General features: G+C 43.9%; 3 protein-coding genes across 6 annotated transcripts in view; 2 read left to right on the forward strand and 1 right to left on the reverse strand.

Annotated features, from left to right (window-relative positions):
* Window positions 1-29,387, reverse strand: part of INTS10 (integrator complex subunit 10) — a 328,250-nt gene extending 298,863 nt beyond the window's left edge. The window contains exon 1 of one of the 2 annotated variants that reach the window (XM_030194553.1): window positions 29,137-29,387. In XM_030194553.1, the coding sequence (XP_030050413.1) occupies window positions 29,137-29,265 (129 nt within the window). In that variant the 5' untranslated portion in view covers window positions 29,266-29,387. The remainder of the gene's footprint in view (window positions 1-29,136) is intronic. The other variant, XM_030194554.1, reaches the window with a different exon arrangement.
* Window positions 29,388-52,662: 23,275 nt separating this feature from the next.
* Window positions 52,663-111,242, forward strand: ARL9 (ADP ribosylation factor like GTPase 9). Its single transcript, XM_030194555.1, has 4 exons — window positions 52,663-52,996; window positions 88,891-89,062; window positions 104,822-104,997; window positions 110,714-111,242. Exons 1-4 carry the CDS (start codon window positions 52,796-52,798, stop codon window positions 110,891-110,893), a joined length of 729 nt encoding a protein of 242 aa, XP_030050415.1. The 5' UTR covers window positions 52,663-52,795; the 3' UTR covers window positions 110,894-111,242.
* Window positions 111,243-113,571: 2,329 nt separating this feature from the next.
* Window positions 113,572-204,038, forward strand: LOC115462474. Of its 3 annotated transcripts, none has more exons than XM_030192470.1 (9): window positions 113,572-113,705; window positions 130,958-131,048; window positions 151,817-151,899; window positions 162,553-162,660; window positions 171,471-171,584; window positions 174,239-174,350; window positions 185,236-185,367; window positions 194,026-194,200; window positions 203,673-204,038. In XM_030192470.1, the coding sequence occupies exons 2-8, from the start codon at window positions 130,974-130,976 to the stop codon at window positions 194,176-194,178; spliced, it is 777 nt and encodes a 258-aa protein (XP_030048330.1). In that variant the 5' UTR covers window positions 113,572-113,705; window positions 130,958-130,973; the 3' UTR covers window positions 194,179-194,200; window positions 203,673-204,038. The 3 variants fall into 3 exon arrangements, with proteins under 3 accessions (XP_030048330.1, XP_030048329.1, XP_030048331.1); XM_030192469.1 differs by lacking the exon at window positions 113,572-113,705 and adding an exon at window positions 126,168-126,186; XM_030192471.1 differs by lacking the exon at window positions 113,572-113,705 and adding an exon at window positions 126,270-126,330.
* The last annotated feature ends 65,803 nt before the right edge of the window (window positions 204,039-269,841 follow it).

Here is a 269,841-nt window from a genome sequence, read left to right on the forward strand (position 1 = left end):
AGAAGAATGTGCTGAGAGTGTGGATAGTTTCTGTATGATTTTTTTTTTTTTTAATGAGGACAGCAACCTCCTCCACTTTCCCTCCAAACAAGTTGGACGTGCCATACCGAGGGGATGACAATCTCTCTTGAACCGCTGGTTTCAGGTAAGACAAACACAGCCAATGGAGTCTGAGCATCCCCACACCCATTCCAGAGAATCTGAATGCAACATCAAAATTATCACAGGTGCTCCTGGAAAGCTCAATGCCTATACTTCAGCTTGGAAAAGAGACGGCTGAGGGGGAATGCGATTGAGGTCTATAAAATCCTAAGTGGTATAGAACAGGTAAAAGTTAATCGATTTTTCACTCTTTCAAAAAGTACAAAGAACAGGGGCACTAATTGAAATTACATGGAAATACTTTTAAACAATAGGAGGAAATATTTTTTTCACACAAAGGATAGTTAAGCTCTGAAACTCGCTGCCGGAGGATGTGGTAACAGCAGTTAACATATCTGGGTTTAAAAAAGGTTTGGACAAGTTCCTGAAGGAAAAGTCCATAGTTCACTATAGAGACAGACATGGGGGAAGGCACTGCTTGCCCTTGGTTTGGTAGCATGGAATGCTGTTGTTATCTGGGTTTATGCCAGGTACTTGTGATCTGGATTGGCCACTGCTAGAAGCAGGATACTGGGCTAGGAGGACCAATGGTCTAACCCAGTATGGCTACTCTTATGCTCCATCTGCTTGTTGGCCAGCTGGCGAAGCTCTGCGGCCTGATCTGAAGGGGCAGAGTCCGCCAAAGTCAGTGTACTGTTTATCAGAGACTCAAAATTAAGGTTCGTATAGAGCTGGTAGAACTGGATGTGGGCAACAAGAATCAAAACCTGAAAAGTCTTCCTCCCAAACATATCTAATGTTCTAGCCTCACGCTCCAGAAATGCAAAGGCATGAGAAAGAAATCTTGCCCTATTTGAGAGTGGATTTGAGTTGTAGGGCAACCGTGCTTTGTCAAATCCAACTCAAATGGAGTTGTGGGGCAACCACGCCTTGTCGAATCTGGGAGCCTTCTGGTACAATACTGCATATATACCTTCTTAGGAACATCTCTGCTCTAGGCTCCTACTACATCTCCAACTTAAATGGGATGACCGCCACCATCTCCCTCACAAAACTGGTGAAAATATGTGCCTCTGGTGGAGACTTCCATCTCTCTTGAGTGGCGGGATCAGATGAAATTTCATATGACTCCTCCTCCAAGAAGTAACATGGATCTTCATTTCACTCCCTTGAGTGGTCCCAATCAGACTTTTCACCATACTCAGGAGTAGGTGAATGAGGCTGTGCTGACCTCTCTCTGGTGGAACGAGGTCCACACTCCGAGGAGCTTCGAGGGACAGCCCTACTCTCAGACTCCAGGGAAGCTCCCTGTCCAGACACTGACGTTGACACCCAGCGAGGCACTGGCATCAATGAAGCCTCAGAGAAGGCCTGGTGCTGCTCCAGCAGTAGCACAAGTGACCTTGATGCCAAAGCAGGAGCCCCCTGCAGCAACTGCGCCAGCTCCACCTGGAGAATGCTAATGAACCACTCATCAAAAGTGGGCATCGGCAAAGGCATGGGAAGGAAATGGGACTTGATATTCCGCTTTTCTGGGGATTTTTGCAACTACATTCAAAGCGGTTTACATATATTCAGGATTACATAGTATATACAGATATGTATTTGTACCAGGGGCAATGGAGGGTTAAGTGACTTGCCCAGAGTCACAAGGAGCTGAGGCAGAAGCAGTCTGAGTAGATGTCAGTGACCGGACTGCTCTTTTAAGGACAGGGAGCACTCCTCCCAGTGCAGGAACTTCTTGGGTATCGGAGGATCCGATGTCTCGGTGCTCCTGGCACCATGCGTGGAAGATCGATGCTTTTGCTTCTTGGGTTTCCCCCACTGTCGATGAGGATGGCGCTGAATTCATACAGGTCTGATGTTGACCGGTCCCGGGGCCTCTAAGAGCACCTAATGTAAAGGCAGGTGGAGACCCACTTGAAGCCTGTATACTCCCAGAGAAGCCATAGAGGTCAACGCCGCTGATGCTAACGTTGATGTCCGGCCTTCAAAGAGCCAAAAAGATGCTCCATTTGAGCCAGTTGCACCTGCTAAATTCTCACCTGCGTTTGCAAACAGAGATCACAATTGTGTGGGTCCGTGGCAGAAATCACACGTCTACCCTTGATGCACCTCCTGACACCACTGGGGATCTTCTGTGACATCGAAAAATATCTCAGCCAAATTAAATTCCTCCATCTTGAACTTTGAAAAAAGAGGAAGAATTCAAATTGAGGCCGGGGCTGCAGCCTAAACCGGGCAGCCACACCTTAAAACAAAGGAAACTTAAAAATAGCTGAAAAATGTCTAAAAAAAACTAGAAGGGATGGGAAAAACAAACAAAAAAAAGAATAAGAAGGAATAGGTAAGGTTTGGGGGTTCCAAATGTGCAGTGGTATTATAAAGCTGCGCAGGCCTGCGCTGCGATTGAATGGTTTCATGAGAGTACACAAAAGACATCACAGTCGAAACCCAGGCCAAAGTTTCGGCCTGCCTCTCAGACATCGTTGCCTGGATGTCCAACCGGCATCTGAAACTGAACATGGCAAAGACTGAGCTCCTTGTTTTTCCACCCAAACCCTCTTCTCCTCTTCCCCCACTTTCCGTCTCTGTTGACAACGCCCTCATCCTCCCTGTCTCTTCAGCCCGCAATCTCGGAGTCATCTTCGACTCCTCCCTTTCCTTTTCTGCCCATATCCAGCAGACAGCTAAGACCTGTCGCTTCTTCCTCTATAATATTAGCAAAATTCGCCCTTTCCTCTCTGAACAGACCACCCGAACCCTCGTCCACTCGCTCGTTACCTCTCGCCTTGACTACTGCAACCTTCTTCTCGCTGGCCTCCCGCTCAGCCATCTATCCCCCCTTCAATCTGTCCAAAATTCCGCCGCACGTCTTGTCTACCGCGTGAACCGATACTCTCATATCACCCCTCTCCTCAAGTCGCTTCACTGGCTCCCAATCCGCTACCGTATACAGTTCAAGGTTCTCCTATTGACCTTCAAGTGCACTCAATCTGCAGCCCCCCACTACCTCTTTGCCCTCCTCTCCCCGTATGTTCCCACTCGTAACCTCCGCTCTCAGGACAAATCACTCCTATCTGTACCCTTCTCTACCACCGCTAACTCCAGACTCCGCCCCTTCTGCCTCACATCACCTTATGCCTGGAACAGACTTCCCGTGCCCATACGCCATGCGCCCTCCCTGCCCATCTTCAAGTCCTTACTCAAAGCCCATCTCTTCTCCCTTGCCTTTGGCGCCTAACCACCTTCCCCATTCATGTTACCTACACTGACTACATAGTTTGTAACCTCTAGATTGTAAGCTACTTAGTTATAACCTTTAGATTGTAAGCTACCTACACTGACTACATAGTTTGTAACCTTTAGATTGTAAGCTCTCCTGAGCAGGGACTGTCCTTCCCCATGTGAAACTTGTACAGCGCTGCGTAACCCTGGCAGCGCTATAGAAATGCTAAGTAGTAGTAGTAGTAGTAGTGGTTGGAGCAGGCCTCGGTGGGTTCGTGCCCTTTACGTGTGTTAAATGTGGCTTCCTTCGAGATATCGCACAATAGGAACTTGTCCATCTGTTGGGACGACTTTTTATTACTGGGATGGTCTTTTTGCTAAGCCTGACTTGATCTTGTCTAAATTGTCACCAATTTTAAATAACCCTCTTTTTCCACCAGGGCTTGAAACAGGGCCATTTTCTAGATGGGATTCAGCAGGTTTGAGGACCTGGGGTCAATTTTTTGATGATGAGACCTTTGTCTCGTTTGTTAACCTGTTTCAGGTGTATGATCTTCCATCTACGGATGTGTTTGCTTATTCCCAAGTATTCTTTGAGGATTCTAGGATACAGATAAAATCGTCCTGGATGCCTCCAGGACCTTTGGATCCTATCGTGAAAATCTTCAAGGATGTCCTTTTACGAGACATTACTAACTATTCTGAATCCCTGAGGTGGACGAAAGACAATCTGTCCAAAGAAGAAAGAAAATCGATTCAAAATTTAATAGCAGATGAATCAATTGTCATTAAAAAGGCTGACAAAGGGGGAGCCATTGTGGTGCTGGACAAAGACAGTTACCTGGAAGAAGCATTCTCACAACTATCAGTTTCCGACACATATTTGAAAATTGATCAAGATCCCACTAAGGAACTGCAAGACATTATAAAAGTGTCAACCATGGAAGGATTAGCTTGTGGTTTCCTTTCAAGAAAAGAGTTCAGATTTCTAAACTCTAAATATCCTAGAACTCCTGTTCTATATATGCTACCGAAAATCCACAAGAATTTAGAAAAACCTCCGGGCCGCCCTATTTTATCTTTGAGAGGATCGGTGCTTGAACCACTCTCGGTGTTTGTTGATTATTTTTTGAAGCCCTTTGTTGCCCAGACTCCAGCTTTTTTGAAAGATACTACTCATTTTCTTAATATTTTGGAGGATATTACTTTGGAATCTAACACACAGGTCATCATGGTCACTCTAGATGTAAAATCTTTATATACTTCAATACCCCAGACTGAAGCGCTTGAAGTCATAAAGGAGGTTTTAGAAGTTCGTTCAAGACCACATGATATTCCCACAGAATTTTTATTAGAATTAGCGGGATTAGCGCTACAAAAAAATTTTTTTCTTTTTCAATATGAATTTTTTCAACAAATAGCTGGAGTAGCGATGGGAGCGTCTTTTGCCCCCTCGGTGGCTAATCTGTACATGGCACGGTTCGAGGAGAAATATCTCGTGAACCATAACTGGACTAATTCTATATTAATATGGAAACGATTCATTGACGACATTTTCCTCCTGTGGAGAGGGGATGAGGACACCTTAAATCAATTTGTTAGCTGGTTGAATCGATTGAATCCAGCTTTACAATTCACCAGCGAAAGTTCAACCTCTAATATTCATTTCTTGGACGTAGACATAAAATTGACAGCAGGTGTTTTTCAGACTACGGTGTTTAAAAAATCCACGGATAAAAATACTATGTTGCAATACAATAGCTGTCATCCTAGAACTTTAAAGGACAGCTTACCTTTTTCACAGTTTTTGAGATACAAAAGAATTTGTTCAGATGATAGTCTTTTCAAACAACAGGCAAAAGCATTAGCCCATTCATTACATCAAAGAGGCTATCCAGTGCATGTACTTAAGAAATCATACACAAGAGCGAAATTCAACAACAGATCTTTATTACTTTCTAATAACAACAGATCAGGCATTGAAGATAAAAATCGCAAACACACTTTTGTTGTAAAATATCAGAAGGGTGGGGAAGAGGTGGCTAATTTAATTAGAAAAAATTGGGATATTGTACAACAACATCCTTTATTCAACAATTCTGAATTACAGATAGCTTTTTCAAGAGAACGCAATTTAAGGGAACTTTTATGTCCAGCAGATATTGCGGTCAGAAAAAACACCGTTACAGGTTCTCACACCAAATGTGGATCCTGTTCTTTCTGTAATATTATGATTGAAAATGACAGTTTCTGCAATCCAATAGACGGTAAAATATATAAATTCAGACATTTGACTACATGCAAGACCGATCACGTGATTTATTTTCTCAAATGTCCGTGTGAAAAACTATATATCGGCAAGACAGACAGAAGTTTAAAAACGAGATTGAGTGAACATAAGTCCTGTATTAATTCTTTAAAATGTGGAGCCCCTTTAGTCTCTCACTGCAAAGAGTTCAAGCACAATTTCGAACATTTTCAATGCACAGTGATAGATCATGTGGTGGCACACATCAGAGGTGGAGATCGAAGCAAACTGTTACTTCAGGCAGAACAAAGATGGATCCACAGATTACAGACTTTGGAACCCAGCGGTTTGAATTTAACCATACAATGGGGAGCATTCCTATAAATACATCAGATTGGGATTATACTTTTTCTTTACACTTTTTCTTTATTCTTTATACTTTTTCTTTGAATGAGAATGTTTTTTCTTTGAAAGAGAATGTTGTTTCAGTGTTGGATTGTGACAGCAGAGGGCAGTCTATGGCCCTTTAAATTTAAAGTGATTACTGACGTGGCAGTCGATGATTGGTCAAAGTGATCTTTGCGTCATATGACGCTCCAGTCATTGATTGGGTAAAGTTTTCTTTAATTTCATACTGAAGTCAGGTGAGGACGCCAACAATTCTTTCCAGAAGACACGAGTTTCATGGGAATTGCATTGCAAATATAGGTAAAACGACATGATGTTGCTTTTAAGGGATTATGATAATTTTGATCTCACTATTTGTTTCAATGGATTTGTCCTTGTTTAGTTATACCTTCTTTCGTTCTGATTGATTGACAGCGATTTAGGTGCGGGGTTCCATGAATTAGCGGGTTCCCTGATGAAGATTTACGAAACGGGACCGTAGGAACCAATGCATTCATAATATATATTTTTTTGGATCCACCGCCTTATTAGAACGACATCATTCCATGATTCGTGATAAGCTAAGTGATGTTATTTTTGTTATCGTCAATTTTCTGATATTATTTTGATATGATCACAGAGTTTCAAGTCTAATTAGACCTACACACAGATTGATTTAAAAAATTAAAAAAATAATTTTTGAGTATATACTAGAGGGTTTTTCAAGTCTATGATGACTTTTTCTATGTGCTATACAATGAACTTTCATGTGCAAATATAGCCATAGCAGTTGAGACTTTTCCCTCATGTGCAACTGAATATCTGCTTTACAGCCATTTAGATTATTCCCAAGTAAAACATCTTCTTTTGGGTTGCTGATATTAGGGCGAAGGTACTTCATGAGGACTCCTTTATGAAGGACTTGTGTGAAGATTCTAACATTACCAAGGGCCTTATTACATGCCTATATTCTTATCAACGTGGGCAGCTGCAACATCCTGTTGAACACCGCTTGAGGTGGGAGCGGGAGTTAGGTGTGACATTGGGTGATGGCGATTGGCAGACTATGGAACTTGCTTTGTCAGGGATGTCTCTTTCTGTTCCTCTTATAGAAAATGCAGTTAAAGTCCTATATAGATGGTACTTGACGCTGGAGGGGATGTGGGCAGAACAGTACGATGGGCCACATTTGGTGGTCTTGCCCTAAGGTGCCGACGCCGGGGTTGGCTTGATAGGGAGATCAAGTAGTCTCCTGAATTTTTCCTCTTTCCGAAAAAGCCACCTGGCCTAACTTCATCTCAATCTTTATTGGTTAGGTATGCTATGTTAGCGGCCAGGGTCACGTTGACTGCTCACTGGAAATCTTTGCAAGTGGGTGAATAAACTATGGTACATTTGTGAAATGGAGAGACTTTGGGCCATTCAACATTTGTACCCCGCGCTTTCCCACTCGTGGCTCAATGCGGCTTACATGGACCTTGGCAAGGTGGGAGGCTATTTGGGAACCATTTATGTCTCATTGCTCGTGAGGGGGGGCTTGCTCTGGTTTAAGGTGGGAGGGGGGCTTACTGGCAAGGTGAAGACGGGTGGTGATGGGGGTATAGGCAGGGGAAGTTGGGAGGGTTGGGGTTTGAGGGAGGGGGTGTAGGGTGGGGAGGTGTTTTTTTCTATTATTAGTTGTGGGGGGGGGGGGGTTGGGGATGGGGTTACATTTTCAAAATTCTGTTTCTGTATAAATCTTTGAAGTGATTTAGGTGCGATTGTGCATGTAATGAGAGTTGGGAATCTGGTTGGTGGCTATAATTGGGCTAATTGTACTTTTGGGGTTGCATTGTTTGAAGGTTTGTAATTGTAAAAGTGGCGGGGTGTGCCCTGCAGTTCATAGTATTGTCTCTCATTATATTAAATAAAGACTTCTGTAAATTAAAAAAAGAAAAAATACTTGTATGAGAAGGCACTTTGAGAAGTGATAAATGCAACATGAGGACAGCATAAGTAAACTCGTCCTCTTGACTTCATGGAAAAAAGAAGACAGGAGGATCTGCACTTGTGTGTCAGGCAGGAAGGCACCAGCGCATCAGAAGTGGGATGTTGCTACAACTTTCTACCTTACTAGTTAGTCAGTGTCCACACCGGACTCTGTCGGATGAGTCACCCAGGATGTGAGAATATGAAGGCCTGCTTGTCCTCCGAGAAATGTGCTCTACAACTGCGGAGCTTCAGCCCCTTGCTGCCATGCCAGTCTCTGATGTCAATGGAAGTCTCTATATTTGGCAATTTCATCTGTCAGTCAGGTAATGTTGGCAATGTACCAGAAACACCAAAGAAAGCCCATGATTAAGTGTTCACTTAATCTTAGATTGATAATGAATGTGACTGTTGGGCAGACTAGATGGACTGTTCAGGTCTTTTTTTTTTTTTTTTTTAATTCTTTTTTTATTCTTTTCAAAAGTTAACAATTACATGCTTCTTTAAATCTCCGTTATACACCACATTTGAATAATATTAACATCAAACACTTATAGTAACATCTTTTGCTATTACCCCCCTATTCCTCTCCTCCCCATCCTCCCCACCTCAGCAGTATAACATTAGATCCTCTATATTCCTCGCCATTTTTCGTATGGGTGCCATACTTTCTGGAACTTCTGGAGTTGCCCCCTACGCAGCGCTGTGAGTTTCGACATTTGGTAAAGATAGTGCAGTCTGCCCTCCACCACTTGCATATTGGGAACCTCCTTCTGCCGCCAGACTTTGGCCAATGCTAATTTCGCTGCCCCAAATAGATGGATGGCTAACCTATGGCTGTGTATCGGGCTCTTTCCCGGTCGTATATGTAGTAAGCAATGTATGGCTTGGCGTGGGTATTCTATCTGTATCATTTCTTGTGTTTTTTCTAAAATCTCTGTCCAGAATGCTCGAACCTTTGGGCATTCCCACCAAATGTGCCAAAATGTTCCCCGCTCTCCACACTCTCTCCAGCAGTCTGTTGAGATCTGCAGATAGAATTTTTGCAGTCTGACTGGGGTATAATACCATCTATATAGAATTTTGTATCCATTTTCTACTAGTGGCTGGGCGATGAACGGTTTCAGCAAATGTCTAAAGCTACTTGTCCACCAATCCCTTGTGTATTGTGTCTGAAGCATGTCCTCCCAACGCCTCGCATAAAAGTCTTGGGGCGAGGAAAGAAGTAGCAGAGCTTTATAGAGTCGGGTTATGCTACCCCTTCCACCTCCGCCTCTAATAGCCCGTTCCATCCCTGTTTCCGCCAATTCCAGCTCATCTCTTGCTCGTCTAAGAATACAATTCCTTAGGCAGATATAATATACTAATTCTCTATCCCCTAGCTCATATTCTGCCTGCAGGTCGACTGTTCAGGTGTTTGTCTGACATCACTTACTATGTTACTATGTAAATTCCTACTGTAAAGCTGCAATGATCTTAAAAACAATCCCAGCATTTTTTAAGTTTCACTACCTGCTATTATTCCAAATGTGTAATGCTGCACTTTTCATGATTCTTAGCTACCAAACCATTCAATCAATATTTGAACACTCTTAGATTATGAGTCATTCTGTCTTCTCCATCAGAAGCAAAACTCTGTTGCAGATCTTCCCACCCCCCAGCGTGCCGTCATATCCAGTGCTACAAAAATATTACAAAGCCCACTGCACTAACCATTAGGCCACTCCTCCATGTGGGCTTGCCACTCGCTAAAAAGGAAGTTCCGCTGGGCTACCGCAGCAGCCCAGCGGTACTTCCCATCCCCAGTGCGACGTTGCACTGGGGGTGAGAAGTACGCTGGGCTGCTGCGGGAGCCCGGCGGAACTTCCTTTTTAGCAAGTGGCAAGCCCACGTGGAGGAGTGGCCTAATGTTTAGTGAAATGGGCTTTGATCCTGGCTACCTGGGTTCATTCCCACTGCAGCTCCTTGTGACCCTGGACAAGTCACTTAATCCTCCCATTGCCCCAGGTACAAAAACCTAGATTGTGAACCCTACAGGGTGCAGATAAAGTACCTGCATATGTGTGCAGCGCAGCGTACATCTAGTAGCGCTATAGAAAAGATTAGTAGGAGTAGTTTGTAAACGAGGCCCCATATGTACTAAAGGACTGGGTGAAGAGCCAAACGTTCAACTGCTTCTTGAACTAGAGGTAGTCTCGAGTTAGACGTAGACACTCTGGGAGCATGTTCCAAAATGTGGGGGCTACTCCTGAGAAGGCTCGCAAGTGGGTATCACATCATGCAATTTCTTTTGACAAGGGTATAAATAGTGATGCTGCTCGAGAGGCCCTTAGAGGTCTCAGATATGTGTAGAGGGTTAATTTATTCTTTTGGTACACTGGCCCATTTTGACAGAGAACTTTGAAGATCAAACAGAGTTTCAAATTGTTTGATTGTTTTGTATAGTCCATTTCACAGGATGGGTAGTATGGGGCTGAAAATCAATCTATCCATACATACAGTAACATAGTAACATAGTAGATGACGGCAGAAAAAGACCTGCACGGTCCATCCAGTCTGCCCAACAAGACAAACTCATATGTGCTACTTTTTGTGATTTGTAACTGTCATTTTCAAGGCACAGACCGTACAAGTCTGCCCAGCACTATCCCCGCCTCCCAACCACCAGCACCGCCTCCCACCACTGGCTCTGGCACAGACCATAGAAGTCTGCCCAGCACTATCCCCGCCTCCCAACCACCAGCCCCGCCTTCAACCACCAGCTCTGCCACCCAATCTCGGCTAAGCTCCTGAGGATCCATTTCTTCTGAACAGGATTCCTTTATGTTTATCCCACGCATGTTTGAATTCCGTTACCGTTTTCCTCTCCACCACCTCCCGCAGGAGGGCATTCCAAGCATCCACCACTCTCTCCGTGAAAAAATACTTCCTGACATTTTTTTTGAGTCTGCCCCCCTTCAATCTCATTTCATGTCTTCTAGTTCTGCCGCCTTCCCATCTCTGGAAAAGGTTCGTTTGTGGATTAATACCTTTCAAATATTTGAACGTCAGTATCATATCACCCCTGTTTCTTCTTTCCTCCAGGATATACATGTTCAGGTCAGCAAGTCTCTCCTCATACGTCTTGTAACGCAAATCCTATACCATCCTCGTAGCTTTTCTTTGCAACGCTTCAATTCTTTTTACATCCTTAGCAAGATACGGCCTCCAAAACTGAACACAATACTCCAGGTGGGGCCTCACCAACGATTTGTACAGGGGCATTAACACCTCTTTTCTTCTGCTGGTCACTCCCCTCTCTATACAGCCTAGCAACCTTCTACTTACGACCAGCACCTTGTCACACTGTTTCGTCGCCTTCAGATCCTATCACCCCAAGATCCCTCACCCCGTCGGTACCTATCAGACTCTCACCACCTAACACATACGTCTCCCGTGGATTTCTACTCCCTAAGTGCATCACTTTACATTTCTTCGCAGAGAGAGGTTAGGCCATGGAAATGATCTACATAGCAGCAACATTCAGCCGCTATCCTGATAAGTTAAAGGTTTAGTTTAAGCTGCTGAATAGTAAGTCTAAATTAAAAGCACAGTGGCACTGATTATATTAATTTAAAAGAAAGTGCTGAATATTGCCCCCATATTCTGTCTTAAGAACCATTTGACCCATCTCGTCAGCCCAAGCCTTGGCCTATACTGCTCTAGCTCTGGTCAGCACCTTCCTGTGCCCTCACTAGTGCTCTCTGCACTAAATGGTATCTCCCAGTTATCCCGACATATAAATCTGACAGTCTGCAAGAAGTTGGAGCCTTCCCCCACTTCCCTTCCAAAATATACCTAAAAGACTACTGAAGCTCTCCCATGTAGGTTAACCTTGACACTAGTCCACAGAAACTTGATGCATTTGTATGACTGATGAGAGCAGGTTGTTTGTTGACACCCCCCCCCCCCAAAAAAAAAAAAAAACAACCACCATTTGATCCTCTATTCTAGATGTGTCTCCATCCTAAAACCAATACAGTGCAATCTGCATAAGTGCAAGGGTCTGGGACCAAAGAAATACATGCAGTTAACTGGAGCGTACACTTCACCATTGCGACCCAAAGAAGCTTGGCATCTGATAAACATATGTACAGTACTGTTTATTATATGTACAGTATACAGTCTCCGTTAACTGATGTTAGGCTTACTTGAAGTAATCAGTCATAGTCCTCTGTACACTCTTGTAAGTTCCATAGACTACGTCTGCCAGATGGTAAAAATTGTCATAGCACTGACATCCAGTGGCCTCCAGATAGGCCCGCATGGTGTTGAGACTCTCCAGCGCTCTTGCAAGTGACAGGAGGTTGTTGAATTTCGTTAGCATGTGCCTCGCTGCTCGTTGCATCATCAGCCGTTGCCTGCGTGTAGGCGCATATCTCGACATCAGTGCTGTCGTCAGCTGTTTGTAGATCATAATCAACAGCTACGTAGTGATGAAACTCCTCTTCAGTAACACCGGCTGGGATGTCAATAGCCTGTTCATCTGACGCGTTTGCAACAGCTGCATCCGTTTCGTCCCTCTCCACATCCCTAACAAAGCTTGCCCGTTTGTAGCGGTTCACGTTGGTTGCCTGTGTAACATGATTCCAGGCTTCTTTCTGCATATGTAGGGAATCCAACAGTGATAGATTACAAGCCAGTTCAACAGCACGTTTATCCTTGCCAGTCTGGTCATCCATAACGCTCATCAGACGATGTAGCACAAGAGCCCGATAATGTTGTTTGAAATTGGTTATTATGCCCTGATCCATAGGTTGGATCAGAGAGGTAGTGTTTGGTGGCAGTGAGACCACCTTGACGTTAGACAGCCTGACATCATCACTGTGTGCAGAACAATTATCACAAAGCAACAAAATCTGATGCTTTCGTGCCCGCATTCTAGTGTCTAACTTCTTTAGCCACTGCTTCCAAATTTCCCCAGTCATCCCAGTCATCCATGAATTTGCGTTAGCCTCGTATGACACAGGAAGTCGCTTAACATTCTTGAAGCAATGGGGCTGTTTGCTCTTTCCAATGACGAGTGGTTCCAACTTCTCACTAATAACGCAAAAAAAAACAGAAGAAACCAGTCTTCGCAAAAAACAACACTGGACAAAACAGCGAAGATGACTAAAAAGAGAAAAAATAAAAAAAATAATAAAAAATGAAAAATAAAATAAAAGAGCAGCGACACTTTGGTAATTGAAGTTAAAAAGTAGGCTTTATTTATCAATAGATAGCAGGGAGAAAGGAACTCGACACAGCTGTGTTTCGCCGTACAGGCCTGCGTCAGGAGTCTAAACAAATCAAAACACATAAACATTATGAAGTAAACAAAAAATAGAAAGACATGACAAATGTCTAAACTTTCTATTACAAGAGATGCTATGAAATAAAAAGCAAGAACAAGTATACCAAAACTCATACACAACATATCAAAAACAGTCATGCTCCAAAAAGGGTACTTGATAAAAGGGTAATATCCGGACATCAAAATGCAAATAGCATACCATTGGCTGTACACAAAATAATATGTATATCATATTGAAATATAAGCGTATAAATATCAAAAACACAAAATGCATACTAATAAATATACACAAGATCATACATATATAAAAACAATATATATAAAAATTTTTATGGTTATTAAGCCCACTAGGCAGGAACCACTGCATAATTAACCAATTGGAAACTGATAAAGATGAAATAAAATTAAATTGAAAAAATGTGCAAAGAAAGGCGCCTAATATCAATTAGAATATTAATTCATATATATTAATTTTTATATGAGCAGAATCAAATATAATGTTGTCAAGAAAAGGACTATAAGAAAATGAAAGGCAACCATCTGAAATGTTATATAAACTATATGTAATGAAAAGATGCATATAAAAAGTCATGATTTACCTTCTCACTGTATGCTGATTTCCTATATTATCCAAATTATGGAGAAAATATGTGTGTCTACAAAAAAGATGAAATTTTAACACTCTACTAGAGATCAGATCTAGAAAAAAAATGATCAAATAGTAACTTATGTAGGTTGTATTATGAGTTTAGGAAAAAAGACAGAACTAATATGTTTCATAAACTTGTCATCGGCATGGAGACATCGTTATTATTAAACTGAATGACTCCTCTTAAACAACATGATCAAATGTGTTGATTGTGTCAAAAATCGTAATAAGGGCAAGCAAATCAAGTGAAACATTGTAGCCAACCTTCTCTTCATGTTCGCATGCATCATCGGAGATTGTTACACAGACCAACTCAAAACGTAACAAACATAGTGAAACATTGTTGCTAAACATCTCTACACACTAAGAGACTCTAAACCACATAGTATATTAATATAGCTAAACGAGACTATTATGGAAATCTATTTTTTTGAAAACACAAATATAGAAGTGTACCTACCAGCTCTAAAAATGCACTAATTATGTCAGAAAACGTAATAAAAGGTGATTCATAAAATGGAGCATTATCGCTAATCTTTTCTTCATGCTGATATATATTGCTAGAAATTATTGGAACATAGTGCACGCAACCACTCTAGACTGTGTAGCCTATCTATATGGTAGGATGGAGCTAATGTCTAAAAACATTTTGGAAAAAATTATAAGTACGTGCAGCTCCATATTAATTTGTTCCAAGCAGCTCCAAGAAGTACAATTATGACATTATGTGCGTAAAAAGCTCTTGATATTCTCTTGTGATGTTTCAAAATTAAAAATATAATAATTTGACCCCAATTATATAGAGTTATACACGATCTAAAATACTAAATGATACCATATGGATGTACTACTGTTATCTCTCTCTTGTATGATGGCGTTAAACAATGCTTGAAATGAAGTCAAGCGGAAAGATCAGAGCAGCGTCTCGTCTCACCAATCTAATTTAAAGTATCCCGCCAAAAGTAAACTGAAATTCGTGACATCATTTCCGGATGATTCAAAATTGCCAGAGATGGAAACAATAATTGAATTAGCGAAATTACCGAATTGCCTATTTACATAATGATTGACCACTATCATCAAATTGCCCATTATTAGCCTAACATTGAGCCCCTTATATCGAATGGATTATAAACATAAACAAGAAAACAGAACATTGTATAATGCTAAAAACAGGGGGACTCCAAACTGTTTATCTAAGACGGAAATTGCCAATTCATCGAGTAAAATAACAAGGTCTGTAATACAGCAAAAAAAGGTTAAAAAATATTTAAGTGGTTTAAAAAAGGAAGAGAGAAAGTAAATACATCAATGCACTCTGTGTTGTAAATAAAGATGTGCAATATTAGAAATACATATATAACAAAAACTTTTACTGTTCAAACAAAATTTTTGGCAGTTTAACAACAATAATCCCGTTTTATGTAAAAACTAAATAACGAAAAAGTTTTTATATTAGAGAGGTCAACCTAATGGTAAAATATGACTTAAAATTGTGGTCCTGTTTGTCATGAAATGTAATCTAAAATCATAACAAAATAATCTTAAAATACATAAAAGATAAGATGTTTGAAATATATGTAATAAAAAATGTTTTAAATGTAATCAAGAAAAAATCAAAATGTTGGAGTCAAAAAAATCTACTTTATTAATAAGGATAGTATATATATTTCAGAGGAATAATCAATATATGTAGAAACAGATATGTATTGATATGCAAAATATTTGAGATATATGTAATGAATTAAACCTCTTGCAAAAGGAAAAATATCCTAACTACAGTTTTGAAGAGGTCCAGATATTAAAGTGTGAAAATCTACTATATTGATGAAAAAGAATAGTTGATAAGTCTTCATGGAATATATGTATAGAGATAAATGTGTTCTTATTAATATCGAAGGTAAGTGATATTATACATATGTGGGTTCTTAACAAATACTGCACATATAAAATTGTCAAAAAATGTATATTTAAATAAATACATAAATAAATAGGCAATCTAGGATTGCACATATAAAACAATATGTAGAGAACATGATTATATACATCATTAGTAAAATGAGAGCATAATCCTAATAGTTCAGTATCTGACTGTCATATTTCGTGTTACATTGATATTGCTTTAATACATTAATAATAATAATGTATATTAGAAACTTTGTTTCTATACATCACTACTAAAATGAAAACATTTCGCTAATAAATATATATATATGTATAAAAAATTTTTAAGAATTGTATGTACAATTATATAAACAAACACATATATCCTTAATTAAAAACCGTGTTTATACATCACTAATGAAATTAAAATAATAAAATTAATAATAAAAATGAAAATTAAAATACCTTTCGAATAGTACTGTGTCTTATTATCTCATCACATCTGTAATTAATTATTATCACTCAAACAGCTTGCATATCATATTACCAATTTGGCCAAAATTTACCTTCATATATGATCGATTTAGCATCTTTTATACATGTATAAAATCTAAGGTATTTAGTATATATTAGAACACATAATTATAAACAGGAAATAAAAAACAGCAACAATCTTATGTGTGTTATATTTGAAATGCAATAAAGTACTATGACACGTCCTCACCTCATATCTCATCAATCTCTAATTTCAAAAAAGATATATTTATGGATGGCTGAACCTTGTGTAAATCTACAGAATCAATAAACCAGATTTTTAAAATATGGGAATGGGCAGATCGACAAGTTGAGCTTTTTCTGTTGGTGACATCTCTATATATAAATTCATAAGAAAGCTGTCAGATCTAGTTCCATATTCAAGCCTTGAGGACTTACTGTCCCTAATGTAAAAATCAACCATTGTTCTTCTTTTAATAAAATGTTGTCTGCATCACCTCCTCTCCATCTCGGTCTAATGTGTTTAATGACAAAAAAACTTAAGATCATCTAATGTATGTTTGGCTTCATACCAATGTGGTACTAATGGAGCAGTTGTGATGTTCCTACTAATACAAGATCTATGTTCTATAATCCTAGTTTTGATCATTCTTTTTGTTTTTCCTATATATAGAAGATTACATGGACATAATATTACATAAATCACATGGGTCGAGTTGCAGTTTGTTGAATGTTTTAAAAGAAAACTTTTTTTGGTAATGGGATGTATAAATCTTTGAAGTGTAATGCAGTGCTTGCAGACAGTGCATTTACCACATGGTTGATGTCCCAAGAAAATGCTTTCTATATAATTTTCTTCTGGAAGTGTTGATGGAACCAATCGTTCTTTCAAATTCTTATTACGAGAATAAGCTATGACTGGACGTTTGATTTGAAAACATTTATGTGTCTCTAAGATATGCCAATTCTTGTGAATCACATCTTTCAATTGTTTTGAGTTGGTTGAAAACTTTAAAATGCATATAATGTCTGGTGTAACTCTATCATTCTTTTGAGCAAGTAATTGTTCTCTTTCTTTAATACGCGCACGATTTTTGCATCTCTCAACTACCTCTTTGGGATATCCTCTTTTAATGAACCGTTGTGACATGTCGTGTGCGTGATGTTCAAAGTCTTCAAAGTTGGTACATAAGCGCCGGAGTCTCAAAAATTGTGAATATGGGAGGTTCGTTTTCAAGCCTCGATTATGAAAGCTTTAAAAGTTTAAATAGGTATTTTTATCTGTAGGTTTTTTTAAACACTTGTGTTATAAACCTGTATGGAGTTTTGGTAATATGTATATCCAAAAATGAGATTTGATGGCAATCATATTGTAGCTTGAAATGCAAATTTTGATCTAGATTATTTAACCATTTTAAAAATTCCAAAAGTCTATCTTCACCACCTTTCCATAAAATAAGGATGTCATCGATGTATCTTTTATAAAAAAATGATTTCTGATTCAAATGGATGGGTACTCAAAAACTTCTCTTCAAAGTCAGCAACATAGAGATTTGCAACATCTGGTGCTATTGATGAGCCCATAGCTGTGCCACGCATTTGTTGATATATAATTTTTTGAAATTAAAAAAAAATTTTTGTCAATGCAAATGTGGCAAAAGCAATGATGAGAAAGTTCGGTATCCTGCGTAAAATGGTTCTATTGTGTAAAGTTTTTTCAATGATGGCCAGACTCTCCAACTGTGGTATATTGGTATATAGGGAGTCTATATCAAGCGTAACTAATATTACATTATCCAAGTCTCTATCAAAATCTTCTAGCAAATTCAACACATGGGTAGAATCTCTTATGTATGACGGCATCTGGGGGATGTATGGACGAAGAAAAAAGTCTACAAATTGCGATAATGGTTCCAATAAAGATGAATTGCCTGACACAATAGGACGTCCTGGGGGATCTGTTGTTGATTTGTGTATTTTAGGCAATATATAGAAAGTGGGTATAACAGGATGAGCCACTAAAAGAAAATCTTTCTCTTTTGAGGTTAAATAGCCAGCATCGTGTGATAGGAGTACGATTTCTTTTATTTCTAGCAATATATATCAGCATGAAGAAAAGATTAGCGATAATGCTCCATTTTATGAATCACCTTTTATTACGTTTTCTGACATAATTAGTGCATTTTTAGAGCTGGTAGGTACACTTCTATATTTGTGTTTTCAAAAAAATAGATTTCCATAATAGTCTCGTTTAGCTATATTAATATACTATGTGGTTTAGAGTCTCTTAGTGTGTAGAGATGTTTAGCAACAATGTTTCACTATGTTTGTTACGTTTTGAGTTGGTCTGTGTAACAATCTCCGATGATGCATGCGAACATGAAGAGACACAATCAACACATTTGATCATGTTGTTTAAGAGGAGTCATTCAGTTTAATAATAACGATGTCTCCATGCCGATGACAAGTTTATGAAACATATTAGTTCTGTCTTTTTTCCTAAACTCATAATACAACCTACATAAGTTACTATCTGATCATTTTTTTCTAGATCTGATCTCTAGTAGAGTGTTAAAATTTCATCTTTTTTGTAGACACACATATTTTCTCCATAATTTGGATAATATAGGAAATCAGCATACAGTGAGAAGGTAAATCATGACTTTTTATATGCATCTTTTCATTACATATAGTTTATATAAAATTTCAGATGATTGCCTTTCATTTTCTTATAGTCCTTTTCTTCACAACATTATATTTGATACTGCTCATATAAAAATTAATATATATGAATTAATATTCTAATTGATATTAGGCGCCTTTCTTTGCACATTTTTTCAATTTAATTTTATCTTTATCAGTTTCCAATTGGTTAATTATGCAGTGGTTCCTGCCTAGTGGGCTTAATAACCATAAAAATTTTTATATATATTGTTTATATTTTTTTTATATATTTATGATCTTGTGTATATTTATTAGTATGCATTTTGTGTTTTTGATAGTTATATGCTTATATTTCGATATGACATACATATTATTTTGTGTACAGCCAATGGTATGCTATTTGCATTTTGATGTCCGGATATTACCCTTTTATCAAGTACCCTTTTTGGAGCATGACTGTTTTTGATATGTTGTGTATGAGTTTTGGTATACTTGTTTTTGCTTTTTATTTCACAACATCTCTTGTAATAGAAAGTTTAGACATTTGTCATGTCTTTCTATTTTTTGTTTACTTCATAATGTTTATGTGTTTTGATTTGTTTAGACTCCTGCCGCAGGCCTGTATGGCCGAAACACAGCTGTGTCGAGTCCCTTTCTCCCTGCTATCTATTGATAAATAAAGCCTACTTTTTATCTTCAATTACCAAAGTGTCGCCGCTCTTTTATTTTATTTTTCATTTTTTATTATTTTTTTTCTTTTTTCTTTTTTTAGTCATCTTCGCTGTTTTGTCCAGTCCAACTTCTCACTCCCATCCATATTGCAGCAAAGGAGGATCGTCAGTCGGTCCTTCAAAATTTTACTTCCTGTAGTTTCGGCTTGTTTGAATTCAAGTGTTCCATCAGGAATCGCTCGCCAGTAGAGACCGTTTTTATCAGCACTGAAAATGTCACGAGGTGCAAACTCATTCAAGATGGTAGGAGGAGCTGAAACAACCCAATTTTCAGCACCAAAGTCATCAGCGTCTTGTTTTTCACCATGCTGTTTCTTGAATTTCATGTTGTTCCTCTCCTTCCATCTTTCCAACCATCCAACAGTGGCTTTGAATTCAGTTAGCCCAAGACTTTCAGCTAGCTGATTAGCTTTCTCCATAAGCAGTGGACCACTGACAGGAAACTGTCTGCTCCTGACTTGAGAAAACCACCAAAGAAGAGCATCTTCTACATCCTCAGCTTTTCCCAGCTGTTTTTCTTTTCCGGTGTGGATTTGTATTGTTTTGCCAGTCTTCCAGAAGCTGGTCTTTCTGCTTCAAGATAAGTGAAATTTGACTGGGATTGACACCATATTCTTTAGCAATACATGCTTGACTTTGTTTTCTAATTTTTTAAAGAACTTCTATTCGTTCAGCCAGTGTTAAAGTCTTACAGTTGCGCAACAACGACTCCAGTGTACACTCTAACAACATTCTTTCGCTTCTTCTGCCTGTGGCAGTTAACCAACGAGATTTCAAATTTACCGCCCCTTTGTCACGCGCCAATAAGATTCCATATTCCGCGCGTGCGCAATGCAGAGTCTTTCCTGCAGAGGAGCGGTCTTAAACCATGCATATAAGCGTATCTTGCACTTATCAGTGGTGCGCTAAACCGAACTTTGTCCCCATAGAAATTGATGGAGCCAAAAACAGGACCGAAGTACGGCATGCAGTTAAACAGAGCATGCGCTTATCCGACATGCACTTAAATGGAGTGTACTGTATTCATGCCCCTCCCCTCCAAGAGAATTCTCCCCCCTCCCCCGGATCTTTTGAATGGGCATGCCACCTGGCTGATTTTACTGACTGCTCAGGGGCTGCATTTATATATCAGAAAATGTTATAACACTGTAGAGTACTCCTCCATGCTACCCAGCTGGCAAACATTTCTGGGAAGAATACCCTAATTTTGTTTCTGTCCTAGAACATGCTTCATTTTGTCATTATATCTACCACCTCTACAGGTAAGCCAATGCAGACACAGTAACCTCTCAGCAAAGATTTCCTCTGACTCTCCCACTCTTCCTCTAACTTCGTATCATAAGCTCTTTTGTCCTTTTTATTTTTTATTTTTTTTGTACTATGGAAAACGCCTCTTTCCATTTTGTTGAAAACTACTGGTTTCTCAATTTTGTTAAATATAATGAGGAAAAAAAAAAGTTCCCATGGTCAGTGAAATGCAAGTATTAAGGCAAAAGAGATATGAGTCACAAACCTGTGAAAATAATAAGGGAGTCATAGAATCAGCCTTGAGCTGGGTAGCCTGGTGTGAAGCAGAGAAAGTCTGTGCAAGGAGGCAGAAAGAATGTTGCTGGCATTTGTAGATAAGGAAGAAAAGAAAGAACAGGCAGGCTTCAAAGGAAAGGGTTGCTGACGTGCAGGCATTGGGTGTAGTACGAAAGTAAGTATATATAAACCGAGGAGAATAAATGTATCTTAAGCAAAGCAAAGCAAAGCAAACATATCTCTGTATTACTGCTGAATATATATATATTGTGAGTATACTTTGCTTCCAGTATGATGTTCTCATACTGCCTCTGTCCAAGGGAGGACAGCTGAAAAAATAAAAATTATTGATTATTCTTCTTTATAATAGGTGTCAGTTTCTTTGTTTACACACATATAAGGTGTAAATAAACAAATTGGCGACCACGGCAGGACGCGGCTGCCGTTGTTCTGATTAAGTTGTTGTATTGGTAATCGTGTGACTTTCTTTCCTATGATCTCCAGAAATGGCCAGCCTGGATTGAGTAGGTTATAGACTGTCAATCAGCTGAACCGTGAGTATATCTTGAAGCAAAGTCTTTTGAAAAATTGCTTTTTTATTTGTATTCTTGTATCTTTCATTATCTATATTATTGTTTGCTGTGTATTTTGCTAGCTTAGGCATTGTTTGTTATTACATCATGAGACCTTTTCAGTCTAAGAAGGAACCATCCCCTCAACCCGCTGCAGAGGGTCAGGGAGAAACATCTACCACTCCTTATGTTTTGTATGTAGATAGCCGAAAGAATTGCTCACCCCTTGTGCATGTTAAGGATACTTTTCCCTTTGAGGCACCCGTTATTCAAAAGGTCTGTGAGAAATGGGCTGGATATGCCTCACAGGATTCATTTTTATCATGGCCAGGTGCTGGTTCATTTGTAAGAACTCAGCTGTTGTCTGTTTTAAAATACATACAACAAAACAGAAAGGGAAAATCCTTGCAGAAACACTTACATGTTTTAAATCTTTTTATGGTAGCAGCAGACTTATACCATGCTGATAAAATGAAAATTGAGACACAGACGCGTGAAACAGCATGCATGAAGGCAGACGAGGACTTTCAAAAACAGCCTCCTTCATACCAGATCTCTGAAGCTGCCGCAGCAACACTACAACATCTTGGATACCTTTTGCAGAACCAGCTGCCACTGCTGAATTAGGAATGTCAATTAGACAATTTACAATCATTATTACATGTTGTTACCCATGAATTGGACATTGCTTTAACCGCCCTACAAAGGCAGATTGATGATGATGTTTGTGAACTTATTAATGATACCTCATGTTGTACTGTTATCAGAAATCAATAATTGTGAAAAATGCAATGCAGCGCATTCTTTCTCTAGCAAGAACTCAAGTAAGTGATTATGAAGGAATATTAGACATGTCATAGTGGGATACCATAAAAAATTGGTTTGGAGGATTAGGTCCATGGTTAAGAGGGATTGTGACTGGATGTATTGTTTTCATATGTGTTGCAGGACTCTTATTATGTTGTTTGCCTTGTTTGCTTGGCTGCTGCAGACGAGCATGTCAAGATTCATTGAAGATGACCATGGTAACTCAGATACAAAATGTAATGTCTGCTGAAACCAGTGACTATGAACCAAATTGTCCTGGGTTACTGATGACTCCCGAAAGTTCTGTGGTTTGATAGAAAATGTTTGTCATTGCCATGACGGCCTGAGGTGTTACCTATTTATAGGATGATGCCCAGTCTAACAGTGATGAAAACTATAACCATGAAATTTTGGTGAACCTTGCTTTACAAGGTTCAAGGGAGGATTTGTTAAATATAATGAGGAAAAAAAAAAGTTTCCATGGTCAGTGAAATGCAAGTATTAAGGCAAAAGAGATATGAGTCACAAACCTGTGAAAATAATAAGGGAGTCATAGAATCAGCCTTGAGCTGGGTAGCCTGGTGTGAAGCAGAGAAAGTCTGTGCAAGGAGGCAGAAAGAATGTTGCATTTGTAGATAAGGAAGAAAAGAAAGAACAGGCAGGCTTCAAAGGAAAGGGTTGCTGACGTGCAGACATTGGTTGTAGTACGAAAGTAAGTGTATATAAACTGAGGAGAATAAATGTATCTTAAGCAAAGCAAAGCAAACATATATCTCTGTATTACTGCTGAATATATATATATTGTGAGTATACTTTGCTTCCAGTATGATGTTCTCATACTGCCTCTGTCCAAGGGAGGACAGTTGAAAAAATAAAAATTATTGATTATTCTTCTTTATAATAGGTGTCAGTTTCTTTGTTTACACACATATAAGGTGTAAATAAACAATTTCCTATCACATCTCCACTTTATCTTTCCTCCTGTGGGCAAAGCTTAGGCTGCAGGGTTTGTTTGTTTTGATAACTCTTCTCTGAATTGCTTCCATCCACTTAATTTGCCACAAAGATGCGGCCCTAAGAACAGAATACAATATTTGAGTTGTGTGTTTTAGACGGATCCCCTATACGGGTAATATCTCTCTTTCTACTGATGATCCCTCTCCTCAGGTATGTGACTAATGTAATTGTCTTTTCTGCTTCACCCCACTAGCGAACTTTAAGCCTAAATCCTCTTCCTACACTAGCTGTAAGTTCTTGACTTCTGATACATGGGTATTAGGTGTGAACAGGAATGTATGATTTTACCCTTTTTTTTTTATTGGAAGCAGTTTCCAAACCCTTTACCATTTTGCTACATAGGTCAAAAGACTTGGTTTGTCTCAGTATGTTTTCGTTTGCCTAAACACCTAAAAGATTAATGGGGATTTGTATTTCATCATACCAATCTCTTAAACATACACACATTATGGGTCAAATTCAGTAAATGATGCAAAAAAATAGGCAATGGGAAAAATCCACGCTCAGTACTATTCTATAAGAAGCGCTCTTTATAGAATAGCACTTACTGTGGATTCCCACAACCAAAGGATATACACAAACGGAAACCTGGTGTAAATCCTGGCAACAAGTTGTAACACTGCACATAACTTCCTGGAACGCCCCTGACACTCCCATGGCTACTGCAAGTGTTTACGCTGGCTGCAAGGAAGAAAATCTGAAAAAAAAACTAGAACTGTGCATAGTACTGCAGCAAGGCTACTATTCAGAAAGTCACATTTCCATAGAGCTGGAAGGAGTGCATTGCTTTCAAATTGTGCACCCTGGTCTATGGAATTATATTTGGAATTACCCCAGACTACACAAGAGAACTAATTGACTTACAACTTAGAAACGTAAAAGAAAGAATGCGTAACTATTTAATTTTAAACTACCCAAGACACCAGAAATATAGAAGACTGTATATTTAGCAGGGTTTTCTTATCAATGTATGAACCTGTGGAATGTGCTACCCAAAAACTTAAGATGTATAAATCAATAACTTCTTCAGAAACTTTTACTATGAGGACAACAACTGAACCCTAACTAACCCAAAATAGACACCTTCAATCAGTATTTCCTGAAGTAGTAGATCTAAATGGTTTGTTACCTTCTTTGTTATTGCATTGTAAGCCACATTGAACCAATGTGTATTGGAACTGTGGGGTATAAATGCCATTATAAATAAAAATGGGTATAAGCTCCTATATCGTAGGTACTATACTCCTCAAAGGTTGTTCAAAGTGTTTCAGCATGGTGATGGACATTGTTAGAAACTACGTGGAGCTTTGTGAGATATGTATCATATCTGGAGGACCTGTCCTAAAGTGAACTCCTTCTAGAAGTCCATTAGCACCATGCTGCAACAAATTATCCACATGCACTACTTCTTGTAAGCAGAGGAGCATCTCTTACACTTTAAGCCTGCAGCTATAAAACCAGACTAGCTACAATATTCTTTACAGCAGGCAAACTCCCCTTGACATCAGCCTGGAGGAGTCCTATTGTGCCCTCCCTGGTGGCTGTCTTAGGTAAAATGGACCATGTTTATTTTATGTCTAACTTGACAGCTATATGATCTAGACCCCTGATGGCGAACCTATGACACGCGTGTCAGTACTGACACGCGTAGCCATTTTCAGTGACACGCGGCCGCATGTGGCCGCATACAGAGAAGCAGCAGCGTTCCTTGCTGACACCCGGGGCGGATCGCCGATGTGCCCCCCCCCCAGGTGCAGCGTGACCTCCCCCCCCCTGGCGAAATCACCCCCTCCCCCGGTGCATGTTTACCCACTGGGGGGGGGGTGCCGTGTGCGCTCCTATTGGCTCCCTCCGAGTCCTCCGCTCGTTCCCTCCCTGCTGCTCCCTCTGCCCCGGCTCCTGCACGGCCGTTAGGGGATCTTTGACCTCACTTCCGGCCGGCGGAGCAGAGAGCAGCGGAATGCCGTGGGGGACGCATCTCTTGGGGCCCTGTGATCACCATTACCAGCAACCACATAACCACAGCAACCATCATCCAATCTACTGTTCTGGGATGTCGTGGATTTCTAATTGACCATCATTACTGAGATAGGTGAGGGGGAGGCTGGGAGAGGCGAGGGCATGTGCTATGGGTGCCGTTTCCCGCCATTAGAAATAGCGGCAGCCATCTTAATTTACATAAGGTGGTCAGTTAGGCTAGTTAACCCCTAATTTGCTTGCAGGGCTAACAGGCTATCTATAATTCTATCTTCTGTCACTGCCCCCCTGATGGAGAATCCAAAAAATAAAAAACCAAGGTTAAGTAAAGGAAGTGGTAGTAGCAGTAGCCGACCCTTTCAAGAGACATGGACCGAGATGTATGGCATTATAGAAAAAAAATGGCAGATCATTTTGCGTTCTATGTACTGAAACGGTAGTAAGCAGAACGTGGAATATAAATAGACATTTTGAAATTAATCATTCCCAGCTCTTGAAAAAAAGTGAGGATGAAAGGAAGGAATACATTTCCAGGCAGCTACACTTTTATAAAAGCCAATCTAATTCCATCCTTAAATTTGTAAAAGGTTCTACAGTAGTTTGGAATTAAATGGTTTCCAATAGATGCAAATTGATGATTTGGAGATGCAACTTGTAGAATTTCAAGACAGCATCTGGGCTCAGGTGTTTGTCGACTTGAGGTCAAAGCTTGAGAATCTGGAAAGGTGCTGCTTGGAGAATCAAGAGGAATGCCACTACGAACAGGAAATTTGGAGTGCTTGGAACCGATTACCAGACACTTTTAGCACCATGAAAAATATAGCAATGGCTTTACTCACAATTTTTCCCTCTACATACTTTTGTGAAACCTTATTCTCAGCGTTAAATAATATCAAAACCAACAAAAGAAACAGATTGACAGATGAAGTTAGTAGCGCTTGCTTGGGCTTGAAGTGTACAAAATACCAACCTTCAATTGAAGATTTAGCCAATGAAATTCAGTAACAAAAAAGTCACTAATAGGCAGATTAGTTAAAGAATTCCCCTCCCCCTCACTTATCTTAGTTCACGGCACCCCACACAAGTTAAATAATATCAAGACCAACAAAAGAAACTGACTGACAGATGAACAAAGAAGTCACTAAGCAGGTAAGTTAAATAATTAGTTTTTGGTTTATTAAATACAGTTATATATTACAATTATACATTTTTGTTAAACTATAAATATCGCAAAATTATGGTTTTTTTCTCGAAGTGACACACCACCCGAGTTATGCTCGGTTTTTTGGCGAATTTTGACACACCAAGCTCAAAAGGTTGCCCATCACTGATCTAGACAATTGCTAGCTTTTCATAAGGTATGGGATGCCTATTCCTCCTAGAGAAATAAAAATCCGAATTCACAGTTGTCTTGTAGTGTTGGGATTATGGGGGCTTTTTTGTTTTTTAAAGTATTGCTGCACCCAAGGGTTAGTCCTGTGGGGAAAAGGAGATGGGAAAGAGACTGCGTAGACTCATGTTAGTCTGGTAAAATTTTCTGTCTGATCCTTTGAATTAAGAAGGTTGGCTGCTTATATTGTTCTGTACATTTTTGAGCTTTAAGAAACATAACTAAGACGAATGAAGAAAGCTGAAAGGAAAGAAAAAAAACCAAAGTGCAACAAAATAAAAATCTAAGGCATCAATACAATCTCTACTTATAAAAGATATTCTACATATTTGGTGTCTTTGGTTTGATTTCCTTCAGGTTTTTGCTTGCCTACAGCAGCATGGTACATGGGAAAGAGCTCACCCCAGAAAAACAAGAACAGATCGCAATTCTGTATAAAGATACCAATAAGAGCAATTGCAAAGAAGCTGAAAGTTGCTCATTCAACTGTCATAGCAATGGTCATACAAAATGAAGAGCTGAACAGTTTTCAGTCTTGGGCACTGTCAGGTCAACAAAGAGCAATGGATGTATGAATGGACAATGCAGTCATAAAGGCAGCTAAACATTCCCCAAGAGCATCCTCAGGTGTTATATGAGCCAAAATTGCAGGTAGTCCACTGAAAACGCAAGCAAACAGGACAATATGCAAGAGATTATTTGTTGCTGGACTTTGATCTTAACTTCAGTTTTCAAGCAGGCCGATATCTGCTATAAATATAAAACAGCGGCTTGCTTTCTATCACAAGCACAAGAAGTGAACAGCTGATCAATGAGATTAAATTATGTTTTTAGTTGAAAGCACTTTCACAGAGTTCTACAGCTTCTGTAGTCATGTAAGGAGACCTTTAAATCAGCCACATAGGCTGAGGTATGTTAAACTTTGGTGCTTGTTTCATCGTGGCTATATGGTTTGGGAGTACAGTATCAGGATCTGGTCAAGCAGGGCTGTGGATTATGCCAAAGAATACGACAATCGACAGAACTATTTATTTTAATGTTTTGAAGTAGAAACTACTAAACTTTATGCTAATTCATAACATAACCTATTTCCAACAGGATGGTGCACTGGGCCATGGAACAAAAGCTGTTACGGCATCACTGGCTCATGAACAGATATAACTAATAGAACCTTGGACAGTCAACAACCCAGCTTTGAACATAATTGAAAATGTGTGGACTGCAATGAAGCAGAAAGTGACCATACACGATTCAACATCTGAAGCAGACCTTATACATTGGATCGAAAACCGGACAGATCAAATCCAGAATGTATACAGACAGTTATTAAGTACAAAGGACATCACAGTAAATACTTGGTATTTTGCAGGAAATGTCTGCAGACAATAACTTCTGATGCTAAATACAACACAGACAATTTGTAGCTTTAAATTCTGATTTGTTTCACGTGTATGTTGTTAAGTACAATGCATAAATAATGAAAATGGTGATAGTCACACACTTTTGGCCGTGTGTGAGATATATATATTACAAAACACATTAAAATAAGTTCATAACCTTTGAACATCTTAATCGCTTATATGCAACATACATTTACAATAAACCCAGCACGCTGGGGAGGTTTGGAGAAACTCGGCACTTTGCCTCCGTTCTCTCACAGGATCCACATCACGTCCAGCGGCATGAACCCATTTTAGGGTTTTGCCCCATCGCACTTCTTAAGTTGCGGAAAGGGAGCGATAACTGGACAAAACGCTGGGCAGAAATACAACGGGGCACAAGTCTAAAGTGGGGTCGACCCGCCACACAGGTGCCTCAAGTCGTGAAGTATGATTTTTCATTTTTAGACATTTATTAAATTTTAATAACAGGGGTAGGAAATACAAATTACAAGAAATAATCAGGTAATCACACCAAAGAATATCAGTGGACAGGTAACAGAGGGAGGGAGGAAGAGGGTAGGGAGGAAGCAGTTTGTGAATGCATTCAAAGCAAAACCTGTAATTTACACTCGAGTACTATGAAGAACTCTTGTTTAAAGAAAGAAGATAGGTTGTTAAGAGCGCGCGTGAGAAGAGGGGGCGGAGCAAAAGCCTCGCTACTATCTGACTGCCTCTGTCCTGTCGCTGCCCAGAGACACGCACAGCCATGATGAGCTGACCTGGATGTTGAAGTCGGCCGGGTATAGGCTACGGGCAGTTATCAGCCAGGCTTTAGCCGCCCACAGATCCTCCTGCACCAACTCCCGAGCCCGCTTCACCAGGAACTCGCAGTCACCCTGTGCCGACATTACACCGGCTCCCGCTGCGCACGCTCCAACCCAACTTGCCTGCACCGGAAGAAAAAAAAAACAAAAGCCAAAATTAAATCCCTCACGCGCCTGCCTTGATCAAAAGAGGTTGGAAGAACAACTTCCTTGCCTTGAGCCTTATTGTGACGACGTTTGCGCGTACGCAACAGAAACACAGCCGCTTGAGGAGCCAATCACTGCCGACGTCGGACACAAACGTTTCCATGGCATCGCCCCTTTGTTGCGGCTCGGCTTTCTCCCCTTCGCCTGCGGTCGGTGGTACTTCATGTTTTGCCCACTGTAGGTGATGATCACGCTGTGTATACGCTTGTGTTGCTGCTGCGGTCGTAGTTTTTTGTAGGAGTCTCTAAAAAGCTAACTTGCGTACTGTATGATGAAGGAAAATCAAACCGTATGAAACAGATTTACGTTGTATCTTTATTTCCTTTACCGCAAAATATATAAACAAACAAAAAAGCGGTTTACATCATAAGTACCAGGGGGAGAATCAGGAGAGTGTAGGACATTACAACTACAGATATAACAGATCAGGAAGTGATACAGAAATGAGAGCTGCTTAACTGTAATGGCAGTTCTTCGTGGACAGAAGATCACATAGCCACACAGACGAATTGATGTCAGGGTGACTTGCATGCATATTTTCAAAGCACTTGGCCTTCTAAAGTTCCATAGAAACCTATGGAACTTTGGAAGGCTAAGTGCTTTGAAAATATGCCTCTTGGCCGACCCGGTCCTAAAAGCTCAGAATACAAAAATACTGAACGCTTTACTGTGCATGTCTCTAACTTCCCGTTCCTGTCACTGAGCTGAAATAGCCCCAAACATCCCCCTGTCAGTTTTATGAATAGCAATCGACAACTATGGGAGGGAGGGAGGGGTTGTGTGGCTATGATCTTCTGTCCACTGAGAGCAACTGTTACAGGTAATCAACTCTCATTTCTCCATGGATCAGAAGACCACATAGCCACACAGAATACTCACAAGCTGTACACAGGTAAAAAAAAAAAAAAAAAAGAAGCCTGGTACCTGTGTCTGGTAGAACCAGCAAGTTAAGTCAAATACCAGCATCCAAAACTGCTTGTCCAAAGCTGGAATCAACAGCTGAAGCTGCATCTAGGCAGTAATGATGAGTAAAGGTATGCACTGATGACCATGTTGCTGCTCTGCAAATATCTATTAAAGAAGCTTGATGCAGATGTGCCATAGAAGCTGCCATGGCTCGTAATTTGTGTGCTGTAACATGTGGGATTTTCCCCAGTGGAGAAGGAGATTAATTTTGGTAACAATGTACACAGTTCACAATCTAGTAGAAAATGGTATGTTTAGACACTGGACGAGAATGATCTTGATCAATGGACAAAAATAGCTGAGATGTTCAATGAGTAGAAGTAGTATGTTGCAAGTAAATGGTGAGTGCTCAAACACAATTCAATGTATGTAAATCTCTGTGCCTTGGTGAAGAGCAGGGGCGGACAGAGTGGTCTGGGCCCCCCGCCTGGCCACTGCCTGACGCCCCCTACTGCCGCAGCCGACACCCCCACCATCCCAGTTCTTTCCTACCCGCTGCGCTGCTGATACTCCCCCCGCCCACAGATGCAAATTTCAAAAACTAAAATTTCAATCACTATACTATAGGTTAACAAATATAAAACAAAAAAAATGGAAAGTATGATGATACCAATTTATTGAATCAAATATATTTTCCAGTTAGCTTTCAGAGGCCAAAACCTCTTTCCTCAGGTCAGGACAGTATACTGCTATTAAGGTATTCTGTTCTGACATGAGAAAGGAGGGTTGGGTCTCCAAACATTAGCAAAAATGTAATAAAATTAGTCTAATAAAGATATCTTATTTCCATTTTCTTTATTAACACAGCTACCACACTACTTTATATTAAACTAAAAATAAAATTCATTTTTCCTACCTTTGTTGTCTGGCCGTTTACTTTTTTCTAATTGTGTTGGTCCCAGTCTCTTGTTTCTTTTTTCCTCGATCTCTTCTTAACTCTCGCCAGAGTCTATCCCTCTGTCTACCCCTCTTTCCATCCAGCATCTGCTCCCTCTCTCTCTCTTTCCCCTTTCCATCCAGCATCTGCCCCCTTTCCTCCCCCTTCCCATCCAGTGTCTGCCCCCTCTCTCCCCCCTTTTCATCCAGCATCTGCCATAGCCTAGTGGTTAGTGCAGTGGACTTTGATCCTGGGGAACTGAGTTCAATTCCCACTGCAGCTCCTTGTGACTCTGGGCAAGTCACTTAACTCTCCATTGCCCCTGGTACAAATAAGTACCTGAATATACTATCCTGCTTATAATCGAAAGAGAAAAACGCCTATATTGCGACCCAAATCGGGAGATGGGCGTCTTTTTCCTGTGGGCGCCCAAATCGGTATAATCGAAAGCCGATTTTGGGCGTTTCCAACTGCAATCCGTCGTGGAAACGGGTAAAGTTGACGGAGGCATGGTGAAGGCGGAACTGGAGCGTGGTTATCAGCCAAGGAGAGATGGGCGTCTTTAGGTGATAATCGAAAAAAAGGTGTTTTTACCACAATTTTGGGTCACTTTTTGTGGACCCTTTTTTTTCACGAACAAGTCCCAAAAAAGTGCCCCAACTGACCAGATGACCACTGGAGGGAATCGGGGATGACCTCCCCGGACTCCCCCAGTGGTCACTAATCCCCTCCCACCAAAAAAAAACCCCACTTTAAAAACTTTTTTTCCAGCCTCTATGCCAGCCTCAAATGCCGTACCCACCTCCATGACAGCAGAATGTGTTCTATTCTGTGACAGCCTTTCCCTGGTTCTGATGTGGCTCTCGGGTGAGTGTGACACCTTTTCTGTTATGCGCACTGCAGAGTCACATCAGCAATGCATTGTGGTGGGTGTATGGTATTGGGCTCCGTGATTCCAGTAGCTTGTGGCAAATGCTCACGATGTTGGTAGTTGGTAGGCTCTACTCCCATGGTGCTTTTCCCCCTGCTTACTGGGTCAGAGTGTGCCCTGTTTTGTTTCCAGTAGTCCATGAGGTAGTGGCCATTTTTGTAAGCCAGTTTTAGATCCCTTTCACGTGTTAGCCACGTTACAGAACTTAGTTCTTACCTTGAATGTGGCTGAAAGAGGGCATTGTACACCATTCTGCCAGCTCTGACCTACTGCTCATCTCAGTACCAGGGAGACTCGTTGCCAGTGGGGCACAACCTCTGATCTGCAGTTAACTGTGAGTAAACGCGGTTATTCCAATAAAGAACGTTTTCGGAGAGATTAGTCTTCAGGTGTCAACTGCTGTGCCAATGTTATACAGCAGCAACAAGTCCTAGAGGTCTGCGTGTATGCAGGTCCCTGGAGCACTTTTTTGTGGGTACAGCAGTGCACTTCAGCCAGGTAGACCCAGGCCCATCCCCCCTACCTGTAACACTTGTGCTGGTAAATGGGAGGCCTCCAAAACCCACTGTACCCACATGTAGGTGCCCCCTTCACTCCTAAGAGCTATGGTAGTGTTGTACATTTGTGGGTAGTGGGTTTGGGGGGAGGGGGGTTGGGTGCTCAGCACCCGTGGTAAGGGAGCTATGCATGTGGGAGTGTTGTCTGAAGTCCACCGCACTGACCTCTAGGGTGCCCAGTTGGTGTCCTGGCATGTCAGGGGGGCGAGTGTACTACGAATCCTGGTCCCTCCCATGACCAAATGGCTTGGATTAGGACGTTTTTGAGCTGGGCGTTTTTAGTTTCCATTATCGCTAAAAAAAACAAACGCCCAGCTGAAAAACGTCAATTTTTTCGAAAATACGGTCTGTCCCGCCTCTTCACGTACCCATTTTTGGACATAGACGCCCATGGAGATAGGCGTTCGATTATACCCCTCCACATAAACCGCTTTGAATGTAGTTGCAAAAACCACAGAAAGGTGGTATATCAAGTCCCATTTCCCTTTCCCTCCTCTCTTCCCCCTTTCCATCTAGCATCTGCCCCTTCTCACCCCCTTTCATCCAGCATCTGACCCTTCTTTCTCCTAACTTCCATCCAGAGTCTCTCCTCTTTTTCTCCCTCCTCCATCCAGCATCTGGCCCCTCTCTCTCTTCACTTCCATCCACTCAGGCCCCTCTCTCTCCCCAGTTCCATCCAGCTTCTATCCCCTCTCTCCCCTTCATCCAGTGTCTGACCCTCCTCTCTCCATTTCCATCTAGCATATGTCCCTTCTCTCTCCCTCATCCAGTGTCTGTCCCTCCTCTCACTCTTACCATCTGATATCTGTCCCCTCTCTCCTCATCCAACATCTGTCCTCCCTTCCTCCTCTATCCAGCATCTGTCCCATCCCTTCTCCCATCCAGCATCTGTTCCCCCTCCCCACTCCATTCTCCATCCATCGTCTGTCCTTCCCCATCACCCAGTCACCCTGTACCTGGGGTCCTGTAAGAATTTATAAACTTACAGTGGTGGAAATAAGTATTTGATCCCTTGCTGATTTTGTAAGTTTGCCCACTGACAAAGACATGAGCAGCCCATAATTGAAGGGTAGGTTATTGGTAACAGTGAGAGATAGCACATCACAAATTAAATCCGGAAAATCACATTATGGAAAGTATATGAATTTATTTGCATTCTGCAGAGGGAAATAAGTATTTGATCCCCCACCAACCAGTAAGAGATCTGGCCCCTACAGACCAGGTAGATGCTCCAAATCAACTCGTTACCTGCATGACAGACAGCTGTCGGCAATGGTCACCTGTATGAAAGACACCTGTCCACAGACTCAGTGAATCAGTCAGACTCTAACCTCTACAAAATGGCCAAGAGCAAGGAGCTGTCTAAGGATGTCAGGGACAAGATCATACACCTGCACAAGGCTGGAATGGGCTACAAAACCATCAGTAAGACGCTGGGCGAGAAGGAGACAACTGTTGGTGCCATAGTAAGAAAATGGAAGAAGTACAAAATGACTGTCAATCGACAAAGATCTGGGGCTCCACGCAAAATCTCACCTCGTGGGGTATCCTTGATCATGAGGAAGGTTAGAAATCAGCCTACAACTACAAGGGGGGAACTTGTCAATGATCTCAAGGCAGCTGGGACCACTGTCACCACGAAAACCATTGGTAACACATTGAGGCATATTTTCAAAGCACTTAGCCTCCCAAAGTTCCATAGAAACCTATGGAACTTAGCCTCCCAAAGTGCTTTGAAAATACGCCTCATTACGACATAACGGATTGCAATCCTGCAGTGCCCGCAAGGTCCCCCTGCTCCGGAAGGCACATGTGACGGCCCGTCTGAAGTTTGCCAGTGAACACCTGGATGATGCCAAGAGTGATTGGGAGAAGGTGCTGTGGTCAGATGAGACAAAAATTGAGCTCTTTGGCATGAACTCAACTCGCCGTGTTTGGAGGAAGAGAAATGCTGCCTATGACCCAAAGAACACCGTCCCCACTGTCAAGCATGGAGGTGGAAATGTTATGTTTTGGGGGTGTTTCTCTGCTAAGGGCACAGGACTACTTCACCGCATCAATGGGAGAATGGATGGGGCCATGTACCGTACAATTCTGAGTGACAACCTCCTTCCCTCCGCCAGGGCCTTAAAAATGGGTCGTGGCTGGGTCTTCCAGCACGACAATGACCCAAAACATACAGCCAAGGCAACAAAGGAGTGGCTCAGGAAGAAGCACATTAGGGTCATGGAGTGGCCTAGCCAGTCACCAGACCTTAATCCCATTGAAAACTTATGGAGGGAGCTGAAGCTGCGAGTTGCCAAGCGACAGCCCAGAACTCTTAATGATTTAGAGATGATCTGCAAAGAGGAGTGGACCAAAATTCCTCCTGACATGTGTGCAAACCTCATCATCAACTACAGAAGACGTCTGACCGCTGTGCTTGCCAACAAGGGTTTTGCCACCAAGTATTAGGTCTTGTTTGCCAGAGGGATTAAATACTTATTTCCCTCTGCAGAATGCAAATAAATTCATATACTTTCCACAATGTGATTTTCCGGATTTAATTTGTGATGTGCTATCTCTCACTGTTACCAATAACCTACCCTTCAATTATGGGCTGCTCATGTCTTTGTCAGTGGGCAAACTTACAAAATCAGCAAGGGATCAAATACTTATTTCCACCACTGTATCTGTTTCAGAAATATTTGTTATAAGTTTTTCACTTTAATCTCTTTATGTAAACTTCTTCAGACCAATTTTGGGGTTCTGTGGTCTAGAATTGCTGGACCAACCAGAATATTTTTCCTCTCTTGCTGAAGTTCTTATAGCAATGATTGGGTCCCCAGTGATTTAGATGTTCATATTTATTACACTTGTTAAACCACCAGTACTGTCTGGCAGCTGTAGGCAGTGCACACTCCTAAGAATAAATATTAAACACAAGAAAGGAACACCATATTTAAATAGTAAAGTGAACAACAAGCATACAAGTGTACACAAAACAATTAATAAAACAAAAACCATTCAGTGCAATTTAACTGGTTGCCCATATCTGTATGAAAGAATTGGGTTTCTTGCATGTGTTAAGGAATAGAAATTAAAGCAAGAGTGAAAAATGGGTTTTAAGCGGTATTTGAAATTTAGCCAAAGACAGTTCATTTCGGATATTGGAGGGGAGATCATGCCATAATTTAGGTGAAAGAAAGAAAAAAACTGAATGACGAGTTCATTCATAATATGCCACTTTGGGCCTGGGAAGGACCAGATAATTAGAATCAAGTGAACGAAGGAGACATAAGGGCGTGTAGGGAAGCCAGGTATGAATGCTGTCTAAGATAGTAAAAAACCTTGATACAGAAACCAGACTTTAAATTGAATTCGATAGCGGAAGGAATCTAATGAAGCTAAGAGAGGAGTGAAGTGTCATGGTAGGTTTTTGTGGTCCTAAAGAGTAATCTAGCAGCTGTATTCTGAAGGATTTGAAGATATTTAATCTGTGAGGCTGGTCAGCCCGCATAAAAAGAGTTGCAGTAGTCTAGACAAGAAATCAAAAGGACATAGCCGGCTCTATGGAGTGTAGAGAAGTCCATGAATCACATAGGTACTGAAGGTTACGTAGAATAGCGAAGCCGGATTTGTCAGCTTCTGAAATTTGTCTTTGTCAACTTCTGAAATTTGTCTCTTAAAGGATAACGCAGAGTCAAATGACATACCTAAATATGTAAATGAGAGTACAGGGGAAAGTCAAAGAGCATTGGCTTAATGTTCAATTGAGATAATGAATCAGTGACCCAACAAATTACTGTTTTATCTGTGTGTTCAAGACCAGCTTGTGAGAAGATAGCCAGAGAACGAGAGCAGATAGTTTTGGAGGGGATGGTGATCAATCTTAAGGGGAGATACTGGAAAAACGAGAAGAATATCATCTACATTAAAAAAAGGGCTCTAATATTGAAAGATTGAATGAGATCAACTAGCGGACTAATAAAAATGTTGAAAGGAAGGGGAGAGGATGGAGCCCTATGTGTGTCAAATGCCAAAGAATGAAGTGGCAAAAAATGAAATAGTGTAAACTTCAATAAATAAATATATATATATATTATTTATTATGTATTACTTGCTGCATTTGTATCCCGCATTTTCCCACCTCTTTGCAGGCTCAATGTGGCTTACATTATGCCGTAATGGCAATCGGCATTTCCGGAATGAGAAATACAGAGTATTATTGCATTAAAAGTACAGAAAATATAAAATAAATTAGAAGTAAATAAATATACAGTTCATTTCAGGCAGTAGAAATCAAGGGGTGATATATAACGTTCAATAGTGACAATGTGATTGAAGTAAACAAATAAAAATGTTAACTTGTTCTGATAAAGTTTTGATGTCAGGTCATTTATGAAGGATCCTTTTGATAAGTCTTTTTGAACAGGTTAGTCTTTAATAACTTCCGGAAGGCTGTTAAATCGTGCATTGTTTTTATGGCATTTGGTAGTGCACTCCACAGTTGCGTGCAAATGTAGGAGAAGCTAGATGCATATATTGATTTATATTTAAGTCCTTTGCAACTGGGGTAATGGAGGTTCAAGAATGTGCGTGATGATCTTTTAATGTTCCTTGCTGGTAGGTCAATAAGGTCTGACATATACTGTATATCAGGGCCTCGCCATGAATAATTTAATGAACCAGGGTACAGGTTTTGAATATAATTCGATCTCTTAGTGGGAACCAGTGTAATTTTTCTCTGAGGTGTTTAGCACTTTTGTATTTCGCTTTTCCAAATATGAGTCTGGCTGCAGTATTTTGGTCTGTTTGGAGTTTCTTAATGATTTGTGCTTTGCATCCGGCGTAGATGGAATTGCAGTAGTCCAAATGGCTTAACACCATTGATTGCACCAGATTACGGAATACCTCCCTTGGGAAGAAAGGTTTTACTCTTTTGAGTTTCCACATTGCGTGGAACATTTTCTTTGTTATATTTTTCACGTGGCTTTCTAGTGTGAGATTTCGATCAATTGTGACTCCCAGGAGTTTCAAGGTGTCCGAAACAGGAAGAGTATGGTTTGGGGTATTTATAGTGGTATGTTTGATCTTGTTATATTGCAATGAAAGGATAAGGCATTGTGTCTTTCCTGCGTTAAGCTTTAGTTGAAATGCAACCGCCCATGAGTTAATTATTTGGAAGATGTGATTAATTTTATTTGTGATTTCTGTTAAATCATTTTTAAACGGGATGTAGATCGTGACATCGTCTGCATAGATGTATGGATTGAGGCCTTGGTTGGATAGTGATTTTACCAGTGGAGTCATCATTAAGTTGAAAAGGGTTGGTGAAAGCGGCGATCCTTGAGGCACTCCACATTCAGGTTTCCGTGGTGATGATGTAATCAACTTTGATATCACTTGGTAAGTTCTTGCAGTTAGGAAGCCACTAATCCATTTCAATACGTTTCCTCCAATTTTCTAGGATGTTCAATAATATATTGTGGGCTGACCATGTTGAACGCACTGGACATGTCAAATTGTAAGAGGAGAACATTGTTGCCAGTTGCAATTATTTGTTTAAATTTAGTTAAGAGTGTTATTAGTACTGTTTCGGTTCTATGATTAGCTCGGAATCCTGATTGAGATACATGTAGTATTGAGAAATTGTTCAAGTAATCAGTAAGTTGTATGGTAACTAAACTTTCCATTAACTTAACTATAAGAGGGATGGATGCAACTGGGCGATAATTAGTTATATCATTTAATTTTTTCTTTAGGTCTTTAGGTATTGGGGTAAATAATATATTTCCTTTATCCATAGGGAAGAATCCATGTTGGAGCATGAAATTTAAGTAGGAGGTGAGATCTGTTATAAAACGTTGAGGGGCAGATTTTATTAGGTAACTGGAGCCAGGGGCGTAGACAGACCTCGCTGGGAGGGGGCGTCAGAGCCCGAGGTGGAGGGCACTGTTTAGCCACCTCCCCCCGTGCGCGTGCCTGCCCGCCGCTACTGCTGCCGCCACTTTGGACTCCCCTGCTTATTAACAGCATGCCATTCAAGACTTGAACCCCCCTCCCGCCACCAACTCTCCCCCGCCACCGCATCAGATACCTTTTTTGCAGCCAAAGAGAGTCTTCTTCAGCGCCCGAGTAGCGCCTTCGTTCAACAAAGTTCCTGCGATCAGCTGTTTCAACGCCTTACGTCCTGCATGGGGCTACATGCACAGTGCAGGACGTAACGCGTCAAAACAGCTGATCGCAGGAACTTCGTTGAATGAAGGTGCTACTCGGGTGCTGAAGAAGACTCTCTTTGGCTGCAAAAAAGGTATCTGATGCGGCGGCGGGCGGCGATGGCGGGGGAGAGTTGGTGGCGGGAGGGGGGTTCAAGGGGATCATCGGGAGGGGGGCCAGGGCCAAATCTACGGGGGCCCAGGCCCCCTCAGGCCCCACGTAGCTATGCCACTGACTGAGGCATGAGACCAGTTTGCAGTGGGACTTGGCGAATCTATTGATCACTTGGGTGACGGTTTCCTCTGCCAGTAAATCGAAGTTTGTCCAGATTCGGTCTGCTGGATATTCATCAGTGACTGGGTCCAAACAATTAATGAATTTTTCATAGTCGGTGGAATTAAGTGGTAAGGTGGATCGTAGTTTTATAATTTTCTTGTTGAAGTAAGTAACCAGATCATCTGCTGATGGGGTATCTATATTAGTTGTGGTAACCGGTGAGGTGTCAAGAAGTTTGTGCACGAGTTGGAATAGTTTATGTGTGTCCTTATAATCTGGCTGTCAGGTTCTCAGGTTCAGAGCCCGCGGGGCCGGGCTCTGGAGCAAACGTGAGCCCTTGGGCTGCTGACGAGGAGCGACAGCAGCAGGCAAAACCCACCAACCAACGCTGGGCAAGCACACCGACACCGGCAGGGACTGCAGGCACCGCCCAGCGAGCCGGAACACATGGACTGGAATCCCCCAGACTGGAGGACACAGGACTGGAACACTGGACTGCAATCCCCCGGACTGGAGGACACAGGACTGGAACACACACCGGACCGGAACACACTGGACTGGAGCACATTGGACTGGTCCGCACAGCTTCACCTGCGCTTAGCTACTAAGCCCCCCAGAAGTTGAGCTCCTGGGTTCGAGTAGCCGGCAGGACTTACTGGATACCGGATGACACAGGGACCAGGACTGGAAACAGAAGTGCTCCTAAACCTAAACTGATCTACGTGCTCCCAAGCCCTAAACCAGTAGGAGTGTTCCTAACAGTAAACTGACAAAAAGGACTTCCTAAGCCCTATACTAAACAGGAGCTCCTAAGCCCTGCTCAAGAAAGGGACTTCCTAAGCCCTAAACTAACAGAGCAGGGAACTAAACACAAAGCTAACACAGGTGCTACTAAGCACCAAGCTACAAGCAGAGCTCTACACTAATAAGCTAAACACAAAACTAACAAGCTACCTAAGCACTGCTCTAGCAAGCTAGATACAACTAACCAGGTGCTTCCTAAGCACTACTCTGGCAAGCAACCAGAAGAGCTCCTAGCACTAAAAGGGAAGACATGGGAGCCACAAGGAGGGAAGCTAACACATAAGCCAAAAGTGCTTCTAAAGCACCAAACACCAACAGCAAAGACTGCAATGCTCCCAATAGCACAAACACCAGAAGTACTTCTAACAGCAAACTCTGCAGTGTTCCTAACAACACCAAACCCTGAAGTACTTCTATCAGCAACAGAGCTTCCAAAGCCCTACACATAGCAATGCTTCCAAAACCAAGAAGGAAAAGCAGGGGAACCATAAGGGAAAAGCAGGAAAGCTAAACACACAGTCACCAGTGCACACTGCACTAACACTAACCTGGACCTTAGCAAAAGCAAGCAGGGAAACTAGACACAGAGTCAGAAGTGCACACTGCACCACCCTACCTAAAGCAAACACCACTGTTGCAAAGGCTCTGAAGGAAACAACCACTTCCTTATCAAGGCCCTCCCTGATGATGTCACACTCCCTAGACCTAGGCAAAAGCACACTGACCCAGAGAGGCCCAACCCACACCAATGCAACACTGTGAAGCACTTGAAGCCAGTACACCCAAAGAGAGGTAGAGCAACTCAGGCAACACACACACAGGTGCAGTATAGTGAAACAATTAGAGCCCTGCTGCTGGAAGCTGCCAGCACAGAGAGACAGAGCCAGCTCAGAAAGGACAGAGAAAAGAAACAGAAGCCAGCTAAGAAGCTGACCCCCAGGAAAGAGGTAAGTTTGAGAGGGGTTCAGACCCCAATCATAACACTGGCCCTATTTTGGATTTGTAGTATGACCTTTTGGTTTGTCTAATTGTATATTTATATTTTCTTTGCATTTGTTTCCATGCATTGAGTGTTCGTTCATCTTTCATTTTATTCCATGCTCGTTCAAGTCTCCTTACTTGAGTTTTTAGCTTTTTCAGTTCTTCACTAAACCATGGTATTGAACTATGTCTCCGTGAGGTTCTTGTTTGTAATGGTGCAATTGTGTCCAGTATGCTCTTGCATCTATTGTCCCAATTTAGGAGGGATTGTTTGGATTCTTTTTGTACTGCCCATTCGTTCATGTAGAACTGTTGCCAGAATAATACAGGATCGATTTGGCCTCTTGCTGTATATGTTGTGCGTTCTTGTTTCTGGAACGAGTCTTTTTTTTCGCCATTGTAGGGATAGGTTTAGTTTATAGTGGTCTGACCATGGTATATCTGTCCATTTTGTATCTGTTAATATAAAGGTTTGGTCTAAAGAGAATTTATGTGTGATGAGGTCAAGTGTGTGTCCTTTAACATGAGTTGCTTGACTATTAGTCCAGTTAAATTCCCATAGTTGGAGAAAATCCTTGCATTCTCGTACATTATTTGCATCAGTGGCGTAGCCAGACAGCCAATTTTGGGTGGGCCTGAACCCAAAGTGGGTGGGCACAAACTTTTCTCTCTAACCCCCTCCCCCAGCATTTCCCAACTCAAAAGATAAATACTTTAGCTGATGAAGATCCCCAAGCTCTGTCACCTGAAAACTTCCACCAAAGATGGCCAGAATTTACTTTTACCAAGCTTGGTCGGAAGCAACAACTCCTTGAGCCACCGATAGCGGCACCCCATGCATGCTTAGTTGTTAGTGGCTCAAGGATGCTGCCCCCATTTGCCAAGCTCAGCAGAAGGGATTTCTGGCCACCTTCAGTGGAGGTCCTCAGCTAGCAGGGCTTGGGGATCCCCACCAGCTACAGCAAGGGTCAGGGCTGCTGTTAGCCATGCTGGGGCCCAGGGCAGAAAATAATAAAGCCCTCTCCTCTTTAATCTCCCCATCTGCCATTACGGTCTCACACTGACAGACCATCACCAAATACAGAACAAGGGATTACAAATTAGAAATAAAAAGATGTAGACAAAAATTGAACTGAGAACCTCAACATTTAGTGCAACACTGGAGAAATAAAAACAAAAATGCAATTCCTTTTCTACTGAACATATTCCATTTAAAACATTCAAAATAAAATTATTTTTCTACTTTTTGTTGTCTGGACATTTTATTTTTCTATCATGTTGGTTTCAGTTTCTCCTTCCCACTTTCCCGTCGTCTTCTGCTAATTCTTCAAGCAACTGTTGTCCATTTGTCTTTTCTCTCCTCTCGTTCCATTTCCTCACTAACTGCTTCTGAAATATTGATCTTTCCATTTTAGCTCTTTCCTTTCTGTTTTTTGTTCTTTTCTGCCTCTGTCCACTCAAATTTAACCCTCTTTCTAAACTTTTTCCTCCTTTTTACTTTTCAGATATCTATCAAATTTTCATCTCCTTTCACCCACTAGCTCACCCATATCCAAACTCACTCCTTCCCAGCCTTCCATTCCCTTCCATCTTCAATCTACGCACCATTACCATATTTCTACCATCTGTAATCACTATCCTCTCATTCATTTCATTACCATCTCCCCTCTCTCTTTATCCTCTCTTCACTCTCATAGCCTGACATCTCCCTTTTACCCCCTCCCCCCACCAGCATATGCCTGTCCCCTCCCTCCTACCCTTCCCTCCATTGTCCTGCATTTCTCTCTCTTACCCATTGTCCAGCATATCTCCCTTCTGCCCCTGGATCCAATATCTCCCTCTTCCCCCTCTCTTGTGCAGCATCTCTCCTTCCCTTTGCTCCACCTCTATGTCCAACATCTCTCCCATATTGTCCACTATCTCTTTCTTTCTCTCTCTCCCTGCCTTGAGCCCCTGGTCTAACATCTTTTTCTCTCCCCTCCAGCCAAGTTCAATATTTCCCTCTCTCACTCCCTTCCCTCCACTGTCATGTCCAACACTTTTTTCCTCTATCGTCCTTTGCCACTCCTCTGCAGCCTTTCCCTTCCTCTCCCCACCACACCCATATCAAACAATTCTCCCTCTCTTTTCCTCCTGCATCTCTCCCTTCCCCCATGTCGAACAATTATCTCTCCACCCCACCGTCTCACTCACTCACTCTCTCCACCCCACCCCCTCTCATGGGGCAGGCCCAGGGCAAGGACACTGATGCCCAACCACTAGTTTCTCCTCCTGGCCACTGCTGTAGTGTGGCGGCCTTGAGGAATTGCTGCAAGGCAGCTTTCATGCCCTTCCTTGCTTCTCTCTCCACCCCTGTGTCCCACCGCGCCTGCAACGGAAATGCTTGTCCTCCCCGCCGGCGCTGCCTTGGTCCCTGCACGCTACCCTGCCTGCATTCTTTTCTTCGATCATCGTGTCGCCGGCAGCGCTGCCATTCACTCAGGCAGCTCCGCTCCCCTCTGCCGCATCCATCTGGCCCTACGTAAACAGGAAGTGCGTCAGAAAGAGCCAGATGGACGCGGCAGATGGGAGCGGAGCTGCCTGAGTGAATGGCAGCGCTGCTGGTGACGCGATGATTGAAGAAAAGAATGCAGGCAGGGACAGAGGCAGGGTAGCGTGCAGGGACCGAGGCAGCGCCGGCAGGGAGGACAAGCATTTCCGTTGCAGGTAAAGCTCTTGATGCGGAGAAAAGGCAGCGCGCGACATGTGAGGGATGTTGGGTGGGCCTGGAGGGAAAGTGGGTGGGCCTGGGCCCGTCCGTGGCTATGCCCCTGATTTGCATTAGGGTTTTCTAGGTGTAAGCTTATGCCCCTAATATAAGAAGATTGGAATTAGATACACAGGTATTCGAAATGAAGTCCATGAATTGTGGTTGGCATTCTTGTCAGTTACCTGGTGGTCTGTAAAACAAAACAACTTTTAAATGGTCAAGCAAGGTGGTGTGATTAATTCTGACTGGGGCAATTTCAAGTTCTGGTGTTATGGATTCGGCTGTTGTTATTACAGTGAGATAGGATTTGTAGATCAGCGCAATGCCTCCTCCTCCTTTCCTTTTCTTGTCCAATGAGTAATTTTGTAGCCTGGGGGGCAAAGATCTAGTATTATAGGGTCATTATGATCATGAATCCAGGTTTCATTGATGATTAATAGATCAAGGTTGTCAGCAGTGATCCAGTCTGTTATTGTTGCTTTATTAACAACTGATCTGGCATTAGTGTATCCTGTTTGAATTGTTTGATGGGGATCAGTTGGGTTTGAAATTGCGTTGATTTTCCTTAATTGTCTGTATTCTTGTGGTGGGAGTTTATTATGTCCGTTGTTTCCTTTATTTTGATGTTGTTCGTGTAAGGTAGTATTTCCATTGTTTTGGTTATTGTTATTGTTTTGGCGGTGTGTATTGTGTCTAGATAGTCTATTAAGCAAGTATATTGTGGAAATGCTATTGGTTTCCGAGAGGGGGGTGGTTAGTTTGTGGTGGATTAGGGAAAATGAGTAAATAATAAGGAGCAGTTTGGTGGTGTTCATTATGGTGTTATTTCGTTAAAGTTGTTAACTAGGATGTTTTTTTATAGTGTTGGTTCTAATTCAATTGAATGGTGTATATTTCCAATTGAGGTAAAGTTATAACTAGAAGGATTCCAATCAGAGGAGAACTTCAGATTTGGTTCAGATAGGCCCAGTACAACTAATAGGGGGTGGAAATCATGGAAGATAGTAGCGCTGGCAACTCGGTAGATATCTCAGTCATATAATTCAAGCTAGAAGCTGGAGAAATAAAAACCTTTCACTGTAAGCACAGTTATAATGGTGGTCATTTCGATAGGGGGATTGGAGGGAGAAGTGGCACGCAGGAAGCTGGAGAGTAGAATTATAGATGTGGCAGTTAGCAGCTCCTTGGTCCTGGTTGCGGGCTTCTTATCAATGATGGGCACGCTGCTCGGTCAGGAACGATTGTCTCTGCTTCCTACAAACAACACCACCTCAGTCTCGTCATCTTAGGTTGCGGCTCATTTATACAGGAGCTTCCACGTGGTCGTTACACTAGGCCTGGATGGGTATCCATTGCCACTCGCGAGCCAACGGCTCGATCGCAGTACGCGCTTCCTCTTGACCCCAGGTATTGTAATGGGTGGAAGCATTGATCAAGGCTCACAATAACTTGATTCAATCCCCCACAATCACGCCGGTTAAGGTCCGATGTTCTTTCCCAATTCGGGCCCGACCCCCTAGGCGCGGGGCAGGAATCGGGAGTCGTAGAACACTCCCGAGAGAGTTCCTGGACATGGATGGAGGGAAGGGGAGAGAAGTCAGGAAGGAGATGCACATGGATGGAGGGGAGGGAAGAGAGGAGAAATGCTGGACATGGATGGAGGGGAGGGAAGACAGAGGAAGTACATGCACATGGATGGAGGGGAGGGGAGTGAGGAGAAATGCTGGATATGGATGGAGGGGAAATTGCTGAATTTAAGGGCTGGATTGGAACACTTTGAAGACAGATGCTGAAACTGGAGGAAGGATAGGGACAGGGCTACAGATGGTAGACAGGATGCATATGGACACAGGAGGATGGTGGACATGGTGAGAGAAAAAATATCAAATGGAAAGAAGACACTGGGACCAAAGCAAATAGAAAAACTAAATGCTCAGACAACAAAGGTAGAAAAAAGTATTTTATTCAGAATTTATTAATTGGAATATGTCAGCTTTTGGAAATGTGCATCTGTGATATTTTTAATGTAAGTTTCAATTTCTCTGGTATTGCAGCATGCTGAGTCTGACTTCTTGAGGTAACTTTCCAGTTCAGTATTTTGCCTTCATATTTTTTTTTATTTCTAGTTCCTTGTGTCATATCTGTTGTGTCATGTGTTTTTCATGTGTGATCAAGGTGCAGTATTCTGCTAGTGTGTAGTATTTGCAGCCCTTTTTTTTTTTTTTTTTTTTTTGTCACTAGGTAGTGTACTGGTGTTTTAGAACCTGGTGTAATTACAGTGCTGCCTTTCCACGCATAAGGTGTAGCTCATCCTGTCCTTGGAATTAGTGCTGTTATGGTTTGGTAAGGTTATGAGTGGGTTTTTGCACAAGTTTGTGTATAGTGTTTTGCAGTGTGTTGGCTTTACTGAGGTGGCACCAAAACATCAGAATGGGTCTAGAGCCTAAATCATGACACACTACTTCTTGAAGGATCTACATATAGAGCTTATGCATTTCTAAGGTCTACACTGGTATGGTATGGGAAAGGGGGTCTGGAAATACTACTGGAGAGAAAGAGGGAGTGCTGGGTAAGGAGGAAGGAAGGAAGGGAGGGAGAAAGAGCTGGCTTTATTGGGAATATTAATTACAAACCTGCTCCAGTCTATTGTTACAAGTATCTTTATTGAAAAAATGTGCTCCAAAAACTAAGCACATAACATATTTAAAAACAGTAATAACAATAATATTCACTCATTCACTCATTAAACATTCATTCAAAATACCTGTCTGGTAGCATTTCATTTTATGTACAAATAATATTTATAAATGCTCATATTATTCTCACTTATAATTATCTGAGTCTTTACGTTCTACTACAGTATCAGACTATTAATGTCTTCTTAAATATCTTGTCCCAACTTTTCACGTGGATGCTTGCTACTTCACAATTCCAGAATTATCTCCGTAAAGTTATTATAATAGTCTCTGACACAGCTCTCGATATGAGGAAAACAACTTTCGATCGTCCCCAGGTACTTGATGAACGGAATGAGTTTATCACTCCCACATTTGATGTCAGCTTGTTCCTTATACAAACATCGGTTCCCCTATGCAGGACCACATTTCGCTTACTTCGTCAGGAGGAACCACCGCATCATCTACAACAACACAATCCTATTATCACCCCACTAAATCCAAATTCTAAATATTTAATTTATACACAGTAAATTGCAATACATTCTTCATCTAAATTCACCTACTTTAATCAATTCAAATCGGCTGCATGCCTGAATGAGACTTCTCAGCACGGGAGCCAACTGCTGTGTCACTGAAACTAATGGGGAAATGAGTACGCCATATTTAAGTCCTCCCATCATGCACTGCCCCACCTATTATATTTAAAGAGATATTCCCTCAAACCCATTCTACTTCCTGATTAAGGCCCGCAGGCGCCACTGTTCCCCATGTGTAGATATATCGTTGTTCAATAGCTAACAAACGAGTACTGACATCGCCCCCCTTACTACTGTTTAGAGGGATCTGTGTCAATACCACGCATCTTAGTTGTTCAATAGTGTGATTATATTCATACCAATGAGCCACAAGGGGATTCATCATCTTCTTCAATCGTAAATTGCTAACATGTTCTGCTAGTCTGTTCTTTAAAGGGCGTTTGGTGTGTCCTATATAATAAAGCCCACAAGGGCATATAATACAGTATACCACCTGGGAGCTAGTGCAATTAGTATTTTGTCGCAGTGTAAATTCCTTATTACTGTGGGGTATAGAAATCATCCCAGTATTTAGGGAGTAGCGGCAGTACACGCATTTCCCACAAGGGGAATGTCTGCCCTCCTCCATTCTCCTTCTTGGTCTCTTCAACAATTCACCTACATTTGCTTGACGCCTATAGGCTACCTTTGGTCGTTCCCTGAATTCAGGGTGTACTGAGAGCACATGCCAATGTTTATGTATAATTCCACAAATAGTGGACGCTTTTTGTGAAAATGGAATGACACATGCCAAAGCTTTTGAAGGAGGTCTTGACTTTGGTAACAATAACCATGGACGGTGGGCATAGAGGGCCCTTTTATACGCATTTTTAAGGATCCCCAATGGGTAGCCACGGGCTCTAAACCTCTCAATCATACTTTTAGCCTGTTTCTTGAATTCCCAAGTAGAGGAACACAAGCGTCTTAAACGCAGCAATTGCCCGGCCGGTATCCCTCTTTTCAAACCATAATGATGAAAACTTTGATAGTGTAACAAGGTATTACGGTTGGTAGGCTTACGAAAAATGGTGGTAGTAAACCCTCCCTCAACTGTTCTACTTATTTTGATATCAAGAAACTCCAATTCATTCTGAGATATCCTAGAGGTAAATTTGATATTAGGGTCCACGGTATTCACATACCCCAAGAAGACCCTCAGTTCTGCGATAGGTCCCTGCCAAAACAGTATCACATCGTCAATATAGCGTTTCCAGGACACTATATACCTGGACCACTGAGACTCATACACATACCTTTTCTCAAATTGAATCATATAGAGGCATGCTAATGAGGGCGCAACACTCGCCCCCATAGCTACCCCTTTGACTTGTTTATAAAATTGTTCCTCAAATTCAAAATAGTTGTGACATACCACCCACGTCAACAATTGTTTCAACACCTCAATTTTTGATTGCGGCATGTGCAGAGTCTCAAATTGGTCACATGCTATCTGTATGGCACTGTCTTGGGGGATATTTGTATATAAGGCAACTACATCCAAACCCACCATATAAATATTCTGTTCTTTCAATTGAGTTTCCAAATTTTCAAGCATTTGTATATAGTGCATGGAGTCCCTCACATACGAATCTGCTTTTTTGACCATAGGGTTAAGCAAAATATCAATATATTTAGACAAGGGCTCCAACACTGAGTCCTTAGTGGATACTATTGGGCGGCCAGGTGGATCCGTGATGGACTTATGGATCTTCGGGACAAAATAAATATATGGTATTCTAGGACAAGGGTGGCACAAGAATTTTTGCTCCGCCCTTGTAAGAATACCCTCTACAACTGCTTCATTCACATATTTCTCTATCTCAGACTGTAATTGCTTCGTGGGATCTACATCCAATAATATATAATATTGAATCTGACCCAAATGTCCCATCGCCTCCTGTTTATATTTTCCCCTATCCATAACCACCACGGATCCTCCTTTGTCCGCCCTTTGAACCACTATATTAACATCGTTGGCTAACTCCTGAATACCTCGGCGCTGCAACCCTGAGATATTACTCCATTCTTTCCCCCCACTGGCTTCCAACTTAGCTATATCATGTAAAACCAGTTTTTGAAAAGCTTGAATCATCGGATCTACTGATCCAGGGGGAACCCACCTAGATTTATATCCTGTGCGTGGAAGTATTGGGTCGTGTTGTATTTCCCCCGCCGGTCAGCGTCATTCGTTTCCATGCTCCCTCTTCCCCGGAACAGGTTACTTCCGGGGCAGAGGGAGCATGGAAATGAACGATGCTGACCGGCGCGCGGCACCCCCCCAGCGGCATGCACCCGGGGCTGACCGCCCCCGCTCCCCCTTTGGTACGCCACTGCTGCTGCTCCTTGTGATCTTGGGCAAGAAGTCACTTAACCCTCCATTACCTCAGGTACAAACTTAGATTGTGAGCCCTCCTGGGAGAGAGAAATATCCAGAGTACCTGAATGTAACTCACCTTGAGCTCCTACTGAAAAAGGTGTGAGCAAAATCTAAATAAATAAATAAAATAATAAAAATAGCCAATCAGGACCGAGATCCTGTCACTACCATGCTTGTCCCAGTAGGATCATAACACTGGGTATATGGAGAATAATATACTAATTCCTGAATTTCTCCAATACATCGTGCTGATGTGATGGTAAGGAGAAAAGCCATCTTCCATGTTACAAATTTGAAATCTGCTGAGTGCATAGGCTCAAAAGGTGTCTTCATAAGTTGAGTAAGGACTTTGTTAAGATCCCAAACTACTGGAGGATGTTGAATAGGTGGGTGCAGATTCATGAATCCCTTCAGGAATCTTTTAGTTATAGGATGATGGAATAATGTAGTATCATTTATAGGATCGTGAAAAAATTAAAACACTGCTATGTGAACTCTGATCAAAGAACACTTTAATCCACTGTTGGAAAGATGGAGAAGATAATATAGTACACTGGTAAAAGAGGCCCGTTTCAGAGCAAATGAAACGGGCGCTAGCAATGTTTTCGTCGCCAACACCCCCCCCTCCCTCCCTGGCCAACCCCTTCGTTGTTCTGCCATTGCTCCGCCCCCAACGTCATGACGTTTGATGTGAGGGCAGGGCCCGGAGCGATTTCCCCCCTCCCACCTCCCTGTCTCCCTCCCTGCCAACCCCTTCGTTGTTCTGCCATTGCTCCGCCCTGGAGGGCGGGGCCGGAGTGATTTTGGTGGCTTCATCACCATGAACCTTCAAACCTTTTTGAAGGAAGTCAGGGCTTGGCTTCACTGACGTCAGTGTCCTCAGAACGTTGAGGGTGAGTTTTACTATAGTAGATTTGAAATGGAACACGAGAATGGCTCTATATGTCTTGAAATACACCAAATGACAAATCGATGCCATCTTGAAGCATAAGATTGTCTTGCAGAGATTTTTCTAGAAGCTAATAAGACATTTATGAGTGACTTGGAAAATATAGGAGATGTTATTCTGTGAGGTGGAGACGCCAAGCTGCTAAGTGTAGTATGGGTATGTCCGGATGCAGAAGGGTATCGTCTTGCTGTGTTAACAAATCTTGACACTGGGGAAGCATCTGAGGAGGCAATGAGACCAGATTACTTAGTATGGGAAACCATGGTTGCCTTGGCCAATATGGCGCTATTAATATCATTAATGCTTTGTCCTGAACTGCTTTTCTTAAGGTCTTTGAAATTAGTGAAATTAGAGGGAGTGCATATGACAAGTGGGATGTCCATAGGATGGAGATTGCATCTTCTGCTATTCGCCTCTGGCTGGGCCACCTTGAGCAAAATTTGGGGCATTTGTTCATTGGGGATGCAAATAGATCTATGTCTGGGGTACCCCACTGAGCAAATAGGTGTTGCATACAGAAGTACATAAGTATTGCCATACTGGGAAAGACCAAAGGTCCATCAAGCCCAGCATCCTGTTTCAAACAGTGGCCAATTCAGGTCACAAATACCTGGCAAGGTCACAAAAAAGTACAAAACATTTTATACTGCTTATTCCAGAAATAGTGGATTTTTCCTCAAGTCCATTTAATAATGGTCTATGGACTTTTCCATTAGGAAGCTGTCCAAACCTTTTTTAAACTCCGCTAAGCTAACCGCCTTTACCACATTCTCTGGCAACGAATTCCAGAGTTTAATTACACGTTGAGTGAAGAAACATTTTCTCCGATTCATTTTAAATTTACTACATTGTAGCTTCATTGCATGCCCCCTAGTCCTAGTATTTTTGGAAAGTGTAAACAGACGCTTCACATCTACCCGTTCAACTCCACTCATTTTATAGACCTCTATCATATCTCCCCTCAGCCGCCTTTTCTCCAAGCTGAAGAGCCCTAGCTGCTTCAGCCTTTCCTCATAGGGAAGTCATCCCATCCCCTTTACCATTTTCGTCGCCCTTCTCTGCACCTTTTCTAATTCCACTATATCTTTTTTGAGATGCGGTGACCAGAATTGAACACAATATTCGAGGTGCAGTTGCACCATGGAGTGATACAAAGGCATTATAACATCCTCATTTTTGTTTTCTATTCCTTTCCTAATAATACTTAACATTCTATTTGAAGGGAGGAGTAGCCTAGTGGTTAGTGCAGTGGACTTTGATCCTGGGGAACTGAGTTTAATTCCCTCTGCAACTCCTTGTGACTCTGGGCAAGTCACTTAACCCTCCATTGCCCCTGGTACAAAAATAAGTACCTGAATATATGTTAACCGCTTTGAATGTAGTTGCAAAAACCTCAGAAAAGCGGTATATCATTTCCCTTTCCCCCTTTCTTAGCTGCAGCAGCACACTGAGCAGAAGGTTTCAACATATCATCAATGACAACACCTAGATCCTTTTCTTGGTCTGTGAGTCCTAACATGGAACCTTGCATGATGTAACTATAATTCAGGTTCCTCTTTCCCACATGAATCACTTTGCACTTGCTCACATTAAACGTCATCTGCCATTTAGACGACCAATCTCCCAGTCTTGTAAGGCCCTCTTGTAATTTTTCACAATCTTCCCGCGATTTAATGACTTTGAATAACTTTGTGTCATCAGCAAATTTAATTACCTCACTAGTTACTCCCATCTCTAGGTCATTTATAAATATATTAAAAAGCAGCGGCCCCAGCACAGACCCCTGGGGAACCCCTAACTACCCTCTCCATTGAGAATACTGACCATTTAACCGTACTCTCTGTTTTCTATCTTTTAACCTGTTTTTAATCCACAATAGATACTGATAATATCTATAGAAATAGTGCCATGTAAAGTAATCTAAATGTGACCTGGTAAAAACCAGGAGAGGGACAGAACTGCCATGTGTCTCCTAATGGTTGAGAGCAGGAAATTACTATCTTTTAGGGAGACTTTGGGGAATGCAAGGTAAAATGGTGTGGAAGCTGTGGCAGTCCACTTTTAAAGGTAATAAACAGAAATAAATAAAAAAAAAATAGAAAAGAAAATAAGATGATACCTTTTTTTTTTAAACTGGACTGACTTAATCTAAGGCAATGCAGAATGGGGGAGCGCTCCATGTCCTGAGTCTGTCCCATTAGAAAGCATGAACCAGTGCTGCCAGCTTATAGACCGCGTTGAACTGCAAGTCTCAGACTGGAGCAGCTCAGGGAGTGCCCAGGTTCAGCTCCTTGCGCCTCCGCTCAGCCGTCACTAGGGGGCAGTAGCCTCTCACCCGCGCGGTGGTGAGTGACTGGCGGCAATGTATGCAAGTAGGCGGCGGATAGGGGAAGCTCAATCAGAGGCTCAGGAGGAGTAGCTGCATTCGTGCTGCTACTTGTCTTCTTAATCGCCTTGTTTTTGCCCCGCTGAATGGTGTAGAAGGGCTGATGAGTAACCTGCGGGCCGTGGGGCTGCTGGGTGCGGCGGCAGCCCTGACCGGGGGCGTTGCCTACATCGCTTGGACTTATATCTCGGCCAGAAGGGCAAAGGACCCCGAAAGGGGGCGATCTCGACGGCATCCGCAAGAAGTCCAGCAGCAGCAACAACAACAACACCATGCCAGCGCTACGAACGCGGTCAAGCAGCAGGTAACTAGGTGCCCGGGCGCGAGTAGATCGCTGGCTTTTCGACATTTGCGCGACCTTACAGGATGAGCGTTTAATAGTGTTTCGTTTGCAAGGTGTCGAGGCAAAGATTGGGCGAGGGCAGTGTGCACGATTCCTGTGCCATGCGTTGCTTGCGGCTAGAGGCTAGCTATACTGGGGGTTTGCTGAATTGCAGCAGCGCGCTTAAAATAGATGGGAAATACGATTAGATGTTGGCTGCTGTGCTGAGTTTTTTTTTTACTTTCCCGAGGTTCCTTTGTTCTCTGTAACTGCTTCCTGATCTTGGGGAGTTGATGTGGGTTACACTTTTCTATCGCCGGCTCCGTACTTTGCATATTGATGCTGTGCTGTGTGGCTGCAGAAAACTTCCTTAATTGGTGTGTCAAGTTCCCCTCTCGGGCCCATCTCGAATAAAAAGTATCGCAGCGTTGTTCTACTAATCATAGCTTCGTTGGTTTTAACCGTTTTCTATAATAAATGTATAGAAAATAATCTGTACAACGAGCTAAGAAACCCCACTGTAAATATCAAGTCTTATTTTGTTCAATTTATAGGGTACCCTATTTGACTTGACTTTTAAGCAAAAAAGACAAAAACGGGAGGGAAAAGACCCCAGCTTAAGGTTATTAAGATCAAATTCTAGTCACAGGTCTTTAAAAGAAAAAAGAAAGAAACCCTCCAGTTATTATATAATTTTTCTTATGAATGTACAAATGCACTTAATTTCAACTGCTAGTTACAGAGACATTCTACTACTACTATTTAGCATTTCTATAGCGCTACAAGGCATACGCAGCGCTGCACAAACATAGAAGAAAGACAGTCCCTGCTCAAAGAGCTTACAATCTAATAGACAAAAAATAAAGTAATCAAATCAATTAATGTGTACAGGAAGGAGGAGAGGAGGGTAGGTGGAGGCGAGTGGTTACAAGTGGTTACGAGTCAAAAGCAATGATAAAGAGGTGGGCTTTCAGTCTAGATTTAAAGGTGGCCAAGGATGGGGCAAGACATAGGGGCTCAGGAAGTTTATTCCAGGCGTAGGTTGCAGTGAGACAGAAGGCGCGAAGTCTGGAGTTAGCAGTAGTGGAGAAGGGAACAGATAAGAAGGATTCTAAAATTAAAAAAAAAGTTAAGAAACTTATCTTGAGATGCTTAGCCCAAAAGTGAGGATCCTTTGGATTTCTTTTTATTAAAGTTCATTAGATTTTGCAGTTATCATGGCTTAAAGAAGAAAATTAAAGTGTGGTAGCTGCAAATCTAAAGTGGCAAGCCATGGCAGCGTGCCCAGCGTTTTCCAGTGCAGGTCATGAATTAGTTTTTGCATTTGTGCGAGGTAACTAAATTGTAGTTAGCATGGAGGCACTTATCACCTCCTGGTTAGGAGGCAGTAAAGTGATCCCACGGCCACGCTAACTGCACTAGTTGGTTGGCACGTGGTAAATGCAGTGCAGTACAGTTAATTGCAGTACACTCACCACACCCATTCTCTGCCCATGCCCCTGCCTAGTCCAGCCTCCTAACACATAATGGACTAAATTCTATATATCGTGCCTAAAAATTTGGCATCAAAATTTAAATTTGCTGAAGCGTATTCTATAAAGTACGCTTTAATTTAGGCATACTTTATAGAATAAGCCTAAATTTCCATGTGGTTTGTAGAATACACCGCGTGCTGGTCCGTGTGACTTAATTTATTCACGGGCAGTTATGCTAAGTAAAACCTGGTGTAAATGCCAACGCCTAAGTTAGACGCGGACCAGGTGTATTCTATAACCAGGTTCGTAGATTTGAGAAATGCCCATGACACTCCCCGTTTTCAACTATGCAACTTAGAATTTACACAGAGCACGTTACAAAATATGCTTAGACAGTTCTGCATGTAAATTCTAATTTAATTTTTATTTGTTTACAAAAGTTTATGATCCGCCTATCCAGAAAAATTAAACAAACATAAATCACATAAAACACCACCAATACATAAACCCCCCAACAACAACTGTGCTTCAGAGAATAGTTGAATTAATGCCAATTAGTGTCATAATTGCTTGTTAGCATCCAATTATCAGCACTGATTGGCTTAACCAATTAGATGATGCGCATTGATATGGAGTACGCTTTGATCGTGGTGCGCATTGATATGGAGTATGCTTTGATCTTGGCATGATATATAGAATCTGGGGGAATATCCTCAACATGTGACTTATTTATTTATTTATATTTTGTTCACACCTTTTTCAGTAGTAGGTCAAGGTGAGTTACATTCAGCTAAGGGTGGATATTTCTCTGTCCCAGGAGGGCTCACAATCTAAGTTTGTACCTGAGGCAATGGAGGGTTAAGTGACTTGCCCAAGATCACAGGGAGCAGCAGTGGGATTTGAACTGGCCACCTCTAGATTGCAAGACCGATGCTCTAACCACTAGGCCACTCCTCCACAGGTTGTATTAGCCTGCTCAGTCTGTCGGCCAGACTGTTGTTTACACCTGCCACTTGGAGGTGGTGGCCTATAAATGGGTGCTGAAAAAGATAGGTCCTAAGCAGTATTCTGTAAAGAGCGCACGTCCCTTATTAGCGCCGATTCCCACACCTGCTGAAACCTGCTGTAAATGCTGGTGCCCAAGTTAGGCGCGCTGAGGCAGTATTCTGAAACAATGTGCGCAATGTTTTGGAATGCCCCCCCCTTTTTGAGTTATGCGCCATGCCATGTGTGTGCAAATCCTAATGGGTGCCAATTAACTTCAATAATTGGTTGTTAGAACCCAATTATTGGTAGTTGAGGGTTCATTACTTAATCACATTACGCAAATCTGGGTGCCGTATGTCCAGTCTGGGCGTTAGTGCGCAGTAACCATAAAAATATTGCAGTCACAGCTAGCCCGTTTGTGTTTTAGCTGTTACCGTGTGCTAAACCATGAGTTAACAGCCTAACACATTTTAGCAAAAAGGCCCCTTTTTTAAATTGAAGACTCTTCTTACACATTAGATTCAGTCTTTACAACAGGGGCGTCCAACCTCAGCCCTCGCCAGGTCGGGTTTTCAGGATTTCACCAATGAATACACCCTTCTCCTCCATCGCTAACTCCAGACTCCGTTCCTTTTATCTTGCCGCACCTTATGCCTGGAATAGACTTCCTGAGCCATTACATCAAGCTCCACCCTGGCCGCCTTCAAATCTGGGCTAAAGGCCTACCTGTTTGATGTTGCTTTTAATTCCTAACTTGTCACCTGCTTGTAACCTTATCTTGTCTTCCTCTCTTCGATAGTCCCTTTTCCCTATGTGTCCTATCTGTCTGTCCTACCCTTATCCCTTATTTGTCCTGTCTGTCTGTCCTGATTTAGATTGTAAGCTCTTTTGAGCAGGGACTGTCTTTTCTTCATGTTCAATTGTGAAGCGCTGCGTACGACTGGTAGCGCTATAGAAATGATTTGTAGTAGTAGAATACTTGCATGAGATCTGTTTGCGTACTACGGAGGCAGTACATGCAGATAGATCTCATGCATATTCATTGAGGAAATCCTAAAAACCCGACTGGATTGCGGCCATTGAGGATCAAGGTTGGACAACCCTGCTTTATAGTATCAGTATCACAAAACAAGTACTTAACACAGGAACAGGGACTTGTGTCTTATGTGGCGTGGAGAAATAGCCTTATGGTTAGTGCAGCGGGCTTTGATCCTGGCGATCTGGTTTTAATTCTCACTACAGCTCCCTGAGACATTGGGCAAGTCACTTAACCCTCCATTGCCCCAGGTACAAAACTTAGATTGTGAGCCCTCTAAGGACAGAGAAAGTACCTGCATATAATGTGTACAGAGCTGCTTATGTCTAGTAGCACTATAGAAATGATTAGTTGTACACAGGTATAAGTAGTACTAGAAGTTGAGACTGCATTAGAAAGTGTTTGAAATGTCTCACCAGACTTTTCAGCCTCTTGTTTTCGCTAAGATCAACTATAAATGAGAGCCTTGAGTTGAGAAGGGTGACTTTTTTGGCCTGAAAACTGATTCAGTAGAGGGGGGGGGTGGGGAGAATTAATGTCTTGAGGGCAAAATAAGGCTGCCACTTCCACCGCTGCAGTCTGTTCAGAATGCAAATGTGCCACTTCAGCATCACCACAACCATGTAACCCCTCTGCTTAAGTCATTACATTGGCTCCCCATCTTTTTCATGCCGTGCAGTTCAAGCTTGTCTGAAGAGTCATTCATTCTGCAGTTCATCATTACTTCTCTCTACCTACCCAGTTCTTCATGGACTTTGTTCATTTGGCAAGTTGTCCTTATTTGCGAACTCCCTGTGCTGCTCTTTTGAGCTCCCTGTGCTGTTACCTGAAACCTACATTCCCAGTGGATGCATCATGCTCCTTTTCTGGCTGTAACCGAATCCACACTAAAGGCTCATCGTTATGAGGTTGCTTTTACATCCTGACCATTTCTCTCTAATACACTCTTTTGTTTGTATAACTCCCTGGGGGAACTGGAAAGATGGAGGTATCTGGGCAGTGGCGTACCAAGGGCGGGGCGACGGGAGCGGTCTGCCCTGGGTGCAGGCTATAAAGGGGAGAACTGAGCAGTCGCATGGCTGTTGGCTCTGCCGGTCCCCTGCCCTAGAACAGGAAGCTGGCGTCAGAAGAGGCAGGGGACCGGCAGAGCCAAGAGCCATGCGACTGCTCAGTTCACCCCTTTACTGCTTGGAGGGAGGGTGGGCGGTGGTGGCAGCGGGCATGAGGGGGGGGGGCGCTGTGCCCTGAGTGGCAACCAAGCTAGGTATGCCACTGTATCTGGGCGATTACTCGCGGAGAAATCTGTTGCGGAGGGCAGACAGCGAGGGGTTGAGTGAGTGACAGTCTGCTGTGGAGGGACCTAGCCGATTCCTGTATGTTTAATGATTGCTACTGTAGCGGGGGTGGGGTGGGGTGGAGATGTAATTTTGGGCTGTTATGGTAATGAAAAAATATGATACAGATGATTAACAGTTGGTTGTGACTGGGGGGGTGGAGATTGTATGGGATGAAACCACCCGCTGAGCACGACGTCACTGGTTGCTCAAACCCCTGTCAGGACCTTTGGAGCCCTGGCACAAGAAACAGGGGCTGTGACAAAAAAAACAAAGGGTAGTTGTCTCTGCTCAGGAGCAGAGGCAGATATGTGAAGACTCTGGAGGGAGAGAGAAAAGAGCCCCGAGAGTAAAGCAGCGAGGTGACCTGCTCGGTTTGAAGGTGGGTGAAGGGAACCGCACATCTGGAGGAGGATGGACAATGGAGGTCCAGTCCTCCGAATGGTCCAGCGGCTGGGGAAAAGCCCAGTGGGATGTCTGTTTGGATGGTGAGACAGACAGCAGCCCTGGGTTGTTCTGCTGGGTGGAACGGGACAGAATCCGCTAAACGCAGGATGTTGATCGATGGCGGAAAAGACTACTGATAGAAAAGCACTGTCCCGGTCTGCACCCAGCTTATCCAACAATACGTTTTGTAGATCCAGGCCCAGGTACCTACCCCAAAGAGCTCAGCTGGCATCCAGACCTGTTTGAGCGGGACCAGAGTTACAGTGATTTGGGTTTAGTTCACACCCTTTTCAGTAGTAACTCAAGGTGAGTTACATTCGGGTACACTATATTATAAGCTCTTTGGAGTAGGGAGGGACTCTCTTCTGTACGACTGATAATGCTTTAGAAATAAGTAAGCATATTAGTATGGCTAAAGCAGGATGATTCTGCCTTTTTTAAATGCACACAACTGATGGGCAAGAAAGAGAATTCTGGTTCTTACTTGCCAACACGGGGATGAAATTTGTTCCCATCCCCATGGGCTCTGTTCTCATCTTCAGAAGCCTCAAACACGATTTTATATTTAAATTTTTTTTATTAAAGTATAAAAAGGAACAATATGCTGTGTAACTGTTGTGTATAAATTACAAATAGAAAACAATAATAAAAATGAGCAGCTATAATAAACCCTCCCACCACCACCACCACCACCCTCTACCCTTCCAACCCCAACAATAGCTGACTTGTACTATCCCAAGGAATCCTAACCCATCCTGTTAAAATGTCCAGGAGTACAAAATACAACTCGTTCTGTATGCCCTAGAGGGGAGAAATAAGCCCTATCAAGCACTGTTATGATTTTTTAATCTGTGGATGAATAAGAAATCATCAACAATCTCAGGATTCAGTCTAGCTCTCCTGTCTTCCACAGTCCCTCCTGCAATAGAAGATGTTTTCTTAGAAGATGTGCTGGCAGCAGGATGTACAGGATCCCTCATGTAAATTTTGCTAGCTGTGGCCAACATGTTTGCTAGTTTTTCCAAAAATTAAAAAAAGTGACACAGGGACAAAGTTTGTCCCTGTCCCCGTGGGCTCTGTGGTTACTGCAGGTCCCCGTCCCCGTGTCATTCTCTACTGCCAGCACTTCTTTCTACGGCCAATCTATATGCTAGTGTTAAGTGACTTTAGTTTTGTGCTTTTCTCCTGCCTCCATGTTCCATTGTTTTGTTTTCTTCTGTGCCATTATGTTGATTCATGGCAGAGACAGGTTGAACATAACAAGAAAGATTAGGAACAGACTTGGTGGGGGGGGGAGGGGAGGGGGAATTATTGTATCTTAAATTATTGTGTCCTCCGTTCTTGAAGCAGTAGCAGTGAAGTAACTTGCCCAAGGTCATAAAGAACATTATTAGGAGAAGCAGGCTTTGAACGCCGACTTCCCTGTTCATCAGTCTGCTGGGTGTAACCAGTAGGCTACTTGTCCGTACTTCTTAAAGCAGGCTTTAAGCAGCGCAGGAGTATAGGCCAATGTGGCTAAAACGTACTGAGAGCCACATGGCTGGAAGCAGATTAGAGGCGTGTTCTCCTGTAGGCCATTGGCATAACCTCTGAGGGTGCTTAATTATTTCCACCCCCCCTCCCCAGTATTCAGAAAAGCTTACCAAAATGTCTAAGGAGAAATAATGTGTGTTGCATTTAGCTCCCTTAATTGTTTTGAAATTTTGATTTCTGTGTTTGGTGCTTTGGTGGGACTGGGAGTATTGGAGAGAGCATTGGAGCAAGGATACAAGGGAGGGGCAGTGGAACATCTTTTTAATTGGAGGGGCCATACAAACCAGTCCCGTCTTTAGGCTCTCTAGTTGCTGATGCTGTGTTGGGTTAAAAAGATTGGTAGGGCCAGGGGCATAGCCAGACTTTGGCGGGAGGGGGGTCCAGAGCCCGAGGTGAGGGGACACATTTTAGCCCCCACCATTGCTAACCCCCCCCCTCCACCAACTTTGACCCCCCCCTGCCATTGCCGACCCCCCTCCTGCCGCCAACCTGCCGTCGCCTACCTTTGCTGGTGGGGGACCCCAACCCCCTCCAGACGAGCCGAGGTCCTCTTCTTCCCAATCCCGCGCAAGGCTTCGTTCTAGTCTGACATGTGCAGGATGTCAGATTAGAACGAAGCCTTGCGCGGGATTGGGAAGAAGAGGACTTCGTCTCGGCTGGAGGGGGTTGGGGTCCCCCGCCAGCAAAGGTGGGGGAGGGGGGTCATTGGTAGGGGGGTCCGGGGCAAATCTACGGGGGCCTAGGCCCCCGTGGCCCCATACTGGCTACGCCCCTGGATAGGGCCATGATCCCTGTGACCAGGACGTGGTGTTAAACATGTTGGGGACCAGAGCAGGAATTTTGTAAGGGAACCTCAAAGCCCAGCCAGCAGGCTGTGTCTCCTTCAGATTTATGCAGCCTTGAGGCCCCCCCTGTAGAATGGGGGCCTGGGGCGATTTCCTTGTTCGCACTCTCCTAACACCAGCACTGTCTATGGTCCCACCACATTCCCCTGCCTATGAAAGTGAGGATCTACAGGACGTCGTAGGGGTGAGGTGGTGAGGAAGGGTTAGGGGATGGGAAGTGGATCCAATCCCCTGCGCTAGAAGATGGGCTGTATTTCCTGTTGTTTCACTGCACGGAAAGATTAAAAGTGAGGCGTGTTTTAAATTTAGCAGCGCAAGTCATTTTACTCTCCAGTTTTGCGACTATTGGAGAAATTTTATTGAGCGAAGGCTTTCCTTTTAGACCCACCAAGAAGACTGCAGGACACCAGCGATAAGGTGATCTAGCCCTGGATTTACCACATTCCAGCTCTTCTTAAAGAGATTGGAGCTGTCAATTCATAGACATCATTGAAGAAAACCAGGACTGGATAAAGGGATTTGGATTTAGCTCATGTCTTTGTCAGTAGGTCAGGACAGTGCCATATCGAGGGCTGTGTGAGAGATGTGGCTGCACAGGGCGCAAATCTAGAGGAGCATAAAAATTGCTCCCAGCCCATCTTCTCCTCTCATTGGTGGTGGCAAAGTGGGCAGGGCAGGGGGGTGCCAGTGGGCAAGTCACACTGGGTTCAACTATAGCTGGGTTTGGTCCTAGTTCGAGGTGCATTACATTCCGTTATTAACCTTTCTTGATGATCCAGAGCTGTCTGGTAATCATGTGATGAGGAAGGATGGTTCCTTTGATGTCATAATCGTTGCTGAGCGAGTGCATGTTTGTTTCATCAGAACCCTGAGATGCGATTGTCCCAGAGTATTTGATGACATTTAGATTCTAACTGTCTGATTTGTATTGGAAACAGTTTTGCTGTGCAACATGGAACAGGTAATTACAGCTTTACATCTCGGATGTAAACAGCAGTATGCTGGGTTTCTTTTAATTGTTCAGAAAGGGAAAGCGGTTGGGATTTGATATACCACCTTGCTGTGGTTACAATCAAAGCGGTTTACATATTATATACAGATACTTATTTTGTCCTTGGGACAATGGAGGGTTAAGTGACTTGCCCAGAGTCACAAGGAGCTGCAGTGACATAGTAACATAGTAGATGACGGCAGAAAAAGACCTGCACGGTCCATCCAGTCTGCCCAACAAGATAACTCATATTTGCTGCTTTTTGTGTATACCCTACTTTGATTTGTACCTGTGCTCTTACGGGCACAGACCGTATTGAACCCGGATCCCAGCCCACTGTACTAACCATTAGGCTACTCCTCCCTATAAGTTTGTTTTAGCTTGATATTTGTCAGTTGAACTTGTAAAACACGAGCCTGCCTGCGCAGATTGCACTTTGAATTCCAGAAACTGTCATATCCTAAAAACTGTGGTCTACATTTGCTTTGTCTTTGCTAACATAAGAACATAAAGGTTGCCATACTGGGAAATAAAAAGGTCCATCAAGCCCAGTATGCACAGAATTTCGGCAGGAGTAGAAATTTTTCACAATCCTCTTGTGACTTAACTTTGAATAGCTTTGTGTTGTTAGCAAATGTAAATCACCTCATTCCTTATTCCCATTTCTAGATCATTTATAAATATGCTAAAAAGCAGCAGTCATTCATGAGGTACTTTGTCAAATATGATGTGTTTCATGTTTCTCTGTTTTTCTTTTCGTCCTGTTCGTTTACAGGGCCAGATTAACACTATAGTGGGCCCTAGACAAACACATATTTGTAGGCCCCCACCTCCCCCACCATCACAACCTCTCCAGAAGTAGCAGGGAAAAGTGTAGAGTCTAGCTGTGATTATGATAGTGGGAATAGTTTGTGAGTGAGTATGGAGACTGTGCAGCTTTGAATGGAGAGGCTTAATGGGTAGAGATGGAGAGCTGCCAAGTCACCCAGTTCCAAGAGGGAAATTCTGAGCTAGTCCTGGATTTCTGCAACCCTATCCTGGTACATTATGGCACCGTTTTAATTGGTGGCATCAGAGACTACAAATAGAACACTGACTTGGAATATAAGTTTAAAAAAAAAAAAAAAAAAAAAAAAAAAAAAAAACAGGACTGGCCAAAAGACTCTCTTACTGTAGCTGGGTAACTTGGCAGCTCTGCAGCAGTGGGAAGAGAAACTGGGTAAGTAATTTTCACTCTCTGTTGCTTCTGCTACAAACCAGAGATTCCAAGGATGGACTGCCTGAAAGAGTGAGATTTAAGGGCAGTGTGTGTCCAAGATATAAATTTACAAAGTTTTACCTGTGAAAAAAGGTTCACAAATGGAAAAAGCAAAATAAAATATTTTAGCTTTTTTGATGCTTCTGAAAGAATATAGGCAGAGTGGAGGTGGTATTAGGTGGTATCAAAGAATTGCCCAATTAATTTAATAGCTAACAGGGTAAATTTCTCTTCACTGATCATCTTTATTCTAACCCAGATTTAAAAAGTTAAACTTTATTTACATGAGATGGACCTCACCAGAGACACAGAAACATACACAAGCACATGCATTTTCTAGCTCTCTTTTCTAGTGCTGTCCTGTTGCTCATGTGCTCATTCAAGTAGTGCCCCTCCCCCTCAGTCTGCCCACCATCAGGTAAAATTCTGGAATTTGCTGCCAGTCCTTTTCTTCAGCTGATAGCAGACCCTTCACACTGACCCCCATTCTTCAGTCCTACTTCTTTTCAACAATCTCCCCCTCTCCGAGAACACTCACTAGTTCCACTGATTCTCTCCCAAGTCCCTATGCAGCAAGGAGGTTTAATAAGACAGGAGACAGTATGATGTCAAAAAACTGAAGCTGGTTTCTCCAAGCAGCTGCCATATTAATGTACCCAAAACAAGCCCCTCAAACTCCCCTCCTAACAGAAAGAATGCAAAACCAAGAAAGTCAATAGCATCTGTGAGTGTTTTGGGTCACAGTATGGCGGCAAGCTTAAGTTCAGCCCAGTGGCGTAACCAGACCTGACATTTTGGGTGGACCCAGAGCTAGTATGGGCGGGCACTATGCAGGGGCGTATCTGCGTGGGGCCACAGGGGCCTGGGCCCCCTCCCCGCCGTCAACCCTCCCCCGCTGCTTACTTTTGCTGGCGGGGGGCCCCAACCCCCGCCAGCTGAGGTCCGACCCGAAGTCTTCATATTTCGTCTTTCTCCGTGGCCATGCTGCAAGGAAGTAACGCTGCAGTGCTAATTCGTTGAATCCAGTTCGGAGTCTGACGTCGCAGCACGTTGTACGCGCGTACAACGTGCTGCGACGTCAGACTCCGAACTGGATTCAACGAATCAGCACTGCAGCGTTACTTCCTTGCAGCATGGCCACGGAGGAGTCGGAGGAAGAAGAAATATGAAGACTGCGGGTCGGACCTCAGCTGGCGGGGGTTGGGGCCCCCCCCAGCAAAAGTAAGCAGCGGGGGAGGGTTGACAGCGGGGAGGGGGGTGGAGAGAGTCGGCGGGGGGGGGGGGGGGAAGGGAGGCAAAAATGTGCCCCCCCTCTCTGGCTCTGGTCCCCCCTACCGCCGGATTCCAGATACGCCCCTGGCACTATGTATATGGGTGTGAGTAGTGTTTCTTGGGACACTCCTAAATGATGCCTTAGAGTTCATTTGATGACAGATTTTTAATAAACAGTCTGCCCAACTGCTTTCTTGCACCAACATAAACCACATACATACTTGCAACCTATGTTGCAAACCTTAATACCACCAGTTCTGAACACACAAATACCGATAACAGCACTTTTAAAAAGGCAGCAGTGAATATACACAACAGCAATATGTGTTCCATTGGAAAAAGCCAGACAAGTCAGACTGATATGGATCCCACACAAAGCACATGCCAGCAGAATCTCCCACCTGGGTCACATGCAGAACACAAATTAACCCTCATCAATTGCAGAATAGAGGACAAAAATGTGAAATTGGTATATAGCCCAGCATCAGCCCTGTTCTTCCTTACCCTTCTATCCCTCTCTGTAGCCTAGCATCAGCCTGCCCTACCCTATCCCCCATTCCTCCCTGTAGCCTGGCATCAGCCCTATCCTTTCCTACCCCCCCCCCCCCATCCCTCTGATAGCCTGGCATCAGCCCTAACTTTCCCTTCCTATCTTCCCCCATCCATCCCTGTAGCCCGGCATCAGCCCTACCCTTCCATTCCCTACTCCCCCCATCCATCCCTATGGCCTAGAATCAGCCTAGCTCTACCCTTCCTTTCTTACCCCCTCCCTGTAGCCTGGAATCTATCATACCTTTCCCTACCCCCCACTCCTCTCAGTAGCTTAGCATCAGCCCTGCCCTGCCCCCTACTAGTCCTTCATAGTCTGCCATCTCCCCTACCCTTCCCAATCTCTCCCCCCACCCTGATGCACACCGGAATTGAATATACAACTTTTTTTTTTAATATCCTGGGTACTATAGAGTCTACCCCCACCCAGAAGCCCACCAGCATTACACATATTAAAACATTTTTGTTACCTGGTCTTGAGCTTCCTAAAGAGCTCAACTGCACCGCCCCCATGAGACCCTAATGAGTGTGCACGTGGGAGTCCGAATTTATGGAGTTCACTGCTCAGTGCTCACACTCTGTGTCTGCCTGGTATGAGGGAAACCCGAGCTGTGACAGACTGGTGTGCACAGGCCATGGGGGAGACAGGCGGTGAGTGCGTGGGCTGCAGGGGGGGCAGACTTCCATGTGAGAGCAGAGCAGGCTAGAGCTACCAGCTGTTCAGGAGCAGGCCTTGATGACAGCAGATTACAGCTGCATACCAGAGCAGGTCTCCTGGCCCGCTGCCTGACGCCCGATTTCCTGAGCGCAGCAGCAAGAATTTTAAAAGCCAGGCAGCACCCCCGAGACCCAAGGGACCTGCTTGGGGGTCATAATTGGTGGGGCAGTGGTCCCAGGTAGCTCTCCTCCAAGATGGCATCTGCCACTAGTGATAGTCTTCTGGTATTGAAGAATGACAGACTAATCTTTGTCTTTTCCCCCATTCTCTCTAGTTGCTGCTACTGTGTTGGGTAAAATATTGGTCTGCCATGGCCTCTGTGGCCCACTCCATTCCACTCCTTATGTGCTCACCATGTTAACCCCGACTGATGTGGGTGGAGTGCAAAAGGTGGAATGGATAAAGTACAGAATCATGAAGAACGCAGAGTGGAAACAATGTGAGAATGTGCAAGAGTGTGGAACAAATGTGAAAAGCATGGAGAGAGAGGATGCAAGAATATGGAGAGGGTTCCAAAGAGCTGTTTGTGGGGGAAAAGGGAGGGGGAGACAGTATGAGAATATGGAGGGAAGGGGCATGGGGGAATGGAGAACGTGCAAAAATGTGAGAGCATGGGTGAGATTTGGGTTTTATTTGTTTACTAGTAGCGAAGGCCCGTTTCAAATCACAATGAAACGGGCGCTAGCAAGGCTCCCCTCCGTCCCTTTGTGTCTCCGTGTGTCGCTGGCCCCCCTGCAGCCTCCATGCGAGAGCTACAGTGCAGTACAACGTTGGAGCTGAGAATGTGCTCCGCCCTCAATGTCATAACGTTTGACGCGAGGGCGGGGCCCACAGACTGTGATTTTGTGTGGCTTCAGAGCTTCGAACTTACGAACCTGGCTTCAGTGACGTCAGTGCAAATAGAACGTTGAGGGTGAGTTTTATATATATATAGATTTTAGCTCATGCTTTTTTCAGAAGGTAGCTCAAGGTGAGTTACATTCAGATCCACTAGGTACTTCCCTGTCCCTGGAGGGCTCATTATCTTTGTATATAAGGCAGTGGAGAGTGATCAGATTTGTCCAAGATCACAAGGAGTGGCAGTAGGATTTGAATGCTGGTTTCCTTGATTCTCAGCGCGTTGCTCTGTCGTGCACTCTTTCAGGACATGGAGAATGCATGGTAGGAGAGTATTGGGTGATGAAGAGAAAGTCTAGGGAAAAGGGTGAATGTTGGGGAAATGCACACAACTAGGGATCATGTAAGCAACTGATACTCCCCGTTGTGTCAGTCCTGGAACATCTCTCAGAAAATGTCCATTTTGAAGTTATGCAGATAGAGACTGAACATTTAGTGTTTGCCTATAATCATCACTTTGAGTTTTATTTGGGGGGGGGGGGGGGGGGGGGGGGGGGGAAGGGGACTATACACAAATCACTGCAGAATTTTCTCCTTTTGAAAGACTTCAATGTGAGAAAATATGATTTCTACATTTAGTCCTCTTATTCCATGGAAAAAATAGTTCCTGGTAACAGGATTTTCTGTATAATAGAGATCCTAATTTCTACTATAAGCTCTCTGGGGAAAGGACATAATTGTACCTGCATTCTATTAATGCTGTATGCTGCTTTGGATATCATTTGGAAAAGCAGACTAAAAATCTAAATACTGTTTTACAGATTATTTCTTCTGTAAATGAGGAATCCTTGCCCTTGGCCAGTGGGTAAGCAACAATAGGTGTTTGAAATGAGAGGATTCCTGTTTTTCTATGTTTTGTTTTAGAATGAGCAGTTCACTATTGATCACATCTGGTTCTGCGGTATTACAAAATCTAGTTCTGAGGAAAGTGCCATACTGAGACCCTAAAAGGCCACTTTTGGTTTCAAAAATTTTGCCACCGTGTCTGTATCCCAAATAAGCAGGGTTACCACCTGACCTAGGTCAGCCCCAGGCCAGGAGGTGCTTTATTTTTGCCCACTGTAGCTCTAGACCAGCGGTTCCATTTGTCAGGAAAAGCGGGAGTAGACATCTGTAAATTCAGTAGGGCAAAATCGAGATAAGCATCAGTTTCTAAGGGTTAGGCTGGGTCTGGTGGTGAATGCTTGCGTGGGAGTGGAGATGCTCCTTCAGAGAGTGTGATGCCAAATGTGGCCTTTGGCTTTGAAGACATGAGCAGTGGAAAAATCAATACCTGAATGAGCAATCTCCTAACAGAACAAATTGATTCCGTGCTCCAGAGTACTGTGAAATTATTCTTAACTGGCTGCTCTCAGAGCATGAGTTTAAAGAGGCTGTAAGTTTTTTTTAAGGGACAGCAACAACCTCATGAGTCTGAACACAAACCCTAATCGGGGCATTATCAGGCAGGTTGAGTCCTACCCAGGAAATAACCCAGTGATGTCACAAAGGTATGTGCATAATGAGCTACCCCTAATGCCATGTGTCTTTAATGGTAGTATTGGTCCTATTCTCTAATTGTGCATTCATTTTGTTAGTAGGTTCTGGAGGTTGAGATTCCATGTAAACTACAAGAGAAAGGGCTATTAGGGAAGATGGAATAGTTTTTGTTCCATCCTCTCAGTCAACCTAGATCAGCCTGAGATGTAAAGATGGTCATCAGTGGTGGTTTAAATATTGACTGGCCTTTATTAAATCTTCAAGGCTACAAAGAAGATTAACAGTTTCCTTCCTTTCTGAGTGGGCCCCTGTCTCCCCCTCCTAGTCCATGAGGCATTCCCCCTGTCTAATTAGTAAGTTTTTTTTCCTCTTCCCCTCAGAACATGTTTATCTAAACAAAAAATTATAAAGTGCACCCTTACTGTATGACGCAGTGATGCGTTTCCCCATTCTGCATCTGCGGACTAAGGATGTGTATGTGGGGGCGGGGGGGGGGAGGATTGGAGGCGGGGGTTCTGTTAGCATTTGGGTGATCTTTATAAGGTTTTGTGTGAGAGGGGTTAGGTGTTTGTAAGTCTGTTGCTTTTGTGTGCAAAGTTGAAAGCATCAAGGGACATATGTATTTTTGGAATGTATGGGGAATAGGGCTGTATACTGTGGGGGTATGGTGTGCATGAGGAAAGTTATGGTAGATGTGTGCCTGTGTTTTGGAGATGGTGTGTGGAGAGAGGGTTTGAATTGTATGGTGTAGGTTAGGATACGGATGGGTGTATGTGTGCTGTTTTGTTTGTGGGATGGGTTCAAAGTTCATGGGGGGTGAATATTCCTGGGTTTGTGGATGCTGTTTGTGGGGAGATGGAGATAACAGAGAGGAAAGTGTGTGTATTAGAGTGAATATTCATGTGAGAGTGCTTCTGTTGTGACACATTTTGCCCCCTTGCTGAACTGTGTCCCAGGATTATACAGAATTTTATTCTTTTGGTGGAGGTTTGAATTTTCTTTGTTAGTTTGGGGAAATGTGCAGCCCTGTATTTTGCATGATGCAGTCAGAAATGCATGCCTAGTTCTTTTTTTCTGGTGTGCACAACCTGGGCTTCTTTGAGCTTTCAGTTCAGTTTTTTTGTCTGCAAATTTCTGATGATACATTCTTATATTGCTCTACAACCTTGCAGTTCAGTGCTAATCACACTTATTTAAGAATTAAGACAAAACCTGAAGAATCAATAATCAATTTGTAAGGCAATAAGAATTCATTAACTTCACATAAGTATATAAAGAGGGGCATAATTGAAATGGACGCCCAAGTTTTGTTGAGGATGTCCTTGCAAAACATCCCGATGGAGGGGCGGGGAAACCCGTATTATAGAAACAAGACGGACGTCCATCTTTGTTTCGATAATACGGTCGGGGACACCCAAATCTTGAAATTTGGTCGTCCCTAGACTTGGTCGTTTCTGATTTTCGACAATAATGGAAACCAAGGACGCCCATCTCAGAAGCGACCAAATGCAAGCCCTTTGGTCGTGGGAGGAGCCAGCATTCGTAGTGCACTGGTCTCCCTTATGTGCCAGGACACCAACCGGGCACCCTAAGGGGCACTGCAGTGGACTTCATAAATTGCTCCCAGGTACATAGCTCCCTTATCTTGTGTGCTGAGCCCCCCAACCCCACTACACACAACTGTACACCACTACCATAGCCCTTACGGGTGAAGGGAGGCACCTAGATGTGGGTACAGTGGGTATGTGGTGGGTTTTGGAGGGCTCACATTTACCACCACAAGTGTAACAGGTGGGGGGATGGGCCTGGGTCCGCCTGCCTGTACCCACTAAAACTGCTCCAGGCTGGCATAGAGGCTGGCACAAAATATTTTTAAAGATTTTTTTTTAGGATGGGAGGGGGTTAGTGCCCACTGGGGGAGTAAGGGGAGGTGATCCCTGATTCTCTCTGGTGGTCATCTGGTCAGTTCAGGCACGTTTTTGTGCCTTGGTCATAAGAAAAATAGGACCAGGAAAAGTCGTGCAAGTGCTAGTCAGGGACGCCCTTTTTTTTTTTCCATTATGGGTCGAGGACGTCCATGTGTTAGGCACACCCAAGTCTTGCCTTCGCTGCACCTCCGACGCCCCCGTGAACTTTGGTTGTCCCTGCAACGGAAAGCAGTTGGGGACGCCCAAAATCGACTTTCAATTATACCGATTTGGGTGAGCCTGTGAAAATGACACCCATCTTCTGATTTGTGTCGAAAGATGGGTGTCCTTCTCTTTAGAAAATGAGCCTGAAAGTCATTCTAAACAGACAAAAGGTATTTGTTAAAAAGGTAAGTTTTTAAATGTTTTCCTAAAAACCAAATAATACGAAATTATACAAATCTTAACCAGAAGAGAATTCCAAACTTGTACTGCTACAAGTAGTTGAAAATCTGCTTAGAGTGTATTCCTTGTGGACTAGGAAATTGTAAAAGAAGTGGATTTCTTATAGAAGTACTTTTTGACCTGGACAAAAGACATAAAATCTTTCCTATACATTGGTGCCTCGCCATAAAGTATTTTTAAAACAAAGGGGCCCTTTTACTAAGCCGCGTAGGTGCCTATGCATGCCCAATGTGCGTCAATTTTGAGTTACTGCCCGGCTACCTTGCGGTAATTTCATTTTTGACATGCGTCCGTCACATGCGCGGGAAAATAATTTTTAGTTTCTGGCGTGCGGCAGAGACCGGGCGGTAATCGTCATTCTACGCACGTAGACTATTACCACATAGTTACAGCGTGAGACCTTACCGCTAAGTCAGTGGCTGGTGGTAAGGTCTGAGACCCAAATTGGACGCACACCAATTTTTATTTTGCCGCACGTCCATTTTCGGCAAACATTTTAAAAAGCCCTTTTTTACAGGCACGCTGAAAAATGGACCTGCGCACACCCAAAACATGCGCCTACACTAGCGCAGCCCATTTTTTGGCGCACCTTAGTAAAAGGGCCCCAAAAGTACTGAAGTTTAAATACAGGCGGGCCTCAGCCGGCACCCAATGCAACTTGATTAATAAGAGTAAAGCCTTATCAGATTTATAAGCCGAGAATATAAGATGAACAACCATATTTTGGATTGTCTTTTAGATTGTGAGCTCTTTGAGCAGGGACTGTCTTTTTGTGTATGGTGTACAGCGCTGCGTATGCCTTGTAGCGCTATAGAAGTGATAAGTAGTAGTAATCTTCTTTAATAAAGACTTGAAACATCCCAGATAGACTACTGTACTAGTACCTATCTGGCCCAATATAAAGCTTTGTACAATTAGTTTAAAAGCGTCAAGATCAAAGTATTTTCTTACCCTTCTCAGCTTTTTCATCATGTTAAAAGTCTTTTTAACCAAAGCTTGTACCTGCAGGTCTGCTATTAGTCAAAATTACACCTAGGATTTTCTGCTTTGTGATCATTTATTCTGTATTGAGGTTCTTCCTGCCTGTGTGATCGAGGTGGGGTATCATGCTTTGTTATTCTTTCCAGCCTAATGGAAGTATATGTGTGTATTGTGCGCACAAGTGGCAGGAGTGCTATGTGTGTGAGGGGTGGGGAATATATGGGGAGACAGAGGAAGTGTGATAGTGGGAGATGAGAGACAGGCATGTGTATACATTGTGTGGCTGTAGGATCCATAGTTGTCTTAGGCAACTGCCTACTCTTGATTGGGCCAGCCATGGGTATAAGTACTATGGTGAGCATTAGCAATAAATTTGAGCAATTGAGATCATACTCCACATGCCCTGGCTTAGAAGTGAGGTTCATTACAGTCACAGTATGCATTGGTTACCGATGGGTACCAGAATTTTATTTAAATTGTAATACTTTCTTTATAAAACCTTATATGGCCTGGTTCCATCTTATTTTTATGGACATTTTAAGTTAGCAGTAAATAATAGAGATAATAGGACGGGAAATGATGATTTTTTTTTCTTTTCCCTTTCCTAGGGGTATAAAAGGCTGAAATGTTTTGAATATGTATCTGATATCTTGGAATGACTGTCATAACAAAACTCTGTAAGCCACATTGAGCCTGCAAATAGGTGGGAAAATGTGGGATACAAATGCAATAAATAAATATTTGCTATCTTTCCAGGCAACCAGGTTTGGGAAAGAAATTTCAAATATAATTAAGTCATCTGGTTCCTATATGGCGTTTTGTCAAAATATAAGAACATTTTTATTGAGGAAATATGTACTAAATTCAGTATAGGTTTAATTAGATGATCTAGATTAAGATATATTTTTTAGTTTGTACATTGAATCTTTTAAATTGTTTGTAATTCCTAGGGACTAACCAGAATCTTCTTCTGTAAACTGCTCTGAACTGAAAGGCTAGTGCGGGTTATAAGTTTTGACATTATTATTATTAATAATAATAATAACCCATTTAGAGATATTGTGCCCCCCCCCCCCCCCCCCCGGTGAAAACTTGTTTCAGGAGATGGGGCAAAGGTTTAATAAGAGGCTTGTAATACACTGGCATCCTGTAGCCCATCCTGTAAAGGAAGAAATGGAGAAGTCTCTCTATTAGAGTTCATCTAAGTTCAACATTCTTCAGCTTGGCGTGGCTTCTGGAACTTTTCCCTGGAGCTGGGGCAGTAGCACTGTGGCTGTCAGAACTGAATGTGTTTGGACTTGTGTTTAGTTTGAGATGTATCACTTTCCTCCCTTCCAGAAGGGTGTGGAGGTAGAATGGAAAGTAGGTTTTGTTTTTTTAAAATTTGATTCACAAGTCAGGAATTTTTGGAACATCTTAATTCTTGCAAAGCCACTTTATGAAAACCTTGTAAAAACATATAGCGCTCTTGCTGTATCTGGTCGGCTTTCCATTCATATTCATTTATTCAGTGAAAATGGCTTCTGAAGCCTAAGGTATGTTTTTCAATGAATTGAGTTGTTCTTCTAGGGGATAATTTTCTAAAGGAATTGAGAGTGTAGAATGACATTTTTACATGCTGAAATAAGATATTTTTTTTAATTGCTCAGGAGTAGTATAAATGCATAAAACTAGATGTATGGAAATATAGTGCATACTTTTATACAATTTCCTCCAGATTCCATATAGCTTGACCAAAATTGTGCATGCAAATCTGGTCATATTCTGGATTTGCGCATGCAGTTTAGTTATCTTAATAAGCCAGTCAGCGCCGATAATTGCCGCTTAAACAATTATTGACATTAATTGGTGATAGAATTTATATGCAATTTACTACTATAAAGTGATGCGCGTAAATTCTAATGTGCGCTGCCAGAAAGGGGGCGTGGAATGGGCAGGTTGTGGGTGTTCTGAAAATTTACGTGCAAGGTTATAGAATACACCTGCTCCGTGCCTATTTACGCCACTTGGCGTAAATGGGTGCGCCTAGAGTTAGGCGCCGTCATGGCCGCTAGTTGTATTCTATAAACCGTGCCTAAATCTAGGCACGGTTTATAGAATATGCCTAGGCGGAAATTTTTTCAGCGACAGTTTTTACAGGCACCGTATATAGAATCGAGTCCTGTATACGTAGGTGTTCCCAGGGCAGAGAATAAGCAGAGCAGGGGCAAGATTTGCATTTTTATGTGCATATTTTATAAAAATACACATGTTTATACCAGCACATTCATGCACGCAAATTACACCTGCTCTGAAGAAATAAAGTACCCAAAGTAAAGCAATCTTTGTCAATTAAAGGAAAGCTCTGGAAATGGGGGGGGGAGGGGGTGCATAGGATAAGGATAAAAGGGGATAGACTCAGGAATAATGTAGGAAAATAATTCTTTGTATGGAACTGCTTCCCAGAGGAGGTGGTAGAGGCAAGGATGATACAGTACGTTCTCAATTATCTGACGTAAACGGGACCAACCCATTGTCGGATAAGTGAAAAGTCAGATAATACAGAAAACAATTCATAAACAAAGGCCTAGAATTCCTAATTTTCAAAAATTGTTTATTAACAACCCTATAGCATATTCCGCAGCATAATTACCGTGCATGTGCTTGCTGTAAAAAAAGATTTGTAATAGAAATAAATGTGATGATGCCACTGTGGGGGTCTGTCAGAAATGCCGGATGGTTGAATTAGCAAAGGTATGATACTTGAGACTGTACTGTATCTGAGCAACAACACTTAACATTAACAACAAAACTTATATTCCACCATATACCTTATAGTTCAATGCGGATTACATTACAAAAAAAAAAATACTGGACATTTCCAGGAAATACAGCGTTCATTCATCACGTTCATAGACAATTGCTAACTAAACCAAAAAGAAATAATATCTTAATCTAATCGTTAGTCATAATTCAGGCCACTTTTTAGCGCAGCTTAGTAAAAGGGCCCCACATTCATGGGTATGAATGCCTGGGAAGGAGCCACACTTAAAGGATCACAGCTACAAAAAAAAACATATATTTTTTTAAACCCTAGACAGCAGTGTCATTAGCCCTTGATCCATAAAGGCTCGAGTGGTTTTGGTTTTGCTCTGATAACTATCAGCCCTTGATCCATAAAGGCTCCAGTGGTTTTGGTTTTGCTCTGATAACTATCAGCCCTTGATCCATAAAGGCTCCAGTGGTTTTGGTTTTGCTCTGATAACTATCAGCCCTTGATCCATAAAGGCTCCAGTGGTTTTGGTTTTGCTCTGATAACTATCAGCCTTGTTTACTAAGTTGCATGGCAGTGTCAACACAGCCCGTTCAAAGTGAATGGGCTGTGTCGGCATTAACTTGCAGCTTACTAAATGGGGGTATACAGTGGGGGAAATAAGTATTTGATCCCTTGCTGATTTTGTAAGTTTGCCCACTGACAAAGACATGAGCAGCCCATAATTGAAGGGTAGGTTATTGGTAACAGTGAGAGATAGCACATCACAAATTAAATCCGGAAAATCACATTGTGGAAAGTATATGAATTTATTTGCATTCTGCAGAGGGAAATAAGTATTTAATCCCTCTGGCAAACAAGACCTAATACTTGGTGGCAAAACCCTTGTTGGCAAGCACAGCGGTCAGACGTCTTCTGTAGTTGATGATGAGGTTTGCACACATGTCAGGAGGAATTTTGGTCCACTCCTCTTTGCAGATCATCTCTAAATCATTAAGAGTTCTGGGCTGTCGCTTGGCAACTCGCAGCTTCAGCTCCCTCCATAAGTTTTCAATGGGATTAAGGTCTGGTGACTGGCTAGGCCACTCCATGACCCTAATGTGCTTCTTCCTGAGCCACTCCTTTGTTGCCTTGGCTGTATGTTTTGGGTCATTGTCGTGCTGGAAGACCCAGCCATGACCCATTTTTAAGGCCCTGGCGGAGGGAAGGAGGTTGTCACTCAGAATTGTACGATACATGGCCCCATCCATTCTCCCATTGATGCGGTGAAGTAGTCCTGTGCCCTTAGCAGAGAAACACCCCCAAAACATAACATTTCCACCTCCATGCTTGACAGTGGGGACGGTGTTCTTTGGGTCATAGGCAGCATTTCTCTTCCTCCAAACACGGCGAGTTGAGTTCATGCCAAAGAGCTCAATTTTTGTCTCATCTGACCACAGCACCTTCTCCCAATCACTCTCGGCATCATCCAGGTGTTCACTGGCAAACTTCAGACGGGCCGTCACATGTGCCTTCCGGAGCAGGGGGACCTTGCGGGCACTGCAGGATTGCAATCCGTTATGTCGTAATGTGTTACCAATGGTTTTCGTGGTGACAGTGGTCCCAGCTGCCTTGAGATCATTGACAAGTTCCCCCCTTGTAGTTGTAGGCTGATTTCTAACCTTCCTCATGATCAAGGATACCCCACGAGGTGAGATTTTGCGTGGAGCCCCAGATCTTTGTCGATTGACAGTCATTTTGTACTTCTTCCATTTTCTTACTATGGCACCAACAGTTGTCTCCTTCTCGCCCAGCGTCTTACTGATGGTTTTGTAGCCCATTCCAGCCTTGTGCAGGTGTATGATCTTGTCCCTGACATCCTTAGACAGCTCCTTGCTCTTGGCCATTTTGTAGAGGTTAGAGTCTGACTGATTCACTGAGTCTGTGGACAGGTGTCTTTCATACAGGTGACCATTGCCGACAGCTGTCTGTCATGCAGGTAACGAGTTGATTTGGAGCATCTACCTGGTCTGTAGGGGCCAGATCTCTTACTGGTTGGTGGGGGATCAAATACTTATTTCCCTCTGCAGAATGCAAATAAATTCATATACTTTCCACAATGTGATTTTCCGGATTTAATTTGTGATGTGCTATCTCTCACTGTTACCAATAACCTACCCTTCAATTATGGGCTGCTCATGTCTTTGTCAGTGGGCAAACTTACAAAATCAGCAAGGGATCAAATACTTATTTCCCCCACTGTATGTGCTGTTTTAAAAACATATTGTTCTGCTTGTATCAGTAGGTTCTTGTCATGTAATTTTTTGCATTGTGAAGCATTTCAGTAAAAGACTTTTTTTTTTTTTTTTCAAAATGAAATGGGGAAAAAAAGACCCTTCTATGTGGAGCGCATTTCTATGAGAACTAAGAGCTAAACTTCAATTTTATAAGCTTTGCTGTTTAAACAGCCCTTTGATTGACCTGATTTATATAAATAAGGTTTTGCTGGACTGATGCAGTTTAAGGCGGTTTCAGATGTTTCAGCCATTTTCATTTCAGAAAATTAGTTAGGCAGAACTTTGATAATGACAGCATGTGGGATTGTTTTTGAAATTATTTTGTGTGCTATTGTATAAGTTGGCTACCTCACCTAAAATTGTGGATAGTGTAGGCTTTAAATTTTTACTGATAAATAAATGAATAAGTAACTTGGCCTGCACATGCTAAACAGGAGGTGAGGCCTACAGCAGCATTATTAACTGACTAGTAAAAAAGGCCCGTTTCTGACACAAATGAAACGGGCGCTAGCAAGGTTTTCCTTGGAGTGTGTATGTTTGGGAGAGTGTATGTGAGAGTGAGTGTTTGAGAGTCAGAGTGAAAGTGTGAGTATGTGAGAGAGAGAGTGAGTCTGGGTGTGAGTGTGTTTGTGAGAGAGTGTGTGTGAGAATGAGAGTGTGTGCAAGTGTGTATGTGAGACACAGTGTGAGAGAGTGTGTGTGTGTGTGGGCAAGAGACAGAGTGTGTGTGAGACACAGATTCTCTGTGAGAGTGAGTGTATGACACCAAGCGAGTGTGTGAGTGACTGTGTGGCACATAGAGAGTGAATGTGATACTGTGTGAGACAGAGTGTGTGAGAGTGAGAGTCAGAAAGACATTGTATATGAGAGAGACAGTGTGAGCCGTGCCCTCCCAATCCATGGCCATCTGTCCCCTGCCCCCTCCATTCATCCTTTTCCAGCAATTCCCCTCTGTCCCTGAGCCCTGCCCTCCCAATCCATGGCCATCCATGTTTGTCTGTCACCTGCCCCCTCCATTCATCCCTATCCAGCATTTCCCCTCTCTGCCTGAGGCCTGCCCTGCAATCCATATCCATCCATGCCCATCTGTCCCCGCCATTCATCCCTATGCAGCAATTCCCCTCTCCCTGAGTTCTTCCCTTCCAATCCATGCCCATCCATGCTCCTCTGTCACCTGGCCCCTCCATTTTTCCCTATCCAGCATTTCCCCTCTCTGCCTGAGGCCTGCTCTGCAATCCATATCCATCCATGCCCATCTGTCCCCTCCATTCATCCCTATCCAGCAATTCCCCTCTCCCTGAGTCCTGCCCTTCCAATCCATGCCCATCCATGCTCCTCTGTCACCTGGCCCCTCCATTTTTCCCTATCCAGCATTTTCCCTCTCTCCCTGAGGCCTGCTCTGCAATCCATATCCATCCATGCCCATCTGTCCCCTCCATTCATCCCTATCCAGCAATTCCCCTCTCCCTGAGTCCTGCCCTTCCAATCCATGCCCATCCATGCTCCTCTGTCACCTGCCCCTCCATTTTTCCCTATCCAGCATTTCCCCTCTCTGCCTGAGGCCTGCTCTGCAATCCATATCCATCCATGCCCATCTGTCCCCTCCATTCATCCCTATCCAGCAATTCCCCTCTCCCTGAGGCCTGCCCTTCCAATCCATGCCCATCCATGCTCATCTGTCACCTGGCCCCTCCATTTTTCCCTATCCAGCATTTCCCCTCTCTGCCTGAGGCCTGCTCTGCAATCCATATCCATCCATGCCCATCTGTCCCCTCCATTCATCCCTATACAGCAATTCCCCTCTCCCTGAGTCCTGCCCTTCCAATCCATGCCCATCCATGCTCCTCTGTCACCTGGCCCCTCCATTTTTCCCTATCCAGCATTTCCCCTCTCTGCCCGAGGCCTGCTCTGCAATCCATATCCATCCATGCCCATCTGTCCCCTCCATTCATCCCTATCCAGCAATTCCCCTCTCCCTGAGTCCTGCCCTTCCAATCCATGCCCATCCATGCTCATCTGTCACCTGGCCCCTCCATTTTTCCCTATCCAGCAATTTCCCTCTCTCCCTGAGTCCTGCCCTCCCAATCCATGTCCATCCATGCTCCTCTGTCCCCTGCCCCCTCCATTCATCCATTTCCAGTTATTCCCCTCTCTCCCTGTGCCCTGCCCTCCTAATCCATACCCATCCATGCTCCTCTGTCCCCTGCCGCCTCCATTCATCCTTTTCCAGCAAGTCCCCTCTCGCCCTTCCATGACCCCCCCCTCGCATCCATGCTACTCTCTCTCCCATGTCCCAGCCTGGCCCGCCCTCTTCTCCCCTCTCCCCCCCCCCTTCGCATCCATGCCCCCCCCCTTCGCATCCATGCCCCCCCCTTCGCATCCATGCCCCCCCCACCCCTTCGCATCCATGCATCCCTTTTTTTTTTTTTTTTATTCTTTTTAACTTTACCTCCGTGGCGGTTCGTGCAGCGAAGCGTCAGGGAAGGAGGCGGCGCTCCCGACGTCTAGCTTTCCCTTCGCTGTGTTCCGCCTTGTTTTGAAGGCGGAACACAGCGAAGGGAAGGCTAGACGTCGGGAGCGCCGCCTCCTTCCCTGACGCTTCGCTTCCGGATTTGTTTGTTTAGACGCGAGGGCGGGGCAGAGACGGCTGGATGGCTTCACACCACGAACACCACGAACTCCACGAACCCTAGGGAGTGACGTCAGATGGCTTCAGAACGTTGTCCTCATTAGAACGTTCACGGTGCGTTTTATTATATTAGATACTAGAATTCAGCCTGGAAAGAGGCAAAGATGGCAAGACAGAGGGGCTGTGGTTGCATGAATTTTTTACTCTTTTAGATGGGGTTATAGCCAGTAAAATGTTTGGGAAGAACTGGCATGGTGTGAATCCAAAAGATCGCTCTGCTGACATTGCCTCTTTCTGGGAGGGTCACTGAGGGAGTTGATTTAGAATCCATTTTAAGGTGCTGCTTACATTGGCACATAAATCCTAAATTCAAACGTGGTAAGAGACGTGACTGGTGGACCGAAACCTGACGCAGCTTATGCGAAACAGGCTACATGTCAGCATTCATGCTCAAGTTAAGTGAACTTTTAACTAAATTAAAAATTTGAAAAAAGAAAAAAAGCACAAAAATATATGGAAATGTGGAATTAAGAAGATTAAAATGGACCAATGAAGAAGCAGGTGAACCGTGAGCGAGTTAGCTCTGGTGATACTGAAATGCCCTGAGGTCCAATAAATTAAAAGGGTAATAACTATCCAATACTACCTGCTGTATACAATTAACAGTCTTTTGAGTACACAGGGCATTGGGCTTTTGTTAGATACTTACATTGGCACATAAGGCTTATTATGAATTGCAAACACCTTATTTAAGGGCCCTTTTATTAAGGCTTGTAGGCGCTTACATGCCTCTAAGGCGCGTCAATTTGGAACCAACGCTCGGCTACCGCATGCCCTAGGCAGTAATTCAATTTTTTACATGCGTCCAATACAAGCGGCAGAAAATATTTGTTATTTTCTACCGTGTGGCGCTAACCGGGCGGTAATCGGCAGTGTATGCGCGCTGATGATTACCGCCCACTTAACGCGCAAGACCTTACCGCTAATTCAGTGGGTGGCAGTAAGGTCGCAGGCCCAAAATGGATACGCGCTGATTTTTATTGTTTCGCACGTTCATTTTTGGCCCAAAAAAGGCCTTTTTTGCAGGCGTGCTGAAAAATGGACTCCTGCGTGCATCCAGTACATGTGCCTACAACAGCGCAGGCCATTTTTCGGCGCACCTTAGTGAAAGGTCCCTTTAAGTTCTTTAGCAATATCCTATATACCAGGTAGGGTGCTTAGATCCTTACAGGATTTCAGAATGGTGATTCCGTCTAGGGCTAGAGTAAGAGGGGACTGGAGAAGAGAAAGCTTATGGAATGATTTACCAAAAAGCATACGAGCTGAAGTGAACGTGAGGAAATTTAAGTCTATATTTTAAAAAGTTTTTACTTTTGTCAAGGCTTTGATATTGTTAATGATTTGGAAGTGAGGATTTATTGAGGCTGCAATTTGTAAAAATTCTTTTGGTGTATCTGTAACCCATTATATGAGAGTGTGGTTGTCTTGTATGATAGAGTTCAGGTCTTTCCTGTTTTATTATTGCCGTTCTTTTCTATTACATAATTTTTGTATTTTTATTTAACTACCTTGATCTAGAAGGTGTGTGTGTGTGTGTGTGTGTGTGTGTATGTATATGTGTGTGTGTGTGTGTGTGTGTGTGTGTGTATATATATATATTATAGTTTCATAAATGTAATGAGGAAATCTTGACTGAAAAGAGTAAAGGATGTGATGGTGAGTGTAGCAGAGAATTTGGTAGGATCTAGGTCTTGTTCTGGTTGAGGTGGTGATGTGTTTTCTTCTGCTTGGACCATCAGGACAGTAACCTGGTCAGAAAGATGGAAGAGATTTGATATACTGCCATTCTGTGGTACTACTTAAATCAAACCTCCTTGCTATGTAAAATAAAGGGCGGTACATTGAACTGGAATAAACATAAACTGAAACCTCAGAGAAGGACTTGGTATTCACAAGGTGAAGACTGGAAGAAGAAACCTGGAGAAAGCAAACATCTCTGCTCCAAAATGAAACAAACACAAAGAGCCCTTTTACTAAGCTGCTTTAAGTAGATAATGTGGTTTTTACTGCATGGTAGACAATAGCATGGTGGACCTATATACCGTCTACCGCATTAAAAACAGAAGTGCATGGGAAAAATATCACGTTAGCTGCTTAACATGGCAGTGGGCATGACCTGGGCAGGCAGAGAAGTGGCTGGCTGTGGCAGCTAGTATGAGGGTTATTACTGTGTGCTGTCTATCACAACTAATGATAGTGTGGGCATATTTCCACCACCTCAGTGAGTGGCAGTACATGCAGCAGTGCTATCAGCAATCCTGTGGTGCCCGGCATGTGTCAAGAAAGATCAGTGGCGTAGCCACTTTGGGCTCAGGCCCACACAGTAGAAATACACCTTTCCATATCATCATGCTGATCAATCCATAGACTGGTGGGTTGTGTCCATCTACCAGCAGGTGGAGATAGAGAGCAAACATTTGCCTCCCTATATGTGGTCATGTGCTGCCGGAAACTCCTCAGTATGTTCTCTATCTCAGCAGGTGGTGGTCACACACAGCAGCAGCTCTGGCTAGGCCTCCAAGCCTAATTTTTAGGTTTTGTTGAGTGCCTGGGGTTGAGGGCTCTTTTGAGCAAGTGCAAACCTGGTGGTGCCAGGTCCCTCCTTTTCTCCCCCCTCCCGCTGGCTCCGTTAAAAAAAAAAAAAAAAAAAAAAATTTTGAACGTCCTTAAAGGCGTTTATTTCGACGTTTATTTAAACGTTCATTGCAGCTACTCAATGGGACACCAGGTCGTTACAGCTCGGAGCGGAAAGCAGGTAATTTTTACCTTTTTATAGCGGGCAGGGGGTTCCCCGATTTATCTCCTCGTGGCATATGGCGTCGGAGGGCGAGGGCGTAAAGAGTCGCTCCCCGGATCGCTTGGGCGCTTCTAGAGGGGATGCGGGGGTCTTAAAGTCTGATTCGCCCTTGTTGGGTGACAGTTTTGTGACCGATGAGTGTCCCGGTCCTTCCTCTGGTGTGGCGGTTTTTCCCGCCATAAACGCCCATCCCCCGCTCCTCGCCTCCGCCATCTTGGCCGGCCACGCGGCTCGGACGGCTTCTTCTTGGGCCGCCCTTGAGGTAGGAGACATTAATGCCATGAACGCCCTTAATTTGGGCGACGGCACAAAGGCGGCTAAAATTAAGCGCCGTTTTTCCCGCGCGGCTCCTTCGCGGAGTGTCGTGCCGGACGCCATCTTGGATGCGCAGCATGTCTCTCCCCCGCTCTTGCGAGCGCCGGTTGAGGGTGCGTCTAGGGCGGTTGCCCAGGCTGCGGAAGTGCACAGTCTGGGGGGTTTCTCCCCCGAGTTTATTTTGCTGCTGCATCAGGCCTTCCTTATGCAGAACGCTGCCCCTGCTCCCTCGTCAGGTAAAGAGGTTGAGGCCCCCGGAGGTAAACGCCCTCGGGTTGATTCCCAGGCCTTGGAGGACTTTGTCTCCTCCGATGTAGATGAGGGCAGCGTATCTGAGTTCTCCCAACGGTCCTTTGCGGATTCCTTGGAGGAGACGGATCCCCGCTCGGATGGAGCGGATGACCCCTCTGCAGCGCGACTCTTTGGCTCAGAGGATTTGCTCAACCTGTTTGTGCAGGCCATGGGCATTTTGAAGATTTCCTCTCCGGAGGACGTCTCTCCCTCAGCCCCTGTTGGCTCTGCCATTATGCTGGGGACGAAACGCCCACCTAGAACCTTCCACGTGCATGATGCCATGCACACCTTAATTTCGGCTCAATGGGATGTCCCGGAAGCGAGCCTTAAAGTGACTAGGGCTATGTCCCGCCTCTATCCTTTGCCTGTAAGTGAACGTGAGGCCTTTCTGTGGCCTACCGTGGATTCTTTAATCACTGCGGTGACTAAGAAAACGGCGTTGCCAGTGGAAGGTGGCACGGCCCTAAAGGACGCCCAAGACAGAAGATTGGAGGCGGCCTTAAGGTCGTCCTTTGAGGCGGCTGCTTTAAGTTTGCAGGCCTCAGTTTGCGGCTCCTATGTGGCCAGGGCGTGCCTGACTATTGTGCAGCGGGCTTCCCCCTCGGATCATTCCTTGAGGGCTGATTGGCCGGCCCTGGAATCGGGCTTAGCCTATTTGGCAGACTTGCTGTATGACGTCTTGAGAGCCTCAGCTAAAGGCATGGCTCAGACAATCTCTGCGCGGCGGTGGCTTTGGCTGAAGCATTGGTCTGCTGACCACGCCTCTAAATCCCGCCTGGCTGGATTGCCTTTTAAAGACAAGCTGCTCTTTGGGGTCGAGCTGGACAAAATCGTGACCGATCTCGGCACGTATAAGGGCAAGAAGTTACCAGAGGTCAGGGCTCGGGCTAGTACTCGCCCTGGTACCTCCAGAGGACGGTTTCAGGAAGCCCGTCTGTACCGCCCGGGCAGGTCGGGCTCCTCTGCCCCCTCTTCCTTCAAGAGGAAGTTCTCCCCCAAGCAGCATTCCTTTCGCAGAGACCGCCGTCCCGGAGGTGCTCCCTCCGGTTCTCCCCCAGGGTCTCGTACCCAATGACGGGGCCTTGGTACACGCCCCAGTGCAGATTGGAGGACGGCTGTCCTCGTTTATGGGCGAGTGGACCACAATAACTTCAGACGCTTGGGTGCTGGAAGTCATCAGAGACGGCTACAAGGTAGAGTTCTGCCGACCCTTAAAAGACGGGTTTGTACTCTCTCCCTGCAAGTCTCCGGTCAAAGCTGTGGCAGTGCAGCAGACCTTGGACAATCTGATCCGCCTGGGGGCGGTCGTTCCGGTGCCAGAAAATCAGCTTGGCAAGGGACGTTACTCCTTTTTCTTTGTGATGCCAAAGAAAGGAGGTTCTGTACGGCCTATCCTCGACCTCAAAGGGGTCAATTGGGCCTTGAAAGTTCGGCACTTTCGCATGGAGACCCTCCGCTCTTTTATAGCGGCAGTGAAGGCAGGAGAGTTCCTGGCATCCTTGGACATCAAGGAAGCGTACTTGCATATTCCCATCTGGCCTCCTCATCAACGCTTTCTGCGTTCTGCAGTCCTGGGCCGACACTTCCAGTTCAGAGCCCTCCCGTTCGGGTTGGCTACTGCTCAGCGGACCTTCTCCAAAGTAATGGTGGTCATCGCGGCCTTCCTGAGGAAGGAAGGAGTTCAAGTCCATCCTTATCTGGACGACTGGTTGATCCAAGCCCCCTCTTATGCAGAGTGCGGCAAAGCTGTGAACCGGGTGGTTGCTCTTTTGAGCTCCCTGGGATGGATCATCAACTGGGAGAAAAGCCAGCTGCGCCCGACTCAGTCCCTGGAGTTTCTGGGAGTTCGATTCGACACCCAAGTGGGCAGAGTGTTCCTGCCAGACAATCGGATTGTCAAGCTTCAGGCTCAGGTGGACTAGTTCCTAGTAGCCTCTCCTATTCGGGCTTGAGACTACGTGCAGCTGTTGGGCTCTATGACGGCCACGATGGAAGTAGTGCCCTGGGCCAGGGCTCATATGAGACCACTACAACAATCTCTGCTGCTGCGCTGGACTCCGATGTCGGAGGATTATGCTGTGCGCCTTCCCTTGGACCTAGCAGTGCGCAAGGCGCTGAGCTGGTGGACGCAGACAGACAAGTTGTCTGCAGGAATGCCTCTGGTGACCCCGGAGTGGATTGTCGTCACGACAGACGCCTCTTTGTTGGGCTGGGGAGCCCACTGCTTGGGAAGGACAGCGCAGGGGCTCTGGTCTCCTGCAGAGGCAAGTGGTCTATCAACCTCCTGGAACTCAGAGCCATTCGGTTGGTGTTGTTGGAGTTCATCCCGGTACTGGCGTTGAAGCCAGTACGGGTCCTGTTGGTCAATGCCACGGCTGTGGCCTATGTCAACCGCCAGGGAGGTACCAAGAGCGCCCCTCTAGCCAAGGAGGCTATGAATCTCTGCCAGTGGGCGGAAGCGAACCTGGAGCAGCTGTCAGCGGCCCACATTGCCGGAGTCATGAATGTCAAGGCGGACTTTCTCAGTCGCCATACCTTGGAGCCCGGAGAGTGGCAGCTATTTGCTCAGGCGTTCTTGAGCATCACGAAGCGCTGGGGCCAGCCGAGCCTAGACCTGATGGCGTCATCGGCCAAGTGCCGCGCTCTTTCAGCAGAGGACGGGACCCTCGCTCCCTGGGAGTAGATGCTCTTCTCCAACAGTGGCCGGCACAAGAGCTTCTCTATGTGTTCCCGCCCTGGCCCATGTTGGGCAGGGTGATAGACCAGGTGGCAAAGCATCCAGGCCGGATAATCCTGGTGGGTCCAGTCTGGCTCAGACGTCCCTGGTATGCGGACTTGATCAGGCTCTCAGTGGACCATCCTCTGCGGCTGCCAGTGGAGCAGGGCCTGTTGCATAAGGGTCCCGTGGTGATGGAGGATCCCTCCCCCTTTGGTCTTTCGGCCTGGCTATTGAGCGGCAGCGTCTGAGGAAGAAGGGCTTCTCAGACAAGGCATCGCCACTATGCTGAGAGCGAGGAAGCGCTCTACTTTTACTGCTTACGCCAGGGTTTGGTGTACCTTGGCAGCGTGGTGAAGCAGGCTCATTTTCTTCTTTCACTGCTCCAATTTCTTCAGTGTTGGCATTCCTGCAGAAGGTCTGGAGAAAGGCCTGTCGCTCAGTTCCCTTAAAGTCCAGGTAGCGGCCCTGGCTTGCTTCAGGGGCCGCCTGAAGGGTGCTTCCCTGGCTTCGCAGCCAGATGTGGTGCGTTTTCTCAAGGGAGTTAAGCACCTGTGCCCTCCTCTGCACTCAGTGGTGCCTGCGTGGAATCTCAACCTGGTGCTAAGAGCATTACAGAAGCCGCCTTTTGAACCCTTGTTGAGGGCATCTCTGAAAGACCTGACGTTGAAAGCAGTCTTTTTGGTGGCTATCACTTCAGCCAGAAGAGTTTCCGAGCTCCAGGCGCTCTTGTCGAGAGCCTTTTCTGCAGTTCACTGAGGCAGGAGTGACTATTTGCACAGTGCCTTCTTTCCTGCCCAAGATTGTTTCTCGCTTCCATGTGAATCAGCAGCTCTGTCTCCCTTCCTTTCGTAGGGAGGACTACCCAGAGGAATACTCTGCTCTTAAATATCTGGATGTGAAACGAGTCATCATCAGATACTTGGAAGTGACCAATGATTTCCGGAAATCGGATCATCTGTTTGTCCTGTTTGCAGGTCCTTGTAAGGGTCTGCAGGCTGCTAAGCCTACAGTGGCAAGATGGGTCAAGGAAGCCATTGCAGCGGCTTATGTGGCCGCGGGGCAACTTGGGCATCGGCCCATACATTCTCCAAGCATTTCCGCTTGACTGTGGCTGCTCGGGCGGAGGCCCGGTTTGGAGCTTCAGTGTTGAGTTCAGGGATTTCAATGTCCCGCCCTGGGTGAGTACTGCTTCGGTACATCCCACCAGTCTATGGATTGATCAGCATGATGATATGGAAGGTAAAATTATGTATCATACCTGATAATTTTCTTTCCATTAATCATAGCTGATCAATCCATAGCCCCTCCCAGATATCTGTGCTGTTTTTATTCTGGTTGCATTTCAGGTTCAAGTTTAGTCTTCAGTTACTTCAGAAAGACTTCGTGTTCAAGTTTTTTCACTTGGATTCTTCAAGAGTTGAGACGAGTTTGTGTTACAGTGAGCTGCTGCATTCCTCTCCCCTCCGTTTTACGGGGCTGGATTGAGACTTAAAATTCTGCCGGCACTCCCTCCCGCTTCGTGCGGCTGTAGGGCAGCTTTGTACCCCTCCCGCTTCGGCGGTGTTAGGGTCAGTCAGCTCCTCCCGCGGTTGCAGGATAAGCCAGATCCCCCCGCATCGGCGGGTGTGGTGTCCCTCTCCCGCTCCGCGGGGATGAGCTGGACGGATTCCCCTCCCCCACTTGTGTGGGGATGAGCTGGGTTAATTCCCCTCCCCCGTTTCGGCGGTGGTGAGCTGGGCAGAGTGTCCCTTCGTGGGTGTAATTCTCTAAGTGCTGAGTCCTGCGGATGGAGCTTTGATATCGACATACTGAGGAGTTTCCGGCAGCACATGACCACATATAGGGAGGCAAAGGTTTGCTCTCTATCTCCACCTGCTGGTAGATGGACACAACCCACCAGTCTATGGATTGATCAGCTATGATTAATGGAAAGAAAATTATCAGGTATGATACATAATTTTACCATGATGTGGCTGGCAGGGATCCTCAAGCCCCACCAACAGAAAACTCCCAACAACGGTCCCTCCTGCATACCTTGTAAATAGCAGATCGTAGCCTGCAGCAACTGATACATACAGTTTGCACCGGCCTCAAAGCCTTCCCTCTGATGTATTCCCGCCTATGCGGAAGCAGGAAGTTGCATTAAAGGGAAGGCTGTGGGGCCAACATGAGCAGTGTGTATTAGTTGCTGCTCGCTGCCAGTGGAAATCTGCTATTTAAAAGGTACATGGGGGAGGGGGATGTTTGAGATACTATATGGCATGCAGGTGAGAGAGGGAGAGATCAAATCACTTGTGGGACAGGGCAGAGTTCTTCTGTCCACTCATCTTGGGCCCAGGCCCACCCAAAATTGGGTGTCTGGCTACGCCCCTGAGTGAGATGCGATGGCATCTTTCCTCCTCCCGATCCCCACTACACTGCAAAATCCTGTTCCCTCCCAGTCCAAAGTCCTTCTCCTCTAAGCCTGAACCTCTCCCCATCCCTCCTGAGACCTACCCCTTTGTCTCAGTGGTCTCATGGTGCCTGGACGGCAGCTAAGACCCTCTGTTGCTGGCCTGGGACTGCACCAGGATCCAAAATGACCATTGAGACCCCTAGTGGTCATTGCGATATTACTGTGGACAGGGGGATCAAAAGGACTGTGTGTGTATGGGTGGAAGGGGGGCAGAGATCTGGATGTGCAAGGGAGGGATTAGTGTTGTGGGGTGGGGGGCACCTCTATTTTTTCTGGACCCACACCGCGTTATATGTCATGCCAGATAGTGTGGGAGCACCTGTGCTCTCTGGCACTGCAATTAATGCTGTGCCTGTACAGTAACTCTCTGCCCTGTGTGGTAAACATATGGAAGATGCTGGACACCCCCCCTATATTTACTGCAATGTTAGAGCCATGGCGGCGTCAGTGGCTCACTTAAAGTCAGCCTGCATTGAGGAGATTTGCAAGGCTGTAACATGGTCATCAGTCCACACATTCACATCTCACTACTGCCTTCAGCAGGATACCCGACGCGACAGTCGGTTTGGGCAGTCAGTGCTGCAGAATCTCTTCGGGGTTTAGAATCCAACTCCACCCCCCTAGACCCATTTTTGTTCTGTTCCAGGCTGCACTCTCAGTTAGTTGTTTATGGTTTCAGGTCAATCTATGTTATGTCCTCGCCTTTTCGAGGCTCAGTTGACCAATGTTCATTGTTTTGAGTGAGCCTGGCTGCTAGGGATACCCCACATGTGAGAACAAGCAGCCTGTTTGTCCTCAGAGAAAGCGAAGATACATACCTGTAGCAGGTATTCTCCGAGGACAGCAGGCTGATTGTTCTCACAAACCCGCCCACCTCCCCTTTGGAGTTGATTTGTTTCTTTTTATGTTTTTGATTTAACTGAGGAACGCTTTCGTGCGACGGGTGGAAAATTGGTCTGCGCATGTGCAGTGCGCGCTGCATGTGTGCCAGAAGACTCTGGCATAACTTTTTTGATATTTTGCTTGCAAAATGCCGATTCCTGGGCCGACGCGGACGTCGACCCCACATGTGAGAACAATCAACCTGCTGTCCTCGGAGAATACCTGCTACAGGTATGTATCTTCGCTTTATCTGCAGGTCAGATGTAAATAATCTGAATTTTAGTGGCATGCTGGTAATATTCAAAGGAGAACGGTTTGCATCAGAGTTGTTACATGCCTCAGCACAGAGGTGACCCAAGAACCTACTGGAATTGATAGATATCTGTCACTTACACAGGGTTTGTGCATAAAATTTCACCAGTAAGATTCTGAAAGCTTGTACAATTTAGTGGAAATTCATTAGTGTAGCGTAGCGTTTATTTTTAACTTCCTTCTCTCTCTCTCTCTTTCACTCTTACTGTAGGAAAAACCGTTACCACAGAAGCAGATTTTGGTGCTGGGCATGGATGGAGCTGGAAAGACCAGTGTCCTGCACTCACTCACCACCCAGAAAGTCAACCGCAGTGAGACTCCTACAAAAGGCTTCAATGCTGTCTGCTTTAACATTCAGAACATCAAGCTGGAGTTCTTAGAAAGTAAGCATGCAGCATCTGCTAGTAATGGGAGAGAGACCCTGTCAACCCACCGCAGGGAATTCTGTGTAACAGAAACACATTGTCTGTCCTGTATATCTGAAAGGGAAAGGGGATGGGATTTGATATACTGCATAGCTTATCAGTATTTGTTTTGTCTCCTGGTGGATATTTGAGAAAGCAGGGCTTGCCCTCCACTCTGCCATTTGTGGGAGCTATGTTGCCCAGGCACTGCTGCATCAACTTTAGCAGGCTCAGGCCAAATAATTGTCACAAGGACTCGTGCTAAAATCAGCAGCAACATTTCTAGTATGATCAAATTTGGTTACTTGAACAAAGGCATCTTTGACTGAGGTGCTCGTCAGTGGATGGGGCATTGAAAATTCACCTCACCTAGAGGTGAAAATGTTTTTTTTTTTTTTTTAAATCTGTAAAAGGTTCTTTATTAAATGCAAACAAATGGTTACATTGCAGGTCAACAAAATACTGGCAACAAGTCAATACAGAGCACTGGAATTTCAATGACACAGGACAAAAAGGGAAATGCATGGTTATCATAGTGGCAACCTTTGTTTTGTGAATCTTTTGTACATGTAGTAGTTTTGGTCAGTTTTGATTCTTTGGATTGTAGGATCTCCGGTGAGACAGATATTGATCAGAGTCTCCATGTCAAATCAAATCAATTCTTGTATGCCACTAATATCCCCTTTCCAGGGTTCACTGCCGTTTTACAGTCTAGGTGAGACAAAAGCCAATAATGTTAGTGTGAGATATGAGAACAATTGGAGACCATTGGTGTAATGAATGAGACCAAAAACAAGGATAATGGATGATACTAGGAGGTAGAAGTCAGTGGATTGTTGTGAAGCAGTCTTTGGGAAGAGAGAGGTTTTTAGCCTCTTCCTGAAGCTGAGGTAGCTGTTTTCTGTTCTGATAGCAATAAGTAGAGAGTTCCATATTTTAACTCAAGTACAGAGAATAGAGGGCTGAAAATCTTCTGATTTTGAATTGTCTTTTGAAACGGTGACGCTAGCATCCAGTTTTTCTTTTAGTCTGTTAGAGTGGACCAAACATAGCAAAGTGGTTTTATTTTTTTTTTAATTTATAAAAGTTTTTATTAACATATCAAAATAACAACATCTGGAGACAAATACTCCTTGAAATTTCAAAAACAGCAACATTCAAGCAATTTCACAATCAAATTTCCCCCCCCCTCCCCCCCCCCCCCCTGAGCTCTCAATCCCCCTCCCTCCAGCTTCCCAACTCCCCCTCCCCCCCCCCCCCCCCCCCACCCTTCCTCATCCGCATCTTGTACCCCAGGTTTATTGCTCCTTTAATCATCTTTCCAAATCTCTGCTAAGTGTAACCACTCTTCCGCGTTCGGATTATAGTGTCCCCTACGTCTGTCCGTCAATTTTTCCAACCCCATCATTAGCTGAAGTTTGCCCTTCCAATCTTGCCCTGTAGGGCCCAGCTTCTGCTTCCATTTCAATGCTATGGTTGTTTTTGCTGCCGCCAGGCCCATTCGTGTAATTCTATTTTGCCATTTCTTCCCACCCTTTTTTCCCAAACCTAATAAACACCATTTGGGTTCACAAGAAAATTGAATTCCTACCGCTAGTGATATGTAACCGGTAACTAACTCCCAGTATGTCTGTATCATCGGGCATTCCCACCAGATATGAAAATATGTTCCTTTCCCCTCCTCACACCTCCAACAGGTGTCCGAGGCATTAGGATAAATAGCCTTTATTCGGTCTGGAGTATAATACCAACAACTCAGGACCTTATAGGCATTTTCTTTAATTAGGACACACACTGATGCCTTTTTCACGTCTTTGCAAATATTCCTCCATTGCCCCTCATTAATTTCCATTTTAAGATCTTGCTCCCAAGCCCTCATATAGGGAAGCTTTACCATCCCAGAGCCCCTTATATGTTCATATAGCTTTGAGATTCCTTTCCCACCCTCTCCTATTCCTTCCCATAAATTTTCAAACTTCTCGCCCTCCAACCCTTTATCTTTAAACCACTTTTCTTTGCTCATGTAATTCTTTACTTGTAGGTATGCATATAGGTCAGTCTGTGGAAGATTGTATTCTTGTTGTAACTTTTCAAAGCTCTTAAGATTCCCCTCCTCTATGAGTTCTCGAAATCTTATCAGCCCTTTATCAAACCATATTGCAAATGTATTATTCTCCCGCCCGCCAGGGAATCCTGGTTCTTGAGTTATCCAGGCATAAGTGGAACGGGTCTGCGTACCCCTCATGTTCTTAAGTTTCCCCCATATTGTAAGTAAGTGGGAAATAAAGGGATTTAGGGTCAGGGATCTATACATGTTATCCGCAGATTACCCTCCTGGACAAAGATCTGCTCAAATCTTGTTACGGGAGATAGGTCCACACTGCTCCAAGCCCCAATTTGCCTGAGTTGCGCCGCCCAATAATACCAAGTAATATTTGGCATGCCTCTTCCTCCCTGTTCTATTGTCTTCCACATTATTTTCTTTGATAGTCGAGCTGGGCGTCCTCCCCATACAAATTCCCCCACCTCTGTTTGTATTTTCTGTAACTCCCTCTTAGGGACAGCAATTGGAAGAGTCTGAAAGAGGAAGAGTAACCTTGGTAGTATATTCAGTTTTACCGCCGCTATGCGGCCCCACCACGATAACCATCCTTTCTTCCAATGGATTAGATCTCTCCTGATTGCCGCTATTAGTGGTACATAATTTAACTGGTATAGTGTATTAAGATCGCTTGGGATATGTATACCTAGGTACCGAAAACTTCTGTCGGTCCAACGGAACCCGGATCTTTTCATTTGTTCCACCTCCTGCTCTGTTGCTATTATCCCCATGAGTTCCGATTTATCAAAATTTACTTTAAACCCGGACATACTTCCAAACATGTTTAACTCTCTAATAAGCACTGGCAGGGTATGCCCTGGGGAACCTATATAAAATAATAGATCATCTGCAAATAAGGCTAATTTGTGTTCTTGTCCTCCCATCCGAACTCCTTTCACGTCTTTAAGCCCCCGAATTTGTTGAGCTAAAGGCTCAATAGAAATAGCAAACAATAACGGGGATAGGGGGCACCCCTGTCTAGTTCCTCTTTGTATATTAAATATGTCTGACCATCCCCCGTTGACCTTAATTCTTGCTACTGGATGTTCATATAGCCCTTTCACCCATCCCACAAAAGGTCTTCCCAACCCCATTTCTAACATTACTTCCCATAGGTAATCCCATTCCACTCTATCGAATGCCTTTTCCGCGTCTATTGTGAGAAGTGTCATGGAGTCCCCCCTTTTCTGCGCTCCCCAAATCAGGTTAAGAGTTCGTCTAATGTTATTCGCCACTTGTCTTTGACGTATAAAGCCAGATTGATCTTCATGAATAAGAGAAGGCAATATCTCACTCAATCTATCTGCCATAAGCTTAGCCAGAATTTTTACGTCTACATTCAGCAAGGATATCGGGCGGTAAGAGCCGCATAATGTTGGATCTCTCCCAGGTTTTAGGAGCACCGATATCCCAGCTTCATGCATGCTTGGCGGTATGCCCTTTTCTACAAACCAAGCATTGCCCAATCTTACCAGTAGTGGCCCTAGCTCTTGATGAAAGAGCTTATAATATTTGGCTGTGAACCCATCCGTCCCAGGGGATTTCCCCCCTTTCAGCCCTTTTGATAACTTTTACTACTTCCTTTAAGGTCACAGTGGCTTCAATTTTCTCCCTCTGTTGGGCCGTTACCCTCCGCAGTCCCAGTCTCTGTAGGAATTATCTAATTTCCCCTTTAGAGGCTTTGGATTCCTTGCTATATAATGTCTTATAGAATTTTACAAATTGCTCTCTAATTTCCCCATCTTGGTGAAGCATTGAGTCCTTTGGCCCTTTTATTTTAGTAATCGTGTTTCGAACCCTTCTATCCCTTAGCCCTCTGGCTAGCATTGCACCCGCTTTATTGCTGAATTCAAAGAATTTCTGTTGTAGTAACTGCCTCTGGAACTCCATTGCTCTCAGCTGAATTTTTTGCAGCTCTCCCCTCCACTTTTTAAGCTCCAGTAGCTGCTGGGGTTTACCCTCCCTCTGGTGTAGTGCTTCTAGTCTCACCAAGTTATGCCGCACTTCCATCTCATGAGCTGCCCTCTTCTTTTTCATATATGCTCCTTTACGTATAAGCACCCCCCTCACCACCGCTTTAAGTGCATCCCAGAGTATCCCCTCTGACACTTCCCCTGTATCATTTATTTCTAAATACTCTTTAATGGTGGATCGTATTTCTTGGCAGTCTTCGACCTTGTCCAAGAGGGATTCATTTAATCTCCAAATTTGCCTTCCCCCCTGTTCCCCTAACCCATCTAGTTTCACCCATACCGGTGCATGATCAGAGGCATGAATGTTTTCAATTTCTGCTTCTCGCACTTCCCCCCACTCATTCCTGCTTCCCCAAATGGCATCTATTCTCGCATATGATCCCTGTACGTGTGCATAGTGTGTGAATTGTCGTCTGCCCGGATGTTTCAGTCGCCATATATCAATCAAATCTAGTTCTCTCATCAATCTGTGGAATTGTCGCCCGTTATAGCCACCCCCTCCCTTCTGCCGAATGGAGTGGTCCAGTGATCCCACTGAATGATTAAAGTCCCCCCCCATCAACACTCCCCCCCCCCCCCACAAAAGGGAGCAATTCTTCCCGAAGCGAATCAAAGTATTTTCCCTGCCCCACATTAGGAGCATATACATTAATAAGTGTAACACTTCGACCATTCAAATGCCCTTTAATTGCTAGACATCTCCCCTCTCTATCCTTGTAAACTGCTTTATTAAACTTCAAGTGGTCCTTCACATAAATCACCAGCCCTCCCGTCTTGTTTCCCCTGGAGTCTGCTAGGGCGTACCCCGTACCTAGCCCTTTATTCATGATTAGAGATTCATCACATTGTTTAATGTGCGTCTCTTGCAACATTACTATGTCCCAATTCAGTTTACGCAGTTCCCTGAATATAATGCTTCTCTTACCCGGGCTATTTAATCCATTAACATTCCATGATCCAATTCGTATTCCCCCGTACCCCCTTGTAACTGGCAAACTATATCTCGTGCCAGTCTTACCCTTTAGGAAGCTAGCCTTCCCCAGAGCCTGACCATTCCAATGTTTATCCATAGAATCTTAACCCCCTGCGTTTCCAACTTAATCATTAACATTTGTTCTCTTCCATTTTAACATCTGCATATAACATTCCCATCCCCAAGTCTCTCACCAACTCCTATCAAAAAAAATTGTTTAAATCCAGAAGCTGTATAGTTCTCATTCAGGTAACTGCTACTGACTGTTCTTCCGCTCTGTCCTCCCTTGGGGGCATGTGATTTTTCTTTCCCCCAACCTTCTGCCAGCTATTCTGCTCCATCCTCCTCGTGCTGTTAGTAGAATGCCTATTTGCCTCTTCATCTCTGGAAACATCTGTGCATCCCATCTCTCTCAGTAATTTCCACGCTCCTTGATGTGTGTGTTGACGCTTGGTATTATTTCCCACTGTGATCTGTAATCCAAATGGGAATAGCCAACGGTATCGCAGTCCTGCCTTTTGCAGGTATGCTGTAATTTCTTTAAAGTCTCTTCTTTTCTGCAATGTTTTCCTTGCTAGATCTTGGAAGATTTTAACTTTAACCGACCGCCAGTTTACTTCCCCCATTTCTCTTGCTCTCCTCCATATTCTCTCTTTAACTGCATATTTGTGGAAGCATGCCACTATGTCTCTGGGCAAACCCCCTCTTGGTGGCCCTAAGCTTCTGTGGGCTCTCTCCAGTTCTATGGGCTCTTGTTCTTGCTGCCCGTTAGAGTCTTGCTGTAGTAAAAGGTGCAAATTTCCTTTACTACCTTTTCTGGATCTTTATACTGATCTTCTTCTGGAATGCCCCTAAATCGCAAATTGCACCGTCTTGTGCGATTTTCCAGGTCTTCGAGCGCTATTTCCAAGTCTGCTCTTACTTGTTTTTCAGCTTTAAGAGCTCCCTGGAGTTCTTTCACTTCCGCCATTGCTGCCTCCGTTTTTTCTTCATTCTCCGCCACTCGATTCCCAATTTCTTTTATTTCTTCGTGCAACTCCGTTACAGCAGTTTGAATACTTCACTGAGTCGCCACCAATTCAGTTTTAAGGTCTTTGAACCAACGCACAAAGTCCCGTTTGCTCAGCTCCGTTTCACTTTCCATTTGCTCTTCGGGATCTGGATCGGATTCACTCTCTTCGGCGGCCATCTTTGCACCGCGTGTCCGGAGGTTCGATCCCTTACTCGTACTGGGCGTATCAGCCCCGAATTTAAACTTCGCCAACCTTTTCTTCGCTGCCATCGTTCCGATGGTCTCTTTGTCGTTTTGGTGAGTAAACTCCTTAATTGAGCACAGGGGAAGCTTCTATTTTGCTCCGAAGACAGCAGAGCTCTCAAATCAAGCTGCCATCTCTAGGGCTGACGTCACTTCCTCCAACAAAGTGGTTTTAGTCAGCAGTTGGTGAAACCCTGTAAGATTTGAAAAACTAAACAAGCGGTTTTGAACCGGAGTCTTTCTGCTATGGAAGCCAGTGTAGTTTGTTGAGTTGAGTTGAAACACTAGTATATCTATTCAATCTATACATTAGTCTAGCAGCCGTATTTTGTATGTTTCAGTTTTTTCTGATGTTCACACTTAATACCAAGAAATAGAACATTACAATAATCCGGTGAGGTAGGATTAACATTTGGACTAGTAGTGCAAAGGCTTTTTGGTCAAAGAATGATCTGACTAGATGTAGCTGTCTCATTTTGAATAGTGTTTTCTTCCATAGCTGGTTAATATGGGAAGAGAAGGTGAGTGAAGAATCAAGCAAAAACCCTAGTACTCTGGTTTCAGACTCGACTGTAAAGCTTTGACCATTGGATTTATCAGTAATATCTTTGTTCTTTCTCCATTGCTTTTCAAGGCGTCGACATTCCCTTTTTAGAATGGATAGTTCCTCTGTGAACCATGGTGAATTTCTGGATGTCTTGACCTTTTTAATGGTAAATGGAACAATTTTGTCTAGTATAGCGTTCACCTTGGTATCCCAATGGGATTTGATCGAACCATGTGTAGGAGATGAGGTAGTTTGGGAATCTATTAGCTCAGACCAGAAAGTGACCTCGTAAATTTTACCTCTGGTGAAGATGAGTTTGGAGGACTTGTGCTTAGTTAAGCTTGACATACAGATATCAGTGGTGAAATCCAATTGGAAGTGGTCAGACCCCATGGTACTGGCTTCCATTTGAATTAACTTTTCAAGCAATTAGGATAGGAAGTCATGAAGTCTAACATATGTCCTTTTTCATGAGTTGCACCCTTGGAGAATGTAGTTTAGTTCGCAGTCCTTCAGTTGTGGACATTGGTGTCCACATCATTTTCCAAGTGAAGGTATAAATCTCCCAGGAAAATAATCCTAGAAAATTGGAACATGGCAGATGAAGTAATCTCTATAAGTTGAGGTTCTGCCTTGGACCAAGCTCCTGGAGAATGATAAATGAGGAGTAGGGCGATTTGATTTGTCTCTCTTGAATCATCACAGAATTTGCAGAACTGGAAAATCCCAGAACCTAACTAAAGGCATGTGGAAAAAAGCTCAAATATAAGAAATAGCAAGTCCTCCACCGTTTTTACCGTCTCAGAGAGTGAAGAATATCATTAACCGGGTGGATAGATGTGAGGCAATATTGGACTATCAGCTTTGTGAGCCATGTTTCTGAGATAAACAGAAAGCCCAAATCTGAAGATTCTAGCAAATTATTTAGATACTAGAGACCAGCCGGTTTGGGTTCCCACAGATTTTTTTATTTCTTTAAATTGAGATAGCAATGAAGAAAATTGTTTTCAGTTTGGATGTTATTTTCAACTAATTTTGAGTATGGCAATGGGAACCATTATGGTCCCTTTAATTGCAAACCTTTTCATGTCACACTTTGAATGAAAATTGCTAGATTCTTTGATTTTTCAGCAGCAAGTAGTAATATGGTCACACCGCTATCAGATTTCACCCATCTACTTAAGAATCACCATTTGCTACTGGTTTAACCTTTAAGGCTCTGAGGTCTGGAATCCCAGACTACTTATCCAACCTCCCATACCATATTGCCCTAGTAGAATCCTCCGATCTTTAAATGACCACCGTTTAGTTTTGCCCAACCATAAAGCAGCTCAATTTGGGTCCACCAGACACACTTCCTTTTACTTTTTAGCTCCCTCCACCTAGAACAGCCTTACTTTGGACCTCCATAGTTGCTTGTTCAAGAGTTTCAAGACGGACCTAAAAACTTGGTTATTTAACCAAGCTTAGCAGGCCCTTTCCTGAGTCCCTGAGATGTTTAGCTGTAGTCCATTGGAACCTCTCCTTTTTTTTTACTCAACTTTTTCTCTCTTTTCTGTCCTGGCATGAGTGATTTTTGCTGTCCTATTATAAATCAGTGTTCCTTTCTTACTTTATGTTTAGCCTGTACACTGCTCTGCTCTGCTTGTCAGTTAAGTGGTATAATAAATTTCAGTAAAGTATAAACTATAACTATAAACTTTTGGAGGGGATCGAACTCTGTTGTTCAGTTTTGTAGAGTGGTTAAATTTGTGCCATCCTAATATTAAGTTTACTATGTCCTGTAGTTTTGACAGAAATCTCATTCCTTGATTTGAACATAGTGGGGGGGGGGGGGGGGGGGGGGGGGGGGGGGGGGGGGTGGAAACAATATTGACGACTGTATTTAGGAAAAGAACTACAATAGGAATACTTTCCTTCATTTTTTGAGTTGTCAACCACAGGCTTGGAAAAGGAGTTTGCCTATCTCTGTTTCTTTGGTTTCGAAGAATATGTTCAACTTGAGAAGAGTTTAAGAAAACAATCTGTAGATCTTATAAATAGGTTATTAGCCTGGGGCTATCCGACATCTGTAGTCCATCAAGCTTATAAGCGTGCTCTCTATAACAATAGAGACTTTTTTGTGTCAAGAAAAATCTTCAATTTCAAGTTCTGAAAATAATATCACATATGTGTTACAATTTAAGCTAATCAAGTAGCGAAAGTCTTGAGGAGACACTGGACTTTAACTGCACTGTCGATGTTTCCTGATACTCATTTATGGATTGCCTTTTGAAGAGAAAAGAATTTGAAAGGCAATAGTAAATGTAGATCAAAATTACCCCGGGGCATGCACCGGTTATAACTGCCTTATATGTGATAATACTTTAGCACTCGGCATTAATCAATCCAGTGGATAGGCGTGTATTTTTTAAAATATCAAACAACTTGCAGTACAGAATGTTATTTATTGCGTCATACGTCCTTGCTCTAAAGTTTATACGGGACAAATGTTGCGCTCCTTTAAAATATGTGTGGCGGAACATCGGCGTGCCGTACAGAGGTCCAAACACGAAGCGCCTTTGTCGAACAATGCATGGAATATCATCATCAGTATGAGGATCTGCGATGTTTCGTTTTGGATCATATCCCTTTAAGTTCCCAAGGGGGAGAAAGAACAACAATGGATATATCTTTTAAAATCGGTTCAACCCACTGGACTATCGTGAGATTGAATGGTTTTATTTTTATTGATTTTTGCTGAGAAATGTTATTGAATGGATGAACGCAAGTTTTCTGATGGGAAGTGGCTGATTTTGATGTCATCAAGAAATTTGGAAGGATTGAACATACTGAGACACAGTTGTGTTTGATATAGAGGGGACGTTAAAACTCTCAGAACTGGATTTGCAGTAATTTAGACTGTGTATTCAATATATACTATGTTGGATGTGTCAGAGGAATTATGTATTTATGAGATCGTTTGTTTCAGACAGTTCCTGTTATCCCTGGAGAAGCGGCATTTTACTGTGAAACACTGGCCTTTGCTGACAACAGGACCTAGTGGTTTGAGAAGTTTTGTTATTTGATTGTGTTCCCAAGTCGGTTTGTTGACATAAGATCACAAAATTTTATTGAACACTGTGTACTTTTAACACTTTTAAGTTGGTGCAATTCATTGGATTGTGTAAGAAAGGCTGAATCAGCATAAGTCAAAGGGAGGTTTTTTTTAAATGCCGGTGATGGAAGTGGCAAGCACAGTGTGTACTTAATTGAGATTCAGAAGCTGTTTCCTCCCTTATGATAAATGTTTGGTGGATTTAAAGCCATTGTTCCAGTCCTTGAATTTGATTACTATTTTGTCCCTTTATTGAATTCAGTTTGCAAATGGGGATTTCTTTGAATTTCTTTGAATGTTGTTGTGCTTAGCCCATCCTGGATCCTCAGGCAAGTCAATGCTTCCCTCAAGGTTCCAGAGTTATGCATGGAGACCTTGGGGCTGCTTATTACAATTCTATGGCCATGGGAGTTTTTAACCACTCTGTGCCATTTGGAAGGTTATTTACACATTCTGATCAGATCAGAAATTATACCAGTTCAGTTCCAGGCACTGCTGTTTGGGTTGGCTGCAGCACTACAAGATATTGGTGGTGGTGGTGGCAGCTTAGAATACTTCAGAATTGGAGGAAACGTACTTAGTTGGATCAAAGGCTTCCTAACCGCAAGAACATACCAAGTGATATCAAATTCGAATACATCAGCACCATGGAAACCAGAATGTGGAGTACCCCAAGGATCACCGCTTTCACCGACCCTTTTCAACGTAATGATGACACCTCTAGCCAAATCGCTATCCAACCAAGGTCTTAATCCCTACATCTACGCAGATGAAGTCACGATCTACATCCCGTTCAAATATGATCCAACAGAAATCACAAATGAAATCAAACACAGCCTCCAAATCATGAATTCATGGGCAGATGCATTTCAATGAAAACTCAACGCAGAAAAAACAATGTCTCATCGTCTCATCACAATATAACACAAACAAACCCACCACTATAAACACCCCAAACTATACCCTTCCTGTTTCAGATAGCCTGAAAATTCTCGGAGTTACAATTGACCGAAATCTCACACTAGAAAGCCATGCGAAAAATACAACAAAGAAAATGTTCCATTCAATGTGGAAACTCAAAAGAGTAAAACCTTCCTACCCAAGGGAAATATTCCGCCGCCTGGTACAATCAGTGCTGCTAAGTCACCTAGATTACTGCAATGCAATCTATGTCTGATGCAAAGAACAAATCATTAAACTCCAAACTGCCCAAAACATAGCAGCCAGACTCATATTTGGAAAAACGAAATACAAAAGCGCCAAACCCCTAAGAGAAAAACTACACTGGCTCCCACTTAAAGAACGTATTATGTTCAAAATCTGCACTCATAAATTGATTTACGGTAAGGCCCCGGTCTATATGTCAGACCTCATAGACTTACCACCCAGGAATACTAAAAGATCAGCACGCACATTCCTGAATCTCCACTACCCCAGCTGCAAAGGACTAAAATATAAATTAACATATGCATCCAGCTTCTCCTACATAAGCACGCAACTATGGAATGCACTACCAAACGTCATAAAAACAATGCACGACCTAACAAACTTCCAAAAATCACTAAAAACCAACCTGTTCAATAAGGCATACCACAATGATCCATCCTAAATACCAGACAGCGAAATTTATACCAGAACTGGATAAAACCTAACTCTCTATACTCGACTACCTCAGTTACTCTACCACGAATGAACTTTAACGCAATATCACTTTGTCTCTCATTCTGATTATAAGCTGTTTATACTTGACTGCTTAATCTACTCTGTCAATCATGAACTTTAATGCAATACCACTTTGTATCTCTGATTCCGGAAATGGCGATCGCCATTACGGAACAATGCAAGCCACATTGAGCCTGCAAATAGGTGGGAAAATGTGGGATACAAATGCAATAAATAAATAAATAAATACATAAATATGTGTGTATAACAGGTGACCCTCCTGACCATTTGGTCTTTGAGGGATGAGGACTGACAGTAGTATTCCTCTTGTAGGAGCTACCAGATGAAATTATCTGCAGTAATGGCTCAATATAGCCAATCTGGAGAGAGGGGTGGGTGTGGACACTCCCCTTCTGGAGCATTCCGACCACCAAAATGTCACCCTTTTAAGAATGCCATTCCTTTTAGGAAAGGAATGCACATCTTGCTGTTCAGAAAAACACACAAAAACCAGAATCTATGTATTTTGGTGGGAGAAACTGGGTGGCATTTACTGGGCTGCTAAATGGCAGATGATGTTTAATGTGAGCAAGTACAAGGTGATGCATGTGAGAAAAAAGAACCCGAATTATAGCTACGTCATGCAAGGTTCCATGTTAGGAGTTACGGACCAAGAAAGGGATCTGGGTGTCGTCGTCGATAATACACTGAAACCTTCTGCTCAGTGTGCTGCTGCGGCTCGGAAAGCGAATAGAATGTTGGGTATTATTAGGAAAGGTATGGAAAACAGGTGTGAGGATGTTATAATGCCGTTATATCGCTCCATGGTGCGACCACACCTTGAGTATTGTGTTCAATTCTGGTCGTCTCATCTCAAGAAAGATATAGTGGAATTGGAAAAGGTGCAGCGAAGGGCGAATAAAATGATAGCGGGGATGGGACGACTTCCCTATGAAGAAAGACTAAGGAGGCTAGGGCTTTTCAGCTTGGAGAAAAGACGGCTGAGGGGAGACATGATAGAGGTATGTAAAATAATGAGTGGAGTGGAACAGGTGGATGTGAAGCGTCTGATCACGCTTTCCAAAAATACTAGGACTAGGGGGCATGCGATGAAACTACAGTGTAGTAAATTTAAAACAAATTGGAGAAACGTTTTCTTCACCCAACGCGTAATTAAACTCTGGAATTCGTTGCCGGAGAACGTGGTGAAGGCGGTTAGCTTGGCAGAGTTTAAAAAGGGGTTAGACGATTTCCTAAAGGACAAGTCCATAAACCACTACTAAATGGACTTGGGAAAAATCTACAATTCCGGGAATAACATGTATAGAATGTTTGTACGTTTGGGAAGCTTGCCAGGTGCCCTTGGCCTGGATTGGCCACTGTCGTGGACAGGATGCTGGGCTCGATGGACCCTTGGTCTTTTCCTAGTGTGGCATTACTTATGTACTTATGTTCGGCCTATAATTGGTAATTAGAATTCTTGATGGGAATAATCTATTATGTCTCTGGGCATATGTCTGGGACAAGTTGAGAGAAAGCCAGAGCAATTATCTTCAGTCACTGAACTAGCTTTTAGTCAGATGCATATCCTTGAACAACTTCAACCATATCTTATTTCACAGGCTTTTTGCCCAGCTGTACAGGCCATAGTCCTTAGCATTTTGGACTATTGCAATGCATTATATACAGGCCTTGCAGGTAAATGGTTACACCTCTTGCAAGTGGTCAAAAACTCTCACCCATATTGCTACAGGCACTAGAAGGAGAGAAAGAGCAAACCCTTCCTTGGTGCAGTTACACTGACTGCCAGTTGAGGAGTTGATAAAGTTCAAGTGATTAGTTCAGACCTCTAAAGCCTTGATTACTCAATAACTACAATATTCTCCCAATGCTTAGTGTTATTTCCCAGTAGATTTCTGCAGTCAGCTTGAGGTCAATTGTTTGTTCCCCTCCTCAAATTTATATGTCTGGCAAAGGGGAGGGATAGGACCTTCTAAGTGACAGCAGTTAAGATTTGAAATTGCTTTGGAAGGTACTTTATTGGCATATCGAAAGCAACTTAAAACTTTGTTTATTTTCTCGAGTAAGTTTTGAGGGGAACGTTTAATACTGTAAGCTTTAATATTTGGCTGGGTCTTTTGTAATTTTGTAGGGTAAATTTTCTAGGCCTTGCATATGTTACGAATTTGTTAGTGGATAAGGTTTTTTAATATTTTATTGTAAATGACTTTGACTTTTTTTAGCCATTTAGCCATCAGAGTGGTCAAACGCATATAACTTTAAAAAGTGTCAACCTTTTTCCCTGAGAAGGACCCCCGAACAATAATATAACAACCCTCTTGATCTTTGATCAGTTTGGTGATATGAACGTCGAGCTACTTGTGAAAAAGAATAGCTACCCCTGCATTCTTAGAACCCAGGCAGATGATCAGATGCCCCGCGCTGTTCCAAACAGTGCTCTAAAATTAGCACTGGAACAGCACAGGGCATTAACTTCCCTATGATCAGAGTTAGTAACATGCAAATTTAAGCTTTGATCATTGGGGTACGTTTACAGGAGGATTGTGCCTGCGCCCAAGACACAATCCTTCTGCAGAAGTTTGTCGACTGTCCAAAAAAAAAGCTTGGACTTGTCAGACAGGGCTGGAGGCCTCCCTTTCCACCCTGACACATTGATTTATTGATTAGAATATGTCAGTTTTTGCCAGATCTGGTGTAAGACATGGCTAGGGCCCATGAACCCCCCCCCCACCCACACGCATACATTTTATTGGCCTGAAATCCCCCGTGTGGCAGTGAAAAATCTCCAGCTTTTGGATGGGCCACCCATGGCATCTCTGCTCCCACTCTTGTCAGCAGCAGGAGACGCGTTAATATAATGTCATCTCCTGCTACTACAAGACCAGTCTCACTATAAAGAGCTGCAAAGACTCACAGCTTTTATCTCGAGACTGGTCCCATGGCAGCAAGAGATGATATTTTGTTAAGGTACCTCCTGCTGCCAACAGAGGGGAAGCTGGCTTGTTGGTGCCATGAAGGACTGGAGGAAGGCTGTGAAACTGAGGTGTGTTAGGGGAAGAGCCAGGAAGTGGAGTGGGTGGGGCTGGGGCAGAGTGGGCAGGGCTGGAGGTGTGTCTGAAAATCTCCCTTTCAAAAATTGGGCCCTCTTGGTTCAAAGCCAGTGTAACTGTTGTATAGGAGTCTCACTAGGTTACACCTCCATGAAGAGATTCCAGAACACCAAATACTCAGGCTGCATATGAGCGACTGATAACTGTAATACTTATCTGAAATTCTGTCCCACCACCAGACTGTCCAGCCCACTCTTCTCAGATTGTTGGGGAAGGCGAATCCCCCACCCACACCTAGACTCGCTGTGTTCCAAGCAGTCCGCAAAGGTCTTGGCCTCCACCAGTTTTGGGAAAAAGTGTACCACATATGCCGGGTACAGCAAAGCAAGTACACCTTAAAGGAGAACAGCTTGGAACATGTGTTTCAGAATTCTTTCCACAGCGCTGCAACCTTAATTGAATAGTTTGAAAACAAAGAATCTGCTTGCCCTTGTATTGAAGACATTTGCCTGCACAGAGGACCTGCACAATTTCCACTTAATGGATGAAGTTGAAGACCCGCAGGATCATCACTTGTGGTTTCTGCATATTCTCTCGTTAGGGCCCAACATGAGCTTATTCAATCCACAGGTTGACTGTGGTACATTCCAGACATAGTTCCCTTGCCAGCCATGTTTCTAAGGAGCCAAATAGCTCCTGCTTCATGAGGATCACCAGGAGGTCTACCGATAGTAACTTGTTCTGCCTTGAGCGGCCTGAGAACCATGTTCGATTCTCACTGCGGCTCCTTGTGATTGTGGGCAAGTCACTTAACCCTCCATTACCTCAGGTACAAATTAAGTACCTGTAGACATGTAAACTGCTTTGAATGTAGTTGCAAAATACCACAGAAAGGCGGTATATCAAGTCCCATTTCCCTTTCCTAGTCCTCCACTCTGTCTTCCAGTTTGTTAATGTTATTGCAGAACCATAAAATTCTTTTGTCCGCAGAAATGACAGATAGATAATCTTGCAAGTGAAGGAAGTTGAGGTAACATGCTCCATTCTGTTGCCTTCCAGTTGGCGGTGGGGAATCTCTGCGTGCTTATTGGAATATGTACCTCTCCAGAGCGCTTATGCTGGTGTATGTTGTGGATGCCGCAGACCATGCCCGATTGCCGGTTGCCAAAAGCCATCTCCATCAGATGATCCAACATGATGCCTTACTTCCTGTGGTGGTTTTAGCTAACAAACAGGTAATAGAAAAACTTAAGTGTACCGTACTCCATAGACTCCAAGCCTGCTGCCTTCTCTAAAATGTTTTCTATATTCATAATAAGCAGTTTCATAGGTGCCAGCTTTTCAAAATGACTGAGGGTTCTAAACACCCTCCTTTATCAAATTGAAGGCACTTGCTCAATACTGCGGGTGTTCAGTACTCTCTGCAGCCATAGAGCTGATACCTGTGAGCAGTTTCTTGGCTCATGGTTTGCAGGTGTTCCTCAGTGTAGCTCAGTACTGGATAGCCTCAGTATCATGAGCCGAGAAACTGAATGTAAGTGACTAAAACATTTTACAGCATAAGGCTGATACGTGCTGCTTTAGTTTTGAATGTTGGTGGAATGACCACCTTGCAATACATGGCAAACTAAAAAGACTCTGTAATAGGCCCTGGATAAGCTGCTTCTATGCAGAGATCAAGGGCGAGGCTACCTTTGAGTGAGCCTGGCAAAAAGCCCAGGGCTGCCTCCTACTGTACCTGTTCACCTGTTCCCACACATAGACACTCTGCTTCCTGCTCTCCTCCTTCATGGTATGATATCTCTGTCTGTGTGTCTCTTTCTCCCCAGTCCAGCATTTCTCCCTGCCCTCCCCCCCCCCCCCCCCCCAAATCCTCCAAACTTATGACAGGTCATCAAGAGTGGAAGTGCTACAAACACTGACTCCAGCACTTTCCCTCTGCCACATCCCATCTCCTCTGATGCAACTTCTGTGGGTAGGACCCAGCAGAGGGAAGGTGCCAGGGTCGGCTGGAGGAGGCCTGTCTGTAGTGCTTCTACTGCCAGCGACGTGCTGTACGTTTGAAGGACTGCAGGGGGAAAGGAGAGATGCCAGATCTATGGGGGGAGGGGGGGGCCGATAGAGAGATAGATGCTGGTTCATGGGTGAGGGGTGTGGGAGGAAGGGAAGAGAGAGGGGAAAATCTGGATGTAGGGAGGGACAGGGACACAGACAAGAGATGCTGGGCATGAAAGGAGCATAGTGACAGGGGCACAGAGGGGTGATGGTGAACACAGGGGAAGGGATAGGAACATTGAGGGGAGATGCTGCATATGGGAGGAGGATAGGGACACAGAGGGGATAAGGATAGGGACCAGGATACGTATGGGAAATGTTGGACAGGAAGGGTAGGGACACAGAGGAAAAGATGAATGGTGGATATGATGAAGAGAAGAAATGCCAAATAGGCAGAAGACTCTGGAAAGAAAGTTAGGAAAAAACGAGAAAACCTGGGACTAAAGTGAATGGAAAAATAAAATGCTCCCCCTCCCATGGGATTTGAGCACCTCTGTCCCCTCCTTTCAGCTCCAGCCCACCTCTCTTCCTCCCATAGGTCCAGCACCTCTGTCTCCTTCAACTCCAGCCCCCACTTCCCTCCAACGCTACCCCCCCCCCCCCCCCCCCCCCCCCCACGGGTCCAGCATTTTGTTTTCCTCCCCTCCCATCATGGTCTCTCTACCTTTATGCAATCACAAGGAAGATCCCCACAGGCCTGCTCCGAGGCCTTCCTTCTGCCGGCTTCCGCCTTCTGATGTAACTTCCTTTGGGGACCCTCCTTGCGCCAGCATAATGTAGAGAGATGCAGTGGGGAGGAAGAGGGAGAAAGGAAGACAGAGATGCCAGACCTGCAGTAATTGCATTTGTTATTTTTTAACCAGAGCAAGGCTTTTTATTGCTCTCTCAGGGCTGTAAAAGATTTTGCTTCCACACCCGCAGTAAATTTTTGTTGTTACCAAGGATTACTGCGGGTCTCCATCCCAGTGTCATTCTCTACCCTACACGTATATTCTTTCCCTTCACACATGGAATTTCTATACATAAGGATTCAACGTTTGTGTCTGTCATAAAGAATTTTTATTTAATTTGACTTAATTCCCTCTTTAACATACAGTACAACCCCCCCACTCCAATTTGATCCACCCTATCATTGCAGTGCAATTTATACTCTTGTAACTCAGTGTCCCATTGATTGTCCTCCTTCCACCATGTCTGAGATATCTATATTTACCTCTTCTTTATGTCTATATACTCTTTAAGTCTCCTGTCTTATTTTTTAGGCTTCTAGCATTTTTATACAGACACTCGGTGCAAAAAGCTCCTAGCACTCAGAGAACAGGTCCAATCCCTGGAGGCTAGAGTAGCAGACTTGGAGTTGCAGAGGTAGACAGATAGGTATATAGAGGAGGCCTACAGGGACATAGTAGAGAGGTCCCACCTCCAGTCTGGCAACTTCTGTGCTGCCATGGAGGAGAAAGGTCACCTGAAGGGAGAGCATCACCTTGGAAAGGCAGGAAGAGGTTCTGTAGCCAGGACCTGCCCCCCCCCCCCCCCCCAGGGGATGTAGTATCCTCTAGCACAGAGGATGTGTCTCCAGGGGCTTCTGCCCAGGAGGGAAGGGTTAGGATGGCTTGGTTACTTGCCTACCTGGTGCAAAGCTCGCAGTTTGGAGATTATGAGAATCTGACAGCTAAGTATTTGGAATTGGGTACAGGTGAGAAGCTAATGATTGAGGACCACTCAAGAGTGTTGGGAGTCATAATTGGAACTTTTGAATTACACATGAAGGCTTTATCTAAATAAATGTTTTTCCAGTTACATTAGCTGAGAGCAATTTGTTCTAAATTACATCCAGTTAATTTTGGAGCAATGGCACTGACAATCCTGATACCATACTTAGATTATTGTAACTCACTATTTAGGGGTGTTACGAAAAAAACTGTTACAAAAACTTCAGATGATAAGGAAGGAGGAATTAGATCTTCTAATTTTCTTTCCTTGCGTCTCTGCAGACCATTCCCGATCCTGCCTGTATTTCTCTGTGTTGCTAGTTTTTGGGCTGGGCCGGAAGTGGTGGCAGGTGCCTGGACTCTGGAAGGATCTGTCTCTGTATCTCAATAAAAAGGAAAAAAAAAAACCCAAACAAGCAAAAAAAAAAAAAAAAAAAGAGTAAGAGAAGGAAACAAAATAAAGCCCAGCTAGCAGTCTCACAGCAGAATGTGTGGTGGACAGGCGTGGACATGGCACTTGTTTTCTTTGACGTTGGTTTTTCCTTTTCTCCTGGGGGGGGGGGGGGTCTGTTCTGTTTTCTTCATTTTTGCTTTGTCAGTAGACATACTGAGGGGCTCAGGATTTCACAAGACCTAATAAGGTGTCAGGCTTTCAAGGCAGAAACTAGGTTCGTGAGCCCTTGGGCCACTGCCGTGCAGCAGCAGTGGCAGGCAAAACCACCCCACACCAGAGACAAGACAGAACTCTGACAGAAACAGCTAGACTTCACCTGCGCTTGATCGCCCTTCCCCAGGAGTTGAGCCACTGGGTGCAGGCGGCCGGCAGGACTTACTGGACAGGGCAGGCCAGTGGCATAGCCAAGGGTGGGCCTGGATGGGCCCAGGCCCACCCACTTTGGGCTCAGGCTCACCCAGTAGCAGCACACCTATGATGTGGCTGGCAGGGATCCCTAAGCCTCACCAGCCAAAAACTGCCACCAACTGTCCCGCCTGCATACCTTGTAAACAGCAGATCTTCGCCTGCAGCGAGCAGCCACTGATACATACTATTCGCACCAGCCCCACAGCCTTCCCTCTGATGTATTCCCACCTATGCAGAAACAGGAAGTTGCATCAGAAGGAAGGCTGTGGGGCCAACATGAGCAGTGTGTATTAGTTGCTGCATGCGAGGGAGAGAGGATGTTTGAGAGACCAAATGGCATGCAGGCGAGAGAGGGAGAGACCAAATCACTTGTGGGACAGGGCAAAGTTATTCTGCCCCCACCCATCCTGGGCCCAGGCCCACCCAAAATTGGGTGTCTGGCTACACCCCTGGGGCAGGCACTGGATACCAACTAGGCTGAACAGGGACTGAGGGTCAGAGGGGAAAGGAATATACCTTGGCAGCAAGGCAGGAAACTGGGCTAGGACTCACAGACAGACAATACTACACAAAGCAGGAAATGGACAAGCTAAAGGACAGGAACTGAAAGCTGTCACGCAGCCACTGAAACAAGGTACAAATACTGACAGACAAGAGACAGGACTGAAAGCTGCAGAGCAGCCACTAAGCAAGAGACACAGACAAACAGAAACTAGACAAGGAATACAGACCAGAAACAAGACTAGGGAAATAAGCAAATAAACCTAAGCTAAACTACACATAGACTAACTAGAATCAGACAAGGAGCTATACGAGAAACCAGACTAAGCAGAAGTGCAACAAAGCACCAACAAACCATGGACCTTAGACGATGCAAAGGTGAACTCAGAAGGTTCCAGGTGGTTAATAAACCCATCAGCCCCTGAAGCTCAGCTGCAGGAATCATGAGGCAGCTACGGGCGAGGCTAGCTGCCAAACTTCAAACCAAGTCTGGAGGGCTGAAATATCTGGACCGGACCAGAAAGAAAGTCTGGAAAGTCTATGGCAGCCACCAGTTCTGGCCACCAGAGGGCGAGAGGAACACAAACCAAGACACAGGCAGAAAGCATACTGAAGCACAGAGAGGCTTAACACACACAGGTGCAGTGTAGTGGAGTAATCAGAGCCATGCTGGAAGCAGCCATCACACAGAGACAGAGACAGAACTAACTCAGGAAGAACAGACAAAAGCCAGCTCAGAAGCTGACCGCCAGAAATAAGGTGAGTCTGAGAGGGGTCACGACCACAATCGTGACATAAGGTGACATCACTAGTAGTTCTCAGTCTCCCCATCTGCTGGTAGGAGGGCATATACCCACGTGGGGGAATGGTCTGGAGATAGTCAAGGAAAGAAAGTTACCAGGTAAGATCTAATGTCACCTTTATGATACAGGGTTCTGGGAGGAGGCCTAGTGCAGAGCTTCTAGTCTCTGGACTATCGCCAGAATGATCAACCACAAACCCGTGGAAAGGTCTATACATTAGGAGAAAAATCTCTGAGTGCTTGTTAATGAAGGGTTATGGTGAAAGATCCCAATTATGTTCTTGACTGAGCCACAAAAAAATCCCCCTGAAGGATTGTAGGACCATAAGTGCAAGCCACTGTTACCAGGTCTGGCACTCACAAGAATCTGATCCTCAGTCCTAAGGTCAAAGAAATATGTCCGATCCACATTTATTAAAACTAGTGAATTGAATTAATGTTTTGGCACTGATGCATTTTTTGGAGGTTACCCCAAGCACTGCAGAATAAGCATTTCTGTGCTGGTCCATGATTTAGAATTGAGTAAAAATTTTGATAAGAATCTTTTGTCATAAACTCTTATGAAACCATTTTTTTCCATCATAGAAATTAATTAACATTTGTGGTTTGTGAAGGTATCATTGTTGGGTGGGGGCATGCTTGTTTCAGTTATAATAGTTTGACTATAATCTGTTAGGGCCTCTTTTATCAAGACGCAATAATGGTTCCCGCGCGGCAATGCCAATGAAGCTTATCTTAAATGAATGGGTTTTGTTGGCATTACCGCACCGGGGACCGCTAGCACGGTGTAAGAGGCCCTCAGTTCCTTATGCATCTGGGTATCTTTTATGGCAGTGTACATTGAATTCATCTTCATATGTATAGTCTTTGTTTCCTATTGTATCAGGTTTATTACTTAATTGCTCCTTGCCAGCAACAGATTGATCGTGCCTTGGAAAATATGATGATGATGTATTGCCCCTCTGTTTTACTTGGAAATAATTTGCTGGTATTTTTTTTTTTTGTTGTTGTTTTTCAAGGATCTTCCTGGTGCATACAGTATCACCGAAATGCACGATGCTCTTGCACTGTCTGAAATCGGAGATGACCGGAAGCTGTTTCTCATTGGAACTCACCTGGTGAAGGAAGGGGCCGAGATCCCTTCAAGCCTGCAAGATGCCAGAGAACTGATCATACAGCTGGTTTCAGATTGTCAATAATAAAAAAAAAAATATGTATTTGAGATCATTACCACCAAAGTCTCGCTTCATGCTGCACTACAACTTTGTCCGCTAAAGTATTTTGTTTTCCAGATTTGCTTTTTTTTTTTTTTGTATTTCCAACACTCCTGAATGTTTATGAAAATAATTTATTTATGAGGAAAAAAGCATATATTTTGATCTTGCAATTTTAAAGTATTTTTGCAAAGAAGTGCATTTTGCAAGGATATTTTCCTAATGGTTGGAATTGGGACAGTAATCCTAAAGGCCTCATGTCTATAATGTATTTCTTATTAAGATGGTAAGACAAATCTTGGTAATAATAATAAAAATAATTCTTCTGACAGAATTTTTCTGGATTAGTTTTCATAGACTCCTAATATTGATCTCACTAGTAAGGGACAATTTCCCCCTGTTTTGGTGGGGGGGGGGGGGGGGGGCAATGGGGCTTGATTATACTGCTTTTCTGTGATTTTTTTTTTTTTTTGCAGCCACATTCAAAGTGGTTTACATAGCATTTATGGGTACTTATTTGTACCTGGGGCAATAGAGGTTTAAGTGACTTGGCCAGAGTCACAAGGAGCTGCAGTGGGAACTGAACCCAGTTCCCCAGTGTCAAAGTTCACCGCACTAACCACTAGGCTACTCCTCCACTCCACTCCACTCCACTCGAAGATTGTTTCTTTTGAAATTCTAATATTATTTATTAGATATCCTTTTATTGTAGATACCTGAAAAATAACATAGCCTAAGGATCCTTAAGGCTGCTTGCCCTGTGGTCTCTCTTAGGTAATAGGTGTCAAGTATAAGCACACAAAGCTGTATTTTAACTTAGGTACGAACAAGAAAAAAAATCCTTCTGACCAATTTAAGCAGGTAAAAATCAAGACTGAAGTTCAACACATAATAGCATTTTGGGGATAATTATCAAAATTATGGCTTTTATAAAACTGTGCTGGTTACACACATGTAAAAAGTAGGCACACAGTGGCATTTTAGAAGTGAGGTACAAACTTGAATTGAGGCGTCCTGGTTGGGACATCTACAGTTCTGTGGTCTGTTAACAAAAGTTCCTTTCGAAGACACATGCCAGCATGAACGGCCCTGCAGTAGCTATGTCCAGTTGGAGGACACATTGCAGAACTGCAGATGTTGAGAGCATAGATGGTGATCGCCCCACCATATAGATAAGAACATAAGAATAGCTATGCTGGGTCAGACCAAGGGTCCATCCAGCCCAGTATCTTGCTTCCAGCAGTGACCAATCTAAGCACCTGGCAGAAACCCAATTAGTAGCAACATTCTACACTACCAATCCCAGGGCAAGTAGTGGCTTCCTCATGTGGACTTTTCCTCCAGGAACTTGTCTAAACCTTTTTAAAACCTGGATAGGCTAACTGCTGTTACCATATCCCCAGGCAATGAACTCCAGAGCTTAACTTCCTTAGAGTGAAAAAATATTTCCTCCTAGTTGTTTTGAAAGTATTTCCATGTAACTTCATTGACTGTCCCCTAGTCTTTGTACTTTTTGAAAGATCAAAAAATCGATTCATTTCTATATCAGGTTCGGAACTAAAACTTCTGTGTGGGGATTTTAGACCACAGATACCAAAGTACTGAATATTGTACACCGGTAGCAGTGAATTCAAGTCTTTCCGCCCAGTCCGATCACCACTGGACTGCTGGTAGCAAGGTTGCACTTCTTGAACCCAGGTGAGTTTAGCTGTACTATTGGCAATCATGGATGTGCTCACTTGTTCTGAAATGGGGAATGCACATATCATGTTTTCGTCCTGTCTTAGTCCCACCCAAACCGTGCTCCCGGGACGTATTGACGATTTACACATTTAAATCTTGGCTTCTCAAAAATGTTTTTCATAACTAGAAATATATTTGCCAGAATTCAAATGTTTAAGTCACAAATGGAGCCTCTAAAATAAAAGCCACTGATGAATGATGGCACCTCCATTTATGCCATCTAAATAGGTGTTCCTGGGGGTGTAGGTCAGATGGAGCTGGGGTGGAGTTATGTCTGTGTGAATATTATAAATAAATGCACATAGTTACAGCTGCCTCGGAGTGTGTGAAATTTGTGTAAGAGCATTTGTGTGTTATCAGGGCTGGTTCTGGGAGCCAATGTTGCCTTTATAAAGCTGGTGCTTTTTTGAAAAAAAATTTTTTTTTTAACAAATAATTTTTATTGTGATTGTGTAAAGGTAATACAATGAAACTTAACACCAATATCTTAACAAGTTATATCAAGGAAGGCAACCTGAAGTTCAGTAGGCAACAGTACAATAACAGTAGTTCCACATGAAATAATAACAAAGGTGATTGTCAGCAAAAAAATACTAGGGGCCCTGTTTTCTAGTGCATTAATGTTTTTAGCATGCCTTCACTTAGTACGCGCACTAACCATGTAGGCGCCTATAGGGATATTGTAGGCACATACATGGTTAACGCTTGTTAAAAACGTTAACATGCCTATAATGCTGCTTAGTAAACAGGGCCCTAGGTGTTCTGTTCTGCAGTTATAGCCCAGAAGATCATTAGAAGAGGTGTGTAGCCCAAACACTACATTATGAAGAAAACAACCTGTGTGGGTGGAAGTTGGTCAGCAGTGCAAGCTGTATTTCGGAGCCTCTGCCTTATGTTTCATCTGTCAAAGGACACCCAGTGCCAGGGAATGACGTCTCTTCCACTCAAGAGCAAGTAGTGCGTTGGTGTTCATCTCAAAGGGGCAGGTCTGGTTCTTTTGGAGTTCCAGTGGAATATCTGTGAAGAGTTCAACAAAAGATAAATAGCTCTTCTGGTGAGTCAGCGTTGGGTGTATTTGTTTTTGACTTGGCTAGTTTCTGTAGATATAGGGAAAGGGAACAGGAAGAAAACCCCAGCTGCTTCTCAACTACTTTTCAGGGGCCTATGGTAAACATTTGGGCCCTGTTTACTAAGGTGCACTAGCATTTTTAGCTTGAGCTAAAAATTAGCGACAGTAACCTTGTAGATGCCCATAGGAATATTATGAGCATCTACACGGTTAGCGAGCTAGTGTGCCTCTAGTGCGGCTTAGTAAACAGCCCTTAGTAATGAGTAAGGAGTGTGCTTCTATCTCTTCAGCTTTGTTGAAAGCAGTCGTTCTCAGCTCAGGCAGCAGGATTCTGCCTTTTCCAGTATTGCCTCCATTTGGTTAATTCTTTACAGTCTATGGAAGAAGGTTTCCCTTTGAGGAGCATGAATTGATTCGTTCCCTGGAGCAGCCAGCAGTTCAGGTGTCCTCTCCTGTTCCTATGTCCAATTGTATTGAGGTTGAGGAGACGTTTCACTGTTATATTTGGAGAGCAGTTTCAAGAATGGAAGAGTTGCTAAAGGGGATGGTCACTCAGTTCTTTTTTTACTGAGGGCACCTCTATCGAATTTAAAGTACTAGACTCTAAAAGGGGAATTCATCAAGCAACATTAGGGCTCTTAACGGTAATTGTCCTAGTGCCACTAGACTAAAAATACCATGGCGACAAGTTGCTGTGGCTTTCACAGTAACAAGCAAAATATGGAAATATGACCCGTAGCGGTGGTTGCCTGAGACTACCACTAGGGGTGCCATTTGGAAACCAGGGCAGGAGTGATTGGGTATCACTCCTGCCGAAGAACTTAAAAGGTAGCCCCGGGGAGGGGGAGGGGGGGCTGAAGTCAGGAGGGGGATACCAGGCTTGGAAGCATTGAGCTGTGGTTTTGTGGTCTGATGCTCTTGAGCCACAGGCATAACACTGTTTGCAAGGTGGCAGGCAAGCAGTGTTATTCCTCTAAAATGGAATTCAGTAAACTGCGGTACCAAGATGCCACAGGTTGCTGAATCCTGCAGGGCATCAAGGTGTGGTAAAGAGTGAACTTTTACAGCACTTTAATGAATTCCTCCTCCTCCTCCCCCCCCCCCCTAAAATTGGAAAGTATTGAGAAATGTTTGCAATCAGTGGAGCCTTAATTACAATCCTTACAAGCTTTCTGCAATTAAGGACAGCCTTAGTCTCCACCATAGAATGGAATATTTTGATAATTGTTTTATGCAAACAATCTTAGATTTCTTAATTTTCCTAGGATTTGATCCAGAAACATTTCAAGGAGGTTTTTACAGTTCTCTGACCCAGATTCTTCAGTTCTTTTGAAATTCTTTTATATTTCTGGGAATCTCTTTGGGGAGCAGAATTTGGATAGAAATGGGGGAGGGAATGGTGCTAATGACAGTATTCACCTAACTACATTTTTAGAAGATTTTAGAAGGATAATATTTCTTCTTGACATACTATTAGTTACCTTTTCCTCAGAGAAAGAGAGAGATAAATTGCTAGTCTTTAAAAGTTACTTCAAGTTTAAAGATGTGTTTTTTTGTGGTCAAAGGGTTCAGGTGTTTCCAGATATTTGACATAGTATGCAGAAACAGAAGCAATTTCTTGCCCTTAGGACATGAACACAGGAAATAAAGACTTTTTTGTTTGTTTGTTTATTTTGTAACAGTGCCCCCTGTACATGTTTGGTATCCTTTCAGGGCAAGAAATAGGTGTTCTATGACCCACTACAGTTGAATAAATCACTGAGTGCCCCCAAGTAGTATAACTAAACAAGCAGCTGTACGAACTGTTGTGATTCATAGAAGGAAAAACGGCCTCAAAGAGCTCGTGGATATAAATTATCTATAGAGCTAAACGGGATCAAGTAGATCCTCTCTTCATCATCGGCACGTGAAAAAACCTTCAAAGATGGAGTCTAAACCACGGAACATTTTACATGTGGTTACAACATCAATTGCTGGTGTAAATTACATTGACTCAATTGCCGGAGAACGTGGTGAAGGCGGTTAGCTTGGCAGAGTTTAAAAAGGGGTTAGACGGTTTCCTAAAGGACAAGTCCATAAACCACTACTAAATGGACTTGGGAAAAATCCACAATTCCAGGAATAACATGTATAGAATGTTTGTACGTTTGGGAAGCTTGCCAGGTGCCCTTGGACTGGATTAGCCGCTGTCGTGGACAGGATGCTGGGCTCGATGGACCCTTGGTCTTTTCCTAGTGTGGCATTACTTATGTACTTATGTATGACTACATTCTGAGCTGCAGGCTAAATAGTAAATTGAATGTGCTACAGTACACAAAAAGCACTTATCTGTATGACTTGTGCCTACAGGCTAGTCCTGTGCCTGTGTCCGCTGCACGTATCTGTGTGCAACAAGTGCACTGTCTGCTGCTGCGGCAGTTCAACTGATCACGCCCCAAGCCGACGGTGGCCAGCATTTCGTTTTTGCTGCATCAGGGTCTTGGAGGCTGGAGTGCCTTAATCAGTCAGATGGCGACCACAGACAAATGCTGTACGGGATCAATTATGACTTGGGGACACTCAGTGATTTATTCTAGCGATTTGTTGTTCCCACACCCCCTTATTATCTATTTAGTGGCCACTACAGTTGAATACATTTCTTGTGGGTCAAAGGAAAGAGTGAAGAGATATGAAGACATTATACAGTGTAATTGGCTCAGGGAGGTTATCCATGTTAATTTCTTATATAATTAATACCTATATTAACTCTATTTCCTTTCTCCCTGATGTGGACTTTTGATCATTAGACTGAGATATTCATCTTTTTTTTTTCTCTTTTGGTAATGTATCTTTTTTTTTTTTGCTTGTCTTTTCCATTTCATTTATTGTGAGATGTGGTGTAGAACGAGTAGAAGTAAATCGATTTTTTACTCGTGCCAAAAGTACAAAGACTAGGGGACACTCAATGAAGTTATATGGAAATACTTTTAAAACCAATAGGAGGAAATAGTTTTTTCACTCAACGAATAGTTAAACTCTGGAACTCTTTGCCGGAGGATGCACTAACAGCGGTTAGCATATCTGGGTTTAATAAAAGGTTTGGACAAATTCCTGGAGGAAAAGTCCATAGTCTGCTTTTGAGACAGAAATGGGAAGCAACTGCTTGCCCTGGAATTTGTAGTATGGAGTGTTGCCACAATTTGGGGTTTCTGCCAGGTACTTGTAACCTGGCTTGGCCACTGTTTGGAAAACAGGATACTGGGCTAGCTGGACCATTGGTCTGACCTAGTATGGCTACTCTTATGTTCTTATGTAAAAAAAGATTTGAAACACACACATTAAAAAAAGGTCTTTGTGTTGCCCTTTAGATGTTACAGCTAATTGTGTGATCCTAAAAGAGACCCAGGCTTTCTACCTTACCCTTGACTTCACCCCATATGATTCCTGAAGAGACTAGATCCATACATAACTTTTACTGCTCTGCAAACTTTGCTACTCCAGTTAATGCAAAATTGTAAAAATTTGCTGAGCTTGATTGAACTGGGTGAAAGAAGTTAGGGCCTCTTTTATCAAACCATGCAGCAATGCCAACGGAGCCAATTCAAAGTGAATGGGCTTTATCTGCATTGCCGCACTGGGAACCGCTAGTGTGGCTTGATAAAAGAGGCCCTTAGTCTTCTCAATCCAGTCCCAGAGGAGAAGTGACTTCCTCACTGTAACCCAGTAGTTTCCAAACCTCCCAGCTAGTCAGATTTACAGGATATCTGCAATGAATATTCACGAGCTAGGTTTGAATGCAATGGAGGCAGTGCATGCAAATCTAACTCATGAATATTCATTGTGGATATCCTGAAAACCTGACAGATTTGGGAATCACTTCTGCAAACCTTTACTACAGGTGCCTCCCTGACTGCTGATGGGTGCTGGTGGCAGAGATGCTCCAGGAGTATGTGAAGAAGGCTGCAGTGTCTTGGCACATTCTCAGGGCTCCTGGAGCTGGGTGGGGCCACTTGCCTAGTCTCCACCCATGTTGGACCTGTTCTGTGAGTAAAGACTAGACTTAAGCCAGCAGTTCATGATTTGTTCTTTCCCTTTTACATTGCATCTGAAGAAAATCAAGTCAAACTAGTAAAAAAGGCCCGTTTCTCAAAAAAAATGAAACGGGCGCTAGCAAGGCTATCTTGCAATGGTGATTATGTTTTTAAGGCTCGTGGTGAGACTATTTCTCCTCTCTCCCCTGCCCTCCCCTCCATGCCCAGTGATTCTTCCCTACCCAGCCCCTCTGTGTCCTACGATTCTGACCTCCCCTCCATGTGCAGCAATTCCCCTTTGCCCTGCCGTCCCCTCCGTGTCCCGCGATTCTGGCCTCCCCTCCATGTCCAGTGATTCTCCTCTGCCCTGCCCGCCCCTCGATGTCCCGCGATTCTGTCCTCCCCTCCATATCCAGCGATTGTCCTGTGCCCTGCCCTGCCCTTCCCTCCGTGTCCCGCGATTCTACCCTCCCCTCCATGTCCAGCGATTCTCCTCTGCCCTGCCCGCCCCTCGATGTCCCGCGATTCTGTCCTCCCCTCCATATCCAGCGATTGTCCTGTGCCCTGCCCTGCCCTCCCCTCCGTGTCCCACGATTCTCCCCTCACCTCTCATTCCCTCCATGTCCCGTGATTCTCTCCTCTCCTCTCATCCCATCCATGTCCATCGATTCTCTGCCCGTCCCTCAATGCCCCGTGATTCTGTCCTCCCCTCCATGTCCAGCGATTGTCCTGTGCCCTGCCCTCCCATCCGTGCCCCACGATTCTCTCCTCCTCCCATCCCATCCATCGATTCTCCTCTGCCCTGCCCTCCGTGTCCTGCGATTCTCCTCTACCCTCTGTGTCCTGCAACTTTGCCCTCCCCTCCATGTCCAGCGATTCTCCTCTGCTCTGCCCTCCATGTCCAGCAATTCTCCTCTGCCCTGCACTCCCCTCAATGTCCCACGATTCTGTCCTCCCTTCCATGTCCTGTGATTGTCCTGTGCCCTGCCCTCCCATCTGTGTCCCGCGATTCTGCCCTCCCCAGCGATTCTCCTCTGCCCTCCCATCCAGCGTTCCTTGCAGGCAGGTTGTGCTCACGTCCCCTCCCCTTCAGCGTTTTGTTGCCTTCACTTGCTTGTGTTCGTAACATCCTGATGTCAGCTCGCCTCCAGCGTTCCCTTCCCTCTGTTTCGCCCTCCTCTGATGTCATTTCATCTTTATGCGAGGGCAGGACAGTATAACGGAGATAACCGCTCCACAAGCCCATCTCCAAGCAGAAGATTTTACACAGCAACAACAACAAAATATGTACAGTAGAGTCTCGTTTATGCGACGTTCTAGATTATCCAACATACCCTGGTGACATCACAGCATTGTCATTGAGATGTGCACGGGGTTTCTCTTTCCTAGCTTCACTTGTAGTTAAAAGGTAGCAGTGCTCGGTAAGATTCTTGGGCACATAAAGTTTTAAACTCTTTTTTTTACTGCTTCCTCTTTTGAAACCTGCATTCGATATACCATGTTCTCAACCCAGTCCTTGGAACACAGCCAGTCAAGTTTTCAGGATATCCATGGTGGATATCCTGAAAACTTGACTGGCTGGGTGTGTCCCATGAACTGAGTTGAGAACCTCTGTTGTGATAGATGTTTCACTTATGTAGTAATAAAGATTAATAAAGTATTTATTTGGCATAAACCAAAGAGGAAGGATGTGTACTAAATTGTTGTAATTATTTTATCAGAACATCATGGGTTTTTAGCACAATTTGCAGGATATTGTGAATGTGTGTTGATACGTTTGCGTTTATGGTAGACTTGCATGTGGTCAAGTTTAGGTTCTGGGATATTACCTATTGAAGAAACCACAAACAGTGGAAAGAACACAAAGATCCCACGGGGTGGATAAAGTAAAAAAACAAGGAGTGGAAACTGGACCAGGCTCTTCAAAAACAGACTTAGGACGCCAAAGTGAAATGATAGGTGTTTATTTAAGCTGACTCGACACAGTACTATGTTTCGGCACATACGTGCCTGCCTCAGGAGTCTTGATACGTATACTTGGCAATCACATTTGTCCTTCGCAATGTGTCTGGTATAATAAGCATGAGCTGGTCTTTAAAAAGACTGTAGGTAAAAAGAAACAAATGATGAATAGCATGTAAAATGCCGCTGTGGTTCTAAAACAAGTCAGCTTAAATAAACACCTATCATTTCACTTTGACATCCTGTGTTTTGAAGAGCCTGATCTAGTTCCCACTCCTTGTTTTTTCGATATTACCTGTTGAGACATCTTTAAATGTAACTGAATTGTTTTCGTAAGAGCTGTTGTGGTTTTACACTAAGACCATCCAAACCACTAGGCAGGAAAAAGCAGTTGCCTAGGACAGCTGCTTCAAGTAGGGGAGACTGCAGAAAACAACTGCAGTGAAAACCATCAGCCTGCACTTTCATACCCACTGAGAGTGGGGGGAAATTGCCTTCATTACATATAGTGGAGGAGTGGCCTAGTGGTTAGGGTGGTGGACTTTGGTCCTGGGGAACTCAGGGCCAGATGCACTAAACGTTTTTACTTATTAAATGAGCCTTTAACGAAGAATTTTCTACCCGTTGGACGCACTAAAGCCCATTTTACGACGATGGTAGCAGCTAACGAAAATGGAACGCAGATGAGCAATTAGTCTACAAACCCTATTGAAATGACATGCACTAACATTTTCCGATTAGTTTAACGCACGAAAAGTGAACAAAACACCGTGAAATCTAACGAGAGGTCTGTACCTCTCGTTAGGGCTGTCCGCTAAAAATTTGAATGTAACCCCCCCCCAAAAAAAAACGAGGGGGGCGAAAATGCGCGTCAGGGGCGTCCTTTATTGATGCCTCAGGTCGCCGCTGCTCCCCTCTCCGTCTACACCAATATAAAAGTACAAAAAAAAGGATCGGGAGGGGGGCAAGGGCGCTCGTCCGGAGCGTCCTGTATGGACGGCCTTGCCCCTCCCGCTGTTCCACGCTTTCTGCCGTTTCCCCCCCCCCCCGCACGAAAAAGCGAAATATTAGCAGCCCCGGTCCCCCTCCCTTCCTGTTCCTCTGTTTTGCCAAAGCTCCGCCTCCCGTCATTCCTCTGCCCCTTGCCCCGCCCCCCCTGAGGTCGACTACGCCGCTCCCCCCTCCACCGAGACCCCCCTCCGCATTACTGGCCTGAGCAGCGCCTCTCACCTCTTTCTGAAGGTGCTGCACGGGCAGGAAGATCTGTTGTTGGTTGCAGAATCTTCATGACATCTCCTCTTCCCTGGCCTAGGCCTGCCTCCTTCTGACGTACCGTACTTACCTTGGTCTTCCTTTCCATTCCTTGAGGGCCACCAATAGGTCAGGTTTGCAGGATATCATTAATGAATATGTATGAGAGATTTTTATGTACCCTGCCTACACTGAATGCCAAGCTATCCTGTAAACCTGGCTTGTTGTTCTTCAAAGATCGGAAGTGAAGATCAAAATCTAAGGCAGGGGTTCTCAACCCAGTCCTTGGGCCACACCTAGCAAGTCGGGTTTTCAGGCTATCTACAATGAATATGCATGAGAGATTTGCATGCCCTATCTACATTGTGGATATCCTGAAAACCCGACTGGCTGGGTGTGCTCCAGGGACTGGATTGAGAAGCACTGACCTAAGTTAATGTCACATGTATGGTTAAACATATTACATATGGGCTGAGTTTCGAGTCTGAGTTTTTTCACTGAATTTTTCCTATCATTTATTTATTTGCTTGGAATTAAGGGGTATGTCTACTAAAGTGCGCTAGTCAATGGGCTAGTGGCTCCCAACCCTGGTCCTGGAGGCACCCCAGCCAGTCAAGTTTTCAGAATACCCACAATGAATATTCGTGAGAGAGATTTGCATGCAGATCTCTCTTGTGAATAGTCATTGTGGGTATATCCCGGAAACCTGACTGTCCAGGACCAGGTTTGGGAACCGCTGGCTTGGTGGATGCTAATTCACAACTTTCCCATGTGCTAAGCCAATTTCTAGTGCGTCCAGGAAATGGGACAGTTTCCAGTATTTCACTTTCAGGTCTTGAACTAATGTTGGCATTAGCGCATGTAACCTTAAAAAAATTGATGGGGTGCTCTTACTACCTCCTATTTGAGGAGGTGCTAAGAGCTCCCTATTATGGACCCAGTAACCAGATTAAGTTACCACAAAATGCTTTCAGGTAAGCGTTTTCACGTGCTCGAAAAACATGCAGTAGGGCTTAACACCAACTAGTAGACCCTAAAATATGCTTATGCCTGTTACATATTTATGTTGCAATAGTTGGCTTTAACTATAATTATGTACATTATGATTTCTGTAGTTTTGTATATTATCTTTTCTCTTTTTTATTGTAGCTGGGATCATAGTCCTAGATGAACTATTGATTTTGCCACTGACACAGACACACCTGATATTTGAGAGGGAGATTTTTAAGACACCCCCTCAGCCCCCCCCCCCACTCCATCCCTGGCACACCTGAACTCCATGGCTGCAGCACCAACAAGCTGCCTCCCCCTCCGGCAGCAGTTTTGTGATAAGAGCTGTGAGTTTTTGCAGGGGAGTGGCCTAGTGGTTAGAGCACTGGTCTTGCAATTCAGAGGTGGCCAGTTCAAATCCCACTGCTGCTTCTTGTGATTTTGGGCAAGGTCACTTAACCCTCCAATGCCTCAGGTACAAACTTAGATTGTGAGCCCTCCTGGGACAGAGAAATATCCAGAGTACCTGAATGTAACTCACCTTGAGCTACTACTGAAAAAAAAAGGTGTGAGCAAAATCTAAATAAAAATAAATAAGACCAATCCTGCTCTTCATTCTGTAATCAATATGGGCAGCCATATTGATTACAGGAGAGAATGAAGCATTGACCAAATTTTGAACCTCTTCCCTGATGAAGACCCAAGACTTGGCCATGTTGGTTGAGGTTCTTTTTATACTGCAAGCTGCCTCCAGTTAAGTACATTTTTGAACATTGAATAAGACTCATGTGCAATCATAAGAAGGTTGAGCATTGGTGATAAAGACTGATCCCGCAGCATCTCCTGCCTCCATTGGAAGGGGTGGCTGCTGAGCAGGAGTTCTTGGCTCCCTAGTGGGAATGCAGGAGAAGATGACTCACAAAAGTGGAAGTCTCCCATTGAATGCGGGAGACTTAGCAAGTCTGGACACATAGGTGCCAAAACATGATAGGCAGATGATATTATTAGAACTGTTTGGACATTCAGATCCCCATTATTATTGTTGGTTGCTTTTTTAATAAACTAGTGAATTTTTTCTAGTGGCTGGCTTTCAGTAGGTTGCTTCTTTGTTTTGGATAAATATAAGTAGCCACACCTGCCTAACACAAACACATTAGTCAATTTCAAAAGCCACTGGAACGCTGTTGTACTTGTGCATATTGCTGTCCTGCTTTCCTATACTTTTACAATCTGGAGGAGAGCGGCAGGGCTATCAGCCCTTCCCTAGATCTTTTTTTAGTCATATAAGTCCCCTCCCTTTCTGCACTGCCTGTTCTGTAGAGGGTGGTGTGTCACATGATATTTTTATTCACATAGGTGTGCTTCAGTATTGAAAAAGACTGGAAAACAATGCATTACATTACTTGTCACAATTTTGCCACTGACACACCTGATATTTGAGAGGGAGATTTTTAAACACCCCCTCCCCCCACTTCAACCCTGGCACACCTGAACTCCATGGCTGCAGAACCAAAAAGCTGCCTCCCCCTTGACACAATGAAATCTGAGGGGGAGAATTCATTTTTGGTTTAGTGTTGTTTTGATCAGTGGCGTAGCCATGGGTGGGCCTGGGCGGGCATGGGCCCATCCAGTTTGGGCTTGGGCCTACCCAAAATTCTGGCATCTTTCTTATGGCTGGCAGGGATCCCCAAGCCCTGCCAGCTGGAAGAGGTCCTTTAGGGTCAAGAACAGGTCATTCCCCTACTTGCTGCAACTGGTGGCACTGTCCATGCATTGCAGCCACACCACCTGCCCCCACCTGCTCATGCTCAGTTCGGTTTTTGTGTATGTGTAAAAACTGAGCCTGTGCAGGAGGGAAGAGGCCAATGCAGCAGCAGCAGCACGTGGATAGTGTCACCTACTGCAGCATCTAGGAAATTGACGTGTTCTGGCCGCTAGAGGACCTCTTCCAGCTGGTGGGGCATGGGGATCCTCGCCAGCTCAGGTGTTTTATTTGTTGTGGGTCACTGGTGCAGAGGCAGGGGTGGGGGCCGAAAGTGCAGGGAGAGGGGAAATTGTGTGCCCACCCACTTTGGGCCCATGCCCACCCAAAATAGCATATCTGGCTACGCCTCTGGTTTTGATAGCTAACAACCAACCAAAAACTGCAGCAGAATATTGAATGCATTGAATAAAATCTGGCTGAGATGAATATAGGAAAAAGTCTGAGAAATACCATTCCTGGATTCCAAGCAGAGGAGATGGCCTGGAGATGTTAACATATCAAATGGAACACCAAGAGACCCTTTCACTAAGCTGTGTTAAGCAGCTAGTGTGGATTTTACCACATGGTAGATGTTAGCATGGGCTTGTGCTAACGGCCATTGTGTATTAAAATCAGCCAGCATGGTAAAAAAACCCCACTCCAGCCACTTAACATGGGTAAGGGCAAGTCAGGGGCATGGCCAGCTGTGACAGCTACCAGTAATCCACAAGTTGGTGCCACGTGCAAGTTGTGCAGCCGTGCTTTCAGCAGTCGTGACTTCTTGTGATATGGAAAGACAAACCCTAGTGATAGTACTACTGCTACGGGTCATTAGTGTAATTTTGAACCAGGAGATTGCTCCCGCCTTGAGCCACTAGAGTACCGTGAGATTGTGAGTCAGCCCTGGGTGGAGAGGGGCCTGCGATGTGAGGATTGAATTTGTGTTTGTGTATGTGTGTGTGTGTGTGTGTGTGTGTGTCGGATCAGGGGAGGGGCCTTGATTTAGGGGGTGAGGGTTGGCAAGATGCTGGTCAAGTGCAGCCTGGGTCAAACCACGGCAGCCATTCTTTTTTTTTCTTGAGCTGGCACCATGTTATATGCTTTGACAGACAGCATGGGAGCGCCTGCCCTATCTGCCAAAACATGTAACAAGGGGCCTGTGTGTTAACCCCCAAATTCTATAAATGGCACTAAAAAATTGAGTGTGAAAATTTGAGTGCTCACCCAATTAGTGTGTGCGATTTAATTGAATAATGAACCAATTAGCGTTGATGACTGGGCCCTAACAACCAATTATCAGTGCTAATTGGCATTAATTAAATTTGAACACGCATATTTACACGTGACTTCAAAAAGGGGGCGCAGCCATGGGATAGTCATGGTGGATCAGGGGCGTTCCTGTAATTTATGCATGCTATTATAGAATAAGGGGGGGATCTGTGACAAATTTAGGTTTGAGGATTTACCCCAGGGTTCAGTTGGTGTAAATGCTCAAACCTAAAGGTAGTCATGGCTCTTCAGCTTGGAGAAAAGATGGCTGAGGGGAGATATGATAGAGTTCTATAAAATAATGAGTGGAGTAGAATGGGTAGTCGTGAATCATTTGTTTACTCTTTCCAAAAATACTAGGACTAGGGGGCATGCGATGAAGCTACAAAGTAGTAAATTTAAAACGAATCGGAGACATTTTTTCTTCACTCAACATATAATTAAACTCTGGAATTCATTGCCAGAGAATGTAGTAAAAGCGGTTAGCTTAGCGGGGTTTAGAAAAGGTTTGGATAGCTTCCTAAAGGAAAAGTCCATAGACTATTATTAAAATGTTCTTGTGGAAAATCCACTGCTTATTTCTAGGATAAGCAGCATAAAATGTATTGAACATTTTTGGGATCTTGCCAGGGACTTGTGACTTGAATTGGCCACTGTTGGAAACAGGATGCTGGGCTTGATGGACCTTTGGTCTGTCCCAGTATGGCAATACTTATATACTTATGGATCCTGGTGCTAATGGCTGCTCTATAAACAGTGCCTTACTTTGAGTGCCATTTATAGAACAGCAGTAAATGCTATTTTTTTGGGACCATTTATAGAATTTAGTCTTAAGTGTCTGCTCTGTGCCCGAAGTGCAGGGCAGAGGCTGGACACACCTCCTGCATTTACTGCATGGGCTTTGTGTTTACAGCATTTGAACTTTTGCAGTTAAGATGCAGCAAATGAAAAAAGAAAAAAAAAAAAAAACCTTTAGTAAAAGGGCCCCCTAATGCCCTCTCCTAGAGGCACAGGGCCAGTGCTTTCAGGATTACCACAATGAATGTACATAAGATAATTTGCATAATTAGAGGCCCATTATATGCAAATATACTTCATGCATAAAAACCTAGGTGTGCCCATAGGAGAAAGTAGCCTTGTTTTTTAAAGCATATAAGATCCTTTAATTTACACTTTGTGGGAGACATTTGAATTCCCACTGCGCTGCTGTTAAGGCTGGCGCTGGCATCATGAGGAGAAGGTGAGGGGAATGCTTGCAATTCCTACATTAGCTCTGTCTTTCTCCAGACCTTGCTGTGTACAGGAAACGTGCTGGGATAGAAGGAGCAACATGAGGAATGAGTGGATTCATTGCGGTGTATCCTTGAGCTGATGAAGCAGCACTGTGAGTAATAAGCCAGGCACAAATCAATGGAGTATCTGGGAAACTGAGTCTAAGTGGTGAGGTCCAGGTTTGGCAGGGTTTCCTGGGCCCTGCAGCAGAGCTGTCAAGTCTCCTGCCTTCAGCGGGGAAACTCCGTCTCCATGGAGAACAAAGAACTCCCACTCAGCAGTCTCCCCCTCCATCAGTAGTAGGAGATGCACTAATAGATGTCATCTCCTGTTGCTGCAAGACCAGTTTTGCAATAAGAGCTACTGGAAAACTGGAACAAGCTGGATTGTTACACATTCCTACACAGACACTACATGCCAGCAAAATCCATGCAGAACATGGACAGACCCTCACGTGAAACAAAACAGGGAACCACAAAAAATATGCACACAAAAACTGAAATAGAGATCCCCTCAAGCAAGTCAGACTCTGTAAGCAGTGCAAAAGCTGGTAAAAGAGAAACAGAATTGTACATTACATTACAAGGGAGTTTATAGACCACCAGCTCTCCAATTAGGCTTCAAAGCAGTATACAAAAGAATAAGAAAAACTGATAATCATCAGGAATTACAAATAATCAGAACATAAAAACATTTATTACATTTATTACGGAAATTTAAGAAATGCCGCAAAAGTCAAAGACCAATGGGAAGGCGAGTCCAAAGATGAACAGCAAGAACATGAAATTAATGAGAAAAATAGCTTTAAATCTAATTTAACAGAAGGAAAAGCAAAAAAAAGTGAATTCCAAGTCCGAAACTGAGTATCGTTTTGTAAAATTTTAAAAGATTGTGAAAGATCTTTTGCACAAACATCATACAAAGGCTTCAAAATCAGGCACAGCGCCTTAAAAGCAATTCTTGCTTGAACTGGCAACCAATGCAACTCTGATAATAGAGGAGAAACATGATCAAACCTTGATTCTGGATCAGCTGCATTTTAGACATGTACTTCGTAGCTACTCCTAAGTATAAGGAATTATAATAATCCAACACAGGAAGAATAGATAGTTGAACTATTATCCTAGAATGATCTTGTAAAAAAATAACAGCAAACTAATCTAAGTTGCCTAAGCTTAAAATAAGCCTTCTGAATTAAATTATTTACTTGCAACTCCATTGACAAAGAAGAGTAATAAAATACCCAACACTGTAGATTCTCTTTCAACTGGTAAAATATGTTATCCTTCCAAAACAATAGATTTGGGAATATTCAAATCTGATAGTTCAGTTTAAGTCTCATGTTAATTGACCAATCAGCAACTTTTCTTATATTATCCTGAACTACAGATGGAATAGATTCAATACCCTGACTAATAGGAATTAACAAAAAGATGTCATCAGCGTAAGACATTAACAATTCTCTTGATCCCAGGACAACTTTTCTCAAAGTACTCAAATAAATATGATACAATAAGGGAGAAACAAGAGATCCCCGAGGACCTCCCACACAGTGGGGTCCAGGGGGTCTGAAAAACTTCATCCTTTAAAACTAGGTACTATTTTGTAAAAAAAAAAAAAAGGTTTAAACCAAAGAAACACAGAGTCCATCATTTCACAGCCAGACAAAAGATTTAACAATATCTTATGATCAACTGCATCGAAGGCGGCAGAAATGTCAAACTGTAATGACAGCATTTCTCCGCCCTCTACACAGCACCTGTCTGACAACAGAGGTCATAGACAATAAGAATGTCTCTCCATGCTGTGGAATATGCTGGGAAGAGGGCATGAGAGAAACTGGGAGAAGGCTGGGGAAGGGGCACTAGAGTGGCTAGGTGAAGGCTGGGGAGGGGATATGAGAGAGACTGGGTGAAGGCTGGGGAGGGGGATGAGAGAGGCTGAGTGAAAGTTCAGGAAGGGGCATGAGAGAAACTGGGTGAAGGCTGGGGGGGGGGGGGGGGTTATGAGAGAAAGAGACTAGGTGAAGGCTATGGGGGGGGGTATAAGAGAAACAGACACAGACAGACTGGATGAAGATTATGGGTGGATGGGTGGTATGAGCAAAACAGGCAGAATGGATGAAGGCTGGGAGAGGTGGTAGAGAAAAGCTGATGGGGACTCATGATAGGGGAAACAATGAAGTAATTGCCTCTTTGTTTCACCTATCTAGAGGTAGCTATTACACAGCTTACAGCATGCTTTGGGAAGGGAGACTTTTCACTTCTGCAGTGATTAGCAGAGGAATCTTAAGGAACTAAAGTTTCATTGCCCACACACACAAAATGGGGGGGGGGGGGGGGGGGGGCGGGGTGAGGGTAAAACCTTATAAAGTCAAATTCTAAAAGAGCTACTGCTAATCTGGGAAGGGATTCCTATCCCTCCCCCCCCCCCCCCCCCAAAAAAAAATCACTGGAGACAATGTTGGAAGACTGGGGAAGGAGACACGATAAAGGTATTAGACGCTGGCTCCTAAGTTTTTGGGCTGGCTCCTAGATTTACTGAAAATTTGTTGAGGCCTGACCTAACTGATTACTGAGATCTTTATAAGTCGCTCATGTTATAGAAGGTATTTCCAAATTTGAGCATATTACTCCTGTCTTGATCAATCTCCACTGGCTGCCTGTTGAATGACATATTTGTTGTAAGATTCTCTTTTTTTTTGCATTTTAAAAATGATTTATAATACTGCTTTTATGGCTATTGCCTAAAGTCTACATACATATCAACTTACCAGGCACGTTAGGTCAGCCATATAGGATCGACTAGAATGCTCCTTATTTTCACTTGGTTAAGCTTGATGAGTATCGGAATTCTATTTTCTATATTATGGAAGAGTTTACCTGCTAACATGAGGTCAATTAAAAACTTACAACTTTTCAAGAAAACTTTTAAAGATGAAAGGGGAGATAGTGGGAAAATGACCACGGACTCCAGAGACGAAAAGGACAATCTTAATGCTTGAGAAGATTTATTGATCAAAGACTCGACACAGTACTGTGTTTCGGCTCAATGGCCTGCTTCAGGAGTCTTTTTTTAACAAATGGATCTCAAAATCTCCAGAAATAATCTTTTTCAAACTGTAATTCAATGAATTGGTCTTGAAAAAGACCTATGTAGCAACAATACGAGTCTTCAAATCTGATTGTAGCATTTTATTTTTATTGTAGTCTCATTAGTGGGCGCCAGCAATTACATCATGTTGCGGCAGGCGTACATGCTCATGCCCAAAGTTAGGCGCAAGATCCGTGCTGTTAGTCTGCTGCAAAGGGCGTTCTGTGCGGAGCAACCTTTACAGAACACTAGCTTAGTGCAGGTCTTCCTGCAGCCTAACTTTGGGTGCCATTTACTGAATTCCCCCCATGGTGTAAGTGGGTGCATCTAAATGCAGGTGCATTAATGCTAACACTTTATTCTGTAACACAAATTATATGCATAATTGCTGTTATAGAATAATAGACCTTATAGATCTACCAATAAGAAACAAAGTCAGATCGTCAAGATCATACCTAAACCTACACTACTCAAATTGCAAAGGACTGATATACAAAACAACTTGTGCATCCGGCTTCTCCTACATAAGCGCACAACTAAGGAATGGCCTCCCAAAAGCTGTGAAAACAATTCATGACCACCTTGAACTTCAGGAAATCACTAAAAACCAACCTCTTCAAAAAGGCCTACCTCAACGACCCCACGTAAACCTCTTCACCCAGAAACACAGCATGACTATGATCGTACTGGACAACATGCAATCTTCATCTCTTCCGACCCTCCACATATACCTCATTTGATCACTATACAACCTTGTATTTGTTATTAACCGACTGGGCAAATGCCTTTGACGGTACTATGTAAGCCATATTGAGCCTGCAAATAGGTGGGAAAATGTGGGGTACAAATTCAACAAATAAATAATAATAATAATAAATAAAATTTGGCACCTAAATCTGGCAGCCTTTACTGACTTGCCCCCTATATATATATGTCTTGGCTCCATATGAGTCCAAATAACTTGAAAAAGTAACTAGCTAGTTACCTTGCTCTCTGAATATTACCAGTAGATCCAGCTAGTTATGGTTTTGTGAGAGTAAATACCACAGCAGTTACTTTACAGAAGTAACTTGTACAGTGATTATGACATCATAATATGCCTTTCTCAATTGTGCTTTTCTTGATTCAGACTAAACACTTAATAGCATGTGATCACTATCAGCCATGTCTCTCTCTTCCCTCTTAGTTGGGAAATGGGGGCTGGCTGCCTGGTTTTATTATTAAGTCAGAAATAAATATGATTGCACAACTGGATGCAGGTAAGTGCAGAAGAGAAGTATTTTCTTGCGGTACAAGAGGTGGGACTCCGAATGGTCAGTGGCTGCTCCCTCGTGCTGAGTTTGTGTGAAAAGCAAACAATGGTTCAGTTGTGTAGCGTTTTACAGTTGCCTGTTTTTCACTTTCTGTGTTTTGTTGGAATTTTTTGGTTTAACCTTCCGGTAGATCACTCAAATGTTTAAACGTCCAGGAAAGGAAACAGGAAGGCAGGCATTTTGTCTTTAAAAAATGAGAGACTAATGAGCAGGAAGATTTTGAGAACTGTATTAATAAGCAACTCTTTAACACCCTCAGATTTTTTTTGTATATAGACTTTACCTTCATTCTGTTGATATTTTCAATTAACTTTCTTGACTCTAACCTTGCAGAAATCTAGGAAGCACCATGTCTGAGGAGGATTATAATAAGGAAGGAAGTACCAAGTCTGGGAAGGACTGTAATGAGAAAAGCACTTTTTGGGTAAGACTTTCTTTTAACTGTCTTCCTGTGAAAGGCTATCGCAAACAAGCACTTTAGACAAACATTTCCACGGAAAGAAGCAGCCGTAGTTCTTGATGTTGAAATACTGGGTCATGCATGTGCATTTCCCTTAATGAAAAGGGGAATACACAGGTGGCATATAATGGAACCACCCCCAACAGTTACCTCAGAGGCTTTGCAGTTACTCCTGAATTCTATAAAATTGGGTGTCCAAATTTATGCTTAGTCTGCAAAGTCAGTTACACGTGCAACTTAATTTAATTGGTTGTTCATTGGAGTTAACAGCCAATTATTGGCTTATATTGGTGTTGATTGCTCCAATTGGCAGTTTGCACACGCATCTGACCTTAGTCACTATTCTAGAAGATGTGCACAGAATTTCTGTCACTCGAAACTTCTAGGTGGGTGTGGCTGTGGAGGGGCATGGGCGGGTCAGGGGCGTCGTTATGAGCTATGCGTACAGGTTATAGCATACAAGGAGTTACGTGCCTGCCAACAGTTAGGTGCAAAGTACTTACACCAGCCTTTGACAAGGCAGAAGTGCTGGTCCCTAAGTTAGGTGTGAAAGTGTGAACTTACGCTAGTATTCCATAACAACAATGTGTGGTAATTTGGGCACTGAATACTCTTAAGAATGTTAAAGTAGCTTTAAAAACCTGGTTATTCAATGAAGCTTTTCTTTAGAACAGTGGCGTAGCAAGGGCGGGGCGGTGGGGGCGGTCCGCCCCAGGTGTCAACGGGTGGGGGGTGCTCTGCTGGCGAGTCCCTACCAGCTCCATCCACCTGACAGCTGTGTGGTGCGGCGCCTCGCGTCTGCGCTGCTGTAAGAGAAGAAAATCGCCTCGTCGGCCCTTCCCTCACTCTGTCCCGCTCTCGAGGAAACAGGACGTTACATCAGAGGGCGGGACACAGTGAGGGAAGGGCCGACGAGGTGATTTTCTTCTTTTACAGCAGTGCAGAGTTGCGTGAGGCGCCAGGTGGACGGAGCTGGTAGACAGGTGGGGACTGGGTCGGGGGGGGGGGGAGTGGTGCCGTGTTGTCCTGCAGCCGGGGGGAGGGGGGGCACACAGCAGCGATCCGCCCCGGGTGGCAGTGAACCACAGAATGCCACTGCTTTAGAATACCTAGTTATCAAAGACGCTTGCGGTTGGTTCACCACCTGCTCCTTTCCCTTACTACTACTTTGTCCTGCCCTCTATCCTAGTTATTCCCTCCCTTCCTCCCTCCCCCTCCCTCATTTGTTGGTTTCCGTTAGACCTTTGTCTGTTTGTGTGGACTGCTTGGTTTCTTTCCTATCCAGGTCATTGTAGTCCCTGCCCTCTTTTTCAGTTTATATTTTTAGATTTGTAAACCACCCAGATCTGTCAGTCAGCTAGAGCGGTATAAAAAGTTTTAATAAGCGTAAACATAATCACTTACCGCACAGGAACTGCAAAACTTTACCACATTTTAGTAAAAGAGCCCCTAAGTTAACATTGTTATAACCTCATGAAATTAAAAGCTCTCTTAACATTTAAGGGCAGATGTCTATTATCCCATTAAATAGAACATAAATGATATATAATTAATAAAATATTAAACTTACTATTTATATATTTCTTATTTCTCCTTCCTAAAATACTTCCTATGACTATAATCAAGGAACATATACCATGAATTTCAAGATAGCTGTTTAAAAACGAACTGCTGTCAGTCTCTGAAACATGGCTCCTAACCTGCAAAACAAATCCGATCAGGGTGCTAGTCCAATGCTATAAAGAATAACAAAAAAATATTAATTTGACTTAAGCTATTTGTGGCACTAAGCAGCTAGCATGGGCATTACGATACAGTAGACATTTAGCATGGATCCACATTACTGATTACCATGTGTTATAATCAGCCAGCGTGGAAAACAACTTGCACGAGCTGCTTAACATGCAGAAGGGAGGGAACCAGGTGTAACAGAGGTAGAGTAGAGATGTGGCTGGTTGTAATAGCTAGTTGCAGGTTGGTACTATGCACTGTCTTTCACAATTGCCTATTAATGTGGCTGCATTGAATGCCACTACTGACCTGCCAAAAAAAAAAAAATAGATGTGATGGCAGATGGCAGTGGTTTGCCCCCCCCCCCCCCCCCGATTTTGACCTCCTGGCACATTAACCACCCCATTCAGTCCCCCCCCCCCCCCCTGCTGTGCTACAATCCATATCCTATATAATAAAACACACCTCTAACGTTCTGAAGCTGACTGCGTGGACATAAGCCTTGAGGCATTCGTGCTTCTGTATCCATCTCCTGAAATGATGACGTCTCCCACTTCCGGGTGCGTCAGCAGCGACAGTGCCCAATCACAACATAACAGCGCGAGCCAACTCCGCGTTGCTTGCTGAATGATCTGATCAAGTTTCTGTGCGTGCGTCTGACATCAGACGCACGTACAGAAACTTGATCAGACCATTCAACAAGCAACGCCGGCGCAGAAGAGAAGAGGACTTCGGCTGTCGGGGGTTGGGGTCCCCCCTCAGCACAGGTACGCGACGGCGGCAGGGGAGGGTTTTCGGTGGAAAGGGGGGTCGAGAGGGTTATGGCAGGGGGGTCCAGGGGTCAGTAATGCGGGGGGGGGGGGGGTGTTGAAATCGGAGGGAGGGGGGAGTCTGAAACTCGGTGGGAGGGGCGTGAGGGGGCCTTGAACTGGAAGGGAGGGAGGGGGTCTGGAACTCGGAAGGAAGGAAGGAAGGAAGGGAGGGAGGCATCGGTCTCGGAGGGGACAGAGCGAGACAGCGAGGGAGGGTGGGGGATTATCTTGCTAGCGCCCGTTTCATTACCAACTGAAACGGGCCTTTTTTTACTACTCCTATATAATAATTTGCACCTCCAACATTCCATGTCTGGCTGCCTGGGTTCGTAACATCTCCTGACATCAGCCAGCCTCCAGCGTTCCATTCCCCCTCACTGTCCCGCCCTCGCGTCAAGACGTAATGACATCAGAGGGCAGAACAGTGAGAGGGAAGGGAACGCTGGAGGCGAGCTGATGTCAGGAGGGATGTTACGAACGGAACGGAAGCCAGCGCTAGCCAGCCAGAGAACGTTCAGTTACAAATCGAGGGGAAGAGAGAATCGCGGGACATTGAGGGGAGGGGAGAGGAAGGGAAGGGAAGGGGAAGGCAGGGCAGACGAGAATTGATGGACATGGATGGGATGGGAGAACAGTAGAGGAGAGAATCGCGGGACACGGATGGGAGGGCAGGGAAGAGGAGAATGGCTGGACATGGAGGGGAGGGCAGAGGGGGGGGGGGGGGGGAGAAACAAAAAGCTTACATGACAGCCTTCCTAGGGCCCGTTTCATTGTTGAGGAAACAGGCATGGTTCCACTAGTACTTAAATAAAATCCTCCCCAAAATGAGTGGAGTGCCACAGGGATCTGCACTGGGACCATTGCTATTTAACATATTTATAAATAATCTGGAAATCAGAATGACGAGTGAGGTGATTACATTTGGGGATGACACAAAACTATTCAAAGTTGTCAAAATGCATGCTGATTGTGAAAAATTGCAGGAAGACCTTAGGAAACCTGAAGTCTGGGCATCTAAATGGCAGATGAAATTTAATGTGGACAAATGCAAAGTGATGCATATTGGGAAGAATAATCCGAATCATAGTTACCTGATGCTAGGGTCCACCTTGGGGGTCAGCATCCAAGAAAAAGATCTAGGGGTCATTGTAGATAATACGCTGAAATCTTCTGCCCAGCGTGCGATGGCAGCCAAAAAAGCAAACAGGATGCTAGGAATTATTAGGAAAGGGGTGCAAAATAAGACCAAGAATATTATAATGCCTCTGTATCAGTCCATGGTGCAACCTCACCTTGAGTATTGCGTTCAGTTCTAGTCACCGTATCTAAAAAAAGATATGACGGAAATAGAAAAGATTCAAAGATAAGCGACCAAAATGATAAAGGGGATGGAACTCCTCTCATATGAAGAAAGGCTAATGAGGTTAGGGCTTTTCAGCTTGGAAAAGAGACAGCTGAGGGGAGATATGATTGAGGTCTACAAAATCCTGAGTGGTGTAGAACAAGTAGAACTGAATCGATGTTTTAATCTTTCAAAAAGTACAAAGACTAGGGGACACTCAATGAAGTCACGTGGAAATACTTTTAAAACAAATAGAAGGAAATATTTTTTCACTCAACGAATAGTGTGATGCCAGGTACCTGTGACCTGGATTGGCCACTGTTGGAAGCAGGCTACTAGGCTATATGGAACATTGGTCTGACCCAGTATGGCTATATGTTCTCTATAGGTTTGTTGTTTGTCCCTTGTGCCTTTCTTTAGGTAAGGGTTTTTTTTGACCCCACAATTTTCTCCTTTTGTACGTTCAGCTCACTCAGAACTGGTTGATATTGGAGTCTTCAACTGCAGCTTCACAGTATTTTTCTCATTTGTAGCCATCTTCCCTTCTACATACTTTTGCCATTGCAGTGACTGCCCCAGACAGAAAAGAATCCAGATAGAATCCAGCATGTTGCATGCTGACACAGGCCACTAGGTGTTGCTGTTGTGCTGCTGTTGAGACTCACCTCCAAGGACAAGGTTGTTGCCTTTGCAGGGTTCCTAGTACTAGATAGCCTGAGGAGCAGAAATCAGCCTCAGAAATGAAATCCAGATTTCCTTGAGCCATCAGATTTCCTAGCTATGTTAAGTTTGTCATGGATAAGCAAGGGTAAGTTTTCTCCTGTTCAATCCTACAGTGACATCATACAGAACAAACACAGAGACCATGAAGCCTCGTCCTGCTAGGAGCAAGGGACTAAGCTACACCCCATCCTTCAACTGTCCTCTCAAAGGATGTACTTTATAAAGTCTTTATATTTCTATTCTATATGTACTTTATTTCTCCTGTATGTCTAGCTGTGGTATAAATTAACTGCTTGTTCTTGTGATACGTATTCATTAGAAGATTGGAATGTGGATATGTAATAGGGAAAGGGGATGGGATTTGATATACTGCTTTTCTGTGGTTACAATCAAAGTGGTTTACATATTATGTACAGGTACTTATTTTGTACCTGAGGCAATGGAGGATTAAGTGACTTGCCCAGAGTCACAAGGAGCTGCAGTGAGAATCGAACATGGTTCTCAGGCCGCTGCAGAAACCTGTAGCCATGGTATGAAAGGGTGTATGTGAATTGTGTTCAGTGAGTTGTTTGCTAGAGAGAGAACAGTATGTAGAAATACAACATAGTGTTCTGAATAGTCCACGTGACTGAGTTCAGTTTGCTAACATGACTGTGTATGTCTGTTGACTTTTGTACAGAAATACTTAGTTAAATAGTAGTAGTAGTAGTAGTACATACAGGCCGATGTTCAGATCACGGGAGTTAGCTGGGCTAACTCCCACAGTCAGTTCTAAAACAGGTTATTCAATGCCGGGTCATTTCCAGTGATCGGCAGTGAATATCCGGTTTACTGTTGGCCGGTTTGACTTTGACTGGCCAAGCCGATATTCAGCTCTGGCTGATCAAAGTCAAACCGGCTAAAGATAGGGCTGCTTTGCACACGGTCAAATATGGTCACTAAAGTTAAGCCGCAATGTGCTGAAAATTGGTGGATGGCCAGTTATATCGCTGATATTGACAGAATATCGGCAGATAGCCAGCTATGTGGCATTTAATTGACCAGGTGCAGATCCTGGCCAGTTAAATGCCTTTGAATATTGGGAGGAAAAAGAAGTGGTGAGTGTTTTAAGTGACTAATGCAGAAAGCTACTGTGGGCAGAACCACATGGTTAACGAGGGTTCTGCATGATGTTACTGACTGCATGGCTCACTGCGGCAGTTAATTCGTGCAGTACACCTGGGCACACAGTAGAACTAGAGGACATGAAGGGGGGTAGACTCAGGAAAAATGTCAGAAAGTATTTTTTCACGGAGAGGGTGGTGGATATTTGGAAAGCTCTCTCACAGGAGGTGGTGGAGATGAAAATGGTAACGGAATTAAAAAATGCGTGAGATAAACACAAAGGAATCTTGTTCAGAAGGAATGGATCCAGAGAAGGTTAGTAGAGATTGGGCGGCAATACCGGTAATCATAGGCGCCCGGTATAAGAGGCTTGGACAAGCTAAGCCTCCCCTGCTGTGCTCTGAGGGGTTTAAATTGTTGATTTACCTCCATCCTCACAGCAGGAGCTGCAGTGAAAGCCTTCTAGCCTTTTGTAAGCAGTTGTATAAATTGGTTTATGGTTTGTTTACCTTACTGCTGGGAGAGCAGTTCTGTTCTCTGAGTCTGACGTCCTGCACGTACAACGTGCAGGACGTAAGCAAACAAATTGAAGAGCAGGAAGGACTGAGAAGACGTCGGCTGGCGGGGAGTGGGATCCCCGCCAGCAAAAGTAAAGGTAGGCGGCAGCGGCGGCGGGTTCGCGGCGGGAGGGGGGGCGGCAATGTCGGCGGTGGGGGGGCGGCGCTGGGGGGAGGGCTAAAATGTGCCCCCTCCCCCCGGGCTTTGGACCCCTCACCCACGGAAGGCTGGCTACTCCCCTGGTTTGGAATATGTCCACTTTGAGAATCAGGTGCTCAACATTAAAAGTTTATATTTATTTACTTATTTATGGCATTTTATCCCACATTAAACATGAATTAGGGTGTTTTGTGGCTCTACATGAGAATTGTGATGATATGATCCCTTGTTTCATATTGTTGACGGTCTGCATTTTCCGTATGGGTGGTATATTGGTGTATTAGGTTCTGCCCAGTGTAATATTTATGGTACAGTAAGGTTCTGAGTGTGTTTTTGCACAAAGTTGTGCATAGTGTTTTGCAGTTGAGCGATTGTGCTTAGAATATGCTTTGAGCAACCACTTTGTTCTTTGACATATGATACATATCTAATATCTAAATTTAATAAAAGGTATTGTGACTTTTATTTTTATTTTTTTATTTTATCTGTGTGTTATCAGACAATTATGGATTTAAGCTCCACCCCTGGCCCCACCCCTAACCCCGCCCCCTTTAACCTCCCCAAACAGTTGGGCCACCGACCGCCTATGCCGGTAATTGGGAAGCAGACTTCTACTGTCTGTGCCCTGAAAATGGCAAGGATAAATCAAGGTCAGGTATACATATAAAGTAGCTCGTACAATGAGTTTATCTTGTTGGGCAGACTAGATGGACCATACAGATCTTTATCTGCCATCATCTACTATGTTATAGTAAAAGGAATGGTAATGATGTCATTAAGTATTCCTCTGCAGTGCACAGAAGTAAACAGGGAATTTTAAAGTGTGCACAATGTAAGAAGTTCACTGCCAGGTTCGTGGAAGGGCAAATGAAGAAGATTTAATGCCAGTTTTGGGGATTATTTTGCCAGTTTATTTATTTTTTGTGACCATATAGACCTGTAACTTTAAAAGACAGAATGGAAGTAACAGCTGTGTGTGCAGGTAACAGTGGATTCACCGTGAACATGGTTGAACAAAACCAAAGTATCAGCACACATCTGTGCAAATTGTTCTGCGCATAAATATTAGCCTCACAGAAAATTTATGTGCAGGTCATTTTTGTGAGGCTAATATTTATGGGCAGAACATTCTGGTTCATGCAGAGATATATGTTGGCACTTTAGTTTTCTTTAGACATGTGCACAGTGAAGCCGCTCTTTCTGCCAGGGCTGACCTTAAGCATGGGCAAATGGGCGAACACAAAGGGCCCTGCACTCCTAGGGGTCTACCTGGCATGTTCCCCTGTCTACCACCCCCCCCCTCCCATTTACCTTAAGACAATGTTTCTTTGTAGAGGGCTCAGGGCAGTGGCAGCAATTCACAAAGATTATCTGCTGCCAACTACAGAGCCTGTTTTCTGCTGTGTCCCGCCCCCTTATGATGTAACTTCCTGCTTCCGCAAGGGCAAAGGGCAGGATGCAACAGAGAGCAGGCTCTGGGGGTTGGCAGCAGACGGCTTAAGCAGATAGCTGTTGCTGCCCTGAGCACTCAAGTTTTAAAGTGTGTGTGTGTGTGGGGGGGTGGATTTCAGAGTCAAGGGGCATAATGGACCGCTGGGGCAGGGGCCCCAAACTGGACCACACAGGTCTCTACAATTGGTAAGGTCGGCCCTGCTTACTGCAGAACCTTTGTGCACATGTGTCTGCAGGCTTTCCCTGATTAGTGCGCAAGTTCTACATCTCATTAGCTTACTGCACTGTTGTGGGATATTTTCTCTTTAATCTTGCGGCAGAAGCTAAGCGCAAAGCCATGAGGCTCTACCATGAGGCTTTCTGCATTGACCCCTAAGGCAGATGGAAGCAAACTTTTTTACCCAGGCCTTTTCCATGGTTCTTACTTGTGCCAGAGAGAAAAGGGGGTCTGCTGTGGTACTGTCCTTTACTAGAGCCCCTTAGAGCTGGCAAGAGCTATTACAGGTAGCCTCACTGAAGGTGCCATGTCATAGAATAGCGCGCCCAAATTCTTTAAGAAAGCTTTCAGGTCAGCTGCCTTTATGCATAACTTGATGCAACCCTGATGATAATCTGCATCTTTGGCTGGATACTTGAGAGAAAATCAGATCCCATGATTATAGAGCTCGGAGCAGTAGAGTGCTCAGTAACCTGGGCCAAAATGTCTTTGAACAACACAGCTGTTGCCACCCAAAGATTCAGACGGTTCGACCCTCAGAACAGCAGCTTTGTCTGCTGAGTTTGAAACGTGAGCAATCATTGCTTGGGGGCTTCCCATTGACTGTGAGCCCAGGCGATGCACCTGTTCTACCTGTAGTCTGTTCAAGAGCTGCTGATAGCTCACTTTCACAGATTTACATCAATGATTATGGAATTCCAATGATCCACAGATTGTTCCATCTCTATTGTTCTCCTGGTCCCCAGTACACTCAGTGAGGACTGCATTCTGTTTCTTGAGCTGTGCTACCTCCTCTGTGAGTTGGTTCGTTGCCATTTCTTGGGCCACTATTCTGTGCTGGTGATCTTTAATTTTTGCCACTTGGGTCAATAACAGGACACCTGTATGAGAAGTTGAAAAAGGGACCTATTTATTTTATAAAGCTAAGCTAGGTACCTATGCACCTTCATAAAATAGGCTCCCAGATTCAGCTCCAACAATGCAAAAATGCTAATGTACAAATTAACACCTGTTCAGAAGAAGATGTAGATGTGTGAATGTACACTACACCTGTAGTCATGAATTTTATACGTGTGTATACTGTAATCCACCTCTGTTTCACCAAGTTATGCCCCCGGTAGAGGCCAACCGAATCCAGTGGTTTTGATTCCGTTCCATCCAAAACCAATCCGCGGCTGAAACTGAAAACAAAAATGGTGCCTTGCAGGTTCTCCCAGGCCAGCTACCGCTGTCACCACACCCCACGCCCCAGAAGAGGGGAGCAATCTCTAGTCACTCCTGCTTATTTTGCCTTCAATTCTTAAATGGCTGCTGTGAGAAGTCCCAGCAGCCATTTTGGCTGAGAAACCTGCAGGGACATGAGTGACTCGGGTTCGCTGTTGACTAGAAAAAGCCACTAGACCACCAGGCCGTTTAAAGGTAGGCCCGATGAGGGCCTTCGGGTGGTGGGAGAGAGGAGGGGTTAGGGTCGAATGGCCAGTCGGTTTGGGAGGACCCGCTTACTTCAGGGGGGGGGGGGGGTTGGTGTCGAGCAGGGACTGTATCTCCATGTTCAAGTGTAAAGCGCTGCGTACGTCCAGTAGCGCTATAGAAATGATAAGTAGTAGTAGTAGTGATGGAGAGTGATGGGGGAGTGGAGAGTTTTGGTTTCAGCAAAAAATGCTGTTTTGGTGCCAAATCCAAAACCAAAATTTGGTCAGCCTCTAGCCCACGGGAATGCCTGTATACTGATTGCGTAAAAGTAAGCGTACATTTTCCATGCATGCACTCTGTACGCATGCATGCAGCTACGCAATCTTATAAAAACTCTTTCCTGCATGCAAAACAGACTTTAAATATGGAAAGAGCTTCATAAAATTATGCCCTACAAGATTAAGAGAGTAATTTTATAAGGGGGCACTCACTTTAAATGGTAAGGCACGCACCCTCTGTGGTGGTATTTTAGTAATTTAAGCGTGGATGTGGCCACATATGTGCATAAATACCAACCAGTGCAAAAGTTCATTCTTTGCAATGTTGGTATGTAATTTGCTGGTGGGCATGCACACGATTGTTGTTTGGGCACTGTGTGCAACTATCCTTTTAGATTATAAAACGCTATAATTTACGCATCTATTTGAAAAATTTTGGTGTCTGTTTCTGCCACTTTATGCTGGTCTACTTGTCTTTATAAAACAGGCTTACCATAAGCACTGTAAGAAGTTTTTAAGCTAATTCTATTACATAGGTGCTAACATTTTTACACCAGTTGCATACATAAATGGTTAGAATGCCAGTATATACGTGTGTATATGGCAGTGAACAAAAGCAGATCGGACACATGAATATATACTCTCGAAAGCCTTTATTCTGACATTTAAAAAAAACAAGCCCGACACTGGCCGTGTTTCGCCCACACAAGGGCTGTGTCATAACAAATATAAGTGTAATTTAAAAAGTCAAAACATGTACACACACACACACACACACACACACACACAACTACATAAATATAAAATTGAACCAGAAGGATTAGTAAAAATAAAAGGACACCTACCCAAGTGGTGTTTAAGATTTGCTCACCACCTTGGTAAAACTAGAAAAAAACTCATATATATATATATTTAGTAGCAGCCAATAGCAAAATCAAGCATCCACATTCATAATGTAACATAAAAAAGATCTCCTCTTCATGGTTGGTTTAGTTACATTCTTTGGGGGAGGGGGAAAAATACAAAAGTTTGAAAAATGTGAAGTCCAGATTTGTGATGTGATTAGCAGTGGATTCTGTATACCGTGCATTTGCTTTGTTGGATATATACCGTTTAGCAACTTTATAATGACATTGCTGTGCTTTTTCTATGGTGTACAGAGATTTTTCACAAGTTAATAAAGACTTCTTGTAAATTAAAAAAAAAAAAAAGATCTCCTCTTACCAGCTCACTCCACAAGATGGCAGCCTTTCACAGCGTTCCTGCAGTGCTCATCGTACCAACAAATCAGTAACTCTTTACATGGTTGCTGGTCATACCTCTGAAGGAGGTCAAAAGTCAGAGGACCAAAGAGATAATATTTTAAAAACCAATTTGGACAAACAAATGGTAATCCCTTACAATTCTAAAATAAATGTGGAGAAATAAATAGTTACTACTAACAAATTGCTCTAAAAAAAATGCCACTTAAAAAAGTCACATAAAAACAGGCCAAAAAACCTGTAGAAACAGAAACTTCTGCAAAAAGGAGACTCAACAACTTATTTAAAACAAAAACACTGAAAAATCACTGCCAAATATATGCGTGTATATGCCAAAATTCTGCTTAAGCACTGTTCTGTAAATGTGAGCATATCTTACATAGAGGAGCATAATCGAATGGCACCGGCCATCTATATGGCTTGCGCCAAAAAGCGGCGACCCAACCGTATTATCGAAATAAGATAGCCGGCTATCTTTCGTTTCGATAATACGGTTGGAGCCGGCCACATCTCAGCATTTGGGCCGGCTTTAGAGATGGCCAGCATTGGTTTCCGGCGATAATGAAAACTAATGCCGGCGATCTTACACCCGGCCAAATCCAAGGTATTTGGTCGTGGGAAGAGCCAGCATTTGTAGTGCACTGGTCCCCCTGACATGCCAGGACACCAGTCGGGCACCCTAGGGGGCAATGCAGTGGACTTCAAAAATTGCTCCCAGGTGCATAGTTCCCTTACCTTGGGTGCTGAGCCCCCCAAAACCCACTCTCCACAACTCTACACCACTACCATAGCCCTAAGGGGTGAAGGGGGTACCTACATGTGGGTACAGTGGGTTTTGGGGGGTTTGGAGGGCTCCCATTTACCACCACAAGTATAACAGGTAGAGGGGGATGGGCCTGGGCCCACCTGCCTGAAGTGCACTGCACCGCACCCACAAAAAACTGCTCCAGGGACCTGCATACTGCTGACAGGGAGCTGGGTATGACATTTCAGGCTGGCACAGAGGCTGCCAAAAACTGTTTTTTAATTTTTTTGGGGGTGGGAGGGGGTTGGTGACCACTGGGGGAGTAAGGGGAGGTGATACCCGATTCCCTCCGCTGGTCATCTGATCAATTGGGGCACTTTTTTGAGGCTTGGTCCTAAAAATAAATGGACCAAGTGGAGCCGGCGAAGTACTCGCCAGAGCCGGCCTTCTTTTTTCCATTATCGGCCGAAGCCGGCCATCTCATAACCATGCTCCCGTCCCGCCTTCCATACCCTGCGGAAACGCCCCCTTTAACTTTGGCCGGCTTTGCGATGGAAAGCAGTTGGAGCCGGCCAAAATTGGCTTTCGATTATACCGATTTGGCCGGGTTCAGGAGATGGCCGGCCATCTCCCGATTTGTGTCGGAAGATAGCCGTCGATCTCCTTCGAAAATAAGCAGGATAGTGTGTATTTTACAGGTGGGCGTACATATAGGCAGAGTCTGAGCAGAGCATGAAACTCACTTAGGCACATAAGGTGTAGAATACCATGTTATGTGCATGTCTCCAGCACTTATGGCTAGCGTAAATGCTTATGTCTAAATTCTATGCTTGTATATACCTGGTTATGCCAGAATTCTATATAGGAAAATGGATGCCTGTGTTTCTTTATAGACTGGGCATCTAATTATAGGTACATAGGTATAGATTTCCTTTCTTTATAAATATGTATCCCCCTTATAAAATTACCTACTAAGCCTATTGGTAGATTGGAGCAGGTAAATACCTCCAGGTCTCAGCTGGAGTGACAAGAAGAAAAAAGTAGTCAAAAGGCCACACCACTGGGGCATCATGAAGTAAAAACACCTTTATTTGGTGCTCCCAAGAATAAGTCTATATAGATAGAAAATGAGCACTAGCAAGGGAAAAAAACCAATGCAGGTAAAATTCAATTAAAGTTCGAAAGAGAATCCTTAGTTCAAGTCCTTAGATGTGAAAGGGGCATCCCTGTAGGTAAACCCCTCTCTTCTACACCTTCTTGGTTCATGTTTTATTTAAATACCTTCAGTGCCAAGTGTTCTGGTCTCCTTATCTCTAAAATGGGAGATATACCAGCTCATTTTCGAAAGAGATCGCCGGCCATCTTCTAACACAAATTGGGAGATGGCCGGCGATCTCCTGGAACTGGCCAAATCGGTATAATAGAAAGCCGATTTTGGCCGGCTTCAACTGCTTTCCGTCGCAGAGCCAGCAAACTTCAAGGGGGCGTGTCGGTAGGGTAGTGAAGGAAGGACTGGTGTGGGACAGGGACATGCTCACGAGATGGCCGGCTTCGCCCGATAATGGCTTGACTAGCATTTCGCCGGCTTTACTTGGTCCCTTTTTTTTCATGACCAAACTTCAAAAAGGAGCCCCAACTGACCAAATGACCACTGGAGGGAATCGGGGATTACCTCCCCTTACTCCTCCAGTGGTCACCAACCTCCTCCCACCAAAAAACCCCCACATTTTTGCCAGCCTCTAAGCCAACCTGAAATGTCATACCAAGCTCCCTGACAGCAGTTGCAAGTCCCTGGAGCAATTTTTAGTGGGTGCTGTGCACATCTGGCAGGTGGATCCCCCCCCCCCCACTACCTGTTATACTTGTGGTGGTAAATGGGAGCCCTCCAACCCCCCCCCCCAAAAAAAACCCCACTGTACCCACATGTAGGTGCCCCCCTTCATCCCTAAGGGCTATGGTAGTGGTGTACACTTGTGGGTAGTGGGCTTTGGGGGGGGGATTTGGGGGGGCTCAGCACACAAGGTAAGGGAGCTATGTACCTGGGAGCTATTTTTATTATTATTTTTTTAATTTTTAGAAGTGCCCCCTAGGGTGCCCGGTTGGTGTCCTGGCATGTGACGGGGCCAGTGCACTACAAATGCTGGCTCCTCCCATGACCAAATGCCTTGGATTTGGCCGGGTTTGAGATCGCCGGCATTATTTTCCATTATCACCGAAAACCGATGCTGGCCATCTCAAACCTGGCCATCTCTGACATTTGGCTGGGCCCAACCGTATTAGCGAAGAAAAAGATGGCAGGCCATCTTTTTCAAAAATACGGTTGGCTCCGCCCATTTACAGAGCCGGCCCCAGAGATGGCCGCCCATAGAGATGGCCAGCGCCATTCGATTATTCCCCTCATAGTATGGGGAAATGATTTTTCTCCCCAAGAGAGTGAGAAACGGATTCCTTTCAGTAAAATCCCCTTGCCAGCTCGTCAGGATTAGAGAATGACACAGGGACAAAGTTTGTTCCCATCCCAGTGAACTCTGTCCCTGTCTCCACCCCATCCTCATCCCCACGATCACTGTCTCCATCCCTGCCTGGTTCCCGCGAGCTCTGTCTGATCCCATCTGCACAAGCCTCAAACAGTTATGATTTTATATTGAAATCATTTTATTAAAGTATAAAAGAGAAACAATATTCTGTATAACTGTTGTTTTATAAATCACAATCAATACAGAACAAGGATCAACAAAACCCCTCCCCTCCCCCTCACAAATATCCTCTCCATTTTCAGGAAAACTGAACATGCCAAATTACTGCAGAATGCTACATAGATAAATTCATCCTAATAGAATACCTCAGTCACACACACAGAACACAAATGCCAGATATATAATAGCTGACCAAAAATGATAAACATAAATTAAACCAAAATCCCAAGAGGCCACACCAAAGAAATAGAAAGAGATGCATTTCCTCCTATACTGTGCAAAATGTAAAGATCACACATGCCAGGGATGGTCTTAGAAAAGTGCAACTAGGGCGCCTGCCCCTTGGCCAGAGAGAGCCCTAAGCCTGCTGGAAGCTGAAGAAGGTATGGCTTGGTAGAGGGCTTTGGGATCCCCTCCCAAATTTCTGCCCTGGGCCCCAGCCATGTCTAATACCAGCTCTGGCCAGATACACATTTCAAATCTGACATATTCTAATCACAAAAGAGAAAATAATTTTCTTTTCTACCTTTTGTTGTCTGGTCATTTTATTTTTCAAATCATGTTGGTCCCAGGCTCTGGTTTCTGTTTCCCTCTGTCTTCTCTAAACTCACTTACCAGGGTCTCCTGCCATTTTAACATTTCTTCTTTCTCTGTGCTCACCATCTATCTTCCATCTTTGTGTACCTATCTTTCCCCATGTTTAGCATCTCCCTTCTCTGTGTCCCCTTATACTTCCCTATCCAGAATCTCCCCTGTGTCCATCTCCCTGCATTCATCATCACCTCCCCCAGTGTCCAAAATCACTCCTCTGTGTCCCTATGCCCCACCAAGTCCAGCATCTCCCATACATGCTCCTATTCTCCCCCATGTCTAACATCTTCCCTCTGTGTCCATTATACTCCCTCCCATGTCTGGCATTGACCCTCTGTGTTAATATACCATCTGCATGCAGCATCTCCCCTTTGTATCCCTGTCCCTATGCTTCCCTCCATACCCATCATCTCCCCTCTGTTTCTGTATACCTCCCTGTGTCCATCTTCTCCCCTCTCTTCCTCTTCCACACCAATGTGTCTCTCTCCCTCCGCCCCTCCGCTGTGTGTTTAGTATTTCATTCTCTCTTCCTTCATCGCCTTGGTTCAGTATCTCTCTTTCCCTTCTCTACCCTCCTGCCCATAAGTCCAGCACCTCTCTCCTTCCCTCCAGCAGCCCTCTCATGGGTCCAACACCTCTCTCCAGTCCCCTCCCATGGTACTCTAGCACCTCTCTCCATTCCCTCCAGCCCCCCCATAGGCCCAGCACCTTTTCCTACATCCAGCCCCCCATGGGACTCCAGCCCAAAATGGATGCGTGACAATTTTTATTTTCCATTACGTTCATTCCCACTATTCCAGGACAAGTGGCTAGTTATGCCTATCGACCAACAGGTGGAGATAGAGAATACAGAACTGAGCACCACTACATAGTTCCCTGCTAGTAGCTCAGCTCCTCAGTATCTTCTATCTCTAGCAGATGGATGGACAGACTTCCTCTGTCTCTGGTTCTGAGGCCTTGCTCCTGGTCCAGTTGGTCAACTGGTTCCCAGTTGAGCATAGTGAGCAGACATACCTGGTGGTTCTGGGTCCCTGTCGTGCTTTCCCCCTGGAGTGTTCTGCGTCCTTTTCCTGCGGCAATCTCTGGTCATTACAACCCCCGCTGGGAGTGCAAGGAGCTGCCCGTCTCGCAGCGGGCGGGGTTCCTCCTTGGGCTGCTGCACGGTGTGCAGTCCGGTTCCCAAGTGGAGGGGTTGAATCGGGGCTCATGCACACAGAGCGCCCTCAGTTTCAGGAATGCATTTCTTACAGCTCTGGTCCCTAGTGCAGCGTGGATGGAGGCGGGAATGGCAGCCATTTTGTTCTCTGCCGGCATGAGGGCCTGTGCAGACAGCTGTAGCAGTGGGGATCTCTTCGTGGGGGGGGGGGGGGGGGGGCTGGGTCAGGGCCTGCCCTTCTGATCTTGTTTTCTTGCTCCGCCAGACTTTGGGTTGGTGCAAGTAGTCCCTTCTCCAGCAGCCATAGCATCTCCTGAGAGAGAGGGGACTGGGATTTCCCTGCCAGCTCCCAGGAGTTTGCAGCTCATAACATGTGGAGTCTTCGCTTTGTTTTGCTGCAGTTGGACTGCTCAATGGGGTCTCCTCTGTCAGAGCCCTTGGTGGAGAGGGGGATGACCTTCGGGTGCTCGGTCTGTTTCAGTGGGGGGAGTGTGGCTCCCTGTTTTCGGTGGGACTAGCAGCGCTTCCCATAGCGGAACCCTTGGGGTTCTCTGGAGGAGAGTCTGGTGGCTAGCCTTACGTGGGGCCTCAGGGGCCTGTCCAAGGTGTTCCCCATGTAATGGTCATTCGGGGCCTGTTTACCACAATGTAAAGTGCACCTGTCTCAGGCCTGCAGGTTGGGAGAACCATGGCCCACCTCTTTTCTCTAGTGCCAGCGAGAAGGAGAAGCCTTATTCCCTACGTTGGACTCAGTGTCTGCAGTCACCTTGAAATTTCCCTTCCTGGTTGCTGGCAGCATTGCCTCGCAGAATCTGCTAGATGGGAAGCTGAATCAGACCTTGTAGCCTGTCTTGGAGGTGTTTGCATTAGGAGCTGCAGGCTTCTATTGGTAGCCCTTTGGTCAAGGGCTGCGGCATCAGCAGTCTGTTTCCCGGGACAGTCCCCGGGCTACCTGGTTGGAGGCACGTTTGGCCTGCCTGGTGGACGCTATGTATGATATTCTTTGGGCTTTGGCCAAGGGTATGTCTGGCATTCAGCACAATCTGTCAGTTCTGGCTGCGGGCGTGGGTGGTGGTTGCCACCTTCAAGGCCTGCGTGGTCAGGTTTCCACTTTGGGGCACCTTTCTCTTTGGGTACACTCTCAGCAACTTTGTTCAGGAGCTGGGTGAGTCGGACTCCAGCATTTGCCAGGGTACGTTCCTCATTCTTGGACTGCCCTGTGGGCTCGGCAAGTGCCCGGTTTCGTGTCAGCACGAAGGGTAGGCCTGGTCATCAGAATTTTGGTCAGAGGGCTCGGTTTCGATCTTGGCAGTCTCCCGGGGAATGGGGAATGGGGAACCAGGAACCAGCAGGGCACTCGGAGTGAGTGACTGCTGTCTCCTGGCCATCCTTGGATGGCCAGGCTGGCCGGCCCGTCTAGGCCGACATGGAGCTGCTTTCGGGCATTTCGGGATGTGTGGACTACCTTCCCCTCAGCTTAGGTGCTGGATTTTCTGGGTGATGGCTTCTAGCTGGAGTTCTCCCCTCAGGTAGCCCCTCTCTTCTTGCAGTCTCCTTGTCAGAGGGGGCCTCTGTCTGCTCAGAGCAGAAGAGCAGTGGAGGTGCTGTTATCCTTTTGGGCCATTGTTCCCGTCCCTCCTGCCAAGCGCTGTTTGGGGTTCCCAGGAAGACGGGAACAGTGCAACCCATTCTGGGTCTCAAGGTATCCATTTTCAGATGGCGGCCCTGAGGTCTCTGATTGCCTCCGTTTGGAAGAGAAAGTTTCTCTCCGCTCTCGATCTCAGGGAGGCATAATTCTCTTTCCCGCTACAGGCTGCCTTGTCAGTTCATTTCCTGTTCTGGACCCTGCCAGTTGGTTCCGTCTCGGACCCGAGGACCCTTTTTGAGGTCACGCTTATAGTGGCGGTCTTTCTGCGGAGACAGAGGCTTTTGTGTTCTCCTGTACCTGGATGACTCCGGGCCTCTTCTTGCCTAGCCTGAGTAGAGACCTCTTCAGCAATGGTTCACCACCAGCTTTTTGTCTGGTTTCAGTGTTTAATTTCAACAGGAGCAGGCTGGTGCCAGTTTGCCAACTTTTATTCCCGGTGAGCTTGAGTGTTTCTTCAGAGGGACAGCGCTTTAAGTTAACTTGCAAGTATCTCGGTCCTTCTTTGTCCCCAGCCACAAGCCTGGTATTTCGTGCAGGTCCTTAGATTTTATTTATTTATTTGTTGCATTTGCATTGTCCCATCTATTTGCAGGCTCAATGTGGCTTACATTGTTCCGTAATGTTACAAATCTTGGTGTCATCTGCAAAAAGGCAAACTTTGCCTTCTAACCCTTCGGCAACGTCACTCACAAATATATTGAACAGAATCGCCCCAGCACCGATCCCTGAGGCACTCCACTAATCACCTTTCCCTCATTCGAGTGAATTCCATTTACCACCACCCTCTGATGTCTGTCCATCAACCAGTTCCTAATCCAGTTCACCACGTCAGGTCCTATCTTCAGCCTGTCAAGTTTATTCAAGAGCCTCCTGTGGGGAATTGTGTCAAAAGCTTTGCTGAAATCTAAGTAGATTACATCTATAGCACTTTCCAGATTCAATTCTCCGGTCACCTAATCAAAGAATTCAATGAGATTCATTTGGCATGATTTACCTTTGGTAAAACCATGTTGTCTCGGATCTTGCAACTTATTGGCTTCTAGGAAATTCACTATCCTTTCCTTCAGCATCGCTTCCATTACTTTTCCAGTAACCGAAGTGAGGCTTACCGGCCTGTAGTTTCCAGCTTCTTCTCTATCACCACTTTTGTGGTTGAAGGCGTAGCGAAGGTGAGTCTTGGGCATGCCTAACACATGGGCATCCTCGACCCATAATCGAAAAAAAGGGCGTCCCTGACGAGCACTTGGACGACTTTACTTGGTCCTTTTTTTCTTATGACCAAGCCACGAAAATGTGCCCGAACTGACCAGATGACCACCGGAGGGAATCGGGGATGACATCCCCTTACTCCCCCAGTGGTCACTAACCCCCTTCCCACCCTCAAAAAATTAAAATTTTTTTTTTTTGCCAGCCTCAAATGTCATACTCAGGTCCATTGCAGCAGTATGCAGGTCCCTGGAGCAGTTTTATTGGGTGCAGTGAACTTCAGACAGGTGGACCCAGGCCCATACACCCCATACCTGTTACACTTGTGGTGGTAATGTGAGCCCTCCAAAACCCACCAGAAACCCACTGTACCCACATCTAGTGCCCCCCTTCACCCATAAGGGCTATGGTAGTGGTGTACAGTTGTGGGGAGTGGGTTTTGGGGGGCTCAGAACACACGGTACTGGAGCTATGCACCTGGGAGCAATTTCTGAAGTCCACTACTGCCCCCTAGGGTGCCCGGTTGGTGTCCTGGCATGTGAGGGGGACCAGTGCATTACGAATGCTGGCTCCTCCCACGACCAAAGGGCTTGGATTTGGTCGTTTCTGAGATGGGCGTCCTCAGTTTCCATTATCGCCGAAAATCAGAAATGATCAAGTCTAAGGACGACCATCTCTAAGGACGACCTAAATTTCCAGATTTGGGCGTCCCCGACCGTATTATCGAAATGAAAGATGGACGTCCATCTTGTTTCGATAATACGGGTTTCCCCGCCCCTTCACGGGGCCGTCCTGCGAGGACGTCCTCAGAAAAACTTGGGCGTCCCTTTCGATTATGCCCCTCCACGGCTGCTTTTTTCTTTTTTATTGCCTAGGATTGGCAGAACCTGTCCACAAAGTTTGAATGCTACAGCAAGAGTTAGCAGGGTGTAGGATAAGAAGCAGTTAGAAAAACCCATCCTCTCTACTATCAGAGCTAGGCAGGAAGAGAAAGATATTTTTGTTGTTGTTTTTGTCTTTTGGGGGGGGGGAGGCAGGGTTATAAGATAGAGAAGTGCACCACAATACAGATTCACAGGATAACTTAATTAAACAATAACCAATAAATTCAAGAGAATAGATATATCAGATAGCTAAATCTGTATGCAAATGCCATACATCTGCTTGAGTACTGTTTTGTAAATATGCACACAAATATCACATAGCACATATTTGGCAGGTGGCTATAAGCATAGGTGAAGCCTAGGCGGGACTTACACATGGAACATAGAGTCCTGTAAGTTACACACGTACCTCTGGCATGCGTGTATGCATTTTACCTGTTAAACTAGTATTCTGTATAGATGGAGGAAACTTTCCTTTATAGAATAAGTTCCATATAGGCATCCTGTAGTTGCCTTTAAATATACCCGCACTGTTATAGAATTACCGCAATGTGTCTGTATAAAGAAGCATCTACGTAAATGTCTATTTGCCCTGTAAAACTAGGTGCCCCGTTATAAAATTACCCTAAGGGAAAGCAAATGTTACTGCCTTGGTATCACTGTTAGCTATAGTATTTTATTATTGAAGTCATGATGTCTGATAGGGTCTGAGAGCTAACTTACTCATTGCAATATTTTCCTTTCTTCCCATTTAGCATGAAGTGTTGAAGTGTATGTCAGACATAGGGGTAGAACATTCAAGATCGTCTCGAACCCACAAGAAGAGCCGGAAAGTTAGGCAAGTCCTGTGTTACAGCACAGCTTGAAAATCAAGACATACAGTAGTGCCTGCTTTGTGTTCCTTCTTAATGTTTTAAGGGTACATGTCAAAGATTGGGTTATTTTTTTCCCCCTCTGTAGCCACACGTAGGCCTCAGTGCAATAAGCCATGCTTTAGAGTTAGAAAAAAAAAAAAGAGGACACAAAAAATAAAATGCTGCCCCTCCCTGCCTCCACCGCACGTCATCTTGACCCCCCAGAAAGCCAGATTCTATAAGCAGCAACGGTGTAGCGAGGCCGGCTGACACCCGGGGTGGGTCGCCGCTGCGCACCCCCCCGGGTGCAGCACGGCGCACCCCCCCTCGGTGCGCGCAACCCCCCTCGGCGCGCGCAACCCCCCCCCCCGGGTGCATCTTTACCGCTGGCGCTCCACTCTGCCGAGTGCACGTAGTCTCTGGGAGCTCCGTTGGTTCCCTGCTTTCTCTGCCCCGGAACAGGAAGTAACCTGTTCCGGGGCAAAGAGAGCAGGTAACCAGCGGCACCGACACCCCCCCAGCGCGTGCACCCGGGGCGGACCGCCCGACCGCCCCCCCTTCCTACGCCACTGATAAGCAGTGAAAGTAGTGGTAAAAGTAACAGAAATGCATTTTCTTCCGTAGTCTACATACAAAATTAGAAAAGATGTACATTTCCAAAAAAGCAAACGTCCATGAACAGCATGATCCACTCTCCTCTTCTCCATCCCCTTCTATCCATGTGCCGCATTTCCCCATTTTCCATTCCCTTTCCTCACTTCCATGTACAGCATGTCCTCTTCTCTCCCTCCCATCCACATGCAGATTGCCCCCCTCTCTCCCTCCTATACCCTATTTAAAAAATACAAGGCTGGCAGACCAGACTTCCTGATCTCTGCTGCCTACCCCCATCCAGAAAAATTCACAGATATACATGACCCTTCCCCTTACGCTATCTGGTTTGAGCAGATCAAGAGAAGTGGTCCTTACAGAAATATTTATTCCCCAGGTGTATGAATCAACACAACAAGGAACTGCATGCTGTTACTGCACATAAGTTTGTCTTTACCATCCAGGTGACATCTTATTCATATAATATTGGAATTAATAGCCCCTGATGCAGCCCCAGAAGGGGCGAAACATGACTGTGTCGGGCTACTGTTTATTTTAATTGTTATTACGAATAAATTATTTTGATCTGCTCTTTGTTTTGTACCATAGTAACATAGTAGATGACGGGAGAGAAAGACCTGCACGATCCATCCAGTCTGCCCAACAAGATAAACTCATATGTGCTACTTTATGTGTATTACATGACCTTGATTTGTATCTGCAATTTCAGGGCACAGACCGTAGAAGTCTGCCAAGCACTAGCCCCACCTCCCAACCACTAGCCCCGCCTCCCACCACCAGCTCTGCCACCCAATCTCCACTAAGCTTCTGAGGATCCATTCCTTCTGAACAGGATTCCTTTCTGTTTATCCCACGCATTTTTGAATTCTGTTACCGTTTTCATCTCCACCACCTCCCGCGGGAGGGCATTCCAAGTATCCACCACTCTCTCTGTGAAAAAATACTTCCTGACATTTTTCTTGAGTCTGCCCCCCTTCAATCTCATTTCATGTCCTCTAGTTCTATCGCCTTCCCATCTACGGAAAAGGTTCGTTTGCGGATTAATACCTTTCAAATATTTGAACGTCTGTATCATATCCCCCTCTGTTTCTCCTTTCCTCCAGGGTATACATGTTCAGGTCAGCAAGTCTCTCCTCATACGTCTTGTAACGCAAATCCCGCCTTTCTTGTAGCTTTTCTTTGCACCGCTTCAATTCTTTTTACATCCTTAGCAAGATACGGCCTCCAAAACTGAACACAATACTCCAGGTGGGGCCTCACCAACGACTTATACAGGGGCATTAAAACCAATTTTCTTCTGCTGGTCACACCTCTCTTATACAGCTTAGCAACCTTCTAGCTACGGCCACCGCCTTGTCACACTGTTTCGTCTCCTTCAGATCCTCAGATACTATCACCCCAAGATCCCTGTCCCTGTCCGTACGTATCAGACTCTCACCGCCTAACACATACGTCTCCCGTGGATTCACTTTGCATTTCTTTGTATTGAATTTTAATTGCCAAACCTTAGACCATTCTTCTGCAGATCCTTTTTCATGTTTTCCACTCCCTCCGGGGTGTCCACTCTGTTACAAATCTTAATATCATCCGCAAAAAGGCAAACTTTACCTTCTAACCCTTCGGCAATGTCACTCACAAATATATTGAACAGAATTGACCCCAGCACCGATCCCTGAGGCACTCCACTACTCACCTTTCCCTCATCCGAGCGAATTCCATTAACCACCACCCTCTGGCGTCTCTCTGTCAACCAGTTCCTAATCCAGTTCACCACATCGGGTCCTATCTTCAGCCTGTCAAGTTTATTCAAGACCTCCTGTGGGGAACCGTGTCACAAGCTTTGCTGAAATCTAAGTAGATTACGTCTATAGCACGTCCATGATTCAATTCTCCAGTCACCCAGTCAAAGAATTCAATGAGATTCATTTGGCACGATTTACCTTTGGTAAAACCATGTTGTCTTGAATCTTGCAACTTATTGGCTTCCAGGAAATTCACTATCCTTTCCTTCAGCATCGCTTCCATTACTTTTCCAATAACCTAAGTGAGGCTTACTGGCCTGGAGTTTCCAGCTTCTTCCCTATCACCACTTTTGTGGACCACGTCCGCTGTTCTCCAATCCCACGGAACCTCTCCCTTCTCTAAGGATTTATTAAACAAATCTTTAAGAGGACCTGCCAGAACCTCTCTGAGCTCCCTCAATATCCTGGGGTGGATCCCGTCCAGTCCCACGGCTTTGTCCACCTTTAGATTTTCAAGTTGTTCATACACACTCTCTTCTGTGAACGTACTTTTGCCAGTTAATCGTGATCCTTCTCCAGGATTTTCTTCTGTGAAAACAGAACAAAAGTATCTATTTAGCAAATTTGCTTTTTCTTCATCATTATCTACATAGCGGTTCGCAGCATCTTTCAGTCTCACAACTCCCTTTTTAGTCTTCCTCCTTTCACTAATATACTTGAAGAAATTTTTGTCACTCCTCCTTACATTTCTAGCCATTTGTTCTTCCGTTCGTGCTTTCGCCAGACGTATCTCTCTCTTGGCTTCTTTCAGTTTCATCCGGTATTCCTCTCCGTGTTCCTCTTTTTGAGTTTTTCTGTATTTCAGGAACGCCAACTCTTTAGCCTTTATTTTCTCAGCCACTTGCTTGGAGAACCATATCGGTTTCCTTTTTCTCTTGCTTTTATTTACTATCCTTACATAAAGGTTTGTGGCCATATTTATAGCTTCTTTCAGCCTGGACCACTGTCCTTCCACTTCTCGTTCGTATTCCCAGCCCATCTGCTCCTTCCTCAGGCATTTCCTCATTTTACTAAAGTCAGCATGCTTGAAATCCAGGACTTTGTGTTTTGAGTGGCTGCCCTCCACTTCCGCTGTCATATCAAACTGTTTCATGGTCACTGCTGCCCAGGTGGGCACCCACTCGGACATTTGACACACTATCCCCATTTGTGAGCACCAGATCCAGCGTCGCTCCCTCCCTCGTGGGTTCCGTCACCATTTGTCTGAGCACAGCACTTTGGAAAGCATCCACGATCTCTCTACTTCTTTCCGATTCCGCAGATGGAACCTTCCAATCTACATCCGACAGATTGAAATCTCCCAGCAACAGCACCTCTCTCTTCTTTCCTAACTTTTGAATATCTGCGATCAGATCTTTATCTAGTTCCTCCAATTGTGTCGGAGGTCATAAGTATATAAGTACATAAGTAATGCCATACTGGGAAAAGACCAAGGGTCCATCGAGCCCAGCATCCTGTCCACGACAGAGGCCAATCCAGGCCAAGGGCACCTGGCAAGCTTCCCAAACGTACAAACATTCTATACATGTTATTCCTGGAATTGTGGATTTTTCCCAAGTCCATTTAGTAGTGGTTTATGGACTTGTCCTTTAGGTCTGTAGACAACACCCACGTTAACAGAGGTTCTATCATCTCTTTTTAAGGTGATCCACATCACTTCTTCCTTTCCCCAGGTCCCAGTCATTTCAGTCGCTGCGATATCATTTCTCACATACAGAGCTACTCCTCCACCTTTACGACCATCTCTATCCTTTCTAAATAGATTATAGCCTGATATGTTTGCATCCCATTCATGGGAACCATTGAGCCACGTCTCTGTGATTGCAACAACGTCTAAGTCTGCCTCCAACATCAGGGCTTGAAGGTTGGACCATGTTGGATCTGTTTTTTTTTTTTTTGGACCTGTCAGGGCACCTCTGGTCAGGACATAGCAGTGCATCCTGTTGCATCCATTGGGGGGGGGGGGGGGGGAGGAGGGGTCAGGTGCTATCATTATTCAAGATGGCAGTATTAACAGACTCTGCTCGACAATTAAAAGAATTATGCAATTATTTGTGTATTCTGCTGAAAATGCTATTATGCAAGAAAATTCAATATATCTTGTTATAGTATGAGAATGATGTGTTAAATAAATGTTGGGTAACAGTCAGACACATGAAACAATGTCATAGAATTATGTTAAAGCAATAAAGGTAAATGTTAGTTATTACTGATAAGAAATGATGATGTATTCTCATTAGTTGAAACTTGGTTTAAAAGTTAAAGCTATAAATCAAAAATATAATATGATAAAATAAAAGTGTTACTGTTAAAGTTTAATTGCAGGAATTCAAATGTGGAGATGTTGGAACTATTAGAAGGAATGATGAACACCAGGGGCGTATCTGGACTCTGGCGGTAGGGGGGGCCAGAGCCAGAGGGAGGGGGCACATTTTAGCCCCCCCCCTGGCGCCACCGATCCCCCCCGCCACTGCTAGACCCCCCCCCTCGCCACCAATGACACTCTCCACCCCCTCCCGCCGCCGCCAACCCTCCCCCGCTGCTGTCACTTACCTTTGCTGGCGGGGGACCCCAACCCCCCGCCAGCCGAGGTCCTCTCTTCCATGCAGGCTGCACCGCTGCAAGTTGCAATGCTTCCTGTTCTTCTGAGTCTGACGTCCTGCACGTACAACGCGCAGGACCTCAGACTGAATTCCAAATTCTGAGTCTGACGTTCTGCACGTTGTACGTGCAGGACGTCAGACTCAGAAGAACAGGAAGCGTTGCAACTTGCATCCTGCACGGAAGAGAGGACTTCGGCTGGCGGGGCCTTGGGGTCCCCCGCCAGCAAAGATCGGCGACGGGTTGGTGGCGGGCGGGCGGGAGGGAGGGGGAGGTGGAGAGGGTTTGTGGTAGGGGGGTCCAGGGCGAAATCAGTGGGGGCCCAGGCCCCTGTGGCCCCACGCAGATACGCCCCTGATGAACACTAATCAATGTTATATGCTGAATAGAATTTGGATATCCCTTCAGGGCAAGCAGTTTCCAACTAAGAGAGAATGTAACCTCTTGGTTTGTTTGAGATTTATGATAGAGTGAGCACTGGCTAGCAAGTCATTAGGGGAGTGACTGGAGGACCTGGGAGGAGCTCAGAGGTTATAAAAGGGAAGTTCAGGGGAAAAGAATTGACCTTGGTTGCCTGAGGTGACACATTGCAAGAAAGATGGTGGGGGTGGGGGGGGGGGGGGGGGGTCTGTACTGCCAAACCCAGTGGATTGGATTTACAGACAGTAAACTGTCACATTGCATTAGCCATTTGAGGAGCCAGAAACTCGGCGGATTGGGGAGTCCAGCTGTAACCAGGGCTCAGGTGGAATGCCTTCTACCATGGCTGAGGTGAGACTTTCAGGGTGGCAGCTTGAAGGGGAAAGACAGTTATAAGGAGTATAGCCTGGATGGTATTGAAGTACATCAGGAGAATGAAATCCACTCTGAGTTCAGTCAGCCCATAGAACAGGCATAAAGGTTTTGCACACGTGTTAACCCAGAAAAGACTATTGTTTGTGATCATCTTGAAAGCAATTATGAGTTAAACCTGAACTGTATTAAGATCAATACAGTGAAATCATCAGCTATCCAGTTCAAATATGATTTCTGGTTACTCTTAATCCTCTGAGTGTTGTGCGGTTCCTGAATGGATGAGCTGACAAGACCTGGACCTAAGTGAATACCAGTATTTTGAACCCCCCCCCTAACCTGGGTGACTGAACCGGGTTACAAAAGCAGCCATCCTGATGGCCAGCTAGGTCAGGTGTCCACGGGAACTGCTACTATTCCTATCCCAAATCTGGCAAGGCTTAACCACAGCTGAAGCTGAAAGAAGGGAGACTGGAAAGAGGAGACCTGAAAGGGATCCAGAGGGATCTGAGAAATCCCAGGAGCAGAAAGTACCAAGCACTCAGCTTAGGTGAGCCAGAGGGTTCATCTTCCTTGGAGTGGTGTTTTTCATCTATACATGGTACATTCCTTTTCTACCAATGAGACCCAGAGCATGAGATACTTGTGGGCAGTCACTGGTGCATCCTAAACACACCTTATTGAGGGAGAAATTTAAGATTTTTGCATTTCTGAATCTGTAACCTTTACTATCTTGGGGAGGAGAATAAAGCTTCCTGATGTAGTACCTTCAGTTACAGGATATGGCACAGAAGGAATGTTTGGATTTTGTATGATTTTCCAGAGCACTGACTGTGCCCACTTAAGGTACCAAGGGCTAGGAGTTTTGTGTTTTTTTGCAGTTGTCTTCCAAAAACCACGGAAGGAGTCTGACGTGCTCTAACCTTCCCAGGTCTATACGTTCATGCTTCTTGAAAACAAGACTTAGCTGCCCAGAGATGAGGCTTAGGCTTGTCCTCAGGTACCCGATGGATCTTGGAATCTCCTAGGTCTCCAAATCCATACCAAAGAGTAGTTTCCCCTGAAAGGGCAACCTCACCAGATGAGATTTGGATGCCACATCAGCGGCCCAGTGTCTCAACCATAGCTTGCATCGTGCCAAAACGGCCAAGGCCATACTGTTAGCTGATGCTCAGAGAATATCATAAAGTGTGTCTGACAAATAGGACAACCCCACCTCTAGGGTAGGGAGAAAGTCTGGAGGCGAGTCCAAAGTGGACAATTGTTAAACCCATGATAAAGATGCCCTGGCTACAAAAGAAGAAATTGCTGCCTGAGAATTTAATGCAGCTAGTTGAAAGTGCAAGCTTCAAGAAAGCCTCAAGCTTGTGTTCATGCATATCCTTTAATGCAGTGCCACCTTCAACAGGGATAGTGGTACATTTAGTAACTGCTGTAATAAGGACATCCACCTTAGGCAGAGCAAACTGCTCTAAATCAGACGGCAGAAGGGGATATAATTTGGATATAGTGCAAGCCACCCAGAGGTTAGAATCAGAGGTCTCTCACTGAGCTGTATAGCCTAAAGAAAGATACAGAAGGTCTCTTAGTACCTGACATAATAGATGAAGCAGGACCAGAGGACTGAGAAGCAGGGGGAGAAATGTTTAAAGCCTCCATAGATTTTGTGATCAACAGAGGCAATTCTGCTCTCAAAGATAGCCTAGCTAAAGTAGGATTATCACCCCACTCTGACTCTGAAATGTCCAAGTCAGGGCCATTAGCAGAACTAGGACAGTCAGAATACACAGATAAACCTCCTTTGAGACCTGAGGAGGAACATTCTCCAAAACCTGCAAAATGGAAAGTTTTTGTTTCTTAGGAAGCTGCTTCTCAAAAGCAATGTGAAGGGAAGAAGGAGAGGCAGCTTGAGCTGACTTTAATAAAAAGACCTGATGTAATCAAAGAACAAATTCAGGCAAAAATGGCAGGGCAGAAACTTATACCCCTGCAAAACCAACATCCCGGGACACGGTAACAGGCAAGGAACCCGCTGACAAAATGTCCGCCGAAGTCTCGCAGAGCGTAGGAGCCATTGGTGCTGAGCCCGCCAAAACTGCCATTAGAGCGGGGCTGGATTGATCTCCCAGAGTTGGAGTATTGACGATCAAAGTAGGCAAAAGCGGCATGTCCACAGAAGTAAAGCAAAGCATGCAGGAACTAGTAGCTGAGAGCTTTCCCCCGCAACGCACACAAGACTTAATAGACTCAGACAAAGAGAATAATAAATATATTCACAGAAACAGCCAGTCTCGTGACTTCCAAGGCACTGAAGCCCCACAATCTTCCCACAACATAAGTGCTCTCAAAAAGAACTGCAGTGGCTGTTTTTTTTTTTTTTATAGAGGCAGGAGAAAATGAGAAGGGAACACTGAGATAAAGGTAGAAAGTGGCAACGGGGGAGCAGGGAGGGACTTAGACTACTAGGTTTACACCTGAGGCACAGGATATTCTCAACTCCAAACTCATCTGAACCTGCAAGCAGGACAGGAGGAACAGAGAAGTCACCACAGCGCACAGGAGCTGCTATCCCACCTGCTGGGGATAGAGAATACTGGCTTGGTTGCTAAGTGCAGGAGCTTATGAGGCACAACTCGTTAGAGTTCTCTATTTTCACCTGCCGGTGGATGATCGCAATTCATTTGTCTGGACTGATCCTTGGGAAGTAATGCAATATAAATATAACGTAATATAAAACCATACTTAGGTTCTGTAGCAATTCACATGATGCATCTTAATATCTACTACTACTACTACTTATCATTACTATAGCGCTACTAGATGTACGCAGAGCTGTACACTTGAACATGAAGAGACAGTCCCTGCTCGACAGAGCTTACAATCTAATTAGGACAGACAAACAGGACAAACAAGAGATAAGGGAATATTAAGGTGAGGATGATAAAATAAGGGTTCTGTTAACTTTCTCTGGTGTATTTCTCAATAATGTTTGTTATGTAAGCCACAATGAACCGGCGTATACTCTCTGGATAATGTGGGATATAAATGCCATAAATAAATAAACTTGTAATTCTCATAATTATTCTTGGGTTTGCAGAGGGGGAGTAACCTAATGATTAAAGCAGTGTACTGAAAGCCAGAGGAGCCTGGTTCAAATTGCACTATCAGGCTTATTTTCGAAAGAGATCGCTGGCGATCTTCCGACACAAATCGGGAGATGGCCGGCCATCTCCTAAAACCGGCCAAGTCGGTATAATTGAAAGCCGATTTTTGGACACACTCGCCGGCATTCCGTCGCGGAGGCGGCCAAACTTCAAGGGGGTGTGTCGGCAGGGTAGCGAAGGCGGGACATGGGCGTGCTTAAGAGATGGCTGGCTTCAGCTGATAATGGAAAAAAGAAAACCAGCGATGAAGAGCATTTGGTTGGTTTTACTTGGTCTACTTAGATTGTAAGCTCCTTTGAGCAGGGACCGTCCTTCTTTGTTTATTTTGTACAGCGCTGCGTAACCCTAGTAGCACTCTAGAAATGTTAAGTAGTAGTAGTATTTATTTTCACGACCAAGTCTCAAAAAGGCGCCCAAACTGACCAGATGACCACCGGAAGAAATCGGGGATGACCTCCCCATACTCCCCCAGTGGTCACCAACCCCCTCCCACCCCCCAAAAAAACTTTAAAACATTTTTTTTGCCAGCCTCTATGCCAGCCAGCTCCATGAGAGCAGTATGCAGGTCCCTGGAGCAGATTTAAAGCCAGGTGCACTAAACTGCACGGAAGAGTCCTTCCCTTACTGATCCCTTAGCGAATCGGTAAGGGAAGGGCATGCATGAAGGAAATTGCATGCAAATGAGCTGCTCATTTGCACGTGAATTTCCTTCCCTAGGAGGGGAAGCCAGTCGGTCAGCTCGTAAAAAAAAAAAAGGATCTTGCTGATCAGTTATGTTATGACTTACTTGTTCTGGAGTGCTGTATTTTGTGATGCTGTTTTGAGAAATTTTCAATAAAGACTTCATACAAATTAAAGTCCTTGCCCTGCATTTTCCCTTGATGGCCGTCTTTCTCCCCAAACGAGGAAATCAAAACTGTTTAGCTTTTTTAGTAGTAACAGTGAGATTTGAACCAGCCACCTCTGCATTATAAGACCAGTGATATAACCACTTGGCCACAGCTCCACTTAGTTGGATGTCCCTCCCTTTTGATTATACCCTTTCAGGTCTCTCTCAGCCAATCACAGCGCCAATCATATTTCTCAAAACAGTATCACAAAATACAGCACTCCAGAACAAGTAAGTCATAACATAACTGATTAGCAAGATCTAAATATCCAGAAGTACCAGTGCACTATGAATGCTGGCCCCTCCCACGGCCAAATGCCTTGGATTTGGCCGGGTTTGAGATGGCCGGTTCCAGTTTCCATTATCGCTGAAAAACAAAGTTGGCGATCTGTGGCATTTGGCCAGCCCCAACCGTATTATCGAAACAAAAAATGGCCGGCCATCTTTTTCGATAATACGGTTCTGGACAGCTCTTTGCAGCGCCGCCAAAATAGATGGCCGGCCATCTATTTGGCCGGCGCCGTTCGATTATGCCCCTCCACGGCTCCTTGTGACCTTGGGCAAGTCCCCTAATCCTCCATTGCCTCAGGTACAGTCTCAGATTGTGAGCACTGCGGGGCCAGAAAAAATACCTACTGTACCTGAATGTAAACTGCTTCAACAGCTTTCAGGCTTGCTGGTGGTATATAATAAACTAAAATAAATATAACTTTTCTCAGCACTGTAGTTATCCCATTGTATTGTGTACATACCTGATAATTGTTATCTCTTTGGCAGGAAGTGCTCAAGAGTTCAGTCTGCTCCTTCTTTCTTTGGGATGCCATCGCAGAGAATTCTGGATCTTGCAAAACCTAAGAAAGATTTCTCAAAACTGTCAGAATACTGGTTGGTTGTATTCTAGTTGGCTTTTACTTTTTATTCTCCAGCAGATTTGTTGCTAATTATTAGTTTGAAAAGTTTCTATACGGGTGTCACATTAATCAAACTAGTTACGTACACTCTTAAACAAATTACTGGCTGTCAGATTATAAATATGTTAAACTTACGTATATTTCCTGTGTAGTTCACTGCACTGTAATATTAGTTTTATTTTTGGTTTTACTTATTTTATTGATTGTAATCTGTATTTTCCCTTGTCTCTTTCCCTGGTCAGTGTGTTAGGGGCCCTTTTACTATGCTGCTTTGGGTGCTAACGCTCACCTAACACAGCAAAAATGTCCTTAATGCAGGACGTGCTAAAGCATCCTGAGTTAGTTTTGCCATTGTCCGCAGTAAATGCATGGTATTTATGTATTTTATTTATTTTTATGAGGGGACAACGTGTCAAGGGCGGAGAATGGGTGTAGAAACAGTAACCAGTAAGCTCGTGTGCATTAGTGCGCGCTAACCCTCTAATTCTATAAAAGTCGCCTTATTAAAAGCCAATTATTGGCACTAAGCAATTATTGGCGCTAATTGAAATCAACATATATGCATGTAAATTTAGGCACGTGATCCGCGCCTACATTTTCTGCATGTCCTGGAAGAGGGGGCGTGGAAATTGGAGGGTCATGTATGTTTCGGAATGTGGTGTGGATTCGTGCAATTATAGAATAAGGGGGTTCCACATGTAAATTTAGGTGGGTGACAATTGCACCACATTGTCATCGGTGCAAATGGACGCACCTAATTCTACACACTACCCTTGCGTTTAAGTGCTATTCTAGTTAGGCGCGGTTTTTAAAATAACACTTAAGTGGGTTTCTTTCAGTGCCCATTTTTTTGGTGTGATTTATAGAATTCATCCCTAACTGGTTACTGCAGGGTTAATGCAGGAGTCCTTAGCGCCTCCTAAATAGAAGGTGGTAAGGGTCCCCGTGTTAATATTTTTAAATGGCCATGTGTTAATGGTAACATTAGCACACGGCCATAAATAAAATGAATGGAAAAAAGGCTATTTTGTAGTTGTGCAAAAAATGGGTTTAGCACATGGGAAAGACTTGTGTTAGGATGCGCTAAGCCCATTTCTTATCGTAGCTTAGTAAAAGAACCCCTTTAGTTTCTTCCCTTTTATTCTGGATTTTATTGTAAACTGCTTAGGTGCCTGTACTGACTTTATGATATATCGAATAAAGATGATGATGGTGATTATTACACAATTTTAACTTGACTATATTTGGCAGAGTGCCTTTGTGATGTCACAGAGTAGCTGACTTGGAAGCTTGTCAAAAGGATAGTAAATGTTAGGGGCCTTTTTACTAAGCTAAGCTGCGTTAAGCAGCTAGTGCTGGTTTTACTGAGTGTTAAATGTTAGCACAGACCTATGCTAATGGCTGATGCGCTTAAATACGCATGTGACTGTGTATAGAAAGGTAGTGGTCCCCCTTAAGCACCCTCCTTGACAGGGTTACCTTAAGAGGCCTAGGCCTGGGAAGCTCAGCTGTAAACACTTCAGCCAGGGGAAATAAAAGAACAGGGCTAGGGAATGACAGAGGCCTAGAGCAGGACACAGACCTCCAGAGTACTCTTACAAAACATACTTTTGAAGGAGCAGAGGGGCAGCCGTGAGGTAAGAAAAGCTTTTACATTGCAAACTCTGTTCAAAGTATGATTCTTCCATGGTCTGGTAGGAACCAGACCCTCTATTTTGTTTGCTATTGAACTCCAAGCTAGTTCATATGTACTCCTGAGTTAGCAGCCTGTGAGAGGAACAGGTTTCTGTATGCTTTTTCTTTTGAACCACACAATTAAAGGTTTTTTTGTTCACTTTTAAACTGTGGTCTGGTTACGTTTGTGAAGGCTCCTCGCCCTACACCCGCTCATGCAAACACACCACCCTAGCTGCTTAATGAGGGTAGACTAGGTAGTGCATAGACATAACAGGGGCAAAATGTTCTACTCAATGTGGAAACTTAAAAGAATCAAACCTTTCTTCCCAAGGGAAGTGTTCCGCAGCCTAGTACAATCAATGGTGCTAAGTCATCTAGACTACTGCAATGCCATGTATGCCGGATGCAAAGAACAAATCATTAAGAAGCTTCAAACCGCTCAAAACACAGCAGCCAGACTCATATTTGGGAAAGCGAAATCAAAAGCGCCAAACCCCTAAGAGAAAAACTACACTGGCTCCCATTAAAAGAACGAATTGCATTCAAAGTGTGCACCCTGGTCCATAAAATCATTTACGGGGAATCCCCGACCTATATGTCAGACCTTATAGACTTGCCTACTAGGAACGCAAAAAGATCATCACGCACATTCCTCAATCTACACTATCCTAACTGCAAAGGGCTAAAATATAAATCCACATATGCGACCAGTTTCTCATACATCTGCACGCAGCTATGGAACGCATTACCAAAGGCCATAAAAACAACGCAAGACCTAACCATCTTCCGAAGAGTACTGAAAACAGATCTCTTCAAGAAGGCATACCATAAACATCCATCTTAAATACTAAACAATAACACTAAATACGATCTACACAAAACCGGAACCTTACCACATGATTGATTAACCCTGTTCTATTAATGATCAAGTATTACCCATCAAACCTTAGTTCGAATAGGGTCTCTCTATAGTTGATGACCTAATGTATGTTACAAACCAATGTATTACTTAGGTACCTTCATGCGATACCATAATGTATTCTGCTTTAATTTTATTTAAAAAAATCCAACTCTCAAGTGAACAATCCATCTACATTTAATCACACCCTCTTCAAAGCCCTATAAATCCTGATAGATCCAGTACAGTTATGCTGTGCCTAAGTCCCTGATTGGCTTCTTTCATTGAATAAAAAAAAAAATTCATGAAATGGCTTTCAACGCATCTCAGACTATATTAATTGAAGGGCCTGAATGCAAATTCAACTCTAGGTAGCCTTTAAGAACATCCCTATAAGCCTTGTTTTATGGTATCATCTTAAAGCAAGGAATTATTAAAGGTTCATCACCTGTCACCGGGCTCTTCACAGAGGTCGAGGAGTGTCACAGTGCAAGCGACTTGATCTGAAATAGTAATATTACCTATATTAGCAGCACAGATGGCCTCTTTTACAAAGCCACGCTAGCGATTCCCGCGCGGCACTCCGTTCCTTTTATCTTGCTGCACCATATGCCTGGAATAGACTTCCTGAGCCGGTACGTCAAGCTCCATCTCTGACCTGTGATAAAGTCACCTCCAGGATAGTTGGGTTAAGGCAGTTTCAGTCTGAAATACAAGTACCAGAAGGCATTGCAGGCAAGGAGCCAGGGGTGAGATGAAGAACCCGGACTGGACTCCTAGCTGCAATCAGGGAAGACATGGGTGTAAGCTGGCAGGTTGTGAAGAGTGGCTGCCACTAGGCGGAAAGAGAGTTAGGAAACCCTGTATGCAGGAGCTCATCATTGGTCTCATTAGTTTAATGCTCAACTCAGCTGGTATGGGTGTGGGGAAGCTAATGGAAGGAGAATGATTGGTGGTGGTAGCTGGAGCCAGGGATTGATTAGGCAGGTGTGAAGGAGTCCTAGCAGTGGAGTTCAGTTCAGGAGAGAGAAGCAGAAGGAGAGAAGGAGTTGCAGGCTGAAAACCCTTGGGCAAGGAGGTCCCTAAAGTACTGGCAATTTACAGGCTGAAATTCCTTGGGTGAGAGGAAGTCCCAAAAGTATTGAATTCATGGTGAAGCTGATGCAGGGGAAAACCCTTGGGTAGAAGGAGTCCCTACAATATTGAACTCTCCTGAAGGTAAAGAGGATAGAAGGTAGAAAATGCTGCTGGGTGACTGAACGGTGATGATGAACTGAAAGAACTGTTTGTCTTGGGAATTGAATTACTGTTTATTGTGCACTGGATAAAGAGCCCAGACTGGAGCCTGTAAGCCTGTATTGAATCCTGGTATGTGCTATGCTACTGTTGGAACTGTGTACTAGAAACCTGCATGGAATAAAAGTCCTTAAGATTGAAGTTACTGGTGGACATCTATTTCTTCATTGTACCGGGAGCCTGTGGCTGGAGGAGATTGTTCTATCCTTGGCTGCACAAGAGAGGTACCTGGTTACAGACCGTCTTCAAATCTAAGCTAAAAGCCTACCTTTTTGATGATGCTTTTAACTCCTAACCCTTGTTCACTTGTTCAGAACCCTTATTTTATCATCCTCACTTTAATATCCCCTTATCTCTTGTTTGTCCTGTTTGTCTGTCCTAATTAGATTGTAAGCTCTATCGAGCAGGGACTGTCTCTTCATGTTCAAGTGTACAGCGCTGCGTACGTCTAGAAGCGCTATAGAAATGATAAGTAGTAGTAGTAGTAGTAGTACTTCCTCTCATTTGCCGCACTGAGAATTGGTAGCGCAGCTGTGTAAAAGAGGCCTTGAGTTTCCCTCCAAAAAATTAGTCCAAAAAAATATAATCAATACGTGAATAGGTTTTGTGTGTTTGGGAATAGAAGGTATAATCACGAGCTGTAAGATACAGCTCTCACTATGTATCGTAAAGCCCAAGATCTTCCAGAATGGTATGAAGCACTCTAGCTTTGCTATGATGCTTCCCAGAAGCTCAATCAGAACAATCTAGGTCAGGATGCACAGAGGCATTAAAGTCACCCCTAATAATCAGTTGGAGGCTGACTGAATTTTGGTTTTGGCACTCAGAAATCTGCATTTGGTCTTGTATCAGTTTCAGCTAAAAACGCACAACATTTTCAGCTGAAACCAAAACACTTTTTCTTCTGGCCCTTGGCTCTCCTCCTCCCCACTAAACATAAGAATCCGCCCCCCCCCAGACCCACCTGTAAGCTACCCCCATTGGCTCATCCATAAGCCACCCCCAGGCCTAGCTTACTGATGGTCTAGTGGCAGCTACAAAACCAATCAAACAGATCACAGAGAGGGTGTATGCTGTTTGTTATGAATCCTTCTGTCTGTGTCTGTCCATCTATATCTTGCGCCCCATTTTTAATGCCTTCGTGGTTTGACCAAAAGTCTCTCTTCTGGTGCAGCTGTGACCACGGTTCAGGGAGCTTGCTGAGAGCTCAAATTTTCGATATACTCTGTAGATGACTTCTACACCTGGCAGAAAGTAGGAAGTTCTCAGACTGCCATCAGAAAGTAAGATAAATATTGAATTAGCCCCCATGGGTATGAAACAGATAAGAATAAATAGTGGAAGTGACCAGCAAAGGATCCAACACCAAGGTACCGCAAAAGGTTTTATTAGTAATCTTCAAATGACGACACAAATCGTGTTTCGGCCTACTAGGCCTGCATCAGGTGTCTACAAATTATGAACAAATAAATATTACATATAACAAACATATAATGTTATGGCAAAGTATAAAATAAATGAAAAAATAAATAGATAAATAATTATATATTAAGCGACATTTAAAAACTGGCATTATCATTAAAAATAACATAAGTACATAAGTACATAAGTACATAAGTAGTGCCATACTGGGAAAGACCAAAGGTCCATCTAGCCCAGCATCCTGTCACCGACAGTGGCCAATCCAGGTCAAGGGCACCTGGCACGCTCCCCAAACGTAAAAACATTCCAGACAAGTTATACCTAAAAATGCGGAATTTTTCCAAGTCCATTTAATAGCGGTCTATGGACTTGTCCTTTAGGAATCTATCTAACCCCTTTTTAAACTCCGTCAAGCTAACCGCCCGTACCACGTTCTCCGGCAATGAATTCCAGAGTCTAATTACACGTTGGGTGAAGAAAAATTTTCTCCGATTCGTTTTAAATTTACCACACTGTAGCTTCAACATACAAAACATAAAACCATTATCTTTAAAATTGCTGGTGAAGTTGCTGTGAAAACTGAAACTGCACATTTGTATACAAATATTTAGTTTTACCTTCCAAATTTTTAACAGAAGCTTTAGCATCACTCAGTTGTTTCTTTTATGTGCCAGTCAAATCATTAATAGATGCTTGATGATACATAGTAACATAGTAACATAGTAGATGACGGCAGAAAAAGACCTGCATGGTCCATCCAGTCTGCCCAACAAGATAAATTCATATGTGTATACCTTACCTTGATTTGTACCTGTCTTTTTCAGGGCACAGACCGTATAAGTCTGCCCAGCAGGATTCCCCGCCTCCCAACCACCAGTCCCGCCTCCCATCACCGGCTCTGGCATAGACCGTATAAGTCTGCCCTCCACTATCCTCGCCTCCCAACCACCAACCCCCCCCCCCCCCCCCCCCCCCACCTGCTTCGCCACCCAATTTCGGCTAAGCTTCTGAGGATCCATTCCTTCTGCATAGGATTCCTTTATGTATATCCCACGCATGTTTGAATTCCATTACCATTTCCAAAATTATTCCCATTCATCAGATTTTACATTAGACACATGTGTTTTACTTTTCATATAATTTTGCAAATATTTCAATTTATCTAATGAAAAGTTTCCCACATCTGGCCATTGCCGTGGACTCCCCTGTGTATAAACATGCCACTTAGCCATATTCTTCCAGGTCCCTACTTCATACACATCATCCCTGCAGGGGTCCCCTTCCTGTGGGGGCACACATTACCCAGTACCAGATCTTTTTTACTTGATTGGGTACCGTACATGATTGATCTTGGTCTTTTAGCTTGCCCTAGCTTGAGTTAGTCTGTTATCTTAATATTTTTAGGGGCTAGTTAGGACTTGCCCTCTTGACCTCTGTGCTCCCCACCCAGGCAGGGCCTCAGGTCACCTATAGGTCTCGGGGTTTGGCAAGACCTCACTTTCTCATCTTATTTTGAGCAGAGGGGTTGGGTCTGCAATCTTTAACTGCAGATTTTCTTGCCTGTTGTGCTGTTTCCGGCCTAGCCTCTAATCCAGTGGCGTAGGAAGGGGGGGGGGGGGCGGTCCGCCCCGGGTGCACGCTGCTGGGGTGTGTCGGCTCCGCGCTGGTGCACTGCCCTCTCTGCCCCGGAACAGGTTACTTCCTGTTCCAGGACAGAGAGAGCAGTGAACCAGCGCGGAGCCGACACACCCCAGCAACGTGCAGTCGGGGCGGATCGGCTCTCCCGCCCGTCCCTCGCCGCAGGTATGCGCTCTGGGGGGGGGGAGGTATGCGCTCCGGGGGGGGGGTGCGCTCCAGCAGGAGGAGGGTGCGCTGTGCTGCACCCGGGGGGGGGGGGTGCGCAGCGGCGACCCGCCCCAGGTGTCAGCTCCCCTCGCTATGGCTCTGCTCTAATCTTCTTATTTCTGTTATACTAATTAGTTAGTTGATTAATCCTCTGCTACTATCCAGTCGCGTAGCCAGACAGCGATTTAGAGTGGGCCCAAGATCAAAGTGGATGAGCCAAAAATTTCATGTCCGCTGCTGCTGCCCCCACCCTGCCCAAAGCTAAACCCAAATTTAACTTCCACCTCCCCTCCCAGCGCCCCTTTCCATCACAAAGTAAATGAAATACCTGTGCTGGCAGTGATCCCCAAGGCCTGCCAGCCGAAGACCTCCTTCACGCCAAACAAACTTACTTCTCGGTTAGCCGCCAACACTGTCTCCGAACCGCTACTGCCAGACGCCGGCCTCTGCCTCTGCTCAATTTCGTACATGTGTGAAAACTGAGCATGCGAATGGTGGAGGGGCCTTTGGCTGGTAGCAGCGAATCAGGGCCAGTGTTGGCGGCTGCCCAAGAAGAAAGCTTGTTTGGTGGGAAGGAGGACTTCAGCTGGCGGGGCTTGGGGATCCCCACTAGCCACACCAAGGGAGAAGAAATTTTGGGTGGGCTGCTACTACTATCAGCTATTTATTTTATTTTTCCTCACTCCCAGTTGAAAAAGAAGTGGTGATGGGTGCCTGAAGCGAGGAGGCACACATAAGGTCTGCATGTTTGCCAAAAGGAAGTCTGAAGTCTGTGAGTTTGCATACTCCAGAGGGAAAGCAAGTGTATAGGAGCAGACGGTGTCTGCCTTGAGCCTGAGGGAGAAGTAAGGTGATAGCATGTGTGAAGCGCTGAGAGATGTATAAAGATGCTTTATAAATATGCTGGCTAAATCCTGCGGTTGGCGGTGATGCTGGATATTCAATGCTGGGCTGTTTCCGGCGATTGGCATTGAATATCCGGTTTATTTTTGGCCGCTAAGAACATAGCTGGCCAAGTTGATATTCAGCACTGGCCAGCTACGTTCATAGCGACCAAAGATAGAACTGTGATTGAAGCGGCCACATTTGGCCGCCAAACTTAGCCGGCAATGTGCTGAAAATTGGTTGATAGCCAGATATGCCATGCAATATAACTGTCTATCTGTTAAGCACTAAATAGAGATCCAGAAGGAGATAGCTGGCTATCTCCCGTTGAATACTGGTGGATAGCCGGTTAAGTACCATTTAACCGGCCAGGTGCCATCCCTGATTGGTTAAATGGATATGAACATCAACCGGCTAATTTTCTTTAATTTCTGCATATAGGCACCGTAGATCTTCTGAACCTTGGGTTGCCAATTCACATCACGTTAGCACTATGATTATAAGGCTGGATGAGTATAGATGACTTTGCATCGTATTTCACTATTATACTTTGGTAACATTCTCCAAGCTTTCTTGGATTGTGTTTTTGGTCACTGTTTGCTTGGGCCTGCCCATTTGAGCTAGCAAAACCAATCAAACAGATCACAGAGAGGGTGTATGCTGTTTGTTATGAATCCTTCTGTCTGTGTCTGTCCATATATATCATGCGCCCCATTTTTAATGCCTTTGTGGTTTGACCAAAAGTCTCTCTTCTGGTGCAGCTGTGACCACGGTTCAGGGAGCTTGTGGAGAGCTAAACTTTTCGATATACTCTGTAGACGACTTCTAAACCTGGCAGAACGAAGAAAGCTCGCAGACTGCCGTCAGAAAGTAGGGTAAATATTGAAAACATTCTCAGCATGCCTTCGTGTGTGTGAAACATTTGAAAGCTTTACTCAAGCAATATCCTCCTATTTTGTATAAAAGTGTGCAATGAATCACTGATTTGGTTTTCATTTCTCTTCCAAGTCTGAAGAATTTAACAGACCTGACCATATTCCTGTCAGGTGTGTCTATGGTTTTAGTGATTAGCAAATGATGTATTGTGTACATTGGTTCCCATGAAGCTGAATCATGTACATTTCTGAATGAATGAGACAGAATGGTGACAGAAGCATGGGCAAACATTTCCAGTTTTCTGCCCTTGTTTTAAGCTGACAGGACAATACCCATGCTTTTAATCATAATGAGAAGTGACATTCCTGCTAATATGTTTTGGTCAACGAAGGAAAAGTTTACACGTAGACTGCAAGCACAAATCTGCGTGTACACTTTTCAAACACAATTCCACCTGCTCAAAAAGCAGATACAAGTGATTCTCTGTACCTATGGCAATTTTCAAAGACGAATTTACCACATAATTTTTGCTTTTATCATTGGTGCAAAGCCCATCAGTCTTTGGTTCCAAGGTGGATAATTTGCTTTTCACCACTGGGTCAATAAAAATTCCAATTCTGTTGTCACCTCAGTGAGAACAGTCAAGACACTCTCCACTATCTAGCACATTTATGTTGATATTCAAAAACTCAAGAAGAGGAGGAATCCAAGATGGCCACATATTAGCAGGATTTGCTAGATCTTTCCTCATGTTTACTTAATATAGTAACATAGAGGGGCATTTTTGAAAGAAACGTGTAAGTTGGAATTTAGACGTCTTTGTAAAACGTCCAAATTTGGAGGCAGGGAAAAGGTCATTTTCGAAAAAAGATGGACGTCCATCTTTGTGTTCGAAAATACCGTGGATGTCCTTGGATTTGGACTGCTTTGATTTTCGACCATTTTCGAAAACAAAAACATCCAGGTCTAAAATGTCCAAATTCAAGCCATTTGGACATGGGAAGAGCCGGCATTTTTAGTAGACTGGTCCCCCTGACATGCCAGGACAGCAATCGGGAGTGCTCAAGAATCCACAGAGCTGGCACCTCTGTACCTGTCTGATTCACGACTAAAGCTGGGCTGACTGCCCCTCATCCCTTTTCCCCTCAGAAGGTCAAATGCCCTTTCTAAACTCCCCAAGTGGAGCCGGGAGGAAGATTGAGGTGTATCTCTCCAGTGAGGCATTTTCAGCACTTCTGGTAGTTATAAAATCCTACCAGCACTTAATATGCAATTATTCACCACACTGATCTATTAAAAAGAGGCATTCTTGGAGGGTGTTTGTTTAGGTCAGGAAGGAAAACAGCACATTGCTCAATATTTTCAGAAGTACTATTCCCCCTCCTCCTCCTCCCTCCACTGCCTGCACAAACAGCAGTTGGAAAGTACATGTGTGCTTTTTGAATGCACACTTTGCCGTTTTTTTAAAAGAGTAAATACTCAGTCCCCCTGATATTCAGCCGGTGGTGGACAGGGTTTTTGTCCATTGCTGGCTCTGAAACTGGAAATTCATTGACAGGCCCTATGTAGGCTTAGGCATTGAATTTCCATTTTGTTTTCAAGCTGGCTAGTGCATGCCTGATTAAGTCGATATTCAGACTTAACCGGCCATGGGTTAATGGATAAAGATAGAACTTCTATTTGTGTGGTCCTATTTATCTGCTAAGCCTGGCTGGTTAAGTTTTGAATATTGGAACTTAACCGGTCATGCCCCAACGTACCCGGCTTAGAGATCGGCGTTAACTAGTCATTTTCATTGGCGATAACCAGCTAACTGCTGCTGAAAATAACTGGGTAGGCGCCAACAAGCAAGTTAACTGGTTGGCAGCCATTCCTGGCTGATTAACTCGTTTTGAATATCGGCCGGAGGGAGTTTTTCTTTTAAAATTAGCTGCATGTACACACTGTGAAAGTACTCACATACTCTGCAATCATGCATGCTCTTTGAAAATTACCACTTCTCTGTTTCAATCATGTTGGTCCTAATTTGTTTTCAGGCTTCTTCTGACTTGTTTTCCAGGGTCTCTTTATTTTTCATTTCTTCCTTCTGCTGTCTCCTTCACTTCTACTCCTACATCTTTTTCTGACATTGACCTTTTCCTTACATTGCTCTTTCACTCCTTGCTCTCTGCCATGCCTATCTATCCACTCATAACTAGGTTTCATCTCTCCTTCTCCCCATCTCTCGTCCTCCTATTCTCATTCCATTTCTTCTTTAGTCCTTGTGTTCTCCTTACTGCATGGTTAATAGATCAAATAGATTGAGAGCACCATACTGCAACTGAAACTGCTGATTGTGGCTTGAAGTGCATGGGAGGCAGGTGCTAGTAGCAGGAGAAATGTCTTAGAAGCAGCAGGATACAGAATGGGAGAGACGGGGGACTTTAAACAGCAAGCACACATCAGCACTGGGGATTGTGGGAAGGGCAGCGGAAAGATAAGCTATTCTTCTGGGGTAGGGGGAGGAGATATATGCATCTCCCTATGGTAATACCTATGTAAATGGGATCTGGATCAGCTTCTCCTGAAAATACAGAACCAGTTTGTAACTCTTTTGTAATGGACATGTTAGTGTAGGTTACTTGAGATGACGGTTCTGTGCTTAATTTTGCAGGCTCTTTGATGAATCCATGAATCCATCTGCATTCAAGCATAGATGCTCTGATCGTATAAATACTCTTGCACGTCCAAAATCAGTGAATTCCTACTGCCATGCTAACAGAGAGGTAAATTGCATTTATAGGCATATAGCCAGTCAGGTTTTCAGGATATCCACAATGAACAGTATAAGATTTACATGCACTGCTGCCATGGTATGCAAATTTATCTCATGCATATTCATTATGAGTATCCTGAAAACCTGACTGGCTAGCTCTGTCCTAAGGATAGAGGCCAACCTAATTTCGGTTTCGACTTTGGCACTGAAACTGGCTGAAAATCTGCATTTGGCTTTGTTTTGGTTCCATCCGAAAATGCCAGGGCATTTTCAGCTGAAACTGAAACTTTTATGTCCCGTGGTTCTCCTCTGCTGCTGCACTTCCTGGCCCTATCTCTAGGTTGCCACCGCTGCAGCCCCTGGGCCTACTTAACCACTGTAGTGGTGTAGTGGCAAGTTGGGGCAGGAGCAATCCTCTAGTTGCTCCCATGTCTATAGTTGCTGTTACCTGTGCCGGCTTCAATCTCAAAATGGCAGCTGCGACCTCCAATAGCAATCTCGCGAGACTGCCACTGGAAGTCACAGCAACCATTTTGACTGCAGACATGAGATAGACAGGAGCGACTGGGGGATTGTTCCCACCCCGACTTACCACTAAACCACCAAGGCAGAAAAGTAGGTCTGGGGACAGCGGCGGTGGTGGGGGCTTCATATGTTCAGGGGGAGGGAGAGAGGGAGAGAGGGAGGAAGGAAGTGGGAGCGTGAGATGTGGTTGGGAGAGGGGGCGGCGGCAGTGGCAGATAAGGAGAGAGGGCGGGAGTGGGGGCTGTTCCCGATCAGGGGGCTGGGCGTTTTTGGTTTCAGCCAAAACTGAGCGACAGATTTCGGCCACAGATTTGTTTCTGGCTGAAACCAAAAAATGGTTTGGGTTGCCCTCTACTCAAGGTTGTCGTTATAGATAATACGTTGAAATCTTCTGTCTGGTGTGCGGTGGCACCAAAAAAGCAAACAGATTGCTAGGAATTATTAGGAAAGGGATGGTGAATAAGATTGAAAATACTATAATGCCTTTGTACTGCTCCGTGGTGTGACTGCACCTTGAGTATTGTGATCAGTTCTGGTAGTCGTATCTCAAACAAGATATAGCGGAATTAGAAAAGGTTCAAAGAAGAGCGACCAAAGTGATAAAGGGGATGGAACCTTTCATATGAGGAAAGGCTAAAGAGGTTAGGGCTCTTCAGCTTGAAAAAGAGACGGATGAGGGAAATATGAATGAGGTCTACAAAATCTTGAGTGGTGTAGAATGAGTAGAAGCAGGGCTTTTTTGAGGGGGTACTGAGTATTGGCAACTTTTCTATTGTCTGCTAAAACTGACCCATGGAACCAAAGTTTTAATGATGGAGCTCAGGCTCTACACACCAATTTTTCCTTGTCATAGATTCTATGACTGGTTGCAGGGGGCCTGGCTATTATGGGGTGGGTCCCTCAGTGATCACCCCACTCCTGAAGGGTGGCCTAGCTTTTGAGTACCAGCACCTTTTTTGCTAGAAAAAACACACTTGAGTAGAAGTAAATCGATTTTTTACTCATTCCAAATGTACAAAGACTAGGGGACACTCAAGGAAGTTAACATGGAAATACTTTAAAAACAAATAGGAGGAAATATTTGTTCACTCAACGAATAGTTAATCTCTGGAACTCTTTGCTGGAGGATGTGGTAACAGCGGTTAGCATATCTGGGTTTAAAAAAGGTTTGGACAAATTCCTGGAGGAAAAGTCCATAGTTTGCTATTGAGACAGACATGGGGAAGCAACTACTTGTCCTGGGATTGGTAGCATGGAATGTTGCTGCCAAAACAGGTACTTGTGACCTGACTTAGCCACTGTTTGGAAAACAGGATACTGGGCTAGATGGACCATTAGTCTGACCCAGTATTTCTACTCTTTTGTTCTTATGTTGAGAACCCCTGCCTTAGGGGGAAAGAATAATATTCAAGGCTTTTCTGTGGGGAGAACAGTATCCTTCTCATTCTAAAAATTGGTGCAGGGGTCATTTACATATGTAATTAAATTAGCTAATTGGTTCTAAATTGGTGATAAATACCAATAATTGGCATCAACAAGCACTAATTTAGATTTATGCGCATAAATAATTTACCTCCCTATTTATAAACTTAGCATCTAATTTCTATGGTGTGCAATACTTGGGGGGGGGAGGGGGCATGGACATGGGAGGGGCATGGTCAGATCAGGGGCGTGCCAAGCCTTTAGATCCTAAGTTATAGAATGCTGTCATTTATGCGCTTTACTGTCACTACTTAGGTTCTAGCGTGTACAGAGGCCTTTGAGCTGGCGTAAGTGCTTATGCTTAAAGTTAAGCGTGAAAATGTCGTCTTATGCTAGTATTCTAGAAAGGCAGTTCTGTACAGGACTGCCATTTTAGAATTGACACTGTAATCCACAGGATGCAGGGAGGGTTGCAATCCCCAGTGTTCTGTAATTCACCCCAAATCCCCTTGCGCTTGGCAGTCATCTCACAAGGCAAGACCCTGGGTGGTTAAATATGCCTTCTCTCCTTCCTCGGCTTTAGCTTCAATCAAACTTCCAGCTCCAACCTAGGCAGCCGCCTAGAGCTGCTGTCAAGACATGGGTCTTCCCCTGGGCCCTTCCCAGCTATTCTCAACCAGTCTTTGCCCACTGCCAGCGACAATAGTCCACAGCGGGGCGAGTCTCTCAGGATTTCACAGAGTCCACGCTAAATTCCAACTATATCCACCTTCCAGACTGGGACAGTCCCTTCTCCCAGCCTGCCTTTCTCTTTCCTCCCCTTCCCCCCTCCACGAAGGGGGAACGGAGTAGCTGTGCTCTCCCAGTCACAATCTACACAATACAGCTTGTTCAGCTTCAACCCTTGCTTCACTCCCCCTCCTACTAGCAGGCTAGGGAATGTAAGGGTCCCACCCTTTCTCTGTCAGCACCAACTCCTGACAACCTCCCACTTGACCCAGGTTGAAACCTTCATATATTAATCCCCAGCTGATTTAGCTACCTTGTCCCTCCCTTCACCAGGCCTGAGAACCATGCTGCCATCAGCCCTTTTAACTCTCTACCTGTGACTCGTGCCAAAGCAGAAATGTCCATAGGCTCCTGTTCCATGCTCTCTTCTCTCTCTCCACCCCATCTCTCCACCGGTTGCTAATAGGCTGTTCTACAACCTCCTGAGATCCTCCTCCCTCCCCTTAGCATTCTGGGACTGGTAGTGTAGAGAACTCTTCCTGGCTCTACCCTGTGTCCCCCTCAAGGGCTGCTGGGAATTGTAGTCTTTGGATCTTCCTGTTCTCTCTGAGGAAGGTGACAAGCTGCTTTCTCTGACCTGTTTGATCCCTGAGGAACGGAATCTTGGGATGTTTCCAAGAACTTAGAACAAATTCTGGCTGTTGTTCCAACACATTCATAGCTATCACTTCCTCATTCTCTTTCCAAAATTCTACTAATTGATTTATTTTTATGTGCAGCACAGTTTTATAGTTACTTGCTTTAAATTCCAATATTATTAAGCACAGTCCTGAGTACATTTGTGTCTCTGAGCTCTTGCACTCTTACCAGGTACTTTCTCCAGCTATTTAGATAGTTTTCCTTTGTTGCTGTCAGGGAAGATACCACTAGGGATCAGAATCAGGTTTCCCACACTTCCCAAGGGGCCCTGCAGCCATACATCTTTTTCAATGCGCCTCCTTCCTGTGGCTTTCCATTCACTTCTTTCTAGCCTTGAGTGTTGGCTCCTTCAGGACTATTACATCAGGATCTCAACTGTGGACCCCAGTTCTTCCATTTGCTCCTTTGGTGCTCCAAGGCTTAATTCCTGTAGACACATTACCAAACCTGGCAACCAGAATCTCCCTCTGTAGCCTAATGCCTTCCTCCTTCACTCTATTCTCAGAGTGGAAGTCAACCACTGGGAACTCGGAATAGGGTGTCTAGCTTATCTCACTAGACCAACTCACAATTAACTCAAATTCCATGTGCCCCCTACTCAGTGTGTTTTTTCTATCAAAAAGTTTGCCGGTACTCAAATGCCAGGCCACCCTTCAGGGGTGGGGTGATCACTGAGGGACCCACCCCACAATAGCCAGGCCCCCTGCAACCAGTCACAGAATCTATGACAAAGCCGAATTGGTGTGTAGAGCCAGAGCTCTTTCATTAAAATTTGGGGACCATGGGTCAATTTTAGCAGACAGTGGAGGAGTGGCTTAGTGGTTAGGGTGGTGGACTTTGGTCCTGAGGAACTGAGTTTAATTCCCACTTCAGGCACAGGCAGCTCCTTGTGACTCTGGGCAAGTCACTTAACCCTCCATTGCACCATGTAAGCTGCATTGAGCCTGCCATGAGTGGGAAAGGTTGGGGTACAAATGTAACAAAAAAAAAGGTGCCAGTACTCAATACCTCCAAGTACCCCCTCAAAAAAAGCCTTGCCCCTACTTCTCAAACAAGGAATGTACCAAATGGGTCTTTCCAACTGGAGAACACCTGTTATTCACTCTGAACTATTTGTCTTGTGGTCCACTATCAAATTGGTAAACTCCACTGTCCGTATGCTGGGAGATGCGTCTTACTACATAAGAACATAAGAATGGCCATACTGGGTCAGACCAATGGTCCATCTAGTCCAGTATCCTTTTTTTTAGCAATGGCTAATCCAGGTCACAAGTACCTGGCAGAAACCCAGTAAGGCGGATCAGTGTATCCCCTTACAGTATGATGTACCATGTTGGGTTAGACCAAAAGTCCATTAAGCACAGCATTCTGTCTCCAACAGTGGCTAATCCAGGTCACAAATATCTGGCAGGATCCCTAAATATAGATCCACTCTTTGGTGCTCACACCCAGGGAAAAGCAACAGCTATTCTGAGCCTACATGGCTAATAATGGTTTATGGACTTTTATTACATTTGTACCCCACACTTTCCCACTCATGGCAGGCTATGGAGGGTTAAGTGACTTTGCCCAGAGTCACAAGGAGCTGCCTGTGCCGGGAATCGAACTCAGTTCCTCAGGACCAAAGTCCACCACCCTAACCACTAGGCCACTCCTCCAGGAACTTGTATAAACTTTTTAAATGCATCTATCCTAACTGCCTTAACCACATTCTTTGGCAGCAAATTCTACAGCTTCATTGTGCACTGAGTGAAAAAACGTATTCTTCGATTTAAGTGTGCTACCTTGTAGTTTCCTGGAGTGTCCTCTAGTTTAAGAACTGTTTGGAAGAGTAAATAATAATTTCCTATTTAGTTGTTCCATCCTACTCATGAATAGAGCCCCTGGGCAGTGATTGTGTTATTCATAAAGAGTCAGGTAAGAATCTTGTTTCATATACATGTCATGTAATTGGGCAACTAATAATACAGAAAAAACTGCTGTAAATACATCGTCATGATACCATAAAAGAACTCTGCACATTCTTTGTAAAAAAAATAAAAGTAAAAATTAGATAAATTCAAAGATTTTTAACATTTTATGTAACAGAACCATATTTAGCAGATGGGAGTAACAAAATCTATTGGTTCAATCAATTCCCAAGATTTTTTTTTCACTTGTGATTTAAAAAAAAAAATTCCCATTTGCAGAGCCAGTTATTTGAAAATGAATCTGAGATTTTAGAAGGAAAAAAGGCTATTCTATATAAATTAGTTGGGAGTGGTCCCAGAGGACTGGAGAAGGGCAGATGTGGTCCCTCTCCACAAAAGCGGAAGGAGGAGGTTGGGAACTACAGGCCAATTAGTCTTATCTCTGTGGTGAATAAATTAATGGAAACGCTTCTAAAATAGAGGATAGAGAGATTTCTAGAATCAAATAGAATGCAGGACCCAAGGCAGCATGGTTTTACTAGAGGATGGTCTTGTCAGACTAATCTGATGAACTTCTTTGACCAGGTGACCAAACAGTTGACTGATTAATAAACTGAGTGCCCTTGATCTGGGATGAAAAGTCACTAATTGGGTTAGAAACTGGTTAAGTGGAAGAAGACAGGAGGTGGTGGTTCTTGGAGTTTACCTTGAGGAAAAGGATGTTACCAATGGTGTACTGCAGGGATCAGTCCTTGGCTGGCTCTTTTTAACATCTTTGTGAGTGATACTGCAAAAGGGCTGTTGGGTAAGATTTGCCTCTTTACAGATAATACAAAACTCTGTAATAGGGTATACATTTCTGATGGTGTGAATAGCATGAGGAGGGGGGGGGGGTCTAACAAATCTATGGTTCAGAAATTGGCAACTAAAATTTAATGCTAAAAAATGCAGGGTCATGCACTTGGGCTACAGAAACCCAAGGGAGCAGTACCTTTTAGTGGGGAGGGGGGAATATTTCTGTGCTTGAAAGAAGAGTGGGACTTGGGGGATGATCATTTCTGACAACGTTAAGGTTGCCAAACAGGTAGAAAGGGTGACAGGCAAAGCCAGAAGGATGCTTTGATGCATAGGGAGAGGAATGACTAGCAGGAAAAAGGAAGTGATAGTACCTCTGTATAAGTCTCTGGTGAGGCCCCATTTAGAGTACTGGATACAATTCTGGAGACCATACCTTCAAAAAGATATAAACAGGATGTAGTCGGTCCAGAGGGCGGCTACTAAAATGTATAGTGGTCTTCATCTAAAGCATATAGAGACAGACTCGTAGATCTCAATATGTATACTTTGGAAGAAAGACGAGAGAGAGGAGATATGATTGTGACATTTAAACATTTCCATGGGATAAATGCATTGGAGGCAGGTCTCTTTCAACTGAAATGAAGTTCTGGAATGAGAGGGCATAATATGAAGTTAAAAGGGTATAGACTCAGAAGTAATCTAAGGAAATACTTTTTACGGAAAGGGTGGTGGATCTGTGGAACAACCTCCTGATAGAGGTGGTATAGATGTTGACTGTGTCTGAATTCAGGAAAGCATGGGACAGGCATATGGGATCTCTTAGGGGAGGAAGAGATAGTGGATGATATGGATGGGCAGACTGGATGGGCCTTATGGCCTTTATCTGCTGTCATTTTCTATGTTTCTACATGAACAGCACTGTCCAGACACGCAGACCTTCCTGGTAGGCCATGGTCCAACCACTGAAGACCTATGGTGTCATGTATGAATTTGAAAGGATATGTAAGGGATCTCTAGGGGTCAAAATGTTACTTATAAGTACATAAGTACATAAGTAGTGCCATACTGGGAAAGACCAAAGGTCCATCTAGCCCAGCATCCTGTCACCGACAGTGGCCAATCCAGGTCAAGGGCACCTGGCACGCTCCCCAAACGTAAAAACATTCCAGACAAGTTATACCTAAAAATGAGGAATTTTTCCAGTCCATTTAATAGCGGTCTATGGACTTGTCCTTTAGGAATCTATCTAACCCCTTTTTAAACTCCGTCAAGCTAACCGCCCGTACCACGTTCTCCGGCAATGAATTCCAGAGTCTAATTACACGTTGGGTGAAGAAAAGTTTTCTCCGATTCGTTTTAAATTTACCACACTGTAGCTTCAACTCATGCCCTCTAGTCCTAGTATTTTTGGATAGCGTGAACAGTCGCTTCACATCCACCCGATCCATTCCACTCATTATTTTATACACTTCTATCATATCTCCCCTCAGCCGTCTCTTCTCCAAGCTGAAAAGCCCTAGCCTTCTCAGCCTCTCTTCATAGGAAAGTCGTCCCATCCCCACTATCATTTTCGTCGCCCTTCGCTGTACCTTTTCCAATTCTACTATATCTTTTTTGAGATACGGAGACCAGTACTGAACACAATACTCCAGGTGCGGTCGCACCATGGAGCGATACAACGGCATTATAACATCCGCACACCTGGACTCCATACCCTTCTTAATAACACCCAACATTCTATTCGCTTTCCTAGCCGCAGCAGCACACTGAGCAGAAGGTTTCAGCGTATCATCGACGACGACACCCAGATCCCTTTCTTGATCCGTAACTCCTAACGCGGAACCTTGCAAGACGTAGCTATAATTCGGGTTCCTCTTACCCACATGCATCACTTTGCACTTGTCAACATTGAACTTCATCTGCCACTTGCACGCCCATTCTCCCAGTCTCGCAAGGTCCTCCTGTAATCGTTCACATTCCTCCTGCGACTTGACGACCCTGAATAATTTTGTGTCATCGGCGAATTTAATTACCTCACTAGTTATTCCCATCTCTAGGTCATTTATAAATACATTAAAAAGCAACGGACCCAGCACAGACCCCTGCGGGACCCCACTAACTACCCTCCTCCACTGAGAATACTGGCCACGCAATCCTACTCTCTGCTTCCTATCTTTCAACCAGTTCTTAATCCATAATAATACCCTACCTCCGATTCCATGACTCTGCAATTTCTTCAGGAGTCTTTCGTGCGGCACTTTGTCAAACGCCTTCTGAAAATCCAGATATACAATATCAACCGGCTCCCCATTGTCCACATGTTTGCTTACCCCCTCAAAAAAATGCATTAGATTGGTGAGGCAAGACTTCCCTTCACTAAATCCGTGCTGACTTTGTCTCATCAGTCCATGTTTTTGTATATGCTCTGCAATTTTATTCTTAATAATAGCCTCCACCATCTTGCCCGGCACCGACGTCAGACTCACCGGTCTATAATTTCCCGGATCTCCTCTGGAACCTTTCTTAAAAATCGGAGTAACATTGGCTACCCTCCAGTCTTCCGGTATTACACTCGATTTTAGGGACAGATTGCATATTTCTAACAGTAGCTCCGCAAGTTCATTTTTTAGTTCTATTAATACTCTGGGATGAATACCATCAGGTCCCGGTGATTTACTACTCTTCAGCTTGCTGAACTGACCCATTACATCCTCCAAGGTTACAGAGAATTTGTTTAGTTTCTCCGACTCCCCCGCTTCAAATATTCTTTCCGGCACCGGTGTCCCCCCCAAATCCTCCTCGGTGAAGACCGAAGCAAAGAATTCATTTAATTTCTCCGCTACGGCTTTGTCCTCCTTGATCGCCCCTTTAACACCATTTTCGTCCAGCGGCCCAACCGACTCTTTGGCCGGTTTCCTGCTTTTAATGTATCTAAAAAAGTTTTTACTATGTATTTTTGCTTCCAACGCTAATTTCTTCTCAAAGTCCTTTTTTGCCCTCCTTATCTCCGCTTTGCATTTGGCTTGGCATTCCTTATGATCTATCCTGTTACTTTCAGTTGGTTCTCTTCTCCACTTTCTGAAGGATTGTTTTTTGGCTCTAATGATTTCCTTTATCTTACTGTTTAGCCACGCCGGCTGACGTTTAGTCTTTTTTCCCTTTTTTCTAATACGTGGAATATATTTGTCCTGAACCTCCAGGATGGTGTTTTTAAACAGCATCCACGCCTGATGCAAGTTTTTTACTCTGCGAGCTGCTCCTTTCAGTCTTTTTTTCACCATTTTTCTCATTTTGTCGTAATCACCTTTTCTATAGTTAAACGCTAGCGTACTTGATTTCCTAGTTTCACTTCCTTCAATGCCAATATCAAAACCGATCATATTATGATCACTGTTATCAAGCGGCCCTCGTATCGTTACCCCCTGCACTAGATCATGAGCACCACTAAGGACTAAGTCTAGTATTTTTCCTTCTCTTGTCGGCTCCTGAACTAGCTGTTCCATGAAGCTGTCCTTGATTTCATCAAGAAATCTTATGTCCCTTGCGTGTACAGATGTTACATTACCCCAGTCTATATGCGGGTAATTGAAATCCCCCATGCTTGTTCAGTTATCTTCCACCACATATTATATGAGATGAACACTGTACATATGCTGGCAGGGGTAGCACTCTGGTAGGTGGAGTTTCAAGGCCTGATCACATCCAAGGCTTAAGAAGGTCACAATCTGGACTGTCACCTTTTAAGCCATGGTGTACATGGAAAGGCACCCAAATGCCCTAGAACAGGCTTGTCCAACTTCAGTCCTTGAGGGCCACAAACAGGCCAGGTTTTCTCTGACTTCTCTATTTTTCTACTCTTTGACTCCTGCTCCGTCTTCAACTCCTATAGATATTAGTATTAAATGTTTTCATCTGGTACTACATAAGTATTGCCATACTGGGACAGACCAAAGGTTCATCAAGCTCAGCATCCTGTTTCCAACAGTGGCCAATCCAAGTCATAAATACTTGGCAAGATCCCAAAAAAGTACAAAACATTTTATACAGCTTATCCCAGAAATAGTGGATTTCCCCCAAGTCCATTTAAATAACGGACTTTTCCTTTAGGAAGCTATCCAAACCTTTTTTAAACTCTGCTAAGCTAACTGCCTTTACCACATTCTTTGGCAACGCATTCCACACTTTAATTACACGTTGAGTGAAGAAAAATTTCTCCGATTTGTTTTAAATGTACTACTTTGTAGCTTCATGGCATGCCCCCTAGTCCTAGTATTTTTGGAAAGCGTAAACAGATGCTTCACGTCTACCCATTCCACTCCACTCATTATTTTATAGACCTCTATCATATCTCCCCTCAGCCATCTTTTCTCCAAGCTGAAGAGCCTTAGCCGCTTTAGCCTTTCCTTATCATTTTTGTCGCCCTTCTCGGCACCTTTTCTAATGGTACTGGTACCGATAGATATAACTTCAGATCCAGAAAAAAGATATATAAATCATTCCAACTCTGACTCCACAGCCCTGGTTTTCAGGATATCCATAATAAATATGCATGAGAGAGATTTGCATGCCCACTACCTCCATTGTAGCTGTTTGCACCTCTTAAGGACTGAACCTGGACAAACCAGCCCTAGATTAATAGTGATCATTACAGCCCTGCTGTGTGTACTTGTGTCACACTCCCTAAACCATGCTGACCTTTTTCTTCCATGGATAGACTTTATCTTGGAAATTTGGTTGAAATGCGAGCTGACTTTGGTTTAACCTGCATGTGGCCCCTTGGTTACTGTCTGTGTCTGTCTTTGCTTTATGAAGGTAATAAGGACTATTACAGAGGCAGCAATAAATGCTATAGCATCTGCAAGAATAAATCAACTTGCTCGTCCAAAACGTAGAAGAAATGCCTTCCACTTTGACATGGGAAGACCAGAGAAACCACTTACGAAGGTAAAATACCACTATTTACATTTCTTGCATGTCAAAGGTAATTTGTAATTTCTTATTCGGAAAACATTGTATTTCCCAATTTTGCACTGCGAAAGAGTTACACTCCCGTTAGTCTCTAAACTCTTCCGATCAGCTTCAGGTGCCCTATAGAACTTCTCTTCACTCCCATAGGGACACTTTGGTCCTTCTTCAGAGTGCATCATTGTTCTACATAGTAACATAGTAAGTGATAGCAGATAAAGACCTGTTGATTGGTCCATCCAGTCTGCCCAACAGTCACATTCATTCTCAATTCTAGATTACAAAATCAACAGTGAACATGATATTGTATACTTGATCATGGTCTTTATTTGGTATTTCTGGGACATAGACCGTAAACGTCCGTCCAGCTATGTCCTTATGTTCCAACTACTGGAGTTGCCCTCAAAGTTCTCTATAGCCCATCCTAAACTGGATTGCTATATGCGGGATTCAGACCATACAAACCAGCCCAGCACCGGCCTTAGTTGATACAGCCAGAATTGCCATCTAAGCACCACTCGACATACAAACACACATGCTACCCTTTAAGGTTGGTTTTTTTATACCATTCATTTTCTAATTAGAGATCCTCTGTGTTCATCCCACATCATTTTGAATTCCGTCACAGTTTTTTTCTCCACCACCTCCATCGGGAGGGCATTCCAGGTATCAACCACCCTCTCCATGAAAAAGAATTTTCTGACATTACTCCTGAGTTTACCACCCTGCAACCTCAATTCATGTCCTCTAGTTTTACCATTTTCCCTTCTCTGGAAAATATTTGTTTCTATATTAATACTTTTCAAGTATTTAAATGTCTGTATCTTATCTCCCCTGTCCCTCCTTTCCTCTAGGTTATACGTATTCAGGTCATAAGTACATAAGTACATACGTGTTGCCATACTTGGACAGATCAAAGAACCATCAACCCAGCATCCAGATTACAAGTACAATACATTTTATGCTGCTTATCCTAGAAAAAAGCAGTGGATTTTCCCCAAGTCCATCTTAATAATGGCTTATGGACTTTTCTTTTAGGAAGCTATCCAAACCTTTTTAAACGCCACTAAGCTGACTGCTTTTACTACATTCTCTGGCAACGAATTCCAGAGTTTAATAAAACATTGAGTGAAGAAATATTTTCTCTGATTTGTTTTAAATGTACTACTTTGTAGCTTCATTGCATGCCCCCTAGTCCTAGTATTTTTGGAAAGAGTAAACAAGCAATTCACGACTACCCGTTCCACTCCACTCATTATTTTATAGACCTCTATCATATCTCCCCTCAGGCATCTTTTCTCCAAGCTGAAGAGCCCTATCCGCTTTAGCCTTTTCTCATAGGGAAGTTGTCCCATCCCCTTTATCATTTTCTTCACCCTGCTCTGTACCTTTTCTAATTCCACTATATCTTTTTTGACATGCGGTGACCAGAATTGCATACAGTATTCCAAGTGCGGTTGCACCATGGAGCGATACAAAGGCATTATAATGTTCTCATTGTTGTTTTCCATTCCTTTCCTAATTATACCTAACATTCTATTTGCTTTCTTAGCCGCCACCGCACACTGAGCAAAGGGTTTCAACGTATCATCAACAATGACACCTAAATCCTTTTCCTGGTTGGTGACTCCTAATGTGAAACCTTGCATCATGTAACTATGCTTCAGATTCCTCTTTTCCCACATGCATTACTTTACACTTGCTCACATTAAATCTCATCTGTCGTTTGGATGCCCAGTCTCCCAGTCTCGTAAGGTCCTCTTGTAATTCTCATCTGCCGTTTGGATGCCCAGTCTCCCAGTCTCGTAAGGTCCTCTTGTAATTTTTCACAATCTTTTTGCAATTTAACAACTTTGAATAACTTTGTGTCATCAGCAAATTTAATTACCTCACTAATTACTCCTATCTCTAGATCATTTATAAATATGATAAAAAGCAGCGGTCCCAGCACAGACCCCTGGGGAACCCCACTATCTACCCTTCTCCATTGAGAATGCTGACCATTTAACACTATTCTCTGTTTTCTATTTTTTAACCAGTTTTTAATCTACAATAGAATTCTACCACCTATCCCATGACTCTCCAATTTCCTCTGGCATCTTTCATGAGGTACTTTGGCAAATGCCTTTTGAAAATCAAGATACACAATATCGACCGGCTAAGCTTTATCCACTTGTTTGTTCACCTTCAAAGAAATGTAGTAGATTGGTGAGACAAGATTTCCCTTCACTAAATCCATGTTGGCTTTCCAGCTTATTTTCGAAAGAGATCACCGGCTATCTTCCGACACAAATCGGAAGATGGCCGGCGATCTCCTGAACTCGGCCAAATCGCTATAATGGAAAGCCGATTTTGGCCGGTGCCAACTGCTTTCCGTCGTGGAGCCAGCCAAACTTCAAGGGGGCGTTTCGGCAGGGTACAGAAGGCAGGATGGGGGCGTGGTTACGAGATGGCCGGCTTTGCCCGATAATGGAAAAAAGATGGCAGGCTCTGACGAGCATTTCGCCGGCTTCACTTGGTCCATTTCTTTTTACAACCAAGCCTCAAAAAAAGTGCCCCGAATCGGGGATCACCTCCCCTTACTCCCCCAGTGGTCACCAACCCCCTCCCACCCAAAAAAAAGTTTTAAACATGCCAGCCTCAAATGTCATACCCAGCTCCCTGACAGCAGTATGCAGGTACCTGGAGCAGTTTTTTGTGGGTGCAGTGCACTTCAGGCAGGTGGACCCAGGCCCATCCCCCCACTACCTGTTACACTTGTGGTGGTAAATGGGAGCCCTCCAAACCCCCCCAAAACCATTTGCAGAGCCGGCCCTGAAGATGGCTGGCCATCTATTTGGCCGACGCCGTTCGATTATACCCCTCTGTACTACTACTACTACTTATCATTTCTAAAGCGCTACTAGACATACACAGCGCTGTACACTTGAACATAAAGAGACAGTCCCTGCTCGACAGCGTTTACAATCTAATTAGGACAAACAAAACAAACAAACAAGAGATAAGGGAATATTAAAGTGAGGATGATAAAATAAGGGTTCTGTGTCTCATTAATCCATGCTTTTGAATATGCTCTGTAATTTTGTTCTTTATAATAATCTCTACCATTTTACCTGGCACCGATCTCAGGCTCACTGGTTTATAATTTCCCGGATCACTTCTGGAACCTTTTAAAAAAAATCGGCATTACATTGGACACCCTCCAATCTTCCAGTACCATGGTTGATTTTAAAGATAAATTACATATTACTAACAGTAGTTCTGCAAGTTAATTTTTCAATTCTATCAGTACTCTGGGATGAATACCACTGGTCCAGGTGATCTGCTACTCTTCAATTTGTCAAATTGTGCCATTACATCTTCCAGGTTTATAGAGATTTCATTCAGTTTTTCTTTGAATACCATTTCTGGCACTGGTATCTCTCCCACGTCTTCCTCGGTGAAGACTGAAGCGAAGAATTCATTTAATCTCTCCACTATGGCTTTGTCTTCCCTAAGTGCCCCTTTTATGGGTAGTTGTGAATAATTTTTTTACGCTTTCCAAAAATACTAGGACTAAGGGGCACACAATGAAGCTTCAAAGTAGTAAATTTAAAACAAATCGGAGAAAATATTTCTTCACTGTGTGTATTTAAACTCTGGAATTTGTTGCCAGAGAATATGGTAAAAGCAGTTAGCTTAGCGGGATTTAAAAAAGGTTTGGATAACTTCCTAAAAGAGAAGTCCATAAGCCATTATTAAGATGGACTTGGGGTAAATCCACTGCTTATTTCTAGGATACTGTCAAACGATTTCAGGCAACACTTTGTCCAATAATTAATATCACAAGAACATTAGCAGAGTGTATAAATACAAGTAGCTTGTCTATGAGAGCTATGTAAGTTAACTATGTGGGGTAGAGTCTCATACGCTTGACACGAACATACTCATTTCACTCTGGGGTAAATCACTTACTCGTGTTCCTTTATTAATCATCGACTCACCACCACCACCCTGTAATCACCTACACATGAATTCAAAGACCACTAAATCTTATACTCAATGGCGCGTCCATTTTGGGTCTGAAACCTTACCACCAGTCATTGACTTAGCAGTAAGGTCTCATGCGTAAACCGGGAAGTAAGGGTCTACGCGAGTCAAATGCCTTTTATCACCCGGTAGTGCTGTGTGCCAGAAAATACAAATTATTTTCTGGCGCGCGTAGGGGACACGTGTGCGTTTGGCGCATGTAGGCCCTTACACAGCTTAGTAAAAGGGCCCCTAAGTTTGGTAGCCAAATTGGGCTGCTGAAATAGCAGGCTTACCTTTGGCCAGCTTAACTGGCCAGCACTGAATATTAACTGAGCCAGTTAAGTGCGAACTAGCCAAAAATAAAACAGATATTCAATGTCGGTCACCGGAAATAGCCTGGCAATTGCAATGCTTTTATGTTTCACTTACATCTTCTATTATTATCATGTTCTGCTCATTCCTGACCTGAGAAAGAAGGTTTTGCCTTTGAAAGCTAGTCAAAAATTGTATTGTTTATAGTCCAATAAAAAAGGTTTAATCTTATTTTGTTTTTGTTTTGTAATGTGAATTATAATTGCTATGCATGTGCTGGAAAGTGAGTAAATAATTGGTACGTTAATCGAGGCACCCTAAGTGTAGGTACAACTTCTTAGAATGCAGTATTTCGCAACAGATGTGGCTCAATAGAATCTGATTTTTCTGAACTTAATGGCCTACTAAAGGCTTCCTTTTTTCCCTTCTCTTCTGTTTCTTAGGGTTTCTTACTCAGTTGGGACTGGCCTCCAGTGTGGTTCTTCTCAAGCTTTATTTTGCAGTACAGTTTACAGGTTGCTTCATCCTTGAAGAACATCATCAAAACATCACACAATCTTAACCCTACGTCATCACACAATCTTAACCCTACGTCACCCCACTCATATGGTCCGGTCTTTTTCTCATTCCCTTACCCTTGCTATGATACACTCATACCCTTCTCCCTCACCATGATATACTGTGTCTCCCACCTTCTCCAACATGATCCTATCTCCCTCCCTCTCCCTTGATGGAGGAAGAAAGCCGTGCATCATTCCTTGTCTGCCTCCTCCTCCTCCTATGACTTCACTCTGGTATTTGAATCCACAATGCTGGTGGATCTCACAAGATTATGGGGACCCACACATTCAATCTTTTCAACCAAAGAAGACGGAAGAGCGTTGAACCGGGTCTGCTGCTACCATGACAGTGAGTGCCTTTCTGACCACATCAAATGAGACACAGTACACTAGAGGTTACAAAGCAATGAGTCTTTCTTCGAACTTGGCTAGATTACCTCAACCCCTCCCATCATTGGGTCCAGCTATTGCAGCCACAGACCCTGATTTGAGACAACTGGCTGTAGCTCTCTATGGGATCTGGATCAAGGCTTCTAAAACCAAACTGTGCTAACGTATTCCCAGATCAATTAACAGGCTCCTCCAGCATGAAATAATATTGTTAACCTTTGGGGGTTGGAGAACAGCTGTACTTCCTGTTGTAAAAACTTGTTTATAAGGCTCATTTTCAGCTTGTGGTGATACTACTTGCTGCAAAATTTGCTACTGTTGCTAGTGCACCTCTCCTCGGCTCAAGTAAATCCCCCACCTTAAACAGATGCCTAGGCTACCTCTACCAAAAACCAGCCTGCGTCTATGAGATTGCTCTATGCTTCACTGATGGTGCATTTAGTCAAACCTTCTGCTTAAAATTGATCACTTTTATGAAGAAAAACTCAAGATAAAAATAGACAAGAACACAATATCATTAGTGGCTAGTTTAAAATTTGAGCACAATCTAATTAGTGCAGAAATAATAATAAGCTCATTACTTGATCATATTAGACTATTACTTAGTAAAGGGAGGAGAGCCTTGGTTGTCCAACTCAGTTAGTCCTCTGCCTTTGAACTGGTGGATCATGAGATCTTGATCCAGCTCATGGAAAATGTAGGAATTTGCTGGAAAGGTCCTCTACTGGCTTAAAGGATTCCTAACCACAAGATCTTATAGGGTGAAGATGAGAGATGTCCTATCCTGTAGCTGAAAAATCTGTGGTGTCTCTCAGGGATCTCCCCTATCCCTGACACGTTTTAACTTGTTTCTGCATTCACTAGGAACCCAACTAGAAGAACGAGGTTTTCTCTCATACAGCTATGCAGATGATATTATTCTGCTGGGCCTTGTTTTAGAAGATGAAAAACGAAGAATTCACAGTTGTATTCAATTAATAGAATCTTGAATGGATGAGCATAAATTAAAACTAAATACAGATAAAACAAATTTCTTACTTATTGATACGTGAGACTCCATTCCAGATTATATTAATATTAATAAAGTTGATTATAAATTTTCTCCAGCGATTACAATTTTGGGTATGCTAATAGATTATACCCTTTCTTTAGAACCACAATTAAATCAGCTTACTTCTAAGACGTTTTTGATGATGCAAAAACCTTGTCAAATTCGTAACTATTTCTTATCTGAACAATGTAGACTTTTGGTCCAGGCTTTGATACTGACTCAAATGGACTATTGTAACATCATGTATTTGGGCTGTTCTTGTCAACAGGAACAGCCTAATGGAGTAGGGTAAAAGGATGGCACGTCCAATAACACGAGGGAGTAGTGGTACGTGCCCTTGGCTACTTATAGCAGACTCCTGAGGCAGGCGCTTAGCGCTGAAACACGGTTCCATGTCGAGTCTTCAAGGTGTATTTATCAGTGGCGTAGCCAGTATGGGGCCACAGGGGCCTGGGCCCCCGTAGATTTGCCCCTGGACCCCCCTGCCGCCGACCCGCCCAACCTCCCTCTACCGCCACCAACCCGCCATCACCTACCTTTGCTGACGGGGGAACCCAACCCCTGCCAGCCGAGCCGAGGTCCTCTTCTTCACAATCCCACGCAAGGCTTAGTTCTAGTCTGACGTCCGTCAGACTAGAATGAAGCCTTGCATGGGATTGGGAAGATGAGGACCTCGGCTCGGCTGGCGGGGGTTGGGGTCCCCTGCCATCAAAGGTAGGCGATGGCGGGTTGGTGGCGGGAGGGGGGGGGGCAAAGTTGGTGGGGGGGGGTTGGCAATGGCGGGGGGGGGGATCAAAGTTGGTGGCGGGGGGCTAAAATGTGCCCCCTCACCTCGGGCTCTGGACCCCCCTCTCGCCGAAGTCTGGCTACGCCCCTGGTATTTATTAGAATAAACACTGTGTGCGAAGAAGTTTTCAACTCCCTTGTGTTACTGGAAGTGCCATCCTTTTACCCTGCTCCATTAGACTGTTCCTGTTATGGCTGTAGGTGTGTGTGTTCCTCCACTTTCTGTGGTTGACTTCCCTGTCCTTGTCAACAACTGAAAAAAATTGCAATCAATCCAGAATACAGTGGTCTGTTTAATTTTTTTCTTGGAAAAAGTCAAAATATCAGTTTATTTTAACCATGTTCACTGGCTTTCCATAGAAACCAGGAATCAGTTTCAAAGTGGCTTGCTTTATTTTGAAACTGTTACAAGGTTCAGTACCCTTTTACTTATATGACCACATTCACTTTTCCACTTGGGCAGGAAACTGTAGGACCAAAAATTCTAGTTTGCTTATGTTTTCCTTCTGTAAGGGACAAAAAACATTTTAAACAGGTTGAGTTTTCTCTGGGTTTCCAAGTGGCAAGATTCTGGAAGGATTTCTCTTTTATTTTTCAGAAATCATGGTCTTGTGTAGATGTTAGAAAAAATCTTAATACTTTACTGTTTTGTAAATTTGTATTATGAAGTAACCTGTTGTTTCTGATATGACTAGAAGTATAATTTCATATTTTCTATGTTTATATTATTATATTATGTATTGTTTTGAATTTATTCTGGTTATATATGTTACTAGCCGTTAAGCCCGTTAAAACGGGCAAGTATTGCAGCCCTCCTCTCTCCCCTGGCCTCACTCCATCCACCGATCCTCCCCCCCCATATCCAGCAACCCTCCTCTTTCCCTTGACCTCCCCCCTCCCCGTCCACCAACCCTGCCCTCCCCCCATGTCCAGCAACCCTCCTCTCTGCCCTGCTCTTACCCCATGTCCAGCAACCATGCCCTCTCCCCCTGCCCTCCCCCCATGTCCAGCTACCCTCCTCGCCGCTGCTCCCGCCCCCCCTCCGTGCCGGGCCCCCTGCACTGACCTGACAGCGCCTCTCACCTCCGTGTGAAAGCGCTACAGGCTGCAGCAGATCGCTGTGCTGCTGCCTGCAGTGCTTCCACAAGGAGGTGAGAGGCGCTGTCAGGTCAGTGCAGGGGGCCTGATACGGAGGGGGCAGGAGCGGCGGCGGGGAGGGTGGAGGTTGGTTCGCGCAATGTTCGTTTTCAGGCAGCAGTGGCGGCGTCTTACTCTGTTTCCCTCTCTGTTCCGCCCTCTGACGTCATGACGTCTTGACGCGAGGGCGGGACAGAGAGGGAAGTCTGTACTGGGCATTTGCAGGTGAGTCGGTCACTTGCCGTTTATATGTTTGATTCCTGGAGTTTGCTCCAGCTCTTTTGTTAACCGCTTAGTACTGCAAGGTATTAGCGGTCTACAAGACTTTCTGTTATGCTATGTTTTGTTCTGTTATGGTGTTGCATTAAATATCAGGTCTGACATTTACAGGTATCTAACAATGCCAAATGTGCAATAGCAAGTCCAAGAGTTGAAAAGCTGGCTATAGCCAAAGATGTGCTACACGATGATCAACCTGGTCATAATTCCAAATGGTCTATATCCATCAAGACTAAGCTTGCATTAACTGTTCCTAGGAAGTAGAGTTATCCCAGCCAGTTCAAGGGTAAGTGCTACTCCAAAAGTACACTCCAACAAATTGGAGAAAGGAAAGGAGATTATACAAATAAGTCCTAAGCAGGGGCGTAGCCAGACCTTGAAGTGGGAAAGGGCCAGAGCCCAAGATGGATGGGGCACATTTTGGTTGCCACCCCACCGTTGCCCCCCCCCCGCCACCTCACCGCCCCCCCTTCCGCCGCCCACTGCCGCCGCTGTACATCTTGGCTGGCGGGGGTCCTCAACCCCCGCAAGCTGAAGCACCACCGCCACAAATACCTTGGCTGGCGGGGGTCCCTAACCCCTGCCAGCTGAAGACTTCATCCAGCGCTGGTCTCGAGCGTTTCCGCAGACCAGCACTGGACAAAGTCTTCAGCTGGCGGGGGTTGGGGACCCCCGCCAGACAACCAGGGGCCCAGAACAAATTTGGGGGGCCCAGGCCCCCTGGGCCTCACCTAGCTACGCTACTGGTCCTAAGGACATTGAGGAAGGTATCAGATTCAAGGAAAGTTCTTAACACCTTCCCTTCTTTTCTCTAAACATTTTGTAACACTTCCTACTCAGGTGACACTCAAAGGCCACTTCAATTCCATCCCTGGCTGAAGTTTGGAGGAGGAGTCTTCTCCAAGACTAAAATCTCCTCGGTTCTAATATAGTGCCAGCAGGGTTGGGCCATTTCAACTAGATACAAACCACTACATTGTCTCTGTGATGTCCTTGAGTCCTGCTGGTCCATTCAGATAGGAAGGACCACATCACAGCAGTACAGCCTGAGCCAGAAAGCTATGTATTAAAAATAAATGATAGAGGTGTGTCGGGTCGATATTCAAAGTGATTTAATAGGCCAGAAATGATCATATTCAGTGGCACTTAACCAGTTGGTGAAAATAACCAGTTAGCACTGAACCGAAAACCGACTATGTTGGGGGCAGTCTGGGAGCGAAGTTGGCACTTGGCCTGTTAAGTGCCAATATTCATAATTTAACCAGCCAGGTTAAGCACATAAACAGGATCGCATAAAACTTAGTCCTATCATTATGCGGTACCCATAACTGGTTACGTGCTAAATATCATACTTAACTGGCTATGCAATAACTGGCTCTGGAATCCCAGAAATTCAATGCCAGTGCCCAGACATGGCCTGACACTGAATTTTCAGGTGTTACGCTGGTGGAGGTCAGCACAACGCTGATTGCCATCAGCTGAATATCAGGCCCTTTGTGTTGTTTTCTCCACAAATGACAGGAGCACTCCCCCACCCCCCAAAAAATTATTTTTCAGGTTTTGTCATGTGTTATTTTTAGTGTGCACGCTTCTTAAAGAATGCACACTATTTACAAAGAGCGCACCCTCTTTCAGAAAGAGTGCATTCCAAAATAGGGTGTACGACCAACGATGTAACGACAAAATGGAAGAAAAAAAACTAGCACGGGAAATGACACTATTTTGTGGGCTGCACCACTCTGACAAACATCACAATTTTATTGCTACAGAGATGATAGGTGGATTGAATAGCCATTGTAGGCAAAAAGGCTGGGGAATGGAGAATTACTTATCAGCGCTGCTTTTCCCCTCGCAGCTGATCTGATTACTGTTTTACACTACTTTTGCCAAAGGCAGTACCTCAGCCCTGAGGTCAGCACAACGCTGATTGCCATCAGCTGAATATCAGGCCCTTTGTGTTGTTTTCTCCACAAATGACAGGAGCCCTCCCCCACCCCCAAAAAAATTATTTTTCAGGTTTTGTCATGTATTATTTTTAGTGTGCACGCTTCTTAAAGAATGCACACTATTTACAAAGAGCGCACCCTCTTTCAGAAAGAGTGCGTTCCAAAATAGGGTGTACGACCAACGATGTAACGACAAAATGGAAGAAAAAAAACTAGCACGGGAAATGACACTATTTTGTGGGCTGCACCACTCTGACAAACATCACAATTTTATTGCTACAGAGATGATAGGTGGATTGAATAGCCATTGTAGGCAAAAAGGCTGGGGAATGGAGAATTACTTATCAGCGCTGCTTTTCCCCTCGCAGCTGATCTGATTACTGTTTTACACTACTTTTGCCAAAGGCAGTACCTCAGCCCTAACTTTAAAAAAGGTAGACAGGCTATGAATAACTAGTTAGTGCAGCTAGTAGCTCCTTGTTTGCTAAAAATATCCGTGGCGGTACTGTGCTGGAGCTTCATGTCACGTTCCACATTTTTATGTCAGCAGATGTGATTTCTGTCTTAACAATGGTGGCTGCGACGCTCTAATAATCTGTCACAGTGCTATGGATTTGCTGGGGGTTGCTGTGGTGACACCATTGACTTCAGCTGCACCAAACGCGGGGTACCACAGCAACTCCTAGCATACCTGTGGCATGCCTTAAATTGCCAGAGTACGACAGTGTTCAGCATTACACAGCCACAAAGAGCCCTCCCTTCATTTTTCTTTCTCTCCAAACCCCAGGTTTTACAATACTCATTTTGATTTCGGTTATCTATTCATTTCATTGTAGGTTTCATGTGTTAGTTTCTACACTATGTATGCTTTTATTTTATGGGAAATTGAATGCAGATAGCTTTTTGGGGTATGTCTGAGAGATATCTAGATCTGCGCTTTTCTCTTAGAGGACATCATTGTTTACTTGCTTAGTGTCTGTGCACTGAAAATTGATTGCTCCCTTCAAGCTTTCTGTTCCCTGCTCACACATCACTGGGCAGCGAGCCAGGACCTAATTGCTTAAATAAGGTTCTGAGCAGCAAAGCCTAGACTATGCGACTCAACGTTTGTTCCGAGAAGTGGTGAATATGAAAAGGGCATTGTATTTGGAAAGCATGCGTGGAACCCCTAAGCATTTCTTGTCACACTGCGATTTGCTTAGCAGTGTAGAGGCATTTTTATAAACAGTCAAGCTAATAATAAAAACTTCCTCATCCCACACATGCATGCGAGACAGATCCAAGTTCCTTTAGCAACAGAAATGCATTGTAAAATGTCAGGACTGAAGTATTGCCCAGCAGATGCTAGCGTGTTGGAATGCCCCTAGAGAAATGCATAGTTCAGAAACATCCCCACGGCCCGTGATTCTGCTCTGTTTGGCCATCTTTTTTAGCATATCTTTCCCCTTTTCCATTTCTGGCTCCACATACAGAATGCCTAGGTAGCACCAGGGAACCTTCTGAAGGTTGCTGCAAGCCTTCAAAACCTGCAGTTGATTCTATAATTTTCATCTTAAAGCTATAAAAAAGCTTATTTTTCTAAACATAAGTACATATAAGTACATAAGTAATGCCACACTGGGAAAAGACCAAGGGTCCATCGAGCCCAACATCCTGTCCACGACAGCGGCCAATCCAGGCCAAAGGCACCTGGCGAGCTTCCCAAACGTACAAACATTCTATACATGTTATTCCTGGAATTGAGGATTTTTCCCAAGTCCATTTAGTAGTGGTTTATGGACTTGTCCTTTAGAAAACCGTCTAACCCCTTTTTAAACTCTGCCAAGCTAACCGCCTTCACCACGTTCTCCGGCAACGAATTCCAGAGTTTAATTATGAGTTGGTGAAGAAAAATGTTCTCCGAATTGTTTTAAATTTACTACACTGTAGTTTCATCGCATGCCCCCTAGTCCTAGTATTTTTTGGAAAGCATGAACAGACGCTTCACATCCACCTGTTCCACTCCACTCATTATTTTATACATGAGCAGCCCATAATTGAAGGGTAGGTTATTGGTAACAGTGAGAGATAGCACATCACAAATTAAATCCGGAAAATCACATTGTGGAAAGTATATGAATTTATTTGCATTCTGCAGAGGGAAATAAGTATTTAATCCCTCTGGCAAACAAGACCTAATACTTGGTGGCAAAACCCTTGTTGGCAAGCACAGCGGTCAGACGTCTTCTGTAGTTGATGATGAGGTTTGCACACATGTCTGGAGGAATTTTGGTCCACTCCTCTTTGCAGATCATCTCTAAATCATTAAGAGTTCTGGGCTGTCGCTTGGCAACTCGCATCTTCAGCTCCCTCCATAAGTTTTCAATGGGATTAAGGTCTGGTGACTGGCTAGGCCACTCCATGACCCTAATGTGCTTCTTCCTGAGCCACTCCTTTGTTGCCTTGGCTGTATGTTTTGGGTCATTGTCGTGCTGGAAGACCCAGCCACGACCCATTTTTAAGGCCCTGGCGGAGGGAAGGAGGTTGTCACTCAGAATTGTACGGTACATGGCCCCATCCATTCTCCCATTGATGTGGTGAAGTAGTCCTGTGCCCTTAGCAGAGAAACACCCCCAAAACATAACATTTCCACCTCCATGCTTGACAGTGGGGACGGTGTTCTTTGGGTCATAGGCAGCATTTCTCTTCCTCCAAACACGGCGAGTTGAGTTCATGCCAAAGAGCTCAATTTTTGTCTCATCTGACCACAGCACCTTCTCCCAATCACTCTCGGCATCATCCATGTGTTCACTGGCAAACTTCAGATGGGCCATCACATGTGCCTTCCGGAGCAGGGGGACCTTGTGGGCACTGCAGGATTGCAATCCGTTATGTCGTAATGTGTTACCAATGGTTTTCGTGGTGACAGTGGTCCCAGCTGCCTTGAGATCATTGACAAGTTCCCCCCTTGTAGTTGTAGGCTGATTTCTAACCTTCCTCATGATCAAGGATACCCCACGAGGTGAGATTTTGCGTGGAGCCCCAGATCTTTGTCGATTGACAGTCATTTTGTACTTCTTCCATTTTCTTACTATGGCACCAACAGTTGTCTCCTTCTCGCCCAGCGTCTTACTGATGGTTTTGTAGCCCATTCCAGCCTTGTGCAGGTGTATGATCTTGTCCCTGACATCCTTAGACAGCTCCTTGCTCTTGGCCATTTTGTAGAGGTTAGAGTCTGACTGATTCACTGAGTCTGTGGACAGGTGTCTTTCATACAGGTGACCATTGCCGACAGCTGTCTGTCATGCAGGTAACGAGTTGATTTGGAGCATCTACCTGGTCTGTAGGGGCCAGATCTCTTACTGGTTGGTGGGGGATCAAATACTTATTTCCCTCTGCAGAATGCAAATAAATTCATATACTTTCCACAATGTGATTTTCCGGATTTAATTTGTGATGTGCTATCTCTCACTGTTACCAATAACCTACCCTTCAATTATGGGCTGCTCATGTCTTTGTCAGTGGGCAAACTTACAAAATCAGCAAGGGATCAAATACTTATTTCCCCCACTGTACCTCTATCATATCTTCCCTCAGCCATCTCTTCTCCAAGCTGAAAAGCCTTAGCCTCCTTAGTCTTTCTTCATAGGGAAGTCGTCCCATCCCCACTATCATTTTCGTCGCCCTTCGCTGCACCTTTTCCAATTCTACTATATCTTTCTTGAGATGCGGCGACCAGAATTGAACACAATACTCAAGGTGCGGTCACAATACTCAAGGTGCAGTCGCACCATGGAGTGATACAACGGCATTATAACATCCTCACACCTGTTTTCCATACCTTTCCTAATAATACTCAACATTCTATTCGCTTTCCTAGCCGCAGCAGCACACTGAGCAGAAGGTTTCAGTGTATTATCGACGACGACACCCAGATCCCTTTCTTGGTCCGTAACTCCTAACGTGGAACCTTGTATGACGTAGCTATAATTTGGGTTCTTTTTCCCCACATGCATCACCTTGCACTTGCTCACATTAAACGTAATTTGCCATTTAGCAGCCCAGTCTCCCAGTCTCGTAAGGTCCTTCTGTAATTTTTCACAATCCTGTCGCGAGTTAATGACTTTGAATAATTTTGTGTCATCAGCAAATTTAATTACCTCACTAGTTACTCCCATCTCTAAAACATTTAAAATATGTTAAAAAGCAGCGGTCCTAGCACAGACCCCTGAGGAACCCCACTAATTACCCTTCTCCATTGTGAATACTGCCCATTTAACCCCACTCTCTGTTTCCTATCCTTCAACCAGTTTTTAATCCACAATAGGACATTTCCTCCTATCCCATGACCCTCCAATTTCCTCTGTAGCCTTTCATAAGGTACCTTGTCAAATGCCTTTTGAAAATCCAGATACACAATATCAACCGGCTCCCCTTTGTCCACATGTTTGTTTACTCCTTCAAAGAATTGAAGTAAATTGGTCAGGCAAGATTTCCCCACACAAAAGCCATACTGACTTGGTCTCAGTAATTAATTAATACTGATAACATCCCTACCAAAAAATTATTCAATACTGTTTCACGTCTTTACCCAATTGTTTAAGTTTCTTTTCCTCCAGCCTGATTCCCTAGTGCATTACTTCTCTTCTAAGGTCGAATCACTCTGTAGTTCCCTATCTTCTACCTCCTTATATGGATCATTTATGTCTTGCATCATACTGTCTACATTACATGACCCCAAATATACTTCGTCTTCTGTGCATCATAAGAACATAACATAAGAACATAAGAGTAGCCATACTGAGTCAGACCAATGGTCCATCTAGGCCAGTATTCTGTTTTACAAACAGTGGCCAAGCCAGGTCACAAGTACCTGGCAGAAACCTAAATCATGGCAACACTCCATACTAAAAATCACAGGGCAAGCAATTGCTTCCTGTGTCTGTCTCAATAGCAGATTATGGACTTTTCCTCCAGGAATTTGTCCAAATCTTTTTAAAACCCAGATACTCTAACTGCTGTTACCACCTCCTCCGGCAAAGAGTTCCAGAGCTTAACTATTCGTTGAGTGAAGTTAAGCTCTGGAACTCTTTGCCATGACTCTCAAATCCATAAAACTGACTACATGCTTCCTTGATCAGTTGCCATCTAGCTGGCTATAGTTAACTACTCAGGACTCCTCCCCCTAATATCTCAAATGATTTGTCAGAGTCTTTCTACTGGATGTGTTCCTTTATCCTAGAACAGAGCTGTTATTAGACCCCGAACTCAATAATTCTTCTTCTGATTCCTCTCTTCCAGAAAATTATTGCCCAGTATCTTTATTTTGTTTGTAAAATCAACGAAAAAATTGTATTTGATCAGCTCCTCTCCCACAGTGACCAACTTTCTATACTTCATCTGCGCCAAACAAGCTTTTGATCCCATCATAGTTTTTTGGAGTGAGTTTCATTCTTATCTTGATGTTGGAGATGTTATCCTTGTAGTCTCACTCAACCTCTCTGCTGCATTCAATCTGGTTGACCACACACTCTTGGCTGCCTGTCTTCATGCCATAGGCCTTTGTCACCACTCCCACCATTACTTCATCTCTTTCTTATGGTGTTCCCCAAGGTTCCATTTTGTCATCCTTACTATTCAATATCGATCCATAAATTCAATATAAAATATTTGTTTATGCTGACAACATTTGTTAATTTTTCCTACAACCCAATTTCTCCAAATTTGGATCCATTACAAGCCTGCCTTACTGTCTTATCACACTGGTTGAATGCACATTAGTCCTGAATCCTAAGAAGACAACCACTTGCTGGATTACAGGCAGTCATCCTAAATCATCTCTTATTCCCCTGCTTTTTAATTTACCATTTCCCACAGTAGGCTCCTTTCGATATTTTGGAGTCATTTTTTTATTCACAACTTATATTTGACAAACAAATTTCACAAATTCTAAAACTTGGTTTTTACTGGTTACATTGACTTCATTCCATTCATGATCTCTTAGATTTTACTTCTCTTCATACACTTACATAAGTCCTTAATTTCCCAGCTGGACTACTGCAATCTTGTTTACTGTGGATAACAGTGAGATACAAGAATGCATAAATAAATAAAATAAATAAATCTTTATGTTAAATTCAAAAAGTCCAACAGGTTTGAATGTAAAAATAGAATGGATGACATTAATTTGAACCATGGAACTCTGGATTCATAGTCAGGTGACTATATAAGTAGAGAAATGAACAGCGTAGCCACCATCTTGATTGAGAAAAGATGAGGAATTGGCAAGACGGGTTAGGCTAAACATACTGTAAAAACTACTGTAGATGTCAGTACTTCTGTACTATAGTAAACGTTGTCACCGGGTCCCCCTTCCAGTGGTAGGCCCGTAGTGCTCCTGCTTAGATCACCACTCATCTCCTCCGGGAAACACATTTCCACCACACTCCAGCTCCCATGTGCTTCTGGTGAGGGAGAGGGAGAGAGAGGGGGAGAGAGAGAGAGAGAGGGGGAGAGAGGGGGAGAGAGAGGAGAGAGAGAGAGAGAGAGAGAGAGAGAGAGAGAGAGAGAGAGAGACTCCTCCAGCCTTGTCCCAGAGCTCCCTCAAACACGACAAGATTGTATCTTCAAGCTTGCACTTCTCCAGGGTATAAGAAATTTTATTGATGTCCCAAAACACAAAAGTTCACACATACACAGGTTCAATAGATTCAATACAAAACCCCCAAAAGAAACAATAAGTTGCACCAGCCCCTCCTGAGGAGGTTTATTTTCAGGTCTGTTCAAAACTCAAACATTCAGTTCTTCACAGTTTCAACAAGACATCAGTCCCCACATTTCCTTATTGCTTCTCCCCCCGTACTGCCCTGAGCCGTCCACACATGCTCTTCCAAGGGCCTTTGAGTTGGGAAAAAAGGGCAGCTGCCACAGCTTGCAATTTACCTCCTCTTGGCGTCTGGACTAGAGCTGAAGTGTCCATCAGTTCCCCACAACTCTCCTCTCCCCTACTGTCAGGCGCCCACTCCATAAAATCCTCCCCTCCCGGTTCTACCAGCTGACTCCCCTCCTCCTGATTAGTATCCATTAGCCAATCATCATCCCCCTCCCCTACACCTCCTGGAACCCTCCAATCCTCTGTTCCCTCCTTCTCCGAAAGCCTCTCCCCCCTCTGAGATCTCTGGGAGTTGTAGTCCCCTTTCCTTCCCTTTCCAGCGAGCCTTTCTCCCTGCCGGGATTTCTGGGAGTTGGAGTCCCCCTTCCCACTTTCAGCATCAGTCAATCCCTGCCTTCCAGGAACTCCACCCCCAAGGTACTGGGACTTCTGGGACCTGTAGTGAAGATTCCCCAGAGGGTGTAGGGCCCTTATACCGCTTTTCCGAACTCCCGCCTCAAGCTCCCCTGGAGGGTTCTCACAATGAGGTTCATTTAAGATTAGCATTTCAATATAATGTTTTTTTAAATGGGTTTTTCCTTGAAATGGCATTAATGAAACATGAGTCATGTCAGATGAGTGGCTCCCCGAGCCAACAGTTGAGAGAAGACTATATATGTTGCAGATGAGTGTTAAACATTTATTTATTAGTAACTTTAGTAAAATTTTCCAAAGAAATTAAAGGAACGGTGACAAAGTGGGGGAGTACATTTCAGAGGTGTGAGACTTTCATATCCACCGTGTTTCACAGTTGATGTCCTTGATAAATTGGAAAAATTAAAAATTCAGTAGTGACATCGGTAGCCTTATGGGTTTAAATGACTGGTTGTTGCACTTTTGATAATAGTGACACGCAGGTGTAATATGCTGATTAACTTTATTTATTTTTCATTAATTCAAAGAAAACCAAGCTCAGTGTCGACAAAAAAAGCTTAACAGAAGAGAAAGAAGAAGAAGAAGAAGAAAAATGTTAAGAAAAAGAGAGAACAAAAAAAAAAAGAATAAAGATCCTTTGCAAGCAGCCAGTCCAGAGAAGCCAAAAAACGTTTCCACATTTTGTAAAATCCTTGCAAGTGTTCTTGCTCCTGTCTGCTCATCTTCTTCATTATTAAAATAACTTATATTCCAGTAGGAATGTACATTCATTCCTTTGTTAGGGTGCCTTAAAAATTTTAGTGCACACTAATTTGATTTAATATGCACTAACTGATGAATTAAATGTGCTGTTAATTATTGTGTATTAAAAAGCTATATTGCATGTTTAAACATGTCCATTGAAATAAATGTGTGAAACAAACAACAACAACAACAACACAACACAATAAAATTTGGGCCTGTGTACATTGCCTCTAATTCAGTTTCTCATCTCAGGAAACTGCAAGTTGAAAGGATTCTCTGTTCAGCAGATGGGGGATGAGGAGTATTTAATTTTTTTTTTCAAAATTTGAAAGTAGATCCGAATCAATAATTCTTTAGTCCCAAGGTAAATCTAAGCCCAAAGAGCAAATTTTTCAAAAAGATGTGTTTTGATGCTAAGACTGGGGATGTTTTTCCTCTGTAGATGTTGTACCGGTTCTCAAAGAGAAAGAAAGCACATACTTTCCATTTGAAACTGGCCAGAGAAAATATACCCACAGAGATTTTCACCTGCTTTATCTGTGGCTACTTTTTCCATGAAGATTAACTGCTTTGGGGCCCTTTTCCTAAGGGTGTTAATCCCCAGCTGATAGTTAGCATGCTTGAAAATGCTTACCACAAAGCACATTAAATCATTTTGCAGCAATTTGCCATTTCCTGCGCGCTAAGCATGAGTTATTTATTTTTCATAAATTTTTTTTGGGGGGGGGGGAGGAGGTATGTCATGGGTGGGGAATGGTTGTGGGTCCACATTAACCAGCAAAAATGTGCGTTAAAATCCCGCGTTAAAATGCGCTAAGTCCATTTTCTAATGCATTTTAGTAAAAGAGCCCCTTAGTTTTGAAAATATCAGGCTCCACATATTGCCTTCTTTGGTCTAACCCTGGTCCAGGAACCGTGGAACAAAGCTTGTATTTTACTTGCTTACCGGGTGAGCAATTTTCAAATAGGCCTTTAACCCATGTAAATAGCTTTCAAAAGTTGCCCCCAAGGGTGCCTGGTAGGAGCCTATTCTGAAAAGGAATGCCAGTGCCTACTTTCCATTATAGAATAGTATAGGCTAACTAGTTATTGAGGCACCAGCACTTGTGCAAGTCATAGAGCTAGTGTATCTGTTAGCACTTATACGCTGGAAATATGTGCTTAATTTATAGTGTTCTAGAAGTTACAAGCATCAGTGCGAGCCCCGCCCATTCTCCACCCAAGCTCTGCTTTTATGTATCCCTGCTTGCAAATACACACTGTGGGGCCCTTTTACTAAGCCAAGGCAAAAAGTGGCCTGTGCTAGTTTTGCTGCATGAAATTGGCGTGGGCTTGGCCATTTTTTTTACCGAGGTGGGGGAAAAAAAGGCTTTTAAAAAAATGGGCCAGTAAATGACCATGCGCTATTAAAATTAGTGCTTGGCTATTTACTGCCTGAGCCCTTACCGACACCTATTTAGAAGGTGGTAAGGGCTCTCGAGCTACTTGTGCAGTAATCAGGCAGTGAGTGGCAATTATTTTCTACTGTGGGAAATTGCATGTGCCAAATTCGGAACTACCACCGGTCGGTAGGGTCGATTTGGCATGCAGTACCTGCTAGGTAGCCCTACTGTGGCTTAGTAAAAGGGCCCCTATGTAAATTAATCACATGCCAATCCAGAACTACTACCGGGTTACCGCAGGAGCCCAGCACAGTTCCCACCCCCAGCATGCGCCATTTCCGGCTGTACAAAAAGATTTCTATTTTTGTAGCGCCGATGATTACCTGGTGGTAATTGTTGCCTGGTTACCGCTGGATTAGCGTGGGAGTCTTTACCACCACCTCAGTGGGAGGGTGGTAAGTGCTCTCCTCGAAATGGCCGTGCGGGAAGTGGTTCACTTACCACGTGACCTTTTCTTTTTGAGAAAAAAAGACGGCCTTTTACTCACTGTGGTAAAAGGGAGCTTCAACGTGTGTCAAAAAGCACGTGCTGACACTAGCACAGGCTCCCTTTTACCACCGCTTAGTAAAAGGACCTCATACAGAATAGCCTTTAGGTGGAATTATGGTAGTTATATAAGTACAAGACAAATAGAGAGGGCTATACAGCATACAAACAAAGTATACAAACAAAAAGAGCAACACTGGGCCTTCAAGATTAGGACAACAGGAGTGCTTTATTGACAGGTGACCTGACATGGGCCGTGTTTCGGCGTCAAATGACGCCTGCCTCAGGGGTCAAAATTTGGTTCTCTACTGTATAAATCATGCAGGTCAAATGCCTCAACGCTTTTACAGGAGCGATTTTTCACGTTGCTTCGAACATTTCTGCACGATAGCACTTTGATGTGTTGAGGCATTTGACCTGCATGATTTATACAGTACAGAACCAAATTTTGACCCCTGAGGCAGGTGTCATTTGACGCCGAAAAATGGCCCATGTCGGGTCACCTGTCAATAAAGCACTCCTGTTGTCCTAATCTTGAAGGCCCAGTGTTGCTCTTTTTTTTTTTTTTTTTTAGTTATATAAGTACATAAATTCTGCCATACTGGGACAGACCGAAGGTCCATTAAGCCCAGCATCCTGTTTCCAACAGTGGCCAATCCAGGTCACAAATACCTGGCAAAATCCCCAAAAAATAGAAAACATTTTATGCTGCTTATCCTAGAAGTAAGCAGTGGATTTTCCCCACATCCATTTTAATAATGGTCTATGGACTTTTCCTTTAGGAAGCCATCCAAACCTTTTTAAAACCCCGCTAACTGCTTTTACGTGTGTGAACACATATGAAAGGGTAAATGCCATTGTTCTGAACATAAATTCACACAATCAGTGTGAAAATATTAGCGTCTGTGTTATACAATAACCCCCAGGTTGCACATGAAGGGAAGGGAGAGGGAGACAGGTTGCACATGAAGGGAAGAAGGAAGACATGTTACCCATGAAGGAAAGGGAGAGGGATACATGACATGTTTCACATGAAGGAACGGAAAGGGAGAGGAAGACATGTTACACATGAAGGAAAGGGAGAGGGAGACATGTTGCACATGAAGGGAAGAGAAAGGAAGATGGAGACGTTGCACATGAAGGGAAGGGAGAGGGAGACATGTTATACATGAAGGGAAGAGAAAGGGAGGTGGAGACATTGCACATGAAGGGAAGGGAGAAGGAGACATGTTACACATGAAGGAAAGGGAGAGGGAGTCTTTGCACGTGATGAGAAGAGGGGAGGGATGTTGCACTTGAAGGAAAGAGAAAGGAGGTGGAGACGTTGCACATGAAGGGAAGGGAGAGGGAGACATGTTACACATGAAGGAAAGGGAGAGGGAGTCTTTGCACGTGATGAGAAGAGGGGAGGGATGTTGCACTTGAAGGAAAGAGAAAGGAGGTGGAGACGTTGCACATGAAGGAAAGGGAGAGGGAGACATTGCACAGAATGGAAGAGGGGGAAAGTCAGGAACCTTCGAATACAGTTAGATTCAACACTTACTCTAATTCCCCAAATCCAAGCAACCTTCAAGAGCTGCTTCTACTATTTGTGACATTTATGCTGCCTCTCTCCTTACATCAAGAAGGTAAATCTTGTGCATGCCATGATAACATCAAGACTGGATTATCGTAATGCACTCTACACTGGTCTGACTACAAAGGGTTTGCACCCGCTCCAGTTGATTCAGAATGCTGCAGGATGACTAGCAGAAGCTTGCAAGCGACGTGACCACATCACACCATTTTTCCAAGTTTCACTGGCTACCAGTACAATATAGGGCTAAATTTAAAACTCTTATGTCTGATCTTCAATGCCCTTAAAGGAAATGACCTCAGGTACCTGAAGAATAGGATGATCCTCTACACACTGCCAAGGACACTAATGTCCTCTCAAGGACTATCACTAACCACACCCTCTCCAAAAGACATTACAGGATGTGATACCCGCAAGGGCGCCTTCTCTGGAGTAGCCCCCACACTCTGGAATGCATTGCCTGAAAGGCTCCACTTAACACAACACTATCTCTACTTCAGGAAGCAGGTGAAAGCTTGGCTCTTCAACCAGGCCTTTAATGGAAGAAGTAACTAAACTTTTTAGTCTCACTCACACACACAAGGGTGACACGGGCTGCACATACTGCAGCAGGACATGTTTATCCACTCCTACCCTAGCTGACATAATATTTAACCATCTCTCTGACCGCATGTGCAACTTTCTTTAAATTAGTCACCTAATTTTCTAACTCCTCCACTCTCTTACATATCTATATGTTCCATCTTTGCTTATACCCTACGCTGTCAATTAAAATGTTATATTATGTAGTGTGTTGGCATTGTAAGTGGTATGCTATGCCATACTTTATTGTTATTTGAATACTTTTACTGCTGTAATTGCCTATTGCTCATGTTTGATCTATTCTTACTGTACACCACCTTAAGTGAATTCCTTCAAAAGGGCGGTAAATAAATCCTTATAAATAAAATAAAATAAATAACTAAATAAAGAGAGAGGGAGACATTTTGCTCATGAATGGGAGAGGTTGCACATGAAGGGAAGGGAAGGGGGGGGGGGGGAGTCCTGCACAGGAAGGGAAGGTAAAGGTAAAGGGGGAATTGTGCACTTGAAGGGAAGGTCTCAATAACAGACTATAGACTTTTCCTCCAGGAATTTGTCCAAACCTTTTTAAAACTCAGATATGCTAACCGCTGTTACCACATCCTCTGGCAAAGAGTTCCAGAGCTTAAATATTCATTGAGTGACAAGATATTTCCTCCTATTTGTTTTAAAAGTATTTCCATGTAACTTCCTCGAGTGTCCCCTAGTCTTTATACTTTTGGAATGAGTAAAAAATCGATTTACTTCTACTCGTTCTACACCACTCAGGATTTTATAGACCTCAATCATACCTCCCCTCAGCCGTCTCTATTCCAAGCTGAAGAGCCTTAACCTCTTTAGCCTTTCCTCATATGAGAGGAGTTCCATCTCTTTTATCATTTTAGTTGCTCTTCTTTGAACCTATTCTAATTCTGCTATATCTTTTTTGAGATACGCTGACCAGAACTGAACGCAAAACTCAAGGTGGGGACGCACCATGGAGCGATACAAAGGCATTACAGAATACACTTAGAAAGTTATGTGCGTAAATTCAAATGAATGCCAATTAGTGTCAATAATTGCTTGTTGAGTGGCTACTGTTGGTGCTGATTTGCTTGTCAAGTCAATTAAGTTGTGCGCGCAAATCGGAATACGACCAGATTTGCGCTCGCAACTTCAGCTGCACTATATAGAATTTGGGGACATATGTATAGAAGAGTTTATAGCCATGTATTCATATTCTGACTAATTTTTCCTTATTCAAGAAAAATTTAAAGTCTCTACTTTTTAAGAGGTTTGTTTAAGATTGTTTCCCAAGGGACTGCTTTGGCTCTTTTTGGTATTGTGAACTGCTTAGAACTAAAAGGTATTAGCGGTATAGAAATACAAATGTAATGTAATGCACTGACGGGAGAGGGGGGCTGTGATATTGGTTACATTATGACAAATAAGCATGCAGAATTTGCATAATTTGTGCACAGAATTTTGCAGAATTGTTTTTTTACGCAGAATTCCGGCAGGAGTAATGATGCCACCCTTCCTACTATGCACTGACATAGCAACCCACAAAGATACACACACAAACAAAACAGAAACATACACACACTTAAAATAGATGTAGAGATAGCTTAAGTTTTGCCTGTGTAGCAGGACCAGAATAGAAGCACTTCTGACCTTTTCCTAACCCTGCAGTTTCCTGATCAGGGGCTGTACCTTCTATCCTCAGAGGGTAGGATACATTCCTTGGAGGGAAAAACAAAGCTAGTATAAATATTCAACCCAGGAAGCAAGATCATTGTCTTTGGTTTTTGATCCCTGGCCAGGACACCTCAAAGATAGGGGACCAGAGTTTGGCTTAGAGCCTCCAGTCATTCCCTTACCCTCTACTTGATATCACCCCAGCTGCAGTATCATCTGACTAACACAAGAACCTGCTTCTGAGCCTGAAGGGCTGCCGGATGCTTTCAAGAGAGTGTCAGGTCTGGGGAATCTGAATTTCCACAACTGCTGGGAGGAGCAGAGCTACTATAAGATCCAGTAGGAGTAAAATATACCTTTACATACATAGATAACATAGTAAATGACGGCACATAAAGACCTGAACGGTCCATCCAGTCTGCCCAACAAGATAAACTCATTTTAGTTGGTAAGTAATACTTTACATGTATATCCGAGTTTGATTTGTCCCTGCCTTTCTCAGGGCACAGACTACTTTAAGGATTGTAATTAATTGAGAAGGAGAATAAGGAAGAAGATTACAGAGGACTGTAAATGTTACCTTTTACTTCAAATATCATTACTGGAATATACCGGGAGATATAAATAGTTGTTGGAGACCTTATATCAGTTGGCTATCCAAGTTTAAGTAGACCCATTGCAGTTTTGAACAACTTACTGTGTGGGCTGAATTATATTGACTGTGAGGAGCTTCGTGAATGTGTAGATTCAGTGTCAGACAGCCTTCTAGCAACACACACACGCACACACATACACGCACCCCTTAAATGTTGCAACTCATGAGAATACTACCGCTGGAAAATGTTTGAACTCAAATGTGATAGAATCAGGACATTATATAGAAATACATATGATTCAAAACATTTATTTCACAAAAATCCTTACTACTTCAGGGGCCCTTTTACTAAGCCGCGTAGGTACTTACGTGCGCTCAACGCGCGTCAATTTTGAGTTACCACCCGGCTACCACATGGCCCTTGCGGTAATTTCATTTTTGATGCGCGTCCGCTATTCACGCCAGAAAATATTTTTATTTTCTCCCGTGCGGGCACTAATTGGGTGGTAATCGGCATTTTACGTGCATAGACCATTACTGCCCGGTTACCGCGTGAGACCTTACCGCTAGGTCAGTGGCTGGCAGTAAGGTCTCAGACCCAAAATGGACGTGTTGCAATTTTCATTTTGCCGCACGTCCATTTTCGGCAGAAATAAAAAAAAAACGGCATTTTTTACGGGCGCGCTGAAAAGTGATTCTGCGCGCACCCAAAACATGCGTCTACACTACCGCAGGCCATTTTTCAGCATGCCTTTGTAAAAGGGCCTCTCAATCTTATATTTTGAAAGCAAAGTCTGTTAAGAAATGTGGTCTAACTCCACTTATCCTGAAGGGCTTGGGATCCACAGGAGATATCCTAATGTTTCAGAACCTAGTTCCATCTTTTCTCTGTCAATAGTTTTGACCTATAGACATTAGGAATGTCCGTCCCACACTCCACTTTACTATGGTATAGTACAAGAGTCCGTTCTCTGGTATATCTTAAAGATTTTTAAAAATAGATAGAGAACTATTATCTTACCTAAAAACATGTAGTGGGTGATTTTCAATGGCGAGTGATAGATCAGGTAGTAAGTGGGAGGGAGGCAAAATTGCACAAAAGTTGATTTTTTTAGTAGTTCCATCAGGTTTAAATCTTGAAATTGAGTGGCTGTGTAGGTTATGGTCTGGGGCCCTGTTTACTAAGGTGCGCTAGCGTTTTTAGTGTCTTTAGCGTTAGCACACACTAATTTTTACCACATGCTAAAAACGCTAGCATGCCTATAGCGCAGCCTAGTGAACAGGGCCCTAGGTGTTCTAGGATTGGTCCAGGGATAGGTGTTAATGCCCTATGGGGATAGAGAGAATCATGTGACTAGAGTACTTAAATATACATAGTTAAATGCAGCGGCCATCTTTGAGCCAGAGTATGGAGTCTTATTGATATCCGATGGCATTTAGGCAAGATAATAGTTCTCTATTTATTTTAAAATATCTTTAAGATATACCAGAGAAGGGCATTTATATATATTTTTCATTGGTTGCAGGGGATTGCCTTGATACAGTTTTTGGTGACGGAACATAGTCTATGTCGGGCAAAACTATACTTGAAAAGATGAGTCCAATTATTATTACATATATAAAATTTTAGCAGAGATGTGCTAAGATTGAAGAGCTTTATGGAAGATTATGAAAAATTACAAAAGCGTTCTTACACCTATGTGGCCAATGACGAGGTGGGGGCATAAGACTTGCCAATGAAGAAATCTAATGATACTGACAAGCAGCACAGCTGAGGTCTGAGATGAAGATAAAAATAATAGAAACATATAAATATAAATATATTTTTATTTTTTGGGGGGGAGGGGGGGTTGCCGGGTTCTTGAAGCCTGGATTGGCTGCTGTCGGAGATAGGATGCTGGGCTTGATGGACCCTTGGTCTTTTCCCAGTATGGCGGTACTTATGTACTTTTACAAAGGCGTGCCAAAAAGTGGCCTGTGGTAGTGTGGGCAAAAGTATGGGACAATTTCTCCACTGCATCTAGAAAAAAGGGGTTATTTTTGGGCCTGGAAACAGATGTTCGGCAAAATTAAAACCAGTGCGCGTCTGTTTACGGCCTGAGCCCTTAACGCCAACAGTGGCCAATCCAGGTCACAAATACCTGGCAAGATCCCAAAAAAGTACAAAACATTTTATACTGCTTATCCCAGAAATAATGGATTTTCCCAAGTCCATTTAATAATGGTCTATGGACTTTTCCTTTAGGAAGCCATCCAAACCTTTTAAAAACTCCGCTAAGCTAACCACCTTTACCACATTCTTTGGCAACGAATTCCAGAGTTTAATTACATGTTGAGTGAAGAAACATTTTCTCCGATTCGTTTTAAATTTACTACATTGTAGCTTCATCTCATGCCCCCTAGTCCTAGTATTTTTGGAAAGCGTGAACAGACGATTCACATCTACCCGTTCAACTCCACTCATTATTTTATAGACCTCTATCATATCTCCCCTCAGCCGCCTTTTCTCCAAGCTGAAGAGCCCTAACTGCTTTAGCCTTTCCTCCTAGGGAAGTCGTCCCATCCACTTTATCATTTTTCGTCGCCCTTCTCTGCACCTTTTCTAATTCCACTATATCTTTTTTGAGATGTGGTGACCAGAATTGAACACAATATTCGAGGTGGTGGTGAGCACACATTAGTGATTACCACAGCTTAGCAAAAGAACCCCTTTATGTGCTAAATGCAGGAGTGGAGGAGAAGCCTACTGGTTAGAGCACCGGTGTTGACATCCAGATGTGGCCGGTTCAAATCCCACTGCTGCTCCTTGTGATCTTGGGCAAGTCACTTAACTCTCCATTGTCTCAGGTACAAAATTAGATTGTGAGCCCTCCTGGGACAGGGAAATACCTAGTCTACCTAAATGTAACTAACCTTGAGCAACTACTGAAAAAGGTTTGAGCAAAATCTAAATAAATTTTTAGAAGGCATGTGTCATCAGTAGCAGTTAGTGCTAATGACAATTCCACTTAAAAAGTGTCACTTAAATTTGGACTTAGCATGTGAGAAAGTCCCACATTAGAATCTGTTAAACTCACTTTTCAGTGCACTTTACTAAAAGGACCCCTTTGTTTTTCTAACATAATTGCAGAGAGATAGCTTTTACAGTTCTAGTAATGACCTGTGTCAGACATTTCCTGTTTATTAATGAGATGTTGAGACATCTTTGGTTTTGTCTGCGGTTCTCATCACTTCCAGATGGCCATTAATTACCAGAAAATGCCTGGTCTGGCATTCATAATTGTTCAATCTGCATTTTACAAAGCCTACGAAATAAGGAATATGAGATGCAAAGAAATGTGACAATTGTGGCAACCAGACAGCTCCATATTATGAAGGCTAGACTAACCTAGCCAAATCTAAACCCCTGACATCTATATGTAATTTAAAAAGCATGTATAACTCACCATTCCAAATGTTCAAAATGGCTTACAACAAATACATAGACAGTGTAAAACAATATAACATACATGTCTGTATTGTCAAATCAGTCTGTCAATTATTTTGCTTCCTTCTCTGGATAGCTTAAGGGACTGCTCTATACAGAAAAAGTCCGGTCAAATAGATATGTCTCACACTTTTTAAAAAATGTTTGCATTGAAGCAATCATTTCAAGGGCATTTATAGTCTTCTGCTGGTCTTGGAAATTTAGAACAGGTCCATAAATGCTATAGTAGCCTAGTGGTCAGTGCAGCAGACTTTGATCCTGGGGAACTGGGTTTGATGTCCACTGCAGCTCCTTGTGACTCTGGGCAAATCACTTAACCCTCCGTTGCCCCAGGTACAAAATAAGTACCTGTATATAAAATGTAAACCGCTTTGACTGTAACCACAGAAAAGTGGTATATCAAATCCCACCTGCTTTCCCTACAGGGTAAAATTGGAAGTGGTTCATCCTGTCCTTTATGACACAGAGATTGATACCCTGGCTTTTCCCCTATGAGATAGTGTGCTGCCAAAGCTGATGAAGTCAACCAAGTGACTCACACAACATGATGGCTGTCCCATTGGGTTAGCCTTCCATAGGCACTTTCCTACTCAGACTCTAGGTAAATCCACCTTGGAAGAACTCTTTGGTCATCTTAATTGAGGTGGCCAGTGACAACACATTCTGAAGCCCCATGGGTTCAATTATACTGTTTCCTTCTCATCTGTATTCTTTCGTATTTGCTCTTCCTTTCTACCCCTTACTTGTTGGTCTAATATTTTTTGATCTCGTTGTTGACTTATCCACTTGCTACAATCGTTTATTCACAATGTGAACATCCAGGCTGGATGTTCCTCTTAAACCCTGGGACAATGACTTTCTTTAACTCATGCTGGACTTGGGACATAAACAATATATCCTGTATCCTATGCATAAGGCTGGTCATATCCTTCATCTTCTCTTTTCCTCTCAGGAGGGACCTTTGCCTCCTGGTAATTCTTATTGCCTTGGACAAACCATGCCCTGATCTCTTTTACTATTCAAACCCACCTTGTTCTGGTTCCTTATCCCACATCTGCTTACCAGAGTAGACATTTGCACAAAGTTAACGTAAACTCCCTGATGAAGAAATGTTCCCACATAGCTTCATATATCAGTTATTTAGGACCAGATCAACAGATGGAAGCATGGAATCAATATTTCATCAGTATCCTATATAGTGAGGCTCCCCTCGTAAGAAAAAAAGAAGTATTTTGTCAGATGATATGATCATTCCTGGTATCGTGCAAGATTGCTTCTGCATAAATGCAAAATACACAGATCAAAGAGACTCTGGTGGAAGAATAGGCCTCTCTCCATAGATCAAGCACAGGTCTATTCTGGTAGTTAATGGCCATCTGGAAGTGATGAGAGCCACAGGCAAAGCCAAAAGATTGCAAACCATATGAAATAAAATGATGAGACTTTTATACCATGCTAATAAACTCGATCCTATTACTCCTTTGCTGGCCAAAGAACATGGGCTCCCAGTGAGTTTTAGAATTCCTTTTAAAATACTACAGCTCACACAAGTCTTTCTTTATTGGCCTTCCCTTATATTTATGCAATTACCTTATTCCAGTATGCTCCTCTAGGCCAGCATGGTCACAACATAAAAACCATTGTCACTTGCCCCCTGTTTTGAGATTTCATGATGAGGCTACTTGTCAATCAGCCATTTTCTTCCTTGCTCTTCACTTTGGAAATCTCTTTCTCCTTATGGATAGAATCCTATTAGTGTAAATGTAAATAGATATTAAAGACACTAATTTCTTCCAATACTTTTGGAGAAATAATAGACCCAGAGGTATGATGTTCAAAGTATGGTACTCTTTATTCTCTTCCCTTCTTTAATGTTATAATGTTCTGCTCTTTTGCAGATACTGTTATTAATTCTCTACTCTTCTCTGACTTTTCTCCTCTATCTATTCAAAATGAGATGGCTACGTCTAGTCAGATCATTCTTCGACCAAAAAGCCTTCGCACTACTAGTCCAAATGTTAGTCCTACCTCACTTGGATTACTGTAACATTCTATTTCTTGGCATCAAGTGTCAATATCAGAAAAAACTGGAAATCATACAGAATACAGCTGCTAGACTAAGATTGAATAGATATACCAGTGTTTCAGCTCATCTAAACAAACTGCACTGGCTTCCCATAGCAGAAAGACTCAGGTTCAAAGCTGCTTGTTTAGTTTTTCAAATCCCACAGGGTTTCAGCTCTGAACTGCTGAATAAGAGCGCTTCGCTATGTCTGGTCCAGTCTAACAGACTGAAAGAACAACTGATGCTAGCGTCACCGTTTCAAAAGACAATTCAAAATCAGAAGATTTTCAGCCCTCTATTCTCTGTACTTGGAGTTAAAATATGGAACACTCTACCTATTGCTATCAGAACAGAAAACAGCTACCTTAGCTTCTGGAAGAGGCTAAAAACTACTTCATAATAACCATTATGACTTCTACCTCCGAGTACCACCCAATATCCTTTCTTATAATAATTTTGATCTCATACATTAAATTAATGATATCTAATTTTCTCATACCTCACACCAACACTATCTGCTTTTGTCTCACCTAGATTGTAAACAGCACTGAGCCCTGGAAAGGGGATATTACCGGTATACAAGAATTAATTTGAATTTGAATCTGTTGTTTCATCTTTCTCTCTTTTTCTATTTAATTTTTATTTTTGTGGTTGTAAGTGACTCTGAAGCCTTCTTGACAAAGAGGGCAGGGGGAGAGGCAGGGGCGTAGCCAGATCTCGCGGTGAGAGGGGGCCAGAGGTGGGGAACAATTTTGGTCTGCTGCCCCCCCCTCGCCGCCCTACTGCTCCCCACCCACTGCTGCAGCAAATACCTTGGCTGGCAGAGGTCCCCAACCCTTGCCATCCGAAGCCTTCTCCAGCACCGGTCTCCAGCGGCGCCGCATTGCCTGCCTGCTCTTTCTTCCCCCTCACATCCTGTACACTCCTTTTAGTGAAACTGAGCAGTTTCACTAAAAGCGTGCAGGACGTGAGGGGGAAGAAAGAGCAGGGCAGGCAATGCGGCGGTGCCAGAGACCGGTGCTGAACAAGGCTTCAGCTGGCGGGTGTTGGGGACCCCCACTAGCAAAACCAGGGGCCCAGAGGAAATATGAGGCCCCTGTGGCCCCATGTACCTACGCCACTGGGGAGAGGTACAACAAATATCTTAATATTTATTTTTATTTATTTATTACATTTGTACCCCGCTCTTTCCCACATACAGCAGGTTCAGTGCGGCTTACATAGTAAAAGAAAGCATCTTATATGGTACAGAATAAAGTAAAACAAGGAAATGTAGGAAGAGTATTATAAACTGTGATGATCATAACTACTTACATTGTGAAAAGCTTTACAAAGGACATGTGAAAAGAATATTATGAACTGAGAAGAAAAAAAAGCACAGTGGCAACAGCGGCCAGTAATATAATAAACTAAACTAAATTAAACTAAACAGAAGTTTAACATATATTTCTTTACGGAAATATGTTAAATTAAGATACTAGTAAAATGTTTCCTGATGAATCATTCTTGTTTGCATGTCTGTGCAGGTTGAAGGCCTAGTGCGGGAAAAGCAGAAAACGTGATTGAAATAAGTGGAGTTGGCTTGCTGCCTGGTCTCTGCATTAACAGTGAACTGTCTCTGACAATTATTAATCCTATTTAGTGCACCTTTGCTATAGATAATCTGTTTTATAGTATGTTGAATATAATTTGTTGAAATATAGTTACAGTTATCCTCATTTAACCTCATACGTGTGCTCTGTCTCACACAAGCGATCTGACTTCTAGTTAAGATTTAGACATCACTGACCACGTTGGATTCTGAGTTGAAGGTCATGTTGAGAAAACATGCAATTTATCACATAATCAGGTGAATTTTGTTTGTCAACTAGCCTCTTTCTCTAAGAGTCCTTAATTGTTTTTTGTTTCAAAACAATAGAACCTGTGAATGTGAAGAAGCCCAGGATTCAGCCCAGAAGACAGATGATGAGGAATCCGGTTCAGGAGAAGATGGTATTCAGTACTGAATTTATGAACCATCAGGATGGGCTCAATCACTCTAGTCTTTCTGCAATAAAGCTATCAATCTTTGAGGATGTGAGACACAGAGAGTGTTTATTTACATGTTTAAAGAAATATCCTGGAAAGCATGTGAATCAATAGCAAGGAGGTGAGAGGTGTCTAAACAGATACACAGGTAACACAAACGTAGGACAACTTTCCTTCCCAAATCCAAGTACATCCCGCTGCTGCTGTAGTCAAAAAATTCACATATTGTCATTGATACCAAAGGTAAAAAAAACAACAAATCATTAAAGAAAAAAATAGAGATTATAAAGCATGTCAGCATTAAATAATCAGTTAAAAGGAAACAATTTTAATCCTGCTTGGAAAAAAGAAAGAGGCATAATCACAAACTCCTCAGGAAGAGGGTCCAGAAATAAGGCCCTGCTCCAAGGAATGTCTTGTTGCCATTCATGTTCTCAACCCAGTCTTTGAGACACACCCAGCCAGTCAGGTTTTCAGGATACCCACAGTAAAATGCATGAGAAAGATTTGCAGAAAGCAAACAGGCAAGCGGTCCGCAAGATCCAGAACAGCAGGAAAAAATTGGGGCAGACCAGCACATATAGATCAAGCAAAATGTATTCACCACAGAGTTTGTATTTATCTGTGGTGACTAAATTTAGTTTTATCTATATACACTGGCCTGCCCCATTTTTTCCTGCGGAGAAAGATATATATACAATGGAACAGGGGCGTAGCCAGACAACAGATTTTTGGGTGGGCCTAAGCAAGAATTGGGTGGGCACCAAGTGTTCTGCCCCCCCAATAAAAAAAAATATCTCAGCTGGTGGGAAAATGCTTCTTTCCACCTTGGCAGCAGGCATGCACTGAAAACTGAGCATGCGCAGGTGCCGGTGTCATGGAGAGTAGCGTTTTCATTACCATCAGGGGGAAAGCTTCAGCTGGCAGAGCTTAGGATTCCCACCAGTTACCACTAAACATGTGCTACTGTTGGGTGGGCCTGAGCCATAAATGGGTGGGCCCTGGCCCACCCAAGCCCACCTGTGGCTACGCCACTGCAATGGAAGCGGCGCATGCAAATTTGTCTCATGCATATTCATTATGGGTATCTTGCAAACCAGACTGGCTTGGTGTGTCCCAAGGACTGGGTTAAGAGCACTGGTCTAATGGTGGGATGGTGATCTGTTCTGCTTGTGCCACCAGTGGCGTTCCGAGGGGCGCTGACACCCGGGACGGATCGCCGATGCGCCCCGCCCCTCCCGGGTGCAGCGCCCCCCCCACGTGCAGCGCGACCCCCCAGGCGAAGGGACACCCCCCCACCCCGGCAAAAGAACCCCCCCGATGCATGCCGCTGGGGGGGGGGTGCCGCACGCTGGTCAGCATTGTTCATTTCCATGCTCCCTCTGCCCCGGAACAGGTTACTTCCTGTTCCGGGGCAGAGGGAGCATGGAAACGAACGACGGTGACCGGTGCGCGACACCCCCCTAACGGCGTGCACCTGGGGCGGACCGCCCCCACCGCCCCCCCCCCCCTTGGTACGCTACTGTGTGCCCCTGCCCACTTTAGGTAGTATTGGTCTGCAGCCTCAGCAGAGCCTTTCTTTAGAGCAGGGGTTCCTAACTGGAGGTCTATGTAAAATTAAGAGGTTGATATTCAAAACGGTTTAAGCGGGCAAATGTTGGGGAGGAAACAGGAGTTATGTGGGTGCCAGCAATGTTCAGTGCCAGTGCTTGCATAGCTATCTGGGCATGTAGAACCACATAAAGAGCAGTCCTAAGCAAGCCTGGTTAGCTATATGGGTAATTTCCAGTTACCAGCCTAAAGCTACCTATGATTTCCCCACCTTCTTCCCTCTCTCCCTCCCCCCTGAAGAGCAAGGCCCTCCTTCTTCCTGCTCTTATCCCTGACAAACAAGGTCCCCTGTCTTCCTTTCTCCCCTGTCCTTGAAGAGCAAGGCCCCCTTCTTTCTTTCCTCCCTCCCAATCAGCAAGGCCCCCTTCTTCCCTCCTTTCACCATGAAGAACAAGACCCCCTTCTTCCACCCCTCTCCTCCAAAGAGCAAGGCTGCCTTCTTATCCCTCCCCAAAGAGAAAGGTCCCCTCATTCCCACTCCTAGTAGGACACCCTGGGCGTACTGTTGTAGTCATTGATGGTGAAGTGGTCTTTGGGGCAGGAGTGATGCCTATTTGCTCCTGCCTGGGCCTGGGCAGGCTCAATCACTTAAGTGGCTACTGTGACCTCTAGTCACACTACTACGAGTCTGCCGCTAGAGGTCGTGGCAGTCATTTGATGGAGCTGGCCTAGGCAGGAGTGAGCAGGCATTGCTTCTGCCCCAAAGACCACTTTACCATCAGTGACTAGAATGGTAGGCCTGGGGGGGGGGGGGCTTACTCTTCAGGAGAAGGAAGGGAAGATGGGAGGCCTTGCTATTCAGATGGGTGGGAGGGAAGAAAGGGGGCCTTGTATATTGGGGAGAGGGAGGCCATAGTACATCCCCTTATGCAGGTCCCGACTGAATATTGGCTGGGACCCACATAAGTCTCAGCACCAAGAAGCAGTCTGGTTAGCCCCGAATATTCAAAGCTAGTGGCTAGACATGTGTTGGCACTGAATATCAGAGCCTAATTCTGCCTGCAGCTGTCAGCATTTAAAAAAACTCAGTGTCACTGGCTGAATATTGACTGGAAAATGCTTAATTGTAGATGCCTCCTGTAAAATATCATTTATCATCAAATAATGTTACTTATATTGTTATTATTATTATTAGCATTTGTATAGCGCTACCAGACGCACGCAGCGCTGAACATCTGACACAAAGAGACAGTCCCTGCTCAAAAGAGCTTACAATCTAAATAATACAGACAGACAAGACAGATACGGGGGATGAAAAGTAATGGGTAATGAAGTAATAGGTGATGAAGAGTAATGGGTGAGAAGGAAGGAAGGGACAAGGGGAGGGCAATTGAGTAGTAGCTAGGAGTTAAAAGCAGCAGTGAAAAGGTGGGTTTTCAGCATAGATTTGAAAACAGTTAGAGATGGAGCTAAATGTATAGGTTCAGGAAGTCTATTCCAGGCATAAGGTGCCGCGAGAGAAAAGGAACGAAGCCTGGAGTTAGCAGTGGAGGAGAAGGGGGACTATAAGAGAGATTTGTCAAGTGAGCAACACCTAGGGGTTAATTCTATGAAGTAGGTGCTAAGTTTACATGCCAGGTGTTCAAGTAAATATTTAGAATACTAATATATATATGCACATACATGCATACATGCCAGAGACACACATGTGCTTTTCTGTAAATATGTGTATATATGATCATCTCTGGGGAAAGGGTGACTAAAGTCTGCAGAAACAAAAAATGAGGTTCAAATGGATTCTATTAGAGCAAATCATTTGTAATATAACAGTCCAAGCCCCATCCTTTTATGTGAAAAAAAAACTTACAGAAGTTCAAGCACATAATTTTTGCAGACTGCTTGTGGACCCATGACACGAAAAATAGGTCCTTCTCAACATTTTGGATCTGCTACTTTAGTCCCCTTTTCCCAGAGACGGTCACATCCCTGCAACAGACTGTATTTTACAGGTGGGCTTGTGCATAGGCAGAGTCTGGGCAGAGAGGGCAAGATGCACATTTACGAACATAACTGATAGAATACTATGGCCCTCATTTTGCAAGTCCTATTTGTATTTGATACTTATATAAACTGGTACTTAAACTTTTATTTTGCATTAATATCTAAATCCCCATTTTACAAAGCCGGGATATGCACATTTCAAACTCAAGTGCGTGCAAATGGCAAAGGGGCGTAGTCTGAATGTGTCTTGGGTGGGACAAGGGCGTAGCAAGTTAATAGATATTTAGTCCCCATTTCAGAAGGGGACTAACCCCTCGGATTCTTTATAGCGTGCCTAGAGATCCATGCGTAAATACAGTCGTATTCTATAACAACATGCATAACTTAATTGGCTTAACAAGCTAATCAGTGTTAACAGCACTTAATGAGCAGTAATTGGCAATAATTAGAATTTACGCACACAAATTGCCAAGCGTATTCTATAACGCAGTGCACCTAACTTCTAACAAATGCAGGAAAAAAAGGTGGTGGTAACGGGAGGGGAAATGGGCATTTCATAGGCATTCCAAAATTTATATGCGTAGTTATAGAATATGTCCCAGTGCACATAAATCTATGCGCAGGGATTTACGCCATGTTTTCTTTGGTGTTAATGGAGGCACATAGTTTTAGGTGCTGGAATATCAACTAAGCATATTCTATACACCATCAGGCTTATTTTCGAAAGAGAAGGGCGCCCATCTTTCGACACATATCGGGAGATGGGCGTCCTTCTCCCAGGGTCGCGCAAATTGACATAATCGAAAGTCGATTTTGGGCGTTCTCAACTGCTTTCCGTCACAGAGATGACCAAAGTTCATGGGGGCATGTCAGAAGCATAGCGAAGGAGGGACTGGGGCATGCCTAACATATGGGCGTCCTCGACCGATAATAGAAAAAAGAAGGGCGTCCCTGACGAGCACTTGGGTGACTTTACTTGGTCCATTTTTTCTTACGACCAAGCCTCAAAAAGGTGCCTGAACTGACCAGATGACAACTGGAGGGAATCGGGGATGACCTCCCCTTACTCCCCCAGTGGTCACTAACCCCCTCCCACCCTAAAAAACTTTTTAAATATTTTTTGCCAGCCTCAAATGTCATACCTAGCTCCCTGACAGCAGTATGCAGGTCCCTGGAGCAGTTTTAGAGGGTGCAGTGCACTTCAGACAGGCAGACCCAGGCCCATCCCCCCCTACCTGTTACCCTTGTGCTGGTAAATGTGAGCCCTTCAAAACCCACCCAAAACCCACTGTACCCACATGTAAGTGCCCCCCCCTTCACCCCTTAGGGCTATGGTAGTGTTGTACAGTTGTGTGTAGTGGGTTTTGGGGGGGCTTAGCATCGAAGGTAAGGGAGCTATGCACCTGGGAGCAATTTCTGAAGTCCACTGTAGTGCCCCCTAGGGTGCCCGGTTGGTGTTCTGGCATGTCAGGAGGATTAGTGCACTACAAATGCTGGCTCCTCCCATGACCAAATGGCTTGGATTTGGTCGTTTCTGAGATGGGTGTCCTCGGTTTCCATTATCGCCGAAAATCGGGGACGACCATCTCGAAGAACGACATAAATTTCGCGATTTGGGCGTCCCCAACCATATTATAGAAATGAAAGATGGATGCCCATCTTGTTTCGATAATATGGGTTACATAGGAGGCATATTTTCAAAGCACTTGGGAGGCTAAGTTCCATAGGTTTCTATGGAACTTTGGGAGGCTAAGTGCTTTGAAAATAAGCCAGATAGTAACATAGTAACATAGTAGATGACGGAAGAAAAAGACCTGCGCGGTCCATCCAGTCTGCCCAACAAGATAAACTCACATGTGCTACTTTTTGTGTATACATTACCTTGATTTGTACCTGTCCTTTTCCGGGCACAGACTGTATAAGTCTGCCCAGCACTATCCCCACCTCCCAACCACCAGCCCCGCCTCCCACCACCGGTTCTGGCACAGACCGTATAAGTCTGCCCAACACCATCTCCGTCTCCCCGCCACTGGCTTTGCCACCCATCTCGTCTAAGCTCCTTAGGATCCATTCCTTCTGAGCAGAATTCCTTTATGTTTATCCCACGCATGTTTGAATTCCGTTACAGTTTTCGTTTCCTCGCCCCTTCACCGGGACGTCCTGCGAGGACATCCTCAGAAAAACTTGGGCGCCCCTTTCGATTATGCCCCTCCATGTCAAAATCTGGGAACTGCTTACAGAATACGCTTAGGCGGAAATGTTTACTGCATGGATTTTTTAGGCGCCGTATATAGAATCTGGCCCAAAACGTCTATGTCCTAAAAGACTGACATCAGGAGTTACAATACCAAGCATGTTTAGGTTTTAGGAAACTGCTGCTAATGAGAGGGATTAGGGGTGTTCTTCTCTTAATCCCCCAGTGGTTTTTGACTCCCCAAATGCCAAACTGACAAAAGAAACTGGTCACTATGACAGCGTTAGAATAATAACCGGTTATATTTCCAAAGTTGGAAATATAATTGGTTGTTTGTTGGCTTTGAATCTGTTGATTTTTTTTCTACATTTAATTTTCTAAAATGGATGTTTACGCTGCATGCACGTGGCGCATAAATATCCATTTTTTCTTGTATTTTAGAACAGGCTGTCCACTGGGAAGTTCTATTCTAAAATATTGATGAAACTTGAGATGTACTGACCCACACCTATCAATTCCTACTTCTACGACCTAAAACGGGGCTGCACAAGTTACAAGCATATCACTAGAACTTAGTGCACACACTTAGGGACAGATTCTATATATGGCACCTGAAAAATTGTGTTGAAAAATCCACACCTAGATGCATTCTCTAAAGTATGCCTAAATTTAGGTGTTTGTTATAGAATAGACTTAAATTTCTGTGCAGTTTATAGAATACGCCGAGTACCCGTCTGTCCAACTAAATTTAGTCGTGGGCAGTTATGCCAATTACAAGGCTGGTGGAACACAGTAAGCAGGGTATGCATGGCAGGGGGGTGCCAACATTCAAGGAGTGCCAGAAACTGACATGCTTACCCTATGCTACATTACAGTCCTCCCAAGAAGACCTACCTTGATCCTTGAAGGCCACCCTGGTGGTTTAGTCACCTCTGCAGCTGCGGGGGTAGGAAAGAATCCCACTCTTTCCTGCCCTTTGCCACTCTTCTGTCTCCCCTTTGTACTTCTGCTCCGCAGGCGCCAACACCATATTTTCAAAATGCTTCCGGTTTTATTTCATGATTTGTATTTAATAAGCAATTATCACCTCATCTCTTTGGGTATATTTTTAAAGATCACTTCTAATAATCAAGAAAACAACCACCAAATAATGAAGACTACTTCTTCAACATACATGCGGTTGCCCAAACTGTGGTGATAACTGATCTCTCTTTTTGTAATAATCCACAATTATAAGGGAATTGAAAAATTGTCAAGGAAAACGCCTCTGTCTGTCTGCGGTCAAAATTTAAAAAGCTTCATGACTCACAGAAGTCATTCTTCATTGGCTAAAAAACCTCCGTTTGTGCGTCTGTGTACTATCTTCTGAATTTATTTTAATTTTTGATATTTTGATATCATAGCATATAGCACTTATCTTCTATATCTTCTGACGGGGTCCCATTTCGCCAATCCAAAACTTCAGGCTTTGTCAAGGAAATCCATGTGGTTATGCTTTTATATTTGCATAGTCACAGCATTCTTTTCCCCGTTGCTGGTCAAATTTCTATTCTAAAATATTGGTGAAACTTAACCAGTGAGGGGGAAAGAATGTTGTGCCCATGCAAACATAAAAGTATAAGCACATGGATTTCCTTGACAAAGCCTGAAGTTTTGGATTTGCGAAATGGGACCCCGTCAGAGGATATAGAAGATAAGAGCTATATGCTATGATATAAAAAATTAAAAATTAAAATAAATTCAGAAGATAGTACATAGATGCACAAACAGAGCTTTTTTAGCCGATGAAGAATGAGTTCTTTGAGTCATGCAGCTTTCTAAATTTTGACCGCAGACAGAGGCTTTTTCCTCCGCAACTTTTCAATTCCCTTATAACTGTGGATTGTTACAAAAAGAGAGATCAGTTATCATCACGGTTTGGGCAACCACATGTATGTTTAAGAGGTATATTTTTAAAAACATTTATTTATTTATTATTACATTTGTACCCCGCGCTTTCCCACTCAAGGCAGGTTCAATGCGGCTTACATAATAATAAGGATTACAGAGTATTGATAAAGACAATGTAAGATATTTATAGCAGAATAATAAAAAGAGATAGGTGAGTAGAAATGGGTAAAGGTGAAGGGAGTAGAAGAGGTATGAATAAGGGGTAGGTGAGCATTGGAGGGGGGGGGGGGGGGTAGAGGGGATGGGACAGGGGATAAGCGTAGGGAGATTTGGTGGGAGATGTAGTCTGGGTCATTGTCGTTGTCACCTGGATATGTGTTGGGTAGATGGGTCATAGGATTAAATTGGGTTATATGTGTAGGCTTGCTTGAACAGATGGGTTTTTAGTGATTTCCGGAAGGGTAGATAGTTGCTGATTGATTGGATGGGTCTGGGGGGGGGGGGGGCATTCCAGAGTTGGCTGCCTAAGAAAGAGAAGTTGGATCCATAGTAGGTTTTGTACTTGAGCCTTAAGTTGTCTTAAATCTATTTTATGTGAGGTCTACTTATGTATATATTTTATAGACATGTTTTTTGAAGGAGTTTTATCCCCTGATGCAGGCAGTTTGCTGAAACGTGGTCACATTGGGTTTCCTCTGATGATTTGCTCCAATAAAGTTTTCTGTGGTTGCCATATTGCGTTTCTGTCTTGTTTTTTGCACACTGCCAATCCTACTGTTGCACTTTGGTAGAATTCTGCCTCATTGTATTTCAGGCTTATCAAATGGCTGCTGGAGATTTTAAGAGGCAGAAGGCAATTTTCTTTTACTAGGTACTTTTTGCAACCATTTTCAATTGAAAGTGTGTCAAATTGAAAGTGTGAGTGTGCTTAAAATTGCGCCTAGACAGAAGCCCCCACAAACACTTGTGCCTGCTTTTGTTGTAGATAGTTTTTCTTGCTTAAAAAACACACATAGTTTTAAAAATACAACAAAAAAGGTACTGTGCAATCTCTTCAGACAATGCCTCTGCTCAATGTTTTATGTGCAGGGTGGGTGGGCAGTTTTCATATTCACATCTTTGGAGAAGGGGTAAATTTGTGCATGAGGTTTTGTGCACAATAGAGATTAGTTCTGGGTGTTTATGTTATAGGGCTTGTGGAAATGGCCTTGAAAATTGCCCTTCAGAACCAATAAAGATACATTATTACACGCCTTCTTCTTGGTTGCCTGGGCATCCATTAGAAAGTTGTAAACTGAACTGAAGTGGTTGTTCCAACTGTATCCTCTGCCTTCCCAGCCCACACACCCTATTGGATTAATGCTTAGTCTATACGACTCATATACATTTATTGCAAAGATAAACAGGATGGGTGTGATTAGAAAGATGGGCTTGCCAGTGTTGAGAATATGTTAAGGAACTGTAAAGCCCTGTTAAGGGCATGATTTTTTTTGGCTTTTGCCTGACAAGCAAATTATAGAGAATAGTTTGGGCTGGGTTGGATTAATAGCATGGGTTGGACCTATAAATATCTCTTCAATGTTCAAACCTACTGACATAAGTGAAGGCAACCAGAAATTGGGGAAGGGCAGATAGAAGGGAGTCGAATAAGAAAGATGAATACGATCCTTTCCCATAAACTTTACAAGTTAAAGTAGCAGTATTAACATATATATGTTTTTTGGGGTGGGGAAGATAATTCATTTAAAGGAAAGGAATTAATATATCACCTTTCTGTGGTTTTTGCAAGTACATTCAAAGCAGTATATAGAATATACAGGTACTTATTTGTGCCTGGAGTAATGGAGGGTTAAATGACTTGCCCAGTCATAAGGAGCTGTAGTGGGAAGTGATCCCAGTTCCCCAGGATCAAAGTCTGCTGCACTAAACCACTAGCCTACTCCCCAACTCCGAAGATACCCTTTTTAGAATTCCAATGTTAATATCACTCCTCCATCATCAAAATGTCTTTGTATCCAGTTAAAGTTCATCCACCGTCCTTTCACTCAAATATAAAGCAATTCTCAAGATTTCCACTTTCTTCTTTATGAGAGTATATACTTATTTATGGTAGTAATAATCTCTTATAAAGTGACCTCAGCGATGCTCACCGTCCACCACCCTTACAGGAATTACGTAGCGGTATCATAAGCATCAATCCTCTTCACCGAGGATGCTGGGCTTGATGGACCCTTGGTCTTTTCCCAGTGTGGCATTACTTATGTACTTATGTATTCAGGGGCAGCCTTGTCCTGGGTCACACAATCAGGATATGGCACAATATTCACAAGTAGCCGAGGTACACTTTTAATGTCATTGCACAACGATCTGCTACTGACTTTAGCTACAGGCATTCTGGCCCATGGGGGGGGGGGGGGGGGGGGGGGGGGGGAATCCTGAGCCCACCCCTCCTGCCAATCAGGCAAAAAACTGATATTCCAGTTGTTCAGGTTATTGGTGAATAAAAGTTAGGAGCTAGTTACAAATCTAACCCTCAAAACAGAGCACATAGAACTCTGATCCCACTTCCAGGATCTGTGGCCCCACCTACTAGAAGTAAGGTATGCTACTGTTTACTTTAAAATTCACTACTTTCTTGTGGTGCACGCCAAAGGAGCGTACATAAGGAACAGGTGTGCTCCATAGTGCGCTCTGTGCACAACAGAGGGCGCAACTTATGCTATTTTTTTCTTTTACACTTTGCTGCTTTTTGCTGCTTTTCCCCAGTGCCACTACCTCATCTATCCCATGCCCTAGTCCTCCTGGTTACGACTCAAGATCCATGATGATTCCTCTACCTTTCCAGATCCCATCTTTTTGGGGATGCCACCCTCCTCCAAAACAGAAGCCACTACAAAACCAGGTGAGAATGCTCCAATATATTCCGTTATGACCCTTTCTCAGTAAAACTTAGTAATCCACCTCACCTCACCTCCCCTTTGTGTTGGTCTTATCAACGTTAGATCACTTAGAAGCGAACATTATTTAGTACGAGATCTGCTGCTTGCACATTCTCTGGATATCCTCTGCTTAACGGAAATGAGGCTGGGGACTCAGACACATCCTACCTAGTATAGGCCTCTCCTCCGGGCTATACTTTTCTTCATTCTGCTAGGCAAGGTCAGCAAGGAGGTGGCCTAGCAGTCATTTGCCCTCTGGATTTGATCACAAATACAGGTTCCTCCGTTGGAAACCCTCTCTTTCCGCTTACAAAATCAGGCCTCTATAGACATCCTTTTAATCTATCAAATGCCACTATTCACTACTGATTCTTTCTACCTACTTCAGTCTCATTTGAGTACATATTTTCAGACAACTGACTGTCCTATAATGCTGGGTGACTTTAATATCCATATGTATCATCTTCAGGCTCCTTTCACTACAGATTTTCTAACATTCCTGCAGGATCTCAGCATAGTACAGATATTCACTAACCCAACTCACTCTGCAGGTCACATTTTAGCCATTTTAATATCGCATTGCTTTGTTTCGGGACTCACTTCCTTTCTCCCTCTAACCCATTTTCTCCTTACTGTCAGTCTCCAGTTCCAACTCATAAAGAACAAACCTCAACCTAGGTCAAGGATTACCAGGAATCTAGACAATTGACTTTGGGTAATTTTGATTCATTACTCTCGATTTAGCTACTTTTGTTACTAAATCTTTCGATGATCAAACATTATTATGGAATTTCTCTCTCACAGACATCTATGACGTTCTAGCATCACCACTCATTGTTTCCACTACCGGGACGCATCAGGTTACAGAACCTTGGTACATCCTTTCCTTACAGTTGTTAATATACCAGTTGTGCCACTTTGAACACCAATAGAGCAGATTCCCTACTTCTTTTACTTCTACTGCCTATAAAATGGTGGCTGTTTCATATAAAAACTCTATAAAAAGGTTAAAAAAGACTATTATTCTAAACAAATTCTTCGGGCCCCAAACTCAGCCAGTCTTTATAGCATTTTGACAACAGTACCGGAGTCTGCAACCTCATCATCACTGTTACTTACACTTATACAATCATTAGATCTAACACCATACGTATATGCTGATGATATTCAGATCATCATCTTGGATTATAACTCTACTTGTGACATTCTAGCATTAAATACCAAATTGGATCACACTTCCCACTGGCTATTATCCCATAAATTAAAACTAAATCCTGACAAAACTCAAGGTGTTCTGTTCTCCTGGAAAGGTGACCCTACACCAGTAATTCCCATCAGTATCTCTGGATCTACTATTGTATTACAACCCACTAAGTCTTGGGGGTAACTCTGGATCATAATCTAAACTTCTGGCCTCAAATCTCTGTGCTTATCTGTTCTTGTTTTTTTTAAATTAAGTATGCTCTATTCTGTACGACACCTATTCTCAATAGATGCACTCTGGGTACTTATAAATGCTTTTGTAATTAGAAAGCTTGATTATTGCAACACACTCCTATAAGGTGTTTGTCATCCTAACATCTGATAGTTACAAACAGTGGAAAATATGGCAGTTAAGCTTCTTACTATCTCTCAGAAATACGATCACGTGACTTCACTTTTGTGCCAAGAACACTGGCTACCAGTTGCTTACCGGATCACATTTAAAATTCTGGTACTTACTCATAAAATACATAGCTCAGATTGGCCATTGTATCTTTCATGATTCCTGACACCTTATATTCCTTGAAGATGTCTCTGATCATCATAGCAACATCTCCTAGTAGTTCCTTCCTTTCATCACATCAGACTTGACACTTTCCGTTCGTGGATTTTTAGGGTCACAGCGCCTTTCTCTCAGATCAGATCCTTCCCATTTCCTATTTAAATCAGCACTGAAAACATTCTTATTCCATGATGCATTTTCTGCTTAAATCTGAAGCGGTTACCCAACCACCTAGATAATCGGCTCCCTCCCCTTGGACTTCTCGGGGGATATCATCTGCTGTCAGCTGTCTATTGTGTATAATGCCTCTCTCCCTACCTTTCTCCTTCCTCTATACTCTCTCTTGTTCTCTATCCCTTTCCTAAGCAAATAACAAACTTGAAACTTCAGCACTAGATGAGGATGATTGGTGGGTGTTCTGGAAACCCTTTGGGGGGGGGGGGGGATCCTGGTGTGCAATAAGTATCAAGAGCTGCTATACAACTTATACTATTGCATTTACAGGTATTCATTATATTTCTCAAGGTTTGATGGTGCTGGCCGCCTCTGTTGGGAGGGGGCCAGCGCCCAAGCCTCTTTTTTCCACATGTGATGGACCTCTGATATTGTTACTAGGTTTTGGTCAGAAGTCCATCCTATAATTGAGGACATTGTTAGTTGCTCTTTTGAATTTTCACCTCAGTTATGCTTTCTTGGAAGATGGATTAAGTCACAGATGCCCATGCTTAAAAGAAAGCTGACTATGCATCTTCTTCACAATTCCCAGGATCACAGTTGTCTTTTTGTGGAAACAAACCCTGGTGATTTTATACTGGAAGGCAATGGTTCCAGATGTTGCAGTGATGGAACAGTTGACATTTAGACTTAAAAACAACAACAACAACAAAATCCTTGGACAGATACAAGGAGATCTGTGATCCTTATTGGGTCTGGCATCATGAGCATGCTGTGTGATTATAACTTCCTTTTGTGAGAGTTCATATTAGCCACATTGAGCCTGCAAATTGGTGGGAAAATGTAGGGTACAAATGTGTTAAATAAATAAATAAATATTGCTGCTTGTAAAAATCACTGCAACTTGACAGTCTATGAGGGATATGGTTTCTCTTGATTCTAAACTGTAACTGTGTGCCTTTAAGTTAAATAGTTATAAAAACATAAAAAAAAATCACAAATCTCAGTTAAATACTTTAGACCACACCCTGGACACATCTTCACCAAAATCTCCCTCTCGGGCCCTCTAGCTATTGAGGGTCTTATTCTCAAGGTGGAGATAACTTTCTGGAATATATATGCTCTCTTCTACCTGAGATGCAACCAAAAATCCCAACAAAATAATAAAACTCCACTCTTCTATAAAAATAAGTCAGAAATCCACTCTTCTACTGTGGCAAAGGATGAACCTGGGTCGCAGGCCCTTTCGCACTTTGATTCTTCTATTCTGTTCCAGCAGAAGGACAAGTGGTTACCGTCCATTGGCTCCTCTGCTTCAGGGCTCTTTCTCTTTACAACAACCCTCCTTGACTATATGCTCTTTGTTCTTTTACAGATTCTTATTCCTCATTCAAGCCACTCTGGCTTTGGGGTGACTGCTGTCTGCAAGTTGCAGCTGAGTAGGATACAAACAGATGCAGCATTGTGGCCCAGCCAGCTTCTCTTTTCTATAGGCTTCTCAGGAAAGAAGAGCTCCTTACTCCCTTCCTTCTTGGATACTTACATTGGAAGACCTGGGGCAGGGGGCACTGGCTTTTAAGACCCTTAATATTTCCTCCAAAAAGTGAGATCAGGTGGCTCCTCCTGCCTCACTGACAGAAAGGGCCACCCCCCCCCCCCCCTTACATTGTACTGTCTGGACCAGGAGTGGGCAACCTTGGTCCTTGAGGGCCACCACCCAGTCGTGTTTTCAGGATTTCCCCAATAATTATGCATGAGATCAATTTGCCTACAATGGAGGCAGTGCATGCAAATAGATCTCATGCATATTCATTGGGGAAATCCTGAAAACCCGACTGGGTTGTGGCCCTCAAGGACCAATGTTGCCCACCTCTGGTCTAGAACTTACCTAGGAGCAGGGTCTTCAGAATGTTCCCACTTGAGCTACAGAGGGGATATTTTTGAGGCCTTCTGCTATAGTGATTTGTTTTGTTTATCTGTGTTTTTATTTATTTATTCAGTGCTTTGGTGTGTTTAATGAAAGGTGGTATATCAGGATTTTTAATAGACTAAACTAACAGGATGTTGCTTATGTGCTTTTTAGTTCTATTATTGTTGATTATTTAGGGGGCCTTTTACAAAGCTGTGCTAGCGTTTTTAACTTGTGGTATCAATAGAAATCAAACAAAATAAAACATGGAAAAGAAAATAAGGTGATACCTTTTTTATTGGACATAACTTAATACATTTCTTGATTAGCTTTCGAAGGTTGCCTTTCTTCGTCAGATCGGAAATAAGCAAATGTGGTAGCAGATAGTATATATGAGAGAAACATCACTTCTCTATTTAACTTGTGGTAAAAATCAGCTGGTGGTACACACTGAGATACCCATTATATTCTTATGGATGTCTCAGCGTTTACTGCCAGCTGATTTTTGCAGTGAGCTAAAAAACGCTTTTGCAGCTTTGTAAAAGGCCCCCTAAATAATCAACAATAATAGAACCAAAAAGCACATAAGCAACATCCTATAAAAACCAGGGCAGATTAAAAAAAGGATTTTTATAAGAAAAGTTGGGGATGCCAGTCAGCTATTTATGTCCTTATAAAACAAACAAAACTTGAGAAATATTCATAAGCTTTCCAGTTTTCAAAGTCTAATATATTAGCCAGCACTTAAAATAGAAAAAAAGACAAAAAACCAAACAGTGAAATTACAACAGATTGAATGGAACTTCTTTTTGTTCAGCATTTTTGAGCACTTTTATTAAATGGAAAAAGAGGTTCATTAAAACAGGAAAAGGTGCATGAGAAGCTCTGTTATCTTTGCTTTTTTAAACGTGGGAAAAATGATAACCCTCTCTCAGCTGATATGGAAGGCACATAGTACACACAGGAATCAGATTGACTATTTAGGGGTCCAGTGACTGAGCTGCCAGAGGGAGAGATGTGGAATCTAGGAACATTTATTTATTTAAAATATTTATAGCCTGCTTATTAAGAAGACGGGTTACAAGTAAAAACAAATACAGTAATATGACGAAATCACATACAAAAAAAAAACATATTTATCATATAACACTTTCATCCTCAGAAGCTTAGCTAAAATTGGGTGGCGGAGCAGGTGGGGGGAAGAGGGGTTGGTGGTTCAGAGGCGAAAATAGGGGAGGGCAGACTTGTATGGTCTGTGCCAGAGCCGGTGATGGGAGGTGAGACAGGTGGTTGGGAGGCGGGAAAAACTGCTGGGCAGACTTGTACAGTCTGGGCCCTGGGAGAGACAGGTGCAAATCAAGGTAAGGTATACACATGAGTTTGTCTTGGGCAGACTGGATGGACCATGCAGGTCTTTTTCTGCCGTCATCTACTATGTTACTATGTTACTATCTTCATAAAATACAGAAAGACTGAGTTAAAACCCTAAATATATCTGTTCAAACAAGAATGCCTTAAGCTGTTTCTTTAAAATATCAAACTTCTGCAGAAGACAAAGTCAGAGCGGTAAGTCATTCCACCCACTGGGGTCAGCATAAGATAATTCTGTCTTAGCTCTAGGTAGGGGTTGTTAGGGTGAGGAAAAGATATAGAAAGCTGTAGGTAGATGAAGCAAAATGGGAGAAACAGAGGAGTGCTTGGTAAGAAGGAGGAATGAAATCTTGATAGAGACACAGAAAAGCTAGAAGGAAGAGATCAATGTAGGGGAAGAAGTGAAGACAGCAGGAGAGAGAAGAAATGGCAAATGGACAGGACAGAGGACATCAGAAATCACAGGCTGGGACCAAAAAGATGAGAAAAATTAAATGGCCAAACAACAACGGTAGAAATAAAGAATTGTTTCTATTAGGGATTGGAATATATCAGTTTTTGGAATGCACATCTGCCAGACATAGTGTTAGACATGGCTGGTGCCCAGGGAAAGAATTTGGAAGAGAATCCTTAAGGCTGTGCTTTCTTCAGCTTCATTCAGGCATGGGGCCCTCTCTGGCTTGGGGGCCATCCCTGGCTATTGCCCTGTTTGCAACACCCTAATACCAGTTCTGACAGCTGTGATCTTTATATTTTGCACAGTATAGGGGGAACTGAGTCTCTTTCTATTTCTCAGGTGCTTCACCACATGCAGTCTGGCTTCTTGGAGTATGTCTGGTTTTTTTTTTTTTTTTTTGACTTTGAGGTCTCTTATTCTGTATTTGAGATCTGTGTTCTGTGTGAGTGATCGAGGCCAGGTATTCTGTTAGCATGAATTTTCTGTGTAGTGATCCCTAGTAATTTGACAGCGCCAGTGCAATAAACTGAAGACTTGAGCCCATGGATGTACTGAGGCAGAGAGGATGGGACGTGACAGAGCCACCTCTGCCTGTAGGCAGGCTCTGCACTTCTCTTCAGTTTAATGTGCTGGCACCTTGTGGATCCAAGGTGTGTGCTGCGGTAGCCAGAAGCAGAGAAAGAATGGAGGTACTGGAAACCAGGAACCACTGCAATATTTATGGTGCTGCCTTTTCCTAGGTAGGACCCTCAATGTGTGAGCTTTGGAAGTTGGTGCTGGCATATTAGATTTACTCTAGGTCCTGAGTGATATTTTTTGTACAGGTTTGTATTATTTCACAGTACACTTGGTACTGAAATTATTTATGACACTAGAGTGGGACATTGTTATACTAATATCATGTTTTATCATTTTCATGTTACCCAATATCCTTCTGTAACACTAAATGTCTATTTTATAATATATTTCCACTATTCACGATGTATTGTAAGCCACATTGAGCCTGCAAAGAGGTGGGAAAATGTGGGATACAAATGCAATAAATAATAAAATAATAAAGTAAGATCTATAGGGAAATGTTCTAGCTCTTCTCTGCACCCACTGTTGGGAGAGGGGCTGAGAGATTCTGTGGATACAGAATACATGTTTGGATTTAACACTGAGGGAGTGTATGTGTGTTGGGGGACTGAGGAGGGAACTGTGGCTTAGGGGTCCTTTTACTAAGGTGCGCCGAAAAGTGGCCTGCACTGGTGCAGATACGTGTATTGGGCACACACAGGTCCATTTTTCAGCGCATCTGCAAAAAACGCCTTTTTTCTTTTGGCCAACAATAGGCATGCGGCAAAATGAAAACTGGGGCGTATCCATTTTGGGCCTGAGAACTTACTCCCACCCATTAACTTAGCGGTAAGGTCTTACGTGTTAACCGTGAGGTAATTGTAAGCATGCATACAGTGCCAATTACCGCCCAGTTAGCGTCGTGTGCTGGAAATTTTCCGGCGCACATAGTGGATGCGAGTAAAAAAATGAAATTACCACCCGGGCCATGCGGTAGCTTGGCAGTAGTTCTGAATTGATGTGCATTGGGCATAAGTAGGCTCCTACGCGGATTAGTAAAGAGCCCCTAAATGAGGGATGAAGAGTGTAACCTCTTATATTGTCCTCCCCCCACCTTTGATATGGCTTGAAGGTGCTGAAGTAGGAACAATTGTCATTGGACTTATTTATTGGAAGCAGGGCAGGGGGCAAAGCATAAGCAATGTAGGGGTCCTGTTTACAAAGGCGTGCTAGTGTTTTTAGTGCACGCTATGTAGATGCCTATAATATTCCTATGGGCGTCTACACTTCTGGCACTAAGAAAAACCTGGAGCTGGCAAACTGAGCCTGGGGGAAATACAGGCCTCACTAACCAAATAGGAGGAGCAGGTGACAATGATCATATTGGGAAATGAGAACAGGAGAAATAGTAATGCAAGGGAGGGGGGAGGGGGGCTAGAAACAAGTTATCTTTATCAAAAATTTCTATACCACTTATACTGATAAAAAATATCTGTTTAAAGTGGTTCACAATAAAATACATTTATAATCAAATTATACAAAAACAAATACATATAATTGGTTCACAAAATCTATGCTCAAATAAACAAGTTAGAAAAAGTAACAAAAAATAATCAGATCATATCCAGGAGAAACCAGGCTTTCAGCCTTCTTTTAAATTCATGGACACTAGCTTCCAACCTAAAATCCTTTGGCAGACTGTTCCACAGAGCCATAACTGAAAACATCCTAGATCTCAGCTGTTGACCTTTGATCTCTTTAACTTGGGTACCTCTAATGATAGATCTTGACTTGATCTCAAAGTCCTGTTTGGCACATATCTCTTCAGCCTGTTATACAAGTATTCCGGACTTGTGGTTTTCAATGCTCATCAAGATCTTAAATTCGACTCTTGATACAACTGGTAGCCAATGAAGTTTCCTCAATAAGTGGATCACACTATCATTTCTTGGTCTACCCAATAACATTCTGGCTGATGCATTTTGGATTGATTGTATTTGTCAGACCAATGTCTTTGAAAGCCCTAACAACAAAGTGTTACAATAGTGAAGAATAGATAATACAAAGGGAACCACACTTGTCATAGCCTGAAAAAATAAATATGTTTTTAGGCCTCTTAAAAAACTAAGCTGAGGCATATTTTGAAAGCACTTAGATTTACAAAGTTATATAAGTAACTTATAGAACTTTGTAAGTCTAAGTGCTTTGAAAATGAACCCCTTAATCACTTGTTGAACATGTGTCACAAAATCAAAACCTGGGGATAACCAAACCCCAAGATCCCCTACACTCCCCACAGATGATTCAACCACCTCGATTCAGATCCAACTTAGATGGAGCAGTTTCAAATTTGCAACATCTCAGTTTTGTCTTTACTTACCAATCAAAAATCCTTTCCATCCCTCGACTTATCTGTTGTTTCGATGCAGCATTAAAAGTATGTACTGGGATTACCAGCTGTACAGCATAAGCATATGTGGAGGGGCATAATCGAACAAAAACGTCTATCTCCATGGGCATTTATCTCCGAGAATGGGTCCGTGAAGGGGGCGGACCGAATCGTATTTTCGAAAAAAATAGACGTCCATGTTTTATTCGACAATTTATGAGCTGGGCGTTTTTGTTTTTCAGCGATAATGGAAAATGAAAGCGCCCAGCTCAAAAACGAATAAATCCAAGGCATTTGTTTGTGGGAGGGGCCAGGAATCGTAGTGCACTGGTCCCCCTCACATGCCAGGACACCAACCGGGCACCCTAGGGGGCACTTTTACAAAAACAAAAAAAAAGGTAAAAGAGCTCCCAGGTGCATAGCACCCTTCCCTTGTGTGATGAGCCCCCCAAATCCCCCTCAAAACCCACTGCCCGCAAGTCTACACCATTACTATAGCCCTAAGGGGTGAAGGGGGGCACCTACATGTGGGTACAGTGGATTTGGGGGGGTTGGACGACTAAGCATTAAGCAGCACAATTGTAACAGGTAGGGGGGGATGGGCCTGGGTCCACCTGCCTGAAGTCCACTGCACCCCCTAACAACTGCTCCAGGGACCTGCATACTGCTGCCAGGGAGGTAGGTATGACATTTGAGGGTGAAAATAAAAAGTTGTGAAACATCATTTTTTGTGGTGGGAGGGGGTTAGTGACCACTGGGGGAGTCAGGGGAGGTCATCCCTGATTCCCTCTGGTGGTAATCTGGTCATTTAGGGCACTTTTTGGGGCCTTATTCGTGAAAAAACAGGGTCCAGGAAAAGTGCCCTAAATTCTAGCTACAAACGTATACTTTTTTTCCATTATCGGCGAAAGGCGCCCATCTCTGTTCGGGTGACAACCATGCCCCAGTCTCGCCTTCACCACGCCCCCGTCAACTTTGTACACTTCCGCGATGGAGTGCAGTTGAAAACGTCCAAGGTCGGCTGTCGATTATACCGCGTTATTCGTTTTTGTGAGATAAACGTCCATCTCCCGATTTAGGTCAGAACTTGGGCATTTTTCTCGTTCGATTATAAGCAGGATAGAGTACTCTCACCTCAGATGTCTAAAAAAGCCCCCAAATGGTCACAAAAAAATATTAAACAGCATGGGTGAAAGTGCTGACCCCTTGGGCACCCCTGTTTTATAATCCTTCCACTCAGAAAGATCAGCTTGTAACTCGTCCCCAATTTCCTATTAAACAAAAAGGAACAGTTCCATTCAAAACCGTTCTTAAGCATGTCTTGATGTTTTTATTATGCATGTGTCTTTGTGGTCCAGCTTGGTATGAGGCGGAATAGAAATAATTAAATAAGTATGAGCCCTGTTCATGTTCTGTCTAGACTCTGCTCATGTTGAACGCTTATCTGCATAGCAGGATTATTGTCATTTATTTGCTTGTTTTTTTATGTGCCCTCAGGATGGTGTATGTAAAATAAAAACAACTGAGAGATTAAATAATGCATAATTTAATACCTCAACAAACAATTAAACAGAAGGAAACAGAAACTGCTTAAGACCTTTTCTACAAAAAACAATAGCGAGGCCTCTCCTTTCGACGCCTCAGGGTAAACTTATTTACGTGTGCATGTGTACACAAACAGGGTACATGCCAGTGTGCTGGGCATGTAGGCATATACTTGGCACCTAAATGTTGGTACCTGTTTTATAGAGTTACCCCCTAACTACACAGATTAGCATGTTCTGCTAGTGAGAAGCTAAATCTTGATATGAACCATCCTATGTGTGTGGCAGCAGCCCCGAATCAAAACTACAAAGGCAAAGAGAACAGAGAAATGATAACCACAGAAACAACTTTGATTCTATATATGTGAGGTGTGTCTGGCACTGTTTTACATTTTTGGATTCATGCTGTCTGGGACTTTTGCCAACTTTCCTTCTGAAGCACCTGGTAAATATTGTTACTATTTAATATATAAAATTGCGCCAACGGCCGTTCTGTGATCCAATCTAAATAATGACATTGGAAACTTTCTTGCTGTGCTGTGTTTGACGGCTGTAACATTATTTTGTGACCATTCTTCCTACTCGTTTCTGTAGAGCTTCAGCACCAATAGTAGCGATCAGACCTTAAAATATAGGGACAAGGCTCAGTGAGAAGCCTGTCTGGGATCCACTGGCTAACAGCTGAACCTTCTGGGGCTGATTCAAATTGTTTCCATAGCTAGGCAATCTTTTCAGGGAGAAAGCTGAACTCTATCTGTTCCAGCAAGTAAAGTGAGGTTGGGCTGCTGTTTAGTCAACACTCAGATGCCCTGTGTTGGTCCCTGTGTGATTACAGTGTTTTTTGTGTGGATATATTCTATATCTATATGGCACTCACTGCACCTTGCTGAATTATTTTCGGTTGCTGCGTAGCTAACAGTGCTGCATCCTGCTGATATTCCATTGTGGGTGGGATGGATGCAATAATGGTATGGAATTTGCGTTGCAAACTGTATGAGGAGAGACTTGCCGACCTGAACATGTATACCTTGGAGGAAAGGAGAAACAGGGGTGACATGATACAGACGTTCAAATATTTGGAAGGTGTTAATCCGCAAACAAACCTTTTTCAGAGACGGGAAGGCGGTAGAACTAGAGGACATGAATTGAGGTTGAAGGGGGGGGGGGGCAGACTCAGGAGTAATGTCAGGAAGTATTTTTTCACGGAGGGGGTGGTGAATATATGGAATGCCCTCCCATGGGAGGTGGTGGAGGTGAAAATGGTAACGGAATTCAAACATGCATGGGATATTCACAAAGGAATCCTGTTTAGAAGGAATGGATCCACGGAATCTTAGCGGAGATCGGGTGGTGACGCCGGTAATTTGGAAGCAAAACCGGTGCTGAGCAGACTTCTACAGTCTACGCCCTGATTGTGACTGAATAGATATGGATGGACTTGAGTGTAAACTTTAAGGGGCTTTGATGTTAGCTTCAGAACTTTTAGTACAAGAGGAGTGCTGGGCAGACTTCTACGGTCTGTGCCCTGAGAATGGCAAGGACAAATCAAACTCATGTATACATATAGAGTATCGCATACCAAGTAAAATGAGTTTATCTTGTTGGGTAGACTGGATGGACCGTACAGGTCTTTATCTGCCATAGTTTACTATGTTACTATATGTTACTATGTAGTGCTCATAGCATTCATTTAATTTGATAGTAAAAAGCTCAAAACATAAAGGCAGTATTTATAATTTTATACATTTGCATCCCAAAATTAATTGCACAATTTCTTAAATTAGGATAGTGCAGTGGTTCCCAGACCTGGTCCCAGAGGCACCCCAGCCAGTCAGGTTTTCAGGATATCCTGAGAGAGAGTTTTGCAAGCAGTGGAGACAGTGCATACAGATCTCTCTCATGAATATTTATTGTGGATATCCTGAAAACCTGACTGGCTGGGCTGCCTCCAGGAACCACTGGGATAGTGTATAACATCTGAAGGAATGCAATATATTAGTGCTTTGGAGTGCCCATACAAAGATACAGTGCTGTTAGCACCAGTCTGAAAGCATATCTAATGCCGTCTTAACAGTACTAGCAGCAGTGGATGTGCAGAATTCAGGTGCAGTGTGTTTCCAGAGTGCAGAGAAGGAGAGAAGCAGTAGGAGCTAATCCAATTCTCTGGCAGGCAGATGATCAAAAGCAAACGCCGGCGCTAGAGGCTGTTAGCACCACACTAGCGCCGGCGTTTGCTACCGCCTCATGATTAGAGCCCTCGAGTGCGTGAAACAATGCGCTCGAGGGCTCTTTGCTCAAGTAGCATGCAAATGCATGCAAAACAGGGCTCAGCGCATTCATCGCCAATGATCAGCGGCCAGCGCGCCACAATTTGGGTCGCTGGCCGCAGCAAACCCTACTCCAGCTCCGAGCTGGCATTAGGGTTTGCAGATCATTGGGGAGGAATGGTTAGCCCTGTCCAGCATGCAGTTGCATGCTGGCAGGCCCCCGTTCCCCCCCCCCAAAGCAAACCTGCCAAGTGCCAACAGGGGACTGGAGGTCCAGCGGACCTCCGGTCCCCCCGACGATCCCACCCCCCCAGGTTCAGGCAGGACTGGAGATCCGGTGGGTCTCCAGCCCCCCAAAACCCCCAGAAAATGGTCCCTGGTGGTCTAGTGGCCGCCAGCCAAACCTCCTCCCACCCTTCCACCCAGCGATCAACAGGGGGGGGGGGGCTGGAGGTCCAGCGGACCTCCAGCCCACCCCAACTCCCCCCCCCAGCATTGGCTGACGACCCTGGTGGTCCAGCGTAAAAGACAACCCCCTCCCGGCCCCCCTACCTTAGTTGGAGGAGGGAGGTAGCCTGCCTTCCTCCTCTTCCTTGGGTTGACGCCGCCGCAAAATGGCGCCCAGCACTGCCCAGTGCATCCTGGGATGCGCTGGGTGGGGCTACAGACCATATAAGGGAATTGCTACCTTATATGGTCTGTAGCCCCACCCAGCGCATCCCATTTTCTGGAGGTTTTGGGGGGCTGGAGACCCACCAGATCTCCAGCCCTCCCTGAACCTGGGGGGGGGGTTCATCGGGGGGACTGGAGGTCCGCCAGACCTCCAGCCCCCGTTGCTCGGGGCAGGGGTAGTCAGGGCCTGGTGGTCCCATGGACCTCCAGACCTTGTGTTTGACAGGTTTGAGCTTTTGACAGCCCAGACCTGTCAAACAAGTGCGGGAGGATTGTGCTGAGCGCATGCTCAGGCACAATTCGCCCGCACTTCTACCCCATGATCAGAGATAATTGCACTGCTTAAATTTGCATGCATTATCTCTGATCATTGGTGCGGTAAAGCCCCGCGCTGTTCCAGCGCTATTTTAGATCATCTGCCTGTGGGTGAGCCAGCTAGGCCCAGCTTAACCATTAGGCGAGACTAGGCAGTCGTGAAAGGCAGTAACTTCTTGGGGACAGGAAAAAGCATTTGTAGACAAAGCAAAACAATAGAACTGAAAGCCTGACAAACTCACAGAACCTTCAACACGTACTTTAACCTGCATTTTTATAGGATTTTTTTTGTGATTTTCATGGTTGTTGATTATCAAAATCACAGGGGGAAGGTCTACAGGCTAGGGGTCTGAAAGTCAATTAAGGAGGGTGTAAGGCTAAAGGTTTGCCTAGTGTGTCCAGTTGTCCACTACCTTTGCACCCAGGACTTGAGTTAGGGAGTGCAATCAGGGCAATTTCCCTGAGCCCCATGCCACAGGAGGCTGCAAAACTGCCCCAGGTAGAAGACAGCGCAAACTGCCAAAGTCTGGGGCCCCCTCCCAAATTTCTGTGCTGGGTCCCAACATATCTAACACCAGCCCTGTTGGCACTGGTTCTGGGGTCATCTAACTGGGACTTCTTAGGCGTTTATAAATGATACATTTAGATCTTTATTTTTCAGCTTTAAGAGCACAAAGAAATCAGTTGGTTCAATATTTAATTGTCTTTTCTTGGTAGCCTCGGTTCTCTGAACATAAATTGGTTTTGAATAGGGACAAAACTGATGCATGCTGGATTTCCAGCAAGTTTCTTCCACCTCTTCAGTCCCTCTGTCTCTTTTGTCTCAATATTTCCCTTTGAACCTCTTTTTTCGCTATCTCGGCCTCACTTTTGATTCTGCCCTCTCTTTCCATGCACTGATCTCTAATCTGTTAAAGGCGGAATTTCAAGCCTTGCGAAACATTTGTGCACTCCGCTCTGTTCTTGACATCCGGGCTGTTCACACTCTAGTCCATGCATTTCTAATATCTCAGATTGATTATTGTAATGTAATTTATGCTGGCCTTCCTCAGATGCAACTCAAACAGATTCAGACTTTATAAAACACTGCAGCATGCCTAATTTGCAATGCCAAATGTTTTGATTGTTTTACTCCCTTAAATTTTCAGTTGCACTGGCTCCAAGTCACCCTGAGGATCAAATTTAAGGTTCTCTGTCTAGCCCATAAAGCCTTTTTCTTAGGATCCCTTGCCTATCTGTCATCACGCAATATCCCTTGCACTCCCAGCAGATCACTGAGGGCCAGATGCACTAAACTTAACGAGCCAGCAACGTGGTTTTTAAACTGGTTCTAGCCAGTTTAGCGCGCAAGTAGTAAACCGGGACATGCACAAAAGGGTTCTCCGAGCCATTTTCCTGTCACGGTAGCAGCTAACGAAAACAGAATGCAAATGAGCTAATTACTATTATAATGTGAATGCGATGCGATGCACTACCGTTTCCATCCTCATGCACCATGGAAAACCTAATGGGAGGTCTGCACCTCTCATTGAGGCTGCTGTGAGTGGGACCCATACAGAGGAGGACGCCCATCACAAAAATCGGAAGGAAAAATAACATCCAAGTGGTCATCAGGGACGTCCTTTCAAGTGCCTAACACTTGGATGTCCTTCACTCAAAAAAAAAAATAGGACGTCCCTGACGAACACTTGGACGTTTTTTTTCTTCAGATTTTGTGATGGGCGTCCTTCTCTTGGACGCGTTTTTCTTACGACTAAGGTGCCCGAACCAAAATGACCACCGCCAGAGAGAATCGGGGATCAAGACGTGCGAGGACGTCCAGATCAAAAGTATTTGGACGTCCCTTTCGATTATGCCCCTCCAGGTCTCTCTCAGCCAATCACAGTGCGTTTAGAGTGAGGACGTATATGAAGCTGTCTTTGGCATGCGCAGAGCAGCCAGCATAACGATTGGCTGCTCTGCGTATGCTCAGTTGGCTGACTGGCTTCCCCTCCTTAGGAAGGAAATCGCATGCGAATGAGCTAACAGCGAACAGCTCATTTGCATGCGATTTCCTTCTTGCATGCCCGTTTTTTACCGATTCACTAAGGGATCGGTAAGGGAAGGGCTCTTTCCGTGGAGTTAGTGCATCTGGCTGTAAGTTCCCTTCCACAAAAGGTGTAAAAAAGATCTAATTTGTCCAAGATTCCTCCAGCAAAGGTCAGAATCTTCTAGGCCCCACTGATTGAGACGTTTAGGGCTGATACAATCCCTAAATAAAAGTCGTACCTGTGTTGTTAAAGTAGTGGAGACTTAGCATTTAAACAAAGATTCCCGTAAAATGATCCAAAATGTTTCCCTGTCTAAAGGTCATTTATCCTGATAAGAGTGTGAGGTTAATGGGAGTGATAAATATAAAGAGTGATACAGTTTTGAAATATACTTCTTAAGATTACCTTCCCCCCAAATTATTTTTTCAAAGGGTAATGTAGGCTGGACTGAATCCTTCCAAATGAAAAGGCTGCAAAGAAAAATGTTATAATATAGACTCTCACTGTTCAGCATTAGGGCACCTAAAAGAAGGAACGCATCTATAGATTTGCCTCCATAATGGTGAGAATTGGCCACTTCCCCCTAATTCTTAAAAGCTGCCAAAAATTGTGCATGCGACTTAATTGAATAATGAGCCAATTAGTGCCAATAATTGGCTTTTAGCAATTATTGGCACTAATTAGGTTTGTTAGTTATGCGCCTAAATTTTACTTGTGGCCCAGAAAAGGGGGGGGGGGGGGCAGAAATGTGACTTCATTGGCATTTCAGAGCAGATTGGGGGCATGGTTTTCAGTTACATGCTTAATTGGGGCACTGTGCATAAAGATCCTAAATTTACATGTGACCTCAATGCCCAAGCGGTATTCTATAAACCGCGCCTGATTTTACGCGTGGCTTATAGAATAACACTTTTTCAGTGCTGGTTATTTTTGGCACCATATATAGAATTCACTTCTTTTTTGTATAGTTAAGCAGTTTAAGCAGTGGCATGGATGATGGAGAAGTGGCCTAGTGACTAAAGCACCGGTCTTGCAATCCAGAGGTGGCTGGTTCAAATCCCACTGCTGCTCCTTGTGATCTTGGGCAAGTCACTTAACCCTCCATTGCCTCTGGTACAAACTTAGATTGTGAGCCCTCCAGGGGCACAGAAATACCCAGAGTCAGAGGTGTGGGCCTGATTGGGCTGGGGCCCACCCACTTAGGCCACTCAACAGCAGCACACATTTAATGGCAGCTGGTGGGGATCCCAAGCTCCACCAGCAGAAGACCTCCTCCTAATGGTGCTGAAAACATTGCTGTCCACTTCAGAAGTCTGAGCTTCCTGTGGCCTAGTGGTTAGAGTGGTGGACTTTGGTCCTGGGGAACTGGGTTCAATTCCCACTTCAGGCACAGGCAACTCCTTGTGACTCTGGGCAAGTCACTTAACCCTCCATTGCCCCAAGTACAAAATAAGTACCTGTATACGATATGTAAGCTGCATTGAGCCTGCCATGAGTGGGAAAGCGTGGGGTACAAATACAAAAATAAATAAGCTGCCAATACTGGCTCCTGCACATGCTCAGTTTTCAGCGTATGCCTGCTGCAGGCTGCCAAGGGAGAGGAAGAACACTTGGTGCCCATCCACTTCTTGTTTAGGCCCACCTAAAATCTGCTGTCTGGCTATGCCCCTGCCCAGTGTACCTGAATGTAATGCACCTTGAGCTACTACTGAAAAGGTGCGAGCAAAATCCAAATAAATAAATAATTAGGATAGCTTTTTGCTTGTCCTAAATTAAATCCTTAGCTGTATGAATAGAGGCTGAATATTGCCAGCTATTTGTGTAGTTAGGTGGAGCACCCACTCTCCGTCCAGTTTTGGGGTGGTCTGTAAGTTTCCTACCACTGAAAATTGATGGATAGAGCACTTGTATGCTTAGCAACCGCCACTGAATGGGAATTCTTTTGAATATTGATCTGAGTGCCTTTTGCCATGCAAGTGTCATTGCTGGGAACCATTTCCAGTGGAATCAAATACTTCATGTTAGGCCGCTGTGCAGTTGTTGGCACAAAGGAGGCACAAGATAACACCGGAACATCCAAGATAGGCAAGGGGGAGGTAGCAGAGCACTAGGGGGTGTAGGGCTGTTCTGAGGTTTATCCAAATAACACTTATTGTATTTGTTTATTTTTTGAACTGGGAGTTTTAGTGGTATCTATCAGTTAAACCTAAAATCAGAACGCTTACATATAATCCTACATAAGTACTTAAGTATTGCCACACTGGGACAGACCAACGGTCTATCAAGTCCAGCATCCTGTTTCCAACAGTGGCCAATCCAGGTCACAAATACCTGGCAAGATCCCAAAAAGTACAAAACATTTTATGCTGCTTATCCCAGAAATAACTGTTAAATAATTATAGACCGTCACTCTGTCCCATATAATGAAATATCAAAAAAATGTTCACAGAGTGTGTGAATGCAAATATGATAGTCTTGGATACTTTTAGACTAAAGTGAAGGAGAGTCTCATATGTAATACACGGTGATATTACTTTCACTCAATAGGTGAATCCATTACACGTGTTAATATCTTAATCATTGACTCGACCTCCACCATCCCAATTATATTAACAAAAAAAGACTTGCACTACTTTTTTTACTCATGTACTTATCAATAATGCACACTGCACTTATCTTAGGCAGATTGGTGCGACAGGTTCCCGTTTTGTATTGACTTTGTCAAGGGGGAGTGACACCAGTTCCGATTACTGCCCCAGGCATTCGTGTGTGCTGGCTTGTTCTGATTTTTTTGTTAATATAATTGGGATGGTGGAGGTCGAGTCAATGATTAAGATATTAACACGTGTAATGGATTCACCTATTGAGTGAAAGTAATATCACCGTGTATTACATATGAGACTCTCCTTCACTTTAGTCTAAAAGTATCCAAGACTATCATATTTGCATTCACACACTCTGTGAACATTTTTTTGATATCCCAGAAATAAGCAGTGGATTTTCCCCAAGTCAATTTAATAATGGTCTATGGACTTTTCCTTTAGGAAGCCATCCAGACCTTTTTTAAACCCTGTTAAGCTAACCGCCTTTACCACATTCTCTGGCAATGAATTCCAGTTTAATTACATGTTGAGTGAAGAAACATTTTCTCCAATTCAAATTAAATTTACTACTTTGTAGCTTCTTCGCATGCCTCTAGGAGAGGTTCATGAAAAACAGCTTTTCAGGCTCTCCACCTTTGCAGGACGTCAGACTCAGAAACAGAACGAAGCCTTGCGCCGGAAGAAGAAGACTTCGGCTGGCTGGGGTCCCCTGCCAGCAAAGGTAAGCGACAGTGGGTTGGTGGCGGGAGGGGGGGGGGGTCAAGAGAGTTGTCGGCAGGGGGGGGTCAAAGTTGTTGTTGTTGTTGGTGGTGGTGGTGGCGGTGGGCGGGTGTCAGCAATGGCGGGAGGTGGGGGTCGGCGACGCCAGGGGGGGCTAATATGTGCCCCCTCACCTTGGGCTCTGGACCGCCCTCCCGCCGAAGTCTGGCTATGTCCCTGATATATACCGCACCTAAATCTAGGTGCCGCTTAGAGAATATGCTTAGGCAGAAATGTTTACCGAGCAGATTTTGTAGGCATTATATATAGAGTCTGGCACTATGCACTTGATTAACAGCAGCAAAAATTCCAGCTGTCTGGAATTAGTTATTAGTCTCAGTTTCCATGTACAGCCGTTGTTGAGACATATTTCTGGAGTGCAAAAATCACACACAGGAGTGCCAGGTGATGATAGGGTCGTGGCCCTGCTGCTGATCCCTCTGCAGCATCTAGTGAACATCACCTGCTACTCACTGTAGGCAGCGACTGATGACAAGGAGGGTCTTTGAAGTCTACATTCCTCAGACTTTCTCAGGCTTGACTCAAAATACTGACATGACCTTGTTGATTCTTGGCCTTGGTTTCTTTTAATTACTCTATTGTGTGCAAGGCAATTACTTTAGAGTATTTTAGAACAGGTAGCTGGCTGCCATCTGATCTTTGTACACATGAGAGGAAAGCATGGAGACAGAAGAACATTGAAAAAGAAGCAGGTGAAATCCCCTGCTGGGTTGCACCATATGAGTTGGAAGTGAAAAAGAAACACACTTAGGAGTCCTTTTACTAAGGTGCGCTGAAATATGGGCTGCGCTACTGTAGGCGCAGGTTTTGGGCACGCGCAGATCCATTTTTCAGCGCACCTGTAAAAAAAGGCCTTTTTAAAATTTTTGCCAAAAATGGATTTGCAGCAAAATCAAAATTGCCACGCATCCATTTTGGGTCTGAGACCTTACCGCCAGCCATTGACCTAGCGGTAAAGTCTCACACAGTAACTGGGTGATAATGACCTACACATGTCATAGGAGGAGTGGCCTAGTGGTTAGAGCACCGGTCTTGCAATCCAGAGGTGGCCAGTTCAAACCCCACCACTGCTCCTTGTGCTCTTGGGTAAGTCACTTACCCCTCCATTTCCTTTGGTACAAATTTAGATTGAGAGCCCTCCTGCAACAGAGAAATATCCAGAGTATCTGAATGCATGAGCAAAATCTAAATAAATATATATGCCACTTGGTGCACATCCAATACACATGCCCCAAAATAAAAATTATTTATCAGACGCGCACCAAAAATGAAATTACCACAAGAGCCATGCAGTAGCTGGGCAGTAACTCCATTTTGGCGTGCGTTGGTCACGTGTAGACGCTTAAGCAGCTTAGTAAAAGGCCCCCTTAAATGTATTACTGCAGTAGAGGCTCCAAAATTATTACAGAATACATTCAACATCTTGAAATAAGTTAAGGGAGACCAGGGCAGCAGTCGCGTTCTTTTCACTTGTTGCTGTAGTGTGCAAAACCTGTCACAGAAATGCCAGATGAAGCACTCAACTGTATAGAAACCTGTTCTGACTCTGCCACCAAAACCCCCAGAGCTTAGATTAGGGAACAAATGTTTATTTTTTTATAACTCACATTATCTACAGTTCTAGGCAGGTTGCAAGTCATATATCTAAAAGCCCCTAAGGTTCTGCATTAGGAGGATGGCAGAGACCTCTAGTGGCTGTACTAAAATATTGCGCTTTGACCTGTTTATACCCCTGCAGTTTCCAGAACAAAGGCGGGATCTCCTCACCAGTGAAAAATTATAGGAAGGACATCATTTGGATGGAAACTGAGACTAATATAAACCTCAGCCCCATTGTTTCTGGTTCCCCACCTACTGCACCACTCTGTAAAGGGATAAAGGTTTTTGCAACAGAAGGAATACAGAATAAGTGAGAGGTGACGGGGGTTACTGAGGCTCCTGTACTTCCCTAATAGTGTTATCTGGCTAACTGCACCACTGCTTGTAAGGAGAAAGAATGTGGTTAAGCAGCTTTGGAGTACAAGAGAGCAGCAGGGAGCCCTGGTCCTGGAGAGGAGAGTAATGTAGAGGTTATCCCTTGGATCTGAACAAGGAGGACCAGGCTGCCAGGGGAAACTGCATCTGTTACCACATCTGAGTTCAGTCCAGCTCTGAGAGGTATTCAAGCCAGAAAGAGTAAAAGAGGAGTCTCTTGGGGATTGGGAGAGTCCTGGGAAGATTTCATGACAGAGTGCCTCATGCTATTTTTGCCCTCTGTCTTGCTACTGTTGTGAATGTTTTACTGGAAGACAATTTTTTTAATTAGACTTTTTCTTTCCCTTCAGAACCCCAGTTCTGAGCTGGGCTAAGTTAATAAGGGCATATGGAAAGTGTGGATTTATTTGCCAATGGCCTCCCAGTTATACTGGACCTGATCTGGACCCAAATACAGTATCCAGTGGAAATAACCCTGCAAGTCAGTGTTACCTCTCTGTTAAGCACTGTAAAACAGCCCTATGAGGACCATTCCAGACTGGCAAGGGTAATGTATGCATAATAACTAAAAGCATATATAAAATAAATACTGTTCCCAACAGCCTTATACTAGTCTATAGTATGGCCCTAAAATGTGTTTAATGCCTTTACTGTTATTCTCACTTTTAAGGATTTTTACTGCTCCAGTCCTCACCGCAAAGATATCTGAGCAATGCATTGTGTTTAATGTAGTCTCACAAGTAATGCAGCCTGTATAAAGTCTGTTACTAGTGGTCTATTCTCCTGCAAAGACCTTCTCCCTTTCTCAGCCAAGCTTGGATCTTTTGTCTACCTGCTGTCATTTCCTGGTCATTCTTACTATCTCTGTCCTGAGAGGTCAGCTGGGTACGACCTTTCCCTCCGATCAAGGACTGGCCCCTGGGACCACCCCTGCTACCTGATGGCAGGTTCTGTCCCTTTACCTCCTCCTCCCTGGGCTTGTGTGAGCCCTTTCTTGACCTCCCCTTCTCCACGAGGCATTCTCCATCTTGCTTCAGACCAGGGGTGTAGCCAGACACCCAATTTTGGATGGGCCTGGGTCCAGAATGGGTGGGCAGAATAACTTTGCCCTATCCCACAAGTGATTTGGTCTCTCCCTCTCTCGCCTGCATGCCATTTGGTCTCTCAAACATCCTCCCTCCCTCGCATGCACCAACTAATACGCACTGCTCATGTTGGCCCCACAGCCTTCCCTCTGATGCAACTTCCTGTTTCCGCATAGGTGGGAATACATCAGAGGGAAGGCTGTGGGGCTGGTGCAAATAGTATGTATCCGTCGCTCCTTGTGGCAGGCGAAGATCTGCTATTTACAAGGTATGCAGGAGGGACAGTTGTTGGGAGTTTTTGACTGGTGAGGCTTAGGGATCCCTGCCAGCCACATCATAGGTGTGCTGCTACTGGGTGGGCCTGAGCCCAAAGTGGGTGGGCCTGGGCCCATCCAGGCCAACCCTTGGCTACGCCACTGCTTCAGACCGCACATGTCCTGCTACCATCCCTTGTAACAAACTCATTTTTTTTAACCTCATTTTAACTATTCTCCGACCTCTGCAATAAAGCTCCTTCTCTTCAGATTTTTGTCTCCAACCATTGATACAGCTCTCAGAATTATGGAGTCTCTTGCCTTGGGGTAATACTTCTGAAGATCTACTGCTGTGAGTAAACTATCTACAGTTATTCAATAAAGGAAATTTCAGAAAACAAAAAGGTTTCAGGTGTGTGCTGAAGTGCCAAGGTTATACTGAACCTTGGCACTTCAGCACACACCTTGAATAACTGTAGATAGTTTACTCACAGCAGTAGATCTTCAGAAGTATTACCCCAAGGCAAGAGACTCCATAATTCTGAGAGCTGTATCAATGGTTGGAGACAAAAATCTGAAGAGAAGGAGCTTTATTGCAGAGGTCGGAGAATAGTTAAACAGATGCAAGCAGTTCAGAGCTGGGTGGCTAGAATTGTGCAGTATCTTGAGAGAAAGAATGAATGAGGTAAAACATTTTTTTTAATGTACTACTATAGTCAAGGCCTCTTACAAGTGTAATATCTGTGATAAATACACATGAGGATAATCAAACAAAATATAATAAACACAATAAATTTGTTGTATGTATGTACGTTAGTAATACCTTTTTTGTAATTGCATAAGAGTAGGATTAGTGATCATGGAATGGGTAAACGTGAATCGATTGTGTACTCATTCAAAAAGTACAAACACTAGAGAACATAGTAGAACATTTAAAATAAATAAGAGAAAATATTTTTTCACTCAACATATAGTTCAGTTTTGGAACTCATTGCTGGAGCAAGGGTTAAAACCAGTTAATGTAGTTGGGTTTTAAAAAAAGGTTTGAACAAATTCCTAACTCCATAAACTATTAAGGAAAGCAAAGTAAGAGGTGGACATCCACACCAAAACAGGGGAAACAGAAATCCTAAGAAGGACAAAAAACAAAACACTGATAAAATATCCAAACAACTTTATTGGTCTAAATCAGCCAAGTTTCGAAAACAGTCTTCCTCAGGGGTACAAGTAGAAATGGTACTCATGTGACCTCACAAGGGATGACTTAAAACCAATACACTATCATCAAAATGGATGATTGCAAAGAAACACAAAACACATTCCACCCCAATGTATAAAATATGTACAGAGTTCATCTGCATAGAACTTGAATAGCCAAATATTTGGCCACTCTGATGGCCTATTGCGAGTCCTATACAGGTGAATATTTAGGCACCCTTTATAGAATTGTCCTCCTACTAGACAGAAGAAAGATAGCTTTCCATTGACATGGACAAAAGCAAAAAATAAAATACCCTGGGTTATATCTCAGCAGAATCCCTCATTAAAGACAAAATGGAGATCCCAAAGCATTGGGAAAGGTCAAAGCAGCACCACTGTTGGTTACAAAAGTGTTTTTCAAACCTGTCCTGGGGTCCACCAGCCAGTCAGGTTTTCAGGATATCCCTTCTGAAAATGCATAAAATACACTTTAAACCATATATAAGTACATAAGTACATAAGTAGTGCCATACTGGGAAAGACCAAAGGTCCATCTAGCCCAGCATCCTGTCACCGACAGTGGCCAATCCAGGTCAAGGGCACCTGGCACGCTCCCCAAACGTAAAAACATTCCAGACAAGTTATACCTAAAAATGCGGAATTTTTCCAAGTCCATTTAATAGCGGTCTATGGACTTGTCCTTTAGGAATCTATCTAACCCCTTTTTAAACTCCGTCAAGCTAACCGCCCGTACCACGTTCTCCGGCAACGAATTCCAGAGTCTAATTACACGTTGGGTGAAGAAAAATTTTCTCCGATTCGTTTTAAATTTACCACACTGTAGCTTCAACTCATGCCCTCTAGTCCTAGTATTTTTGGATAGCGTGAACAGTCGCTTCACATCCACCCGATCCATTCCACTCATTATTTTATACACTTCTATCATATCTCCCCTCAGCCGTCTCTTCTCCAAGCTGAAAAGCCCTAGCCTTCTCAGCCTCTCTTCATAGGAAAGTCGTCCCATCCCCACTATCATTTTCGTCGCCCTTCGCTGTACCTTTTCCAATTCTACTATATCTTTTTTGAGATACGGAGACCAGTACTGAACACAATACTCCAGGTGCGGTCGCACCATGGAGCGATACAACGGCATTATAACATCCGCACACCTGGACTCCATACCCTTCCTAATAACACCCAACATTCTATTCGCTTTCCTAGCCGCAGCAGCACACTGAGCAGAAGGTTTCAGCGTATCATCGACGACGACACCCAGATCCCTTTCTTGATCCGTAACTCCTAACGTGGAACCTTGCAAGACGTAGCTATAATTCGGGTTCCTCTTACCCACATGCATCACTTTGCACTTGTCAACATTGAACTTCATCTGCCACTTGCACGCCCATTCTCCCAGTTTCGCAAGGTCCTCCTGTAATCGTTCACATTCCTCCTGCGACTTGACGACCCTGAATAATTTTGTGTCATCGGCGAATTTAATTACCTCACTAGTTATTCCCATCTCTAGGTCATTTATAAATACATTAAAAAGCAACGGACCCAGCACAGACCCCTGCGGGACCCCACTAACTACCCTCCTCCACTGAGAATACTGGCCACGCAATCCTACTCTCTGCTTCCTATCTTTCAACCAGTTCTTAATCCATAATAATACCCTACCTCCGATTCCATGACTCTGCAATTTCTTCAGGAGTCTTTCGTGCGGCACTTTGTGAAACGCCTTCTGAAAATCCAGATATACAATATCAACCGGCTCCCCATTGTCCACATGTTTGCTTACCCCCTCAAAAAAATGCATTAGATTGGTGAGGCAAGACTTCCCTTCACTAAATCCGTGCTGACTTTGTCTCATCAGTCCATGTTTTTGTATATGCTCTGCAATTTTATTCTTAATAATAGCCTCCACCATCTTGCCCGGCACCGACGTCAGACTCACCTATAATAACCCCATTCTTTATTTAATCTTATATACAAGAAACATTAAAACCACATTTTCACATAAAATACAGACTATTCTAACCCAAATCCCTCAGTCCCACCGAGACAAAGATCCCAGAAAAAGCACAATAATTGTCCAGTACTTATCTTGGGATCATCCTGGGTCCGAAAAAACTATAAAACAGTCAGATTTCTTCATCATAGAGCAGCTAGTCCACAAACTCATCTTGTCATGGAGCCAATTCCAACTTCAGCTCCACCGTGGAATTCAGTCACTCTGATCTCATCCAAACACCTCAGTTCCCTCAGCAAGAATAACGGGAAAGTTAGAGCAATATTAATATTGAAAGACCGTATTGTTTTCATGTATTTTGCTCTCTATTGCTTTACATGTCCAGGCTCCAGCATTGAATTTCCAGGTTTATGAAGCTGGCAAAAACATAGCCGGTGAAGTGTGATATTCAGCCTTAACTAGCTATGGTGAACTGCATAAAGTTAGGACTGACTTTTATTTGACCCTATTTATGCGGTTACGTTGGCTAGTTAAAGAGCTGAATATCAGCACTTTAACCGGCCAAGTGCTGATTCCGCCTCCGTACTGCCCCCAAAACAGCCGGCTTCAAGTTGGGCGCTAACCCCCGGATTCTGTATAGTGTGCTTAGATTTAGACGCCAAAATTGGTGCTGATTCTATAACTCCGTGCATAACTTAATTGGCTTAACACGCTAATGAGCTAATCGGCGACTAAATCTAGGTGCCGATTATAAAATATGCTTAGTCAGCACCTGGGGCGTAGCCAGACTTCGGCGGGAGGGGGGTCCAGAGCCCAAGGTGAGGGGGCACATTTTAGGCCCCCCTCCAGCGCCGCCGACCCCCTGCCATTGCTGAACCCCCCTGCCACCAACTTTGACCCCCTGCCACTGCCGAACCCCCCGCCACCAACTTTGACCCCCCTCCTGCTGCCAACCCGCCGTCGCCTACCTTTGCTAGCGTGGGAAACCCAACCCCCGCCAGCCGAGCCGAGGTCCTCTTCTTCCCAATCCCGTGCAAGGCTTCGTTCTAGTCTGATGTCGGCTCGGCTGGCGGGGGTTGAGGTCCCCCGCCAGCAAAGGTAGGCGACGGCGGGTTGGCGGCCGGAGGGGCGGGTCGGTGGCAGGGGGGTCCAGGGGCAAATCTACGGGGGCCCAGGCCCCCGTGGCCCCATACTGGCCACTGGTCAGCACTGATTTCAGCGCTGATTTATTAGGCACCAAATATAGAATCTCCTCCTAACCGGACGTTTTCAGTGGCACTATTCAGTTCTATGAAAATGACTGGTTAGACCCAAACAAGCAATTTAACTGGCCAGGAGCTGTTTTTGACTGGTTAAAGTGCTTCAAATACCGACCCTAATACTTTTTTTTATTGACTTTTATTTCTGCAGATTTCTATAGTTGGACAAGCAGGGAGAGTAAATAGCTGCACTTGGAATCAAAGGAGTCATCTGTTGCTTATGTACAACCTATGTAATCACTTCACAAAACAGGGAAACAGCACCCTGCTTTCTTTCCCCCTTACTGGGTTTAGAAAGAGGTCAGTTTGATATTTTGCTCATCTTTGGGTTCATTGAGCAGCAGAATTGGCTTTATACAGGATTATTAGACTGTTTAAATACCCCCATCTGTTTTAAGCAAGTTATTTATTTATACATTCTTATATCCCACATTATCCAAAAAGTGAATTTTGGTTCAATGTGGCTTACAATCAAATAGTGAAAATAACAGTATACATACACTGGAATAATAATTCTACAGTTAATGATTACATAGAGAGATATTTTTTAAACAGGTAAGTTTTTAAAGCTTTACGGAATGAAAGATATGAGTTTATGCTTCTAATTTCTTTCAGAATGAGATTCCACCATTTGGATCCTAGATAACTAAATCTGGTTATAGGTGCAGTAACAGATATTGTCTTGATTTGGGCTTTGCATTTCTAGCTGATAAGACAATTAGGCTGGTCGTATAATCTGGAGCCATCCCAAACAAAATTTTGAATATTAATATGGATGTTTTAAACATAATTTGACCTTTGATTGGAAGCCAATATAGTGCAATAAGTAAAGGAGTGGCTTTATTAAATTTCAGTACCCCATAAATTAATTGTGCTGCTATATTTTGTGTATTTTATCACAGGTGAAATGCTTGTCTAGCTCTGCGTCTTTTATCTCCATTTTCACAATAGAAATAAAAACCAGCCACACAGTACAAAATGTCCTATAGTACATCAACCCCATAGTCACTAGGGTCCAGACTGAAGGATTTTGAACAAAGAGCAACACATTGCAAGAATGTAAGGGTTAATCAGAAATGGACAAAGTTAGTGGCATGAGAAAATGAAATACAAAACATTGCAATGGCAGTAACGTAAATGATTCAACTTCAAAATGAGTTTGAAACATACGTTTTGTAGATGTCTCTCTTTGTTATTAGAGGATTCAACCAACGAAATCCTTAATTCTCAATTTCACAACAAGGAACCTCAAAGCTCCTAATAGGGAGAATACTAAAAGTATTTCATAAACCACTATTAAAGTCAGTAGAGTACTATCATAGGTCCCAGTGAAAGGAAAAAAGGAGAAAAAAAGACCAAACGCAAAAAACTCACGTGTACGTGAGAAAAACAAGTGATCTGAAAAACTCTCTCTTTCCTTCACAATTTGTGTCGGGTTCTTTGTTCCATCTGTTGAGGTTTTTTCCTTCTTTTCTTTTGCATATTGTTTCCCTTGTCCTTTCCATGAATATTCTTTTTTTTTTCAGTTTTCTTTCATTATGTTATCTCGGGAGCGATGATGTTAAGAATGCATGCTCTTCCAGACAGAGCATGAACTCTTCTGAAACAGTATGCACTATTGACTATTTGTGGAACCCAACATGACATATCTTATGTCATTTCAAACAAATTCACATCCCTATTGATCATCATGAGCTGCCAGATTGCTCTCACCACTGAAGACCTTGCCTCCTTCTACCCCATGACTCCAGAGCAGCTGATCAGCTTGTGGAGTAACTGAGACCCAAACTCCTCTTCTTCAACACCCCTAAAACCCATGAGTTCTTAGCAGTTTTAGCCACAGAGGCTGGACAGCACCCTTACCTTAAAGGATCAACACCGGCCACCGATGAAGGTAGGTGAAGACACTTGGCAACATGTTAAGCAACATCTGAGAGCAGGAACATTTTATAGAAGCCGGATGTAATAGCTTTGAAATCAATGGGGGATTGCTAGGATCACTTTAGAAAAGTCCTTGTCTGAATGGGCCAATTATTTAGTTAAATTTTCTTCTGATTTATAAGTGCAAGTTTAGGTCCATAACCGGGGTGTGACACTGGTTGAGCAGTCCAGAAAACTGGCAAGGCTAGAGCAACATTTCATTTCATGCATTGCAGTCTCATTTATCACCTATCCCTTAGGCTCAAAGCAGAAAACAAAAGACTCATAAAATATACTATCAATAAATAATAAGTATACCAAACAGGCTATATAATTCATCACAAGTTGAAGGCAGTGGAAAACAAAATCAGACACCCTAAAAAGTTAAATAATTATGATGTCTAATGGGTTCTCAAGACTATATAGATCTATATAGATCTGTAACACTAAATGTCTACTTTCTAATATATTTCCACCATTCATGATGTATTGTAAGCCACATTGAGCCTGCAAATAGGTGGGATAATGTGGGATACAAATGCAATAAATAAATAAATAAATAAGTAAGTAACTAAATCTCATTCCCTTGCTAAATTAGTTTAAGAAAATAAAGAGTTTTACCACATACAGAATTGACAACAGCCATAAAGGGGTCCATATTCAACAGTACTTATCGGGGGGAGGAGTGGATCCTACCAGACAAGTGCTGCTCACCAGGGCCAACCCCTGGTTTTCTGTGACATTAGAAATGGCAGGAGGGGTTTTTTGGTCAATGATTATAGACATTATCAATTGGATCTTTTGTTTGACCCGATGTGAATGCACAGGGCCTATAGATCTGGTAACATCTGAAACGTTTTCCTCCTTTTCAATATTTTGGTGGTGAAAGTCTGGGTCCACTTTTTTGTTATATTTCATTGGCATTATCCAGGTAATGTTGGGCAGTGTGGGGGTAGAACTGAAAATTCTCCAGGTACAGCTGATATCTGACACCAGTACCCACATAACATCCGCTTAAAATTGGAACAGTGTACAGCCGTATCCAGATACCAGTGCTGAATTTCTGTGTATTAATGTAAAGTCAGCAGTCAGCATTTGAAGTCAAGGCTGACTGCAGTGCTTCTAAGGTCCGGGTAAAACGAGGAAATCACGGATTTCACGGATCAACAGCGTATGGCCTTAAATGTACCCAGCTCTGTAAGTGGTGATAGTCGTGGCTGCTGTTTGGGTGTTGCGAGCCCTCGCGGCAACTTCTGCTCTCATTCTCTGCCAGGTTCAGCCCCCACAGCAACAGAATGTTGTGTCATAGGGGGCGAGACTCGGCAGAGATTGAGAGGGAAGTCAGCACGCCAAATAGCCATGCAGCGCTGATTCAAAAAAAGAACTGCAGAGCTGTCTGACTTTGGCGCTACTCCTGCCTACCCAAACAGCTCATTACTTACTCCCTTTAATAAGTCAGGGGAGGGGGGAATGAGAGAGATGCTGGAAATAAAGGGAGGGAGGAAGAGGGGAAGGAGAGAGATACTGGAAATCAGAGGGTGGGGAATGAAGGAGAGAGATCCTGTAAATCATGGAGGGGGGAGGGAAGGACAGAGAAATACGCTTGTAATCAATGAAGGGTGGAGTAGGATAGAGATGATGGATTCTGGGGGGGGGGGGGAGTGGAGGAGTGGCCTAGTGGTTAGTATGGTGGACTTTGGTCCTGGGAACTGGGTTCAATTCCCACTGCAGGCACAGGCAGCTCCCCGTGACCCCGGGCAAGCCACCCAACCCTCCATTGCCCCAGGTACAAATAAGTATCTGTATATAATATGTAAGCCGCATTGAACTTGCTATGAGTGGGAAAGCGTGGGGTACAAATGTAACAAAAAAAAATGCTGGACATTATGGGAGGAGGGGGAGGGAAAGAAATGGAGAACCACTGAGTGGAAGGTTGACAGATAGGGAACAAGAGAGATTCTGGATGCCAGGAATGGTGGCACAGAAGGCAGATACTGAACAATGAAATATGTGAAGGGAGGAGGAAATGCTGGGTTTGGTATTGGAGATGGTTTTGGAGTACCTAAAGGAAAAGTAGTTCTGCTCACCCTGTCTGCAAATGTTTGAATTTCAAAGAAAAGCAAAAAAAGCCAAGGGGCTGGAGGGCTCCATACATTCTTGCACATGCAGAAATTAAATCGGCAATCCATACATGTATTACCGGTGGTGGCTCACTTACTTTTTGCTCGTTTTCCCTTTTTCCCCTTGTTCTTCATACCCACCACAAGGGCTGGATCCAGCACCAACTCCCAAGAGAAGGGATTGTTCTATCCATATTCAGCACATATTCTCACCAGAAGAGCTGGATTCCCAGGATCCAGCACTAGTTCCTAAGAGGAAGTCTGGAACTACATGCATCCAGCACTTACTGCCTCCAGGAAGGCTAGATCTGCATAGATCCATCATTGGTTTCCACCATGGAAGCTGGAAACTCAGGAATCCAGCACTAGTTCCCACCAGGAAGGCTCAATCCCAATGAATACAGCACTTATTTCCACTTGAAGGACTGGATCTACAATGATCCAGAACTTATTTCCACCTGGAAGGCTGGATCTACATGGATCCTGCACTTATACCTACCAGAAGGTTTGAATCCTCATGGATAATGCACTTCTTCCCACCAGATGTGATGTATCTACATGGATCTTGTACTTATTCCCACTTGAAGGGCTGGAGTTACATGGATCCAGCACTTATTCCCACCTGGAAGGCTGAATCTACATGGATCCTGCACTTATACCTACCAGAAGCACTGGATCTACAAGGATCTAGCATGCATTCCTTCCAGAAGGGCTGGATCTACGCAGATCCAGCACTTAATCCCACAAGAAAGGGCTGAATTTATATGAATCCAGCACTTGTTCCCTCCAGAAGGGTTAGATCTTCACAGATCCAGCACTTATAGGCTCCAGAAATTATAGATCTACAAGGATCCAGCATTTATTCCCACCAGAAGATGGGATTTACATGGATCCAACATTTATTTCCACCAGAATTCATGGATCTACACCAAACAAGCACTTATTCCCTCCAGGTGGGCTGGATCTCTACGGATTCAACATTTATTCCCTCCAGAAAGGATGGCTCTACATATATCCAGTATTTATTCCCACCAGAAGGCCTGGACCTACACAGATTCAACATATATTCCCACCAGGGAGGGTGGATCCAGTACTTATCTCCCTCAGGAGGGCTGTATCCACACTGATCCTGCACTTATTCTCACCAGAAGTGCAGGACCTACCCTGATCCAGCAATAATTTTAATGTGAAAGGGTGAATCAACCCAGATCCATCACAAATTACCACCTGAAGTACTGGATTAAGGGAAAGGGAAAGGGGATGGGACTTGATATACTGCCTTTCTGTGGTTACAATCAAAGAGATTTACATATTATATACAAATACTTATTTTGTATCTGGGCCAATTGAGGGTTAAGTGACTTGCCCAGAGTCACAAGGTGCTGCAGTGGGAATTGAACCCAGTTCCCCAGGTTCTCAGACCGCTGCAGTAATCACTAGGCGATTAAACCGGATCCAGCATTTCTTCTCATTGGAAGGGCTATATAACCCAAATTAAACTACCAAATCTTACTGGGAGGGCTGGATCTATTCAGATTCAGCAGTTAATCATAGCAGGAGGTTCTAGATGCACCTAGTTCCATCACGCTTTACCACCTGTTGTGCTGGATGTTTCCCGATCATGATGTACCAGAAGGTCTCGATCATGATGTATCCAAGAGCTACTCCTATTGGAATTGCTGAATCTGGCTGCTTCCATATGTAATGACATCAGGATTTCCTGCCTGTTTGTGTATCTTGCAGTGATACCAGTCTGAAAGACCGAAAGAGACAGATCGAGACAATATTTGGACAGCGTACTGATGTATCATGAACACACTACCACCACAAGGGCATGCTTACTCGGTATTTAGCATTCCTTCATTGGAGGACTGGCCTGTAAGGGACTAAACAATGCAAAGGTAAAAGCCTGTTTTAATGACTCCCAATCCTAGCAGTATCTTAGGAGCTGGTGATGAGGCTTATGCATATGCACTGGAGCTTCCTTAGAATTACTATATTTATATAATAGTTACATTTTTAGCTTTTATTTTTAATTTTTCTAGATGTAATTTATTTTTTAGGGGAGGGGGAGATGGAACACCAACAAAGTAGTGTTTAGTTATGTCTGGACAATAAAAGAGGGAAAAAAATCCAGGCTCTGGTATGTATGTTTTTTTTGTAATTCCTTGGGCATGCTTTGCAGGTTCACTTGAAGTCAGTGCTTGCATGAGAGACCATATTGCAAGAACTATGAAAGCTGTGTCTGTTATTTTGGATATGTATACCCCCTCCTCCCTTCCTACCCAGGGAGGTCTGTGCAGACATCAGCCGGATCAGCCCCATCTCCCAAAGACACATACAACCAGGTGGACATTCTGGACATTGTCGGGCACAATGTGTCTGACATTCTGCTATCACGTAACCTGTAGCTGTCCTTCTGTGATCCACTAATACATACCTTGATTATACATACATTTTTTGGCTAAATATAAAAGTTGGATATGGATACAACTGCAATGTGGAGTATGGAAAAAATGATCACACAAAAAGGACAGTCACAGGATACAGAGGAGAGCTGGGCAAGGAAATTAATGAAAAGGAAAAAGCCAGAAAAACCCACTGTCCTGTGAACCAGCAACATTTTACGTGGTAGGGTTTAAGCGACATAACTTTTGTAGATGGCTTTGTGGGTTCTCAAGTAATGAGTTCATTCTACAATCCAGCCCCTCAGGTGAGAATAAGTGCTGTATCCTTGTAAATCCATCCCTTCAGGTGGGAATAAGTGCAGAATCCATGAGGATCCAGCCCTATCTCTCTCCTTGCCTCCCCCCCTTTATTTCCAGTATCTCTCTCACTCATTCATCCCTCCCCCCCCCCCCCCCCCCCCCGACGTGTTAAAGGGAGTAAGTAATGAGCTGATTGAGCAGGCAGGAGTAGCGCCCAATTCCTGAAGCTCTGCAGTGCTTTATATTTTAAATCAATATTGCATGGCTATTTGCCAGGTGGGAGCAGTTGCATGGACTTCCCCTCATTCTCTCCTGGATTCTGCCCCCCTATGACACGATGTTCTGATGCTGTGGGGGCGGGACTCAACAGAAATTGAGAAGGGAAGTGGCCAGGAAGGCACATGATACCCAAACAGCAACCGCAGCTGTCAAAACATACAGAGCCGGGTACATTTAAGGCTGTACGCTGGAGATCTGCAGGATCCTTGTTTTTTGAACAAAAAAAGTGAGGACAGCTCAAGGAGGATGTCAGGAAGTCTTTAATGTAACAGCTAAAAAAGACTTCCTGACATCCTCCTTGAGCTGTCCTCACTTTTTTTTGTTCATTGCCTTCGTTGCACATGAGGGTTTCTTTCTCTTTTTTGTTTTTTCTTTGGATCCTTGTTTTACCCATACACATTTACATACATAAATCCCCCCTTTGGTTGATGTGGTCTAGACGGCTGCCTAAACTATGCCCAGGATAGATGGAAGTCTATCACAGGGGTGAACACTATTATTTATTTGTGGGGACCAGGGTGGGACTAGGATTTACCTAGGAGGCCGAGCAAGTTCTGCAACAGACTTCACAGAATGATGGCGACGACCACACCAGTCCTTTTGCTGAAAACCAGAACTTTTACTGTCCTTCAGTTGAGGTACAACTTCAACCATTTGAACACAGATGACCAACTATTTACAATAGCTTTCTCCTCTCCTCCAATCAAGCACAGAAATTACAAAAAGCTTCTCCTTACTCTCCTGGTTATTCAAACCACACACTGGTTTGGTGAGGGCTTGGCTTGGCTTCTACAGTTCACTTGCTGGTATACTTAAACAGATGTTAACTGTGATCAAGATTTAATTAGTTGGTAAACACAAGCTCCTTGGTGGCTAGGTGATAGACACTGTGGCTCTACAGTGATGATATTATTAGATGGTGAATACTTCTTTTCTCCTCCTGCCTGCTATGGATGAAAGGGCTGGATGCTTAGATGACAAAACAGGTACCCAGATTGAACCCTCTCTCCTTCTTCCCTGAACTACATAGGGGTGGAAAGGTTCTCCATACCTTCCCACCATGGGTGTAGCCAGACTTTACAGTGGGAGGGGGCCAGATCCCAAGGTTGGGGGGTACATTTTGAGTGCCGCCCCACTGCCACGCTTCGCTTTGCCTCACCTCCCCTCCGCCTCGCACGCCCCCTCGCCTCACAAACAAATACCTTTGCTGGCAGGGGTCCCCAACCCTCCCCAGCCGAAGCCTTCTTCAGCACCGGTCTCCTGGCCAGCCAGAGTGTCAGCATGCACAGGACAGAAGGAGCAAGAAGAAAGAAGAGCAGGGCAGGAACGCGGCTGCGCCGGAGACCGGCGCTGAAGAAGGCTTCAGCTGGTGGGGGTTGGGGACCCCACGTCAGCCAAACCAGGGGTCCAGACAAAATTTGCAGGGGGCCCAGGCCCCCGTGGCCCCTCATAGCTACGCCCCTGCTTCCCACTAAAACAAGCCAGTAACCGTGTTGAGTCTGTTACTTGTCCCTTGGTCCTTTAATCTTTGCTCCTTAGCAAGTACCTTGTAGTGCCAACTCATGGGAGTATGACAGGGTGATTCTGCATTCAGGATTACTGCATCAGGCTGATCAGGAACTCCATCTCAGCCTGGGTCAAAGTCAGGAGATGGAACCCAAGGCAAATTTGGTGCCCAAGAAGGGAACTTATAAGATATAGGCAGGCGGTAACTGCTGCCACCAGACCCTTCCCCAAATTATCATAAACCCTCCTACATTCCTTCAGTTTCCAGAGGGTTCTACCCTCTCTGGAAACCTCTAGTGTGAACATGTGACACGTAAAAGGCCTAATTTTTCTATTTTACTAATAATGGCCAAGCGCTAACTTCGCCATTAGTTTGTGAGCCCTCACCACCACTTATTTTTTAAGCAGTAAGGGCTCACGTGCTAATCCTATGCTAATCAGTTAGTGCACAGCAATGCCCACGCGCTAACCAATTAGCATAGCCACACCCATTCCTTGCCCCCAAACATGCGTGAGTAGTGTGCACCGATTCCGAAACTACCATGGGATACCTGAGCGTGCCCCACTGTAGTGCTTTTTAACCTGCATTAAGCACGCATTGGCGCTTACCACAGGTTAGTAAAAGGACACCCCTAAGTTTGAAAAATATTTCAGAAGCTGTAAAAAAAAAAAAACCCTGCAGAAATGATTTCCTTCTCTCCCACCCTACCAACACAAAAATATATTCTCTTCCAAGCAGGAAACTCAGATCCTGCCAAGGGCCCAGCTTTTCATGGACTCTCTGGACTTTACCAGGATACTGGAAAAGAAAAATCACTAGGTCATGAAATAAGAGGGGCTATTCTGAGACTTTTATTTTGTTATAAAGATGCATAACATTTGGGTGTTCCCTGCCTTGCAAAAAGTAATATAAAATAGGAGACAGCAAGAGGACATTTCTGTTGGTGCTGAAATTCTTCTTTTCTTGTGCTTTGTGAAATATGCAAATAACAGAAACATTCTCCAAACTAGGGGCAGACAGACCATTCGAGCAATCGGGCAGTGCCCAAGGGCGCAGAGATTCTGTCTGGTGCTGCCACACACTATAACTCTCCAAGCCCTGGAGGTCAAGTGGCCTCTGTGGGGGCAGGAAAGAATCCCACTCTTCCCTTCCCACTGCTACTACTCTGCCTGGTGCTGCTGTGTTTTCAAAATGGCTGCCAAGATTTCCTGCGGCAGTCTCAGAAGACTGCTGAGACCCACAAGACTACCGCAGGAAGTCTCAGCAGCCATTTTGAAAACACGGCGGTACCAGGCACAGTAGTGACAGTGGGCAGGATAGAGTGGGATTATTTCCTGCTACTGAAGAAGCCACTAGACCATCAGGGCCCTTCAAAGTAGGGCCCACTTTGGCTCAGGGGTCTGTGGTATGGGAGGGGGGGTGGTAGTAATGTGTGGGAAGGAGGTGGCAGTGCAGCGGTGGGGTGGCAGGCAGTAGCCATGGGGACCCCAATTACTGTTACTGTCCAGGGGCCCCTACCAATGTTAGTCCACCCCTGCTTCATTCCCTGAAGCATGTGAGGGTTTCCTAAATGAAGGCAAAAAAGGAGGTAAAAAATCCTCACGACACCGTGAAGATGAAACAAAAAAGTGAGGAGAATGGATGAGGATACCAACTGTTTTATATTTATTCACTTAAAAAATTATATGTACATAACAGCGACCCGACACGGCCGTGTTTCGGCACAATGGCCTGCTTCAGGGGTCTTTATAACCTTGGATGATGTAGTTTAAGATATATGTTCCAAGGGAAATAACGGGAAACAGGTCACTCTGGTCTCCTCTCTTCAAAATAATATATATGAGATATATATATTTTTTTAAAAAACGAGCGTCTAAGTACTCCTCTCCTAAGAGTTATCGGCAAATTGTAAAAGCACTTTTACAATTTGCCGATAACTCTTAGGAGAGGAGTACTTAGACGCTCGTTTTTAAAAAAAATATATATATCTCATATATATTATTTTGAAGAGAGGAGACCAGAGTGACCTGTTTCCCGTTATTTCCCTTGGAACATATATCTTAAACTACATCATCCAAGGTTATAAAGACCCCTGAAGCAGGCCATTGTGCCGAAACACGGCCGTGTCGGGTCGCTGTTATGTACATATAATTTTTTAAGTGAATAAATATAAAACAGTTGGTATCCTCATCCATTCTCCTCACTTTTAGGGTTTCCTAAATAACAGAACCTCTTTTGATATATGGTGGTGGTGGGGGAGATTATCAGCTCTTTTGGATGTACAACCTTACCATCTTTCAGAGGGTGTCTATTCATTTAGGGATTTAATCTGTAACACAGGCATTAACATTTATGAACCGATTATGCATGCAAATGTTTGTGTCAAAATTATGCCTAAATACTAATCTCTAAATACCCACTTAATTTACATTGTGCATATTTGTACCAATGAGCAGGGCTCAAATTATAGTTTTGTGGTTCTCTGCAGCATTTAGGAGTAAACAGACCAGCTCTACGGCCAGCGTAAGTGCTCACCCCTAAGTGCGTACGCATGTATATACCCGGTTATGCTAGTAGTCTACCAAGGAAAGTAGGTGTCTGCTTTGCTTTATAAAACATATTCCCACCAGGCCCTCAGTTATAGAATTACCCTCAAATACTTAGCTATGACACATGATCTTTCACTGCAGTTGTAGTTCCTAGTGATTGAAGATTAATTTGTAATATTTATCATTTCCGGAGTTTAATGCCAAGAAATTTCTGTAGCAGATTTTTCTGTCTTAAGGCCTACCAAGGTAGCATGCATGAGGAACTGTTTTTAAAATTGTGTTGTTTGTATTTCTCTGACACATTTTTAGATGCAGGGCCAGGGTGTTCATGATTATTCGGGTAAATAAGGGGTCCTTTTACAAAGGCACGCTAGCGTGTTCTAAATGCTAGAGATGCCCATAGGAATATATGGGCATCTCTAATTTTCTAGCGCACGCTAAAAATGCTAGCGTGCCTTTGTAAAAGGAACCCCTAAGGTGATTAAACACTTTTTGTTACTGAAAAAGTTAAGATGTATTTGAAGATATTTTGAATTGTTTTCTTTTCGACTTATAGTGTAGTCATGGTTGCTTTCCAAGCTGGATTTGATTGTAGTGTAGTGTAATGTGGGTTGCAGAAATTCAGTAATGAAAAAGTGACAAATGGTTCAAAATTTGGCAACCAGGGTTATCTTAAGATAGGATGGTACACGCCAAACTTTCACAAATTACATTGGTTGCCAGTTATAGGACATTCAAATTGTGTGCATTGGTCTTTCAGTCCCCGCAGGGTAATACTCCTTCATATCTGGCAGAGTGTTTCCCCTCTATTGGGTAGGCAGTTATTGAGAGGGCAGATCTCCTTATTGTTTCCATCAACTAAGTGGGTTAAGTACTTACGACAGTTTTCATTTTCGCTTCCTTAGCAGGCTGCTGTGATACGGAATTCTCTTCCATCATTTGTACGTTCTTTAATGAATTAGTTGCTGTTTCGCAAACAACTTAAAACTGTATTAAGAAAAATGTGGGATGAATTATGGTTTAGTGTGTGATTTTCTCTTTTGTAAATTCCCAGCTGTTTGTGCCGCTTTTTAATTTTACTTTCTGATCCGTATGGAACTGCATAGGACATTGCAGAATACATGTAATGTACAGTCACAAACAGTGTAAAATGGAAGGCAAAGTTTGAAAACTCTTTTTTTTTTTTTTATCCCTAAGTGCTTTTTACTGGGGTATAAGTTTGTTTTTTGAGAATTGTCCACTTTAAGTGCAAGTAAAAGACATGCAGTTTTATCTGCATCCATAAGGACAGGGAAATAACGTATATAGTTGCATACTGTCAAAACGTGCGTTTCTTTCCATGACATCTTAAGCCCCTTAAAAAACCAGGTGAACATACCATGGCTACACTGTACCCGCAGCAATAATCAAAGCAAAATTACACATGTGATCTTGCTTTGATTTGGGGGGGAGGGATAGTCCCGATGGATAAAATGTACCCACAGCATTTGCTCCAATGCAGACAGTATGACTATTCTCACAAAAAAAAATTAAGTTGCTCATGATAAACTTAGCCCAAGCATATAAAGGACGAAGAAATTGGGGGGGGGGGGGGGGGGGGGGGAGGGGCTACAAGAAACTAGGAGTAGCTTGCTAAGACAACAGCAGCTATATTTGCTATGATCTGAAGCATATAGTTAACTAATTCACTCTGTCTAAACACTTTTATTCCCTCCTCTTTGACAAGACTATGTTTGCAAGAAAAAACGAGCAAGCTTAGGTCATCTGGTTAACAGATGCTTCTTGGCCCATTCCAGACTGCTGTAGTGAACAGAGTCGCCTCCCACAGCTTAACTAACTTTCTGGTATCCAGGTGCTACGGGTCCTTTTGAATTTCAAAACTGAGGTGTGAGAAGGTAAATGACAATGGAAGAGGCCAAACACTAGCTTTAAAAGGCCACCTTGGTCACTGCATAACCTCCCAGCCACCCCAGTCTCCGACTTGTCTCTTACAGATTAGTTGTCCAGCAGAATCCTGATTTTTTGAAGCTTTGCCCAATTTGATATAGGGGGCACTTCTATAACTGGGTGCCACAGTTAAAGCACCGAGATGCCATGTGTTGAGTGCTTAAAATAGCATCTTGGTGCCAAGATTCTGTTACGAGCATATATCGGCATCAACATGCTTCCATTTAGGCATGCCTACCAATGTAATTCAACTCTGGAATTCATTGCCAGAGAATGTGGTAAAAGCAGTTAGCTTAGCAGGGTTTAAAAAAGGTTTGGCTAATTTTCAAAAAATCTATAGGCCATTATGAAGATGGACTTGGGCAGTGGTGTACCAAAGGTGGGGCAGGTGGGGCGGTCCACCCCAGGTGCATGCAGCAAGGGGGTGCACTGAGCAGTCCCGCAGCTGTTGGCTCTGCCGGTTCCCTGCACCCTCTGATATCAACTTCCTGTTCTGGGGCAGGGGACTGGCGGAGCCAACAGCTGCAGGACTGCTCACTGCACCCTCTTGCTTGAAGGAGGAGGGGGACGGGGTTTGACACGCTTGGAGGGGGGTTCTTCACTTCAGGTGGCAACCAAGCTAGGTATGCCACTGGACTTGGGAAAATCCACTACTTATTCCTGGGATAAGCAGCACAAAATCTGTTTTACTGTTTGGGATCTCATCAGGTACTTGTGACCTGCATTGCCCTCTGTTGGAAACAGGATACTGGGCTTGATGGACCTTCGGTCTGTCCCAGTATGGCAACACTTATGTTCCTACACCATGTCAATAGCAGGTACCTGTGGGCGTACCTAAATGCAGTAATTTAGCGTGTAACTTACACTGTTCTGTAAGTTACAGGTGTAAATGCTAATCCCACCCATGTTCCTCCCCCTGTGAACTCCCACTTGAATTTATGCACTTAGGGGCCATTTTATTAACCTGGAGTAAAAAGGGCCCTGCGGTAGCAGTAGGGGCTGTTTTTGCCGCACACTTAGGCCCTTTTTACTGGAGCAGGTTAAAAGGCTGAGAAAAGATATGGCCATGTGGTAAGATTGAATTTACCTTGTGGGTTTGCAAGGGGGGGGGGGGGGGAGATAGCACTTACCACCACCCAATGGGGAATGCATGGGGGGGGGGGGGGGGGGTGCAATTACCACCAGGTAACCTCTTGATGAAATATTTTTCAAATATTTCCACTAGCACTGGCAATACTGCACGCTAGGGGTGGAACTACCGCCGGCGCTCTCGTTGGGCCGGCGGTAGCCATGTTGAGCTTACCGCGGCTTAGTAAAAGGGTCCCCTAAGCAACTTGCTGCATCATATTACATGCGTAAGTGCACACATACCCCCCACAAGTACTATATTCTGCATGCACAATCAGGGGGGGAAGTTCTAGAAATGGTGTTCAAATTTCAGTGCTGGAAGAAAATCAGTGCCAACTGCCATTTAAAAAAGGGGAAGTACCCTTTTTAGAATCACGCTTAGCCTCAATTCTCACACCTAACTTTAGGCATCCGACTTATGCCTGCTTAAACCTGCTGCAAATACTGGTCTGTTAGGCGTGCTGAGGCCGTATTCTGTAGCAACGTGCGTAACTTTTCAGAACGCCCTTGCTCCTCCAACAGCCATGCCCACTTATGCGTTATTACAGCTAATTATATACCTTATAAAATACCGTGCTGCCAGATGCGTGTGCAAATTTTAACGGGTGCCAGTTTATGTCAGTAAAGTATTGTTACCACCCAATTATTGACGTTGATTGGCTCATTAGTGAATTAATGTGTGCGCACATCTCGGGAATGCACCCAC

This window comes from Microcaecilia unicolor, chromosome 2 (assembly GCF_901765095.1).
Source record: "Microcaecilia unicolor chromosome 2, aMicUni1.1, whole genome shotgun sequence".
Classification (NCBI taxonomy): Eukaryota; Metazoa; Chordata; class Amphibia; order Gymnophiona; family Siphonopidae; genus Microcaecilia; species Microcaecilia unicolor.

Excerpts from the sequence above, each read along its gene's own strand:
- LOC115462474 (XM_030192469.1), top strand. Across the intron at positions 131,049-151,816 it reads ATGAGAAAAGCACTTTTTGG|CATGAAGTGTTGAAGTGTAT; the intron begins GTAAGACTTTCT and ends CTTCCCATTTAG. Across the intron at positions 185,368-194,025 it reads CAGAGAAACCACTTACGAAG|GTATCTAACAATGCCAAATG; the intron begins GTAAAATACCAC and ends TGACATTTACAG.
- ARL9 (XM_030194555.1), top strand. The coding sequence starts at position 52,796 with ATGAGTAACCTGCGGGCCGTGGGGCTGCTGGGTGCGGCGGCAGCCCTG. Across the intron at positions 52,997-88,890 it reads CGAACGCGGTCAAGCAGCAG|GAAAAACCGTTACCACAGAA; the intron begins GTAACTAGGTGC and ends CTCTTACTGTAG. Across the intron at positions 104,998-110,713 it reads TGGTTTTAGCTAACAAACAG|GATCTTCCTGGTGCATACAG; the intron begins GTAATAGAAAAA and ends TTGTTTTTCAAG.